The sequence below is a fragment of the Sturnira hondurensis genome, unplaced genomic scaffold (genome assembly GCF_014824575.4).
Source record: "Sturnira hondurensis isolate 20B ecotype Veracruz unplaced genomic scaffold, ASM1482457v3 Scaffold0008380, whole genome shotgun sequence".
Lineage (NCBI taxonomy): Eukaryota > Metazoa > Chordata > Mammalia > Chiroptera > Phyllostomidae > Sturnira > Sturnira hondurensis.
The window spans coordinates 1,488,516-1,774,095 of record NW_028081011.1 but is presented as its reverse complement, the minus strand read 5'-3'; the positions used below and the strand labels follow the sequence as shown (position 1 = coordinate 1,774,095).

Genomic DNA, 285,580 nt, shown 5'->3' with positions numbered 1-285,580 from the left:
CTCTAAAAATAAATAAATTAAAAAATAAAATCAATCAATAAATATAAATTCAAAAAAATAAAAATTAAAAATAAAAGTTAAAAGGTGTGGCCGAAAGGGGCTCATTATGAATAACAAGATGCTGCTCTCACTTTCATTGCTTTGGTGCTATTTCACAAGCTGAGGATAAAAGACCAAATATTATCACAGAAGATGCTCCCATTTCTTGGACCACTCAGAAAGCCACTGGAAAGCCACACGGCTCCACTCAGAAAGTCTCTCATGAATTTCTTACATCAGAATCCTTCTTTCATGGCCTGTTCTAGGAAAACCCAAACTGAAACAATAGTCTACAAATCTTCTGAAATCTACCAAGAAAAAGGGAATAGAAATTAGGCTTTTTGGGGGGGGTATAGAATTGGGTCAATAAGTAAAAGTAATGGGAATATAGATTTCAGCTAAATTTTCTTAAAAGATTTTATTATTTTTAGTAAGAGGGGAAAGAGAAAAACATCAGTGTGTGGTTGCCTCTTGCATGTCCCTCCCTGGGGACCTGGCTTGCAACCCGGGCATGTGCTCTGACTGGGAATAGAACCAGCAACCCTTTGTTTCACGGGCAGGTGCTCAATCCACTGAGCCACATCAGCCAAGGCATCAGCTAAATCTTAAAAAACTTGAGAGCTTTGTGACACATTGTCAGAGCTGTCCTAGGTTGAGCCGAGTTCAACAGTGAGTTCCCTGTGCTCAAGAGTAGTTAATGCTCTCAGGGAAGGCGTTTAAACGTTCCAGCTAGCTTGAAATAAGCCTATGGTACAGGATGACTGTGGCCTTTTTTTTTAACCTTAAATTCAAATTTCATTTTGCTTTTTCATTGCTTTTAGAGAGAGAGGAAGGGGGAGAGAGAAACATGAATGCAAGGGAAATATCCATTGGTTGCCTCCCGCACATGCCTGAACCCAGGATTATTTGTGCCCAGACCAAGAATGGACCTGCAACCCAGGTATGTGCCCTGACAGGGAATCGAATCTGGGACTCTTTGGTTACAGAATGACACCCCAGCCACTCAGCCACACCAGCCAGGGCTTAAATTAAAACTTTGTAAGTACAGGTGTCACAGGTGGGCACAGATAACCAGGTTTTTGGTGATCGGGACAAAGAATTGAACCGAACACCCAGAGTTTATAGCAGGGAACATGGGAGCAGGCCAACTCCAAGCAGAGATCGACCTCATGGGCTGGAGGGACTCCATTCTTATAGGGCGGATCCCTCCTGGCTAGTTTTGGCGGACTTTCACTGCACATGTGCAAGTAGTTGTATTACTTTAAAGCTACTGCACATGTGGTCTCCCATGGCTTTCCCTGATTGGCCGCCAAGGAAGGGGGTCCCACAATGTTACCAAATGGATCCCCCCTTCCCCTGGAGTCCTCCTGTACTAGGTTCACTTTATCCCTCACCAGAGAATTATGGCTCACCATGTTAGAGATTGGTGAAAAGAAAAGAAATTATTTATTCAACTTATATAGACTTAAGAGTAATGATTTAATGTCTTCATCAAAATTCCAAAGTCCCTTAAAACAGCCACAAACACATACAGTCTTTCCTTCCTCGCTTTGCCCGGTTGGGGGTACCATATCTCAGGAAAAGAAATAGAAGTCCACGGCTCAGGCAGCCCCTGGTTCTTCCCAGTAATCCGTGCTTGGCTGGTAGGCCTCCCTCAGTTCCCGGTACCATCAGCTGTGTAGCCAGAATCTCCAATTATCCGAAGTCATGTGGCACCTTCTCATGGCCAATTGGTAAAAGTCCTTTCTCCTTTGTCTTTCAGGCAAAGTCTCTCCTGCTTCCTAAGCCACATGGCCAAAGGGATCACCCCAAAGCCATGGGGTCCTCACTCTCACCAATGCCATGGGGTCCCCCATCAAAGCTGCTGGTGGGGGTGGGGTGAGGGGGGCGTTGCCACTCTGTCAGAACCAGAACCTTTTTAAAACTCACTTTCCTCAGCCCTGGCTGGTTCTCTGCCAAAGCCCAGTGGCGGTTCTCTGCTAAAGCCACCTGGTGATCTTCCCATGGCTGCGTGGCTCTCCTTCACCAAGGCTGCGGGGGGGCCCCCACTCTGCCAAAAGCACGTGACTCTCTTCAGTGGCTGCCCCATCTGGGTTTAAATCCCCACGCCAGTCTTCCTCTGCAGCACCATTTCCGACTCCTCCCACATTCAGCTACACTTTCCAGCACTCCCATATCCTTCCAGCTTTACTGGGCTGCCACAGAGGCTGGGCAGGTGTGGCACTGTGGCATGAAGCCAGTCATCTCCAAGCTCTCACGCAGGTGCTGTAACCAGGGGGAGTTGCCTCCCAGTTACATCTTGGGTGGAAGCCACTTCCACCCCCCTAGCTCAAAGCATGGCTACAGCTATTTAACATATCTATGACACCCGTTCAAAGTTATAGATATGTTAAATGACCACACCAGAGGTTAGCTGCAAAACTGTTGCTGTACAAAACAGCTCTGAATGGCCCTGCTCCCTGTATGCTGCTCCTCAGCTCAGACTTGTGGGGGTGAGGACACCCCATATTTTTAATGTTTCCTGGACACCCTGAGTTCTGGACCCCATTACAAATCCTTCTTTTGGGAGCCCCTGGCTGCACCCTCTTACACAGGGTCATATCAGGGGTAGGAATAACTGAGCGCAGTCATGAAACAAGAATCTAAAAACCCCATCTACCCCTTCCTGAGACTCTTCTGGCAAAGTCAAGCTGCCCCTTTTTAAAACTCACTTTCCTCAGCCCTGGCTGGTGTAGCTCAGTGGATTGAGCGCGGGCCTGTGAACTAGATGATCGCGGTTCGATTCCCAGTCAGGGCACATGCCTGGGTTGCAGGCCAGTTCCCGGCAGGGGCCAGTTCCCAGCAAGGGATATACGAGAAGCAACCATATATTGATGTTTCTCTTCCTGTCTCCTCCCCTTCCCCTCTAAAAGATAAATAAATAAAATATTAAAAAAAAACCAAAAAACTCACTTTCCTCATTTTACCCAAATATGTCTTTTAATATATTGTGATTATGCTCCTACAGTTGTCTCAATTTTTTTCTCCCCTTTATCCACCTCTGCCCTGCACCCCTCCCACCAGCATTCACCACACCCTTAGTTCATGTCCACAGGTTGTATATATAAGTTCTTTGGCTTCAGCATTTCCTATACTATTCTTAACCTCCCCCTGTCTATTTTGTACCTACTATTTATGCTTCTTATTCCCTGTACCTTTTCCCCCATTCTTCCCCTCCCCACTGATAACCCGCCATGTGATCTCCATTTATGAAATTCTGCTCCTGTTCTAGTTGTTTGCTTGGTTTGTTTTTCTTCCCTTTTTTTCAGGTTCAGTTGTTGATAGGTGTGAGTTTGTTGTCATTTAACTATTCATAATTTTGATCGTCTTCTTCTTAGATAAGTCCCTTATTTCATATAATAAGGGCTTGGTGATGATAAACTCCTTTAACTTGACCTAATCTGGGAAGCACTTTATCTGTTCTTCCATTCTAAATGATAGCTTTGCTGGATAGAGCAATCTTGATGTAGGTCCTTGCCTTTCATGACTTAAATACTTCTTTCCAGCCCCTTCTTGCCTGCAGGTTTCTTTTGAGAAATCAGCTGATAGTCTTATGGGAACTCTTTTGTAGGTAACTCTCTCCTTTTCTCTTGCTGTTTTAAGATTTTCTCCTTATCTTTAATCTTGGGTAACTTAATTATGATGTGCCTTGGTGTGTTTCTCCTTGGACCCAACTTCTTTGGGACTCTCTGAGATTCCTGGACTTCCTGAAAGTCTATTTCCTTTGCCAGATTGGGGAAGTTCTTCTACATTATTTGTTCAAATAAGTTTTCAATTACTTTCTCTTGCTCTTCTCCTCTGGCACCCCTATGATTTGGATGTTGGAACACTTAAAGTTGTCCCAGAGGTTCCTCGGCTTCTCCTCATTCTTTTGAATTTTTGTTTCTTCATTCTGTTTTGGTTGGATGTTTATTTCTTCCTTTTGTCCCAAGTTACTGATTTGAGTCCTGGTTTCCTTCCCTTCACTGTTGGTTCCCTATATATTTTTCTTCATTCCCCTTTGCATAGCCTTCACTTTTTCCTCCCTTTTGTGACCATACTCAACCATTTGTTTCTGTGAGCATCCTGATTACCAGTGTTTTGAACTCTGCATCTAATTGGTTGGCTATCTCTTCATTGCTCAGTTCTGTTTTTGGAGCTTTGATCTGTTCTTTCATTTTTTTTTTTGGTCTCAGCACACCTGCTACATTGCAAGGGGCAGAGCCTTAGGAATTTTCAGGGTGGGGCAACCTTCTTAGCTGTGTTGTGCTGCTGTGTATAGGGGAGGGGTCCAAGAGAAAACAGTGCTTCTGGCTTAGATCTCCGCAGCGTTCAGTTACTTCCCCCAGTACCCACAAGCAGATTGTGTTCTTTCAGATGCTGGTTCCTGGGTGAGTGGGTTTGTGTACCTTGTAGGACTCTATGGGTCTCTCCAACAAACTTTTCTGAGAGGCTGGGAGTTTCTCCTGCTGCCATGACCCCCACTGATTTTTATAGCCAGAGGTTTTGAAGCTTTATTTACCCTCGCTGGGACCCTGGATGGCCTGGTCAGTCTCACTTCTCAGCTGTCCCTCCAGGTTTGTCTGCACACAAACATGGGAGCACGTTTGCTCCCAGTCCTCCAGTCGCCACCCTGCTCTGCGTCCTCTCTACCCTGGATCACTCCGCCCTGCCTGCCAGTCTGGATGAATGTTTCTTCTCTAACTCCTTGGCTGTTGGACTTCCATACAGTTTGATTTTTCTGACAGTTGTAGTTATTTTTTGTTTTTCAATTTGTTGTTGTCCTTCTTTTGATTGTGCAAGGAGGCACAGTGTATCTACCTATGCCTCCATCTTGGCAGGAAGTCTCAGCCAAGCCTGGTTAAAATATAGATTCCTGTACCCTCCACTCCCCAGACCCTTCACCTAAGAGCCTGACTCAGGAGGTGCAAAGTAGGGGCTGGGAAGATGTCTATCTTTCATACTCTAGGCAATTGTAGTGTCCTATCAGGCTTTTGGTCCTCTAAACCAGATGAGATAGTTCTGGGTGCCCCCAAGCAGCTCGAGCACTCCATGGGGGGGTGATATATGACACTAAGAACACAGCCCACATATGCCCAGAGCCTTGTTCTTGGATGTCCATTGTCATGGTCAGGCTGCCCTATATACATGTCCTGAGACTGCCCAGACCTCACCAAGAGATAAGCAACGTTGATAAAGCAAAGAAAGCTTTAGCCCTAGAGCCAGAAATTTATCTGGAACAACTAATTTTGTTGTAAAGGAAGTTAGGCCAGTTCACTGGAATTATTCTTTCATTTTCTTTGCTTTTGCTTTCAAACAATGTACTGGTAACATAACACTGGGTCAAAAGACTCAATTGTATGCTGGCTCCTCCCCTTCCTCTAGATTACATTGTCTTACTTTTTAATCTCCTTCTTAAGGGCATCAGCTTCCTCATTTACAGTGGTGTCAAATTCTTAACCACAAGATTATCTGGAATCATCTTCAGGGACTGCTGAGTCCTATAAAAGGGGGTCTGTTTAGACAAGAGGAATCTAGGAGAAAGCTGTGAAGGGCTCAGCTTGGAGCACCATGAAGAGCTTCCCCGAGGCTTCCCTTGCACTCCTACTTTTCATCCTGAGTGTCCACCTTGGAACTGCCACACGTATGTAGCTGCCAACTCCCTTCCTGGGATGACTTGGAGTAGAAACAAAGGGGTGTCTCCAATCTCCTTCCTCTCCCTGTTTTTTAGGTGGCAGTGATGTGGCCAGGTACTGCTGCTTACAATTCAGCTCAAAGCCCCTTCCCTGGAAATTCGTGCGAAGCTATGAATTCACTAGGAGCAGCTGTCCCCAGCAAGCTGTGATGTGAGTATTTCTCATTTGGGCTTTTAGGGTCCCTGTCAGCCATGTAATTGGGTGGGTAGAAGGCAGTCCCCTACAGTACCAAGATGAGCTTCAGGGTGGAAACCTGGTAACTTGGTTTATCACCCTGCCTCTGACAAATGTAACAAATATGACTCTGAGCTTTGGTTTCCTAACTTCCATACCGTGTTCCAGGCTATGCTAAGTGCTGAGTTTAAAAGAGAAAATCAGACAGCCCTTATAGACCTTACATCTAGCATAAGAAAGGGGTCATTAAAAGGCATTTGCACAGAATAGATCATCACAGTTGTGGTGGGCGCTTGAAAGGGAGAGCAGGAAGGAGAGCAGGAGGGAGCTTGTCATAGGCTGGGCCTGAAAATTTAATTGACACAGACAGATAAACAGGAGAAAAGCATACAGATTTTTACACGTACATGGGAGCCCTCATAGGAGAATGAAGACTGCTCCCCAATCAAAAAAAAGTGGCAAAACCTAAATGCATTTATACTAAGTTGAACAAAGAGAAGCAATTGTAGAAAAGTATCCAAAACGTTGGGGGGGGGGGTGCCTGGAGGATGATGAGTTATTTTGACAAGGTCTGTTTCTACAGAATTGCCTTGGCCTGACTCCCTATCTCTGATAACAAAAATGTTTCTTTCCTCCTGGTACAGTGGACATTTTTTTCCATGAGAGTTTTATCTCCGGTTTCCAGGCAGAAAGGAAAGGGTCAGAGAGCCCTTCTTGCGCCTGGTTTTTTTTTAAGTGCCTTTAGCTAAAAATAATCTTTATGCCAAAGTGGTATATTTGGGGGTGGCATATTCTGCCACCCCTCCTCATAGCTGCAGGAGGACCTTGCTCAGTGTCAGGAGGTCCCCCTGAGGAAGTGATATTTACACTGAGACCCTCAAGACCAGTGAGAGTGGCCCAGGTCAAGGGGGCAGGAAGGAGCAGGGGAGCCGCAGGTGAATGGGAGGAGGATGAACGTGTCTCTGACAAGGCAGGCAGGTAAACAGGAGCCAGGCCAGGCCAGGCTCATTGGTAGCAGGAGAGGGGACCGACGCCTCACAGAGCCTCTGGCAGGACTACGTGAGATAATGCACACACGGCACGTAGTACTGTGCCTACACACAGGGAATGTTCGACAAAAGTTCTGTCAAGTGGCAGAATTTGGCCATGTTGCTGCCACATGCATGGGCAGGGTGACAGTCCAAGTTACCAGCATTCAACAAAAACATTTTTAAGTGCAAGTTCACAGGGAGCAGAAGGTCACTCCTCCTAGGACACTCCTAGGATGTCCTGGAATGGACCTTCTTTGTGTCTCGATTGGCTTTCTGGAGCTTTAGAGTCCTCAACACTCAACTGACAGCTGGCAAAGAGCCCTGGACTGGGCTCGAAGCATTGGCTCTGCCACTTCCAAGTGCAAGCTGTGTGTGTGACCTTGGGCAAGTCAATTTTCCGCGTTTGTAAAAAGAAGATGGGAGGCTTATCTCAGTTGTCTACAGTTGCTTAATGAACTGCCCCAGTACTTGCGGGCCTCATGCAACAATGACCTGTTTCTCATCTCTTATGGTTTTTGTGGGTCTGAGTTTCCAGGGCATTGAAGTCAGATGGTGCTGGAGATGGGGCAGCTGGAGCTGGTGGCATGTCTCTCTCTGTGTGATCTCTCTGTTCGGCTAGTTTAGGCTTTCTCACAGTCCGGTGACCTGTCTGGCAGGACTCATACAAGGTGGTTCAAGGCTCCAGCTTAATAATCCAGTAAGCCAAGAAGCTCCACCATCTTTTCTGACTTAGCCTATGAAGGCACATAGTGTCACGTCTGCCACACTCTGTTGGTTGACCAGTCCCTAAGCCTGGCCTAAATTCAAGAGGTGATGACAGAGACCCCCATCTCTCAGTAGTAGTAATAGCATGCTTTCATACACCCAGAAAACACTTCCTCTGTCTTATTTTCTCATTCTCCTGGCTCTTTTCCCCTGCATGTACTGGAGCCTTCCTGCGAGCCCTATAAACTCTGTTGGGCTCTGCAAGGTACTCCAGGCTGGAACGACTGGGTCTAGGCTCTCTTCATGGCTGAGTACTCTCAGGGAGGCTGGAGGAGATTCAGGGGCATTAACCACAACCCCCCTTCTTAATGAGATCACAGCAGGAATCAGGAATCATATATAAGGAATGCAGGAGTCGTGGCAAACAACCTATGATAATATGATTAAGAATTAAATGGCAGCCCTGACCGGGTAGCTCAGTTGGTTAGAGCATCCTCCTGATATGCCAAGGTTGCAGGTTTGATTCCAATTGCAGGTTTGATTCCCAGTCAGGGCACATGCAAAATTCAGCCAATGAGTGCATAAATAAGTGGTCCAACAAATCGATATTTTTTTCTCCCTTTCTTCCTTTCTCTCTCTCTCTCAGCTAAAACATAAAAAGAATGAAGTAGCATAAGCCATATAAATTTCTTTTGTTGGGTGATGCAGATGTTTTAAAATTGTAGTGGTGATGGTTGTGTCATGCCTGGACGTGCTAAAAACCATTGAATGATCATTTTACCCCTTAAATGGGTGAACTGCATTGTCTGTGAATTTTATCCCAATAAAGTTGATAGATTAAAATAAAGCAGTTAAGAGGCAGGGTACAGGTTACATGCTTTGACTAGAGCCGTTGGAAAATGCTTCACTGGGAGGCGGGCCAGGAAGCGTGGTTTCCAGCAGAGAGTGTGTGTGGGAGAGGAGGGAGGGCCAGGGCCAGAAAAGGGAGCAGAGACAGGGTGACAGAGGCCTGGCGAGGCTAGAACTGGAGGCAGGCGGCTGGCCCATCCCTTCTCATCACTGACTGTCAGCGCCTCTCTCCCACAGATTCACTACCAAAAAAGGCCTGAAAGTCTGTGCAGAACTGGAGGAAAAGTGGGTGCAAAAATACATCTCTTTACTGAAGGCTCAACAGTGGTTGTGACTGCTGAGCTTTTAGTCCAAGGACACCCGGACCCTGCTCTTGGCCTGGTCCTCCGTGGGCCTGCTGGAGATGAAGAGGTGTTTTCCACCAGAGTTTTGTTTAATAAAGGTTATTTTTTTGTTTTGATAAAGATTTGACTTGCTCATTCTTATTCTATAAATCTGATTTTCTTCAAAGAAAAGAAATTGAGTCTATATTTACAGCCGACTTCCTGGTAGGGCCCTACTCCCCAAACCAACCCTGGTGTTGAATTCTGCCTTTATGTTTTTGTGCAAAAAAATCTTATGGACAATTTTAATACATTTTGGCTAAATGCCCATCAAATGTTTGAACATCATTTGGACAGGTAAGTTTATGTTACTTGGAAAATTCTGTGTAACGCCTCGTAGCCTGTTAGTGTTGGGTAAATGAAATGCCTTCATATTTGTCTTTAGGTTTTTTTAAATTAATGAAACATGAATATTATCTACCTACCAACCCTAGAATGCCTATATCTATATAACCTAAAGAAAAACTTTTGAAGATTCTATTTATTTATTTATTTACTTACTTACTTACTTACTTACTTATTTTTAGTGAGAGGAGAGGGAAGGAGAAAGAGTGGGAGAGAAACATCAATGTGTGGTTGCCTTTCATGTGTCCCCTACTGGGGACCTGGCCTGCAACCCAGGCATGTGCCCTGACTGAAAATCCAACTGGTGACCCTTTGGTTTACAGGCCAACACTCAATCCACTAAGCCACACCAGCCAGGGCAGCCTAAATAAATTTTTTTAAAAAATATCTATAGATTCACAAGAAGTTGCAAAAATAATTCAGTGATTTTGGGTATATGTTTTACCCAGTTTACCCCAAGAGTTATATCTTACATAATTATAATAAAATTTGAGACCCAAGAAATTGATATGGGTATAGTGTTTGTATAGTTCTGTCATTTTATTCATGTAGACTTCATCCCAAACATGGTATGGAAGTATTCCCTCACCACAGAGATGTCCTAGCAGTATCCCTTTTAAAGTCACTCCTCACCTCCCCACCATTATTAACCTCTGGCAACCATTACTCGGTCTTCCTTCTCTATAACTGTGTCATTTCCAGAATGTTATATAAATGGAATCACGTAACTTGAACTTTTGAGTCTGGCTTCTTTAAAATTTTTTATTTATATTTAGAGAGAGAGGAAGGGAAGGAGAGAAACATCAATGTGTGGTTGCCTCTTTTGTGCCCCCAAGTGGGGACTTGGCCTGCAACCCAGGCATGTGCCCCGACTGGGAATCGAACCAGTGACACTTTGGTTCGCGGCCCATGCTCAGTCAGTCCACTGAGCTATGCCATCTTGGGGGAGTCTGGCTTTCTTAAGTTCACTCAGTGTATCCAAGCTGTTGTGCATATCAGTTCATTGTCGTTCACTGATGGGCAGTGTCATGTACATTCCAGCCAACGATGTATGATCCAGTTTCTGGGCATCCTTGTTAGCATTGGGATTGTCGTTATTCTTTATTGTAACTGTTCTAATAGTGATGAATCATCATGGTCATAGTTTCCACTTCCCTACTGGCTAGCGATATGGAATATCCTTGCATGTACTTATTTGTTGCTTATATCCTCTTTGATGAAATGTTTCTAGTGTTTTTGATCATTTTCTAATTAGATTGCTTGTTTTCACTGTTGAATTTTGCTATGAGTCCTTTATCAATATGTGGTTTGAAAATATTCTTTCCCTGTCTGTAGTTTGTCTTTTCATTTTCTTAGTGGGGTCCCTTACAGACCACAAGGTTGAATTTTGATGAAGTCTAATTTATTAATTTTCTCTTTTTATGAATCATGTTTTTGGTGTCATCCCTAAGAACCCTTCACCAAACCATAGGTCCCAGAGATTTTTTCTATGTTTCTCCTTAAAGTTTTATAGTTTTCCATTCATATTTAAATCTAGAGTGCATTTTGGGTTCATTTTTGTGTAGGTATGAGGTTTAAATCAAGGTTGGATGGTTGGTTTATTTACCTGTGGGTACTCAATTGCTCCAGCCCCATTTATTAAAATAACTGGTCTTGCCCTGGCTGGTGTGGCTGAGTGGACTGAGTGCCAGCCTACCAACTGAAAGGTCGCTGGTTCACTTCCTGGTCAGGGCACTTGCCTGGGTTACGGACCAGGTCCCCAGCTGGGTGCGTGCAAGAGACAACCAGTTAATGTTTCTCTCACACATCAATGTTTCTCTCCCTCTCTTTCTCCTTCCCTCACTTCTCTCTAAAAAGAAATAAGTAAAGTCTTTAAAAAATGACTATTCTTTCTCCATTGAATAGATTGGCACATCAGTTCTTGTGTGTGGCTATTTCTAGCCCATCTGTTCCATAATGTGATAATTTTTTTCTTCTTTTTTCTTTATTGATTTGAGGGAGAGAGAGAGAAAGAGAGATCATTTGGTTTTCCCACTTGTTCATGCACTCATTGGTTGCTTCCTGTCTGTAACCTGACTGGGGATCAGACCTGCAGCCTTGGTGTATTGGGAGGGTGCTCTAACCAACTGAGCTACCTGGCCAAGGCTGTAATTCAACTAATTTTTAAATTTGTATTTTTTTAATTGAAAAATAATTCACATGCCATAAAACTCACCATTTTAAAGTGTACAATTTAGTGATTTTTTAGTATACTCACAAGGTTGTGCAATCATCATCATCATTAACTACTCTTGTGTCTTGTATATTCTTCAGTAAATGTCTATATTTTTCATATTACATGGTTGGATACCTTCTGGACAGATCTCGTACATACGGCACATAAGTACTACATATGAGTATAGTATATATGTATTTCATCAACTGAGATGGGGAAAACTGTGGGTAGAGCAGATTTATCAGGGACTATTGGGAGTATAGTCACAGACACCCAAGTGTGAGACATCAAGTACTATCCCAGGGGAGATGTTGAACAGGCAGTGGGATGCAGTGCACACCTGGAGGGGAGGGCAGAGACCTCGGCCGCAGGTAGAACTGGAGAGTCGTCTGCACCACATCATGTTCGTATGCACACCTAAGTAGAGACCTGAAAGGATATTTACCAAACTTGGGTGGTGGTGGTCTATTGGTGATGTAGTTTTAGTGAATTTTGCATCTTCCTTAAACATTTCTATACTACATATGAATTTCTGTAATGAATATGTATCTTCGTCAACATAAAAAATTAAAATACAGAAAGTATAAGTAAAGGAAGTTTGTTCTTTATTAGAGTCTTTTATTTTCTTTTGGGCTTTCCTAGGGACATGCCTGATATCCCATTATTTATTCCGGCTCCTTGACAACTAGCCTGACCCTCAGTTTCCTCACCCATAGAATTAGGGAGGTGAACCACACCACAGGATCTCCAAACTGAGTTTATACCAGAACCTAAAAGGGAGTTTAAAAAAGTAGATATCGGATTCTAGTCAAGCCTATCAATGATCTCTATTTTAACATAAGGAAATACAAAAATAAATGGAAATCAATGAAAATTCACTTAATTACAGAATGTATTCATACCTTTTGTATGTAAAAGTATAGTGGTTTATGTCCATTAAAAAGAATTCTTATAGGAGACTTTATAAACTGAAAAACGTATTAAACAGAATTCCAAAAATTAAATAGATATTTGTTCTAAATTATTAAATGTTCTACATTCAGATGATATAAACTGATTCATTTTCTTGCTCAGTGTTTATAAACAATGTATTTAAATGTATGTGCATTTAAAGAAATTAAAATGATTCATACCAAAAAATAAAGAAAAATGAATTAATATCAATTCTATACAATTTCTTACCAAAAATAGAAATGGAAAAAGCATGTCCCAAATTAATTTTACTTAAAATTACCCTGATACCAAAACCAGACAAGACAGGGGGTGGGGGGAGGAGAGGGAGAGAGAGAGAGAGAGAGAGAGAGAAGACTATAGATCAATATCTCTCATGAATATAGATGCAGGAATCCTTAACAAAATCTCACAAATTGAACTCAGCAATACATAAAGAGAATTATACAGCATGATAAAGTGAAGTCTATTCCAGGGATGCAAGACTGGCTCAATATTTGAAAATCAATGTAATCTACTATATAAACAGACTAAAAAAGTCATAATCACATTGATGCAGAAAAACTAAAAAATAGAAAAAGAGGGGAATTTCCTCAACTTAACTTTTTAGAAGTCTCCAAAAAAATCAACAAATACAAATAACATCATACTTAATGGTGAAAGACTGCTTTCCCCCCGAGATTATGAACAAAGCGAGGAGATCCTTTCTCAACACTGTTATTTAACATAGTACTTGAGATTCCAGCCAGTATAAGAAGGCACAAAAAAAAAAAAGGAAACAAAAGGCATAGATATCAAAAAGGAGGAAGTAAAACTGTCCCTATTTGCAATTGACACAGTTGTGCGCTGAGGAAATTTCAACTCCTACAAGCAAAAACTCCTAGAACTAAGCAGTGAGTTCAATGAGGCCTCAGAAAACAAGATCAACATGCAAACATCAGCTGCACCCACTTCATCGCATATACAAATATTAACTTAAAAGGGACCAAACCCCTAAATGTAAAGCTAAAACTATGCTTAGAGGAAAATCTAGGTGTAAATCTCCAGGTCTCAGATTAGGCAGTGGTATCTTACACGGCACTAAAAGCACAAGCAACCAAAGAAAAAAAATAAAGCGGCCTCATAAAGATGAACAAATTTTGTGCATTAAATGGGCACTATCAAGAAAAGAGTAGGCACCTTGGGACCTCACACAGTTCTCCCAATTGCAATCAGTTGCCCCATTGTATTTTCCTGAATCTCATCAGTGGTCTGAAATCTCTTCCCTTTCAAAGGTGATTTTAGTTTGGGGAAAATCCAGAAGATACAGAGCACAAAGTCTGGGGTATAGGGGGGCTGGCTCCTGGGTGATTAGATGTTTTGCAAAAAAACTCTGCACGAAATGTGATACATGAGCGGGTACATTGTTGTGATGAAGCTGCCAATCACCAGTTGCCCATATCTGCGGCCTTCTGAATCATCTCAATAGTTTCTGTGGGGGAATGTTCAAGCCTAATGCAAAATTGGATGCAGATTCCTTGCTCTACTTGTTCAGCCGTTTTGAATGTGACAGCCACACAGTACACGTACTCACTCAACGTGTCTACTGCCCCCACCGCCTAGTACAGTGAAGCCATCATTGTTAATGATCATTCCAGTCCATTCTCCTTGGCTGACAGGTTACATCGATGTCATGCAAACTATCCTCATTTTATTAACAATGGCTAGGTTCTGGCCAAGGTAGAGGCATAGGTAGATATGCTTTGCTGCCAGAAAATTGAACTGTATGGAAGTCTGACGACCAAGAAGTTATAGAAGAAACATTCATCCAGACTGGTAGGAAGGGCAGAGACAGGCAGCCAGGGCAGAGAGGACATGAGGCAAGGCAACTGACCGGATGGATGAGGCAGTGGCTGGTGGACCAGGAGGTTCAACATTCACATGCAGATAAGCCAGGAGGAACAACTGGGGAGGGAGACAGACGGCACAAACCAGGGGTTCCAGCACAGGAAACTAAAGCTTCAAAATCTCTGGCTGTAAAAACCTCTGGGGGTTGCAATGGTGGGAGAAATTCCCACCCTCACAGGAGAGATTGTCAGAGAGACCCACAGGATCCTAGAACACATACAAACCTACCCATTCAGGAATCAGCACCAGAAGGGCCCAAATCACTTGTGAGTAGTGGGGGAAGTGACTGAAAGCAGGGCAATAGCTGAGCAAGTGGCACTGTTCCCTATCTGACCCCTCCCTCATATACAGTGCCACAACACATGGAAGTGGGTTGCCCTGCCCTGGCGAATGCTTAAAGCTCTGCCCCTTATAATATAATAGGAAATTTTATTTCCTATTATATTATAATAGGAAAGACAAGGAAATATGGCTCAAATGAAAAAATGGATAAAAACCCCAGAAAAAGAACAAAGCAATGGGGAGATAGCCAATCTATCAGATGCAGAGTTCAAAATACTGATAATCAGGATGCTCACAGAAATGGTTGAGTATGGTCGAAAAATAGAGGAAGAAGTAAAGGCTATGCAAAGTGAAATAAAAAAATATACAGGGAACCATCAGTGAAGGGAAGGAAACTGAGACTCAAATTAATGATTTGGAACATAAGGAAGAAATAGACATTCAACCAGAACAGAATGAAGAAACAAGAATTTAGAAAAATGAAGAGAGGCTGAGGAACTTTCAGGACAACTTTAAACATTCCAACATCTGAATCATAGGGGTGCCAGAAGGAAAAGAAGAAGAGCAAGAAACTGAAAATGTATTTGAAAAAATAATGAAGAAAAAATTCTTCAATCTGGCAAAGGAAATAGACTTCCAGGAAGTCCAGGAAGCTCAAAGAGTCCCAAAGAAGTTAGACCCAAGGAGAAACATAGTCCGACAACAACAAACCATTCAACCGGGACCGATAAGAGGGGCGGAGCCACCAGCGGAGCAGGGTCGGGCAGGAAAGATCCCCTGACCCAGGCGCCCAGGCAGCCTTGGTAGCATCGGGTGGACCCAGTGAGGGTGCAGGGCAGGCTGACTGAGGTCACACATTCACGCGCAGATAAACCAGCAGAGGAGTGAGCAGTGAGACGGACCACACAGGCCCCAGCAGGCGAACCCAGTGAGGGCGCAAGGCAGTGGGCTGAACACGGTCGCACATTCGCGTGCAGGGGGACGGACCAACCGCCATTGCCCCCCTTTGACCCCGCCCCCACATACAGCATCACAACCCAGCGACTGAGCTGCCCAGCCATGGTGAACACCTAGGGCTCCGTTCCTCATATGTAACAGACATGAACAGCCCAAAACATGGCTCAAGAAGAACTCAAAGCCCCTGAGGCGATAACTCTAAGCGACCAAGAAATAGCCAACCTTTCAGATGCACAGTTCAAAACACTGCTGATCAGGATGCTCACAGAACTGGTTGATTTTAGCCACAAAGTAGAGGAACATATGAAGGCTAAAGTAATTGAAATGAAGGGAAGTGCACAGGAAACCAATAGTGATGGGAAAAAAACTGGGACTCAAATCAAGGAAGTGGATCAGAGGAAGGAAAAAATGACCAAACAGAAAAAAGTGAAGTAACAAGAATTCAAAAAAATGAGGAGAGGCTTAGGAACCTCCAGGACATCTTTAAATGTTCCAACATCCGAATTATAGGGGTACCAGAAGGGGAAAAGAAACAGCCATGAGTGGAAAACTTATNGACTTCCAGGAAGTCCAGGAAGCTCAAAGAGTCCCAAAGAAGTTAGACCCAAGGAGAAACATACCATGGCACATCATACTTAAGTTACCCAAGATTAAGGATAAGGAGAGAATCTTAAGACAACAAGAGAAAAGGAGAGAGTTACCTACAAAAGAGTTCCCATAAAACTATTAGCTCATTTCTCAAAAGAAACCTGCAGGCAAGAAGGGGCTGGAAAGAAGTGTTCCAAGTCATGAAAGGCAAGGACCTCCATCCAAGATGACTCTATCAGGGAAAGCTATCATTTAGAATGAAAGGGCAGATAAAATGCTTCCCAGATATGGTCAAGTTAAAGGAGTTCATCACCACCAGCCCTTATTATATGAAATGTTAAAGGGACTTGTCTACGAAAAAGAAGATGATCAAAAATATGAAGAGTAAAACAACAACTCAGCTATCGACAACTGAACCTTATAAACAAAAACAAAAACAAACTAAGCGAACAACTAGAACAGGAATAGGATAAAAAAAACAGAGATCACATGGAGAGTTATCAGCGGAGAGGGGGAAAATGGAGGAAAAAGTACAGATAATAAGAAGCATAAATAGTAGGTACAAAATAGACGGGGAGGTTAATAATAGTGTAGGAAATGGAGCAGCCAATGAACTTGTATGTGTAACCCATGGACATGAACTAAGGGCATGGAATGCATGTAGGAGGTGAATAAAGGGGAGAAAAAAATGGGACAGCTGTAATAGCATAATCAATAAAATATACTTAAACAAAAAAATGGCTGGACTTTTTCTGTACAAACACCGTACATACACACATACACATATAAATAATAGTTATCAATAATCCCTGAATTAGTAATTAATTGATTCAAGGTGACAGTTTAATCAGTCCTCCTTTATTAGATATTTAAGTTGTGTCTACTTTTTTTGTGATGACAGCAGTGTTGTAATGAACAATCTTGTTCATCGTTTTGCACTTCAATCATCTGTTTAGAATGAGGTAGCTGTGGCCATTTTAAATTCCACTCCTGCCTCCACACTTCCCTAAAGGAAGTTGTGATATCCGTTCATGAGCTTTGCCTGGACCATGGCCAACAATTAACGTGGGGTCTTGCCCTCAGTAGGCTACAATCTTGTGTTTTAGTGAGGTCTTTGGGCGTTTTTTTATGTAAACTGCCATCTCAGATGCAACCTTAGTGAACATAAATGAGTGATACTGGAAATGTAGTCAGCAGAAGTGATGAATTGAACAGTGTTTGTCCCACCTGCATTCAAGTTTTTAAAAAATGTAAGACAGGACTTCCGCCAAGATGGAGGCGTAGGTGGAAACACCGTGCCTTCTCCCACAACCAAGTTTGAATACAACAAAGGTTTAGTAAACAAAGACGCAGCCAAAGAACAGAAAATTGAACTATACGGAAGTCCGACAACAACAAACCGTTCAACCGGGACCGATAAGAGGGGCGGAGCCACCAGCGGAGCAGGGTCGGGCAGGAAAGATCCCCTGACCCAGGTGCCCAGGCAGCCTTGGTAGCATCGGGTGGACCCAGTGAGGGTGCGGGGCAGGCTGACTGAGGTCACACATTCATGCGCAGATAAACCAGCAGAGGAGTGAGCAGTGAGACGGACCACACAGGCCCCAGCAGGCGAACCCAGTGAGGGAGCAAGGCAGTGGGCTGACCACGGTCGCACATTCGCGTGCAGGGGGACGGACCAACCGCCATTGCCCCCCTTTGACCCCGCCCCCACATACAGCATCACAACCCAGCGACTGAGCTGCCCAGCCATGGTGAACACCTAGGGCTCTGCTCCTCATATGTAACAGGTATGAACACTCCAAAATATTGCTCAAGAAGAACTCAAATCCCCAGAGCCGATAACTCTAAGCAACCAAGAAATAGCCAACCTCTCAGATGCACAGTTCAAAATACTGGTGATCAGGATGCTCACAGAACTGGTTGATTTTAGTCACAAATTAGAGGAACAAATGAAGGCTAAACTAATTGAAATGAAGGGAAATGCACAGGAAACCAACAGTGATGGAAAGGAAACTGGAACTCAAATCAAGAGAGTGAACCAGAAGGAAGGAAGAAATGACCAAACAGAAAAATGTGAAGTAACAAGAATTCAAAAAAATGAGGAGAGGCTTAGGAACCTCCAGGACATCTTTAAATGTTCCAACATCCGAATTATAGGGGTACCAGAAGGGGAAAAGAAACANATCAATAAAATATATTTAAAAATAATAATAATAAAAATAAAAATGTAAGACAGGCCTGACTGGTGTAGCTCAGTGATTGAGCACCAGCCTGCGAACCAGATGATCGCAGTTCGATTCCCAGTCAAGGCACATGCTCGGGTTGCAGGCCAGTTCCTGGCAGGGGATGCACGATACATTGTGTGCCCCCACATTATGTGTCCCCGGCAGAGGCAACCATGCATTGATATTTCTCTCCCTCTCTCCTTCCCTTCCCCTCTAAAGATAAATAAATAAAATGTTAAAAAAAAAACCATTTTAAAAAAAATGTAAGACACTATGCCCAATAAATACTCCTGGACAGTGAAACTTAGAGCCGGGCCAGTATCTTTTTATAGATGCAACTACCAAGTTTTCCACTAAGACAAATGAGTTTATAATGAGGTTCTGGTGGGTTCATCGCTTACATCCAGGTCGGCAGAAGCAGGGCTCCCCTGGGTGTGGTCGGCAGGGCATGTGAACGTCTTGCTCGAGACGGACAGCAATTCCAACATTCCACCTAAAATGTCATGTGGCGTGTTGGAGTGTGACGTTGTTATGTTACGGGATCACATGCTTATGATTTTGTAATTAAAGGAAGGGTTGTTATTTGCACGGGACCCTGTACTTACATGCTGCTACAGGAGTATTTTCAGTGAAATCTTCAGAATGAAGGTGACTAAAGTGAATGGGCGCCAGCACTGAGGCACCAAAGGATTGTTTTGGCCTCTTATGGCCTTTGCTAACGGAAAATAGTTCATGTAGAGCATTAGGAATATTTATGCTATAATTTTTTTTAAAAAAAAGAAAAACAAGTTTTCAGGTAAAAAAAAAACTTAGGGAAAAGTGCCTGAGTTTTCTGTTTTAGTCCCATTGTTTCCAGCCACATGGTTATTCGCATACTGAGAACAATCAAGCTGTGAACCCAGTGGTGGTTCCTACACGTTTTTAATGGGGTTTTAGGTCTTTCGAGTAATGTTTGAATTGTCAAACAGGGATGATCTATAATTAAAGATTTGCATTAAACTGTTTCCTCAACCCACATACAGCACATTTTCTTGATATAACCAGTGCTGCATTCTTTGTAGTAACAGCTGCCGCGTTGAGAATCAGACCAACAGAAAGAGTTCGGGGAGAAAACGTGCTGATGGGAAACTCGACGAAAGCGAAGGAGATGCGTTCAAAGGGAACATGCCTTGTTCGCTTGTTTGTTTCTGTTTTAAACGAGAGACCTGGGTCTAAAACATATTCAAAATAAGATCTTTATCAGTATACGTTACTCGGCAAAACTCACAGGTAGTTTGGTTTTTGGACATTATTTCTGAAAACCTCTATGATGAAGAGGGGCCATTCTCATTTTCCAGTTGTAAGTTCTTATCGTAACCCTATTAATTATTGGTCAGGGTATGAAGTGTCTTGGATCATCAAATATTCTAGTGTTTTAATAATTCTTAGAGCATTTGTAAAACATTAGCATTCTATAAAACATGATTAGCATTCAAATTGAGCTGAACACAATACAGCTTCTCCTCATGATTTAGAAGCTACTCCAGGTGATTGTGAGGATTATGACAGACACACAGAAGAGTTCATAGAAAATCCAGGTAATAAAACACCTAACAAAGGAAGTCGTTTTATCTTACTTTTAAAAAGAAACAGCCCAGTTATACAATGTTTGATAATTGCCAAAATATGATAATATGTATATTTTTGGAAACAGACTACATGCAGAATAAATAGTTTGAAAACTTTAAATTCTGTGACTTTTTTTCTTCGAAGTTCTTCCGTGGAAACGTTCAAATGCAAGTTGAGGCCTCATGTGCATGCGATTCAAACAAACCAACTCGGGACACGCGGAAGGAGCCAGGATTCGCGTTATAGCCCTGGTTGTCTGCACAGTCCCTGGAGCAGCAGGGAGGAGAGCTGGAACTTGGTAGAAATGGAAACTCTCAGGACCCGCCCAGACCTAACTCGATTAGAATCGGAGGGAGGGCCCAGTGATCTGTTTCCAGGAACCCTCTAGGTGTTTCTCTACTTCCTCTTCAAACGCCTAGTGAATCTTCAGTAAAAACATCTGGGTCTAGAGATTTCCTTCTGGGGAGTTTAAACTTACAGACTAAATTTCCTTAATAGTTACAAAGCTATCCAAATTATCTTTTTCATACTGGGTGAGTTGTGACAGTTGGTGCGTTTCAGGGCATCGGCTCTTTTTATCTGAGTTGAACTCAGGGTGCCGGCGGCGTGTTCAGGCGCCGCTCCTTCATCGTCCTTCGGACGTCCACCGTGTCTCCTCTGCTTCATTCCTGATTTTCATAACTTGTGTCTTCTCCCCTTTTCTTTGTCCTGCTTGCTAAAGGCTTGTCAATTGTGCTGATCCTTTCAAAGAATCGGCTTTTAGTTTCATTGATGTTCTCTATTGTTTTTTCTGTTTGCAAATGTCATTGATTTCTGGTCCTCATGATTACTTCCCTTTTGTTCTCTTTGGGCTTATCTGGTTTTTGTTTCCTAGTATCTTGAGGCAGAAGCTTAGACTATTGATTTGAGACTCTTCCTTCTCTCTAATGGAAGCATTTAGCGCTGGGAGTATCCTCCTGGCACTGCGTTGCTGCGTCTCACACATTTCGCCATGTTCCATTTCCATTTGATTCTGTGTATTTTTCAAATTTCCCTTGAGATTTCTTTAACCTATGGATCATTTCAAGTCTGCTGTTTAGACTTCAAGTATTTGGAGATTTGACTGTTATCTCTTACTGATTTCTAGTTTTCTTCCGGTGTGGCCAGAGAACGCACTCCGTGATTTCAATTCTTTTTGATGTGAGGTTTCATCTATGGTCCGGAATGCATGGTGTTCCCTGATGTACACTCTTTGAGCACTTGAAAGGAATGTACTCTGCTTTCGTTGGGCAGAGTGTTCCATGTATTGATCCTGTTGGTGGATGGTGTTGAGTTCTTCCATCTCTTTGCTGATTTTCAGAACTAGATGTTGAGAGAAGGATGTTGAGATCTGCAAGTATGATTGTGGATTTGTTCATTTCTCTTCACGTTTCTGTCAGTTTTGCTTCACGTATTTTGCAGCTCTGCTGTTTGGTGTGCACACAGTTAGGATTGCTGTGTCTTTTCAGGGCACCGACCCCCTTATCATTATGTCACCTCTCTGTCCCTGGTCTTTGTCTTTGCTCCAAAGTCTGCTTCCTCTGACAGTGATATATCGTCTCCTGCTTTCTTTTGAGTAGTGTCTGTGTGCTGTATCTTTTCCCATCCTTTACTTTTAACCTGCCCACGTAGTTACATTTGAAGTGAATTTCTTATAGACAGACAGTATACAATTTCGTCATTTATGAAAACATCTATTCTTCCAATCTCTGTCTTTTAACTGGTATATTTAATCCACTTACAATAAGGAGAGATGCCTTATTACCGCTGGGCAGGGGTGAAGGTCCTCACTCCTTTCCTTAGAAGAACGGCTGAAAAAAATTCTTTAAGCAGAGAGAAAATTATAAAAGAATGAACCTTGGAAATTTGTAACAAACAGTGGATACAAAAATGCAGCATTCCAAAAAAAATAATACAAGATTGAATTTTTTTTTTTAACGCAGCATTAACATGCCTGGGCTGGATCTCGAAAGCGAGGGCAGCGTGGGATGTGCTCCTGTTTCACTCCAGACAGTGTCCACGGCAGCAGGACTCAGCCAGGTCGGCACTGGCTGGGAAGACCCGACAGTCACAAGAGAGAATGTGGAGAGGGTGGTAGTTTAGGAGACACTGTCTGCAAACGATGGCTATCACGACGTGGCATTAAGGAAGCTCTTGTTGCTCAAAGTCCAATTTTCTTAGCTCAGCACCCCAGGTCTTCCATGACGTTTTAGATTGAGTTTCTTCTGAAACAGACCTTGAGATGAGAATTTGACTATATAGTGTATGTTGGAAATGATCTCAGGAGACACCAGTAGGGAATGGGGAAGTGAGGCAGGGGAGGGAAGGCAACCAGTGTGTTATAAAGCAAGTTACCACTGTGGCACCTCTGGGAATTAACGGTCAAACACATGTTTGAGAGTTAACAAAAGCCACGAGGAAGGGAGCAAAGGTATTTACGTACCAATTTCAGCCAGTGGTGGGCAGATGGCTGCTGGGTTGAGTGAGGGGTGCACTTCCTGCCTGCTGTGTGTGAGGGCAGAGGGGGTCCCAAGGAGAGAGCCCTCAGAAGGCTGCAGATGCTGGCTGGCTGAGGCACATGGTAAGTTCTAAGGGCATGCGAGTGGGGTACTGACAACATGACCTTCCTGAACCAGGTCCCATCGACTTTGCAGCTTATCACTTACCACTCACCCAGCCAGACACACTGGGCCATTTCATGCTTTTCCGAATAATATGAGACAATCCCTAGCTCACTTCAGTCCTTCAAGTGGTAATTTCCTCCCATCGCTTGAATGCTGTTCCTTTGTTACAACATCCCCTCTCTACCCTCTCTCCCTGCCAAAAATTCCACTTGCCAAACTAGACCACACTGACAAAAGGCCTCTTCCCTTTGATGAGAATGTCAGAGTCCTGTTTCCAACAGGGTCTCAGTGATTTCCTCCATGCCCACCAACAGCAGCAGCCCCTCCTGCCTCTGAAGGACTCTGACATATTTTGTTCCCACTCCATGGTACTTGTTTACAATTGGAATATATTTATTGATGCTCTTAGCTCTCTACCAGACTTCAAACTCCTTGAGGTCAAAGCTAAGTCCGAATATCTTTGCAGGAATAAAGGACTCAGCAAACATTTGGGGAGTATGCTACCAGACACAGATATTTGTCTGTAGTTCCAAGCACACACCAGTAGATGGCAAGAGTATCTTACCATTTTTAAGGACCCCTATTACTTCTCTCCTAACAATTTACAGAGAAATCCATTCCATGACTCTTTACTAGGGATCTGCCTGAGATCCAGGTCACCTGCAGGCACCGAGGGAAGAGGGCACAGGAAAGATATGCGAAAACGAAGACTTAACATTCAGAGGGAAGGAGAGGAATGGAATGCACACAAGACAAAGGGTCCTTGTGACTGTGTGAGTGAAGACACTGAGGTAGGACAGTGAGAAGCTAGGGAAATGCCGTAACAAGTGGAATAAGGGAAACTGAGACAAAATAACTAAACAAGGCCAAACAAGTTGAGCAGTTTACAGCCAGCTAATGCATCACGAGGTTTTATCTGCCCTGCCCAAGGACACTTAGGAGCAAATGGTTTACACATGCCAGGCCACTCTGGTTCTTCTTCAATAACATTCTTTAAAAATGAAGCTCACCAGAAAAATAACCTTGATCCCTTTCTACACACATTTTGATGAATCAACATATTGGAGGACACACCCGAAAAGCTAATGAATATTCCGTTAGGACCCTCCTTTGAGACCTCCCCTGGTATTTGTAGCCAGCAGCCAGAGAAAGATGAAACCTCAAGACAAAGAATTCAGAGCGCATTCTCCCTCTCAGGAGCACGCCCACCTCTTTCTCTCGCCAGACTTCTGCCCCTATAGGTGCAGATCTTCTAAACTCTAAGGGTCCCTCGAGACTTGCCACTAGGGGAGCAGTGGGCAGCACCAGCTCCTCCTGCACTTGTCCCTGAACCTGTCTCCAGGGCCCCCTTCTCTCTGACTTTTTCTCTCCTGTTGCTTCTTCTATCTTAAGCCTTTCTTCCATTTCACTGTCCCCAGCTTTAATAGACATACTCTCAAAATCACCCAGCCCTGGCTGGTGTGATTCAGTGGACTGAGTGCCGGACTGCAAACCAAAGGACTGCTAGTTCAATTCCCATTCAGGGCACATGCCTGGGTTGCAGGCCAGGTCCCCAGTAGGGGGTGCTCCAGAGGCAACCACACATTGATGTTTCTCTCCCTTTCTTTCTCCCTCCCTTCCTCTCTCTATAAATAAATAAATGAAAAATTTAAAAAATCACCTGGACTCATGTTGTGAAATCTTTGCCACTTGAAGTCAAGAACCTACATACTACCAGTGGGCCTGAGGCAGACCCACTCTGGTCCCAGAGGCTGTCCTGTAACAACCCCTCTGTCTGGGTCTCAATTTCTTCAATTGTTACAGAAAAGCAAGTGGGGTCTTGCTGTCCACCATCATCCTCTAGGAAGAATCCTGGAGGCAGAGGTTTGGTGAAAAAGGAAAGGGGTCTTTATTCAAAAGCTACACAATTTTGGAATAACAGCTTTCCTCATGCATTAGTCACTTAAGCATATCAACTAAGGCTCAAATCTTTAACTCTTGAGTCCCCCTATCATTTCCCTGGCTAGTTTTTAATGACCTTATTTGTATAAGATTAATTTACAGACTAAAACAATGTAAGATGCAAAAGCTACACATTTTGGAAGAATGGCAGGCTTCTGCCTCAGAGCCCACCCCCTCTAGAACCCCCAGAGAAGAATAACCCTGCCACCCTCTGCCAGAGCAGACCAGTGCTAGGCTGCACTGAGTTCCTTATCCCATTTAAAATACCGTCCTTTGGGAAACCAAGTTGGCTAGCGCACAGTCATCCAGGCATCCCTGAGGAAGAGAGAGGCCAGTGCCTGCTTTCCTTCTTCATACATCTTCCAGCCCATAGTTCCATGTGCACAGGAGGGGTTCAGCTTCTCAGCCAATCCCATGCTAGACTGCTCACCATCGCCTCAGGCAACCTCCTCCTATGGCCCCTCTCTATGGCTCCCCAGTGATCTGATCAAATCTCTATATCACATTCATATAACAAGAAGATTGGAATAGATGGTTGGGACTCCTTACAGGTCTTGACTTTCATACTCATGAGCAATATAAAAAAGAGATTGTGGACTAAAAAAAAAAAAAGGAGTTCTACGGAAGGTAACCTCACAGGGTGGTGATCTGATCATAAATCCCTAACTGAGCAGGTCATGGTGGGTAGTCAGGCCCCAGGTACATAACTTCTTTAGTAAAAAGCTTATCTTTGCCTTAAGCAAGCCCTGTCCATTGTTCTTGTGGATCAGTTAATGGCAAAAGTAATACCCCTTAAAGAGGCATTGACCCTCCAGAGAGCACACAATTTTGTTAACTGTCTTATAATGCAATCCCCACATTGCTTCTTCCCACCTTCACATAATCTTTCCTGCCTTCAGACCAGAACATCAGAAAAGTTCTCCTTTACTTTCTACTAATCAGGGAATGAACAAATTTCGTGATCCCTTCAGGGAAATCTTGGGCTACTTGGGTAGCATAGGTTCCCAAAGTGACTGATTGCCTGGGGCTGGCATCCTTGCCCTGCCCCACAGGGCCTCTCAGAGTCATCCCAGGCTGGTGGGACTCTCATGAGACACGGACCCCTCTGCTGAGTATCTGACATCAGCAGTGAGTCACTCACTCTCCAGGAGCTATACACACCTGCAGGACCCTGGATATCCAGTGGTTGATGTCCCCAGGGAGACTTCTGAAAGCATCCCTCAGAGTCCCTTCAACTCTTGACCTTTTTCAGTCTCAAAAATCTCAAGTTTTGCTCTGGTGTGAGCTCTGTCACTTAACTTTAGGGGCCTTGGCTTCTTTAATTCATAATAAGCCCTCTGACAATTACATAATTTTAAAATGACAAAGGGCTCTCATATGCCCAGAATTTTTTTTTTTTACTTCTTACAAGTTCACTAGAATTTTTTTCTCCTATTTAGAGATAAAAAAAATTTAAGGTTTCAAAAATGTATGCCTAGCTCAAGTAGCAGAGCTTGAATTCAATTAATACTTGACTTATTATTTTTTAATATTTTATTTATTTATTCTTTAGAGAGAGGGGAAGGGAGGGAGAAAGAGAGAGAAAGAAACATCGATGTGTGGTTGCTCTCACGTGTCCCTCACCGAGGAGCTGGCCTGCAACCCAGGCATGTGCCCTGACTGGGAATCAAACTGGTGACATTTTGGTTTGCAGGCTGGCACTCAATCCGCTGAGCCACACCAGCCAGGGCAATACTTGATTTATTGATTCAGTAAACATTTATTCAAACCACTGACTGGATAGTCAAATACTATTTGAGAATACAAAGGCCAACAAAAATCAATGCCCTCCCCCCCAGAAAAATCATGGTCCCCAGCCTTGCGGTGCTCACAGTCTAGCAATAAATACAGACACAGTGAAACATCGTTCTGAGGAAATGAGGTAAATGCTACAGCAACATGTTGGAGGAGGAAAGAACAGTCAGCGATTGAGTGACATCTGTGGTAGGCCCTGCACACTCTCTTTTATCACAGATTCCTCTGAGATCAGTCAGGGTGAGTTAAATTATGCTGCAGAACAAATAAGCCCAAATCTCAGTTTATGTCCCACTCACACTACACATCTGACACAGCTGGGCAGGAAGTTTTGTTGACACAGTCACCCAGGTGATCCCGGCCAACAGGGGTATAAAGATCTCTGAACCAGCCGCTGAATGCAGAGGCCCACAGTGACACCTGCCAATTCCACTCCCAGTTCACTGTGCAGATCCAGCTACGAGGCCTCAGTCAGCACCAAGGGGCCTAGAAGTGGTCTTCCTGGTGCCTGGAAAGAGGAAAAACAAATAACTGGCGGGGGTGGGGGTGGGGGAGGCGGGGACTCAAGTCAAGTAGAGAAAGCTGTGCTTTATCTGTGTTACACCAGTCTGCGTCACCAGGTTCTGATTCTGTGGGAACTCTTTTACAGCTCTGTAAGATGTAGGTAACGGATGAAAACGAATTCTCTTCCCACAGAGCACAGGTGGCAAACACAAGGCCCGAGGGCCGAATCCAGCCCTCCACCTTGCTCTATCCGGCTTGGCACCCAGCAGCAGCGCCGAGCTCTCGCTTAACTGTTAAGGAGTAGTTACATTTATACAGTCTTAAAATTGCATTCGGCCCTTTGAAGGCAACTGTGAGGCTGATGTGGCCCCCAGTGAACATAAGTTTGACACCCCTGCCGTAGAGGTTCAACTGAGTCCACCCCATTCTTTGTGGAAAAACCAGTTCGATGGTAACTGCTTATTCGCCTCAATATTCCTGATCTATGAAGGTGTCTGTTCTTCAGATTCTCTTTTGAATCAGTTGTGATATGTCTGGTTCTTTCGTTGTGAGGAAAATAAAATCTTTAACATGTGTTCACTTTTATGCCCGTATGAGAGCCGTGATTTCATCTTTTTCTGAAAAGTAGCTTTCAACAACTCACTTCAGAGATGAGAAAAGAAGTTCTGAGGTTAAGAAACTTGTCCAAAGTCACCCAGGTAGTGAGTGGCCGAGGTGGGGATTCTGATGTCTTCCTTTCGACCTCAGATGCAGAGGGTAGGGTTCATTCACTGTCAGGGGCCAAGAAGGTTGAGTGTTTAAGCCGGGTTTTTGCAAACGAGCGGAGCTTCTGCAAACAGAGAAGGGCATTCCCACAGAGGCAGGAGCACTGGCAGCCAGGAAGCTCACATGCATTTGGAGAACCAGAAGGAGCCCAGCCGGGGCAAGGTTGGAGGGGAACTGAAAGCGAGGGTGACCATTGTGAAATCCTCGTGTGCCCAAGCCAGGATGTCTGGATTCAGCTGTGTGAGCAGCAGGAAGCCCTTTGTGGATCTTAAGCAGGAAAGTAAACGAACGAATCTGTTTCAAGAAACCATGTCTGACATTTGCAAGGAGAGCACAGTCAAGAGCAGGGACTCAGTCGTGTTCACAGCAGCACTAATCACGGTAGCTAGAAGGTGGGAACAGCCCAAATTTCCAACCAATGGGTGGACAACAAACTGTGGCGCACTCCCACACTGAAGTGTAATTCCACCTTCAGAAGGGTACATGCTGACACATGCTGCAACATGCGTGAACCCCGAGAGCACTGTGCAAAGTGAAAGAAGCCAGACAAAAAAGGGCAAACATTGTTTAATTCCACTTAACCAGCGTTACCTCTATGAGGCAAATTCATAGAGAAAGTAAGCAGAATAGAGGTTACCAAGGGTTGGGAGAGAGGGAGGAGTGGAGAATTATTGTTTAATGGGTATAGGATTTCTGTTGGGTTTGATGGAAAAGTTCTGGAAGTGAATAGTGGTGATGGGGGAGGGGTGCACAGCATCGCGAGTGTACCTAATGCCACTGACGTGCACGCTTAAAATGGTTAAAAATGGTACATTTTCTGTTAGGTATATTTTACCACAATAAAAACAGTTTGTTTTAAAAGGTAGGGAGATGCTATACGGTCCATAAGAGAAATGCCCAGGGTCCCAGTGGGCAGGACAGGAGGAGGTAGGGAGAGATGACCCCTGAGTCACGCAGGGCTCAAACCCAGAGGCTGCCCGTCCCACCAAGGTCCTCTCCAGGGCTCATGTGCTTTGGTTTTATTCCAAAATTATCTGCTTCTATTATGCTACCCTTGTGAATTATTTAACACATTTTGATATGGAGCTTGGGCAAACGTCTGATGCATAATAAATTCTTAATACCAATGTATTGGATGAAGGATGGAAGAAATTAAAAAAACAGAAATGCATATCATTGGCTCCCTGTGGACACAGGGGAGAAGGAGAGGCATCCTTGAACCACAGGGAGGCTTTTTCTAAACAGACTTACTCGCTCCCGCCCTCCAGTGAAACTTCTCTGACCGGCAGGCCTAAATTCCAACATGCTGTGAGGTGGATGAAAGCTGGGGGGTAAGGAATCAGCTGAGGCAGATTCCTGGCAGGGGAGGAACCCAGGAATCAGATTTGGGGATCACAAGACACCTGGACCCTAGAACAGAAAGAAGGAAGCTGTGACTGGGGAAATAGGAGTTAAAGATTCGGTCAGAAATGGGGTTCAATCCTTAGAAACCAATCACTCTTCTTTCCCCTACCCGCCTTCTCTGGTTGTTAATGATCCTGTCTTCTCCATTATTCATCTACTGTTTCAGCTGCAGCTGTGACTCCACGGGTCCATTAAGGTTCTCTTGGGGGCAGTTAAGCTTCCACTGAGTGCATTAGAGCCGGCGAGGAGGCACCAGGAGCCAGCTCTGCGCAGCCAGCCGCCCCACCGTCTGTCTGCCTGGGAGACACTAGGTTGCTGCCTCATCCACTCCCCACCCCCAACCAGCCGCCCCAGCAAATTCAAGGTGCTTGATTAAGGGCATCCCTGCACCAAGCAGGCGCCTGGGCCCTGGTATCCTACACATTGATAATCCCTCCTCTGTGTGAAGCACTTTTCTCAGACGGACACCTTCTGCACACGTGATCTGCACCCTGCACACAGATGCCTGCGAGCTCGGGCTTGGACTAAGGCTGCCTGGGCTTGGATCCTACTGCCACCACTTATCAATTTAAGGATCCGATAAGCTCCTGAACTTGAACCCTCCATTAACCCCAGTTTCCTTATGAATAGAATAGAGATTGCAGTGATGCCAAGCTCCTGGAGTCACTTTGAGAGCTAAATGAGATATAACACAGAAAACACTCAGAGCACAGTGCCTGGTATACGTAAGTAATGAATGTTTGTTGTGGCTGCTGCCTCATTATTGTTACAATGAGAACGTTGGACAAGATTATCTCAGAGTCTTCTCAGGTGCTAACGTTTTGTTCATTCATCAAATAGATATCTTTTGTGTATGTATTGTATGCAAAACACTCTTATAGATAGCAAGGTTATAAGTGAATAAGAAAAATCTCTGTCTTCACAGAGATGACTTTTTAGTAGGGGAGCCAGGGGATAAACAATAAACACAATACATAAGTAAACTAGGTGGTGTGTTAGATGGTAAGAGCTACAGAAAAAATGGAGGGAGGTAAGGGAATTCGGAAGTGCTGGTGCAGTGGTCAGGAGAAGCTTCATTTAGAAGGTGACATCTGGGCAAAGACTTGAAGGAGGTAAGGGCATGAGCCCTGCAGGTATTTGCAGGAAGAATGTTCCAGGCAACAACAATTGCCAGTGCAAAGGGCCTGAGGTAGAAGTGTGCCTGGCTTTGCGAGAGGAGACAGTGCAAAGAAGTAAATGAGGTGAAGAGGAGCAGCAGGTGACATCAGAGAGATAATGGGGGACAAAGCCTATAAGCCTTGTGGCTGATTGTCAGGACTCTTGTGCCTATGAAGAGAGAAATGGGGGTTGTGTGGGGAATGGGGAGGCAATGGAAAGGTGGAGTCAAAGGACTGTAATAGGCTCCAGTGAACTGCAGCCAGGGTTCTAGAGGAGGAACATGTAAAGATAGGAGGTGGTGGCCCCTGACAGGGACACACAAAACTGAGCTATTGGCAACTATGAGGTCAAGTGCATGAACATGGGAATGAGTGGCTGAGATGGGTGGAGGACAAGGAACTGAGAGGCTGCGGTGTATGTGCGTGTGGAAATCACCAGCAATCAAGATGGAATAATGGTGGAGAGAGAGGCAGTGAGCCAGGAAGCTAACATCAGCAGCATTTTAAAGTGTAGACTTTATTATTACCCAGGTAGGGCAAGGCCAAAGGAGCTGCTGCAACTTCCACTGAAAAGACTGTTAGTTACAGATCGCCAGTGAAGGGGGCATGCCATGCCACAGAGGGCCGCACAGGGAAGCATCAGGGTCAGTCAAGAGGCAGGGCTGGGGGTGGAAACGTGGCAAGAGTCTTTACTGTGGTTTTCGTGGGAAAAAACAGGCAAGGCAGGGTACACAGATTTAGGATTGTCTGGTTTGAGTAATTTCAGTGGACTCCAGGTCACAGGGGCTGTCCCAGTTGTCTGGTACTTGGCTGTGGGCAGCCCTGAGTGTGAGAGCCCATAACGGAACGAGGTGGGAGGTGGACTTTGGATGTGTGCTCACAGGTGAGTTGTTTGCTATCTCGACAGTCCCTCCAGAGTCAGCAAGCTCCCAAGATGGCGAAGTTACCGGAAAAGAAAAGGCACAGTCAATACTGTGACGAAATGAGGAAGGGGGACTGGTGGGAGGGGGACAGTAAATGGCATGGCAATGAGGAGTGCTGGCAGTGTGGCTGATGATGCAGGGGCGGAGGCTGAGGGCTTGAAGGAAGGAGACGGGAAGACAGTAGAAGCAACCCTTTGGAGCCAGGAGGACACCTACTCCATCAGCGGGTGGTACGGCATGGGAGAAGGGGACCGCCCCTCCTCAGAGAGCCGCAAAGTTGCAGCCTTGAGTAGAGAGCTATGTTTTATTAGCAAGAAGCTGAGGGTATGAGATTTGCGGATGGTGGACATACACTCTAGAGCGCATACAGCCGGGGGGATTCTAGAATTGAGGAGGAGGAGGACGTAGGGACAAGGTGGGCATGGGTGGAACTGTGTGGGAATTAGAGCAGGGAGGAGAGGTGTGGCCTGTGGGTCTGGGCTTCATAGGGCTACTGACACAACAGGGGTAAGAGGCCCTGTGAGACTGGGGCTGGGGTAGCCAGGGCACGTAGTGGGGCCAGGACAGAATGCAGTGGCAGGTTTGGTTCCCCTGTGTGGCTCTCACTCTGCTGGGGAGGGCAGATTATTCCTACTGGGCAGGCCCCTCCTGATGAAGAATCATGGGAGCCATTTACTTCTACTTGGCAAGACTCCCTCCTGGACCTTGAGGGAATTGAGGAGGCCCAGGGAAGTCAAAACGGACTCGAAGATCAGATCCTTCTTGGCCCCCAACAATGGAAAGTTAGGGGCTTGAAGTGGGAAAATGAGAGGCCCGGGATGGAGGTCTTGCATTCCAGCGTTTGCTCAGCACAACTGGATTCTCACTTCCAGCAGCAGGCCTCCGGCGCCTTGGATACAAGCCCCCCCATGCCACCCCCACCCCAGGCACCCCGACACTGGGTGGCTGGGATTTGTGCCCTGCTTTTCAAGAGAGAGCCTAGCTGTCCTGCAGGAGGCTGTTCCCAGCTCTCTGAAGGTCAGGAGATGTTCTCCTTAGCATCTGATTGCATGTGAAGCATTTTCCAAACTGTCGTCTCAGTGGTGTTCAAAGTTTTTCTTTCTTTCTTCTTTTTAGTCAGGGGAAACTTTTCAAAATAAAATCTTACATGGAAACACAATATAAAGACCAAGGAAACAAATATTTATGTTATAATTTCAAATGTATACGTGAAATTTATAAATTAAGTTGCTATGAAATCCATCAATGATCTCATATACGTCAAAATGGGGTCTATCATACATTTTGGAGAGATGTTGCTTCTGGCCATTGCTTTTTAAAGGGTTAAACATGGGTCATTTAAATGAAATTCAAACAACTTGTCTCTAGAATCCCTGGGGCCTCTGAAGGACACTGAATTGAAAACCATGGCCTCTGCTTTCTTTTTGAGGAAGTCGCGGTGGCAGCGGCAGCTCACAGCTGCCGAGCTGCTTCTGCTCCTGACTCACCGCCCTCCGCTCTCGCGGAGGAACAAATCTGGTTCCTTGACTTGTTAGAAACAAGAACAGTTTCTGACTGTTCATAAGGGCAAGGATTACATTTTCTGTGGCCCTTATACGTCCTATATCTCTAGACATAGATAGTAATTGGTCATTAAATTTTGAACCAAAAAAAGCAGGCAAGGAAGGAAGATTAGAACTAATTTCAAAGTCCAAGCTCTTTCCTCTATACCATTTTGTTTCATCAGGTTTTTAAATCTGTGGTGTTCATATTGTTTTTAAATTTGAGGTATTGTGTGTGTCATCATTAGCTTGTACTACTTGTCAGGCTAACACTGCCATTCTTTTCCACCGGAACTATGTTTAATTTTCATAATAGAGACAGAATGATATTGTAATACAGAGGCTTGTTTAAAGATTGCAGGTACAGAGGGCTGAAAAAGGGCATCCGCACACACACAGACACACAAGCCCCCTGCAGCGGGCGTCCTACTTAAGGGCCAAGAGTGAATGCTGTCTCCCTAGGTCAGATCAAGGCGAGAACGGGCCCCCTCACACTCCTACCCCACGTGGCACTGCAGGCCTCAGCCCCGTGTCACCAGAGCCAGTCCGGACTCCAGCGTCGTTCCTCCGTGACTCTCTGGGCACCGTCTTTTTCCTGGTACCCATTTTGTCCTCAGGCTGCCTTCCCTCTTCGTGGCAAATGTCTGCGAACAGCAATCAGGGCTGTATGTTTCAGGATCTGACCCCTGGTGAATGCGTGGACACCACCCTTCCTCCCTTCGGTGGCAGCTGTGCAGGGCCGGGGGAGGGGGGAAGCTGGCGGCGGGCGGGTTGGAATGAGGCATGGGGAGGCTAACCGTGTCTTGCCAACAGACTGCAGTCTTCCTGCGGGCAAGAACCGTGTCTGTCTCTTCGCCGGCACAGCCCTCAGCATGGCCCAGAATCACCCGTGGACATTCACCGAATGACCTGTAGATCGGATTGGAGCCACGGGAAAAGTAGCAGGATGGAAGCACAGCAGTCTGCTCTCCTGTGTTTCTGCACTGACCGTACTCGCGCAGGTGCGCACTCCCTGGAAGGGGAAGTGAAATCCCGCAGTGGAGGAAGAGAGTTAAGGTTGCGGATGGGGGTGGATTCGTCTGCCAGGGCTGCCGCAGTCAAGTGCTACGAGCAGGGAGCTTGAATAACAGAATTCATTTTCTCACAGTTCCAGAGGCTGGAAGGCAGAGATCGAGGTGTCAGCAGGATTGGTTCCTTCTGAGGCCTTCCTCCTTGGCTGGCAGACAGTGGCCTTCTCCTTGCAGCCTCACATGCTCTTCCCCCGGGGGGATCTGTGTCTAAATGTCTTTCCTGGTAAAAACAGCTGTCATGTTGGACTAGGGCCCACCCTACTGACCTCGTTTTAACTTATTTTATTTACTTTGCAGAAAATTCTATCTCCAAAGACACAGGAATTTGGATAGACAAAGTTCAGCCCATAGCATCTCATTGCTGCAAAAGGGTGGGGAGATGGGGTGGGAGGCAAAGGGCTGGCAAACAGGCCCTGTCACACGTTGAGAAACACACAGACACAAACCTGAGCATGAAAAATCTTGAAAAAAATTTTTTAGAGGATCTTGTTTTATCACTGTGTGATTGAGAACTCAGGTTGCTTTCAGCCCTCTTTTCCATGCACCCCGCCACCCACTGCGGGCTGGCCCTCCGCCAGCTACAGAAGCTCCACACCCAGCCGTGGGCCCTCTACCCTCTCTTCCGCTCAGTTGCTGAAGTCTGGCAGGCCCCAACCGTCCCTCCTGAAAATGACCTCAGCAGCCCTTCTAAGCCATTGGAAACAATCAGAAACTACAGACAAAAAGTGCTACTCAAGGAAGGCCATGTTTCCCCACAGTCAAGAAAACTCATAGGGCACTGAAAAATGGAACCCTGGGCAAGCAGTGATGGAAGTTGGGTCCAAACATTGTACCAGAAAGAAATCTTTCCCTGGTCTCTAAGTCTGCATTATCCAGATTGGCAAGTTCACAGTCTTAGACGTGTGAGAAATGTGCCTTTGTCTCTCCACCACTGAACAGAAGTTCTCCTTTGAGCTCCTGCTCTCCCAGAGGGCGGAGCTCAGAGCCAGCAGTTCGGGGGCTCACAGTGCTTTTCCCCAGGTGTTCTAACTGTGCTAAGCAGTGGTGGGAGTGGCGGGGGTGTCATTGGTACTGGTTGTCATCCATACGCCCTCCCTGCCCACAGAGCCTGGTCCCTACAGGTCACTGCCATGTCCACCTTTTCAGGTCTGCTGACTCCCTAGACCATGGGCTACCACTCTTTGGTTCATGGAGAACGTTCTGCTGCTCTGGGCACCACGCTGGGGCAGGTAGGGCTCTGGGGGCTCTCTCAGGCCTCTTGCTGCCAGCTCAGGGGGTCTCTGGGGCCTTATTGTTACACCAGGACCCACTAGGAAAGGGAGAATGGGGATTCCTTCTGCCCTCCATTCTCCGGGCCTCTCTGTGGCTGTGTCAGAGTCCCTTCACCTGTGGGGCTCAGCCCAAGGAGCCAGGATAGAGGCCCCTTGCCAGAACCACACTGGCGTCTACGGTCTCTGCATTCCTGTCTCTCCCAACCCCTGGGAGGAGTTCCAGGCCTGGGAGTTGGATAGCCTGATGCTTCCTTTAGGCTTCCTAATCTATTGTTTATGGTATAATTGTGTCTCCCAGGCTTTTGAAACTTAAACCCTAGGCTTCTGTAACCACAAAGCATTTCTTTCTGCTTTATTTATTTTTCTTTCTTGAGGCAGTAAATGCCACTGGGTAAATGTCAAAGGGAAATGGTATAGGGAGGGATGTGTGTGAAGAGAGAACGATATATCAGAAAATATTATCCTGCCACATCTGTACTCACAAGTTTCTCCCAGAGAACATTGCTTCTAGCTTTGCTCTGGCCGATCTCACACCTAATTTGGATGGCCCTATCAACTCTTAACATTCAGCTCCTTGCCTCCTCCTCTCCAGGAAGGAACAGCCCAATCCCACTTCGGAATCTCACCGCCAGTCTCACTTCTGTGGCAGAGTGCCTCTCCCAAACTCGCCCGTCACCGGGCACAGTCTAACGTCTTCCCCCTTCATCTTCTCTCCCACGGCCCTGGAGACCACTTAGTGCTCTCCCTGCAGCCCTTGGCCCTCCTTACCTTTCCGTTTCCCTGTCCCTCCCCATTTTTCCTTACAGCCTTTTACCTGCGTTTTCCCTGACACTTGTTTTGGAATAGTGCCACAGGGACTCCTCCCTCTGCTTATAGTTAATTCATTCCTCAACTCACTGCAATAATTTAGCATCTGTGTAGTGTAGAACTGGCCTTACCCAAAGAGAAAGCTGGCTTTGCCTTCAGCTCCCATGAGGCAACCCCGAAGCCCTTGCAATGCCCTAATAAGAGTGTCTTTGTTTACCTGCAGGCTTTGGGCCAGACAGGATTGCTTGACCTCTGGAGGGGCTGGAGACGAAAGGTCAGCCTCACAGGTGACCACCATGTCTACGTGATGGAGCCCCATGAACATGCTGCACACAAACTTGGATGCGCTTCTTTGGTTGGCAATACTCCAAGCTGGTCATCACACACCATTGCTCGGAGAAGCTAAAGCTGCCCAGGACTTCACTGGGAAGGGGCACCGGAAGCTCCGAACGTGGACCCTCTTAGACTCTGCGCCATGCCTCTCTTTCCTTGGCAGATTCTAATCTGTACTCTTTTGTCGTCATAAGCTGTATAACAGCTTTCACTTAGCTCCGTGGTCCTCCCGGTGAATTATCAAACCTCAGACACCCTGACCTTTGCAGCATCCATACATCCTCACCTAAACTGCTCTCTCAGAGGCGCAGGTCTGCACCTTCCAGGTCCTCTCCTCAGTCATCCCTCCCCGACCTCTCTGTGGCCTTTGGCACTTTTATCGACTGCCTTTTTTCTTGCCGTGCTCTCTTGCCTGGGCTCTGATGACATGGAAATCTGCTGGCTTCTCGGGCTTCATTTTCTCAGCCTCTTAGCTTCTTTGCCTTAAGTGTTTTGTCTGGATGCTTCTTATCTCTTGCCCACCTGATAAACTAAACATGACAGAGCTAAAGCTCAGACCCAGGTCCCTGTCACCGCAAATCCCTGACTGGATCGCCTGTACTGTGTTCTTGTTCCTCATTCATCCTGACCTGTGTGAATAATTTAAAAGCAGGTAAACTTTCGAAATGTATACTTGGTATATTCTAGATACATGTCCTTTGTTAGATAAATGTTTTATGAACACTTTCTCCCAGTATGTGGCTTGCTCCAAGTTTCTGTCTGGATCCCCCTCTCCTCTCTCATTCAGGCCCACAGCTCCCCCGTCACCTTGATGAGAGGGACACACGACCTACATCTATAGATCTGACAGTCCTCCTAAGGTTCCAATAGCCCGATGGCCATCTCTGTGCAGCATTTGAACCTTGGTGTGTCCACAGATGAACCCATTGTCTTTCTCTCAAAGTATTCCTTATCTTGACCAATGGCATCATTTAGCAAGTGCAGGCTGAGATCAGCTGTTCCTGCAGACACTTGACCCTCGTCCATCACCAGGGTCAATTCAGTGCTCTTTGCCCATTCCTGGCTTCCAGACTGCCTGTCTGGTTTTGGCTTCAGTTCCCGTTTTGGCTTACTTCCTGCGTCCCTGACTTCCGACTTGACACAGCCATTGGCTCCAGTTTCAGGTTCTGCCTTAGTTCCTGATTCAACCAGGACGGGTGCCCCATTCCAGCTTATCCACGTGGGCAGGTATGGGGCACCTGATTGCTTCTGCCAGATCTCTGCTGTCCCCTCACTGGTCACCACCCTTCTCCCCGATCTACCCTGCACGCCCCCCCAACCGCCCCACAAAATTAATGCCTTGAGTACTGGCATGGACATTTCAAGATCTGGCAAAGACTTTAGGTAATAAAGTATAAGTTACCCTAAGCAACACAGGGCAGCTTTCAGTGTTGGAGTTCTGCCTGTGCACTAGCTAGTAATGTGCTGGGAGTCTCTTCCGACCAACATACAAAGTACGGCTTGGGGTGTAATTTTGTTGTTTCTGTGTTTAGCAACTGTTTTGTTTAAATTTTCTTAATTTTATTTTTAAATTAAAAGATACAAAACAGCAGTAATCTGTATATAAAACCATATTTCCACCCTGTAACAGTTATTAACAGCCTGTATTATATCCTCTCGAACTTTTTCTGTGTTCATTCACACACACAAGCATATAGACTGCTCTATGAGAACTTGGTTTGTTTGTTTCTACCAAAGAAGAATCATCCTCTACACACTACTTTGTGTCTTGCTTCTCTCCCATTTGACAATTTATTATGGACATCCCTACAATTCATTGAATATAAGTCTTACTCTATCCTTTTTCTTAACTATTCATATACACACATAGAGAGATCATTTTCCACAAGATCCTATTCTTGTTTCACTCCCCCAATATCTGGAGAAACATGACACTCTCATACCTCTAATCGAGCACTTGCCTTCTTGTATGGGACGTGCTTTCCTTTACACGTGCGTCTATCAGTAAACAATAAACTTAGACCTCTTTCTTTAGTCCTGTGCCTCCTCCAGAGTGTCAACAAATGTCTGCTGAATGAATGAAAACTTGTATTACTACTCTTCCTGCTTGGCAGTTGGGTAAGAGACTCCGAACATTCAGACACTTGCCCAAGTATCCACAACTAGAATGTGGTGGAATGAAGGTTCGGACTCAGATCCATGTCACTGGGAATCCCTTACATGGTCCCCTATGTTGCACTCTTGTGCCTCAGTCACTCTGATCTGTTTGAACAATTTACAACCCAAACTAGGTAAACTTTAAAAATGTGTACTTGGTCTACTTTAGATATAAGACAGACCTTTGTCGGATGAATGTTTTGGAAGTAATTTTTTCCCAATCTGTGCCTTCGTTTTTCTTTTATTTAAAAAAATTATCCATTATTGATTATGCTATTACAGTTGTCCTGATTTTTCCTCCTCTGCCACACTCCACCCAGCACCCCCAGTCCCTCAGGCAATCCCACACCATTGTTCATGTCCATGGGTCAGGTGTGTAAGTTCTTCGGCTACTCCATTTTCTACACTGTACCTTACATCCCCATGGCTATTCTGTAACTACCTATTTGTACATCTTAATCCCCTCACCTCTTCACCCTCCTCCCCCTCCCATCTGGCAGCCATCAAAACACTCCCCGTATCCATGATTCTGTCTCTGTTCTTGTTTACTAAGTTTGTTTTTTAGATTCAATTGTTGAAAGACATGTATTTATTGCCATTTTATTGTTCATAGTTTTGATCTTCTGTTTCTTAAATAAAGTCCCTTCAACATGTCATATAATAATGGTTTGTAATGATGGACTTCTTTAGTTTTTCGTGTCTTGGAAGCACTTTATCTGTGCCCTGATTCTAAATAGTAGCTTTGCTGGTTAAAACAATCTTGGCTGTAGGTACTTGCTTTTCATAATCTTCAATATTTCTTGCCAATCACTTCTAGCCTGCAAAGTTTCTTCTGAGAAATCAGCTGACAGTCTGATGTGAATTTTCCCCCATAGGTAACTAACTGCTTTACTCTTGCTGCTTTTAAGATTCTCTCTTTATTGCCCTGGCTGGTGTGGCTCAGTGAATTGAGTGCTGGCTTGTGAACCAAAAGGTTGCTGGTTCGATCCCCAATAAGGGTATATGCCTGGGTTGTGGGCCAGGTACCTGGTTGAGGGCATGCAAGAGGCAACCACACTTGATATTTCTCCCCTCTCTTTCTCCCTTACTTCCCCTCTCTAAAAATAAATAAAATCTTAGAAAACATAAAGTCTATTAAAAAAGATCCTCTCTTTATCTTTCATCTTTAGCATATCAATTATGATGTGTCTTGGAGTGGGCCTCTTTGCATCCATCTTATTTGGGACTCTTTGGGCTTCCTGGACTTGTATGTCTATTTCCTTCACCAAATTAGGGAAGTTTTTTTTCATTATTTTTTTCAGATAGATTTCCATTCTTGCTCTTCCTCTTCTCCTTCTGGCACCCTTATGATATAAATGTTCTAACATTTGAAGTTGTCCCACAGACTCCTTACACTAGTCTCATTTTTTTGGATTTTTTCTTCTTTTTGTTTGTTTGCCAATTGGTTGCTTTTTGCTTCCTTATTTTCCAAATCATTGATTTTATTCTCTACTTAACCCACTCTACTGTTTTTTCCCTGTAAATTGTTTTTTAAATTTCAATTAGTGTGTCCTTTGTTTCTGACTGGACCTTTTTTATGCTGTTGAGGTCCTCACTAAGTTTCTTTTCATTCTTATAACCAATGTTTTGAATTCTGCATCTGATAGATTGCTTATCTCCATTTAATTTAGTTTCTTTTCTGGACTTTTGACCTGTTCTTTCATTTGGGACATGTTTCTTTGTCTCCTCATTTCAGCAGCCTCCCTGTGTTTGTTTCTATGTATTAGGTAGAGCTGCTATGATTCTGTCTTGGTAGTGTGACCTAATGTAGTATGTGTCCTGTAGGGTCCAGTGGCACAGGCTTCGTACTATCCAAGCTGAATACACCTTCCTCTTGTAGTTAAGACTTGATTGCTATTGGCAGGTCATGGGAGGAATTTTCTCAGGCCAGTCACCTGCAAGGACTGGCTGTGACCACTGACCACCAACCTCTACCCTCCATGGAGGATCAGCTGTGGGGCAGGGTGGTGGTACTCTGACATGGTCTGTAGTTGACCACTGGGTGTGCAGGCTTTGGGGTTTCCCAGATGTTATAGGCCAAGGTCAGTATCTACCTATGTTCTGCTGGGGCCACCCTGCATGAGGTATAAAGGAGTCTGGGATTTGTGCTACTTGTGTTGGGCTTGGAGATTCCTAGGCAAAGCCAAACTGTGAATCTAGGCTGGCGGCTGCTAGTGCCAGGCCTTGGGCTACTTAGCAAGAGCTACAGGGGCTAGGGGCTCACTGAGGCTGGCTGTTGCTTGTTTGATAAGATTTAGGAAGTTGTGAAGCATGAGCCACTCATAATGGAAAAGTCACTCATATGTCATGAAGCATGACAACAGCCACTCATATGGAAAAGTCACAGTTAACAGTTTAGGTGGGCCTGTAAGTTGAGTGGGAGAGAGTCTCAGGAAATCTCCAGGGCAGGGCAAACAGTGTTAACCAGGTTGATGGAGCCTCAGATATGGTACCCACCTACTGGCTCTGTGGCTCTGTTGGGGTAAGGCTCAGAAAGGGACATGCTTTTCTTTCTATCTGAGAAGAAACTGTCCCCCAGTTCTTATCTTGATGCTGGGTACTTCAGTTCCTCCCCGTATGCCACTGATGCCTTTCAAGCTGCTACTCTAGTGCTGGAGATCAGAGAGAGTGAATCTGAGTTAAGTCCATGAGTGGATTCTTTAAGGAGAACTGCTTAGGACTCCAGAAGTTTCTTCCACTAACTCAATTCCTGTTGGTTTTTGCAGCCAGAAGTTATGGGGACTTATCTTCCTGGCACTGAAACCCTGGGTTGGGGGGCTTGGTGTGCACCTGGGATCCTCATGACCAAGACATCCCTCCTGAATTTTTATCCACCACATGTGGGTTTGGGACCAGGCTATTCCATGTCTTCACCCCTTCTACCAGTCTGAATGGAGTAGGAAGGGAAAAGACACAGAACAGGCTGGTCTCACACCCACATGCGGTTTCTTTAATTCTGCAGTTGTTAGACTTCCATTCAACTCTATTTCTGACAATTCTGAGTGGTGGTTGTTCTATATTTTAGTTGTAATTTTGATGTAGTTGTGTGAGGAGGTGACTTGTGTTTACCTATGCCACCATCTTGACTGGAAGTCCTTTTCATTTTCATAGTGGTCTTCCGAAGAGCAAAATTTTAAAATTGCGATAAAATCTATTTACTGATTTTTTTCCTTTTAGACTTCATGCTTTTGGCATTGTATTTAAGAAACTGTTGCCAAATGCAATGCCACTCAGAGTCTTAGTTTTTATACTTAGATCTATAATGCATCTTCAGTTAATTTTTGTACATGATGTGAAGGAAGTATTGAGGATTGATGATTTAAAAAAATTTTTTAATCTTCACCCAAGGACATTTTTATTGCTTTTTAGAGATAGAGAGGAAAGCATCAATGCAAGAGAGAAACATTGATTGGTTGCCTCTCATATGCACCTGGACAGTGCATTGTACATGCCCGGAATGGGAACTGAACCTGCAACCTAGGTGTGTGTCCTGACTACAAATCAAACCCATAACCCTTTAGCTATGGGATGACACTCCAACTAACTGAGCCACACGGGCCAAGGTGAGGACTCAATGTTTTTGTCGTTGTTCTTTTTGGCATTCAGTTATCCAGTTATTCTATCATCTCCTATTGAAAAGATTATCTTTCTTCCACTGAATTGCCTTGCACCTTAGTGGAAAATCAATTGACCATATATGTGTGGGCCTATTTCTGGACTCTCTAATCTGTTCTACTGATTGACATATCTACATTTTCACCAATACCACACTGTTTTGATTACTGTAGCCTTATAAGCCTTGTTCTTGTAAGTAGTGAAATGCATTCTTTTTCAAAGTTGTTTTGAATATTTTAGGTCCTTTACCTTTCTCTACAATTTTTAGAATCACCTTAACAGTTTTTTACAAAATAGCTTGCTGGAAATTTGATCAGAACTGCATCAAATCTAGAGGTCAATTTGGGAATAACTGATATCTTAACAAAATTGAATGTCAGACCTATAAACACAGTGCCTTTCTCAATTAATTATCTTCCTTACTTCCTTTCGGCAATGTTTTATAGTTTTCAGTATACATGTTTCTCATGTCTTGTGTCAAATTTAAGTACTCCATAATTTTGATACTATCATTTAGTATCATTTATACATTTCAATTTATGATAGTTAATTGCTGGTGTATAGAAATAGAACCGAGTTTCCTATATTGACTCTGATTCCTGCAGCCTTGGTAGACTCATGTAAGAGTTCAGTAAGAAGAAAAACAACCCAATTAAAAGATGGGCCAAAAATATTAAGGAGAAACAGGAGATTTGCATAGCTTCAAAGTATCTCCTGCAAATTTTTATTAATTAAAAAGGATAAAATAGTGGAGAAAAATAATAGGCCACAGCATGTGATTGAGCTTATCAACAATAGTAACACATATTGACAGTACTACCCCCAAGGGAATGGGTGAAGAAGGGCACATCACTTCAGCTATTTCTACCAGAAATTCCTACCATCAATCTAATCATAAGGTACCATATTCTTCGGACTATAAGACGCACCACCCCCCTCTCCGATTTGGGAGGAATAATGGTTGCGAATGCTGCTATTGAGTTCTGTTTACATTTACATTAGTGAAATAACATGTTATTTATGTTATTAAATATTTTACCACATTTTTGGTCCAAATTTTTCCCCCTATTTTCCTCCTCTAAAGCCTAGGTGTGTCTTATGGTCTGAAAAATATGGTAAGTTCAAAATGAGGAACAGCCAGCAAAATATCTGGTCAGGACTATTCAAAAGTGTCAATTCAAAACCACAAAACTGAGGAGCTATCAGAGATTGGAGGAGACTAAGAAAACATGACAACTACAGACAATGAGCAGTTTTGGATCAGATCCTGGGACAGAATAAGGACATCAGTAGATGGTGAAATCCAGATAAAGTCTTTAGTTTAGTTAATGGTATTGTACTGATATTAATTTCCTGGTTTTAATAATTGTACCATGGTTATGTCAGATGATGTTAACATGAGGTTGCATAAGAAGATAAAGATAGGTGAAGGGTAGGTAGAAACTCTGTAGTATTTTGCAATTCTTCTGTAAGTCTATTATAATTTCAATATAATCTTTTTTTTTAATGTGCAAAAGGTTTAAATAAACACTTTACCAAAGCCCTGGCTGGTGCAGCTCAGCAGATTGAATGCTAGACTGCAAACCAAAGGGTTGCTGGTTCGATTCCCAGTCAGGGCACATGCCTGTGTTGCAGGCTGGGTCCCCAGTTTTGGGGGGCACACGAGAGGCAGCCGCACATTGATGTTTCTCTCCCTTTCTCCCTCCCTTCCCCTCTCTCTATAAATAAATAAAATCTTTTGAAAATAAACCATTTTACCAAAAAGAATATATGGATGTCAAATAAGCACCTGAAAAGGCAATCAACATCATTAGTGATTGGGGAAATGCAAATTTCAATACCAGGGAGATCTACTACATACTCATTCGAACGCTTAAAATTAAGAGACTGACCATACCAAGTGTTGACAGGATGTGAAGCAATTAGAACTCTCATACGCTGATGGTAGGAATGTAAAATGGTACAACCTTTTTGGAAAGTAATTTGGCAATTTTAAAAAGTTAAACATACATCTACCATACCATGTATTTACCCAAGAGAAATGAAAGTATATATTCATACAAAGACTTGTGCACAACTGTTCATAGAAACTCTTTTTTGTAATAGTCAAAAACTGGAAAGAATCTAAATATCCATCAGCAGATTAATGGATAAATAAATTGTGGACTATCCATACACTGGAATACAATACAACAATTAAAGACACAAGTGGCAACAGGTATAAAAAGATATAACAGATAGAGTGAAAAAGATATACATTTCAAAATAACTATTCTTTGTGGAAAAAGCCAAACAAAAAAAGAATATATCCTATATGATTCCATTTACATAAAATTCTAGAAAGTGCAACTAATGCATGGTGGTAGGGAGCTGACCAGTAGTTGCCTAGGCAGAGGGTTTGGGAGGAAGTAAGAATGAATTACAAAAGGGCATTTGGGGGTGGTGAATATGTTCATTATCTGGAGTGTGGTTATGGTTTTATGGGTGTACGCAGATGTCAAAACCCATGATGTATACTTTAAATATGTGCAGTTTAATGTGTATTAATTATATCTCATTCAAACTATGAAAACATGTATACCTGGGCACCAGGAACCTATAAGAATAGTGTGGTCAGTTTATATAACCTCATACCAGACACTAAATCGGACCCAAACTAGGTCTGGGGTGGGACATATTTCACCAGCTACGGAGAGGCAGAAAAATCACATGCATCCCCCTTTCCGTTTCCCAGAGATTAGGATTCCACGCCCCAAATCTGGCACCCCTAGAAGGTATAAAACAAGGGATTCCCAATGCTGGGAGACAGCAAGAGCTAAAGGAAACTAGTCGTGCCCTGTCGTTCACGTGCTGGAGGATGGGTTCCCTCAACCCCTGGCAAACGGTTTCGCTGCTGGGGCCAGTGATAGCCTTATTTTTAACTCACTCTGAGTTTCACAGAGGAAGGTAACTCAACTGAGTCTTTTCTACGGGGTGCCTCCAAACCACAAACTCCTAATTCCTATTCTGGTTTATTCTAACAAGAAGTAAGCAGACCCTTCAATCCCTGTTTAAAGGGCCCTTTTTATTGAAGCATAAACTCTGGGCAAAGGCTCACAAATCACTCTCTACCTGGGTCCAGAACATGGGGTGGGTGCGGGACTAAGAACCGGCACACAGAGGTAATATTATTATCTTGTCTGTTTTCCTTGTAGGCACATTCCTGTGAGCCTCCTGGGCTGGGACCCTCCTGCCCGCTCTCCCCTAGATCTAGTCTCCACTATCCTCTACTCTGCTCTGTGTCTAGAAGGAGGGGTGGGGCCAGTACTGAGTTATGACCCTTGCCTCTGGCTTCCAGCTGGGAGTGGCCAGTGGGAGGCACTACTAGGAAATCAGAGGATGGGAGAGAAAAACAGAGTGGGATCTCCCAGTGACTGGTGTTCTACCTAAGGCCACAGCTGTTGTCAAGAGCCCCCTCTCCTGGGACTAGAGCTTCTAACTGGTTCCAGTGTAGCTCCCCTGCCTCTTCCCTTTGGGTACAGGCTGGTAACAGCTTCCACTGTTCCAGTCCTTGAGTGCCCCACCCTCTTTGGCTCATTCTCTTATTCTAGGTTATAACTTTGTACAAGTTTCTTCCTCAGCTTTCAATCAGCCCTTCCAGGGTGTTATCCCTTTCCTTCTGTAGCTCTGACTGATATACCTTCACAACCCCCAAACAACCTCAGATGTGATACTCATCTATTGTCTTTATCTCCTAATGGGGTGCAATTTACTGATAACACCTACCCTCTTGGCCTTGGTGCTTCTTCTATTTCTTCGATTCTTCCTCCCCAGGCTCCTCTGTTTTCACACATCAGAGTGTGTGAAAACACACTCTGCTTACTGGCCAAGTCTATGTTGACATTGCTTTGCGTAGAGATGAAGTCATCTCCTCTTCATCACCCAGCATGCTACTACCATGCTCCTCTACTCAGTGTCATCTCCATACGCCCAGACACAAAGCCTCAAAACCAGGTGACAGTGAACCTCTTCCCAGAGGAACCCAAGGGGAGCCACCCCAAAGCCTCCCATGTAAACACAATTTTTAAAAAGGTGAAACCCGTGTGCTATGCAAATAGAGTCTGGAGGCAATTCTCCTCTAACACATAGCCATTCTTAAACCCTTCCTCTACAGAAATTCTGGCCCCACCACTGCCTCCTCTCAGCATTCCCTCTGTCCAAGCCTATTCACTAACCTCCACAGGACAAGACTTTCTCCTCTCATTCTAGGGCAGGGCCTCACTGTCTCTCTGCCATTGCCAGAGTCTCCCCATCAGTTCCCTCCCTTCCCTCTCGGGCCAAGATCCCATCCACACAATGCCAGCCTGGCAAAGGTCTGGCACCAAGCACAGGTCTGATCAAGAGCTTTCAGCAGTGTCCTCATGCCTGGGAAGGCCTGCCCACTCTCTCACTTCTCTACCCAATGTGTAAATTTTTATTGTGGAAAAATTGGGGCCACCTGATGTGCTCAGGGGAGGCCTTCGAGGCAGCCTTACAAACTCAGAGACCTAAAGGAACCACAAAGGATGGTCTAAAGTTAAAATACTGGACTTCCGCCAAGATGGAGGCATAGATGGAAACACTGTGCCTTCTCCCACAACCAAGTTTGAATACAACAAAGGTTTGGAGAAACAAAGACACAGCCAAACGACAGAAAATTGAATTATACAGAAGTCCGACTACATCTAACCATTCATCGGGACGGTAAGAGGGGCGGAGCCAGCAGCGAGCAGGGTCGGGCAGGACAGGGCCCCCGACCCAGGCGCGCAGGCAGACGGGAACCAGTTGGGGTGCGGGGCAGACCTCGGGCGCATATTCGCGCACAGTGAGACAGACCACGCAGGCCCCAGGGGGCGAGGGCTGACGGTGGTGGCACACTCGCATGCAGTGGGACGAAACGCGTGGGCCCGGTGACTGACGGCAGCAACTGCGGCACTGGTGAGGGCCGAGGCGGCAGGCGGCGGACAGGACGCCATAGTCCCTCTTTGACCCCGCCCCCACATACGTCACAACCCAGCGACTGAGTTGCCCTGTTCTAGTGAACACTTTAGGGCTCTGATCCTGCTATGGAACAGGCACGAACAACCCGAAAGATGGCACAAGAAGAACTCAAAGTCCCAGAGCCAATAACTCTAAGCGACCGAGAAATTGCCAGCCTCTCAGAAGCACAATTCAGGACACTATTTATCAGGATGCTCACAGAACTGGTTGATTATAGTCACAAATTAGAGGAACAAAGTTACAAATTAGAGGAACGTGTGAGGGCTGGACTGATTGAAATGAAGGGAGATGCACAGGAAACCAATAGTGATGGAAAGGAAACTGGGACTCAAATCAATGGAATGGACCAGAAGGAAGAACAAAACATCCCACCAGAAAGGAATGAAGAAATGAGAATTCAAAAAAATGAGGAGAGGCTTAGGAACCTCCAGGACATCTTTAAACGTTCCAACATCCGGATTATAGGGGTACCAGAAGGGGGAAAGAAACAGCCACGAGTGGAAAACTTATTTGAACAAATAATAAAGGAGAACTTCCCCAGTCTGGCAAAGGAAATAGACTTCCAGGAAATCCAGGAAGCTCAGAGAGTCCCAAAGAAGTTGGACCCAAGAAGGAACACACCAAGGCACATCATAATTACATTAGCCAAGACCAAAATGAAGGAGAGAATCCTAGAAGCAGCAAGGGATAAGGGGACAGTCACCTACAAAGGAGTACCCATCAGACTGTCAGCGGATTTCTCAAAAGAGACCTTACAGGCAAGAAGGGGCTGGAAAGAAGTATTCCAAGTCATGAAATCCAAAGACCTACAGCCAAGATTGCTTTATCCAGCAAAACTTTCATTTAGAATGGAAGGACAGATAAAGTGCTTCTCAGATAAGGTCAAGTTCAAGGAGTTCATCATCACCAAGCCCTTATTATATGAAATGCTAAAGGGACTTATCTAAGAAAAAGAAGATGAAAAAGATGAACAGTGAAAGGATAGCAAACACACAGTTATTAACAACCACACCTAAAACAAAAGCAAACCAAGAAGACAGCTAGATCAGGAGTGGAACCATAGAAATGAAGAACACATGGAGGGTTAGAAACAGGAGGGTGGGAGGGGGAGAAGAGGGGAGAAGGCACAGAAAATAGCATAGATGGTAGGCAGAAAATAGATAGGGGGGAGGGCGAGAATAGTGGGGGAAATATAGAATCCAAAGAACTTGAGACACGTGGTTATAAACTAAGGGGGGAGAATGGTGGGGGAGGGAGGGTGTGGGTGGAGGGGATTGAAGGGGGGGAATAGAACAACTGTAATGGTATAATCAATAAAATATATTTTAAAAAAAAAGTTAAAATACTAAGTAAAAGCAATTTCTGGCAGGTAGTTTTGTCCTAGGCCAGTATTTTTCCCTAAGGAAGGTCAATCTTTACTATAACTAAGCCTGTCTACCATCTTTTGCATCTATGATAACATATCTTTGGAATGTCTAGGTAGAACTTACTGTTTCCCCAACACCTTGGGCACAAGCTGAGACCACAAATCCCCTCATTGTTATTGTTGTCATGTTAATTGTTGACTGTTAACTATCCTTTACTCACTTAGGTAGAAGTGTGTGTCTATTATTTCATCTTTTATTCAATCCCAGAGCCCCCTCCCCCTACTTTCTCCTGCCTCCCCTAATCTATCACCAGTGTATTTCATGTAACCCCTTCAGGCTCCTCCTTTGATTCTAATGTATAAAATAACGTGCTAAACTGCCATTCTTCAGAACATTTCTCAATCTGTTGAGTTATGGCTTCCCGGCAATTGTTGTCAGTTTCACCCAAATTAACTCACCAAAAATTCTGTATAGGTTTCGAATGTTTCTTACATTGACATTTTCAAAAGTTCTTAGCTAAATTTTTTCTATTTAAAATAAATTAGTTAAAAAATGTTAATGCCTTTCTTTGCTTTGAGCTTCAAAGCTTCGCCCCAACACCAAAATTTACGGAAAACTTCTCTTTCTTCAGCACCTCCGTTAAACATCACACTTCCCTCTGCCCGTCGGTACCTTGGCTGATGTCTGAGGATGACGGGGCAGCCCAGAGCCAAGGATAAACAAAGTGTCCACAGGGGTTCTATCAACGAATACTGTGGCCGGTCCAGATGAGGAAAGGTTTGGAAAGAGGGTACGGGAGGTTCCAACTGACCCAGCCCAGCGCTCCCCAGGGCTGCAATCATTGCAGAGAAGACTGGCAGGGATCCAGGACCGGGTCAAGATAAAGAAGGAAGCCGAGGGAACTGGGTGGAGACCGCCACCCACGGCGGCCAGGTCTGGCAGATGCTGACCCCATCCTGCGGGAGCCAGACCTGGGGGTTGAGCCTCTTGGGGCTGCAGCCGCCAGGCCGGCCCACCCCGCGCTCTCAGGTCCCCGGCCAAAAAGTAGTAAACAGGGTATTCCAGGCGGGTCAGAAGTCCCCGCGGGAGGGCCGACTCCCAGCCAGAATGACCCCCACCCGCCACGCCGGGACCACCCTGAGCGCGGGCCGAAGGAGAGTGCGGCTCGCGGGGAAAGAGCACGGACTGGGTGCGGGGAGCGCGGCGGGGCGGGCGGTGCACCGGCGTCGGGGGCGTGGCGGGAGAGGGCGGGCCAGGGCCTTCCCCAGGCCCCGCCCCCACCGGGGGCGGTGGGACCGATGATGGACAAGCCTCCGGGCCGGTCGCCGCGCGCCGGGCAGTCCAGAGGGCTCGGCCGGGCGGGACGCGCCGGGTGCTTCGGGGGGACCGGGACCGGGCAGGGAAGCCTCTGGCTGGGGCGGGGCCTCGGGAGAGTAGCAGCGCTCCCAGCCAATGAGCGGCGGCAGCCGTCCCGTTAGCGCCGGATCCCAGCGGGGCGGGCGGGGCGGACGGCGCCGAGGGGATCCCGGCGCGGCCGAGGGCCCCAGACTCCGCTCCGCGAGGCGACATGGACCGGATGACCAGCTCCATGAAGCAGGTGCCCAATCCCCTGCCCAAAGTGCTGAGCCGGCGCGGCGTCGGCGCGGGGATGGAGGCGGCGGAGCGCGAGAGCTTCGAGCGGACTCAGGTGAGGACCTGGGGACACCGGGGGCACGCGAGGCTGGGGCATCCGGCGAGACGCGGTGTGCCGGAGGGGTTTTGAAGAGAGTAGGTGTCTTGCAGGCCGAGGGTGGGACGGGGCCAGGGGACCGCTAGAGGGGGCATCTCGTGCGCAGGTCTGGGCGACCTGGGAAGGTCGGGGACCGGGGCATCCCAGCTGGCCTGGGAGAAAGGCAGGGCGGTTCCGAGGAGCTAGCGGGATCCGGGCGGCGCGGTTGACGGGAGCGGGTCCCGGCGGGATAACAGGGGCGGTGTCCGGGGGAAGAACCGAAAAGTGACGGAATGGAAGTACCCTTAGGCAGGGGGAGTGCGTTGGAGAGCACTTTGGGGCGTGAGTGTGGCGGCGAAGAGTGGGTCGCTGGGCTGGGGATGTGAAGGGTCGCGGATGTGAAGGGGTCGGAGTCCTTTCCTCCCCGGTCGATCGCTTCTCAGTTGCATCGACACTCCCCCCTCGCCTATTACCCCCTTCCTGGTGCCTCCTGGTTTGCTCACACCACCCCCAGCTGTCGGCCCTCGGAGGCTGGGCCAGAGGGGTTTGAGCAGTGAGAAGGAATGTAGGAAATGCGAAGTGTGGCCCAGCTTGGAAAATAACTGGGGGCTGGAGGAGAGGGCGTCCAGGGGCAGCAATGGATGTGCTTGGCTCGACAGTCCAATGCCGGATAGGACTAGCCTACCCAGTGGTGCCCTGATTTGGGGTCCTGATTTCATCCCCCAAGATGTGCCTGACAGCTAATAGGCAGACTGCCCTATTTGTCCAGCCTGACCAGGGCTGGGGGCCAAAATTCCTCTGTGTCATCAACAAAAAACCGCAGTCCATTTTTACCTAGCGTTTTAATGCCTGGTGTATTGATTTAACTGAACTACGCTGACATGTTCATAATGTTCAACTCGTTTGTGTGCAATATCCATTTCAAAGGGTGCAATACTTTTAATCCCAGTGCCAAAATTGTTCAGGCAGATTGGTTCTTCACTCCTCCTCTCCGAGTGGAACCTTTGAAGATCCAGCTGGGCCTCCATTGCCAGAGGACAGGTTTCCCTGCTCGGTTCTGTTCCCCCCACCCCAAACTTTTAGATAGGGAAGATTGTGAGGGTCTGCCTAAGTGTTCTATATATGGAATCTTGCAAAGAATAAAGCTTTACACCCCAGGGACTTCATCTTCTTCCTTTCCAGCCACCTCTGGCCCCTTGCAGGTATGTCTGGATGATGTAAAGTAGGGCGTGTCCCCTTCTTGGGACTTCCTACCCTAGGGGTGATGGGAGAGGTGGCCTTTCACTTTTGCCTCTCAGGGTCCACTGGGTTCAAGGCTTGTTCTCTGGCTTTGTCAACTGGACTGCTGAAAAGAAGGCAGTTTCCGTGCCCGTCTATCTGCCTCTACTAGTTGCCTGGTCACATGAGGCATTTTGCCCCAGGAGACAGTGTGAATGTTCTTTTCCTTTTTTTAGACGGAAAAGGAAAATAAATAGGTGTTATTTTATGATACTCCATTCCTTCTAGAGTCTCAAGTAAGTAAAAACTGGAGCAATAAAGAAAACTTTGACCCATTAGAGTGATAGAAATTAGGTTTGTGAAAGTTTCCACCTACGACTGGCATGTTCCGTCACTATCCAGGGACAGCCCAATGGGGAGAGTCTAGATTATTCTGTGGAACACTTGTAATTGGCTAAATTTGACCTACAGTTGGGGGTAGTGGGGAGTGAGGAGGTAGTCTGGCTCAGGAAAAGGGTGTTTTTCTATTGGGGGGTAGGAGAGTGAAAGAAAGAAAGCAATCCTAAAACTTCACATTAGTTAATCTGCAAAAATTTATTTTGTTTAATGACTACCTATCAAATATATTATGATACATAAAAATAAGTTAGAAGAATTTTTTAAATGAGTTAAGAGACCTTGAGAATCAGCCAAGGTATAGTGATAATTGTAACTAATTAGTGTTTGGCACTGTTCCAAGTACTTTATTGTATTGTCTTTAAGCTTTACAAGCACCTATTAGGTAGGGTATCAGCCACATTCTCCTGGAGGAAATGGAGGCCCAGAGAGGTTAAGTAACCTGCCCAAGGTCACACAGTTGAAAGTTGCCTTTGACTACTGGGCGGAGCAATGGCACTGGAGCTAGAAGAGGTTTGCATTTTATGGCTGGGCCTGTGGATAGGCTGTGTGGCTTGAGACAAATTGTCTGTCCTTTCTCTCTTCCAAGTACTAACCAGGCCCGACCCTGTTTAGCTTCCGAGATCAGACGAGATCGGGTGCGTTCAGGGTGGTATGGCCATAGACTGTCTGTCCTTTCTAAGGCCTCCGTTTCTTTATTGTAAAATAAAGAGAATACTTATGGGGATTAATTTAAAGAATATGTGTGAAGGCATTTGGTAAACTGTGGAGCACTATTTCAGTGGTTATTGCTATATACAGTCTAACTGGGGAGATAAGACATAAGAAAGCACAGTGTAAGCACACAGTTTGTGACTAACGCTTCAGTAGAGGGACAGAAATGTTACTAGGTAGTGCGGTAATTACCAAGAGTGTGTGCATAAAGTACAGGCTGTGGGGAGTGGGGGTTGGGGAGGGATGGCAGCCCTCACCCAGGACTGAACCCCTTTCAGCATGAGTTAGCACTTGCTGGGTGGAGGGGAGAGGATTCCAGGAATGGGAATGGCATCAGGAAACACCTGGAGGTGAGTGTGGATGGCACAGATTGGCAGGGGTGGAGACAGAAGCACAGTTGGCCACTCCTACCTGCTGCCTACTGTCACCTTTTCTCTGGAGCCATCAGTTACCTATGAGCTTCCTGAGACAGGACTGTGTCTTGTTTTCGCCTGTGTCCTCAGATGCCCGAGTCATGTGTCAGTGGTGAGCTGGTTATAGTCGAGCATAGAAAATGACCAGTTAAGCTCCAGGGGAGAAGCCCTGGCCTGGGTGGGTTAGTCAGCTGGGGACTACAGAGGACAGCTGAAGCTACTTGATGTGTTTCTCTCCAAGTTTTCCTCCTGGTTCAGCCTTGCCTCCTGCATTCTCAGTCAGGAACCTGCCCTGTGACCGTCAGAGGGTTCTGATTTCTCTGCCTTCCTTCTGGTCAGGCCAGTGTCCTGGTGGAGCCCTCAGACCATCCTTGTTTCCTCACTTCTGCCAGTCTCTTCCAGGAAGCCTTCCCTCCTTGGTTCTCCCGGCATCACCCTCACACTGCACACTGTCGCTGTTCCTGCCAGAGTGGGGACCCCAGACCCACCTGCCACAGCCCCATCTCCAACTAGACCCCCGGTGTGTCCTCCATCCAGTCCATCACAAGCAACCTTCAGGCTCTAGAGAAGTGAAAAGTTGGTCTTGCTCTCGAAATAGCTGCTGTAATAGTAACCCCTTTCCCGGAGCACTTTGTAAAGCCTGTTTTAGCCATCATTGGGCTACATCGTGGTTAGGTAACATCTCCCTCACTTTATGGATGAGAGCTTGGTAGGTTACCTCGGGCTAGTGGTTGGTCAATAACAGGGTTGGAATTCAGATCCATGATTCCAGGTTCCAGGTCTCAGGCTCCCTCCACCACACTGTCCTCACATCACCAATTCAAGAGGGTGATTTGAAGTGATCTAGATGGGCTGCAACTCACAAACAAAATGCTCTGTTTGTATTTACTTAGCCAGAAAGTAGTTTTCTCTATGGTTTGTCTGTTTTTTTCAACATTCATTTACTGAGCGCATACCGTGGAAGGAGCATGGAGATGAGTATGATAAAGGAGACCAGCCCCGAGGAGCTCAGGAGTCAGGGGGTGGGGTGTGGATCAGCCCCGAGGGTCTCGTCTATGTTGAGGACAGAGGACCTGCAGCACCAGCCTCACCCGAGTCCTGCCCAGAGCGGGACCTGCCGAACCTGCGCCTGCATTTCAGCCGGCCCTAGTGGTCCTGTGCGCACTGAAATTGCAGCAGCTCTACTCTGTGGCAGGTGAATGATGGGATCTGGAAACACAGGAACCTTTAGAAAGTAACAGTCTCTTCCGGTGGAGCCCAGCACAGAGTACAGAATCCCAGTGAATCACGTGTTTGGAAGGGCCAGGAGATTTGGGTTCCACAGAAGAAGAGACAGAAACAGATATTTATTAAGGGGCTGCTGGGTGCTAGAAACATGTTAGGTGATGTTTACCCATTTAATAGCTGGGACTGAGAGATAACAAGTGGCTTGGCCAGGATCACACAGTGAGTAAAAAGAAGCCAGGGCTTTAAAATCGGACAGCCAAGCCTTCTTCTCCACGTTAAGGCAGGGTGTTTCTGCCGCCTCATTCACGCTCTTCAGCAGACGCTCAGCCTTCGATTCATCAGCTGACAGGTTCAAGGGTTGGCTAAGAGGGATCAGTGGTTCTCAGCCCTGCTGTATGGGGATGGCTTCTTACATAAAAGCTACCCGATCTCCTCCTTGCTCCCTTAGTTGGTATTGAACATGTAGAAAGGATGCCAACAACTTTCTCTGGGTCCATGGTTTCCTCCCACTCATACTCATCATAATAGCCAACATTTAGCCCATTTACTACGTGCAGTTGATAAAGGCCTTACATCAGGGGTGTCAAACCCATTTTCACTGGGGGCCACATCAGCCTCGGGGTTGCCTTCCAAGGATCAAATGTAATTTCAACTCCTTAACTGTTAAGGAGTAGTTAATTTATACAGTCCTAAAATTATTTCAGCCCTTTGAAGGCAACCACGAGACTAATGTGGCTCCCCGTGAACATGGGTTTGACGGCCCTGCCTGACATGAACCACTCCTTTTAATTCTTTCAACAAATTTATTAATTATAATCCCTATTTTATAGATGAGGAAATTGAGGCTGAAGAGGGGTTAATAACGAGCTCAAGGTCCTTCAAGTGACAGAACTGAGGCTCAGACCCAGGAAAACCATCCCCAGAGCCCAGCCTTACACAATTCCCATCCCTGTGTGTCGTTGCCTGACCCCTTCCGGCTGTCTCCCTCCTTCCTCCCACTAACTGTTGGGGTCCCCAAGGCACTGCCCTCACCCCACTTCTCTTTTGCCTCCTATCCACTTCCGCTGCCCTGAGCCCCGATGGTTTCTGGTCTCACCTCCATGACGCCGATTCCCCACATCTCCCTCCTGACTTTCTAGCCCAACTGACTGACCACTTCCTGTTGGACATCTTCCCCTGGATAAACCACACACGGTCCAAACTCCACTCTTCAGCCTCTTCAGTCTCTGAACGCCTGTGTCTGGTCCCCTTCATCTTGGCATCAGTTCTGAGTCCTCCCTCCTCTCGCCCTCAGTCCCATTCTGTTCCATGACACTTCCCTTGTTCCTTTGCTTCTCACTGTTCCTGCCTTCAGTACTCGTTGTCTGCGTTGTTGTAATCCCATCCGCCCTGCCCCCCAAATAGCCTGGTGCCAGATGGCTTGTCTCTAATGCCCAACACTGCTTTCATAACTCCCTCTTTTCAAGAATCTTTGCTGGCTCCCCAGAGACCCTGTATGATGTGGCACAGCAGGCTCCCCAGCCCCTATCCTTTCCAGGCCCTGACTCACACCGCCTCCTTCCACTAGACCACCCCTGAAGTCTGGTTTCTGCTAGATCGTGTATTCAAGTGAGCAGGGTCCCTACCTACTGCGCGTCTCTCCATTCACCCAAGCAAGCCCACATCGTGGCTTCCCTTCTAGACTGTAAGCTCCTGGGGCAGTGTCTGGGCCTCTGAGCCTTGCATAAGGTAGACAGTGCGGCCTGTTTGCCAAACATGTGAGCATGAAACAGTCGGAGGATCTACAGGGAGCCTGGGTACTAACTAAGGCAGGCCCCTCTTGCAGAGTACTTTTCCTTTGCACGTTTTGGAGATTCTCCCTCTTTCTTCTTTGCTTGCTCCACTGGTTAATTCTTACTAAGTTTCTGTCCCGTGTGCCATGCCTGTGCATCCAGGGTGCCAGAGAAGTCCCTGCCCAGCTCCTGAGAGCTAGGCTGGAGAACCCACTTAGGAGAACAGCTGCAGAGTCCAGAAACAAAATTTGGGCTGAAGGTCAATTATTTGAATTTCTGTAAAGTTTGGAATACTTTATAAGCATTCCAAAAACATGATCTTAGCCTTCCCAGGGCTTCTTTCTTCTTCAGGTGGGAACTTTCTGAGCTAGAAGATATTACCAGGAAGGGAGACTGACTGGTGTAGTGTCTCGGGCACCTGGGTGTGGTTAATGGCAGTGGCCGTGTGCAGGGGCTGGAGTTTGCAGCAGGGTGTAAGGGATATTAGGACGAGTGCAGAGGAACATGAGAGCCCTCCCCTGGAGAATACCTGGCTCTGCTACTGAATGTCTTGTTTTAAAATGAGGAGGCTGGAAAAGATTTCTGAAGGTCCTTCCAGCTCTCAAATATTTTAGCTTATTTGAGAACCTCCTGTCAACAGGCTTTCACTCTGCAGAGTAAGGATGTGCATTTCTTCTGAGCTTCCTCTGCTGACTTGAAAAGAATGGCCCCTGTGAATGGAATGGGGCCCAGGTACTGGTGACGAGGGGTCAGGAGAAGATGCTGTTGCACCTCAGGAAGGGTAGGGAGTGGCTGTGTGGCTCAGGAGAGCAGATCCCTAGTGCCACCTGGGCCCTGAAAGGGTTCTTTGCCTGTGAGGCACTGACGAGGGCCCATTTATGCTCCCCATCCACTGGCACACTTATCCCATGACCTTGTGGAGGAGACCTGGGTGGGGTGTGGGGCGCAGCCTGGTGCAGCGGGCTGGGGGCCAGTGCTTTGCCTGCATGCAGAGGGTTGATGGCCTGGAGAGATGCCCACCTACGAAAGGGAACTTGTCAGCCCCACCTCTTGGCAGAGTAGGAGCTGCTTCCTGTTTTCCTGCCCAGGCAAGCAGGGAGGAGCCCTTTCCCAGCTGTGGGCTGTACGGTACAGTGAGAGGGATGGGCAACGAAGGTGTCCTCTGGCTCAGACATGGGAAGAGAACTGGGATCTGAAAGGTCGCTGCTGTTGCTTCTGCTGTTGGTGCTGAGGCAGCTCAGAAAGCTGGTCTGGATAGTCCAGGAAGCTGGTGTGGCCGATGGCTTCTGATTTAACAACCACTAACACTGCAGTTATAAAGCACATTAACACATAACCTTTTTTTTTAGGCACAGAACAACTGTGCAGTAGGTGATTGGGGTCAGTTCACGTGTGGACACTGAGGCTCAGAGAGCTGAAGTGACTTGCCTTAACAGCACTCAGGAAGTGGCTGAGCTGAGGCTTGAACCTGGTGACTCGGATCTCAGACTGTACACTTTTCCTTTCCATATGTGTCTCCCTTCAAAGCTGAAGCATGGTCCGGGGCTTTGGGCTGAAGGTCAATTATTTGAATAACTTAGAAAAGGTAGAGATTGTTTTTCCCGCTAGCTCTTTCCCAGTTGACTATTGGGACATTTGAAATTCCTCCCAGAAGGGTATTTTTGCAACATACATAACCATCAAAGGGCCCGTATCAAGAATGTGTAAAAAACCTATAAGAGAAAAAAAAGAAAAAGAAAAAGGGCCACCTAATAAGAAAATGGGCCAGAGGAACGTCACAAAAGAGGATTAATGAATGGCTAATAAACATAGGAAAAGGTGTGCAACTTCATGAGTAATCGGGGAAATGCAAATTAATTACTATGAGATCAAGACGGCTGAAATAAAAGTGAACGATGCCTGACGATGCCAAACGTTGACCAGGACGTGAAGCGCGCACACACTCACGCACTGTGATGTGGCCATACACTGGTACAGCCGGCGTATAGTGCCATCCGTTTTCCAGGCTGTTTCCGAAAACTGCTTTGGGAAACAGTCCGGTATTATCCTAAAGTTGAAGACATACACACTCAATAACCCAGCAATTCCACTGCTAGCTATATACTGAATAGAAATGCATACATACGCACCAAGAATATTCATAATCATGTCTTGTAATAGCCCTGAACTAGAAACAGTCTAAAAGTCCATTGAGAATAGATAAATTGTGACATAATCTCTCATTAGGATACTTACCAAAATGAAAATGAATAAAGTATAGCTACACTCAGCAACATGCATGAATCTTACAAAAAAGGCAGACCAAAAGGACACCATCTGTATGCTTCCATTGATATCAGGTTTGAAAAACAGGCAGAGCTCCCTTGTGGATGCCCCCGGGAGGGCACTCTCCCCTGGCTCTGTCTGGGTGACAGAAGGCAGCACAGGGCTCTGGCCCTTGACGAACAGCCCATTTCCACAACACGGGAGAGAAAGCGGGACCTTGCGTCCCCACCTGCACGTTCCTGCACCTGCTCAGAGTCCTGTGGACAGTGACGGAGGAGACAAACCATGTAGGAAACATCAAGAAAAAAAAACCCTAAAAATTAAGAGTATTTTCAAAAATAGGCAAAGCTAAACCAGCGCTAAGGGGTGCTACTTAGATGGGAAAACCGTAAAGAATAGAGGGAATGACCACCATGCAACTCCAGGTGCAGGCTGACTCTGGGCGCGGGGAGGCTAGTGACTGGGAGCATGCGCAGAGGGAGCTTGGAGGTGCCACCAGCCTGTTATTGGCCCCGGGCAGCTATGAAAATTTATCAATAAATTTTCTGTACATTTTTGTTTCGTGTAGGTATTTCACAGTATGAAAGGTTAAACAACAACAACCACCTCTTCCTAGTGAATGGAAGACAGTGTCTTGAGGAGGCTAAGGACCTGCCGCGTATACATTTGAGGTCTCTTTCGAATGCAGCCTTCCCTGTAAAAGCATTTCCGATGTTGGCCTAGAACTGGAAAGCCTCTGATTTATGAATCGTGCATACACAAGCAACTTCCGAGCACTGCTGTAACATGCAGCCGGGGAGTGGAGACCTGTCATTAACCCACACTTACCGTGCTGCCCTCACTTCCATTCATTTGTTCCTGCCTTAGCGGCAGATGGGCTCTAAGTTCCTCACTCAGCTTTTAGCCAGCTTCCCCCGCATCTAGCAGAGGGCTTTACATTAGCTAAGGCTCAGAGTGTCTATGAAATACCAAATGGATTAGGTGGTAAAAAGTTCTCAGAGGGGAAAATGGGAGAAGGCTCATTTTTGAGTCTGTGTGTCTCCAGGCTCAAAAGAAATGCATTTGAATAAAACTAAAGACCTGATGGTGGACTTTTGGAACACAACCTGAAGTTTAGTTCATGTTGCAAAGATTTAGATCAAGTCATGCATAAGGAAGCTATGATGAGCCGCTATGAGCGTCTGGGAGCTTGGGGAATGTCACCAGGGAACGTGGCAAAAACATCAACCTTCTAACGATGGTTCTTCGATGTCTTTGGCTGTGTGGTGTAGGGAGCCAGCCCACAGTGTGGTTGCTCTGTGTTGTGTCTTACTCCTCTGCCTTATACTCCCTCTCCCATTTCGGCTGGAAGCAGTTGCCTTCTTTGTTTGGTCTTCCTTGGGTGTATCTTGACTGATGCCATATTCTTCCCTTCCATTTTCCATAATACTTCAGAAAGCACAGGTACGATCTGTGTGGTTTCTTCTCTGAGCAACATCCAGGGTAACTTGCCCTAGAGTAACAGGGCTCAGCCCAGGGCCTCACGTCTCTGGGCTTGGCACTTGGTAGGCATTCACGAAATCTGTGTCGAGTGCCTTATCCTCTAACCTTGGGTTCCTGGCACAGTGTCTACCCTTGAGCGACTCCTGTTAAGGGTATGGGGAATGAAGGATAAAGTATTTTGAATTAAGAACTGAATGAGCATCACCCAATTTTGGTCCCAGCTGGGAACCGTGGACCCTGATGACCTGACTGTGAATTTGGGTTTTCACGGGCACCTTGGGAGCCACCAAGAGGAATGCTAAAGAGACCAGTTCTCTGATGTAACGTGGGTGGTTCTCTGCGGACTTCCTCTTGAATGTCAACTCCCTGACTCATGCTGAGAAGTGACTTGAAATCTTCTGTTTCCTTTGAGACCCGTAAAGTAAGCTGGGACTCCTCCCTATACAGTCTAGGCCCATTCTTGCTGATAGGAAAAACCCAACATACTTAAACCTGAACTCCGTCTCTTGCCACAAACTTGATTATTCTCCTTTGTTCTCAGTTTTTGAGAATTTCACTTTATAAACCATTCCTAGCCATTCCAGCTTAAATTCTCTCAGTCATCCTTGATACCTATCTAGTCTGCACCCCTGCAGCTCGTCACAGATTCCTGGTGTTGATATCTCCCTGATTGCTCTGCGTCTCACTCCCACTTCACCCACCACGGCCTGTGCCTTCTTTCAGCCCTCCGTCTCTAGCCTGAACTATTTATTAGACAGCCCAGCTGGCCTTCCTTCCCTCCAGTCTCTACCCTCTTGCAATCTACCCTCTCCTTGGCCATCTGAATTCTGTTTTAAAAGGCATAACTGCTTGTATGATTTCATGTTTTAAAAACCTCTATTTGTTATGCATTACTCCGAGCTGAAACGCAAGCCTGTTGGCATGACACAGAGCCAGCTTTAACGTCCTGCTGCTCTCCTCCTCTGCAGCCCAGCCTCACCGGGCCCTTGGCATTCTCCCAACACAGGCCCGTTGCACTCCTTTGTGTTTTTCCAGGCAGCACCATTCTTTTCTGCCTGGAATGCCTCTTCCACTTTATTCACCTGCCAAACTCTTCTTTGTTGTTTATTATTATTATTATCATTATTATTATTATTATTATTATCATTTTAGATTTTATTTTATTTCTAGAGAGAGAGGAAGGGAGGGAGAAAGAGAGCGAGAGAAACATTGATCAGCTGCCTCCCACACGCACCCCAACCGGGGACCGCCCTGCGACTCTAGCATGTGCCCTGACGGGGAATCAAACCGGCGACCTTTTACTTTTCGGGATGATGCCCAAGCAGCTGAGCCACACCAGCCCTTTAAAGCAGAGATCCCTGCTCTGGCTGCAGGCAGAAGAGAGATGTGGCAGAGAGAATGCAGGTGTGAGGAGGAGTCAACGTGCCTTTGCTGGCTCCGAGGTGCAGGGCCCCGTGTGCAAGGACTAGAGGTAGACCACTAGGAGCTCACGGGTGGCCCCTGGCAGACAGCCAGCAAAGGGTGCAGGACCTCAGGTTCCTGGCCACAAGGAATTAGATTATACCAACAAGTGGAATGACCCCGGAAGGGAATTTCCCCCACACTTCCGGCAGGGAATGCAGCCCTGCTGACACCTTGATTTCAGCCAGCGAGATGGAGTTGCCCTTCTGACGTACCAAACTGTTAGATGATACGTGGGCGTTGTTTCAAGGTGTTAAATTTGTGGTAATTTGTTACAGCAGCAGTTACACCTACTCTGGGATGATAGCAGGTAACTTACGCCCTGGGGCAAGTGGCCTAGCAGAGCCCTGCCTTGCCACACAGATGGGCCACCCTCCCTCACCCAGAGGGACACTCGCTACTTCATCTGTGCTCATTGTGGTCATGGACAAAACGTTGCATTTCCACACTTGGCACTTTTTCATAGAAGTTTTATCCTGGAAAAATAATTCAGCAGCCTATTCAAAACATTCTTTCCTGCCGGGCTGTGGAGTTCTTTTGTGTAGTTCCAAGTGTAAGGATCACAGATATAATCACTTAACCTTAAAAATTTTTTTGTGGTGGAGTCCTGTGCTACTCAAAATGGCGGGTGGGGAATCCCCGTGTTCCTATAGGATCAGGATGGTCTCTGCCAGAGACAGAGCCAACTCCATGTCAGGAAGCAGAGGAGACAACACATGATGGGCTTTCCCCCATGGGCCTGCCGTGTCCCTACGCTTACCAAGGTCCTGGAGGTCTGGGATGTCCCCGTGGTCCTCTGCCAGGAGCTCCTGGAGCACTGGGTTAAGAATCAGAAGCCTTGTTTCTGACAGTGGTTATTTTCTTCTGCCATGGCCTGTACCCACTGTAGGTCTTTAGTCGGCATCTGTGAAGTGAGGGGTCAGGCGAGGCTGCCCCAAAGGCCTGGAGGATTGGTGGTTCCGGATCAGTGCAGTCACTGGGGTAGCAGCTCTGTTGGGGCTGGGTGCCTCTTGACAACACCTGGCCCTTGTTTCAGCTCTGCTGTCCCGATTCCCGGCTTTCTCACCCCAAAGAGACCTTTCCTTCTGGCCACAGTTAGTTGTTATGGGGGACTTCTGTGTTGGTGGACACAGATGGACCTGTGTCCCTTTAAAGAACTGGCCTCTCAAAGTCACTTGCTCAGAAAACTCACAGTGCAGTTGGTCACCTCTGCCCAGGCACCGGCTGCTGCCTTCTGCTCAGGACTGTGCAGTGCTCAGGACAGGCTGCACACTGAGCACCTTTGTGACAGTCTTCTTATCCTGTGTTAGCCTCCCAGAGTTAGCCAGTTAGGCCTCAGTTGTAGCATGTAAAAAATACAATTTTCAGAAAAATTCTTTGATGCTGAATCAGAAGGCATGTAGAATGTCTAAAATGATGCCGTTGCAGCAAACCTGAGGTCCAACCTACTAAATCTGTTTGACTTAGAGAACACGGGTTTTGCACATTCTCCTGGAATGGCTCCCTGCAGGCTTCTGCCACCAGCCCGCTTCATGCCTTGCCCTTAGCTCCCTGGTTCCTGGCATTATCTGAGGTGTGGTCTCTGATTCAGTCCACTTTCCCAGAGGAAAGGGAGGATTAGAAAAGAAGAATAACTTGCCCAGGGCCCACACTGCACGTCATCGCCTAGATCTGAGGCTGAGCCAGGCTTCTGTCTGGGCCCAGGTTGTGCTTCCAGACTGTAGAGGTGACGAGCATGGGCTGTGGAGCCGGACAATTTACCTGCAGTGGGTCCCAGGCTGACTGCTTGCCAGAGATGCTGGCGACCATCTATTACTCTGAATCAATGAAGTAGAGAGCTGTTAAAAGAGCATCTGTAGTAAACAAACAAACAAACACACTTAGCTCACAGGGTTGATAAAAGGATTCAGTGACATAATATGTGAAAAACACCCAATACATTGCCTTCTGTGTAGTAAGTCCTCAGAAATATCACTGTTATTATCTCACTAGTTCTTAGTAACATCAAAGTTTAGGGGCAAGTGGTGCTATATGTTATGGTACAAATTAGGTCTCCTGGTTTATCTGCTCCTGATGAGGCCTGTGTTTAGGGTTGTCTAGTTGAGGACATGCACTGGGTTTTCAGGTGCACTGTTGCTGAGGGTGGTGTGCAGAACCTCAGGAGGAATTACCGGGAGATCTCAAGATGTGTTTTCCTGGACCAAGACCCGGACACACTGGCCTGCCTTTGCACAGCGCCAAGGCTACCCTGCAGGCCCAGAGAAATCTTGATGTCTGGTTCTATGGCACCAAGGCTGGTTCGGGGATGGCAGCAGAGATGACGAGGGCATGCAGAGAGACTTGTCCAGTCTGGAAAGACAGCAGCTGAAGCAAGGGTGCAGGTGGGAGGGAGGGACGCCTGCCCCACGTCAGAATTCTGGGGTTGGGGCTGTGGCTCCGCCCATGACTAGTTGTATGATTTTATTTTCACTAAAGGTTTACCTGTACCTAGTTACAGGGGTCAGATTAATTACACAGGCTTGTCACCGAATCCAGCCAGTCTCCTGGCCCAGCAGTTTCCCCTTTCCCCACCATTTCCTGCTTCCCAGAAACATCCGTCTCATTTCTTTAAACTGCTTTCCTTATGGTCCTTACTAGGAACCTGCCAGTTACGGAAGATAAAGATCTAGGTTTTCTTCACACGTGTGTCCCTCTCACCCCATGGTAGGCACGTTTCCTCTCCTGTCCCCAGGACTTTCCCTCTGTATTCAGAGTCAACCTGATCATGACCCTGGAAATATGAGGGGCCGCTGAGCCCCTCGCTGTGCTTTGCTATCTTCTCCTTCCCTGCATACATTTTCACTAGTGCTGGAGTAATTCATTGTTTTTGTTTGCTTGGTTTCTGTGTCCTTAATATTTACCCACAACTCTCCCCACAGTGTGAAATTCACCGCAGAACACAGGCGTCCGCTAATTTCATCACCTTGGGGTCACGTGAGAAAGCCCAGGGGCAGGGGCTGTGTGACACGACAGGAACCGGGAAGATGACATAGACTGGTGGTGGTGGCGGTCGCTGTCTGGAGCTTTCTTCCCAAACCTCCAAACTGGAGGGTAATGACCGGTATCGGGCAGGTGAAAGGGGGCTCCCCTGTGCCCGGTGGGGAGTAAGGTGCATCCAGCCTGAGCGCGGAATAGGCCAAACATGCTGATAGGGCCACGGGAGTTACAAGATTCAGCTCCAGCACATTGTGAAGGAAATTCCAAACAATTAAGGGCGTCCTTCTGTCACAGAGCCTGACCTGGACCTCTCACAGACCCCTGTGTGGGCCTTGTTAGAGGCAGGGCTAGGGCTCACTGGACTGGGTTGATCTGACAGCATTAACGATATCTCACGGAAAGAGGAAACCCTTCCTCTGGTGCCTAGAAAGGCAGTACGTAACTGTCGTACTGATGCTGGCGATGGTGCGGTCATCTTCCTACCTTGCTCCGGGGACGGCTCAGAGCCCTGGAGTTTTGCATATTTATTTATTTTCATTTATTTTGAGTGGCAGTTAAATATGTTTACAACATGTTTTGTCACGGGAAATGGGAAATAAAAACCAGTGAATGGGAGAGAGCCTTAAATGTGTGGTGTTGAGTCCCAGCCATGGTACTTACTGCCTTAGGCCTCAGAATGAGGGGCAGGCCTGGGTCATGGCCAGCTGTGAGATCCTCTAAGCCTCGGTTTGCTCATTTGCAAATTATTTTACCTAATAGTACAGGCCTACAATCCCTAATCTGCTATCCTGAAATCCCAGAGCTCTGGAAACCTAAAGTTCTTTTCAGATTTGTGCCCTACGTTCGCTTGCCTGGGTCTATTGTAGTCTTTGTTCTACGTCCATCTTGGAGTGGCTGGTCATATAACATGGTGCAAAGCTATTACTCTGTTTGATTAGAAGGTGTTGCCCAGACCCCACACTTCTAAATCCCAAATACACTGGCTCCAGGAGTTTAGAGTAAGGGGTTGCATCCCTGCGGAATCTACTTGATTGTGTTTTTGGAAGGATTTGAATGAGGTACCTTATGTATACAAGATGCAGCACTCTGCCAGGCAAATAGTAGGTGCTCAATAAATATTAACTGTTATCCTTATTGTTCATTCATTGATTTTAGAATCATGCTTGTAGGACTAGGAATAGTTAGGTTAATTATACAAGTCCAACTTCCTATGTTTAGTTAAAGTCATATGAAGTATTTTAAACTAGAAAGAATTGAAGTGACAGTTTGGTGTGGAATAGAGAGAGCCAAAGGTGTAAGAGTTCAAATCCTATCTCTGCTACTTACCACTTCTGTGACCTTGGGCAAAAGCCTCGACTTCTTTGCCTTGGTTTTCCCATCTGTGTAATGGGGGGTAACAACCTCAACCTGCCTCCTGGGGTTGCCTTGAGGACCCAGAGAAACTCAAGAAGGCCATGTATGAAAACGATTAGCTCGGGCTGTGATACAATAAGCCGGGCACGTTACCTCTGTGGTTCTCTTGCCCAAATTGCATGCCTTCAATTTAATGACAACAAAACACACAAACCCAGATTGAGGGATGGTCAACAAAATAATTGACCAGTGCTCTTCAAAAATGTCAAGGCCGTGAAAGACCAGGAAAGGCAAGGAGCTGTCACAGACGGGGGTGGGGTGGGGATGAGGAGATGTGACAACCAGCACACGGTGGGGACCTGGACTGGATGCTGGAATGGAAAGAGAGTAACAGTGGAAAAACTGGAGAAATCCCGATTGATTCTGTGGTATAGTTAATAGTATTGTACAAGGTTAGGTTCTTAGTTTTGATGACTTCCCTATGGTTGTGTAAAATGTTAGTTAATATAAATGGAAGCTGGGCAGAGATGTACGGGAACTCTGTACTATTTTTGAAATTCTTCTGAAAGGCTAAAATTATCTCAGACTAGAATGCTGAGAAAAAAGAATGGCATGTGGCTTGGCAAACCTTAGTCAGGGCCAAGAACATGTGCATTCCCTTGCTCCCTTGGGTCATCCTGGGGTCACTGGAGACCCACACACACAGAGGGGTAGGACAGCAGCTCTGAGAGGGAGCGTGACCAGCTCAGGCTGCACCAGGGCGGGGAGAGCCTGGCGCACGGTCCACAGAGCAGCTGCTCCGTGTGGCCAGGTCTTGGAGGCAGAAGCAGCGCAGCCCAGCAGACACACTCTGGCAGCCTCCGCCTGTTGCAGGGGCTCCGAGTTCAGCACTTTGCAGCCAGGCGGTTGGAGCTCCTACTGCACTTGTGTTTGTTATCTTGTGTGGACCTTGGGAAAGTCACTCATCTGTACTGTGGGATAATGTACTGGCGTCTGGGCTCAATAAGTGGGTTGAATGAGAGGGTCCAGAGCAGTAGCCAGGGCTGACTGTCGCGGCCCCTGCCCCCCCACCCCAAGCCTTCCTGAATGGCCCCAGTGGAAGCATCCTCTACCTTCCAGGTTTCCCCTACAGCACTCACTCTGTGTCCCTCCAGGGGCCCTTTCTAGGGAACACCTCCCGGTCCCACGGTTTGTGTTTCTTGTTTGTCAGTGACCTAGAGCTGCTAAAGACCACAGGGCTTTGCCTGTAGGGAAATGTGCAAATGTCGTGAGTGAGTGGCTGAGTGAAGGAATGAATGAGTGATTAGGGTGTAGAGTGAGTGGGTGAGTGAATGAATGAGGAGTAAATGAATGAATGAATGAATGAGTGAACCATGCCTCTCTGAAGGAGGGCTACGTACCACATATGATTATTGGCTCAAATAGTTGCCCCCGTCAGTCTGTTCTCCAGGATGACGTTGAAAGTGCTCAGACCAGACATTACTTATTTATTATGATTCCCCGCCCCCCGCCCCCCAGTCTAGGGCGTTAGTCACCTACCCAGAAACAGCAGTTAACTCCTTTTCTTACAGTGTGTGAACATCACAAGCTTTCCTGTTGTTTGTCAGTGCTTCAGAGTTCTCTGGGCCTCTCTCCTGGTTGCTGAGAACGTTTTTGCCGCAGGAAATCAGGCTCATTTTAAGGGCCAAATAGTCACTAAATATAGCCTCCCGGCAGAGATATTTAAAGAGCCGTGTTGGTGATGTCGTGTCTGAGCAGAGAAGAAGAGAAAGAAAATACTTTTTTTTCTGGAAAGAAAAGTAAAGTTTCACTGGGTTTTCTGTGGGCTCGCAGGGAGCAGAGCCGTGGTGTCAGTGTCTTCATGACGGAATCATCACGGCTCCGGGCTTGGGTTTAAGTTTCTTTTGCCAGGGAGTCATTTCTTGATACTTCTTTTCCTGTCTCTATTAAAAAATGCCTCCCGCCCTGGAGAGTGACCTCGGATGAGCATGCTCTCCCTGAGAAGGCTAGAAGCGCTGTGCTCAGGAACATGCTAGCAAGCGCTGCTCCCCCTCCCCCACCCTTCCCCCACCCTCCCCCAGCCCCAGAGCATCAGTGGCTGTGTGGAGGAGCCCACGCACTCCGTTTTCTCCCGAGTACTGGTTGGCAGGCAGCCGGCGACACAGGTGGACAGGAGCAGGATGGGCCCCCCCGCATTTTCACCAGTGTAATGTGATGTTGGGTGCAGTGGCCAGGAAACAGTCTGCCCCAGAGAGAGGTCTAGCCCAAAGTTCCACTCATGCTGGTCACAATGGCATGGAGTGGGTGGGGGGGCTTTCATGGGGGAGGCCATGGCTTCCCACCTACTCTCTCCTCTGGCTCCCCCACTTTGGGCCCATTGGGAGGTCAAGATAATGTCAAGAGGGTATAAAACTTTGGAGATGATATTTTTGTTTCTCAAACGTTCCTTCTAGAATATAAGCAGGACTCTTAGGAGTTCTGAACTTTCTTTGCAGCTGAACTGACATCTGTTTGGGAGAGGAACTTAGTAGTAGCTCTTTCTGCAAGAAGCTCTGTGTAGTGAATTCTCTTAGTCTAAATATGCCTAAAGCTGTCTGCATTTCACCCTCTTTTTTTTTCTGTTATAACCAAGATTTTATTGGTACTTGTACTTGTTTGGTCCTCAGCACACAAACATGATGAGTTAATGCTAGTATTAAAAATCCTATACAATGTGGCTGTAATATTTTGCTAGAGAGTTACAGCTATTCCAGCACACTATTTGGAGACAATTTATCTACAAGCAGAGGACACCAGAGCTCAGGATTTTCAAATATTGCTAACTTTCAAGTCTTATGTGGGGAATGTCCTGATAACACAGGTATCTTCCATATCACATCTGTGGCACATGGGCAGGTTTGGGGAAATTCTGGACCTTCCCTTTCAGGATGTTGCCACAGGTAGCGTGTGATTCTGATAAGGAGGCAAAGACCATGTAGAAGACACAGAGATAATGACAAATAGTGGCGGCAAACGCAAATGTGAAGGATGGACCGTTTTTAAATGACTGTCATTTGGGCTGTGCGTGTTTTAGAGGATTTTTTATTACGCCCCTCACAGTCTATGGAATGTTAAGTTTACAGCAATCAAAACATCCCATAATTAAACATTTCACTAATTCCTGTTTTTACTGAAATTAATCAGCACATGATTTTAGCTCCTAAAAGGGCATTTGCATTTATTTAAATGTGCATTAAAGCATGGGAGAAGGTGGATTCCATGCTTCTTACAGTATGTTTCTGGGACTACAGGAAATTTGCATTCTTAAAATAGTTGAGGAAGCTGCTTTGAAGAATTGTGGGGGAAAGGTGTGCCAGAACCATCGCTCAGACTGGTCTGGGATTGGTTCGTTACCCTCTGCCGTGGGGCCTGAAATGTCCCGATTTTTAGATTCCAGCTCTGTTGTTAATTCGTCTTTAGTCTCTGCTTGATGATCTTCCTCTGCCCATTTTCTTTTGCTTCCTTTCCCTTTTTCTTGAGAATTTTGAGGCCTGAAGATTTATCCTTCCCTGTTGTCTTTTTGGCCTTAGATTCCATTTTCTCCAAGGCCAGGTTAAATGACTGCTAATCCTTTGGGGGTTTTCCTTAGAGCCCATCCACTCAGCAGAATTGACTTTCCTTATCCTCATCTTGGGTGCGAGCAGTGTCTGTGGACACAGGGGGTCAGGGGCAGGCCTGTGGGTACCCTGGTGAGAACCTTCCCAGAGCAGGCAACCTGGACACTCCCCCTCCTGCTGCCAGAGCTGCTGCGACACAAGGTGGAGGGGGAATTAAGCAGAGAGAACAGGAGCAGGGTCCCGCAGCCTTCCTGCCACACAGTTCTTTTTCCCCAGCAGTGTGCCACTGTTACTCTGCTGTCTTCGGGCCATCACTGGCCTACTCATCAGTCCCTTGTGGGGAAGTTTCTCTTTAATAGCTTTCAATATTCTTTTCTCTTAATGTGGTACCTCGTGTGGACCAGGTGTTTTAGTTTATTGTTCTTGGGACTTGGTTTCATTTACCCTGTAATTTTGGAAAATTCTCAGCCATTATTTCTTTGATTATTGACTCTGATTTTTCCCTATTCTCCCTTTTGCAAATCCTATACAATATATGATGGAATTTCTCATTTTACTCTGCATTTAATTCACTTTCTCTTTCATATTTCCTGTCTACTTTTTCCCTTTGTTTTCATTTTAGGTGATTTCCTCTGATTTATTTTCCTCTTCACTAATTCTCTTTTGTTGGATCTAAATCTACTTTTTAAAAAGATTTTTATTTATTTATCTTTTTTAGAGGGGAAGGGAAGGAGAGAGGGAGAGAAACATCAATGTGTGGTTGCCTCTCATGCAACCCCTGCTGGGAACTGGCCTGCAACCCAGGCATGTGCCCTGACTGGGAATTGAACCGAGATCCTTTGGTTCGCAGGCCTGCGCACAATCCACTGAGCTACACCAGCCAGGGCTAAAACTACTTTTGATTTTTAGAATTTCAACTTCTGAAAAATTCACTTGCTCTTTTTCTAGTATATATTATTTTTGCTATGTGGTTTCTGTTTCTTACTTCATCTCATTGACTATTTTAAACCTTCTTGTTTTGAAGTCCCTTTCAGGGGACTATTATTTAGAGTTTCTGGAGTATTCATTGTCTTGGTTGAATGTCCTGTTTGTGTAGCACTTGATTTTCCCGGTAACTTGTCACTATTGTCTGTGAGACCCGCTTTGATGCAGGTTATATTCTAGGGAGTTCTGTGTGCGCCTGAACTGTGAAGACGCCCCTGGGGATATCTCAGCATGTTTGTCTTTGCCAGACCCGCCAGGGCTCAAGATTTGGTTGTGGGCCAAGTCCGACCTGGTTTTCCAGGACGAGGGTTCACGTTGCATGAATAGTGGGGAACCTTGGCCACACCCACACAGCCCGGGGCAGAGACTCAGGCTTCTCTCTTTTCTCCTCACCAAGGGCCCCGGGCTGCGGCTTTGGCCGGAAGTTCAGTTCCAGACGCTGATGCCCACACAGTCAGTGTCCTCAAATTCGGTCCCTCATAGCACGCACATGCATGGTTTATGTATCCTATAGAATGTGTCTTTCAATCTCACTTGCTGCAGTAGCTTTCAGGTACCTGGAGATACTTTCAAGTTCATCTATATGTTGATTATATTGAAATTTTTTCTGGCATGTCTACATACTGTGTGGGAGAGGTCTTAACGTAGTAGGACAACTTAGTCTGCCTTTTTTACCAGGGCCTTAGCCCCCTAGCATTCATCTGTACAGCAGCCAGAGAGCTTTAAACAAACAAACAACAAATCAGATTATGTCATTGCTCTGCTTAAAACCTTCCGGTGGCTTCCTAATTGCCTAGAATAAAACCACCTTTATTAAGACCCCCTGTAAACTGCCCCTGGTGCCCTCACCTGCCTCATCTTGCTCACTATGCTCCTGCCTCCTAAAAGGGGTTTCTTCTGGCCACCCCTCCCCCGAAAAACCCCACACGCTCCATCTCATCAGCTCATCATATTTCCTTCATAATACTTATCATGGGCAGGATCATCTTGTTTATTTGTTTTCCAGTTTCATCATCTCTCTCCTTCCCAATACCAGTGGGGACTCCAGGAGCTCGGGAAGAATCTGTGCTACTTCCTGTTGCATCTGCAGCTCCCGCCACAGTGCAGTGGGGCAGCAGTTGGTGCCAGGCTTCTCCTCCGTAGGGGAGGGCCTTCAAACCCCAGCTGCAGGAAAGAACACCGGAGATGGAGTCCAAGACCCTTGTCCCAGCTCAGGCTGAAAGGCACGTCGCCTGTATGATCTCGGGCAAGTTAATTACCTTCTCCCAGTCTCCATTTTCTCATTTCTGAAATGAGGACAACTGTAAGTGATAGAGTTCTTGCTGGAATGAAACGTGAATGTTCTCATAGCCTTGAAGAGTCGGCAACGATTATTCTCATTCAGGAATAAGCGAACTCACCTCCCAGGGAGGGGACAGCCAGGCCGCTCCCTACCTGGATCGGGAAGCCCTAGGAGGCCTTGCTCACTCCAGACCCGGCTTCCTTCTGGTTGGTTTTCCTCAGATGTTGTCTTTTTCTTTGCTGTGGCTCTGTTTTTTTGTGGCTGGATGGATGGTAAGCTCCACATTGGTCCACCAACAAATATGGTTGAGGGCTTGCTCTAAGTGATAGCTTAACAACTAGTTTCTGCCCTCGTGGAGGGTCTGCCTGGTCCTGGAGGACGGGTATCCTGTTGTCCTCCTTGGCTTGCTCTCCAGAACTCTGTCGGGGTTTTGGGGAAGTGACTTAGTTGGATCGCCCACCAAAGAGGAGACCTCCTCGGAGAGCACTCATTCTTCAGCAGATCAGGTTTCCCAGAGCCAGGCCCCAGGAGTAAGGGATAAATCAGACTTACTTGTTGAGTTCAGGTTGCTCTTAGAACCCAAGGAAGAGTGGGTGGGCTGAGCTGCAGCCCACGAACTGTGGAAACAGGATGCCAGGACAGTGGGGAGAACCCAGGAAGGCAGGACTTGGGGCCACACTGTGGACCACAGTGATTCTAAACCTGACAGCGGTGGGGAAGAGAAGCTCAGGGCAGGCAGGCCTTGGAGGACCGGGGGTGTAGCTGAGGGAAAAGGGAGAAAGTGGGAGTGAATAGGTAACCCTGCAAGCGGAGGAATGGACTCTTTTATGGGCTTGTTTTGTTTGGCTCACATGGTGGTGTTTGTTTTTTAAAAAAAATAAAATGGAACTTAATGTCTTTATGTGGAGAGTGCATGCTTTCCTTCACAACAGTCCTCACATTTCACCATTTTCATTACCGACCTGTCTAAACGCTTTTATGGACCCAGCTTATACCCCTGCTGTGTCCACTGGAAACCCAGAAGAATCCATGAAAAAGGGTCTGGAATTCAGAAGTGAGTTCATTATAAGGAATAAAAGTGCTGGGAGCAACATATATGAAAATTAATAGTGTATTTTCCTATATATCAGCAACCAGCTTGAGAGTCTAATTAAAAACAGCCCTGGCTGGTGTGGCTTAGTGGATTGAGTGCCGTCCTGCAAACTGAAAGGTCTGGAAGGCCGCCAGTTCAATTCCCTGTCAGGGCACATGCCTGGGTTGTGGCCCAGCTCCCCAGTTGGGGGTGTGTGCGAGAGGAGGCACCCTGTCGATGTTTCTCTCCCTCTTTCTCCTTCCCTCCCCCCTCTCTAAAAATAAATAAATTAAATTTTTAAAAAAAGCAGATCCTATTCACCAAAATCAGCAAGACCATAATTTACCTCTATAAGAATCTATGAAATCTCTAGTCATTCACTCAAAACATATTTACTGAGTGTCTGCTGTGTGTCCTATTTTTAATTAAGAAATTTAAAAATTGCTTACTTTTTGAATAGATAATAAAGTTACTTGGTTTAAAAAAAGTGTGAACAGGCCCCCTTCCACCCCTTCCCCCTCCTGCCTGACTTCTACTGCACAAGAGAACACCATTCATTTACTAATTGTTGTGCCCTCCAAATGTTGTGTTTCTACGCAAAAAAGATAGGAATATATTGGGATAGTGCCCTCTTCCCCACTTTTTATTTTATACAAATGATGGTGCAGAATCTTGCTTTTTCATTTCACCAATATCTTGGCAACTTAAAAATATTAGCATAAAAAGGCTTCCGCATTCCTTTTACAGCTGAATGGTAAAAACACCGTTGTCGTTGTCGAGGAAACCATGGGCTCCCGATAAAATCGCCTGGATGGGAACCTGATTCTTCTGCTGTGACTTTGAACTGATTTCTTTGTGCCCCGGTTTTTTCATGTGTATGTGGAAATAAAGGGTCACAGGAATTTAGTGAGATGACACCTATAAAGGGTCAACATCAGTGCCCGGCACCCAGTGAGCCCCTACCTATGAGCTGCTTTCTTTGTTCTTATTAAAATGATGAGTATTACAAATGCAAAGTAGGGGGAAGGGTAAGGAGTTATTTTAGACTGAGGGGTCCTAAGGGAAATTCTGAAACTCTCCTGAGAGATAAAGCAGATGAATGAATGAGGAGATGTACTTCGTTGGCAGTGAAAACTGTGGAGTTTGCAGAGGTCGTCAGCTCTTCCTACTGTACTTTATGTTTTTACCATTTGTAACCAAAACTGCAATAGGATTTACTCAGGAACTTAAGTTTTTCTAAAATTTACCTGGAATAATAAGTGAGTGAAAACAACTTTAAAACTTTGAAAAAGATTGCAGAGAGGAGAATGCCCTACTAAATATAAAAACACAGTTTAATGATTAAAACTGTGACTTAATTATTGGCTTAAGAACAAACAGATCAGTAAATAACTCAGAAATGTACCTTTATGCACATATAAATTAATTATACGATGGAGGTGACCTCACACGTCAATAAGGCTGGAAAAACCATTTGAGAAATTCATCGATGGTCAGTCATTTGGTTGTAGCTGTTTGTGAGAAGAGAGTGTTTTAGATTCTCACCTCAGGGTGCCTGCCTACATAAATTCCAGAACAATTATAAAGTTAAATTTGGGGGAGAGAGAATTAAGCTATTTTTAAAAAAACTTGAAGAAGGTAGAAGAGAGCATTTTGGGGTAGGAGAGAACCTCTGAGTTCTAAAAGAGTCAAAAATATCACAGTGAGATAAACGTTGACTTACGTGTTCACAAAAACTCTGTCCTGGTTTCCTAGTTTCCTGGATTAGCTTCGTAATGCAGAAATTCTGTGTGGCAGAGGGTGGGGTCCCGTAGTACTACAGACAAGGCACTAGTCTGCAACTTCCACTGCATCCAAATGAGTCCAGTGCATGGACCGCCCAGGTGGGCTGGCAGAAGATGCTTCTCTGGAGAAACCCGAGGGCTCAGAGCAGAGCCCTCCACGGCCTGACTGGGAGGCCCAGGAAGAGGGAGCACCCCCTCCCTAAAACAAAATTTGCTGGTTGATGGGTGCCACCACCGGAACTTCCACATAGAAACTCCAATTAACATTTCTGAACTTTGTTATTAACATAAACAGCTAACCAAGGATCAGCTGACCTATAAGGAAAGGCAAGCCTCTGCATGAACAGAACTCAAATAAACCATCAGGAAAAAGCAATCTGTAAGAAACAAAGACAACGCAAGTTCAGAAGAAAACTCTGGAAACTTCCAAGTGGTATTCTTGTAGAGTTCAAGAGGGCAGTGAACTAAAAATTTCATTAGAAAATAAAGTCATAAAAGATAAAGTCAACAGAATGTCTCACAAAGTAGCAGAACGTACAAATTGAAAAAGTAGTACAGAGAACAGATTAGAGACCTGGAAAATCCATTCAGAACGTTCAGTGTCAAAATGTGTCGAGTTCCAGAGAGAAATAGAGGCGTCAGAAGTGGGGGAATCAAAGAAGTTACACAGGAAACACATTTTTGGAGTGCCCGTGCGCAGTGCCACCAATGACAAAGGACACCCCTAGGCACAGAAATGTTAGAACACCAGGGTTAGTGAGGGGATTCTACAGGCTTCCAGGGAGGAGAAACACGCATTAGGCAAAGGAGTGAGAATTGGGCGGTGCTGAACTTTTCAAGGGCTGGCCGTGGGTGCTAGGTGGGCATGCCGTCAGCATTCCGGGTGAAAATGGTTTTCAGTGTATTATTTTCTTACCCAGCTGAGTAACTAAAAAAGTGTGAAGGCATAACAAAAATATTTTCAGATAATGAAGGATGCAAAAAAAAAAAATCTCTGTGAATCCTTTCTACTGGAGGATGCACTTCAGCAAGACAGGAGGAGGAAGAGGAGCGTCTGAGATTTGGGGAAGTGGGTCCAGTGCAGGCAAGCTGGGGCTGCCTTCCGGAAACAAGGCACCCCACAGAACGGCTTACATGCAACCGAATATTTGGGAAAAGTTCAGGACGGGTATGTAGAAAATTGTGCAAGTAAAATAACAAAGGGGTTATTAACTCCCAAGAAAAATAAAAAACTGAACAAGAACGGAAAATATAATCATGGTTTTCCACTTGGCGCTGTGCTGAGTGACATTTATGGAGCTGTAATTTAAACACTGACTACTTAACTGAAACATTTGTGTAATCATACTGAGAAGATGAGGAAGGAAAAGGTGGTTGGATAACTAAGGGAATTATATATCTGTCATAGTAGGGAGTCATTAGGAATATTTAACATTAGCAAATAAAGCAATAGCAGGGTAAGTATATAAATTAGAAGCATCGAGTGTATTAGTTAACCCACTAGAAGGGAGAGGAGGCTAAAAGCAAGACCGCCTCTGGGAAGCAGGCTCGGGAGAGTGGAAGAGGAAGCGCATGACTGCTAGTTGCGTATTAGAAGTTGTCCTTAGCAATTAATTTTTTTGTTGAGGTGAAATTTACATAACACAAAATTAACCATTAACTATTTTTAAGTGTGCAATTCAGTGGCATTTGGTACATTCACACTGTTGGGCAATCAGTACCTCTGTCTCGTTCCAAGACATTTCCATTCCCGCCAAAGGAAACCACAAACCTAGTAAGCGGTCACTCCCCATTCCTCTGTCTCCTTCCCCTGAACCCCCAGCTCCGGGCTGCCAGGAGTCTGCTTTTCTGTGGACTTTTTTGTAGACATTTTCTACAATGGAGTCACACAACGCGTCGACTTCCTCTACTTAGCATGGTCTTTTCGAGGTCCGTCCATGCTGTAGCGGATGTCAGTGGCTCGCTTCTTTTTAAGGCCAAATAACATTCCACTGCATGAATATACCACCTTCGTCCATCCATTCAGTAACAGAAAGACAGTGGGTTATTTCCACTTTTTGGCTGTTGAGAGTGGTGACGCTATGAACATTCAGTTCACGTATTGGTTGGAATGCCCATTTTCCGTTCTTTTGGGTAACACACCGAGGAGTGGAATTACCGGGCCATGTGGTAACTCTGTGTTTAGCTTTCTGAGGAATGACCGGACCCGTCCACCGTGGCTGCCCCGCTGGGCGTGGACGGGGGCTCTGATTCTTCCACTTCCTTGCCAGCACCTGTTATTTTCTGCTTTGTTTTTTAAAAAATTATAATTCTAATGGGTATGAAATGTTGGTCATTGTGGTTTTGACTTGCATCTCTCTAATGAGTAAGGGTGTTGACTGTCTTTTCATGTGCTTATTAGCCATTGTACATTTTCTGTATATAAGTGTTTGTGTCCTTTACCCATTTTTTAATTGGATCGTTTTTGTTTGTGTTGCTGAGTTGTGAGAATTCTGTATGTATTCTGGATACTAGACTCTGATCAAATATATGATTTGCAAATACTTTCTCTATTTCACTGGTTATCTTTTCACTTTCTTGGTAGTGTGACCACTTGCTTTTTAAACTGTATTTATCTATGATTTTGAGGCTCTTTATTAAAAAATAAAAATTAATAAAAGGATAAAAATCAATATGATGTAAGTAATAGATATTATGTAAAAAGATAATATGGGGGGACACAACAAAACCTGGAGTTTATTTATTAGAAATCGTGTATTTGTTCTTACATGTTTCAACCTCGGTCGCCTCCGAAGTGTACCCCACTTGATGCAATGTGCCCGTTGAGACATTTTCCCACTGCTCAAAACAGTTCTTGAACTCGTCAATTTTAAAGACTTTAGTGCCTCTGCTGTTTTTTGTTTCACCTCTTCCACATCAGCAACACATGGTTTCCCTTTGAGGACTTTGTTCATCTGGGGTGAGATAAGGTGAACAGGGAGTGGGGGGCACAGGGGTCGTGCTGTTTTTGGTCATAAACTGCTGAACACTCAGTGTCGTGTGGGCAGGTGCTCTCGTAAATGACCTGTCATGAATGGGCCATCTTCAAAAAAAATTCACTGTAGCCAAACGCAGCCTCTGCCAGCTGGTGCACTGATACAGACGGGTTCCTAGAACACTCACCTCGCGGGGGAAGCCTGTCCTACAGGGGCCTGCCCTACGGAAGATAATTGTTTTGGGGGGGGACCTCCCATCATGTGTTATAAAAAGTGATAGAGTAGATACCTTTTTTAAAATAAAGATTTTATTTATTTATTTTTAGAGAGAGGGGAAGGGAAGGAGAAAGAGAGGGAGAGAAACATCAATGTGTGGTTGCCTCTCATGCATCCCCCGCTGGGGACCTGGCCTGTAACCCAGGCATGTGCCCTGACTGGGAATCAAACCAGCAACCCTTTGCTTCACAGGCCGCACTCAGTCCACAGAGCCACACCAGCCGGGGCAGACAGAGTAGATATCTTAATCTATTTAGAAAACTATACAGAACTCTAAGCAAGCACAAACTCCAGTAAATAAATGGATATGAATAAGATGACTCATAAAGGAGAAAAATGTCATAAACATAAGAAAAACTAGCCCTGGCTGGTGTAGCTCAGTGGATTGAGTGCGGGCCTGCAAACCACACGATCGCGGTTTGATTCCCAGTCAGGGCACATGCCTGGGTCGTAGGCCAGTTCCCCGCAGGGGACTCACAAGAGGCAACCATACATTGATGTTTCTCTCCTTCTCTCTTTCCCCTCCCCTCTATAGATAAATAAAATCTTTATTTAAAAAAAAACTAGTAAGTAAAATCTACAAATTAATCTAACAAGATACTTATATACTTTTTCTACTGACAAAATTGAATAATGTCAGCATGTACAAATAGGCACAATTCTGATAAAAAGAGCAAATTTTTGGCTTTTGAGAAGGCAGTCTGGCATAACATGTCAAGAATCTTAAAATATTGTTACTGCCTGACCCAGTAATTCAACTTCTAAGAATCTCTCCTAAGAAAATAATTTGAAATATACAAAGCACTCTTACATACATACATAGGGGTTTATCATAGTCTCAATTTAATAGTGAGAAATTATAAACGACCGAAGTGCTCAACATAAAGTGGAAGAGTAGTTTCTGATACACCCAGTGCTTAAAAAATGCCTAGAACATAGTAGGAGAAAAGTAAATTGTTGTTGAATGAATGAATAAGTCCATAGCATGGACATATTATGCAATTATGTAAAATTATATCTATAGCATTTTAAATAATATGAAATGATTACACTTTCGGGGAAATGCCCTTTAAAAAGTTTATCTGGAATATGATCTAACTATGTTATTGTTTTAAGATTTTATTTGCTGGTAAAATAAAGATAAAAAGGAAGCATAGGGAAAAGAAGAAAATAAATAAAAGTGCTGCCTCTGGGTGGTGGAATGTGAAGTAGTGAGGAAGATACAGTCCCCGCAGCTGCTGCACAGCTGTCCCACCTGTCTCAGGTAGGACAGCTCTCCCAGGACTTGATCTCCCGCTGGGAAAGTTGATCTGAAAGTAGAGGCCACGGCTTCTGCTGGCTGCTTGCTCTCCCCTTTAGTTCACTTAGTAAAAGTTTCTGCCTTCATCAGGGCTGAGGCCTCTGACTCTGCTGAGCATGCTGAGAAATGCAAAATGTATGACGTTTATTCTCAAGCATTAAGTACCCATTTTGTACCAGAGATCAAAGACACAAAGGTCAAGGAACCCCTCACCCGAGGGAGTTCACATTCGAGATCAAATCAAATCCATCATGGCTCCAGACCATCCTCCAAGCATGTACAGCAAAGGTTGATGCTGTCTTCAAGTTTCTTGGTGACGCTGTCCAAGCACCTGTCATGACCCACTAAGTTGACCTAGTGATCTCTCTGAGGGCTCATTTTGTTGACAACCCTCACTCTCTATTTGTCCTCATGGTTTGGGGCAAGGGATCCTCATGGAAACACAGACAAAGTCACAGACTGTCAACTCCAGGGAAACTGATTTCCCTGAAGTGCCAGGGCACAGCCAAAAATTTTATTTATATTATATGTTCATATATGTATATGTATACACATATTTATACATACCTGCATATATATATATAATTTTCTATGGTGAGTTGGAATTATCATTATAAGGCAAAAGTAAAAGTGTGATTTGTGTTTCTGTTTAGGCATTTGCTGTGCTTGTTTGGTTTATTGTCTTGCTGTCTAGTTTGGGTCCTGGGCGTGGCCACAGTGTGGAGCTGAGTCAGGGCACCTCAGAGGGGGTGGAGGGAGTCTTGAAGGAAGGCCATGATCAACTGGTCAGCTGGAAGCACTGGTCCTTTGCTTGTAACTCACACTGGGGACACCCAGGTGCCACGGTGCCACTCTCCACTGCTGGCTCCCGGGGCAGCTCTAGCGATTTGGAGGTGGCTGTTAGGAACTAGAGCTGGAGGCCTGTGATGAACCACTTTCTACCCACTGGTGTGGTGCAGTTGTCCCCAGGAGAGGACTGAGGGCTGCCAAGTGAGGGAGGGTGGCAGCTGCTGGCAGGGGGCAGGGGGCAGGGCTGGGACCACCATACAGAGGATTTACATGGAGAGCCTGACAGGTGGGGCTTTGTGTTCCAGCGGTCCTCTTCCAGAGGGGTGACCCAGCAGATCTCCCCTTAATCCAGTTCCCTGTCACGTGGGCTGCACTGGCCACCTTCCAGTCACTCACTCCCCAAGGGTCTCTGGCAAGAGCCCCTCTGCCCCGATTCCTGCAGACGCAGCATGGTGGGCTCCTCATTCCCTGGGTCTTCTTGGTCCTGGCCACTCTGTGTGGTGGTGGTGGGGTCTCACTTACCAATCACGGAAAGTTCTGTGAGCACCTGCTGTGCCCGAGGAAAGGCAATCCTGGTAGGTTTACACACACCACCTCCCAGGATTGTGGCACACACAGTGGTGCACCAGCAGTGTGGGCAGGTGCCGGGTGGAGTCCAGAATGCAGGGAAGGTCCCAGCTTTGCCCCCAGCTGCACAGAGGAGAGAGACTTACCAACAACCCGAGTGAGCGTACTAGCTGAGGTGGCACTAGGGGGCACTAGTAAGGGTGTGAAGGACTCTTTCTAGGTGGGGTGGATAACTTACAGAGGGGGTAATTCATGAGTGATGCCTTGAAGAAGTTTTACAGCTGAGGGGACAAGAGAAAAAATTCATGCTGGAAAGGCCCACAAGCATGGAAGAGTGTGGTTCTGAGAACAGGGAGAGTTTAGGGATACGGGCTGGGAAGGGAGTAAGGCACGGAGGAAATGAAGCTGGGAAGGAAGGCTGGGCGCAGATTATGTGCGTTTGTCATCCCAGATATTACAGGCATCGTGCGGGGGGAGCAGGCCAGTACCTGCAAAATTGTCTTCTGTTTCTGCTGAGGTGCCAGCTGGACTCCTGGGGGAGAGATCTCTTTGGTTACGACTCAAAGTGGATCAGGCAGCCTGGAAGCCCTGTTGCCTCCAGCACTTAGAAGGGCTGCATAGGGCTTCCCGGCAAATGGTGCTGTGAGTAAATGTGGTACTCAGAGCCTCCCGCAACCACATCAAAATTACAGCTGCAGAACAGCCATCACTGAGAACTGCCTGAAATCTATCGGAACAGAAGTCCTGTAACTAAGGAAATAAAGGAGAAGCCACATTGAGACTGGTAGGTGGGGAGGTGGGTGGAGATGTGGAGTGGTCTGATCCCACAGCCACACATGGTTGCTAAAAATTGGGAGGTATCTCAACTGCGGAGGACCCCCCTGAGGAGTCAGGTCCTAGCCCCACATCAGAACCCCCACCCCAGGGTCCAGTGCCAGGAAGATAAGTCCCCACAACTTCTGACTGCAAGAACCAGCAGAGATTGTAGCTGGGTAAGACAGAGGGCAGCTGGAGTCCAATGTTTCTCTTAAAGGGGCCACACACAGACTTACTCAGATTCACTCACCCTGAGCTCCAGTGCTGGGACAGCAGCTCAGAAGGCACCAGGGACCTATGGGAGGAACTGAATTGTCTGGTTTGGGGGCCAGGCCTGGAGGGGCAGCTTTTTCCCAGACAGAGGTGCTGGCAAAGGCCATTGTTCCTTTGCTCAGAATCCCCCACTCTACACAGAGCCAGCAGGCGGCACCGTATCTGAGTCTTCATCAACCTGGCTATCACTTTTCGCCCTGTCCTGGTGATTTCCTGAGACCCTGTCCCCCCCAACTTGCAGACTCACCCAAGCTGTTTCCAGTGGCTTTTCTAAACAAATGGCCTCTCTTGGCTCGTGCTTCTGACTTTCATAAAATCTCTCGAACAAGCAGCATCTGGCCTCTGCCCACCCCATACTTCTTGCTAAGTGTCCCCAGGCCTGGCACTAGTGGCAGCCAGCCTCAGTTCTCAGCTGGGCCCCTCCCGGGCACCTCCAAGCCCAGCACAAGTAGCAGCCCCTCTGCCGGTCACTCTGTAGCTCATGCCGGGTGACCCCAGGCAGGTCTTGGGTGGTGGCTCACCTTGTACCTCCCAGGAGGCCCCAGAACCAGTACAACCAACGAACAGCTTCAGACTATGCCAGATTACAATGCAGCCACCTCCATGAGTAACGCACTCAAAGAGTGGGCTCAGCAGTCCCCACTGAACCAAGTCCTGCTCCCTGGAGTCGAACCCTGAACAGCACCTTCTCTGCTGTAGCCTTAGCCTTACCTGGCAGCCAGTTGGCTTTGTGGGCAGGGGACAGTCCCTCCCAGTGATGTTGCAACAGCAGTCATGGATCAGCTACAACAGAACAGTACACACAGGGGGCACGGCTGGAGCGCCCAGCTCAGGTGACAGGGGAGGCTGCACCACTGGGCCCTGTGGGACACCTAGTACATACTCTACCACGTCTGGGAGATGGAGCAGCTCTACCTAATACACAGAAACAAACACAGGGAGGCAGCCAAACGAGGAGACAAAGAAACAGGTCCCAAATAAAAGAACAGGAGAAATGTACAGAGAGAACGAAATGAAATGGATCAAGCAAACCGCCAGATACAGAGCTCAGAGCAGTGGTTATAAGGTGCCCGAGGCACTTAGTGAGAACTTCAGCAGCTTGAAAAAGGCCATGGAAACCATAAAAAACAAAACCGATCAGAACTGGTGGATCCACTAACTGAAATGAAGAATAAATCACAGGGAATCAACAGTAGAGTCGATGGAACAGAATCAAGTCCAGATCAGTCTGGAAATAGAGTTTAAAATGTGATACCTTGAACCCAGCAATTTCACTTCCAGACCCATGTGCACAAGATGCGTAAACTAGATCATTCACTGAATCACCGAACAATCTGTTAGTAGTTGTAACAAGTTAGAAACGACTGAATCACCAAACAATCTGTTTGTAGTTGTAACAAGTTAGAAACGACCTAAGTGTCTACCTACATGAAGGTGGCCAGATTGGTACCAGGGGACACTAATCAGTGGTTTACACTGTGTCAGCATGGCTAGCTCTGAAAAAAGTGTAAATGTTGGACACACGGTGAAACAGCCAGTGGAGTGTAGCTTCTGGTTAGGATGTAAGAAAGAAAGAGCAAGGAGCAGAAATAGTGCTACCATTTATGTACTGTGTGAAAACAGGAAGACACTGCATATTGGTTTGGATGTGCACGTTTGAATAAATGTTCTAAAAACATTCGAGAGAAGGATAAAGATCATATTCAGAGCCCTGGCTGGTGTAGCTCAGTGGATTGAGCACAGGCTTCGAACCAAGGGGTTGCCAGTTCGATTCCCAGTCAGGGTACATGCCTGGGTTGCAGGCCAGGTCCCCAGTGGGGACATGTGAGAGGCAACCACACACTGATGTTTCTCTCCCTCTCTTTCTCCCTCCCTTCCTTCTCTCTAAAAATAAATAAATAAAATCTTAAAGAAAAAAGAGACCACATTCAGGAGAGTAGGAACATTTTGGGAGAGAGGAAACAGTGGAGTTGAAGAAGGGTGTGCAAGGAGTTTCATCTCCTCCAAAGTTAAGATTCGATAATGCTCGGTAATGAGTACACTGGTGTCATTGTAGCTTTCTTTATTTTCTGTGTGATTGAAATTAAAGGAAAAGAGGAAGAAAAACAGACTTGGAGCAAAGAGAAGGTGTGATGGCAGGAATAACGAGGGTTGGAAGGTGGCCAGGAGCTGGACCAAGAGCAGATCTCTGGGGATAACCCACATTGGAGGGGTGTTCAGATGCAAAGGGGCTTATGATGAGGCTGGGGGAGTAGAGGAGAACTGAGGCAGGCAGGGCGTGAAAGAACAGAGTGTGGTGTGTGTGTGTAAGAGAATGTTGAGTCCTGAGAGGAGGTCCTTGAAATGGGCCGTGGGTTATGGTAACTGAGCAAGCAACTTGGGCGGGTAGAGAAGGCTGCAAGCAGACACAAGGGCTGACGGTAGTAGAAACTTTTAGGAGAAAGCATGCTTAAAGGGAAGGAGAGCAGCAGCCTGGGAGGAGCAGAGCGAAGGGAAGCTGGAGTTTGCAACTCCAGTGGTGCAGAACCTGAAAGTTCAAAGCCAGCCAGCTCGACTCTGCCCTCTGAGCTCAATTCAGAGCCCCCACCTGTGTGCATCTCACGTCCCAGGCTGCCCAGAGACAAATGGGGCGGGAGGGGCAAGGGCACCTGTGGCCATTCTGTGCCGTTCACACTAAGGATGAGCTCTGTCTCTCCCCTGTGTGGGAGGGGTGGAGGGGGCCCCAGTACAGCCAGTATTGGGAAGTCAGCTTTGGGCCTGTGGTCAGACTCCAGCCTGGTGGCCCCTGGAAACATGTGGCCTGTGGTCTCCCACCTTTCACTCTGCCCTGCGCTCAGGTACTTGTAAATCTCTTTGGAACCTTTGTAGCAGTAATGTCGTCTCCGGAAGGAGCGGCATTGCGGCACGTTGCTGTGAGACTCCCAGTGAACCGCTTAACCTCTCTGTGTCTCCGTTTCTAGAAGTGGAATAGGGGGATATTATCTGTTTGCAAAGTTGTTACAAAGGCTAAACAATAATACTTGTCAGCAGCTGTACAGGGTGCATCCTGGTGTCAGATGTGCTGTCACTCACCCAGGAGCCCCTTAGAGGTGATCTCTGACCCTATTAGGGATGTGGAAACTGAAGCTCGGAGAGGCCATAGTTTGTTTAAGTCCACTTACCTCATTGGCTGCAGAGCTGGAATTTGGTCCAGCTGCACTGCCCCTTTATTGAACAATACATATGAAAGTGTTTTATAAACTGTCAAGTGCCATACAAACGATCACTTGTTTTTATTTCCTCCTTGAGGAACTTTGGAGAGTAGAACCCTTTACCAAACAGGGAGCAGGTGCTATTTTTTCCACAACACCAGGTGGTGAGGATGGGGCGGGGGTGTGGTGCTCGATGCCCATGACCTCTGGACCTCCGCAGCCTGCACTTCTAGAGACTTCGAGCCTCAAGATGTCTCTCTCTTCCATACTGAAAAAGTGGAGGCCCCCAGGGGTGTCATTTCTCCCTCCAGTCTGGTTTTCCTCCTTCCCCTGCAGCTTCTCTGAGGTACATCCGCACACAGACATGCACACACGCCACGCTGTCCCAGGAAGGAGGCTGAGTGAAAGCCTTTGCCTCCTGGCAGGGCGCCCCTCTGTGTCAGCGTGTTCACAGCTCCCAAAGTCATCCTGCTTACCCTTCGCTCAGATAAGTCCCTGCCCAGTAGCTGCAGAGACAGCTCGCTGGGTCCAAAGGGTGCTTCACAGCTCATTTGGTCAGACAGCCTCGTGTAGTCCACGTGTGGATTCTCTGCACTGCCCCAGTCCAGGGCTTCAGCGCCTCCCAGCTTCTTCATAAACCCTGAGTGAGTGATGAATATTGATGTTCGCCTCTTGGTGCTCATTTAAATTCTCTGGCCTTACTCCCGAAGTCCTTGAATAGAATGCCCCATGCCATCGTACATGCCCTGGGCTGACCAGCAGAGCGGGAATGGATCACGCTCTAGGGCAGCAATCCGGGGACACAGTGTGAAGGAGGAGGTGGGGACATGGTCAGAAGTGTTCGCTATTTATGAGTTCTGTAGCAGGTGTGTTTCGGAGTGTGCGTGTGTCTCCATGTCTCTCTATTAATACTTCCTTAAGCATTCCAAGGTCAAAATCCTGCAGAAACAGCTAAAACTCTGGTCTCCTGGGAAATAGGAATATTAATTTCCTCTGGGCTTTTGTTGTTTTTGTTTATCTGTTTTGGTGTTTTTGTCTTTAAAATGAGGGTTTTGGCCTAGATAAATCATTTATAAACCTTTTAAATTAACAGGTTTTTAAAAAAGATTTTATGTAGTTATTTTCAGGGAGAGAGGGAGGGAAGGAGAAAGAGAGGGAGAGAAACATCACTTGGTTGCCTCTTGCGTGCCTCTAGTGAGGGACCTGGCCCGCAACCCAGGCATGTGCCCTGACCGGAGTCCAACCAGCAACCCTTTGGGGTATGTGGGGGGTGGACCGGACAGGACCAGCTGCCACCTGCGTGAGCCTGGTGGGTGAATGGGTGCTCAACATGTGATGATAGGCATGGTTTGACCATAAAGTCAGGTGCTGTGGAGTGAATAATAGGAGAATCGCCCTGGTCTGGGAACAGCAGGAAGGGGGTTTAAGCCTAGATCTTAAGGAAGAGCAGAAATTAGCTGGAAGAGGAGGTCAAGAACACTGCAGACAGAGTGCAAAGACCAGAAGCTGGAGAAGAGGCTGTTCATTCCAGGAATAGTGTGGGTGCCTCTGGTCAACAGGGAGGGCATTGGGTCTCCAGGGGGAGCTGAAGAGACAGGCGGTGCACAGGGCTCTGAGGCCCTGTTGAGGGTGTTGTTTTTTATCCTAAAGATGACAGGAAACTTTCAAAGGACTTGAGGCAGAGGAATGTCAGGATTGTATGTGTAGTTTTTAAAGGCCCTCTGTCGTATAGTTGACCCCATACATATTTGAATGAGGTAGTAGGATGGATTGAAGGAGGCCTCATTGTGAAGAACAGGGTGAGGGGGCAAGGGGTCAGTGAGGAGAGAGGACAGTGACCACAGAGGCAGGAGAGAAGTGGGTGGGCCGTTTAAAAGACTGAGTTGCCAGGACTTAGTCATTGGCTAGATTGAGAGGGAGCATACTTAAAGATTATTCTCAGGATTCAGGCTCTGGCCACAGCCTAAAGCACAATGGTGTTGTCAGGTTTGCAGGACTGGTCAGGAGTGCATTCAGGACACGTTAAACCCGAGGTCACTGTGGCTATTGCTAAACAGGTCTGGAGGTCAGAGAGATGGAAGTTATGTTGACGTCCTGGTGGCATTGGAGGTGTGGGGCAGGAGACTCCTGAAAGAGAGAGTACAGAGGGCCAAGCGGGGGTTTTCATCTGCCCTGAGGACCCCCAAATTTAACAGAGGTTGTGAAGAAGCCAGCGAAGAGAGAGAAAACGAAAAAGGGAAAGCAGGAACGCTTGGTACCCCGTGGAGAACAAGGGAAGAATTTCATGTAGATCAGGGTGTAAGCAGTGACACAAGCTGCAGTTAGATCGGAACTGAAAAAAAAAACCCACCCTAAGAACACAGAAGTGTTCTTGGATTTTGCAAATGGAGATTATCGTTGACCTAGCAAGGAGTTTATGAAATGAAGACCATCTGTAAAGGCAGGTCTTTCCAGCAGTTTGGGGAAGGGAGGAGGGAGTCGTACTCAGAGGCGTGTGTGAGGCTGAGGAGGGATTTTTCTTAGGTTTAAAAGCACACAGGGGTAAACAGAGAATGGGTGTATCAGTTAGGTTCAATCAGGGAAGCAGAACCGTTTGGAGATACGCGTAATAAAGGATCTGTTATAAACATCTGACCTTGCACCGTGTGGGAGCCTGTGACCCTGTCTGTGTGAAGCTGTCTCTGTGTCTGGTGCTGGACCTTGAAGTCCATAAGGAGGCAGTTGGGAAGGGAAGAGTGATATGAAGTGGGGAAAGCAAGAAAAAGCTGGAACCTTAGAAGGTTAGCTGGAACCCTTAAGGATGAACTGGAACCTGTGTTGTTTTTCCATTGACTGCGTTCCTCCAACCTGAATAATGAGGATGCCGTGCAGAGTACTGGTGTTCTTTGTCATAGAGCTAAATATGCACCTGGCCCAGGAGTTGGAGAAGCTAGAGCCGGAGGAGCTGTGGGCCTGGCTGCTAACCAGATGACCCCAAAGACCAGTGATGGTGCGCGTGAGCTGAAACTGTCTGGTGCCTTGCACTAACTTCACGAGCATAAAGGAACATGGCCTCTCCTTTGTAGTTGTGCGTCGATTCTTGGATAAAGTGTCTCATGCTAATTTGGAATTAAACAAGGGAATTCTGCGGAGTGTAGTCCAGTTTAGGTAAGCTGGCAGAATACGAATCCATCATAGAAGACTACTTCATGTTTTTAAAAGATTTTAATGGTTTATTTTTAGAGAGAGAGAAAGGGAGGGAGAAAGACAGGGAAAGAAACATCAATGTGTGGTTGCCTTTTGTGTGCCCCGTAATGGGTACCTGGCCCGCAACTCAGGCCTGTGCCCTTTCTGGGAATCGAATTGGCAACCCTTTGGTTGGCAGGCCGGCACTCAGTCCACTGAGCCACACCAGCCAGGGTGAGACTACTTCATTTTTAAGCAACTATTTATTAGCAGATCTAGGCACTGTTTTAAGAGCTGGGGATACAGTATAAGTCAGAGTCCATTGTCACAGATCTTAAGTTCCAACAGGGAAATCAGACAATAGCAAGTACATATATGATAATAATGCCAGACAGAGATAACTACTCTTGAAAACAAAAGAGAAAGAGAACAGTGAGTTTTAGAGGTGGGGGCTGGGTTAGAAGAAGGTTATAGTAGTGAAGTGATCATGGGAAAGAGTTTTTCAGGCTGAAAACTGTGTGTGCAAAGGCCCCGAAGCAGGAATAAACTTGTTCAAGACACTGCAAGAATGCCAGAGTAGCTGGAGCAGAATGAAAGAGGCAGAGAGGGTTAGAAGATGAAGGAGAGTGGAGACAGCAGCCAGATCATGTAGAAGAGTCATCTAACTTATCCAGTGGTTCCCATGAAGACCTTACTTGAAAGGTTTGTTCCTTTTTTGTCTTTACTTAAACTGTCTCAGTGCTAAAAGCTTCTGCCCAGGGACATGTGCTGTATATTTTAACACCACAGCTGTCTGAGGCCATGGATAACACTTGGGGTTTACTCTGGGACATAAAGCTTAAAAGGAAAGGCTGAGGAAGAAGATGTCCATAAGGGGCTTTTAAAAGCTCTGACATAAAAAAAAATTATTAAAAAAGAAAAAGCCCTGGCTGATGTAGCTCAGTGGGTTGCAGGCCGGTTCCCAGCAGGGGACACACGAGAGGCAACCACACATTGATATTTCTCTCCCTCTCCCTTTCCCTTCCCCTCTAAAGATAAATAAATAAAATCTTTAAAAATTTATTTTAAAAATTCACATAAAAAATAAAATAAAAGCTCGGATATATTCCTTTAATCCATGCAGAACTGATGGCTGTGTGTATGTTCAGAAAAGACTTGAGAAGGCAATAAGCTCACTTCTAACTGAAGCTCTATGCAAGCAGGACATGAAAACTGAGGCAGAGTTATGAACTGCCTGGCTGACTGTTGAAGGCATACCCCAGCACACGTACTGAGCTCCTCAGCAAGGAGTGGGAGACTTACTGGTTCTATGAGGTTAGGAAATCTCTGTCTAACCATTAACTGGCCATTAAGGTAACTGAGCCAAGACTTCAGTGGTCATCATGACATAGAATACAGCGTTGGCAGAATTAGTTCAGTAAAGTCACTAAACAAATAACCACTAAAATAAGTAGCATACCCTATAGAGGAGGCAAAATCCGATTTTCAGAGTTACATTGTATTATTTGACATGTACAGTTTTCAGATGGGATCAGGTGCATTCAGGGTAGTATGGCCATAGATAATATGTACAGTTTTCAATAAAAATTATGAAACATGAAAAGAAATGATAAGAAAATAGGATCCTGTATTTACAAGGGAAATAAAGCAATTAATAGAAACTATCCCTGAGGAAGCCCAGAAGCTGGAATTACTAGATAATACTTTAAGTCAGGTGTTTTAAATATGTTCAAAGAAATAAAGGAAATCATATCTAAAGAACAAAAGTGGAAAAATGGAATCTCAGAGAGAGATAATCAAAAAATTATAAAAATGAATCAAAAAGAAAATTATGGAATTGAAAGTTATAATAATTAAAATAAAAGATACTGGAGGAGCTCAACAACAGACTTGAGCAGACAGAAGACAGAATCAGGAAGCTTAGAGGTAGTATCTGAGATATTTGAAGAAATATTGGTGAAAAACGTGCCATATTTGATGAAGAAAAACATTCATTTACACATCTAAGAAACTCAAAAAACTTCAAGTAGGATATAGTCAAAGAGATCCCCATCTAGACACGTCATAACCACACTATCAAAACACAAAGACAAGAAGAGAAAGCAGCGAGAGAAAAGTGATTCATCGTGTGCAGGGGATCCTCAGTGAAACTGACAGCCAATTTCTCACTAACAACAACAACAGCAGCAACATGGTGGCCAGGAGGCAGTAGGATGGCATTCAAGTGACTAAAGGAGGAAAAGAACTGCCAACCAAGAAGTCTATAGTTAGTAAAACTCCTTCATAAATGACGGAGAAATTAAGAAGTTTTTCCACTCTGATAAAGAGCATCTTCAAAATATTCACAGCTAACATCACAATAATGAGAGACTGAAAAATTTCCCCCAAAGGTCAGGAACAAAACAAGGATGTCTGCTCTTACCACTTATATCCAAGATTATATTAGGGATTGTAATGAGAGCAGTTAGTCAAGAAAAAAGAAATAAAAGGCACCTACATTGGCAAAGTGGTGGTGAAACTATCTTTGTTGGTTGATGACAAGATCATATACATAAAAGAAAACTAAAGACTCCAACAAAAACAACCAAACAACAACAACCCCATCAAACTAATAAATGAGTGAAGCAAGTTAGATGAGCATTAAACTAATAAATGATCTTGCAGGATACAAAAGATCAGTGTTTTAAAAATAAGTTGTATTTCTATATACTAGCTATGAAAAATCCAAAAATAAAATTAGGAATATAATTTCCATTTGTAATAGCATCAACAAAAAGAATAAAATATTTAGGAATAGATTTAGGCAAAGATGTGTAAGACTTACACACTGAAAACTGTAAACATTGTTGAAAGAAATTAAAGAAGACCTAAATAAAAAAGACATCCCATGTTTACAGACCAGAAGATTTAATTTTGTTAACATGGCAATGCTCCCCTAATGATCTACAGATTCAATGTAATCCTTATTAAAATTTTAACTACCTTTCTGCAGAAATAGACAAGTTTATATAAGATTTATATGGAAACTTCAAGGACCAAACAGCCAAAGCAATCTTAAAGAAGAACAAAGATGGTGGACTGATACTTCCCAATTTCCAAACTTATCACAAATCTGTAGTAATCAAGATAGTGTGGTACTGGCATAAGGTTAGAAATACAGATCTGGAATAGGATTGAGTGTCCGGAAAGAATCCCACTTACGGTCAGTTCATTTTTGACAAGGGCACCTAGACCATTTAATGGGGAGATGTGGGGCTTCTCTTGCAGTCCCCCCCCAACCCACTGGCCTGGCTGCCACAGATAAGAATAATTTTACCAAGACATGATCTGCATGGGGAGGAAGGTAGCCCATCTCTCAAAGGAGAAGGGCCAGGAGCCTATTCCTCAATGGACTTTTATTGGGTTCAGTTTGCACAGGAATACAGGTAAAGTTCAGCAATCATTATCAGGCAATAATGACCAAACAATAGATAACAAAGAACTATGAGGGCTTATCCTGAGTCAGGGTCAGTTAACTAAAGGACCACAAAACTGGGAAACAAACTCATTTTATGCTTGGACCCTTATCAGAGAATTGAGGGCATTCTTGGCAAAGCAGGTTTCACAAGATTTTATGCATTCTTTCTTAGGCCCGATCGCCCCAGGGATGCACCGCCCTCCAGCATTGTTTCAGGCTTAAGTCAGGCAGGGGAAGTAAGGCAACCAAGAGATTAGGAGACTTCTCACAGACAGAATGAGGACTCAGGCTATGTCAAAGCAGAGGAGTGAAGGTCCATCACCCCCTTTTTCTATAGCACTCCCAAGTCCTTCCCTGAGTGCCCCTTCACAACCATGCCTGTATTGGGTTGTCCCTCCCTTGAAGAAACTTACTCATCATTGGCTAACCAGCCATCTGCCCAGGGCCAAGCAGGGTGAAGTGAAAGGGGGCAGGGGCCAGTGCCCCTGCAGGGAAGATAAGCTTTGTCTCCTTAGTGGCTTCTGGTTCCAAGGTGTCTTTACTCAGCCTTAGCCATGGGAAGTTATAGCTTCTGAAACCAGCCAGAGCATTTCCCAACAGGGAAAGAAAGTCTTTCAACAAATGATGCTGGGACAACTGGAAATTCATATGTCGAAGATGAAGTTGGACTCCTACCTCATACTATATACAAAAAAATGAACTCCAAAGGGATCAAAGACTTAAATGTCAGAGCTAAACCTATAAAACTCTTCGAAGGGAACATAGGTGCCTTAACACCATCATCCACTTGGGCCTAACATTCCCATGAAGGAAATTGGGATGCTTACACTTTGCTGCTGGGAATATAAAATGGTGAATTCTATAGTATCTGATTTATATCTCAACTTTAAAAAAAAACACACTATTCTGGCTGCATGTGGGCATGAAGCATAGGTGGGCAAGAGTGGAGACTGGGAGGTTGTTGCAGTCTAGTCTAGGAATGAGCTGATGATGCACTAAAGCCCAAGGGGTGATGGCTTTGAAAGGCGGGGAGGCTCAGGACAGGAACCCATTGAAGACGCTGGCCTCCACGGAAGAGGGACGCCTCCCACATTGATGCAAGAGGGAGGAAGAGCTGTGGGTACAGGAGTGGGCATCTTAGAAGATTGGATCTGTCTCTTGGTTTGGTACAGAAAGGATTGTGAACCATTGTGAGCAGAGGATGCCTGGAAACTTCACATAGCTGTGGGCAAGCAGAGAACTTGGCCTTGGCTTCCAGGAAGATCAGGGGCCTTGGGGCTGGGCATAAGGACCACTGGTTAGGGAAGCAGTCTTCTTGAATTGTACACGTTAATGGTTTTTGAGTTGGAATATGAGGAAACTTGAGATGTTTATTATATTATTATGGCTCAATAATATAAGCCATAGCCTGATAATGAATGTTTATTTTATTTTTTATTTTAAATTTTTTAATTGTTTTTCAAGTACAGTTTTCTACCTTTTCCCCCCACCCCTAATGAATGTTTATTTTATGAAGTCAAAGTGACTTGATTAGTCAAGAATTGGCATTTTATTTTACAGTCATAATTTAATTTTGAATTGAGTGTATGCCATTCTGTTGATAAAAGAGTAAAAGGTAGAATTAATAATAATATTAAATTTAGCCCCAGCTGGTGTGGCTCAGTGGATTGCATGCTGGCCTGCGAACCAAAGGGGCACCAGTTCAATTCCCAGTCAGGGCACATCCCTGGGTTGCAGGCCAGGTCCCCAGTAGGGAGTGCGTGGGAGGCAACCACACATTGACATTTCTCTCCTTCTCTTTCTCCGTCCTTTCCCCTCTCTCTAAAAATAAAAATATATATATTATAGTAATATTAAATTTATGTGGTTTAATTGACAGGTTTTTTTATCTGCAGTGTCACACTCGGTCTCTGTAGTAACCATGTGAAGCAAGTTTCATTATTTTCACATTTACTTTTATATAAGGACATGGGGACCGAGGAAGTTAACACTTTTCTAAGTAGCCTGACTCCAGATCTTCCAAATTTCATGTTCTTTCCACTATTACCCCACGTATCAAGCAGAATACTTTTTTTTGTTTATTCAAATTCTCAGAGTATGTTGCCAAGGTGTCTTTTTCCAGAAAGTCTATTTTGGTAAAATGCCTCTGATACTTGCTCATTCCAGTGACTATTTTAAATAACATTTTTCTCTGTTAATGTGAATCTAATTGTAGAAAATCTTTTGTAGAAAGCATTTTAAAAGTCCCACTGAGATAACTACTGTTAATATTTTAGTGTTATTTCTTCATGGTGACTTCCTAAAAATAATCCATATAATACACACACACACACAATGATCTTTTTATTTTTACAAAATTGTATTCATACTATAAACAGTTTCGTGCCCCACTTTTTCCAGTGAGTATGATGGTGTGAGGAGTGGCCTGGCCTGCTGGCGAGGGTTAATCAGGCCCCAAACAGAAGGCAACAACACCCTGTTAGCTGTCTGCCCTTGTGAATGCTACTTAACCTTTTTGTACCTTAGTATAAAATAGGTTTGTTCAAACCTTAGTACAAAATTTGGTGTTATTTTTGGTGTATATGGAATCTGCTGGGTACTCCCCTCTGATCCCAGGCAACCCCTGTTCTCGAAATCAGTCACTGCTCTATGTCTGAAGCATACCTGCTCACTCCGCCCTTGGCCAGCGGGGTCCTTGCCTCGAGGCCATCTTGCTCATACCCTCTGATCCCTTGCCCTGTGACCTCCATAACATCCTCAGAGGCAGCCCCTTTGCAGCCTTGAATGACCTTCCTGACACAGCCCGTGTCCGCAAGCATGTAGTTGGTGTGGGCGTGCCGTGCTATTTCGCTTGATATATATCTTGGACATTGTTTATATCAGCACATATGGCTCTGCCTTGTTTTGCTGGTTCTTTGTTTTAAACTGCCCTATAGGGGAAGGTTTTTTAAAGCACGCCGTGAAGCCTAGAAGCTATAAAAAGGTTGATAGGTTTGGCCATGTAAAAATTAGAAGCTTTAATATGAGAAAAGATACTATTAAAAAGTTGAAAGACAGCTCTGGCCAGTGTGGCTCGGTTGGAGCATTGTTCTGTAGAACAAAAAAACAAAAGGTCACAGGTTCGATTCCCAGTCAGGGCACATACCCATGTTGAGGGTTTGATCCCGGGTCGGGGTGCATATGAGAGGGCAGCCAGTCGAGGCTTCTCTCTCACATTGATATTTCCCTCTACCCCCCACCCCTGCCTCCTCTCTCTCTAAAACAATTTTTAAAAAATGTCCTTGGGTAAGGATAAAAAAAATGTCAAAGACAAAGCAGCCTCCACATTCACCTGGGCCTCTAGCATTGCTTGGTGACCCCTTTCTCAACAGTGACTGTCTCAGACCTTCCTACACCCCAGAGTTCCAGCTCCATCTCTCCTTGCCCACTTGTCTCCAACTTTATACAGAAAACCAAAGTTGCCAGGCACAAATGCTGTCTGTTTCCTGCCACAGAACCGCTAAATGTATTTGAACTCAACCCCATCTGCTCCCCCTCCCACCTGTTCAAATGGAAGGAGTCTCTCCTCCTGTCTGTAGCCAACACGACCCGGGTCACATCCCATCTTGCCGCAGCGGGATGGCCGCTCTATTAATAACCTGAGTCAGGAAACTAGGAGTCAGCTGGGCCCGCCAGTTCCACATTCTCACCCCTGACATTACCACGTCCTGCTGGGTTTCACCTCCTAGATGTGTCTGGACTCTGTTCTCTCCTTCCTTTCTTCACTGCTCAGGGTCAGGCCTCAGCATTTCACGCTGGGACCTCACTGGGCCCTGCTTTCAACTGGACCTTCCCCGGGGCTCTTGCCTGCACAGCTCTGCCAGTTGGTGCCTCTAAAACTCAGGCCTGCTCGCGTCTCCTGCCAGACCCCTTTCACTGACCATCTCCCACCTCCATCAGCGGTGTCTTCTGCTCTAGTTTGTCTCCTTGCACACACCTAAGAATGGTGTGTAAGGAGCCCCCTGGTTGGTGAGGGAGCACCTATAACCTGGAAATGTTGCTCACAGACCTTCGGGTCACCAACCTTCAGGGTAGTCCTGTAATGCGAGCCTCTTTCTTTCTCCCACGGCCCTGATCGCCCACATTCCTTGCCTCGGACTTTCTGTCACACAGCCATCCCACTTCTTCCAAGGACATATTTACTACCCTCCCTTTTGGGGGCTCCTATTGCTCATTTTCCAAACTCAGCTCAGGCATCATCGCCCCCGAGGTCCAGGTTGGGGAAGTGATCCCCGCTCCGGGCAACCCTAGCATTGTGCACAACCTAAGCGCTTTGTTGAGTGGTCTGGTGGTCTTGCTGCCTCTTAAGAAGCTGGTTGGGAGCTGTCTGACTTGAGCATGTGGAACCCATATCACCACTGGGCCCCAGCTTTGGGTCCCAGCAACTAATTCTGGGTTAATAGGGAAGGTCCCACTTCCTCCACAGCACTTGCCATGGTGTTGAAACCTCTGTACAATGACTTGTCGTGTTTGCCTCCCCACTGCACTAGCTGCACGTTGGCAGCAAGGACTGCCTTGTTCTTCACACAGCCTGGCACGTACCACGTGCGCAGCTGAACTGAAAAAAAAAGCTTGGCAAATGACAGACTGAGTTTAATGTTTTCTTGGTCATTGTACCAGGATAGATGGTCAGAAAGACAATGTATGAAATGTAATTAGGGTAAGTGTGAATTCCTGTAGCTACATACAAAGATCACAGACACGTAAGCACCAGGTGGGCAGGTGTGGCTTTGTAGCGGTTCACGTGAGAAAAGGTGGGGGTTTTCACTGTGGAAGCCTCAGCCCAGGTCGCCAGTGCGGCCAGGCTTCGGGGTGCCGCTGGAATCTCGGCCTTCTGCACCGGTGTCCCCGAGATGATGCTCTGTTGTCTCCACTCTCACGTCTTCAGTAATTTCCCCTCCTATCTGTCTTCTCATCCTATAAATACACCCCTGGGCCCCTCCCCGCAGCCTTTAAAACTCTCCCATCCTGCCTCTTCCAAAGGGGCCTCCCTCTGCTCTTTCTCTTTATTCTGAAAGAAGAGTCTATACTCATTGCCTCCCCCTCCTCACCATCCATCTCTTACTGCCTGAAAACCCCTCACCCACCTTAGCTTCCAGAATGCCACTTTTCTCTCAGTTCATCCTTCCCCCTCCTTCCTTCCTTCCTCCCTCCCTTCCTCCTTCCTTCCTTCCTTTCTTCCTTCCTTCCTTCCTCCCTCCCTCCCTCCCTCCCTCTCCGGAGATAACTTTGCTTTATGGAAAAGCTGGAGGCCCTCCAAAGTGACTCAGCCCTCCCTTTCTGATTCCGTGCTCCATGACGTCAGTACGCTCCCCCTGCTCTTTCCTGACTGCGGCTCCCCTACCCACGTGTTTCCTTGACCCATCTGCTCCTCAGACACTTCGCTCAACCAACCACTGCTCTTCGGCTGCAGTTCCTGCCCATTCCTTCCCTTCTGCCTACAAGTGTGGGTGCAAATCTTCCCAACCCTACCGCCTCCTTCGGACATTTCCATCCCTCAAGAACCTCCTGCGATCCTCTGCCCTTCACCACCAGCCTTTTCCAAAGTCCACCTCCCTGCCTCCCTCTTGCCCCCCCCTGCTCACCAGTCACTGTCATACCGTCCGACTCAGGCCTGAGTTATTCTGTGGCAGCTGCTCCCCAAGTGGCATTAGAAACCTAACCAGCGCTTGGGTGCCTTTCCTCCCACAGCTCCCATCTGCAGGGATCTCCCTGCAGGGTTTGGCCAACTGCTCCTCCTTTTAGGGTGGTCCCCGGTCCTCCTCTTCCCTTGTCTCTTTGAGCTTTCTTGGATTTTTGCAGTGGCTGCTTCTGCCCTCCTAGATGGGGTGACCTGATGCTCTGTCCTTTGTCTTTTTTCTTGACACTTCCCCCATTACCTGTAACAACAAGGCGATGAGGGAGGGTGCTGGGATGACGACAGGGAGGGGGACTTCTCCGTGTTGGTTTGGTGGTGTTGATTTGTTGTTGGTTTGTAACGGTTTGAGGGATTCCTTGGGGCACGAAGGAGAGGGTTGGAAGCAGGCCAACAAACCATACATTCATTCTGCTGTGTTCCGGACAGGCCCCAAACATTCTTGTCATGGTCTTTCTCTACCTGCTGCTTTCTCTCCCCGCTCCTGACCTCTGTAGCATTCCGGTGTTGCTTCTCTTACAAACCAAGTATGACGCTGTCATCCTTTTACTGTGTACTGCAGCTTATGTTCTTCACCAGGACACAGGCTGTCTTGATCAGGATTTATTTTATGTTCCCTGCAGCACTTAACAGAGTTTCTGTCATACAGTGGGTACTCCATAAGAACTTCCTCGGCTGCCTCAGCTAATGGGAAGAGCATGACATTTAGATGTAAATAGCCTGGATTTTTATGCTGAACCTGGCCTTGATCCTTGTTAGTTGGCTGACCATGGGAACATTGCTTACCTTTCTAATTACAGTAATTGTGAGGATTACATATGACAATGGGTGCTTCGATGATATAGGTCCCCTCCCCTTCCTGAGATGGGAAGAAGTGGAGTGGGGTGGACAGCAATGTTGGGGACGCTGGGGCATTGAGGGAAACCAAACCCAAGCCTTCCTGAAGACTTCAGGGCATGCAGGGAAGCCATTTGCAAGACTGCCCAACTTTGGGATAACACAGGAATGAGCTACAGTTCAGCCCCAGGACTGACCAGAGATAGGAGGCAAAGTGACCTAAATTACCTAAAGGAGCTTCTAAGGACATACTGATCTCACTTGATGTGTCTCTGCCTGTAAGTGACTGGCCAGTGGTTGGAATGTGATTGCTCTTGGTATAGCCCCTTTAACTACCACACATTCCTGCCGTAGCTTCCTTTTCTGCTGCTTTTACAGTTTTTTCCCCTGGTCTCCTTCCCTCCCTGGCCCCGTGCTACCCATACGAACACCAACATGCCTGCCTAGCTGCCGCCTCCCTGACTTTCCCTAACCTCAGAGCTAAGCTGCTGGGGTAGGACATTCCAAGCCCTCCTCCCAAGCCTGGCAGCTCTTCAGATAGCGTCACACAGGGCAGTTGTGGAGTGGGGCATGTGTATTCCACCTGCAGAATCCTTTGAAAGCGAGGAAGAGGCTGGTAAACCAACTAGCAAATCTAATGGAGCAATCCAGGACATTATTCCTTAGAACTGAAGTACTCTGGCTTGTTTCAAGTTTCTGCTCTTGCGGGAACATCTAAGTTGTTCTTGCTTGTTCCTTAGGAACAGTGCTTCAGGGAATGCCCTGGAACATGGCTCATGGGGGCATTTCCCTAAGACAGATGCCCAGAAATAAGAGGTGTGCGTATTTGAGATGTTATCAGATCCCATGAGACTGTCCAGTTCAAAGACTGTGCTGCCACAGGAAACCATTTATGGTGTCATCATTTTATATTATATCTTGCACAAGCTCTTCTCATTGCTAAAGTTATAAACTGACTTTCCTGTATTCGCTGTTTGGCCTCTTGCTCTTTTACATTTGGCTGCCCTCGCTCCCCGTGAGCACTTTTCCCGTCGTATAGGTACTTCCTGAGTCGGCTGCTTTGCTTCTAGACTTGCTCTGTTTCACTGGTCCGTGTTTCTACTCTGATCCATATTGTTCTGTTTCTCACCCATACTGCTGTCGTATTTTGTGTTTGTGCTTTTTAAAAATATATAACATAAAAATTGCCATTTTAACTACTTTGAAGTGCGCAATTCAGTGCCATCAGTCACATTCACGGTGTTGTGAATGTGAAGCTCAGAGCTCATGAAGCAATGGCTTCCTTTCCTTTCTCACCCTGTCCTTGGGTGTTCTGCTCTGTCTCTATGAATTTGCATACTCCAGATGGTTCATAAAAGTGGAACCATGCAATATTCGTCCACTTGTATCTGGCTTATTTCACTTAGCTTAATGTTTTCAAGGTTCATGCACATCAAATCATGTATCAGAACTTCATCTCTTTATAGCCAAATAATATTGTGTCGTACCCACATTTTGTTTATCCACTCACCTGTTCAAAGACACTTGGGCTGTTTTCTGTTTATTGTGAGCGATGCTGCTGTGAACATGTGTGTGCAAAGTACCTGCTGGAGTCCCGGTTCAAACGGAGATCTAAACTAGCAGTGGACTTGCTGGGTCACATGGTAATTCTTTGTTTATCGTTCAGTGGGCCCGCCCGACTCTTACACACTGGCCACAGAGCAGATGTTTGACCCCCTTCATCGTTGGTAGAAAGAGAAGCCCCTGAGGTCTGTTCTTCCTCCACTTTTGCATTCACCTGCCCACCCCTGGAGCCAAGCACAGAACCTGGTACATGGTGGTACCAAGTGAAAGATGGCCTGGTTGGGTGGGTAGACGGACAGATGAACTCCAGACCACTGGGTGATGGAGGTTGTCCCTGATGGTATAATAGAACAGCAAAAGGAACGTCGGGCTGTGGAAAGAGCCTGCAGCCATAATAATGGCAAAGGAGTGCCACAGGAGAAGAGAGGTCTGTTCTGCAGAAGAGCCCTCAGTTCTTTGTGTCTCATTTAGCTCATCTGTAAAAGGGGGTTGCACTCCTGAGCCACAGGATGTTGAGACATGAGATCCGGGTGCAAAAGCCAAAGACACCCACCGGTGTTAGGTATTGCGGGGCCCCGAGTGTGCCCCAGCACTCAAAATAGGGCTGGTGCGTCAGATAAATGGGTTCTTGCTTGCCTTCATTCAGTCATTCAACTACTATTAACTGAGGGCTTGCTCTGTGCCAGGCACTGTTTGGAGATGGGGATGCAGCTGTGAACAGAGAGGAACAGGCCTAGCCTCATCAGTCACGCAGTGGGCCAAGAACAGGTCCCGAGAGACCACTTCCTTCCCATTCCTTTGGCACCGACTAGACTTTTTAAAAGCACAGCAAGAAATGCTGGTGGAGAGCTTGTGTTTAAGGCGGTGCCTCCAGCTTTAAAGAGAAAATTGGATTTAAAAATGTAGAACAAAGACAGGCCCAGTACATTGCAAGTCAGGCAGCTTGAAACTCCATGAGGGGAAGCTTTACAGGGTTTCTGGGAGAACAGTTCCCAGGTGCCCCTCCCACTCTCAGCCCCAGGAAAACTGAGACAGCCGTGGACTCCATGCCTCTTCTTGCAGGAGTTAGGGAGGGGGAAGCGGGCGGGCGGATGGAAGGACTGTCACCAGGCTCTCTGCAACACCAGATACAACTAGTAATGGTGCCAGGTGACACCTTGGCCACACTTTGGCCCCCCACTGGAAGACAGGAGTCTGTTTATCTGGTTTGCTCTATGAGCCCTGCTCCCCAGGAGCCCTCGAGGGGGCCCAGGAGCTCATCACCAGGGAGCACGGATCTCAGGCACTGGTTGTCAATCTCCTCACTTAATCCTCTCCACTGCCCTCAATCAATCTCCCGAAAACAGGCTCAGGGAGGGTGAGAGTCGCAGTGTGGTCACACATCTATTCCTGGTGGAGCCAGAATCCTTGTTCTTCACAGGACACCCGTTGAGCCAGATCCTAGAAGCCAAGGAAAGAGGAGAGCAGCCAGGTTGGTGGGGCAAGAATTGGCAAGAGACTCTATGTAATAAAACCAGTTATACCCACAAGGACAGATTTTATTATTTATTAATAACCTTAACAATAATAATAATAATAAACCTGCCTTCATATATTCAACCACTATTAACTGAGGGCTTGCTCTGACTGCTTTGAAGTTCAGAACATTTTATGAGCGCTGTTTCCTAAGTACTTTCACAGGTTATTCTGCATGTGATCCTTATAATAACCTCATGTAAGCGTGGCACTTTTTATTCCCATTTTATGTGCAGAGAAACTGTGGCCCACAGAGTCATTTGCCGCAGCCTGCATAGCTAGTCTGTGCGTGAGGCCTGGCTCCTGTGGGGGGGTCTGAGGCCTGGCTCCTGTGGGGGGGTCTGATGGTTGTGGGCAGCAGCTTTCTCAAATGTTTCACTCCCAGTGGGGTTCCCCAGGCAGAGGTGACCACAGCCTGGTGGAGGGGCAGGAATTCCTTCACCTAGTGAGGTCACAGTTTGCTTTACTCCCAAACCATTATTACTCAAATCATGTATTGTAGCAAATGCCCTTGACCTATATGCACTATTTACCAGCCTTTTCTCTAGAACATAAAGTAAACTTTGCCTTTGTACTATTGCCATTTATTAAAAGGATTGTCACCTCTAGGGACGCCAGTATATTTAGGAATGGCGGAGTTCTTCCTGTGCACCTGGTTCAAGAGCCTCACTTGCGGTTTAGGAGAGCTGCCTGCCCCCGGCTGGGCTTGGAAGGAGACCAGGGCCCGGCCCTCAGAGCATCAGCCAGCCCAGGTGTTGGCACCAGAGCTAGAGACGTGCAGGAAGTACTGTGGGAGACCACCTGCCCAGGAAGACTTCGAAGAAGTAATAAGCACGTGTGCGTGTTTTTCTGCCAGGCAGAGAAACAGAAAGGACAGAGGTGGCCTTGTAGGGAGAGAGGTTGGCTCCTGCAAAGGCCCTGTGGCAAGAGAGAAATGGGACAGGGCTGGAGGGGCAACAGCCAGAGGAAAGCCCATGGGATCCCCCTTGAAAGCTGTGGGTGGTGAGCTCTTAGGATTTTTAAGGAGGGGGTGATGTGCCTGTTTCTGAATGTTTCCTGAGGTGGCAGATGGGGAGTCTGGAGATGAGGAGACCACTGTCCTTGGCATCTTGCCACTTAAGCCCAGGATCCCATGACGGAAGTGGAAAGTGGTCCCAGAATCTCTGCAGAGGTCTGCTGGGGTGCTCAGCCTGGGAGGGTTTCAGAGGGGCCAGAGCGGCCCCGGGGGAGGCAGACGGGTGTGGAAAAGACTGGGCTTTCAGCCACTTCAACCCAGGACCAGCCATGTGAGGGTGGCAGGCAGTGAGACCTTAGGGAATGCTGGGTCCTCTCCAGGTATCTCGCCCACAGGGGCCCTGCTGAATCTCCTCGCCCTGTCCATGCATGCTCCTGCTTCAGACACCTTTGTCACCTCATGAAAGATGTCCTTGGCCTGCTGCCCTTTCCTCTACCATCTCCAGCCCCTCCTTGGTGCTCCCTGGGCACCTGCAGTCTTGTCCGGGTAACCTCCATGTTGTATTGAAATTGTGTGCAGTCTGAGACACTGGCATTGTGTGTCTCAGCAGTCACAGCACTTAGCTTGGGACTACGCAAACAGAGGACATGCATAAAGGTTTACTGGATGGAACTACAAGGGAGAGGTCAGTAAGGGCTGGATTAGCAGGTAGGGGGTGTCAGTGGCAGAAGGAGCAGCCAGGAGGGCCAGGTGGGGGTTAGGGAGGTAGTGCATGGAGGGGTGGCCCGTGCAAAGAAAGGTAACAGCTGGCAGAGAGGTCAGATTCTGGACGGGTCTGGATCTGCTTGAGTGGGCAGCCAGAGAAACAGAACGTACACTCACACACACTGATTGATTGATTATAGGGAATTGGCTCCCACTGCTGTCTGTAAGCTGGAGACCTCAGGAACGTTAGTGGTATAATTCAGTCCAAGTCCAAAAGCCTGAGAACCAGGGCAGCCAACAGTGTTAGTCCCAGTCCAAGAAGACCGATGTCCCAGCTCAAGTAATCGGCAGGAAAACACTGCCTTCTCCCAGCGGGCCCTCAGCACTGGGTGCTGCCCACCCCCGCTGGGGAGGACCGTCTTCAGTACTCAGTCCACCAACTGAAATGCCCGTCTCATGGAGAAACACCCCCACAGGCACACCCAGAAATAGCGTTCAGCCTGCTCTCCGGGCGCCCTGTGGCCCCCTTAAGTGGACAGCAGTAAGCCATCACACCAGGAATTTCAGAGCCAGCAGCAGGATGCGCCCCTCCTGCAAGCCATGCTGTGACTTTCCGTTTTCATGAACCCCTTTAACACCTGAGGGTGGGGATCACCCACTCAGAGGAGGGGACTTGGTGCCTCAACTGTCATTCCTGAATGGAGGCAAAGCCTCCTTACACTCATCCTTGGTAGGTGCTGGGTTGTGAATACATTTTTTTCTTTATTTTCATTGGTGCTATTACAAATGTTCCCATTTCTCCTCCCCCCCGCCCCCCCCACCTGTCTTTGGCCATCACTGTACTGTTGTCTGTGTCTGTGAGTTATGCATGTATGTTCTTTGGCTAAAAACTGTAACTTTACCTTTTTCATCTCAGGCCTTCTGTGACTTCCTACTCTATTCTACTCCAATACACTATTTTAAATTGACAGTAATAATTAACATGTGCATGGTACTACATAGCCCACTCTTACATAACACTAGGTATGCCAGGCAGTTTTCTGGTGTTTTGTGTACAGTAACTAGCCTTGTTTGTAGACAGGGCAATTAAGGCACAGAGGGCTGAATGATCTGTCCAAAGCCACAGGCAGCCAGGGTTCCATCCCAAGGTCTCATCTCACTTTCCCAGTGAGCTGCCCAAGACCATCCAGTGAGAGAAAGCTGGAGGTGAGACTTGAACTTGGGGATTCTGATTTAAAAGCCTCCTTTCATTTGCCTCCCTACTCTGTCTTCAGATCTGTGGGGCATTTTTACTGTGAGAAGGGTCCTCGAAGATGCTCTCACTCTCCCTCCTTCTCATACAGGTAACCCCTCCCCCCGTGTGAACAGTTGCCTCCTGCTAAATGGTGTTTGCACAGAGCCTGTGTTGTGCCTCTTAAAGGGAAATGTGTGGGATGAATAAGCACCTAAAAATAACTTAGGATCAATTTTGGGGGGAGGGAATGGGGAAGGCTGTGTTTTCCTTTCTCTTCCCTCTTCTCCCCCCCTCTGCCCCTAATGCCCATAAATTGCTGCTGGCTGACAGCTGGGCCAGGCTGGCTTCCTGTAAGGCTGTAATAACATGGAATTAGCCTGGCTGCCGCCCTTTCCAGGGCGGAAATGCTGGCCCTTGGTCACTACAGACATCTCTGAGTCGATGCTTCCTGCCCTGGTCCACGCCCCTGGGACAGGTCGTTGCTTATTAGAAACTGGGCACAGACAGATTCCTGGACTTGTCTACCTAGGGAGGAGCCGTGGAAAAACCTCTCCAAGCGAGAGGCGGGCAGCTTCTGGGCTAGGCCATTTGAGGGTGTCCAAAATTCCTGCCTCCAGGGAGGAGCCGGGCGGGCAGGGGCAGAGAGCGCTGGCAGCCTGGGCCCCTGAACCGAGGTTTCCAGCCATCTGCTGACTCAGGGACTTGGCTGAGTGGCTTCCATCTGCTCTGTGCCTCTTTACCCCCACCAGCTACCCACAGCCTGCCTGGAGAGGCTTTAGAAATCCATTAGATCTTTGTCGCCTTCCCAGTTAAAAGCGGCAACCAGGCCACCACCCTTCTTCCTCAGCCCAGTTGATCTTGCAGAATGGATATGGATTCTGGGAGTATGCTGGGTGTTTCCATGCAGCTCAGCCATACCTGGGGTCTTTCTTTCCCGTGTGAGGCCAAATTTGTGGGAAGACTCCACAGATACCTGTGTTCAGCATGGGGGCGGGGATGGCAGTGAAAAGAGGGAAAAGAAAACTACCAGGAGCAAAGAGGTCCTCGCTTATGCTGAGTCTTTGGCCAAGGGATGGGAAATTCCAGGTGGAAGCTTGGAAATTCCCCGTGTACAAGTGGCAAGGTAAGTGCCACACGTCCCGCCTCTCGCACACCTCGGTTTCAGCCAGGACCGGGGCCAGGGTACCCAAGCCCTAATTTTGATCTCACTTATTCCCAGTCTTGGCTGCACAATCAGCATCTCCCGATTTACAATGCTGATGCCCAGGCAGGGCCCGGGCTTCCCAGGTGATTGCAACGTGCAGCTGGGATACAGAGACACCACTGGCAACAACAGCCTCCATTTCCCCCCACTCTGCCTTGGTCTTTCCTTCTTCCTCTCTTTCCTTCTTTTTTAGAATTTTACTTATTTAGAGAGACGAGGAGGGAGGGAGAGAGGAAGAGAAACATCAATGTGTGTGAAAAACATCAATTGGCTGCTTCCTGCACGAACCCTGACTGGGGTCTGAACCTGCCACCTAGGCACGTGCCCTGACTGGGAATCAAACCGGGGACCCTTCGCCTTGTGAACAACACCCAACCAGCAGAGCCACACCAGCCAGCGCTGCTGTGCTTTTTGACTTCTGATTTCTCAAATTCAGAGATGGGCATTGCCATGCCTGGCACCATACCCTACACAACAGGGGCTCAGTAAATAATGTTGAAGGCTGCTGTGATGATGACGATGATGGTGATTTAAGTCACATTCTAAGGGCTAAAAGCATTCAAAAAGTGCATTTCTATGACTTCATGAAAAAGTGTCCCTTATAAGTACTGAAGGGAAAGGATTGTTTTGATAGTTGTACTTAAGTCCAGAAAGGGTTAAAAACAAAAGTTCCCCTTAGTCCATAGCCAGCCAAATGGCCCATCTTCTGGGGTACTATGGGCTTGGGTCCAGACCACCACAACGAAGTGAGGATCGCAATAAAGGGAGTTGTACTCTTTTTGCTGGTGGAGGGTCTTGCCTTCAGCTTGTAAAAAAAAACATAACATGGAACGCAATAAAGCAAAGCACAATAAAATGAGGCCTGCCAGTGTTCATTTTAACTTCTGTTTCAGATTTTGGGGCACCTGGGACAATGCCAGATATGTCTCAAATATATGCCTATTTAGGGTGTTTGTGGTGAAACGGTGTTCAGGGGAGAGGTGTAAACCACGTGAGGGATCGCTTCTTAGGAGTCCTGTCTTGGGGCGCATTCCTGCAGATGGGCCCGCACAGCACGGTGCAGGGGTGGGAACGGGGTTGGGGCGAGTGCCCGGTATCCACCTCTGGGATTTTATGCAGCTCACTTAGGGGAAGGAAGAGAAGGCAGCTGAATTCATTGTACTCACAGTCAATTCACAAGGTTTTAGACTAAAGAAAGTCAACCCCGTAAACAAAAATTCACGCTAATAATAGCAGTTTAAACTGCCTGCCAGCGCTGGTGAGGGCATTAGCTGTGGAGCCCCGGGAAAGTCACTTAACCTTTCTGGGCCTTGGTTCCTTATTGTAAAATCGGATGATAACAGTAACACTTAGCGTACAGGGTTTCTATGGGGACTGAAAGAAATAGTACTTGTAAGTGCCTGATGCCGGGGAGGACTCCATGAACGTTACCAGTTATTATTATTCACAGCATGACACCAATGTCCTCTGTCCCCCCAAAGCACCCACCTCCCAACTTGCCTCGGGATGCTGTGCCCTTCAGGTATTGGGATACACTCCAGGTCTAGGACCTCTTGTGCTGCTTTAGGGTGTTTTGGGTTTTGTTTTCAACCTTTAAGTGTAATCATGCCCGCACAGGAAGGCAGCAGAAGGCTTTTCCCACTGAAGTCAAAGCGGCTCATGGAGAAGACCGCGTTCTGCCCAGGGAAGCCCCATGGGAATACTCCGTGTGGAGCCACCGGGAGGGGTCGCAGGCCATGCTGGGATCTCACTGACCCTGGCCAAGCCTCTGTTTGCAGGAGCTTCCCATGGGAAGGCTGGGGGTCACCCAGAGAGTGATTGCCAGCTGACTGTCAGCTGCGTGTGGTCAATGGCTTCGATTAGTTATTTTTGTCCTTCTAACGCTATTTATGTGCTGTAATTTTGATCAGGATGACTGCTGTTATCCTTGGCTTTTCACCCTTTTCTCTTCTGATCTGAGCTTTAAAAAAAATTATCCAGACCTTTCCAGGGACTCACCACCAGGTGAATGGAGAGATGAGGGTGTTGCGCCAAGCCCGGGGGCCAGCCTCCGGCCGCTGTGCCGTGCTTTGCGTACATTGGTTTCCTTCGTTCTCACACCAGCCCTGTGGGTATAATATCTGTTAGCCGTAAAAAATTCAAGGATGTTAAGATACTTGCCCATATCAAGAAGGTAATGCAGCCAGAATTCAGCTTGAGGTCTGACTTTGGAGCCTCCACTTTCTTCTTTAACATTTATTGTTATTAGGCAAGTAATATTTCATCACACCTTACTTATAAAATATTAAAACACTATAGGCAAAGCTAAAGAACCTTTGGACCTCGCCTCCCCACCTCGGTGCCTTCCCTGGTTTCAGTTGTACGTACACTCCTTCCTCTGTAAACCTCAACTGTAAAAAAGTGGTGTAAGAATTCCCATTCTACTTGCCTTACCCAGTCTTTTAAGGATCAAATGAGATAATGGACAAAAGGGCATTTCATAAACTTTAGAGCCCTCTGCATATGCTTATTGTTAACAGTAGCACAGTAACATACATTATGTAGGGCCCTTTGTTGGGAGTATTTGTTTCTGGAACTTAATGGAATCTCAAGTTTCTAAAGTCCTCTGTAAGGCCTGTGCCCTGAGCCCCTCTGCTGAGATCCGCGCGGTATTTATAGGGCTAGCCTGCAGAACCACAGTTCTCCAGTAGGTGCCGCCCTCTACCAGACACTTCACTACACCTGCCCTGCAGGTCTGCTGAGTCCATTCCCTGCTTTTACCTTGATGTTAAGGGTGGTGCAGTGTTGTGGGTGAGGAATTCGGGCTGGAGAGAGGTCTGGGACAGATAAGGAAGGAGGGAACAGGGCACCTGGGATGCAAGGCCAGTGAGGCCCAGCCTCCGCCTGAGGGAGCTCACAGGTAAGCAGGGAGAACCAAGGACAAGGACCATCCCTTACCAGGGTGACAGAGGCTGTATCCAGGAGTTCTCCATTGTAAGAGGGACTCCTGAGTGACTGCTTGTGTCTGGAGGGGTCAGGAATAGCTTCATAGGGAAGGTGACATCTGAGATGGGTCCTGAAGGGTGACAAGGAATCTGCCAAGCCGAGAAACTGGGAAAAGCATTCCAGGTGCTCCCTGAGTACTCATGAGCAGTTTGATGGGCCAGGACCTCACCTGATGGGGTAGAGAAGAAAGTAGGGGAAGGCAGACTAGAATAGGAGGAGATGCGGCCAGATTCGTAAGGAGCTTGAGGGGTAATGAACCATAAAAGAGGTTTGTTTGTTCCTATTTGGGGTGGGCCAGTGGGGACTCACACTTAGATGTTTCTAAGTGGAAGATGAATTAGATCGGAAGAGACTGGAGCAGGAGGCTAGGGGGCTGTTGTTGAAAGTCTTAGCCATCACAGGAACAGTTGTTACTGGGAGGGCAGGCCTTCCATCACAGAATGGAAGCTACTTCCCAGAAAAAACCCACATGGACCTGGGACCTGATTAGATGGGGTAAGAGTGAGGGATTGTCCGTGGAAGACTTAAAGCGGACTTTGAAGTTTCTGGCTTGAGGTGGAAGTAGAACTATTAGTTGGGACAAGACAAGAGAGGAGACCAAACTGTGAAAACAGAGGGAAAAGAAAAGTTATCTTCAAACTCCCTGAGAGCGAGGTGCCTGCGAGACTGAGCCGCTCCACCCCCGTCCCTGGAGAGATGTCCTAGAGGCTTTCGGATGAGGCGGCCGGGAGCTGGTGGCGATGGACAGAATAACCATTGGAGGGCCACAGCATTCTTACTTCTGACCCTGGTTTCTCTTTCTGACCCAGTGTATTCAAGAGTCACCCTGGCCCAGGCTGATGGCCCACAGCCTCATGGTGACCAAATGTGCTTCGAGTTGTCTCCCTCCCCTCCTGCATGGCTAGAAGTGTCTTTCCTCATTGTCCAGAGCCCACGGAACCTGGTGGCACAGCCACTGTAGAGTGGGCAATGCTCAGGTGGGCCCCTCCTCGTTGCCTCTTCTACGAGTCTGAACCCCCCTGCCCTGGAGGAGTGGTAGGAACAGCAGCACCTGGAGATATTTGTGTGCCAGTGGCCTAGCGGGTGCCAGGTTAGCCCGGGCAGAGAAGCCCAAGCTTTTCTGAGAAAATCTGTTTGCCCCTTCACTGTGTTTGTGCATGTGTGCACACGTGCATCCAGGCATCCACGCTTACATGTACTTGTTAGGACACTACCCCTGAATGGAGCACGAGGGCTGGCCTGCTCTCGGCAGCCCTCTCCTTTGGCATCACATGAGCAGCTCCAAGGAAGTCTACGGAGAAGCCCCCAAGGCAGGGGCCGGTCTGCAGCCATGACACCAGCCCTCACTGACCTTTGAATAGAGTATTCACTTCCTATGGCTGCTGTTAACAAATTCCCGTAAGTCCCATGGATAAAACAGCAGAAATTTATTCTCTGGTAGTGATGGAGGCCAGAAGTCTATAACCAGTGTCACTGGGCCCAAATCAAGGTGTTGCCAGGACCACATTCCTTCTGGAGGCTCCAGGGGAGGATCTGTGCCTTGCCTGTCAGAGCGCCTGGTGGCTGCCAGCCTGTGCTGCCTCGTGGTGCATCACTCCATCACCCTGCCCCCATGGAACTCTTCCCGACCTCTCCTGTGTGTTAACTGTCCCTCCTCCCGGGAGACGTGATTGCATCGAGGGTCTGTCCAGATAATCCAGGGTCATCTTCCCATCCCAGAATCCTTAATCACACCTGCACAGTCTTTGCCATATGAGGTAGTATTTGCAGGTTCCAGAGATGAGGACCTGGTATCTTTGGGGGACCATTAATTCAGTGGACTACAGGTAAGGTGTAAGAAAGTTCTTCCGTTTGCCCCTTTCTACCTGCGAGTGAAGCGGGTGTTACTGTCTCCATTTTGGCAGTGAGAAGATTGGGCTTTGCCAGCTAAGGCACCAAGATCTATTGGGAGACCTGGATCCACTGATGAACCCTAGGCCTAAGAGACTTTATTTACTTATTTATAGAGAGAGAGGAAGGGAGGGAGAAAGACAGGGAGAGAAACATCAATGTGTGGTTGCCTCTTACACACCCCCAACTGGGGACCTGGCCCAAAACCCAGGCATGTGCCCTGCCTGACTGGGAGTCAAACTGGTGACCCTTTGGTTCACAGGCCAGCACTAAATCCACTGAGCCATGCCAGCCAGGGCAACTTTTTAAATACATAAAGTCTATCTGTCTTTTTTTTTTTAAAGATGGTGGTACATTTAATGAAGCAGATCATCAAAACCTCGTTTGTGCATTGATTTGACTCCTGCTTGTTCACCTGGCCCTGACTGCACTTGGGCGTCACCCCGGTGGGAGCCCAGCATGCTGGAACAGACCGTAGCAGCCCTCCTGACTTCCCTTGCTGGGGCACAGGATAAGAGCTGGGCTTGCTGGGGCAGCCCTGCAGTGGGGTGGGACTCGAGTTTAGACAGAGACCTGGGTCTGGAGAGCCCTTACCTGGAGCTGAGGGACCCCTGACTGGGGTTCAGAGCCCAGAGATGAAAAATAACCTCCACAGTGAAAGCCCTTTACTCCCCACACTTCTGCTTTTCCATCTTTTATATCACAATGTTCTCACATCCCTCTAGGAGGCAAAGAAACACTCCCTACTTCATAGGTTGAGAACTCAAAAGTAGAGACAGGGGCTGTCCTAGACAGCACAGGGGACTTAACTAGAGCTGCCTTCTTGGCCCTTTGGTGTGGCCAGGGGGCCAGGGTTGTGGATAGGTCCTGTCCCTGCTCATTGGAAAGGATTTTAGAAGCTGGATGCTCCATGGCAACAAGGGAAGCTTTTGTTGGCTCCGGCTGCGCCGTCCTTATTGAGGATTCTCCTACCCCCATTCCCTTCCAGCTGTGTGGCCTGGGACAAATCTCTACCCTTCTCTGGGTCTCAGTTTCCTCACCTGCTGTGCAACACAGGGTTGGTGTAAGCGGTCTCAGGTCGCTGCTGACTCAGCTGTGCCCAAAGCCGTCCTGCTCCTCTGAGGATTTGAAGCAGTCTGTGTTGAAACCAGAGTCTTGGGGCTCCAGCCTTTTTCTGGTTACTGTCCCAAAGAGCAATGGCCAGGAGTCCTTTTCTGCCACCAGCTGCGCCCCCTACAGAGAGGAGTGTCTGCCTCCGATTTCTCTAGGGGCAGACGAGACATCGAGTACGGAATGGAAGATTTGGGGATTCTAGTTTGAGAGAAAGGGAGCTCTGCGCTCGGAGCCAGCGTCAATTAGAAGCCAGTTTCCCTTACTCCAGGAAGGGCTGGTTCTGCCTTACTCGCGGGAACCGGAGGCCCTTCCGGGGGTACCTGTTCCAATTCCTTAATTCGCCCATCTGCTGGCAGACCCCCAGACTCATCTGGACGTCCCCTCCGGATTAGCTGAAGGAGGGAAGCAACTGGCTCTGAATTCCGCCTTTGTCCAGTGAAGCCAAATGAGGAGGGGCTGAGCGGACCCCCTGCCCCCACTGGAATGTCGGCTCGCGGTGCCCCCCAGCTCTCCCTCCTTCTCAGCCGCCTCCCCCGCTCACTTCCTGAGTCCCACTGATCCCACCACCAAGCGCGCGCGCGCGCACACACACACACACACACACGCGTGCGCGCACACAGATGCACATACACACACGGACACTCACACTTCCTGGCGGCCTCGCTCCCGGCTCCGTGATCCCCGCCACCCGGGCTCTGGGAGACGCGATCTTTGTTATTCAAATAACCCCCTCGCCTCGCTGGGCCGCGGGCTCCGGCCCAGAAAATTGGTCCATTGGCCATTCCCCGCATCCCTCTGGTCACAGCTCCCTCCTCCCCGCCATCAGGGCACCCCGCGCTGATTTCGGGATTTCCCGGATCCCGGGGACTCACCGCGCGTGGCTGCTCGCTGGGCCAGGCCTCCCCCGCCCCTGGTGCGCGCTGCGGCTTCGCGCTCCGCACCCTCCCCCTCCCGGCCTCCCCTCCCCCTTCCTTTCCCTTCCTTTCTCCCGTCCAGCCGCGGTCCTGCCGCCGCCGCTGCCTCCGCCTCCACCGCCTTCCCCGTCCGCGGGGGCCCTGCCAGCAGCCCTCCCTGCAGCATGGCACCATCGGGGCTGGATTAGCTGGGAGCAGCATTTGGGGGAAGCGGATCCCAAGGGGTGGGGGGTGCCCTGCAGCCTCGGTCATGGATGTGAGCAAGATGGTAAGTGAAGAGCAGGGGCTCTGCCCTGGAGCCTCCCCCCTCCCCACACCCCCCCCAACACTTCCCTCTCTTTTTTTCCCCTCCCAGTCGGCTTGATCCTTTGAAAGTTTCTGGATTGTTGATCCTGCCTGTTGGCCCCAACTCCAGGCATGCTGGAGGAGGGAGTCGGGCCAGGATTCTGGAGGCGGCTGGCGGACAGGGATGGGACTCCCGGTTTCCCGCCGCGCTGCCGCCAGGGCTGCCCTGGAGAGCTCGATAGTCTCCTGGGAGAGAGGGTTGTTGAGCTCACCTCCCAAATTGTGAAACCAGCCTGGTGGGGGAGGGGGCATGGCTGCGGGAAGGGGGCTAGTCCCATCCCCTCCGGGGCCCCTGCTTGCACACCTATTTATGGGAAGATTTTTGGACTGAGCCAGTGGTCAGAAGGGCACAGGTGGGTGGCCTTGGAGGGCAGTGTAGAGGAGCTAGGGCGTTAACCACCCAGGAAGATGAGGGGGCAGGAATGGAATCCTTGTCATAGATGAGGGATGTTCTAGATTTACCACTTGTAGACTCCAGCTGCGAGCATCTATGGAACAGTCTCTTAAGCATCTGACTCCATGGAGGGGGCTGGTCCCCCCTTCAGGGCAACCCTTCACCTCCAGGAACACAGTGGGAGCCGAATGCATTGCTTATTAATTGAGGAGCAGTCCTCAGGGGGTAGCAGGATGTGATTTAGGGGACTCTGAAGGGAGGGGGTCTCTGGGAGCACTTGTCAGTCTGGGGAAGGTTTTCTCAGGGGTCCCAATTGGCTGCCACTCTGAATGAAGATTTTAGGATGCCCTTGGCATCACTACCACCCTGACCCTGGCTTCAGATCGGGGTAACACATCCCCCACCTCAAGCCTTACAAACTTTGAGGGCTGGAGTGTCAGTCTGGAGAGGTGCCCAGCAGATGGGCTGAGCTTCAGAGGAAAGGAGCTGGGTTGGGGTCCATCTGCATGTCTGGGGGAGGGGTCTGGGTCTGCGGGTACCTTGGGGACAGAAGGGTACTGGAATATGATTTCCTCTTGTACAGAATTGGCTAGTTTTCCTAAAGAGTGCCCTTCAGAAGCAGCTACCTCTATGGGAAAGGCAGATAGGTTCCCGGCCCTGCCAGGCCTTTGGCAGTCTGTCTTGGGGGACAAAAGGAAGGGGAGCAGATGATAGGTTAGAATCATTTCTTCTTATGGCTGGAGACCAATCTCAGACTGACTGAGTGCCACCTGTAGGGTCGGGCACGGAGCTCCATGGTCTCCCATCTTCCTGTGTGGATGCATACCTGCCCCTGGTTGGGCAATGCCAAGAGAACAGCGCCCCAGGGCGGGGGGGGGGGGGCAGTGAGCATGTTCAGTGTTCACTGGTCCCCAGGTGTGAACCATGAAAGCTCACTTCCTTTGGGCGATTATTAGAACTAACCCTTAAAAAAAGCCCTCTCTGTGGCTGTGGGAGCGGAGTGGTGGAAAACTGACCAGTGGCCAGGCCCTTTCCTAGAGATGTCTTAGCAAGACCAGAGAGTCACCAGTCCAGGCTACGGTGGCTGGGCTTGAAGCTCTAATCCCGTGACTGCCACACAGCTATCAGTGCAGGCCCCAGACAGAAGACCACAGTGCCAAGGGCTGTAGGGTCTGAGAAGGGACCTGGTTGCAGAGTTTAGATGGAGGACGAGGCCCTAGGCTGGCTCTGCAAGGCTAAGCGGTGTGGGCTTGCCGAGGGCAGTGAGAGGTTTTTGCTGCGGGGAGAGTTGCAGGAAGAGGAATGGGCAGAGCCCCTTGGGTAAGGCTGAGGATGCCTGGCTGGGACAGAGGTTTGCGAATAGGAAATGTTGAGATCATTGGTTAGGGCCAGACCAGAAAGGCTTTGAGCACCAGCCAAGTCGTCCCAGCCTTGGGCTGTAGGCACTGGGTAACCTCTGGAGGATAATTTTGGGCACTGGAAGGGCTCATGTATTGCCTCTTTTAGCTTGGGATCCAAACAAAAGGGATATTAGATTCTCATTAATTATTGAGCAGCTAAATACCCAGCCCAGAAAGCATTGTCCTCGGCTCTTTGTAAAGAGCACAGATCCGGGACTGTTAGTGAGAAGAACCCAACCCACCCCAGGGAGTTGGTACCTGCCTCTTGTTCCTGCAGGGGCCCAAGTTACTATTTGTTCCGACTATTAAAGCCCCATCTCCAGTTCGAAGTCCTTGCTCTGGGGGCCCTTAGGTCCGTGGTCGACCTCAAACCCAGTATTTCCCCCATATACTTGGCAGGGCCCAGCACCAGCCTTGGGAGTTTCTTTAGCTTATCACTGAGTGAGGAAAGCAAATTATACTTCACCCAACTCCCTGCAAGCTTTTGAGCCAATTTCTTACCTCTTAGCCTCATCTGTAAAGTGCGGACAGTAACAGAGGCATACCTAGTTTCTCTGTACTTTACAAATATTGCAGGCCTTTTTCTTTTTTCTTTTTAACAAATTGAAGGTTTGTAGCAATCCTGCACCAAGCAAGTCTACTGACACTATTTTTCCAACAGGCTCAGAAAACGGCCGGCATGTTTTAGCAATGAAGTATTTTTAAATTAAGGTATGGGCATTTTTTTTTAGACATACTGCTATTACACACTCAGTAGACTATAGTATAGTTGAACATCACTTTTACATGCACTGGGAAACCACAAAATTTGTATGATTCACTTTATCATGACGCACTTTATAGTGGCTACCTGGAGCCAAACCTGAACCATTTCCTTGGTGTGCTCATACCTGCCTTGCACCTTCTCACGAAGGCTGGAAATAATTCTCCTAAGGCGCAGGACCTGGCATAGTAAGTCCTCCACACATGGTGGCTGTTCCGATCACATTGGTCTCCAAGATGTCTCTGACTCTCTCCTCGGGCCACTCCCCACCCCCCGCCCTTTCTTTTCTCGATTGGCCAGAAGAGCTGACTATAGGCTGTATTTAATTGACTGCTTCTGAGACCAGTTCTCCCATGTCTATTTTCTGAATGAAGGTACAAATGACTAGAGAGTGTGGATTCACCAGCTGCTGTGACTGATGAATTTTTGATGCCACCAGGTATCTGCCCAAGGGAGAGCTGGTTTAACCTGGCACTTGGGAGTAAAGCGCAGGTGCCTTTTGGGGGGTTGATGATGGAGTCTGTGCCTTTACGAAACACGGAGGGTGCAGAGCTGTAATTTGGGGAGCAGAGTCAACGCTATCTGTCCTTACAAAAGAATGTACAGTTTGCATAGTAGTTTATATCTGCATAGTGCTCTGGAGTTTACAGGGCATTTCCGTATTTGTTCGTGTTTACTACAGTCCTGTGATGAAGGCAGGGTTTATTATTTGGAAATAATAAACCAAATTTTTTGGATAAGAAAACTGAGGTTCAGCAAAGCGAAGCCCCAGATCCCATACATGTGGTGGGACCAGGTCTTGTATCCAGGTCTCCTGGTCACCAAACGCGTGCTGTGACGACACAGGAAATAAAGGGCAGGAAAAGAAAGGCAGGTACCACGTGCTTTTGCGTGTGTGTGAAATCTAATGAGCAAAATAAACTCACAAAGTGGAGACAGACGCATGGACACAGACAACAGACCGACAGTTGTCAGAGGGGAGAGGGTTGAGGGCTGGATGAGAAGGGAGAAGGGATTAAGCAAAATAAAAAAAAAAGAACGACTCTTGGATACAGATAAACTGTATGGTGATTGCATTGCTGGAGGGAAGGGAGGGGCGACTGGTGCAGAAGAGGGTAAAGGGGGATAAATGGTGAAGGAAGGGGACTTGGGGTGGTGAACACATAGTTCGATATATAGATGATGTGTTGTAGGATCGTATGCCTGAAACCTATAGAATTTTGTTAGCCAATGTTACCCCAGTACATTCAGTTTAAAAAAATAAAAAGAAATAAAGATAAAATATAAGGAAAAATTTTCAGTGGCCGCAAGCTAATCTGAAAAGATGAGCTGGGTGGTGGCCTTTTTGGTTTCTGGGTCCCTGGAGCTCACCAACCTCCCTCCTCCTCGCCACTCCCGTTACTGCCTGAGCTCTGCCTCCTGTGCCCTCCCACCCCTCCCACCATGGAAAAAATTGTCTTCAACTGAAACCAGTCCCTGGTGCCGAAAAGGCTGGGGACTGCTGCCCTAGGGGAGGAGATCCAGGGAGAGGGGATTAGCGCCTGTCTGTAGGTGGACTGTGCACCCCTGGCTAGTCTTAGAACTTGGGGTTTCATGAATGAGGGCCTTCTCTTCGAAACTGAGGCACCTGACCCCTCAGATCCTCCAGCTTACACAGCAGGTGGTGGGAGGAGTAGAGGAAAGGTGTTGCAGGTGTTCTGAGTAAAGGATAACGATGATGGGGCAGGAGAAAGGCTTCAGGTCAGCCTTCTGTGACTGCCTGTGTGCACGTGTTTGCTGGGCTGAGGTGGGGCGTGGGAAAAGCAAATGCAAGCTGGGGAGATCCCAGTGCATTTTGCAGAGGGATCCAAGGACGCTACTCCCAGCCCACATCAGCTAAGAGCTGTGGAAGAAGTGCGTCGGGTCTGAGCTAAATAATTCGTTAAAGCTGGACATGGGTGAAACCAGAGCACTGTTTTCAGCTCTGGGTCACAAAGTGCATGTAGCGTGCTGCAGCCAGCATTTAAAAGAGCGAAGTAGATCAGAAAACATCCAGCTGTGTTCCCTGTAAGGGGTAGGCATTAGTTCCTGAAACTGGCTTTGGTCACATACACACAGGGACACAGAGAAGGACCGGCTTCATAAAATGGACTTTTCACACTGGCCAGAGTCAAAAGAGGTTTGAAGTCTCTGACCTAGAAGAGACCTGAGGAGGTGAGGAGAGGGTGTCAGCCTGGTGAGAAGGCTAGAGGGCCGATTGCTGTCTGCCTCCCTGAGGGCTGTCAGACGGAAGGGCCTTTATCTGCTCCTCATGGCTGGGAGAGGGGATTTGTTTTCTAGAGGCACAGATTGTGGTGGGCCAGGACTTCCCCACAGCAGGGCCACCCTGCAGCAGAGGGAACTCCTGCAGAGGGAAGTCCCGGAAGACAGAGCTGCTCCAGCCCCTGGAGCTGCTCAGGGGAGCCCTTTGTGTGTCTCCCACCACAAAGGCAGCAGAGCACCCCAGATCAGCCGCCTCCTCCACCTGGCCCCTGGAATAAGATCAGGAGCCATAGAAGACATGAGCCTTAGACAGGTGCCAGTGGGGAAGGAAATCTGTACTTGCCTCCTTTAAAAATGCTTAGCACCCTGGCCGGGGTGGCTCAGTGGACTGAGTGCTGGCCTGCAAACCAAAAGGTCGCTGGCTTGATCCCCAGTCAGGCCACATGCTTGGGTTGCAGGTCAGGTCCCCAGTTGGGGGCGTGCGAGAAGCAACCGATCAATGTATCTCTCTCACACTGACATTTGTCTCCTTCTCTTTCTCCATTCCTCCTCCTTGTCTTTCTAAAAATAAATAAATAAAAATCTTTAAAACATTTTAAAGCTAACATGCAATGTTAAAAACATTGAAAATGCTTAGGAAAAATGTTTTTGATTTACCATGTAACTGCAATCACTGTCACTGATCACTGATATTTTAATCCAAGTGATTTTAACTGGGATGAGGTTCCATTCAGTGGAGACACACGGAAGCCCCGCTGTCTGCGCAGGCCCGGGGTGGTGTTGAGATGACGGGACCCAGGGCCGCGGGGGGGGGGGGGGGGGGGGGGGGGGGGGGGGGGGGGGGGAGGGGGGGGAGNGGGGGGGGGGGGGGGGGGGGGGGGGGGGGGGGGGGGGGGGGGGGGAGCGAGCCGTCTGTGGAGAGGCTCAGTCAGGAGAGGAGGACAGAGGTGTCCTTGAAGTACATGGAGTTGGGTGGCACAGAGACGTTTGTAGCTGACGGAGCACTCTCACCTGGATTATTTTCTCCCTCCAAACAGCCTTGCAAAGCAGGATTTAGTGTCCTCAGAGGCTGCTCCAAGTCATCCTGCCAGTAGGTTTTAAGACATCCCACAGATGGATAAGCCTTCCTGCTGTCTTCCCCCGAAGCGCAACCCCCAGCCCCCCCCCCCCCCCCCCCCGCCACACACACACACACAGCTGAGTGATTTTCTTGAAGAGCACGTCCAGGGGCTGTTTCCGTTCCACCTTTGTCTCCTTTCTTGCCTGTGAGGTCCCAGTCCAAAGCCAGACAGGCACATGGTCTGGCAGCTGTCCCTGAGCCAAAGAATTCCAGCGTTTGTTATTCTGCCTGGGGCCTCGAAGAAGCTAAGCCGTAGGTCTTAAAAAAAACCCTGCCTATTTTAGGTGCCCTGCCATCCTAAGGAGTCTGATCTGGAGGTGGTTTCCAGATGGGACTGGAGGGTGGGGGACTGTATGTGAGTGGGAACCACCTCGAGTCCACAGCACCAGCCCTGCATAGGGAGGTTTGGGGAGCCCGTTCTGTGTCGGAGACAGCACTAGGTGCTGGTCGGGGGCTGCAGCGTAAACCCCGATGCCGCTGTTGCCTCTCTAGGACTGGCTTCCTTGTCTCCAAGGGACTGGTGTCTGCAGACTAAGGAGGGGTCAGGAGGGCCTGTTTAAGTTCATAGCACATGGAGGAGGGGCTTACTAAGCCCCCCACAGCTACGATGAGCAATATTTTTGATCATTCTTCAGGCAAGAAATACAATCCCAAAATTTCAGGCAAAGGGGTAGAATATTCCTTCTTTCAGAATGACCCGTCTTCTGGGTGAGCTGGGTCTGGTAGGGCAGTCAGACCTGTCCTAAGTGATTCCAGTACGTGAGGTGGGATGCAGAGTGCGTCTGCGGGTGTGCTGCTGTGAGGGGAGATGAACGCGCGGGCACTAGGTCAGGGGTGTCAACTCACTTTCACCAGGGGCTGCATCAGCCTTGCAGTTGCCTTCAAAGGGTCGAATGTAGTTTCGGCTCCTCAACAGTGAAGAAGTAGTTACATTTATATAGTCCTAAAATTATTTTGGCCCTTTGAAGGCAACCACGAGGCTGATGTGGCCCCTGGTGAAAATGGGTTTGACACCCCGGCCCTAGAGGAAGGGCCTCCCTGAAGAAGCTGGAGAAGGGGAAGAGGACTTCCTCCTGCGGGTAAGGAGAGGAAGAGCATCACAGGCAGAGGGAATCACGTGCAAAAGCGCTTGGTCGCGAGACCACAGCTGTGTTCGGGAACTACCTGTGGCTTATGCTAGGTGAGTAGGTTCAGTCACTGTCTCCGACAGACTAGCAAAGTTTCCAGGACAAGGGATCCTAATTTTTATATCCCAGTGCTTCCTGGAAGAGGTGTGTATGCTGTGTTTTGAAGAAGGGGAGCAGTGAGCTTCTTGATGAAAGCGCAGGACACACAGCAGGTGTGCTGTGAATGGAAAAAGAGATGAGGACATTCCAGTGGAGAATGTGTGCTTGTGCCAGCACGTGGGTGCCGAGTGGGTTTGTTAGGAGCAGGGCACGAGGCCCACATTAAAAATAATCAGCAAGTGTCCAGGAGCACCAGTCACTGAGGGCCTCCTGTGACCATCAGGGTGGACGTGCTGTTCTGGCCAACAGGCTTACACCTCCTCTGGCCCCAGTGCTGGAGATGAGCCCCTCTGGTGCCAGAGCGGGTGCGGGAGCTACAAACTGTGGGTGGGGGAGAGGGGTTTTTTTTTGAAATGAACATTTCTTTAACTTTCTATCATGACCTCTTTTGGGTGTGCTTGGCTCAGTCTCCTTTTCTAGGACCTAAAATAGCTTTCTCTAGCTACAGTTATCTCAGGCCAGATTCTTTGGAAAGGGGTCTTAATAAATCACGGCCCCCCGAGTCCCTCTAGCTCAGAGACCAGTGTCAGCATCTTGACCAGGGTTCCGGAGGTCATCCTGTTTGTCCTATGCCTTTGTCAAGATTGTACCCCGAGTCAGCACACCCTGAGGCCTAGGCTGGGCACCGAGAATATGGAAGAGGATGGAATCATTTGAAAATTCCTGCCTTCAAGGAAGTGGAGAAGATAAATTATCATCATGTAGTATGATACGGGCCCTGTTAGAGACTTAAGGGAAGTCCTATCTATAGACACTCAGGAAGGAATAATTAGTTCCTCCAAGCGGTATAGGAGGTGCGTCGGGAGGGTGACATTGCAGCCCATTCATTCATTCACTCATTCATTCAGAAAATACTAATGGAGTACCCTTTATGTACCAGGTGCTATTCTAAGCACTTGGGGCACTTCAGTGAACTGAACAAAGACCCTTGCTTTATGGAGCTGCCCTCTGTGTGTGGGGAAGGGGAGGGGTGCTACTGCGGGGGGCAAGGGTAAGATAAGAACAATAAACGTATGTGAGTAAGTTGTGTAGGGTGTGGGAGGTGGTGAGTGATCTGGGAGAAGGGAGTGGAGTTCTCAGAAGTGGCTGCGATCGCCCTAAGGATGCCTGGATGAGAACTGTGGAAGGGGAGTGGGCCGGTCATTTCTACCTGGTGTTTTCCTTGGCTGCCAGTGGACCCTGAGACTCCCATTCCTGGTCTGTTACTGGCTTATGATCTGGCTGAAAGCACATGCCAGCGCAGCCCTGGTTCGCTGCTGAGAGTTGCCTGAATCTGGACCTCGGAACCTGCCCGGGCTGCCTTCCGGGAGCCCGTTTGATGCTGGGTGCAGCACCCAGCCCTGCTGTAGAGAGAGCGCTGCGGGCCTGTCAGTTCCCCTGAGATGTGACAGGAGTCGGAGGGAAGACTCTGCCTTTTGTGTCCAACCTATCTCCATTAAAGGAGCCGCACAGTGGGCAGTTCTCTGGCCGTGGTCCTGGGGTGGACGCAGTGTCGTGGACACTTTAGGAGGCCCTCTCAACCCTACCCAGGTCACATCGCCTAGAATGAGGGGGGGACAACAGAGCACTCGGGCTCCTATCAGTCAGTTCTCAGAGAAGTGTGATTCCTCCTCTTGTGTCCAAGGCGGAGAAACTGGGACTCAGAGAAGTCCCACAGCTGGCAGGACTGGTCGCTTGGAACACCGGGCTCTCCCTGTGGCAGCTTTCAGCCACCGTTGGCTTCTCGGCCACTGAGGGGAGATGCTGTATCTCCGGGGGCTGGGGCTCCCATACTTGGGGAGCATCCTGATGTCACACAGCTGTGCTCACTGGCAGCTGCATTGAGGAAACAGGGAAATGTTGAACTTGTGCTATTTTTCAGGAAAAAATGAAAAAGCGTAAAGAGATAGAGTTTAGGCATATTCCCACCATCCAAATCTACCACTAACAATTTGGCACAGATCCTCACAGACTTGTTCTTCACTGTATATGTACACGCACGCATGCTTACGTGCTGGGTTGCATCGTATGGAAAGTGCTGTTTTTATACGTCAAAAATAATCATGTTTTCATTTGATTGGGCCAAATACAAGCACATGTGTACATAGCAAATGCACACATGTTTAAACCAAGTCAGGCCATTCCTCATATAGTTTCTGTTAGTTTACACTATGCCTAGGTCCCGAGATGGTGTGTCAGGGTGGTGAAGGGCACGCGGTCTGCACTGCTCACTCACCCACACAGGTCACCGAGGCTCCCACCTGCGTTTCCCCTGTGTGGTGGGGTGGTCACGGAGCTCTCTATTTAGGGTTGTTGTGAGGGGTCAGGATGCATGTCAGCTAGACAGGTGCCTGGCCTGTGGCCAGCATTTCATAACTGTTAGCAGTTGCTACCATGTATCCAGGAGAGTAGAGATATATCATTTCATTGTAATTCGTGCACCATTAATAGGTTTTAGCTGTATCCATTTTCCACTGTTGCAGTGACAGTGTTGTACACACATGTAAGAGGATCCATTCACTGCTTTATACTTGAAGATTTTGGCTTTTAAGAAATCTTTTCATTGATGTGTTTCGAGCTTAGTGGTGTGTGGGGGGAAAGGTTGCTTGGACGGTTCTCTCTTGTCACCCTGTAACTCTGACCCCCACCTCCTTTTTGCCTTGTCACACTAACAGCTTTCCAGTCCCCACACCAGGCACTGGCCCAGACTTCTGTGCCTTGGTGCTGGCCTCTCCCCCTAATGCCCTGCGTGCGCCTTCTCCAGGCTGTCCTGTTGGGTTAAACGCCTTTCCTCCGGCAAAGGGCCGCCGTGCACAACCCTTCAGACTTGGTGTGAAGCCTGTGCCCAGGCCTCCCTGCACTCCGCACTCACCGGCGTCTCTTCCCTCACTGGCCGTACGTACGGTGCCATGTCTTCTCCCGGTCTAAACTCCACTCCTTAAAGCTAGGACTTACAGCTTAGTCGTCTGAGAGTCAGCTTAGCACAGCCCTTGACACAGAGGTACTCAACGTATGCTCGATGGGCAAATTTAGTGAATGAATAAAGTCATGACTGACCAATTAATGATAGGATTTAAATAAAGGGAGATGGTTTGGGGAGGGTGGTTAATTCAGGTTATAGGGCTGGAATGAAGCAAAGGCATGGGCGAACCCTTGGCGTGGTTGGAGCTGTGCCGCGTTGGACGAGAGATCTGGCTGGCCGTGCTGTGACCAGCAGGAGCTGGTAGCCCAGAGAACTGGAGTCTCGGCCCGACAGCTGCTGGGGCTCACCCTGCCCTGGGCTCTCCGGGCGCTCCGCCCACACCTCTGCAGTCTCTCGAACCTCATGGCTCTTCTGCAGAGGAAGAGCTCTCCTGCACCCTTGAGAAACAGAAGTAGGAGTTCCTGGCTGCTCTGCTTCCTGAGGACGTCCGTCACAGCCATGCAGCTGGTGATGAAATCTACTCTGGAATTAGCAGCCGCCCCTCTGTCCACTGTAGAAGACTGTTTAGAAAACCCTTCTCAGCCTGTTATTACTTCCTGTGTCCAGAGCTGGAAGTATCCATCAGGGCCCCTGCCTGCCAGCTGCCTCCCGAGGGTGACCGGACCCCGGTCACCACTCCTCATCCACTGTCTCTCCCTTTCTCTCTGACCTGAGATCAGGGAGGCCTGGGCTTTTGTTGCATGTTAATAAGTACTGCAGTTTCTGCAACCCCAGGCATTATGTTGACCTGAGTGTTCTGTCAGTGGAAGTGAACCTGAATGACCCCAGACCTGGAAGGATATAGCCAGGATCGATGTGCCCGAAGCTGGAGTGAGATCTTGGTTGAAGTTCTGGCTCTGCTGCTTAGCAGCTGGAGCATCCAGCTAGCCAGGCGTCCCCGACTAGCTGGGCAGGTCACTTAACCCTTCCGCGTCTGTTTCCCCATCTCATCGGTGGCGTTAGCGAGTCCCAGTGCTACTGGAAGGGTTAAATGGAATCGTGTGAACAGATGAATCTGGGATCTATTACAGGCCAGAAGAGGTTAATTGAACTAGAGAAGGAGAGACTGAACGCAGTGAAGCAAGGCTGTTCAGTCTGTGTTTCAGAGAAGGAAATTGAGATCCGAAAGGGAGGCCGGTGGCGGGGGGAGAAGGAAGGAAGTTGAGAGAACTGAGACAGTCTGGATATTTCGCCTTAAATTTCCCCTGCTTCCCCCAGACTCCTGCGTGGCCCACCCCATCCTGCTCCCCCCACCCCCCAGCCCCAACACACACACACACACACACACACACACACACACACACACACACATCTATTGCCAAGTCCCTGGGTCTGTCTTCCCAAAGGAAGCACCTTCAATCCCATCTTTCCTTCCTGAAAGGCCTCATTGAAGAAGGAGTAAGTGACCAAGTGTATCTGAGTGATTCCATCGATGTCCAATCAGTTTTAAAGCTGAAAAGGCAATGAGAAGGAGAGGGTGGGTGTGAGGAAAAGTGAAAGGGCTGGGGGAGCACTGGTCTGGAGGCGGAGCGGGCAGAGGGCTGGCTTAATTTCTCTCTTCAGGTTGGGGCTGTGAGTGCTGTGCCTCCCCTGGTCCACACAGCCCACTGCTTTCCCAAAGAATACATCGGGCCACCTCCTGCCCGCCCTCACTCTGCCCATGACCTGTTTCGCTGTGAAATGAGACAAGACGCAGTCCTGAGAAGCTTGCACGTCTGCCCACGCCTGCACCTGTACCCTGTGACCTGACCCGTTATTGTGACAGTGGCCGCCTCCTGTTGTGCACCAATCCCTTCCAGCACCCAGCGACTCTCCCTCCTGCCCCCTTACATGTAGGCAAGCAAGTTAGCACTTTCCCCATTTAAAACAAGGAAACCTAGACCCCGCCTCCTTCTCTCTGCCTCCTTACCAGCTCCTCCTGCCTTTGCCTTGTGAATCCCCCATCAGGTTCTCCCCGCTTCTGTGCCAGAAAGCCCAGGTTAAAGGTCACCACAGTGTTCAGTCCGATGGTCAATTTCCAGCTGTTATCCTGCTTGATCTGTTGGTAGCATTTAACACAGTCAGTGGCTTCCAGGTGAAATTCATTGCTTCATGTGGCTTTCAGGATGCCACACTCCTGGTTTCCTCCTGCCTCCTGGGCTGTTTCTCTCCTGTTTCCACTACTCGTTATCTGTCTTGAATGTTGGGTGTCCTCTAGCTGCTCCAGATTTCTCACCTGCAATTATGCCTTGGTGAACTTACCCTTTTTAAAAAAAAAAGATTTTATTTATTTGCTTATTTTTAGAGAGAAGGGAAGGGAGGGAGGGAAAAAAGGAAGAGAAACATCAGTGTGTGAAAAAAACATCGATCAGTTTCCTTTCCCACGCACCCCATCCTGGGACCACACCCACAGCCCAGGCATGCACCCCAACTGGGAATTGAACAGACAGCTTTTCACTTTGCTGGACGGAGTCCAACCAGCTCTGCCAGAGCCACACCGGTCAAGGTGAACGTAACTCTTCTTAAATCCCATCTGTATGTCCCGATGACTACCCAGCTGATACATTCAGCTCGAACCTCTTGAATTCCAGGCTTGCACATCCCACTGCCCTTTCATGGCTCCATTCGGGTACCTCAGAGGCGTCTCGCATTGGACACGTCTGAAGAGAAGCTCCTGTTGGCCCCGCCCCAGATCTCCTCCTTCCACGGTTCTCTGGCCACTCAGTCCCTCTTGTTGCTCTGGCACATTATCAGGGTGCCATCCGTGACCCCTTCCTCACACCCCATGTGCCTAATAATATCAGCAAGTCCTGTGAGCTCTACCTGCAAAGTACATCTGACCCCATCTCGGCGCCTCCATCGTGACTGGCCTGAACTGAGCTGCCATGATCTCTGCCTGAACTGATGTGGCAGCATCGTAATTCTCCTCCCTGCTTCCAGGCCGTCCCTGCAGTCTCAGCATGGCAGCCGAGGGGCCCTTTTGAACAAGTGAGTCAGTCAGATTGAGTCACGCCTTTGCTCAGAGCCTCCCAGTGTCTCCTCTCTCACTTGTGACGAAGACTTACAGTGGTCCCCAAGCTCCTTGTGACTCAGCCCCTCCCCTCCCAGACCTCCTGGCTCCAGTCATGCTTATCCTCTAGGTGTTCCTTGCGCCTGCCAGGTGGGTTATGCCTGGAACTTGTTTGCCAGCTTCCTCGTCACTTTCAAATGTGTCCCTCTGTCACTAGTAGTACCACCTTCCCCAGTGACCCGTGTTCGGTTATGACATCAGCTCAGTAAGCCCTGGCCCCACAGTTGGCCTCATTTCCCCACCATAGCACCAATGGCCGGCGCATGTGTTGTATATCCTGTGTGTCACTCTTGCTCTCCCACTCGCAGGTGAGGCCTGCGGTGCTGGAGGGCTTGTTTCGTTCCCAGCTGCATTCCCAGAGGAGTGCCCGGCACATGACAGGCCCTCAGCAAATGTGTGTTGAGTGAATGGGAGAATGTGAAAAGAACTCAGAGCAGTGTTCCCTGAGTTTAGGGAAGACCAAAAGAGATTTGAGTGGCCCTTAAGAATCTGTTCTCCATAATCAGTTAAAACAGACACAAATGTCAGAGAGCGGGGTGGGGTGTCTTTAAGGAGAAAATAGGTGGCCATCTGTCCCGGGCCAGCTCTATAGTTAGGCAGCCTGCACGGGAGGAGAGCTATTTTTCTAAGCCTATGTAACAGATGTAGTTTTGTATAAATCACACTTCTGTAAATGGAATCCTATTTTAAATGTACTAGCAGAGATTGCTATTTAAAGGAATCTGATGCCAGATTCTTTCATAAAGTGAATAATAACCTCCTAATTTATCTTCAGTGTCAACTCCTACCCCTCCACCCCCAAATTTATATTTATTTATATCAAGATATGCCGGTCCGAGCTGAGAAAAATCTCTTTGTTTTTCATTTTTCCTTAGTATTTCCTCATTCACTGTCCTTACCGCTCCCTTTCTCTTTGCCCTCATTCACTCTCCTCTACATTCCTGCTTTTTCTGTGGCTGAGTTATTTTCTCGGACTCTGACAGAATGTTCGTAACACAGCCCGAGGTAGCGTGCCGTGAGCTGTGGCCCTTTCCAAACCAGGTGAATGCTCCTGGGGGCGGAGCAAAGGAATCTGTCAGGTGTGGGAAAGCTGCTGGGGCAGAGGGTTGGGAGCTCAGGTGTTCGTGCACAGCCAGGTTTTAGAACCACTGACCAAAGAGACAGCCATGCCCTACTCACCCTGCCCGCAGCCGAGCCTGCCCTCTGCAGAACTGGTGAGGCTTTGAGGTGGCCCATGTGAATCCGACCACAAGACTGACCCAGGACTGGCTGGTTTGTCTAGGGGCTGGAGCTCAGGGCTCAGATTCTGCTCTCAGTGACATCCTCACCTTGCTGATATCTTGGATAAGAGGAAGGTCCTGTGGCCACTGCCTGATGGAGCTTTGTTCCTGTGTCCAGAGTGTCTGTGCTGAACTTGGGCTTCATAGTCTCATCACACAATCTCTGTTTTTCTTCAGACTGGGATGGGTCTCTCGAGAGAACACAACTGTGACTAAGGGTTTGGTGGAATGTGTGTGAACAACTGTGACTAGAAGCTGCTTTCTTAACAACAGTAGAGGGTTGACTTGTTTAGAGGTTGTTTGGCCTTCAGTTGGATCTTCTCTATGTACCCACTCTGGGTTTTCTGAAAATGTTCTCCTTTTCATTCTCACTACACAAAAGATTGTGGCATCTAGTAGGAGGGCAGGTTGGATATTGTATAAGGTAGAGAGAAATTTGCCTTTGAGACAATCAGTGGGTTGATTGAGGTCAGGGAAGAGGTTTAGGAAACAGGTGGGCTTTGGCTGGGAGGTCAGTTGTGGCCACCAAAATAGGTGAATGGAGCAGGTGTGCCTGACGAGAAGGGTGGGTGCCGGCCGCCGTGTGGCGGGCCTCTCTGAGCCCTCTCGCTCCTCTGCAAAGTGCGCGCTGCCTTCCTCCTGAGGCCGTCTCAGCATCAGGAAGGCAGTGCGTGTAAAAGCTCTTTGAAGATTATACAGGGCTAAACAAAAATGAGAAATGCTATTGTCATTATTATTTAAGCAAACCTGGTATTTACACATTTGAATGAGCCAAACGTGTATATTGAGAATGTTTAACATTAATCACAAAATTAATTGCCAGAGTCAATCAAATAAGGTATCTTCCCATAGCCACCCCTTGTGTAGAATGGGGCTCTATTTATTTATAAACTGCATTCCATGAAAATTGGATTGCCGTACTGTGAAGACCACCATCCGAAGTGAGATACACCCAGGACGGGTTGAGAGGGGTGTTGCCGGAGCTACTGGGTTGGCCCAAAAGTCCGTATGGTTGTTTCCATAAAAAAAGGACCCATTTTTCATTTTCACCAGTAACTTTATTGATTTGGACACTGAGTGTGTCAGCCATCTCCCACGTGGTATAATGTCAATTGTTCTCCGTGTCTCAACCTGATCGCTGTCACCATCCAACTGGTCAACCCAGCAACCACCGCACATCAGCGAGAGATCTCTAGCATGAAACCTCACAAACCGCTTTTAATACATCCAGTCAGTCACAGTGCCTCCTCCATACACTGCACAGATCTTTCTTTTGTTTTTTGCATTTCAATTGCATTTTACCTTTCTTGAAATAATAAAGCATAATATGCTGAAAGTGTTGCATATTGCCTTCCATCATCAATATTAAAATGGCTGCACAAAAATTCACCACTCTTGATGTGTTTTTTTGATATGACAGCTTTCCCAATACAATCTAACACAATTATTTTGAATGAAGTTAAAAACAACTAAGTGCCACTGGAGCCATCTTAGAGGGAAAAACCAAACAAACCTTTTGGCCAGCCCAGCACATTGGAGGGTTTGGAATTCACAAGGTCAGGAGCCACTCTAGATTTCTCTGCTGGGAGGACTCACGAGGAAGGTTACTCTTGCTGTTTTATTTCGAGTTAATAAACTTTATTTGTGGTGGGGACTGGAAGTAGAGGGCCCATCGTGCAGTAAGATGAGGATGTTTGCTGTAGCAATAGAACAAGAAGAGATCTGAGGGATGTTGGGGAGGCAGGAGGGGCAGGCCTTGTCTGGCTATAGCCTGTGCCTCCTGCCTCACTCACTCGACAGAGGAAGACACCCCAGGAGTAGGGCTCTGGGACAGGCACTGGGCCTGAGAGCGGGTGCTTCCTGTGCCCAAGGACCACCTGTCAGTCAGGCAGAGAAGAGACGAAACTAACCTCACAGTTAAAAATCTGGGTGGTGGAGAGGGGCAGCGGACATGGTAGAGGGGAGGAGAGGGGGTTGAGGAGGTTTAGTCAAAGACATGGCACAGGGTTTCAACTCTTGTTGACCAGCCGTGCGTCTGGTAGGCGAGGATGTTGCAAAAGGCCTGCCTGAGGCCTGACTTTCCTAGGCAGAGCCTTAGGACTAGTAATGAGGGGGCAGGTGGGACAGGGTCTTCTTAACAGTAAGGGAGAATGCTTTCCTGGGGACTGAGGAGCATCCCGGATCATTTTCACAGAAGGAAATATAGGTGGGTGTTTATCTCTGGCAAAAGGCACAGTCTTTGCAGCCCCTCTGCTCCCAGTCTGGAAAGACCCCATGCCTGTCTGCACTCCTGGTCTCTCTGACCCTGCCTGGGGAGGGAGAACCAGCTGCAGAGCGGCAGTTCAAACTGGGGACACCGGTGGGAGGTCCCGGAGGGAAGGAGACAAGGAGCTGTTCGCGGTCCCAAGAGTCCCACCACGGAGCCCCAGACCCTGGAAGGAAAGGGAGACACCTACTCTGGTCCAGTCTGTCTCTCACTCCTTGCCTCTTGCTCTCTCTTACCCGCCCTGCACAGCCTTCTGCCTCCTCCAGCGTTCGCCTAGAGCAGCTCTTCCCAGGGCACCCATGATGTGCTTGCCATGTGCAGTGGATAATCCTCAGTCCTCGTCTGCCTACACGGCTGACACGGCTGACGTCTCCCTCTAAAGTCTCATTTTCACTGGGGGCCACATCAGCCTCGAACTTGCTTTCAAAGGGCCAGATGTAATTTTAGGACTGTAGAAATGTAACTACTCTGTAACAGTTAAGCAAGAGCTCAGCGCTGCCACCAGGCAGAAACAAGGTGCCAGGCCGGATAGAACAAGGTGGGGGCCGGATTTGGACCGCGGGCCTTGTGTGTGCCACCTGGGCTCTAAGCTGAAACACCTTCACTCAGAGAGGTCACTCCCACCCCCGCAGGGTCCCCCTGCAGCCTTGCCAGCTGCTTTTTCTCAGGCTCCTTCCAGTTCTCTCCCTTCCTCCCAGAACTGTGGGATCGTAGGGTTGGGGGGGGGGGTCCTAAAAACTGTCTGTGTTAACACTCCTCTGATGACTGAACGTCTATCTGTTGCCCAGTGTTAGTGTACAGTTCTGTGAATCTTGAAAGTCACATACAATTGCAGTCAAAATTCAAAGTAGGTCCATCACCCCCCAAAATTCCCTCTGCCCCTTTGTAGTCAGCCACCCCTCCATTGCCCTCACTCTGGAAACCACTGATCTGTTTCTTTTATCCTCACTGGCCTGACTGCTCCAGAATGCCATATAAATGGAATTGCATAGTGTGTATCCTTTTGAATCTAGCTTCTTTCACTTAGCGTTATATTTTTCAGCTTTATCCATGTTGTCACACATACCGGTTCCTTACTCCTTTTTGTGTGTGGGTGTGGTAAAATATACATACCATAAAATTCACCGTCTTACCACTTCTAAGTGGCATTTAGTACACTCACATTGTTTGTGTAATCAGTCACCCCCGCCCATCCCCAGGGCTTTTTCATTTTCCTAAACTGAGGCTCTGCGCCCATTAAACAATGGCTCTCCACCCCCCAACTCCCTGCTCCTGGTACTCACCGTTCTCCCTCTGTCTCTGTGAGTTTGACCATTCTAGGTGTCTTGTGTAAGTGGAAACAAATAGTGCACGTCCTTTTGTATCTAACTTCACTTCGAGTAATGTCCCCAGGGTCCATCCATGTTGTGGCGTGTGTCAGAAGCTCCTTTCCTGCAGCCTGAACAGCGTTGCGCTGTGAGTGCACTATGTTTTGTGTGTCCGCCGTTCTGTGCAGACGGGCACTTTGGTCACTCCCACCAGTGTTTTCCATTGAACATTCGTACTTCTCCAGCGGTTCCAGGTGCTTCACTGTCCTGACCACCCTCCTCCCCACACAGGATTATGCGCCTTGCTGGTTGCAGAAGTGACTGGCATTTTTTAATCTTCTCGGCTTTCTCATTCTGTCTTCTCCAGATTGTCAGACTGCGGTATAGTGCCTTTCTTTTTGCCGAACGCTTTGAACTCAGTGCGACCCAGACAGTTCGGCTAATGACCACCTATGCAGAAGCCAGAGGATGGCTGGGGGCTCTAGAGTGGAAGGGGGGTGGGAGATGGGATCCTGACCTCACTAGTCCCCAGCTTATGAAGCGGGTAAGCCACACAGATACCATCTTAGTCTGTTCGGGCTTCTGTAATAAAATACCTTAGGCTGGGTGGCTGAAACAACAGGAATTCAGTTTTCACAGCTGTGGAGGCCGAAAAGTCCAAGGTCAAGGTGCTAGTGAATTCATATCCCCAGTAAGGGCTCTGTTTGGAATTTTGGACAGCCACCTCCTTGTGAAGAAAAGGACACTTTCTGGTGTCTCTTTTTATAAGGGCACCAATCTCTCCATCCTCGTGACCTCATCGGATCCTAACCCTAAGTACCACCTCCCAAAGGCCCCATTGCCAAATACAGTCACATTGGGGATAGGGCTTCAACCTGTCAATTTGAGGGGCACACAATTCAGTTCAGAGCAAATACCTTTTATAAAAACATGCAGATAAGTCAAAGTATCTAATTATATGGAGACTGCTAGGTATAAAAGACGTGTAAAAACAGTAGCTGGGTTATGCTAATAAGCCAGCAGTGAGGGACAAATGCCATATGATCTCACCTTTAACTAGAACCTAATCAACAAAAGAGAAAAAGCAAGCAAAATATAAACAGAGGCACTGAAATTAAGAACCATCTGACAGCAGCCAGAGGGGAGGTGGGAGGGAGGAAGGGTTTACAGGAACTACTGTAAAGGGCACATGGACAAAACCAAGGTGAGGGGGTAGAAGCAAGGGAGGGAGGTGGGTGTGGCTGGGGTGGGGGGAAGTCGGGGGGTGAATGCTGAAAACTAATTGAACAACAATAAAATAATTTAAAAAAAGAAAAACAGTAGCTGGATAGCATCAGTTAGGGTAGCTTACACTTCAACATCAGTAAGATTTTTCAGTTGGAAGGGAAAGAAATGTGACTTGAGGAAGGCCAAGAGAGACAGGAGAGTGGAGCAGACAAGGTACCACGTCTGCTCGGAGAGGACTGAGCAGAGCAGGCCCTTCTTTGTCCCTGCCCATCGCGTGCCAGGCACAGTGTGCGCAGGAACTCGGCCCTGCCCTCACGAAGCTCACTGCCTCGTGGGAGACCGAAAATGAGCACATGGACAAGCAAGGGAGTTTCAGGGTGTGATGAGGGCCTCCCCAGGAACAACCAGGGTGTGTGTGAGTCGTGATGGAGATCGTGCAGGGCACGGGACAGAGAGGTGCTCTAGAGCAGAGAGGCTGCCCGGGAGGTGGCATTCGAACAGCTTGGAGGAGGAGGATAATCTAGCAAAGAATGGGAGAAAAGACTCTTCAAGGCCTAAGGAGCATCAGAGACAGAATTAAAAAAGAGGCAGCCCGAGTGGTTGGGCAGAATGAGGAGGAGGGAGAATGTGGTGGGGGCTCGGAGCAGGTGGTGTGACCTCATGGGTGGCTTATAAAGATCACTCTGACTGCTGGGTGGAGAGCAGCTGGCGGAGTCCCAGTCCGTTTGGAAGGCCGTTCCTGTGGTCCACTGGGGACACAGTAGTGGTTTGGGCTTGAGTGGAGGCAGAGATGAAGAGAAGCACAGGGTTTGGGGATGGAAAGGACAGTATCACCGGTGGGTTGGATGGGAGCACTGAGGCAAAGGCCGCAGTCAAGGATGGATTCTAGGGAGAATGGGGGAGGATTAACTGGGTGTGTGGGCGTGCTAGAAGAAGTTACTCATTCAAACCGTGGGCCTGGTTGAGATCCCTAAGGAGGGAATATTAGTAGATGGAGATCTGGGGCCCAGCATCACAGTTAGAAAGCAAGGCAGAGGGTGGGTGGCGTTGGCTAGTGTGTCCGACTGCTGGGGGTACTGAAGGCAGCTCGGGGTGAGGACAGGGCCCTGGGTTGGAACCCTGGCTCCACCTGCTGCTCCCTGTGCTGCTTTGGGCAACTCAACTCAGAGAATAGGGGTTGATCCCTGCCCTCCGGGGCCAAAGGGAGGACCAGAAGCAAATGCCTGAGTTCAGTGGCCAGTCGGAGGCAGAGGCTCTGCTGCTGCTGCTGCCACTAACCCATCGACACCCACCACGACTGCTCTGTTACTATTATTTCTGATGAAGAGAAGAATTACAAAGATTTGCTGTTGGGCACCACGTCTCCCAGTTTTGTGCCTCGTTTGTCCCTTCCCCTGAAGCCCATGAATCTCGACTTGCTTCTGAACTCTGTCATCCTGACCCAGGTTTGGGATCCCAGTCATGAAATTAAGCTGTGCCCACATTTGCCATGACGTGCTGTGACAGCCTTTTGCATTCACCTCTCCCCGAATCTCACCTCGCCCGCCCTCGGTGCCGTCCTTGTTCCTCCCCAGTCAGAGTTGGCTCCCCAGAGGGTCCTTTTCTCCCCTGCATCTCAGGACTGGGCCTTGGGAAAATGACCCTTTCAGCCCCGTGTTGACCGAGCCTGCCTCGTGGCCTCTGGAAGCCTTTGCAGGAATGCAGGCTGGGGTGGCGGGAGGAGAGCCTAGACCAAACTGCAGGTGTTCACGGGACCATCTCCCTTACCCGTTTACCTCAAGCTTCCAAACCTGAGGAGGTGAGGAACGCGAACAGCGATGCTGGCTCCCAGCGCTCAGCCCCCTTGGCGGGCCGTCATTTCCGAGGCCATTGGTAGTAGCCACTCACGCCTATGCTGAGAAAAGCCCCCTTTGGCCTGCTCTTTTCATTTCTTTCGTCTCCCTTCTATCTTTCTTCTTCCCCCTCTGCCCTGCGTGGTCTCGGATGTTCCTTGACTTGGTCTGGGCTGCAGGTCCCTCCATCCTTTGCCCCAGGACCTGGCGCCCCAACTCGGGCCCATCATTTGCTCTTGCCCCTGCTGTGGAGTCTTTGTCCCCAAGGGGCCTTTGCAAGCCAGCTCAGGCCCGGCAGCCCAAGTGCCGGGCCTCTGCCAAGAGCTGTGTGCGTGAGCGGACAGTGCCCGGCTGGCCCCCACAGGCCAGGCCCAGGCCCTGCTCCCTGCAGCAGCAAGGAAGGCTTGGCTGCAGCCTGGCTGAGGGAGCAGAGGATGGAGATGGGGGGCAGGGAGGCTGGGCGAAAGCCACCCTTCCTGCGGTGCCTGCTGATAATTGGCTCTCCGGAACCAGCCTGGGACACAAGGGCCAGCTGGGTCAGGAAGTGGTGTACAATGCTGCTCTTTCAGGGGGACACTGCGTGGTCTTGGGTCCTGTGTGACTCCAGGGAAATCTGGAAAAACAGCCTATTCTCAGAGGATGTTCTCTAACCTCGACCGGAGGTGAGAAATTGAGCCCTGAACTTCCACCCTCTGCCCTGGCTGGGCCCCCCAGGCTTTGCCCAGTTCAGAACCCAATTATTTTCTTCAGAGAGAGTCTGGGAAGGGAGAGAGGAAACAAATTTTCTCAAGAGACCATGAAGCATGTACCTGGTACTCCACAGGGTGGGGGAGCAGGCAGTCTTGAATGATTTATTAAGACTCCATCCCCTGCCTTAGCAACTGTGGGCCCTCAAGGGAAGAAGGCAGTGTCCTTGCCCTCAGGATTTTGCTCTGAGGTGAGACAATGTAACATACTAAGTGTCAAACTCATGAAGAGAAATAGGAATTCAAGAAAAAAGAAGAAACGATGGTTACTGGCCAGGGTAGCCTGGCAAGTCCAAAGGAAGGTGACATTTGGTCTGTGCTGGGAAGACAGGCAGGGATTTGAAGGAAGAAGGATGTGGAAGAGCCTGTCCCACAGGGTGGGATCCCAGGCACCAAGTGTTACATAAGAATAGGAAACTCGCTGTAGCCCGGAATTTCTGCCCTGGAAACGCCCCTGTGCCTGGCATTTCAAGGGCCCCGGAGGACCCACAGCTTCCCTCTACGAGCCCAGAATGCTGAGGTTCAGCCCTGCCTCTGAGCCCAGAAAGCCTTGCCACAGAAACCGGGCAGCGGGCCTGCCGTCGCAGGCTGGACGCTGCTCCCTGGGGGCTCTGCTTGGGGAGGTGTTGGTTGGAGAACTTTGGACACGGTGGCTGCAGTAAGTGGGTGTTCCTGTGAGCCTGCCCGAGATGCAAGAAAGGCGTCTGGGGAAGTCCTGACAAGGGCAGGCAGGACTTGCGGATGGCTTGTATCTGTTGGTTTGGGAGGAAACTTTGTTGCGTAGCCCAGTCTTAGGCTTTGTTAGCATCCTGAACTTGGGCTGGGGACTCTGAATGTCCACACAGAAGTTGTTCCACACTTCTTTCATCGGGGCACTGAAGCAGCAACTCCTCAAACCTAGGAGGATGGAGGGTATTTGTATTAAGACCCTTCCCTGCTCAAGAGCCTTTTGTGGCTCCCTAGTATCCATCAGGTCACAATTTCCTGCCCTGATATCCAAAGCCCTCTGTCGTCTGAGGGCCTTTGCAGAATCTAAACATGGCAAGGGACCTAGAAATCATCTAATCCAGCCTGAGCCAATCAGTCTTTTCTGAAATAACCCTGAGGAGAGGTTGCCTCACTTCTGCCTATAATCAGGGGTGTCAAACTCATGGTCACCGGGGACCACATCAGCCTCCAGGTTGCCTTCAAAGGGCCGAATGTAATTTGGGGACTGTATACATGTAACTACTCCTTAACAATTAAGGAAGAGCTTGGTGAAGGTGCCAGGTGGGATAGAACAAGGTGGAGGGCCGGGTTTGGCCAGGGGGCCTTGTGTTTGCCCCCTGTGGCCTATATGCTTCTAATGATGGGGAAGTCTTTCGTGGGCACCTTTAAGTTTATCCAGAAATGGCCTGCCTGTAGTTGTGCTGACTAGTTGAGGTTTGATCCTCTGGCATCAATCCTTTCCCACATGCCCACCTTCAGAAGATTGATTTCCTCTAAGCTTTCTTCAGGTCCTGGGTCCATCCCAGTCTAGGTCACTTTCTTTTCCAAGTGGTCTCGTTTGTCAGTTTCCCTTTAAGAAGCCTAAAACCAAATACAGTTTTTACTTGTGACTTGATACGCATAGTGCACTGGAACTCCCCCACCTTCTGAACACTATACTCCTTTTAATTCGTAAGATCAGACTTGCGTTTTGATCAGCCATATCAAAATGTAGCTTCTATCGGGTTAGCAGCCAAACACCTAAATTGTTTTCACAAGTGCTGTTTTGAGGCTTCTTTACCCTGTGCCAGTGAGTTTAGACCTAAATGGGGGAAATTTCCCTTACACCTACTGGATTGCATCTTGTGAAGTTTAACCCATTTTCCCAGCCTGTGGGAAACCGTTCAGGTTCTGATTCTGTTTGTGTGGAGTGGAGGGCCGTGTCTAGTGTGGGGACGTGAGCTGGTGCCCGAGTCACAGCCCACACCACTTGTCTCAGTTCGAGCTCCACACTGGCCGGGGGAGTGGCCCAGGGGAAATCGTTCCCTTTTCTAAGCCTTGATTTCTGTATTTGTAAAATGGAGCTGATTAGTAGTGACGCTCACTTACTCATAGGATGTAGAGTTATAAGACCTTAACGAGATAATTCCTACAAAATGCATAATTAGCACAGAGCCTGGGAGTAAGCGCTCATCAGCTGCACGTTACCTTGATGGTTACAACTGCTGCCACTGCTGGGTCATTTCCTCATTCTTTTTCAAATGACCGTTTCTCACCCCAGGTCCTGCTGGCCTCATTGTCCTTTGCTCACGATGCCTCCGTGCCCTGCTTCTATTCTAGAACCCACTCGTGTGGGTTCAAAACTTCCGCAGCACCTTGGATGCGCCCTTCTGCTGTGTCCCCTGTGAATGGGAGCTCCTACCTCATAGAGGGTTCTTAACATTTTCACTTCTACCATTTTGGGTTTTTTTAATTTAAATATATTTTATTGATTATACCATTACAGTTGTTCTATTCCCCTCCTTCATTCCCCTCCACCCGCACACTCCCTCCCCCACTATTCTCCCCCCCTTAGTTTATAACCACGTGTCTCAATTTCTTTAGACTCTATATTTCCCCCACTATTCTTGCCCTCCCCCCTATTTTCTACCTACCATCTATGCTATTTTCTGTGCCTTCTCCCCCCTTCTCCTCCTCCCACCCCCCTGTTTCTAACCCTCCATGTGTTCTTCATTTCTATGGTTCCACTCCTGATCTAGCTGTCCTCTTGGTTTGCTTTTGTTTTAGGTGTGGTTGTTAATAACTGTGTGTTTGCTGTCCTTTCACTGTTCATATTTTTCATCTTCTTTTTCTTATATAAGTCCCTTTAGCATTTCATATAATAAGGGCTTGGTGATGATGAACTCCTTGAACTTGACCTTATCTGAGAAGCACTTCATCTGTCCTTCCATTCTAAATGAAAGTTTTGCTGGATAAAGCAATCTTGGCTGTAGCCTGTCCCAATCTGGAGCCTGTCCTCCCTGTCCCTGACCCATCCCCAGCACCTGCAAGCCCGTCCATGGTTCAGGGCTCTGCTTGCAGATCCAGTTGGCCAAGTTGGAAGTGAATAGTATGACCTTGGGCAAGTAGCTTAGCCTCTATGTGTGCCCCTAAGCACCCCCCGAGTTTGCATGCAGCACAAACAAAAGAAGTAGGTAAATTGCAGGGGACAAGTTATTCCTCCCTTCCTCTGAGAAGTCTTTCCTGAGCACCATCACCATTTCAAGGGGTTTGTCCTTCCTTAATCATTAAGAGCACAGATCACTTCTAATTTACAGCCACACACACACAGAACCTTTAGATACAATGTCAGGGTGTTCTACTGTTTAAAGAAATGTTCAGGATTATTTTGTTGTTGTTGTTGCAAGCAAGGCCAAAATGACCACAAGCTTGGGCACTTGGGTTGATCAATGTAAACAAATATTTGTGGAATAAATGTCAATTCCACCCATCACAGGTCCTCCCTCAAGGCTCTGACCTGGTTTCTAGAATATTCCACCAACATGGGTTTTCTCTTCTTCCTCTCTGCCTGTACTAGTGTCTCTGCCAGCCCCACTAGAACTTGACCATGTCCAGTTCAGCACCTTAGCAGATTTGGGTCTCTTGTCATTTTACATGTTTATGTCCCTTACCATTTCTTATGGAGTGCAGGCGACCTTTAAGGGCTCAGCAGAGGTGGTGACTGCCTAGAGCTGCATCTGCAGCCAGGAGGCACATCGTTTGAACTGCCATAAGTACCTGAGGAAATCTGAAGGAAAGCGAATGGCCTGGGATGGGCCTGGAAGCTGATGCTGAGGAACAGGGTCCAAGTAAGGGTTTGTTAAGAGAAAACTGGAAGCTCTCGGCCTCCGTAGGACACATGAACTGCTTCACTGAGAGACATGTGGGGAATAAACTACTTACCTCTCTCCTGTGGCATCTCTCACATGAGATTCCTTCTCCGCAGAGCCCGGATCGGGTGCTAGAGGGAGGAGGGAAGGAAGCCTCTGCACTCTCCTCATCTGCAGGAGGACCCAGCCTCATGGGAAAAGGATGCCGTGTTGGTCTCCTGGGGCTGCCCTAACAAGTCACCACAAATCAGGCGGTTTAAAACAACAAAGACGTGTTCTCTCACGGTTATGGAGGCCGGAAGTCCAAAATCAGTGGAAACAAGGCCACGCCCCCTCTGAAGGCTCCGGGAAGCATCCTTCCATGCCTCTCCTAGCTTCTGGTGGTTGCAGTCCTCCTTGGTGTTCCTTGACTTGTAAAGACGTCACTCAGACCTCTGCCTCCATCTTCACATGGCCTTTTCCAAAATTACTATTATTTCACTTTACAGTAAAAGTTTGTGTTCAGTATTATTTTGTATTCACATGCTCTTCTTATGAGGACATCAATCATATTGGATTTAGGGCCCACCCTAACCCAGTATGACCTCATCTTAACCAGTTATACCTGCAGAAGCCCTGTTTTCAAATGAGATCATATTCACTGGCACTGGGAGATTTGGACTCGAACATATCTTTTTAGGGACAGGGACACAATTCAACCCATGACAGAGCTTGTGCTGTTATAGACTTGAATCTGGTAGGGAGAAAAAAACATGTGGCAAAGTGGGCTTAACACTTCCAAACATTCTGCAAACCAGGTATAAAAACATATCTCAGTAAAGCCCAGAAATAACTTATTTTATACTATATATACACACATATGAGGTCTGTTCAGAAAGTATCCAACCATGTAATTTAAAAACTAGAGACATTTACTGAAGAAGATATAAGAAACACTGTACACAGAACAATGACACCTTAGTCCCCTTCAAAGTAGACACCTTGGGATCTCACATGGTTCTCCCAATCGCCATCAGCTGCCCTATCATATTTTCCTGAATCTCATTGACAATTTGAAATCTCTTCACTTTCAAAGGTGATTTTAGTTTCAGGAAAAGCCAGAAGTCACAGGGTACTAATTCTGGGCTGTTGTGGGGCTGAATCATCTGGGTGACTTTGTCACCTGGAATTTGACGTTTCACCGAAAAACTCTGCATGAGATGTGATGCATGAGCAGGTACGTTGTCGTGATGAAGCTGCCAATCACCAGTTGCCTGTAGCTGCGGCCTTCTGAATCATCCGAATAGGTTCTGTGGAGGAATGTTCAAGCTTCACACAAAATTTGATGCAGATTCATTGCTCTACTCACTCATTCAGTCACTTTGAATATACTGGCCACAAAGTAGCTCTGCTCACTCAGCAGCATTGACCGCCCCCACTGACTAGTACAGTGAAGTCGTCATTGCTCATGCGTGCACATTCCAGTCCACTCTCCTTGGCTGCCAGGTTACAGTGATATTGTGCAGATTGTTCTCATATTAACAGTGGCTGGACTTTTTCTGGACAAACCTCATCGCAAGTACATGTACCTATGTATGTATGTATTTTTTCCAGATAAAGGCTCAAATATGAAAAAACAAACAATGAAACACTTAGAAGAAAATATAAGAGTCTGCCAGGAGTAGAAGAAACCTTAAATAAACAAGTTATAAAAGATAGACACGATTAACTATGTAAGGCAATCAACAATCATAACATACAAAACCAGAAAAATGCAAATTAAAGTAGTGATCACATGTCATACCCATGAGACCAACAAACGACTAGAGATGATAACCCCCATTGTTGGGGGGGATGCTTTTATAATTGTCAGTGGAAAGATGAACTGTTAGCGCCTTTTTAGAAGGCAAGATGGCACCCTTATTTGCATCCTAATTAGAGGGACTGCAAGAAAGCTTTTTTGTTGTGATACAATAGGGAAATGTGAGCAACAACCATTTGATGTTATTACGGAATTGTCCTTAAAATTTTCAGTGTGATTTATAATATTTTTAAAGAGTCCTTTTTCCTTAGAGAGTCATACCGAATATATCCTGTGAAAATGACGTAACAGCTGGGAATTTACTTCAGATAATCCAGGGGTCAAGGGTGTCAGTGGCTGATAGTTTAAAGCAAGGGTCAACACACTACAGGCACAGCCAAAGCCAGACCACCACCTGGGTTTTAAATAAAGTTTTACTGGAACACAGCCACACTCATTCAGTTACGGTTTTTGTTTTTTTTAGTATCGCTGAGGCTGCTTGTGTGCTACAGCAGCAGAGTTGAACCTGCAGTGCCTAAAATATTTACACAAAAAATCTTCACAACCCCTCGTCCATAAAGAAGCATGTTTGTCTAAAAGTTTGTGACGGTCGGTTCTGGGGCCTTATGATATGAAGGCCTATTATATTAGTCTTCATACTTATCTGTGTTTGGACTTTTCCATAATGAAAAGTTTAAAAAAAAATTAGCCCTGGCTGGTGTAGCTCAGTGGATTTAGCGCTGGCCTACAAACCACAAGACTGCGGTTCGATTCCCAGTCAGAGCACATGCCTGGGTTGCAGGCCAGTTCCCGGCAGGGGACGCATGAGTGGCAACCATACATTGATGTTTCTCTCCCTCTCTCCTTCCCTTCCCCTCTAAAGATAAATTTAAAAAAAAATTTGACCTAGTAATCTCACTTCTAAAACTCTATCCCTTGGAAATAAAAACATCAATTAATAAGAATATGTATATAAAATAATGTTTACTAAAATAGTTTACAGTGATTAAAAAACTGAAAATAAATTGCCTTCCAACATGAGAAAGCTTGTATAAACCACATCCACCCGCACTGTGAATATGATGTTGTCTTTTTAAAGAATGAACTAGAGTTTTGCCATTCCACTTGGTGAATTTTTCATGAGATATTTTCAAGTGAGAAAAACAATGTAAAAAAGTCTGTATGTGACAGTTTGGTTTTGGTAGAACCATGGCAAAATTTACCCCTTCAGTGTGTGGCGGTGAGTGTGTTGGGGGGGTGCATAACAGGTTATTAATGTGGGTTGGGGTACAGCGATGTCTATGGAAGGGAAGCAAAGCAGAGCGCATACAGGACAAACCTGTACTCACAAAAACAGCCTGTGTGATGTGATCCTGTGTGTGTTTCTATCAGTTCTATTCGTATGTATATGTGCTTTGCTAAATTAAAGAGTTCTGCTTTTTAAAATAACTGTAAAGGAGTACATATTTTTAATGTCCTTTGATGGAAGTACGGAAATAAAAGGGAATTTGGTTAGGCGCTGGAAAGTGCCCGGGAGTGGGAAAACGAGACCGGAGCAACCTGGGCCGGCCAGGGAGGGCTCTGCGGAAGGTTCTGGTGGTGCGAGGGGTGGCTGGATGGTCTTTGGGCCACAGTCACTCCCTGATCTCAGCGCTTCTTCCTCCTCCTCCCAGAGAAATAATGTTTCCCTGGGGGATGAAAAAGCATCCCTTTGTGCAGGCTTTAATTGCCACGTTGTTGTGCCAAGTGAAGAGTGGCGGGCGGGCGCAGCAGCTGGGCACAGCCAATGCCAGGCAGCACAGCCCACTGCCTCAGGACAGTCTGGGCCAGCTGGCCTGGGAGCACTGCCCACCTCTGCCCCCCGCTGGGGGCCAAGCACTGGGACAGTGGGGCAGAGGGGCAGAGAAGTCACTGGAGGGAGAGAAAGGGGTGGGGCCTCTGGGAGGGTCTCGGCCACTCTCTGAAGCTTATTCATCATCCTCCCTTTCCCTTCCCCTCCCTCTTGTTTTGCAGACTGTCAGCATCAATAAGGCCATTAATACGCAGGAAGTGGCTGTAAAGGAAAAACACGCCAGAAATATCCTTTTGGATGTTGCTTGAAGACCAGCCCTGAGGGGGTTCAAATTGTGGGGACTGAGGTCAGGGTGAAGTGTCCTTTTTCAGCTGCAGGAAGGGGAAACCCCCACGCAGGCCAGGCCCCCGCAGAGTGCAGCAGTGGCAGTTGGCAGCAGCTGGCCCCAGAGACCAAGGCCCATTGGGCGGAAGGCGTCAGAGGGGCCGTCTAGCCCAGTCCTTCGAGCTTACCAAAGATCCCAGTCCCCTCCTAGGATTTCCACTTCCCCAGACCGCCAAGTTCTTTCTTTGGAGATGCTTTCTCCGGACATCAGAGGGATTTTCTTTTTTCTTTTATTTTTTTTAAAAATCCTCACTCAAGGATATGTTTATTGATTTTAGGGAGAGAGAAGGAGAAAAACATTAATCGGTTGCCTCCTGTATATTCCCCACTGGGAATCGAACCCGCAGTCTTTTTTTGGTGTACAGGACCATGCTCCAACCAAGGGAGCCAGCCTGCCAGGGCTACCGAGGGTTTTCACCTGGGCTGCAAAATCACTCCAGGTCCTGCACTTAGTGGAGGGCCCATAGGGCCACACGGACCACCCCTTTGGGGACACGATGATCTTCTCTTCTCTGAGCACAAAACAAAACAAAGGTCTCCCTGGAAAGCATTCTGCTGAGTGAAATAAGCCAGGTGGTGAAAGACAAATACCATATGATCTCTCCTTTAATGGGAAGCTAGCAACAAAACAAACAAGCAAGCAAAATAAAAACAAAGATACTGAAATAGAGAACAGGGGGACAGCAACTAGAGGGGAGAGGGGAGGGAATTTTGGGGGGAAAAGGGGAAGGGTTTACAGGAACTAGTATAAAGGACACATGGACAACAACTAAGGGGGGTGGAAATGGGAGGGAGGTGAGGAGCACCGAGGGGGTGGGCTGGATAGGAGTAAAAGAGAAAACTGCTTGAACAAAAATTAAACTATTTGGAAAAAAGAACAAACAAACAAAGGGCTCAGCTTCCGTGGTTGGCCTTAAGCCAACACAGAGTTCCCCCTAACTCAGAAGGGGAGAAGACGGGGGACCTCAAGGAGGCTTAGGGAACCAGTGACCAGAAGGGTTCAGTGCTGAGTTGGCAGTGCCCCAGCTGAGCTCTATCATGGGTCTGTGGCTTTGGAGAGAAGGGCAAGCAGCACTGTGGCTGGGGGACCCCTGGGGATCTGCCCCTGGGGTATAGAGTCCCCCAAAGTCAAAGGAGAGGCTGCCAGTGGGGTTGAGCCTTTGTCTGTGTGTGCACCAGGGGCGGAGCAGGACACCTGTCAGGGCAACTGTAGGCTGGGCTTCCACCTGGGACGGGCAGCTCCTTCTTGCCTGGGCTCCTCCTGGTGGCCGAACCACAGCCAGTCGGTCCTGAACAGTTTGTCCTGGTGCCATCCCACCTCAGCCCCCGCAGGCCACCCCCTAGGTTATATGCCCAGAGCTGGCAGGCCCTCAGGAAATGTTGCTCACAGCAGGTGCTGTGCTTCAGAGGAGGGAAAGCAGCTTGTCTTTAGTGGGAAGATGCTTTGTATGGAATCAGAGCTTTGCTGTGGGGTGGGGGCTACTGAGCCTCTCCCTGGCACCCCAGAAGCCTACCCGACAGCAAGCCAGTTCAACCTGGCCCCTTCATTCCCAGAAAGACATAGTCCCTTTGCTTTATTGCATCAAAAAGCCAAACCAAGGAAACCCCATTTGATTTTTCTCAGAATTACCTAGTCCTAATTCTTACCATTACCTGCTAAGGATTTGTGATCAGTCTGAAGCAAGATATGAGGTAGGAGAGAGACAGTTGTCATAGGCCAGTGTGCTCCTCCAGATGGGGGATTGGCACAGAGAGGACCAGGAGGCCACCTGGGGCAAAGAAGGAGTCTGTGGGGAAGGGTCCAGGACCCTGCCTCTGGAGCTCTCTGGCTCCCTGTGGACCCGTGAGGCCCCCGTGAGCCTTAGTTCTCTTGTCCATCAGATGAGAGAGTTGGTTGAAGAAGATTTCAAAGGTCTCATATTCCAGCTCTTAATATTCTGTGCCTCTCTCTTTTTTAAAAAAAAATTTTACTTACTTATTTATTTATTTATTAGGGAGAGGGTAAGTGAGGGAGAAAGAGAGGGAAAGGAAGATCAATGTGTAGTTGCCTTTCATGTGCCCCTTACTGGGGACCTGGCCCACAACCCAGGCATGTGCCCTGACAGGGAATTGAACCTGCGACCCTTTGGTTCACAGACCTGCACTCAATCCACGGAGCTACATCAACAAGGGCTGATACTCAATTTTTCAGTGGTAGATAAATGCTGAAAAGATCACTCCTTACAGTAGAGTTGTGAAGCTTAGCTAGTGACTATCACAAAACATTTATTCTTTGTTCTTTTCAAGAGCATAGATCACCCTAATGCCTTAGACTTCAGAAATGCTGTCAGACATCCACTTATCCCAGGCACCTAACCGGTGAACAGGTGGACTCCCTAGCTCCCACCACTTCTAGAGGAGACTGAGTCTTATTTTCCTTTATACCCCTGTGTGCTAAACTTCTACGGTGCCTGACACAGAATAGGGACGTTAAAATGCTTATCCAGTCAGAGAAGGACAGAAAAGTCTTCTTGCCTCTCTCCAGGTCAGAGAGCAGCTAGCTCCACACCAGCTCCCGCTTCTGTTCTGGCAACCTGCCCCCGGGTGGAGTAACTCCCGTCAGTGCGAGAGAGAAGTCATCGCACGGGGTTGGGAGAGACGGGGTTGCTACCGTCTCTCCTCTTGGCTCTTTTCTAGTCCAAGGGGCTGTGTTTTAGGTGAAAACAAGCTGTTTCAGAAATGCTAGACCAAGAGCTGATTTCAGCTCCCAGACCCAAAAGTCTGTGTTCAAGCCCACCCCTCTCAAAATGCAGATTTCAGGCTAGGGAAGGAACTTCGTGGTATCTTCTAGCTCAGAAGAAAAGCAACGTGTGTCTGGGTGAGTCATAGTTTGTGGCCCGAGGCAAGCCTTTCTGCCCTAAATGGCACCGTGAGCCTCGGTAAAGAACTTCATGTTGGAAGCGAAGAGCTGCCCTTGGGGTTGATGATGCCCAGTTCCTCAGTGTGTGAGGCCTGTTTAAACAGACAGTGACGACAGAAATGTGGGCACCCTCTCCTCGCCCCAGAGGCTTCACTGTTGGCAGAGGTCTGGAGTGCTGACCTAGAGGCACGTGAGGCCAGGTGGGCAGTTATTCCGCACATACTGTGGCAGGTGGTCCCTGGGTAGTGTGGGTGCCATTTGGAGTCAAATCTGGGGAGGAATGGCCCCAGGATTCCACATACAGGGAGTTCAGATTGGTAGGAGATGAAAGCACCCTTGAACAAGGCCGGGAAGATTTACAGAAGAGTCAGGGTATCAGAGTCATTTTAAATTTAGGGAAAAGGCATTTTACACGAAGCCTGCTGCATTCAGCAAAAGAGCAGAGTGCCCAGTGGAGAGGAGGCAGGTGCTACCGACCACATTCTCCCTTCAAAAGGCGCACCCGGGCCCCTGCTGGCCCAGAGAGCCCTGTGCAAGCTAGAAGACGACATCCCTCCCAAGATACATTTCCGTCCCTGGAGAAATGATCTAACAAAATGTATTTGATTGAAATGAGACACTTCATTGCCATCTGTCAAAAAATTGCCCAATAAATGTACAGATCTGTGGTATCTTAGTTGTAAGCAGTGTCCCCTCCCAGGTAGGGCTACTGCTCCAAACAATTACACAGCCCTCCACAGAAGCCTGTTGTAGGCTTGACCTCGAGGATTGTCTGGTTGCCCAAGGCAGGGCCAGTGCCCTTGTTTTCCATGACCCTCCCTCACCTTGCATACTGGGCACCCACCATGAGAAAGGGGCGCAGACCTTTTGGTCTGTCGTCAACCGGCTGCCCCTGTCCAGCAACGCCGTGCTCTGCTGGAAGTTCTGCCACGTGTTCCACAAACTCCTCCGAGATGGACATGCAAACGTGAGTTCCTTGAGCTACCAGGGGTGGCCAGAGGGCCAGAGACCCATGTGGGGAACACGTCATTGCCTGGGCCACAGAGACCACTGTCCACTCCTGCACTGAGGGCAGCAGCTGCCCCCTTTCCCTGGCCTTTTGGTTACTGGTTAAAAGTGGGGTTGTCTGCCTCTGAGCAGCCTCTCCATCCCCCCCGAGACCCATGCTTTACCGTCACCTGTGTCCTCTCCTCTCATAGGCTGTTCTCTTTCCTCCCCAGGTCCTGAAGGACTCTCTGAGGTACAAAAACGAATTGAGTGACATGAGCAGGATGTGGGTGAGTTTGGAGATGTGCACGAGGGCTACTTGGGCCTCTTTAGTCTTCCCCAGAGGCCACAGGATACAGACTAGGAATGGAACACACTCATCTCTTTCAACTTGTTTAGGATTTCTCTCAGCATCAGGGAGGGGGCAGGGGTGACCTCAAATAGTACCATGATACCCACAGTCTTCCCTGGGGTCCCTGGAAGCTTTAGAGAAGGTCTAGGACCTGGGAGCTGCTTCTGCCAGTGGCACCCTGTCACAGCGTTCTCCTGACACTGGGGTTCCCTCAGCAGTGACACAGCCACAGTTCCCCCACCTCTCATTTAGACTGGTCCTGCTGGGGTCACCGTACGCTGAGAACCAGCATTCCCACTTCTCAGTGCCGGGACCTTTTCTTTTCTGTGTCGGGATTCTCAGTGCCCTAGGCTGAGAGGTAGGTGACAACATCAGAATCGATCGGAAAGAGTGTTTTTACGCGCACACCAGAATGCCTCTAGATTCTGACACCCAATTGAGTGTGTATGGGCGGGAGGGAGGTGATCTGCATTTTGAAGGCACTGCCAGGTTGATTCCGCTGTGTCCCTTTGCCCTCACTGGTGGGGGACTGCGCTAGCCCTTTCCTTCAAACTCTTACCTGCATCTGTGCACTCACAACATGTCAGCAGCTGTGTGGTCCAGTCTGCCGTTGCAGGTGAGGGCTCCAGGCCCAGAGAGGGAAGCGGCGTTGCCCAGTCACAAGGCTGGTTCAACGGAACAAGGCTGACAGTGTCCCCAGACCTCCCCGCTGGATACTGGAGAGCTTTCTGTTGTGTCCCTAGACACGTGGTGCTCAGGTCTCTCTCTTTGTTGTTAGAATTTGCCTGGTATGTCTTTTTCCATCCTTTTATTTTTGGCTTTTCTACATCCGTATGTCTTAAAAATATCACTTGTAAATAGCAGTTATTTGGATTTGGGTGTTGATTTGGTAAAGACAGTGGTCTTTGTCTTTCAGCTGTGTGTGTGCTCCATGTACACTTACTCTAACGTGTGATACGTGTAGATTGCCGTCTCCGTCTGTTTGTGCCCCTTTTCCGTCTGTTTCGGTGTCTCTCATCGTGTCTTCTGTTGGATTGATTCTTTTTTCTCATTCCATTCTATAGTGGCCAGTTGGGAGAGTAAAACAATCTTTATTTTTTGGTATATTGTCTAATAATGACGAAATGCCTGTTTAGTTTGCCGAGGTCTGAAGTTCGTGTCTCTCTCAGTTTCCCGTGTAACACAGTGACCGAAGAACGTGTTAACTCCGCTCCTTCTCAACTTACGTGTTCCTGCCATGTATTTACTCTTGGTCATTTGTTCTTTTTCAACCCTATAATATACTGGGTTGGCCAAAAAGTCTGTATAGCTTTTTTCATAAAATGGAAAACACAGTTTTCATTTTCAACAATAACTTTATTGACTTGGATATTTTGAGTATGTTGACTTTCTCCCGCTATTGGCTTCTAGTGAGTAGAGGTCAGAGGTGCTGCTAAACATCTTCCAATGCATCAGACAGCCCCACAGCAAAGAATTATTTGGCCAAAATAATAGTACCAAGAACCTTGGAAACCATTTTTGACATATTCAGTCAATCACAGCACCTTCTCCATACACTGCATAAATCTTTTCTTGTGTTTCAGTTGTGTTTTTTTTTCCTGGAATAATATGCCCAAAATGTTGCTTATTTAATATTAAAATGGCTGCATGAAAATTCACCATTTTTGATAAGTTTCTTTTTTTTAGTGCACGCTGGTATGACAGCTGTCACGATGCAACCGAACAAAATTGTTCTGAATGAAATTTAACACAACGATGCACGCTGCTAGAGCCGTTGTGTAGAAAAACCAAACGAACGTTTTGGCCAACCCAATATTTTATTTTAATTGTTTTATTCTGTGTGTTTCCTTTCTTCTTACATCTCGTAACTTCCATCTGAGATAACTTTCTCTCTGCCTGAACAATTTCCTTTACAACTTCCTTTAGTGAAAAAGTCTGTCGGCGGCCAACAGCCGTTTTTAGTTGTTTGAGAATGTCTTTATTTCACCCTCATTCATGGAACATATTTTCTCTGCATTTAGAATCTTGGTGTGACAGTTATTTTCTGTCCTCACGTGGAAGGTACCATTCATGCTTGCCTTCCACTGACTTTCAGCTTTCATGTCAATGCAGTCTGCAGTCAGACTCAGCCGCGCCTCTGGGAAGCTGGTCTGTGTTTTTATATCTGGCCGCTTTAAAGGTCTCAGTGCATGTCTGGGTGGGCTCCTCTGGACTCCTTAGACCTGCGGGTTAGTATCTTTCATTAGCTATGAAAAGTTCTCATCGTCTCTTCCAATATGGTCTCCGCACCTCTGGTCCGTCTCTTCCTCTGACGCTTTGGCTGGGAGTGTGTCAGGCTTTCCCACTTTATTCACGCTCTCACCTTAAAACACTGTTTCATTTTTTTCCTACCCCTTTGTCTCTCTGCTTCATTCTGTGTTAATGTTATCAGATCTGGCTTTCTTTACTTGTTACCTCTTCAGCTGGCTCTAGTCTGAGTGGCATTCCTGTTTTTCTTTTTTAGGATTTTATTTATTTATTTTTAGAGAGAGGGGAAGGGAGGGAGAGAGAGGGAAAGAAACATGGATGTGGAAGAGATACATCAATCAGTTGCCTTTCACACACTCCAACTGGGGACTCAGCCTGAAACCTAGACATGCGCTGGGAAGCAAACCTGCGACCTTTTAGTTTGCTGGCCAGTGTTCAATCCATTGAGCCACACCAGCCAGGGCTGCATTCTTTATCATATCTTGTGCCCCGCATGTATTTTTGAATGGTCTCTTATTTATTTAGACATATTACACATAGTGACTTCATATATCATCTTTTATGCTTCCATTATCTAAAGCCCTTAAGAGATCTGTTTCTGGCATCTGTTGCTTTTGTTAAATTTTGCTCATGCTATGTAGTTTTTTCTGTGCTTAGGTATTTCTTACTGTGAGCTGCTCATTTTTCTTGTCATTTTATTTGTGAGAATTTTTTGAAGTCTAATGAAGGCAGGTTCCTCCAGAGAGAACTTGCATTTGCTTCCGTGGGGATCACTCTAAAATCTCAGCTTAAGGTTTTTCCAATTAAAGGCAGAGCCCCTTGACAACTAGTCCGTGGGTCCAATTTTTTTCCTCCCTCTGATCACGACAGTGGTCTGAGGCAGCAGATTTTCTTTGTAGTCCTCAGGGAGGACCCCTTCAGTGTAAGGGTACAGATGTGCCATTCTCCAGAACCAAGGAGGCAGCCTTTTGGCTCCTCCGCTAGATCTTCAACTTGAGCAGACCGGAGCCCTGCCTCCGTTCACCGCCTGGCCCCGGAGGCCCAGAAGATCAAGGCTCGGGTGCACCTGGTCTGGCAAATCCCCTTTCCCCCAGCTCCATTATCCCGGTATTCCATTTACTCTCCAGGAATCTGTATTTGCTCAGTCTCAGGCCTGAGGATTCCTTTCTCTCTTGTTAATTCATTGATTTTAAAATCAGAATTTAAAAAAATATTTCCCCAATATTGTCAGTCTTCAGTGGGAAGGTCAACCCAGGAAGCTAGCCTGCCTTGTCAGCCAAAATAGAATTCCTTTAGGTCTTTTTTCCTACGTAATCTATCTCTCCCATTTGCCTAAGAGTTTCTGAAGTTAGAAACCTCTTTTATTTTATTATTTTTTAAATTAAGACCTTTTTTTTTCTTACAGCAGTTTTAGGTTCACAGCAAAATTGACGGGAAAATACAGAGATTCCCCATACACCCCTTACCACTCTCCAACGTACACAGCTTCCCGTGTATCAAAATCTCCCACCAGAAGGATATATTTGTTACAGTCAATGAATCTATATTAATACATCATAATCACCCAAAGTTTCTAGTTTGTATTACAGTTCACTTGTGCCGTGTATAGTCTGTGGGTTTGGGCAGATGTGTGATGACATGTCCCCACCACTGCACTGTCGTCCAGAACGTTTTCACTGACGTCTACCCACCACCCGTCCACCCCACCCCGTCCCTGCAGCCCCTGGCGGCCTCCCCTCTTCTCACTCTCTCACAGCGTTGCCTTCCCCGGAACGTCGTATAGCGGGGGTCAGTGAGTGCGTAGCCTTTTCAGATTGGCTGTTTTTACTTGATAGTGTGTATTTAAGGTTCCTCCATGTCTTTTCATGGCTTGATAGCTCATTTCTTCTTAACACTCAGTAGTATTCCATCATTAGGATGTACCACAATTGCTTTATCTATTCACCTCCTAAAGGACGTCTTGGTTGCTTCTAGTTTGGGACATTGATGAATAACGTTGCTAAAACCATCCGTGTGTAGGTTTTCGAGTAGAAATAAGCTTTCGGCCCCTTTGGGTAAAAACCAAGGACCACCACTGCTGAATCGTGTGGTAAGAGTATGCCCAGCTCTGTTGGAAACCGCCCAACTGTCTTCCAAAGTGGCTGCACCGCTTTGCGTTCCGCCAGCAGCGAGTGAGAGTCCCGTTGCTCCACACCCGCACCAGCACTTGCCGGTGCCCGTGCCCTGGGTTCCGGTGCCCTGGGTTCCGGCCATTCCAGCAGGTGTGTAGTGGTGTCTCATTTTTCTGATTTGCATTTCCCTGACAACCTACAAAGTGGAGCGTCTTTTTATAAACTTATTTGCCACCTTATTTTGGGAGGGAACCCATTTTTAATTGGGTTGTTTGTTTTCTTATGATTGAATTTTAAGAGTTTTTAAAATATTTTGGATGGTAATCCTTTATCAGGTGTGCCTTTTGCAAACATTTTGCCCCCGGCTATGGCTTATCTTACTCATTCTCTTGAAGCTGTTCCTTGCAGAGCAAAAGTTTTACATTTTATTGAAGTCCAGCTTATCAGTTATTTTTTTAATGGATCATGTGTTTGGTGTTGTGCCTAAGTCATCGCCATACTCAGAGGTCACCTAGGTTTTCTCCTGTGTTATTTTCTGGAGTTTTATGGTTTTGTGTTTTACACTTAAGTCTGTGATCCATTCATCTTTTACTTTTTGGTCCTGTGCATTTCTTTTTTAATTTATTGATTTTTAGAGAGAGGGGAAGGGAAGGAGAAAGAGAGGAAGAGAAATATTAATATGTGGTTGCCTCTTGAGCTCTCCCTACCAGGGACCTGGCCTGCAACCCAGGCATGTGCCCTGACCGGGAATTGAACTGGCGTCCCCGTGGTTCACAGCCCACACTCAATCCACTGAGTTATACCAGCCAGGGCCTGATCCTGTGCATTTTCATATGAAGGACAGTAAAACTAGTTTTGGTAACAATAGTCTTACCACAGTCTTGATGATGAGAATAGTTTTGCCTCTTTGTTTGCTTTTCAGTACTTTCCAATTTTCCTGTAATGAAGTGTCCTGTAAAAATTAATATAATGATGAATTATCAAAGCAAATTAATACATTATGAAACACTCCCCTCTGACATTTAGTATTTTTAACCTCTGATTGCTCTACTCCCTCTGGTGCCAGTTGTGGCATGTTTCAACAGGGTTTCTCCAGGCCATAGATGCAACTAAAAAAAGACAAAAGTCAAATCTCCTGTGGGAGCTGCGGCTGTTGCATTGAAGGCTTGTGTCCCCGAGTCCCTTCTCTTTTGTGTATAACCAGGAGTCCCCGTCATCACCCTGCTACCCCTAGTTTCCTCCCAAGCACCCAGGCTGTGACCGCACAAGCAAACTCCAGGGCATTCTTATCCTTCGCCTGCTAGGATGGGTCCCATTTCAAATCCCAGCCCTGCCCCCTGCCCCGCACCATGTATACCACTCTAGATGCTCTCAGTCTGCTGGAGCTTGTCTGGAGGAGACGTTTCTCCCCTGTGCTTAGAGAGACAGAGGAAAGGAAACAGCATAGAGCCAGACCGTGATTACTAAGAGTTAGGAGACTTCAAATTCGTAAGTAAGAAGCCCTTGTTCTGAATTTATCCAAAGAAAGTCCTCATGTTTGTACACAAGATTAAACTGTAAGAATGAACAGTAGGGAGTTGGTTTGATAAATTAGGGCACTTACTTACTATGTACTGGACAGTCACTAAAAATAATGATAAAAAAGAAAATTTAAGAAAATAGAAAATATTGCATTGTATTAAGAAAAAAGGCAAGTTGATTCCATTTTATATTTCAACATGAAGGTGGAGCCCAGAGGATTTTTAGGGCTGTAAAACCACTCTGTACGAGATTATAATATGAGTGCACGTTATCAATACATTTGTCAAAGCCCATAGGATGCACCATCCTGAGAGTGAACTTTGATGTCGAATTTATTTTGGACGATAACGATGTGTCTGCGTAGGTTCACCAGTGGTGACCAATGTCCTACTTGGGTGCGCGGGGTTGGTGGTTGGGGGAGGCTGTGTGTATGCAAGAGGGGTAGAGGGAATCTGTGTGCTTTCTGTTTAATTTGCTGTGAAGCTAAAACTGCTCTAAAAATAAAGTCTATGTAAATTGGAAAAGGGAAATAAATAACATTTTGTCCCCCAAAGTGTTAGCCATGAGTATATCTGGTGTTTACATTAAGGGTGATTCGTTCGTATATGTACTTTTCTATATTTTCCAAGTTGTTAGCAATGGACATGCATCATTTTCGTAATCAGAACAATACATATTTTTTAAATGAGGGCCTGGCTCTAGGCCTTTCAGCGCAGGTGCTTGGTGTTGACAGCTGCTTTCTTTTCTTTTCTGGGAAGGGCCACCTGAGTGAGGGGTACGGACAGCTCTGCAGCGTCTACCTCAAACTGCTGAGGACGAAGATGGAGTACCACACCAAAGTGAGTCTTTGCTGGCAGTCCTGGCTCTCCCACCCTCCCTGTCTCCGCGGCACCGTGATGGCCGTGACTGTCAGGCCTTTCCGGAGGCAGCCTGACTAGTGTCTGCACCACCTCCCAGCTGTGTGAGAGGACACGCTTTATAGGGCAGCCACAGTCAGTCGGGCCCTGGGACGTGGCCTGTGTCTTCTGCACCCTTTGTCCCCCGTTTTGCAAATTGAAGGCGGAACCCTATCCAGTAGCACTATGAACATGTTTTAGAAGCACTGACTTCACTGTCAATAAAAATAGGTCCTTCCATTTATATAGTGAGTTTCCACGCAGAACCTTCTTTTCATCAATAGATGACTCTAGTCGGTATTTCCAATGCACCTAATGTGTGTTGTAAGCCTGTGTGTGTGGTACCACGTACCATGTAAGAGCAGAGACACAGGGTCTGCTCTCTGGGCGTGCAGACGCGTTTGGGAGAGGAGGTCCACTCTCCGTGCCCCAACCGGCAGTCGGACAGGCAGCCTCCTGCTCTGCGGGAGACACTCAACCAGCTGGGCCATGCCGGCCAGTGCAATTTAGTGTCTTGTATCTCCATCATCACATATGGACTTAAGGGCAGCTTGGATTTACTGAAACCATCCTAGTCTCTGAAACCTTTTCTCTATATCAGTAATCCTCACAGCAATCTACAAAGTAATAACTTTTATATCCTAGAAAAACAAAACTCCAGTAGTGGCTGAATCCCTTACCTGTGTCACATAGCTTTTTATTAGCGAGGTGGGGATTTGAACCCATGCCCACATACTACTGTCTTAGCCCACGCTGCTCAGTGGCTACCCTTCCTCCCCTTGTGCCACACTGATTGCCTGCCAAGGGCCAGAACCAGTAGCTCCAAGAGGAAAAGATGAGTAGACCTTGCCCCACCTCTGGGAGTCGTCATTGGGTTGGGAGAGAAGTGATAAAGGGAGAGAAGACAGACTGCAGTGAGAACTGAGAGCCAGGGGGCATTTAGCCCAGACGGTACCAGTTAGGTGCCTCAGGGGCCATGTGACAGCTGAGCCCAGTCGCAGGGTATTACAGTTATCTGTGCTGCAGGACATGTCACCCCAAACTCAGTGGTTTGTAACAACTGTCTTTTAGTATCTCTACCCTTTATGTTGGTCAGGAGTTCTGGGAGGGCTGGAGGGGACAGTTCTGGCCAAAGGTCTCACACAGTTGCAGCCAGAGCCTGGCTGGAGCTGCCACAGTGGAGGCTGGCCTGCCATCCCTCTCTTCATGGAGGCTCTGGCCCAGGGAGGGCTTCATCACAGCCTGGTGGAGTCCCCCAAGGGAGCCAGAGGGAAGCACATGGCGTTTGTAAGGTCTAGCCTCAGAACTCACAGGCATTCCTTCCAACGTCCTATTTGGCTGAGGCAGTCACAGAGGTCCCTAGACTCAATGAGGGGGACAGATCACACCACTCAAGGGAGGAATGTCAAAGTCACAAAGTCGCATTTTGGATGGGATCTGTAGAAAACAGTTTGCCACAGTCTACCCTTCTGCCCCACAGTTCACAGCCCTCCTGCCTGCTGTGGAATCCAGCCCCCTCCCCCAGACTGTCTGCCGCACAGCGGATAGAGGGGAGGGCACTGGTGAAGAAGGGTGGGGTCTGCGTTCTAGGCAGAGGAATTGGCTGGAGACACAGGGCATGGGGCTCAGGACACTGTGGTGTCTGTGGAACTAGCAGTAGATGGACATTAGTTCACAGAGCGGGCAGGTGGAGAGCAGCAGGGGCCTGAGTGGGTGCGTGAGACCATCCCGGGACAGAGGGTGGAGGGTGGAAGCTGGTGAGAGCCAGTTAGGACTCTTACCTGTGGGATAGACAAAGGACGGAACTTCCTGAAGACCAGCGAGAAAGAGAGGAGAGGGGGCAATAGCTAGGAGATGAGGGGGCAATAGCTAGGAGATAAGGGACCATGGGAAAGACTCAAGCAACAGCAAGAGGGGGAAGGGGGAAGGGGGTAGGGGCGTGGAGTGGGTCTCTGGGAGCTCTGGACTGTGGGCTCCAAGAAGGCAGAGGGCAGAGGACAGGTGTGTGTGTCCCCTTGTGTCCTGTGCCTGGTCCAGCATCTAGCCTGAGACAGGTGCTCAGTCAGGATTGGTTGGATGAGTCAGAGAATGAACCAGAACCTAGAGCAGATCAAACAGACACAGGAAGGCCTGATCCTGACTCATGAAAGAGGCGCCCCTTCCCTGTTGAAGCTGGAGGAATGGAAGGACAGCCGAGCACAGTGGAAGCAGGAAGCTGAGGGAGTTACCAGTGATGTAAGAAGGAAGACACGTGCGGGGGCTCTTGTCGGGCAGCAGGTTTGAAAGCTGGGCAGTTATTGATGGGAAGGGGGGCTGTCTAGGCACTAGCAGGGACTGTTAACGGGGCCCTAAGGCTAGCGAGCATGACCCACCCAGTAGTGACCCAGCTGTGAGTCCTTCTCCAGGGACATTTGGCAGCCAGTCCTAGGCACAGAGAATGGGACAAAAATGCAGGCTCATCAGGTTTAGCAGGTGGAAAGATGGGCAGTAAGAAAGGCAGGGCCCAGTGGGGAGGGGCCAGGTCACCATCACTTTCAGACCGAGTGAGAAACTAAGTGCAGCCGGACGGGAGTGTTGGAGGAGTTCACAGTGTCTGAGACGAAGGGCCTGCGGTGGGCCTGGGGGCAGAGAGGGCTGTGCGGGCCCAGGGCAGGGTGTTGTAGCCATAGCCAAAGTGAGGTGCCGGGGTGCAGGGCTCCGGTCTTCAGAGCCTAAAGTGCTCGCCCTGGAATTCAGAACCCCCCTCGCTGGACCGGCCGGCCGTCTCCCTGTGCCCCCCTGCCCTCCCTTGGCCTCGTGTTCCATGCAGACAGATCACACTGAGGAGGAGATAGTGGTCCAGACAGTGGACAATGACTGATACAAAATGATGTCCCCTGACTTTGGGGTCCATGATGTCTTATTTTCCTACCTTCCAGTTTATATGACTAACGTTTTGCTGAAGCTAACATGGAGTGGGTTTTCCCTGAACCCACAATGGGGGCTTTGGGAAAAGGCCAAAGGACAGTGGGAAGCCTGGCGTGGGTTCCAGACATGCCGGGGGTAACAAGTGCTGCACTGCCTGCATCTTGTGGATGGTCGGGGCCCACAAGACACTGGGTCTCACTGCACCACAGGAGAGCGACCCAGACACAGATTGTTACGGGTACCTTCTTCTGGCTCCCAGGGGTGGGATGGAGGCTTCGCCTCCGATGATGGGTAATGGATGTTCTTTGCCACAGTTGGGGGTCTGTGTTTGTGTGTGAGGTTGTACGCACTAACTCCACACCCAGGACGTGTAGGCATGAATTGTCTGCGTCCGTGCCACACAAGCAGAGTCAGGCCTTCTGCTCCCCGAGTGCAGTGTGGACAGCTTACTGGATGTGCATGGTTGGGCTGTCTAGAGAGTTTTGGGGGTGCCCTGTTCTGAACTCCTTTCTCTGCTTCCCTTCCAGAATCCCAGGTTTCCGGGCAACCTTCAGATGAGTGACCGGCAGCTGGACGACGCTGGAGAGAGTGATGTTAACAACTTGTAAGTGACTGTCCTTGTGCTCTGGACCCAGTGGGGAAGGAGGCTTTTGTAGAGTCTCTCACTTAACCATTAGGGTCACAGATGGCCTGATGGTAGGGGCTGGGGAGGGGACTAAAACCCCTGGGTGACTTGGCCTTGGGGCCACTTACTGCTGGCACCTTACACAGAGCCCCGCCAGGCTGTCCCACACTCCAGGCTCTACCCTCTGTCCCCTCCTCCCGCCCTCCCCAGTGTGGTGGTGCCTGCCCTTTCCCTCTGCCACTGTCGCCATTGAAGTCACCCTACTTGATCTCCAAATGGCCTTCATACCCACTCCATTGGGAGCGAAGCATTGTAGCTGGTGTGTGTGTGTGTGTGTGTGTGTGCACGCGCGCGGGGGGTGGGGTGGAAGCAGCAGCACAGGGTCGGGGAGGGGACAGGGGAAGTGCTGGCCTTGGACTGTGGGTTACGTTCTTTCCTCCTCGCTCCAGTTTTCAGCTAACAGTGGAGATGTTCGACTACCTGGAGTGCGAACTTAACCTCTTCCAAACTGGTGAGTCCTCCCTCCTGTCTGGCCCAGGCTGTCGTGGAAATGGCCTGATCCCCAGCTGTGTTTCCCACTGGGACCAGCTCCACTAGTCCCAGTCTCCCTACAAGCTGCACATCACGGGACCCGGAAAATGGAGACTGCAGGCTCTCTACCTCCCATGCAGAGGGGCTGAAGCTCTCAGGCATTTTAAGAGTCGGCGATTTCATTTCTGAGCAGAAAGACCACACTCCCCAGCCCACTGGCTACCCCTCTGAAGGCCAAGAGCCCAAAGACAGGTCTGACCTTCGGGGCAGCCCACGGACTGTGGCCCTGGGGCTGAATTTCTGCAAAAAGGGCTGCTGTCTGCTGCTTGGTCGGTAGCCAGGGAAGAAGCTGGTCGAGTTGAGTTGTTGCCCAAGTCCCCATGAGAAGTCCTGATTCCCTAGTAGGGGAGCACCTCCAGGCCCCTCCTGCCGAGGGTTCTGGTGCTTCCAGGCTGTCAGGCCCTAACACTTCCTTTCCCCTGGAAGGAAGCAGCTGTTTCCCTTGTCTCCTGTGCCTTCCCTTCCCCCACTTGCCCCTCCTTCTATCCCTGGGGAGCGGAAGGACCAGTCTTCTAAGATTCAGGATGTCCTTTGACAAGTGTCCAACTCTGAAGGCACGCTCTAAAACACAAGTAATTGCGCACAAGTGTGGCAGCCTCAGCATTTGAGGACATAGGGCCCATCCCGGGCGCTTTGGTTCTCTCTTAAAAGACAGAAACTCTCTCACTGTAAATTGCAGTTTTTTTCATCATGTTCATCTGTAAGGCAAATGGCTAGTTAATTCCAGCCGTCGCAGATCTGTGACAGGGCGGCAAGTTCCTCGATACTTTGACCGATCAGTTCAGTGCAGGAAGTGGTCAGTGGAGCACCGGAAACAGTTGGAAACTGTGGCATGGGAGGAGGAGTGTGTGGCGCCCACTAGCAAACAATTTGAGCAGAGTCTTCTGCAGAAGTCAGTAGAGAAGTAAAAATGAAACGCAAAATCGGGTCCCTGCGCTAAGGCATTGCCAGCAAGGCAGAAGTGGTGCAGAGGCGTTTTGTTTTATTTTTTTGTTTTGTTTTTAATGCATTAGGAATGTTTGCATGGAAGTATATACACTGTTGTGGCGAACTTTCAGTTATTTTGCTTGGGGCAGGAAGGACCCATGTGGATAAGTCAGAATTCATTGGCACTCAGCTTTGGAATGTGCTTAATTTGAATGCGGGTATGAGTGATGATCTAGGAATTGTCATCCTTGGGAGAATCAGTCTAGAAGTTGTCAACTCAGCCGACCCAACCACTTACTGCAGCTCTGGCCTCCTTTTCAGACTGCGCCTGCCATGGTGGTGGTTGGGGACACGTGCCAGATGGCTCAGCCTTTTGGGCTGTCCCTTCCAGCCCCACAGACTGCTGGAGAAAGAGTGAGCAAAGGTGTGATGCCACCCGCCAGGATGTGAGGAGGCCAGGAGGATGGGGGTGTGGTGCAGGCAAATGCCCCAGCGCAGGGGGCCAGCTGGCTCCGCCTCCCAGGATAACTGGCTCTGTGTTTATCTGCACTGTTCCCTTGTCTCACTACCACCGGATGCGGAGATCCTCCTCAGAATCAGGAGCCGTGCCCCGCTCACCTCTGCTGCGGCCCAGAGCCCGTCTATAGCCCGTGCTGAGCAGCAGAGCAGCGGTGAAGAAACAGCAGGCAAACAGTTCATGAGATGGTGCCAGCGTCCAGCTGAACGCTTGGGGCTTGTCTGGGGGAATTAGCTCCTTAGAGTTTTCTAGAGAGGAGCTACCCAAGTGTTGGCTTTCTTGTCCCTGAAAGAGACCCGATTTGGAACAAGAGCCCTCTTTTACGTGTCTCCCCTGCTCCCTTCCCTGTGCCAACTCACCTACTGTGTGATGCAAAAGTCACGAGGACTGGTGTTGGAAGGGGCCTCTCCAGCTTCTCAGCCCTAGTCTGTGGCCTTGCAAGGTTCTGACCTGCCCCCTCAGAAGGGTACCGCTGGTTTTTGGCTGTGGGAGGTGGACCAGTGACAGTTAATATCTATGCAGCGGCTCTGTGATCCCTGGACCAGTAGCGGCAGCGGCACCTAAAACTGTTATGAAAGCAAACGCTCAGGCGCTGCCCCAGGCACAGTGAGTCTGGGGCCGAGGCCCCCCACTCAGCATTTTAACAAGGCCCCCTGGTCTGCGCTGTCCACTGTGGCAGCCACTAGCCACGTGTGACTATTTAAACTGATTACCATTAAATAACACGAAACAGTCAGGGCCTTAGTCACCGTGTTTGGGGCACTCAGTAACCACATGTGGTCAGCACATGGGACAGCACATAAGGACACTTCCATCCTCACAGGATTCAACTGGACGGTGCCACCTGGTCATTCTGATGCTTGCTCAAGTTTGAGAACCACTGAGTGAGAAAATACAGCATAGTAGAATCACAGGGCAGGGGGGCTTTTGAAATCTACTGATGCCCCAGTCCTACCCCAGACCAATTAAAATAGAATTGGGGGTGTGGCAGAGTTGCAGGCAGACATTAGTTTTTAAATTTCCCCAGATGATTCTAATCAATCTGAAAGCCAAAGTTGAGAGCCACTGCACAGTGCTATGCGCTTCACACAGCATTTTCATTTCATTATTACGAGACCCTTATGAGATGCGCTATTAGAACCATCTGCGTTTTACAGAAAAGCATCTGGAGGCTCAGAGAGGTCGAGTAACTCATCCGTGGTCACGTTGCTTGCACCGTTCCTGGAAAGCAGCGGCAGGCCTGGAGGTGGAGCGTCTGGGATGCCCTGCCAGAGTGGAGCCTAGGGAAGCCAGTAGGCTTGGGGATGGCCGCCTTGCAGTGACAGCTGCTTTTAATTTGTGTCAAGAAAAGCTGCCTTTTAATTAGAACCGTTTGGACTTTTTTCAGCTGCCAGACGGAGTAGTTAACAGGGATTAGTGCAGTCAGGGAAGGCCGGGCCCCGAAGCTCTGGGCGTGCCTTCGGGGCAGCCCCACTTGCTGAGGGGCTGCAGGGGACGTCTTTCGTTGCCAGCCCCAGCCTCGGGTGGAGTTCTGGAGGTGGTGGGCACCTACTGCAGGCAGGAAATCAGCCCTGGCCGCTGGTATGCTCTGAGGGTCCAGTTGCTTGGCTTAGGAGAAGGTGCAATGGGTTAATGTCCAGGGATCTCGGAGCAGACTGCTCTCTGGAGCTTGGGAGAGTGGGGGGCAGTCCTACTGTTGGTCTGCTTTGAGGACCTCCATCAGCTTTCGATCCTGATGGTCATCCTGGTCCCAGCCCCTGAACTTGGTTCTCTGATCAAGTTAGCAGGCTCTTGATCACCCACCCAGGGCTCTGGCACACATCCCTCTCGCTGTCCCAGTAACCCTGTGGCAGGCTACCAGGAATCCAAGACTGGCTTATTCCATTCCTCATATTCTTATCGATGTTTGATACTTTCCCCACATGTTAACTAGTACCACCACCAGACTGGGCGCCTCTCAGGGTCAGGGTTCCCATCGTCTGTGTTCATGCGTGAGCGGAAGGGTTGGATTGGCTGTCTCAACAGCCCCTCCCAATCCTGAAATTCTGGTGCCCCATACAGCTGAGGGCTTCCCTTGATCAAGAGCTCATCCCCCCATTTCTGTTAAGTCAGAAACTGAAAAGCGAGGTGTTCAGCCTCTGCTCAGCCTGGGCGCAGAGGCCACACAGCGCCTCAAGGAGGAGTCTCCGCCCCCAGGGCTGCACCAGGCTGTGGCCAAGTCTCTTCTTTCCCTGCTTCCTCGGGGCTGTGCACAGGGAAGAGCAGAGTTCCCTGCGCGTGACACACGGAGCAGCTTGGCTTACAGGAGCCAGGCTCCTGGGCCAGCCACTACTGGCCACACAGGCGCTGTCTTTTAACCCAGAACCTCTCAGCAAAACCAGTTCTTGATTTTGCGACTGCCTCCCAGTCACTTACCTTCAGTTTCCTTGCCTGTATAACAAGGCTGCCTTTATCCTGCAGGCACTGTGTAAAGTTTAAGTGCATTAAAGGCGATAGTGTGTACACAGCATAGGTGCCCAGTGTATGCGAGACCCCTGCCTTTGGTCCTCTGAGCAGGTCACCTAAAGCTTCCTAGCTCCACCGCCTCCCTCCCCCTTTTGTTTTCTAGTGTTCAACTCCCTGGACATGTCCCGCTCCGTGTCAGTGACGACAGCTGGGCAGTGCCGCCTTGCCCCGCTGATCCAGGTCATCTTGGACTGCAGTCACCTCTATGATTACACTGTCAAGCTTCTCTTCAAACTCCACTCCTGTGAGTACACCAGCCAGATCTCCTCTGAGCTTCTGGCTAGAGGGAGGATCTCAGCCTGAGGCTGTCCCTGGAAAAGTGCAGCTCCTCCGTGGCCTGAGCTCTCAGCCTCTGTTCCGAAAGACCCGCCTTGAGGAAAGCAGGGTGCCAGCCTCATGGTGCCCCGTGAAGCTTGCGACAGTGAGGTCCCAGGGTGGTCCCCTCCATCCACACATGTCCTGTATTCTGTGAACCACGCAAGCGGCAACAGTCCCAGCCTGGACCCACAGCAGCAAAGGCGTTGTTTCCAACGTGCCTGGCCACACGGGCTCATTGTGCAAGCGGGATTTTGTCTAGATACATAAAACGTAAAACGCTGCCCACATGAGTGAAGTGCCGACCCTGACCTAGCCACGGGCCCCAGGGTGCTTTTGCATCACCTGTTTTGGAGACTCTTGGTCCTGCAGAAGTTCTTCTACTTTCATGTGCTTCTTGTTTGAAATGATGTGTGTGGGTTCTGCCCCTTGCCCCTGCACCATCTGCATTGGTAGGTCTGTTGCCCTCCGGGTCTGCATCATTAAACCATATCCCAGATGCATCTGATGTGCGTACTGCCAAGACCACACCCCAAGGTGGCCACTGTGAAGAGTGGGCACGTGCAGAAGGTGTGGGTGGTGGAACACCAAGAAAAATTGAGACATGAATGGGCCCAAGCAAGGTTGTAGTTTAGAATTCTCCGAGAAGGGACCCTCTGGATCTGTGGTCACTGACAAGGAATGAGTCTGGATACTCAGACAGGACTAGGGAGTCAGCCTTCTCTAATGAATCCAGGAGGGTTTGGTGGAAGAGAGGTTGGACTTCGATGTTCAAGGACTCGAAGGGCTTTGGAGCAGATGGGCGTGTCTGAAGGGAGCAGTGGCTGGACGAAATTCTAAGGCAGGCAGTTACTTAGCTCTGAATACAGATGAACTTGTAATTGTTTCTAAGAAGCTGTGAAACCCAATTACCCATTAGAACATTCCTACTTTCTTATAAAGTGGTGAGTTATGAGAAGAAATGGGTACACATTAAGTATATGGGCTTAAAGGCAGAGCAATACACAAGTCCCTCCCTGATGGCCTCTGTGCAGGACGGCGTGGGTGGGGAAGGAGTGGGGGAGGCGCTCCACTCAGTATACACTCTCCTAAAGATACAATTTTACTGTAGAATAGTTTCGATGTACAGGAAACCGCAGTGGCCACCACTGCTTCTTCTGTGGCCAGGGACACAACTCCCAGTCCACTGTGCCCAGCGTGGCTCACACTCCAGGAGCAAACTGAAGGAACAGTCTGGAACCTAAGCGCCCCAGACTCCCTGTTGAGCCTCCTTCAATACCAGACCTGGGGCAGCTCTGGGCCAGGAATGCCGCCAGCAGGGTTGCCCACAAGCCCCAGGATGGGTGGTCAGCTGTGGCTTGACCTGCCTTCTGTCCCTCCTCTTCCCTCTCACTCTTTTCCAATTTCTCCCAGGTCTCCCAGCCGATACCCTACAAGGCCACCGGGACCGTTTCATGGAGCAGTTCACAAAGTAAGTGGCTTAAGTGATAGAAATGAATCAAAAAGTGAATCAAAAAGTACCATAACATCAGAGAGCACTTGCTTTAAATAATTGAGGAATGAGGGTATCTGCACTTTAAAGCAATCAAGTAAAGAAAAAGAACTAGGAGGCTGGCAAACCTACCAGTGTCTGGGGAAGCTGCCATTTCTTCAGTGACCCCCCTGGAAGCACGGAGAAGGCCCTGGCTGGAGGTATTCAGTGCACTGAGGGCCGGCCTGCAGACCGAAAGGTCACGGTTTGATTCCTGGTTGAGATACGTACCTGGGTTAAGGGCCGGGTCCCCAGGTGGGGCATGTGTGAGAGGCACCCGATCCATGTCTCTTTCCCTCTCTTCCCCCGTCTATAAAAGTAAATTAATAAGTTTTTTTAAAGAAGCAGCCGCACACAGAAGGAGGCCATTTCACTCATCATGTGCTTCGTGCCCAGGGCTTCCTCCTCTTCACTTTTCCTTCTCCCTGCATTCTTGCGGTCTTAGACCCTGCGCATGCTGACAGCTCCCAGATCCGTATCTCTAGCAGAACCTTACCTCTGAATGCCAGTCTCATGTACCCAACTGTCTATGTGACATGTCTACACCAAACTTAAATCTCAGACTGGACTCTAGGTTTTCCGCCAAGAAAGTCTTTCTCCCAGTTTTTTAAATCTCAGTATAAATATTGCCACTGTCCAATTAGGCCAGAGATTTAGAACATGCCATTCGCCTCATCCCCCACATCCAGTCCATTCACAGGTTCCACTGATGCTCTACAAAGACACCTGGCTCTGGTCACATCTCCCATCTCTGCAGCTACTGTTGCTGTCTGCCAGGACCTCCAGTGTGGATGGGGTGCCCTGGACTTCCACTCCACCCTCCTGTACTCCTGTTCTCACCCAGCAGTTAGAACGTCCTTTTAAAAATGTAAACCCCTTGCTTAAAACCTTTCCGTGCTTCTGATTACACTGAGAATAGGAGCCGGGCTCTGCTCCACAAGACCCCGCACGATCTGGCCCTGCCCACTGTCTCTGACCTGGTTTCCAGAGCTGGACAGGTGTCCGCCACAGAGTCCGCCTCCAGTTCCTTCCTCAGGGCCTCTGTCTTTCTGTTCCCTCTCCTGGGGATGCTGTCACCCCTCGTGGGGATTCTGTTTTCCCAGCCTGACCAGCCCCAAGTCAGCTTTGGTCACCCCTCTCAGAGGCAGTCTTCAGTCACTGTGCTGAGTTGGGATCTTCTTCCCCATCTCCTGATCCTCCAACATCACCCCATTCCTTGCCCACATTCTTCCTCACAGCAGGCTGTTTATTTCCTTCATTATTCCTTTTTTCCCCTAAGATTTTATTTTACTTTATTTTATTTTTTTAGAGAGAGGGAAGGGAGGGAGAAAGAGAGGGAGAGAAACATCAATGTGAAAAATCATTGATCACATACACCGCAACTGGGGACTGGCCCAAAACCAGGCATGTGCCCCGCCTGGAATCGGACTGGTCACCTTTTCACTGTGTGGGACAACATTCAACCAAGTGAGCCAGGCAGGTCAGGGCTCCTTCATCATTCTTAGCACGTTATTTCTGTCTATCTTGTCTATCTCTTGTACCTGATACATAGCCATTAAGCATATAGTGTTCAGTAAATATTTGAATGAATTAATGAGCTAATGAACCAACTAGTCCACAAGAGGAAGAGCTTACCTGAGAGGCTAATTACTCTGATGCACTTGGAAGATTGGTGGCTAGATGAAAATTATAGCTCAGCCTTCAAGTGAGTGTGCCCGAGGAGGGGGGAAGGATGGAGTGGGGGACGGAAGGACCGAGGGAGCCGAGAAGGGAGTCAGCTTGACAGGGTTTATTTCGACCGTCTTGCTTTTCCTGTTCACTTCTTCAGCCTTGACAATGGGAAAAGCATAGCTCCCAAATCCCAAGCTTAGGTTTCTCTGCTACTGGTTCCCGAGCAGCAATCAGAGGACAAGTTCAGGGTTGTACTAACCTCCTGATCTCCTGGTTCCATTTGAAAAGCCTCGTGTGTTTATTCTATAATAAATGATTTACTAAACCCTAGGAGACAGGCCCTGGGGCTGATTTCCTGGAATGTAAATTCCAGTAGCTGTGGAAAGCAGCAGAGCCTGTTACTGTTGGCTGCGGCCCAGAAAGGAGATGTGTGGTCAGGTGGCTTGACTTCCTTTCACTTGTTCTAGCTTATGAAAACATCTCCTGTGAGTATCCACTTCACTCTCTCCTCTGACTGGCATGTTGTCTCTCCGAGGCGTCATCTCCTCTAATTCTGGGAAAGCAGCGATGGCATCTCAGGGACATTCCTAACCTTGGGGTCCGAATGGCTGTCATGAGACCCCAGGGATTTAGTTTATTAGGCCACGTGGGAGGACACAGTGCTGCAGACAGAGGGCGCCGGGGCCCGTGACCTGCTTTCACCTCATAAAGCACTGGGTTGGCCAAAGAGTCCGTTCTGCTTTTTCTGTAAAGTAAAGGACATTTTTTCATGTCCACCAATAGCTTGATTGATTTGGATATTTTGAGCATGTCAGCTATCTCTCACTATTGGCTTCTAGTGGGCAGAGGCCGGGGGTGCTGCCGAACACCTTCCAGTGCATCTGTCAGCCCCACAGCAGAGAGTCATTCGGCCAAAATGTCCGCAGTACCAAGGACCTCCACAAACCACTTTTGATACATTCGATCAGTCACGGCACTTTCACCACACACTGCCCAAATCGTTTTTTGCATTTCAGTTGTGTTTTTACCTTTTTTGAAATAATAAAGTCATAATATGCCACCAATGTTGCATATCTCCTTCCATCTTCAATTTTAAAATGGCTGCACAAAAATTCACCAATCTCGGTCAGTTTTTTTTATAATGCACACTAATATGACAGCTGTCAAATACAATCTAACAATTATTTCAAATGAAGTTAAGGACAACTAAGCACTACTAGGTCCATCATACGAAAAAAACCAAACGGACTTTTTGGCCAACCCAGGACATCTGGTGCTGTCAGCTTTCTTGACCTCCAGTGTTTAGATTCAAAATAGAGACTTGAGGATGAGGAAGAAATTTGATTTCTTCATTCCCATATTCGTCCAAGGTTAGGGACTCAGTATAAATAGAGTTTCTCCAATGGGCACTTGCTGAATAGCCCCCGATGCTTGGCGTCCTGGTAAACCAGGCTCCGCAAGGCCCAGCCTCTGCTCTCCAGAAGTGAACTGGGGAGATGACCCATGGCTGTAACCCCCCGGTGAAGTGATTTAAAAGAGATCGACCTTAGTAATTAAATTCCTTCCCTCTTCCTGTGCGTAGGTGGTTTAACCTGAAAAAAAACACATTTATTTTAAAGTTACTCTAAGCCAAACATTCCTAGGAAGAATCATCTGTCAAGCAACAGTGATGTGGAAATTAGTTTTCGGATTATCTACTCTTGTAGGATTTTGCAGTTTGAAATGCCACCACCAGGACTGGCTATAAAGACTCTTTCTCTATAGCATCATAATTGAGTCCTCGCACCATGGGGGCCGTCTCCTTGACAGCCTGTGCCTTTGGCCTGGGCAGGCACAGGAGGAAAGCTGGGGTGGACACTCTCCCCTCCTCCCCGGGGCCAGTGGAGACCCCAGCCCCCTCAGGCTCTCCCCCATCCCCAGGTTGAAAGATCTGTTCTACCGCTCCAGCAACCTTCAGTACTTCAAGCGGCTCATTCAGATCCCTCAGCTGCCCGAGGTAAGTGTCCAGCCACACCCTGGGAGCTGCTGAGTCCAGGAACTCTTTGAGACTGGCAGGCCTGACAAGTGACAGACCTCCAGTGTATGTCTTCCCTCTTCAGAACCCACCCAACTTCCTCCGGGCCTCTGCCCTGTCAGAACACATCAGCCCCGTGGTGGTAATCCCAGCAGAGGCCTCGTCCCCTGACAGCGAGCCAGTCTTGGAGAAGGATGACCTCATGGACATGGATGCCTCCCAGCAGGTGAGGACCACTTGGGAGAGAAACGTGGCTCCTCCCATTGCCCCCAAGTGCAGGGGAGACTCTGGCCAAGCCACCTTGGCTCTAAGCAGGGTCAGCTGCCTTCTAACCCAGGCTCTAACCTGGACTGAGCACCCTGCCCCGTGGTCCCTAGGAGCACTGAAAATGGATGTGAACCTGATGAAGAAAGAGTCCATTCTTACCTGTCACTCATTTGACCCCCACTCAGAATTCTCTGGACCTCTAACTTTGTTCTCAATCCTTTTTGGTCACCACAGAATTTATTTGACAACAAGTTTGATGACATCTTTGGCAGCTCGTTCAGCAGTGACCCCTTCAATTTCAACAGTCAGAACGGTGTGAACAAGGATGAGAAGTGAGTCCAAGCTGGGTTAATACAAACTCGAGAGAAACTAGGTTAAGCCGTGAACTGACTCGCCACACCTCACCGAAGAGGAATCCTTAATGATGCCTGGGCTTCTTAGAGAAATGTCTTGGCCCTCAAGTGTTAGCCCATCAGATCCCCAAGGAAAATCAGGTGATGCTGAAACAACAGTGGACCTGTAGGTATTAGATTAGTCTCTAGTAACGCCGACAGTCTTAGAGGAAAATTTATGAACTTTAAAAGAATCGTCTCCAGATTAACACCAGCTTTTAACTTCCTCCCCTGATCCCCCAGCTTGTATTTAGGAAGAGAGGGGTAGGAACAAAGTGGGCGTAAACTTGTTCTCCTTCTGTTCCCAGGGATCACTTAATCGATCAATTGTACCAAGAGATCAGTGGGCTGAAGGCACAGCTGGAAAACATGAAGGCTGAGGTGAGAATGGGCTCTTATCTGCTTCTGGGCTTTACCATCACAGAACAGATTTTAATTCAGTTTGTTTCACATAACCCTGGCTTGTGCGGCCCAGTTGGCTGGAGTGTCATGCCATAACTAAAAGGTTGTGGGTTCAGTTCCTGGTCAGGGCACATGTCTGGGTTGTGGGTTCAATTCCCGGTCCGCATGCATGTGGGAGTCAACCAGTTGATGTTTCTGTCTCACCCTTCCTCTCCCCCATTCTCCCTTTCCGAAAGCAAGGAAAAAATGTCCTTGGGTGAGGATTTTTTTTTTAAATTGCTTCGCATAGATACTTGTTGGACCACATTTTAAGGGGGATTAATTAGTAGAAATGCCAAAGCCAGAGGATCTGGTCTTTCCATGGTCTCAATCGTAGTGTGTTGCTACTGCATTTGCTTTGAGAATGGCATCGAGGCCAAGCCCTGGTGTCCCCCAGAAATAACCGTGATCACCTACAAGCTGTGAAGCTGTGATGAGAAAGACCTGTACGCACACGGTGATAAGAAGGTTTGGTCCCTAACTGATGGCTGTTTGCATGTCTGATGCTATACATGCCTGGCCCCTGACACCAGAGCTGGTCAGAGGCTTTACTCACTGGGACAGGTGAACACTCCTTTCTAACTCCAGCTCATCCATCACTCTCCCAAGCCCCTCGAACAGGACCAGAATTCCCCCACCGTCATCCCCTGTTGTTGCTAATTGGATGGTTTATAATTACCTGAAGGGTCAGCTCCCACAAGACTTTGGAGTCAGCTTGTTAGGAAAACCTAGGCATTTATTTGGTCAGTGCTAGAAACACGATAGGACCCACTTCTCCACCCAACACACCTGACCCACAGCAGCGTGGCGACCAGCCGTATTACGTAAGTCCTTCCCACAGAGCCAGCGAGCTGTCCTGCAGCTGAAGGGCCGCATTAGCGAGCTGGAGGCCGAGCTGGCCGAGCAGCAGCACCTGCGGCAGCAGGCGGCCGATGAGAGCGAGTTCCTCCGGGCGGAGCTGGATGAGCTCAAGAAGAAGCGAGAAGACACAGAGAAGGCACAGCGGAGCCTGACAGAGATAGAAAGTGAGAGGCTGGTGGGGGCAGGAGTGAGGGGGTGGGTCGGGGAGATCAGTGGTGACGGAGGAGGCCGGTGGCAGAGCCCCACTCAGCCTTGCATCTGTCCAGACGAGCTGTCAGCAGTGCCAGCTCTCGTCACCAGTCAGAGAGTGACTGGAGTCCCACAGGTGGAGCCCCTGTGTGAGGTGCTGCTGAGAACACGGCAGTGGGGGCTACAGAAGGTGACGGGGATGCCTGGCCCAGGAGGCTGGATCTCCGAAGGAGAGAGAGGCCAAGAAATAGTTTGACTTAAAGCCAAAAACACAGATAAAAATGCTCAGGACGCATGAACTGGTGCAGTGGTTTGAGTCAGGTGAATTCTTTTTAAAGAAGGCTTCCCCATCGAGTTTCAGGAGGGTTTTTGAGAGAAAAGAGGTATATACATTTGTGAAATGAAAGAAGGGTCTTCTAGGGATCCCGGTTCATTGGAAGAGGGGTGGAGGGTCCCAACCAGGTAGGCTCTTCACCTTGGTCCTTGGCCACAGGGAAAGCCCAGGCCAATGAGCAGCGGTACAGCAAGCTCAAGGAGAAGTACAGTGAGCTGGTGCAGAACCACGCAGACCTGCTGCGGAAGGTAGGACCCTCAGCCTGCCTCCCACCACGCGCAGGCCCCACCCCACAGGGCAGGGAGCAACTCAGGCCGAGTGGCTTCTCCAGGTCCAGTGCCCCCGCCAGTCTCCAGTGGGTCTGCACCATTTCCTGGGAACCTCAGCTTTTCAGCCTCCCTTGCTGTCCTTATTTTGAGTTCCACCTTAGATGCCAGCCCCACGTGCATTGTCGTTGTCCCCATCTTGATTAGTTCTTTAACTGCTCCAGAGCTGAGAACCTGCAGATGACAGCTTTCTTCCCGCTTCCCTCTGGGTAGGACAGTGATTCTGTGTCCAGCCCTAGGGCACTCTCGGCCTCAATGCTGTCGTTTGTTACAGAATGAAGATGTCCTTTAAGCCTGAGATGAGCCGTCCCTGCTCTTCTCTTACAGAATGCAGAAGTGACTAAACAGGTGTCTGTGGCCAGACAAGCCCAAGCGGACTTGGAACGAGAGAAAAAGGAGCTAGAGGATTCCTACCAGCGCATAAGTGAGCAGGCCCAACGGAAGGTGAGTGGGAGGGAGGCAAATGTGGGAAATGAGGGAGGGGTCCATCCGAGTTGGAGGCGGGCCTTGATCCAAGGCCTCGTCTTCCGCTCCAGGGGCAGCTGCTCTGTGGGTTGGAGCCCTGTGAGGGTGCTGCCAGAGGCCACTTAAAGTACGTTGTGATTCTGAGGCCTAAGGGGTTAGAAGTCACCGAATTTCACAGCAAAGGCTTTCCTGGGGCAAGTCTTGAGGAAAGCACATGGAGATCAGAGACGAACGAGTGTTTACAAGGAGCGGTAGCCAGAGGAGCGCCCGTCAGTCAAGGCGGGGTTGGCGGGCAGGTCGCTGTGGAGTGAGCCATGTCAGATGGATGGAACTGGATGCCGTGCGCATGCAGTTGTGCCTCTTACACTTGTGACCCAGAGTAAAAATACATCTGTCTAATGGGAATAAAAGTCTCACAAAGAAATATTTTTCCTTACTACATGAATGTATTGGGATATTTTATTTTGCTGTTTCTTTTTTTTTTTAATGTTATCTGTGACTTTTACCAAGGGGTCATAACCCACTCTTTGAAAAACACCACTTAGAAATCAAAGAAGGGGACTGTTTCTAGATGGCAAGATTTGGTCATGTACTGGTGTTGGAACACCCAAATTAAAGATCCATTTCTACTTTAATGAGTATTATGGGCTTAAACTTGGCACACGGGAAGCATCCTAAAAGTCCCCCCTTGACATTTCACTTCCTCAGAAGAAATTTTTTGCACACTGAATTCTCTCCTCCTCCTCCCCCAGCCCCTTCTGCCGAGGTAGAACTGGGATACAGAATACGACACAAGTCTCACCTGTAGGTCAGGGAGTTTTTAACACGTTTATCCCTTGTACCCACCGCCCAGATCAGAGTGCTCCTGTTTTTCTCCCCTTTCAGACTCAGGAACAGATGGAAGTACTAGAGAATTTGAAGCAAGAACTTGCCACCAGCAAGCAGGAGCTCCAGATGGCCCAGGGCAGCCTGGAAACCTGTGCCCAGGTGAGCGCCCCCCTCTTTACTTCCCTTCCTTACTCTGCCACCCGCTCCAGCTTTTGTGTTGCTGTCGGCCTCTGTCACTGTCCAGCATATGGTCAGCCTGGCCCCATCTGTGATCAGTGTGTACTCAGGGGAATCCAAGCAACAGGTTAAAGAGATATGACCTTCTGTTTCTTGTGGCCTAGTGGTGGGTTTGGACTTCTGGGAAGGGGACAGTTTAGTTCCTCCCAGCAACTCCCTCTTCCCACTCGGTCACCATTGCAGGCAGAAGAAAAATGGGTGACTCGGATGGCTGAACTGGAGAAGGAGCGGGACAGCCTGGTGACTGCCATGGCTCGTCGCGAAGAGGAAGTCTCTACTCTTCAGGAACAGCTGGAACACACCCAGCGCAAACTGTCCAGCACACAGGCAAGTAAGACCCCCTCAGGCCAGCCAAGTTCTACCTCTCACCCATGGCATCAGTGGTGGATTCGTGGAGGCCAGGAGCTGTGAGAGGGGTTCAGGGCCTCCTGCCTGATTTTAAAGGCATCTGTAGGAATAGCCCCTAATGCCAACATGCCCTGAGTCACCCCCAGAGCAGATGAGGGAAAGCAGAGCTCTCCTTTATTGTAGGGAAAAGGGATACACGTAGCACTCTCTCCCCAAGATTGGAGGATGGGCTGCAGTGGCCCATCCCCATAGCCTCCTGTGCTCAATGGCTCACACCTCAGACAAAGCAAGAACTTGAGCTAAGATGCAGGACTCCCAGCTGTATCATGGGTGGATGCTGCTCGAAGCCTGTTACGGGGTCTGTGGCAGACTCTCACCCCCCTGGACCATTTCTAGGAATCTATGTGCCAGCTCGCAAAGGACCAACGAAAAATGCTCCTGGCAGAGTCAAGGAAGGCTGCGGAGCAGGTGATACAAGAGGCCCTGAGGCAGCTCGAGGAGCCCACTCTGATCAGCTGCCCCGGATCTGCAGGTACTCTTCCCGGCTTGCAGGTGCCAAATCCCGTTGGCATTAAATCTCATGTGACGCTGAACTCGGGGGCTCTCAGCCCAGCCGCATGTCATAATTATCAGGGGTGGGGGGGTGGGCAGTAGTATTTTCTAAAGCTTCCAGGTGTGATAAGTACTGCTTTAGCCATGGGTCACACTAATCAAACGCCTACTGAGAGCTGAGCCTTGACAACAATTTTAAAGGCCAGTAGGAGGACGACCAGCCGCCCTGTGTCCAGGAGGGAAATGTGCTCTAAATCAAGGCATGGTCACTCATGAGCTTCAAGTCAGACAGGGAGGCATCATAAGCGTGGAGGGGCGGGAACAGTAAAGTCCCCACATAGTCACAGGTGTGGCCAGGGGCCCACTTGGCAGGTACCAGTGTCCTAAGATCATGCGAGTAGGACAGCAGCCCAAGTCCGAGAATTCCTCTGAGTCGGAGGGGAGAGCCTCTGTGCACAGGGCCCAGGGTGGGTGTGAAATCACAGTGATGAGCAGATCTCATCCGCAAACAGGGAAGACATGTTGGCGAAGGAACGAGAGGTTCCACTGCAGGATGGGCAGATGGGAAGAGACAGCTCCGCTGGCAGCTGATTTTTATGACTGAATAGAAAGGTCACGATGTGGTGAAGTCAGCAGCAAGAACTGTCCTGTCTCACTCGACAGGGAGCCCGTCCGTAAGGAAACGCAGCAGTACAAATGAAGGCTCACACTGAGGGGATGCCAGGAAATGGGGCCACCGTGGGCAGATTCTGGGAAGAGATGTGATGAGCTAGCTTTTGAAGGAAAAGGCATGAACCAATGGAGAGGAAGAAAAATGGGGAACAGTAATAAAAATAGCTGACTTTGCTTTCTCTGTGCCAAGCACCATTCTAATCACTTCGCATGCCTTGGTGCAGCAAATCCTCACGGTGCTGCCGGGGGTGTTTCTGTTATTTCTGTTTTCAGGTGAGGAAGCAAGCACAGATGGCATGAGATCCCGGCCAGGAGTGGCAGAGTCAGAGGCCACACCTAGGCCGTGTGACCAGAGAGCCCATGCCAGAACTCCTGTGCGACACAGCCTCGGCGGCCCTGAGCCCAGGGGCACAGCAGTGGGGGTGGCTGTTGTGTGCAGCACAGATTAGCCTAGTGGGAACCAAGGCTCTGGACTCAAGATTAATGAGAGTCTAGGGTCCTTGAGAAACGTATCAGCAAGTCTGGATTCGATCCAGTGGGCAGTAGTGAGAAGCGAGATACAGAGTCTAGGGAGGCAGAGTGGTTGCCCTGGCTCTTGTCTGAAGACCAGCTAGGCTGCGAAGCACAACTTTTGAAGCTACAGTAAGAGAATCACATACCAGTGTAACCAAGGAGCTTTCCCTCCTTCCTCCTCCTCAGGGCAGCTCCCTAGGGCTGGGGCCACACACTAGGTATGCTCATCCATCAGCTGACTTAACAGGGATGAAGCAAGCTACGACAACTCTGCCTTTGACTTTGTTTTTCCTATCACAGATCACCTTCTTTCCACGGTCAAGTATGTTTCCAACTGTATCGAGCAACTGGAAAAATGCTGGAGCCAGTATCTGGCCTGCCCAGAAGGTAAGAAAGGCAAAGGTTAGGGTCTGTCCCCAGTGATGGCCGGGCAGGGCTCAGAAATGCATGAATGTGAAACCCGGGTTCCTGTGCAGCCAGCAGAGAGCATGCGCAGCTCATAAGGTGGGGAGGTGGACCCATGAAAGCGATGCCCCTGAAGCAGGACTGAGAAACTCTCCTCTAAATTCTTGGCAGGTATCAGTGGGCTCCTGCACTCAGTAACCCTCCTCGCCCGCTTGACCAGTGACACCATTGTTCACGGTGGCACCACCTGCCTTAGAGCCCCACCAGAGGCTGCCGATGGTGAGTGCCAGGGTCGGGAGTGGGGGACATTCAGAAAAGCCAGGGGAGCAGAGGGCACTGAAAAGTCCCTATTGCCTTGCATTGCCAGCACTGACCGAGGCCTGTAAGCAGTATGGCAAGGAAACCCTCATCTATCTGGCCTTCCTGGAGGGAGAAGGAACCCCTGAGAATGTCAACAGCACAGCTATGAAGAGCTGCCTCAGCAAGATCATGGCCATCAGCGAGGTATCAGTATCATCACTGGAGAAAGTCATTGTTGGTCTTGGGTGTGAGTGCCTGTGATTTGTCAGGAAGTCAGTGATGTTTTAAGCTAGTTCTTTCTGCACTTTAAACTTGATTCCAGAAAATAAGAGAGCTGAAAAATCTGACCTCCCTACACGATAGCCCAGTTGCGTTTCATTCATTGGCCATTAATTAAGAATTTACGGTGTGGTCGTCATTGTGCTAGGCAAGATCAAAGAAAAATTAGCAGAGATTTTCTGTTTTAAAGGGTTTTTATGTGGTTGGGCAGGAGACACCTTAAACGGATCTAGTGATGTATTTATTCATTCAATAGAGATGCAGTGACTATGTCCTGTATACTGGGAATTGTGCCGGGTGAGGTGATAAAGAGACAAATGAGAAATGGCTCTATTAGAAGGGAAAATAAAGAAAGCCACTATTTCTATACAGTGTGATGAGAAGTAAAATAGAGATCTATTTTAAGAGTACAATACAAAGCATTTAATTAATTCCTAAAATGTGTGGTGACAAGTTCAGGGAAGGAGGAGATCATGCCCAGAGTTGAGACCCTCATCATCTCTCATTCAAGCTCTTCAAACAGGCTTCTGATCAGCATCTCTGCCTCTGGCCTATTTTTCCTCTGCTGTCTTCCAGAAACAGAGATCTGATTATGGTTTCTTTTGTTTGGTAACAAAAATCATATTATGTGACATGACATGCAAGGGCCTTCAGAGCCTGGACCCCTCTCTGGGCTCCTCTTGCACCCTCCCTTCACCTTGCAGTTGGCCGGCACTGTGACCTGCCTCCTTACCTGCCCGTTTCCCCCCAGCGAGTCCTCAGAGGTAGACCCCCTCCCTTCTTCGTGCTGCGTTTCTGGTCCCTGACATAACCTCTGGCCGGTGGTTAGCACCCCACAGATGTTTAATTAATTGTACACACTGAGAGGGCAAACCAGATACAAAGATGGGTCAGAAGGGGAAGGAGGGTTCCTGCTGGGGAGAAGGGGGCAACGAGGAGGAGAACCTGGAAGGCCTGAATAACGGAGGACTGTGGACAGTGGTGAATTGCTAACCTCCTTTTCATAGGGTGACATAATCATGGTGGTAGTTTGGTCTTATTAAGTTGCTGTGGCAGCCTAGGCAGCGTTAACACAGTCTGCCTTTTGTGGGAAATAAAGCATTTTCCCCAACACAGTGCAGAATTGAGAAATCACTATGCACATGCAAAGCACGCAGGACACCACGGGGGATACAAATGAAAGCAAAGCAAAGTGTGATAGAAAAATCATAAGCAGGTTTCCTTCCTGGCACTAGGGGTTATCAGATACTTAGAGGCTCTTCCCAGAATAGGGCATGAAAAGTGCGAATAAAATTTGGAAAATATTTGTAATCGAACCCGAACTGGCTGAAGACAGAGGACACTTGAGGATGGTGGAGTAGGCAGACAGGGCTCGCCTCTTCCCACAACCACGTGATAATTGCAACTATCTGAGTGATGAAGAGCCATCACTCAGAACCGTCAGAAATCAAGTTGAATGGAAGTCTGACGACCACAGAATTAAATTACATCCATCTAGATGGGTAGGAGGGGTGGAGCTGTGGCCTGGGCTGGTCCCACATCCACATGTGGTGGGTAGAGATTCAGGAGGGATATCTATCAACAATTGAATATAAAAAATCAAGCAAATTAAGAAGAACAGAGACAGAATTGTGGATACAGAGAGCGTGTTAATGGTTGCCAAGCAAATTAAGAAGAACAGAGACAGAATTGTGGATACAGAGAGCGTGTTAATGGTTGCCAGGTAGAAAGTGGGTACTTGGGAAGGGGTGCGGAGGGGAGGCAATTAAGAAGTACAGGTAGGTGGTTACAGAACAGCCATGGGGATGTAAAGTACCATATAGGAAGTGGAGCAGCCAAAGAACTTACACATGTGATCAGTGGACATGAACAGTGGTGGGAGAATTGCCTGAGGGAGTTGAGCGTGCTGGGTGGAGGGGGGCAAAGGGGGAAAAATTGAGACAATTGTAACAGCAGTAAAATAGAATTAAAAAAATAATAACTGGTTCTCAGAATCAGAAACCAATAGAATACCAGAGCCAGTGACCTAGAGTTTGCATTTGAATGGGCCACACACACAGAGGAAAATAAGAAAGAAAACCTAAGTCTAAGTAGGATTAAAGATTGGAATGGGGAGCCTTCCCCAAAAAGGAAGTCTGAAGTGAATGAGGGGAAAATCCTGCCCTATAGGGAAGATCTCGTCTTAACCTTAAGAAGTTGAGACAGCAAACATGGCTGCCTAGAGAATTCCTTTCCATAGATTCAGGTTCAAATCTCATACTTACCTGTGTGGCCTAAAAGACTCCAAACAGGACATTAAGCTTAAAGCCTAAGGTCATAGGGGCCCAGATACGTGGCAGAAGTAGACCCCAGTTGTCTGAGGGAATACACTTGGGTTCTAAATACCTTTTAAAGAAGTTTCATAGCCCCGAGGACTGTAAGTTCACGGTAACTGTTTGACACATTAAAGAACTTTTTTTTTATATATATATTTTATTTATTATCTTTAGAGGGGAAGGAGGGAGGGAGAGAAATATCAGTGTATGGTTGCCTCTGCCGAGGACACACAATGTGTATCGGGTGTCCCCTGCCAGGAACTGGCCTGCAACCCAGTTATGTGCCCTGACTGGGAATCGAACCACGATCTTCTGGTTCGCAGGCCCGTGCTCAATCCACTGAGCTACACCAGCCAGGGCTTAAAAGAACTTTTTAATACCTATTAAAAGTGTGACATGGAGTAAGAGGTTTAAACATAACCAGATAGACTTAAAAAACAACCATGGGACTTCTAGAAATGAAAAATATATATAATCATTGGAAGTAATAACTTTAAGATATACAGAGTCAATAGTGAGTTAAAACAAGACTGAAGGAAGAATTAGTGAACTGGACAATGGAACTGTAGGGATACTCAGAATATGGCACAGATTTTATGAGCTGGAATGTGAAGGTTTTAGATAGAATATTCAACCCCCAGTAACATATTGTTGGTTCAGCGCATTACAGACTTTCCTTCTACGACTTCCCGTTCCCGACATTCTGTCTGTGAGAGTCATCCATGCAGATGTATTTGTTTTCACAGCTCTGTGATGCTCCATTGCATGAATATCGCTAAATTTCTCTATCTGTTCTCTTGTTGGTGGACATTTGGGTTATTTCCAGTTTGGGGCTATTACGAATGTGTCACTGCGATCATCCTTCTACATGCCCCCTGGTGCGTGAGTGCAAGAGTTTCTCTAGAGTTTGTATATCTAGGAATCAAATGGCTACAATGTAGGATGACTCTCACACACAGAATGCTACGTGAAGAAGCAAGTCATAGGAAATATATACAGTACGGTTCCTTTTAATAAAGACCAAAACAAATGTAAAAAAAATGAACACTGTGTTGTTTAAGGATGCATTCTTATGGAGCTAAAAAAAAAGCGTTGTGAGCACTCTCCTGAACTCTGTGCTTACCTTGGTGTGAGGAGCAGGGAGGGAGGGGGATGGAATCAGGGCGAGGTGCAAAGGAGATTTCAAAGGTACTAATAATGTTTCTTAAGCTATTTCTAAAGTTGGGTAACATGGGTCATTTTCTTATTCTTTAAATCATTTGTATCTATTTTACACACTTGTATTTATAACACATAATGTTTTCAAATGCTCATGGGCCATTAGACCTGAGTTCCAGTCCCGAGTCGCCATTTCCTAGCAGCGTAACCGTTCAAAGCGTTTGATCACTCTGAGCCTGGGCTTCCCACCTGTGCAGCAGGAGCAGGAACTGCCTCGCCCGATTGCTGTGGGAAGTTACATAAGGGGCAGGCTGTCCACTGGGAAGTCACTGCGTGTGTTTGGAGAGGTTTTTAACATATCCCAAGCAGCAAACACAGTCAACACAGTGCACCTGTGGGGTTAGGGTCCGAGCAGCAGCAACCGAATGGCCTTGTGGGGTTAAGCAGGGTTGGCCTCCCAGAACCAGGTGGGCTCTGAGTGACGGTGGAGGGGGCAGGGCAAACGGCTCCAGGATCACATGGTAGAGAGTTCAGAAAAGGCCTATTAGGGATGCCCCTCTACGGCTTGCAGAAGTGGGTTATGTGGCGGGGATCCTCCTACCTTCTGCCACTGTGTGAGGATTACAGATCTGTCACAGCAGAAGGGAGAGGAGGTCAAAGGGTCATTTCAGCCTTCGTGATCTGTTCACAGGTGCTTCTACCCAGGGGCCTGGACATCAAACAGGAGGAGCTAGGAGACCTGGTGGACAAGGAGATGGCTGCTACTTCAGCCGCCATTGAAACTGCTACAGCCAGAATAGAGGTATGGCAGTGTCCGGAGGTCTAAGTGGTGCCCTCGAAGCTATCCTTTGGCAGCATTTCCTGTGGGATGTATGTTAGTCATTCATTAAGGCTTCAGAGGTCCCCTGTAAAAATAAACCAGAACCTGAACTCTCACCAGGATATCTGAGGGACAGAAAATGAGAAAGCCCTCACCAAGAGAAGGTGAGCAGTTTCCTCAAGGGTCGCATATTTGCTGCCAGGCCACCCTGCATTCAGGTTTCGGATTGACTGACCACTTACTAACCATATTCCTTCTGATAAGTGACATTAGCCTTGCTAAGATTCAGATTTCATTCTGATAGGATGTCGATAGTAAAAGCACCTGCCTCAGAGGGATGTTGCAAGTGTTAAATGAGGTAATGCACATCTCGCCATGGCCATTGTGGCTCGGTTGGAACATTGTCCCGTAAACCAAAAGGTTTGGGGCTCAGTCCATAGTTGGGGCACACCTGAGAAGCAACCAATCCATGTTTTTCTCCTTCACATCGATGTTTCTCTCTCCCCCCCCACTCTTCCCCTCTCTAAAATCAATAAGCATGTCCTCAGATGAGGATTAAAAAAGAGAGATAATGCCCACCTCTCACAGTGCTAGGCACTCAGTAAATCAATGATAATGTTCGTCTCAGGGAAAAGCTGAGTGGGCCCCTTTGGAAAGGTCACATGTTGCTCCTTTGATGCAAGACTCCGGCCACCCACCTTGGTGTGAGTACCTGCCTCCTGGGCCTGGTAGCTGCTGCCCCTCCTGAGCTATGATGCCGTAGCTCAGAGTTCTGTGCACATCAGCCCAGGGGCCAGGATGTCGGGATGCTGACAGTAGAGCCAGCCTGCTGGAGCTGCCTCCCACCAAGTAGATGGGAAGTCCAGATGTTTTGCCCAATTCTCATGAGGATGTGCCCGGCCCTTCTAGATCTGGGTATTGGAGTGTGGTAGGACACCAGTGGTTCTCAGTACCTGTGACATGTTAAGAAACCTTGCTTCTTTTTAACAGGAAATGCTCAGCAAATCTCGAGCAGGAGACACAGGAGTCAAATTGGAGGTGAACGAAAGGTCAGTCTGAACAGCACGATGGCATGCAGGTGGTCAGGATCCACCTGGCCTGCACTGGATTTTACCAATTAGAGGAGGACGTTGGCACCCAAGGTTGAGTCTATGTTACTGTTGGTAACAGTATTAGTGATGGTGATAGTACCGCTATTGCATTGTAGGGGAAAAGAAACCTCCCAAGAATCCTCACTTAGCTGTTCCTTATGAAGAAGATCCATGGTCAAGTCTCCTTGTTCGTCTGCCTTTCCTTCTGGGCTTCCTCCGGGGAGCGTTCCCTGCCTTATTTCCCATTCCGCGTTTGCCTGTGTTTAGAAATGAAGAAGAGAACAGTTTTCTTCATTGTTGGTCTCTGCTCTGTATCCCTCACCTTTTTTTTAAATGTTTTTTTGTTTGTTTGTTTGTTTTTGCAGGATTCTTGGATCTTGTACGAGTCTAATGCAAGCTATTCAGGTCCTGATTGTGGCCTCGAAGGACCTCCAGAGAGAGATCGTGGAAAGCGGCCGGGTAAGCGTGGGTGGACAGGGAGAACAGAACGGACACTAGTTACGGATTCCCAGCTCACTGAGAGGCTAAGTCTGAGTAATATACTCGTCCACACTGAGTGAAATCTGTGTGTGATGCTGTCTCACCCTGCGTGTCCATCTGAGGGCACAGCTGCCACCCCTTGGATGTCAGCAGACATCATGGGAAGAAGCTGGAACACTGCCAAGTCGCCAGAGACCAGCCAGCCCCTGCTTCTGGCTACTGGCTCGCTAGCCCAGGCAGACACCACTGGAACCTGCTGTGGAAACCCAGTGTGCGTTGCAAGCCTGGGCCGTTGCAGGACAACCTAGGAGCTTTTGAAATTAGGCAGATGGGACAAGCGACCTGCTGCTAACTTGCACAGTGGGCTCCACTGTGTCTCTTTGCAACAGCAGCCAACTCGCAGTGGTTCACGGACTGTGCCTCAGTCTCGTGTCAACTTCAGCGCTTTGATTTTCTCACTCTTGCTGGCATCATTACCATCTTGTGTTTTCTTGCATCCCTGGCAACAGCTGCAACTCAAGAGACAAAGGTCCAGGAACAGTTTGTGGGCCTAAAAACAATCACATAAAGAACGACACTCTCTCGCTTTGGTGGTGCTTTTTATCAGTCTAAGAGGTGATGTTTTTGGTTCGCAGCAGTAGAAAGAGGGACTGAGCAAGGAGTATCTGCAGATTCTCAGACTATCTGATACTTTCAAAGCATAAATACATTTTAAAAAATTTTAAAAACCCAAGTAGAAATAGTTTTTAAAAATTATTCACTGTATACTCTCTTTTGGCAAATCATGGAGAGCAGCTAAGCTAGACTTTTCTGAGATTGTTACTTATAAGTACACATTTTATACATATATAAAATATATATTATTTTTATAATATATAAACACACAAACAATGTGGAAATATAATAGAAATGCTGAGTTTGGGAGTCAGAAGAACCTAGGGTTTACTTCTATTTATTCCCTGCAAGACCTTGGGAAAAGAATTTTTGCTTCTCAGAATCTTACTTTTCTAATCTGTAAAATGGGAATAATAATGCTTGCCCCTCAGAGTGACCATGAAGATACATATGAGGGCACACACACGTGTGTATATTTACATACACATACATGCATATTCGTGTGTGTATGCACCTGGCACGTAGTAGGCAATCCATAACAGCTATCTATTATTATTTCTCACTTCCCTAGGGCACAGCATCCCCTAAAGAGTTTTATGCCAAGAATTCTCGATGGACAGAAGGCCTCATCTCGGCCTCCAAAGCTGTGGGCTGGGGAGCCACTGTCATGGTGTGAGTGTCTTTCGGTCTCCATGCTCCTCACCCCCACCCCCATTCCATTGATCCACCCAGAGAATACTAAGGGAAAAAAACATCTCACTGTTGGTAAAGTTAAAGAGGGATCCTGGATCTCCTGGGGCAGCACAGGGACAAGGCTGGCAGGGTGATGGGGTGGCCCAGAGATGGGATCATAAGGGGCTACAGCTCTGACTTCAACAGTGACAAAGTCCCTCTTGTCCTTTCCTGTCAGTGACGCAGCCGATCTGGTGGTACAAGGCAGAGGGAAGTTCGAGGAGCTGATGGTGTGTTCCCATGAAATTGCTGCTAGCACAGCCCAGCTTGTGGCTGCATCCAAGGTAGGACCCGTGTCGGACTCCCTGGGATACTACGAGGCCTGGCTAGGTTAAGGATACTTGGACTGGGGAGCAGCTCCAGGAACAGATGGTTTATCTAGGGCCCAGTGGGTTGGGTCCCAAATTAAAATTCTGATTCTCAAGGGTCCCTTACCACCTACCCCTGAAAGCCTTTCATCTGTCAGCAACAAGCCCTTCTACCCAGCTCACCACGTATTCTCTCGGTTGTCTTCATTTGGTTACAAGGGACCTCTGAGGGTCCCAATGGTGCCCACCTCTGATAAGCAATTGCAGCATTCCAGGAGCTCTCAAATAAGGAAGGAGTCGGAGCGGCCGGGTGCAGGCCTTCCATAGCCAGCATGGGCCTCTCCTCAAGCATCTCCAGATTTGAACCATTGCCCAACTAATCCTAATGCAAAGCTTGTCACCAACCCCCCGCCCCCCCCCCCCCGTGAGTTTTATAGTATCCTGGGGAGTGTTCTCTTATCATCCTTATTCATTCTTATCCTAAATCGGTTTTCACAATGCGAACACTTCATCAAAATACCGGATAAAGCTAGAGTTTGAGGCCATCAAGCAAGCAAAAAGCCAGGGATCATCTTTTAGATTAGTGATGTGCCAGGAGTTGACCCCCCAGGCCGCAGCCTCTGAGAGGCTGAGTGGTAACTGCAGTGGCTCCACGTCCAGTTGTCAGGGGCTGTCAGTCCAGCTCTGACTCAGTCCTTGCCACCGCTGTGTGTCGTGTGACCCTAAACATGCTTGGTCCTGGCAGGTGAAAGCTGACAAGGACAGCCCCAACCTGGCCCAGCTGCAGCAAGCCTCCCGCGGGGTGAGCCAGGCCACTGCTGCGGTCGTGGCCTCCACCATTTCTGGCAAATCACAGATTGAGGAAACAGGTAGCCTTTCAGAAGCAATACTTTTTCTTATCTATCCAATTTAGCTGTTCTTTACATTCTCGATGATCCCAATTTCTCACGGTTCTGTTTTTGAACTCTTTACTTTTTATCTTTTTGCATATTTATTTTCTCATAAGAAGGGACACTGCACAAGCATGCTGTTCATATCACTACAGTGACACACCTTTAAAGGGTAGATTTTTCCATTTATCCATTCCTCCGAATTCAAAGAAATGTGTCTACAGGCCTGGCTGTCTGGTGGGGAGCGTGGAGGGTGGGAGTTCTGACCCTGGTTACCTGTCACTGCGTCTTTTTTCCTGTCCTTCCCCTGCACTGGGCACACACGTGCTAGTAAATGGCAAACCAAGCAGTTCACTAGAGCGTTGGCATCAGCCGCCTCCCAGGCGGGACTCCACCTGGGGTATTATCTGACAAGAGTTTCTCACTTCCGTCCTGGCAGACAACATGGACTTCTCAAGCATGACGCTGACCCAGATCAAACGCCAGGAGATGGACTCCCAGGTACGAACTCCATCTCTAAGTCTAGCCAGTTTTATGACTTCCTGTAACAACCCCAAATAGTATTCCCATTGTGAGAAGCCAGTGAGAGACAGACTTGGAGGGGAATGAACTCAGATGTACCTTTTAGCCCAAGAATAAATGGTGCTGGAAGAGACAGTGGCCGTGAAGCGGGCTGATTAGTAACGATGAGAATCCTAACTCTTGCCCACCGAACCTGACATCCTTCTCCTAGAATTACTAGTCATCACTTTTGGGGTAACGTCCAGATTAAAACTATTAAAAATCTATGGATGGGTCCCAAAGGAGGTATCTTATTGGAAAGTCATGTGGCGAAATTTCTGTGTACACATTGAAAAAACAGCTCAAGCCTGAGTCTCCTCTACCTACACTCTCTTGTTTAGTGGTCTCAACTAATCCCTCTTGACTTTACACACCACCGGTGTGCTGATGAGCACCAGTTGCTCTCCCTAGCCTCCATCTCCCTGAGCTCTGCACTTGTCCAGCTGCTGACATGCGATCTCCATTTGATGCTCAGTAAGCATCTCAAATTTAATCTCCAAAACAGGGTCTTGGTGCCCCTCTTCCCTGGTTCTATCTCAGTAAATGGCATCACCACCACCCACCTGGGTGCTGAGCCCCAAACCTAGGAGTCATCCTTGGTTCCTCTCTCCCTTGCCCTCTACACCCAATGCAGGGAAGGTCTTATCAACTCTAAAATCTCCAAATGATAGCCTTGATCAACCTTCCGAGTATTTTCCACCACTCTACCCTAGTCTAAGGTGCCATCGTCTCCCTCCTGAGCTACTGCAAAAGCAACTTAACCATAATGTATATGCATCTGTCTTTCACAATAACCCTGTGGTGGGGCCAGTGGATGGTGGTGGGAGGGAGAGTGGGGACAGGTATTGCTGAGCCAATCGGGGCTGTGAGTTGACGGACGGTGGAACCAGGTGGAAGGCACATAATGGAGTTCGTTGCACCAGTCTCCATCCTTCTGTACTTGTTTCACATTTCCCATAATAAAAAGTTTAAAAGCAAAAAAAGGGACCATCTAACTGGGCCTACTTACTTCCACCTTTGCCCCTCTAAAGTTTGTTCATTCTCCACATATTTAAAAAACATAAGCGACAGGCCCTGGCTGGTGTAGCTCAGTGGATTGAGCACGGGCCTGCGAACCACACAATCGAGGTTCGATTCCCAGTCAGGGCACATGCCTGGGTTGCAGGCCAGTTCCCAGCAGGGGACTCATGAGAGGCAACCATACATTGATATTCTTCTCTCCTTCCCTTCCCCTCTAAAAATAAATAAGTAAATATTTTAAAAAACATAAGTGACAGCATGTCACTTTCCCACTTGAAATCTTCCAATGGCTTCTCTTGGCACTTAGAGTAACACAAAAATTTCTGACCCTGGCCCATGTAGGCCTGGGTAGCATGATCCATACCTGCTTCTCCAGCCTCATCTCATTCCCTCTCCCACTCCCACGTGTCAATCTTCCTGTTCTCCCACACCTTGAGCCCACTCCTGCCTTAAAGTCCACTTCCTCAACTGGAATATTGTCCCCCAATAATCTGAATAGCTGATCTCCTATAGCCATTTAGGTTTCAGCTCCAAAGCTATTTCATTTTCTGACCATCCTTGGTATTGATCCCATCACCTTGTGTCATTTCCTTGACGATCTGACCTTTTCTTCCTCATTAGTCTCTTCCCCCAGCAAGTAAGCAGGGACCTCGTTTGTACATGCACCACTGTGTGTGTCTTCAGCACCTACAACAAGGCCTGGGCTGCATAATGAGTGCTCAGCAAATATTTACCAAATAATAAATAACTAGAATTAATGAGGAGTACAGACAGCCGAAAGCAACTCCCCTTTAGTGAGGTCGTGCCTGTGTAATAATAACCCCGAGTTGCACCAACCCCTCAGACGCCACAACCATCATATTTGGTTCCTGCCTGAACTCCCAGGGAAATGGGCTTGAAGGGTTATGACTGGATAAGCCAAACATTGCAGTGTTTAGACAGTGATTTATCAGAAGAAATTAAGATAAGCCCTAACTCCCTTTCAGGCATTTGGACTATAAGGCATCATTCATTTCTAGTAGAGGGTCCCGGTGAGAAGACAGATGGAATAGAGGAATGAATGAGAGAAATTAGAGCAGAGACGAGGTTGAGAACTGGGTGAGCTATGGAATAATGTGGAAGAAAATGGGAACACGGAGAAAAGGGAATGAGTCAAAGTAAGACAGTTCTCAGATTGCTGCTCAAAAGAAAATGCCACTTTCCCCACAGGTCAGGGTTCTGGAACTAGAAAATGAACTGCAGAAGGAGCGTCAGAAACTGGGAGAGCTTCGAAAAAAGCACTACGAGCTGGCCGGCGTCGCGGAGGGCTGGGAAGAAGGTAAGCCTCTCAGAGGACCTGCACTAGCCACAGGGAAGGGGGTGCCGTGTGGGGAGGGCTTTCCCCTGGAATGTAACACCACGAGAAGCCCTTTGGTCAATGACCTCCTCCTTTCTCTGTACTCACAGAGCAGGTTTTCGGTTATAAATAACCTATAAGCCCCAAACCAGGATAAATCATGAATTGAAAGCTTTCATTGTCACCTTTCAAGATCTTGACATTGACCAGTAGTAACGTTGACTGGTTTGCACTCTGGGAGTTTAGTGTCTGGCCAGCCTGGAGTTGAATAGGGAATGAATGAATCATCATCAGTGAAGACCCAGCAGCCAGGGGCAAGTGAATTCCAAGGCTCTGACTGTCCAGAGCCAGCAATGGGCAGCAACGGCCAAAAGATAGGAAGGGTCAGGAGCTAGGAATGGCCTGGAGCAAGTCATGTTCGTCCCACCAGCCCAAGGACCCTCTGTTGCTTGGACTCTGAGTGCTGCTTTTCCACGTGTCCACGGTGACCGACTTGATCACAACCAAGACGGCCAATTCTCATTGGACTTGGCTGGCTCTCGTGTCACCCAGTCATTTCTGGACATGTTACTTAGGGACCGGGTGATTACGATTATCATGTTCTTTAGAGCCCAACATGGTGGCAGTTTTGACTAACTGAATGTGTGCATGCAGGAGGAGGCATGAAACATGAATGGTTGTTGCTGTCTTTCAGAAACAGAAGCATCTCCACCGGCACTGCAAGCAGCGGTAACCGAAAAAGAATAGAGCCGCACCAACGCCCCGCACGTCACAGTGTAAGTCTCAGTTGGCTCTTTATGTGTGCGTTATTCCCCACCACAGACTGAACCCCTGGAGTCGTGGCGGCGGCCACAGCGCTCCCATTGTCCAGTGCTCAGGATCTGCATGGCCTTCCAAAGACTCCCTCCACGGTGACGCCCTTTGCGTCAGAACCCGTGATCTGTGTTCTTTCCCCGCCTCCCTGGTGTCCAGAGAGGACGGGAACAGGCCACCCCTCATAGAGAGGACCTCCCTCCCAGTCCTGCCTGCGGTTTTAGCCTTAAACAATAGGTGTCCTTGTCTGAGGGGCTGTGGTGGCTGTGGTTGAGAGCCTGTGGAGGGAAGGTCTTATGCATTTTCTTTTCTGTTTTCTTCTCAGTCTTTTCAGTTTCATCACTTGCACAAACTTGTGAACATCAGAGGGCTTGTGGATTCCAAAGCAGGACACCACCCTGAGTCTGTGCAGAGTCAGAAGGACAGGAGGAGTGTCTTGGCTGAGAATGCCAAGGCAGCGCTCCCCCCCTTTTTGGCAGTTCCATGGATTTCCACTTGCTGCTTATGGTGATTGGTTGGGTTTTGGGTTTTCTTTTTTCAAGTTTCGCTCACATAGCCAACTCTCCCAAAGGGAACACCCCTGAGGCTCTGAGCTCCCAGGAGCCCCTGACCACAGCAGTTAACAGCGACGGTGCTGCTCAGGCTCTACCTTGGTGCTCCCGTCAGCCTCCATGCTGAGTATCCTGCTGAGTGTGGGTCAGCTGAGGCCACCCCCCAGGGTCGGGCGGAGCTGCTGAGCCACAGCTTTCCTCCAAAGGCAGAAGTGGAGGGAGTGCCTTTCCTTCCCAAAGCTGGAGCCCAGCTGAAAGCCTCTGCCCACCTTCACAAATGAAAGGGCCACAGAAAGAGGGAAAGGAGGGGTGTGCAAGGCCCAGGTCTTCAGGAGACGCCTTTCTTGGGAACTCCTTGTGACCAGGCTGGAAAACCTTACCATGTGCTTGAATGGAGCTGGTGAGATAGCCACTCCCCCTCCCCCAGAATGAATTTTCCTTGGCACCTCCCGTCAGACCCAAGGCCCCAAGAGGGAGCTTGTGAGGGGTTTTCAGTTCCCTTCTCCAAATGTCTGCCTGCCTTTGGTATCCTCTTGAATCTGAAGAAGCTAGTTCCATGTTCTACCTAATGACAGACCCAGAAGATCAGGCAAACTTGCTCCCAGTAGGAAAGAACCCTGTGCTTGGCTAGGTTCCTTTAATATTTATTACTAACCTCCGTTAAGCAGCAGCAGCAGCAGCAGCCTACAAAAAGACACTTGGAGCAATCAGGATTTCCGGTGTGACTATAACAAGGCTTGCATTGCTGCCCTGTACATCAATCTTCAAGAATCGGAAACGAGGCCCAGATGCCATCCCAGTTTGTCGCCGGTTTGGATCATGAAGCAAGCAAGGCTCCTCGGAGTTTCTGGGGCAGGGAAAACAAAAGGGGGACCATGGCTCCGTTCCCTTCTAGCCACATGTCCCGGGCCCTCACTGCCCTGTGGACGGGATGAGGGCACTTCAATGCCCTCATAGAGACGGGCAGCCCGGCAGCACCCCTCCACCTCCAGATGGACCCCAGCATTCAAGTGACCTTTCAATCTTGGACAAACAATGTCTTCCTTATCTGTAGCAGTTCATAGGTAGCAGCCAACAAGCGCTTCCCAGGACCTGTCCCAAAGGAACATTGTACATGTGGCTATGTGACAGGTTGTGAGACTCCTGTTTGATCACTGTGAATCAACCCCCTCCCTCCTCCCTAAACATCCCCCAGACTCCGTCTCTGCGTTCTCTAAGTCGGGCGCTCAAAAAACTGTCTCCCTGTAGCTCAGATGACGAGACTCCGATGTGTGATCTCCACCGTAGGCTGAAGAGGGTTCAGTAGAAACAGGGTGCTCACGTTTAGCGCTGCTTCGTGCTCAGCATTTTCCCATCCAACGTTCAGGAGTGGTGTGTGGCATCCTGGGCCCGCTTGTGCCAATTAAGCCAATCAGTATGTTCTCAGTGTAGATCAATATTTCCAAAGGTGGTTAGTCCTCATTTTCAGAATCTCATCCATTCAAACAGTTGGGGTCACCAGGTCACCAGTCGGGGAAAGTCTAGAAGGTGTACTGGGCCAGATTAGGACTGAAAATCACTCCCTCTTGAAAAGAAGCCACAGTAATTTTTAAAATCATGGGCTTAGCCAGTAATGAAACCATGAAGAAAGCACTTGAAATGGAGCGCAGGCTCTATCCGTCTCACATGAGGCAGTACCTGTCACGTAATTACTCCAACCATTGCTCAGGTTCGAAGCTAGCCTGTTCTCTAGCCAGAATCATATCGCCCTGTCTAGGCTCTTCTAAGAATGAGTGTGATACACCTTGATGAAAACAAATCCTATCCTGAGGCTAAAAGTGAACCTCACAACCTTTTAAATTAGTCACTGAGCGTCATCAGAGACTGGAGTCTCATGGGTCGGCATAAATGGGTCATGAGGGAGGACAGCAGCAAAAGACTGGTTTGGGATTGGCCAGAGGCTGAAAGGCAGCCACATCTGTTTAATTTTATAATATGGTGCTCTAATACCTCTAGAATAAGGATGTGTGTGTACATAGGGGAAAAAAGACCTGCTTTTGTGGGGTTATTTTATATCTGGACAAGGAGTTTAAATTAGACTATGATTGAGATTGGTCCCTAGGATCCCACCTAAACATGAGTCCCTATCACTGTGGCTGGAATTACAAAATGTTGCCCAGGGCATTCTTCCTTGGAAGTGTTGGAGCTGTCGCATCAGACACCGAGTGCCACAGGGTCACAGGTGCATGTGTTTTGCTCTGGTTGCTACGCTGTGGCCTCGGGGAGCTGGCCCTGAGTTTGCACCCAGGAAGTGCTCACTTGTTGCCAGCTCCCTAGTCCAGAGCAGCGACTTCTCAGCTGGCATGCCATGCGAATTTTTAAAACGGGCAATACCTGACTAGCCCTCTTTTCCCTTAGATTGTCATATTAAAAAATGACAACAGCCAACACAGCAATAGCTGAGTGTTGTGAATGCCCTCCCTTGAACCATAAATAGAGTTGCATCTTACTGGTCACGTCACATAATAAGGTCGCATCTTTAATTCTTGGTACCAGAAATCCTGTACACAAGTCTAGGCACTGCATATGATTTTCTAAAGTCACTTTGGAGCAAAAAGGGTAGGTAATTACTTTTCTGGGGGGTGGGGATAAATCAAAATTATACCTATTTTTTGTCAGATGAGCAAAAAAATATATTTTTTGGTGTGCTGCAGAATTTTAGTAGCTTATGTGTGCCACAAGATGAAAAAGGCTGAAAATCGCTGGTCTAGAGGGGTCCTCTGGCTCCACTTAACCTGGTCTTGAATTACTTGTAAAGTTCTCGTTACCTTCTGGCACCTTTCCAAACCTCTGGAAATCCCTCTTGCCAACGGAAGCCTTCAGTGCTGGCATTGGCCTGCAACCAGATCAGCGTTGCCCTCTCCCCACCGTCAGCCGGAGACCGCACTGCCTGCCGAATAGACCACTACCACCACAGGCCTGCCGGCCCTCAGCATGGCACGGCAGACTGGCGAGCTGTCTGCTGCTCAAGTCCATGGTCTCCTGGGCGCAGACCAAATAAGGATCAGCAACCCACAGTGGTGGCCCAGCCTTTCACCCCAGGAGCCAAAGCAACATGAAACCATTGGTTAGATGCCATTGGGTTCGATTCTGAGAGTAGATCATTTCCAGACAGGTCTTTCAGGTGACCCTCAACTACCTCAGGTTTGAAGGCCCTAAATTAAGCTGATTATTCATAGGGACAAACCGAGGGGGTTCAGGTAAATAATCTTGGTGATAACAATTGTCTCTAACTTCTAACTCTTTCACACTTAGGTTTGCAGGGATGGGGTTGGGTTTGTTTTTCTTTTCTGTTTTTAACCTTTCCCCCAACTTTCCATTAGAATAGTTCTTATAAATGAATTTCATTTTTCACGGAGTGCCTACCTTCCCAGGGCAGGTAGCCACTGGCTTTTGTTCCCTTCCAACAGTACTTTTATTATGGTATTAAGACCTTTCTTTGTACAAAATGTTGCATCTGTGTTTTCAATTTTTCAAATAAATATTTCAACCTGGCAATGGAGAGTAGCAGTGATAACTGACCAAACAAAGTGGTTTTAAGGTCAAGGGTTCATTAAATCCACTTAAGCTCTGCACCTCTGGGAATATGTCCAAGACACAACATTTTCTGAAGCATTGGCCTGTTGCGTGTCCTTTGCTGTTGTAGAGAAACTAGGTTGTGCCGTCCTCTGTGTGCTCTCCTCTCCCTGAGAATGCTCAAAGTGCCAAAGTGGTCGGCACTCTGATTGATCTGGAAGACCAGGTCTCTGCATAAAGCCTAGGGCCTTAGGCTATGGATATGCCCTCCTCTACCTTCAAGATGTAAAAGTAAATTGCTGCCTTAACAATGGATGTCACAGATTTTGCTCATGGACAGAAGCTGCCAATCATAAGAAGATTCAGAGCCAGCCAATCACAGCTACCAGAGGATTTTTCAGAGGAATCTGACTGACTGGGGCTGGTTATCCCTGGCAAGATTGTCTGCAACCTTAGGCTCGCCAGTATGTTAAGTCAGGGGGACCTATAGGGAAGAGGAGCCAGATGGGTGAGTGGAGGCGAGACCTGGGATTGGTCAGCAGAGAATGATGTAAGTAATTAGAAGCTATAGAGTATATGGAGGTCAAAGAACCCAGGGGTGGGGGGGGGGGGAGGGTGAGGAAAACTGTTGAAATCCCCCAGTAGGGAAGATGATCTGATTAAATACAGAAGATGGGGAACACTTATCTAAGGCTGGGTTTTCTCACCATAGCAGAATGCAAAGGTGAACCTGCTCCATTTGAAGTGTCACTGATAGGCTGGGCACTTCTCGGTTACAGCTGTCTTGCAGATCAAGTGTGAATCTGAGTCTAGAAAGCCAGGCAGGGGACTGCCTTGAGCACACGGGTCCTCCATGCTTTGAAGTGTCTGGGGCGTGGGTCTGGCCTAGGTCAGCAGTGCCTTTCTCCCAGATGTTCTCCAGTCCTCGATGGCCCCCTGCACCTGCGCACAGCCTTGACCAGTTGCCCCAAAGGCTCTGGTGCTCATGCCTGAGTGGTCTTTCTGGGGTCCTGTGGCTTGCTCCACAGTTAGAAAAAGGCAGCCCAGCTAACCGACCACTCTGGCTATTACAAGTAGTCCTGAAATCAGGCCACCAACATGATACATGCCATAACAACGGGGTTGGGGAGGGGGCCAAATTCATTTAGGGGCTAGGGGTGGCCCTGCCAAAGTAAAAGGGAATAAAGCATTGAAATGGGTGAGCAAAAGAGCCTAGATGAAATCTAAGCCAAGGGCACATATAAGAAGCATGCTATGCACTGTTGTGACTTAAAGCCAGTCAGTTCACCCTGCTCACCATGGTTGTCCTTGGTCTTAAACCCACTGACCTGGAGTACAGTACAGGCCTTTAAACATTGCAGAGTGAATGAATGCTCTTTTTACAGTACCTTCTTAGTTCTACATATATTTTATGCATCCATTCATTGTGCCGGCACTGAGATTTTCAAAGATGAAGATTCCTCAAAAGTTGCACTCACGTAGTCATGATTTGTTATCACGTGTCTGCTTTTATCAGGCAGTGGAGATGCAATGGAGAGCAAAAATAGCCATGATCCTGTACTACTAGAAAGAAACAATTAGGCTAATCACAAAAACAAGTGTATAACTGATTGGAGTAAATGAAGAAAGGAACATGATAGAGTGCTCTGAGCATATAAGGAGGGTCAGAGAAAACCTTTCTTGATAGTGGTAGCTGAACGAAGATGAAGATGGAGAGTGTGGAGAGGTTGACTGGCTCTGATGCATCACTAGAGGGGCTGAAAGGCCAGTATAGCTGGAGCCCAAGCAGAGTGCCGCACGGTGAGTCTGGGCAAAGGCAAGAGCAGCTCCTGCAAACGTGGGAAAGTGTTGATGGGCTTTAGGCAAAGGGCTATCAAAACCATATTTGCATTTTGAAAAGACCCTTCCAATGCAGTTCGGAGAACAGATGAGAGTGGAGCAAGAGTTGATGGGAAATCCAGTAAGGCTAAGAAGCTTTCATTTTGTTCCACAGAGTAGCAAGCTATTGACCAGTCTTAGGTAGGAGGACAGGGCACCTCATCCTCACCTGTGTTCACTAGTCAGACTGGCCAACTGAAAACACTTCTTTTTGCAAGCTGATACGTCATCACCCCACAAAATCTTTCCCAGCCCTCTCACCTGCAGTCCATTAAGTCAGCGTCAGGCCACCTCACGGGGCACACAGGCTCCGTAACCCTTCTTCCTCCATCCATCCATGTGCACCATGGGCCCTTTCCGAGGCACAACTGATGCTGAACGAGTGTAAGGCGTGACCCAAAGGGTGCAGGCAAAGGAAGGCATGGCAAGGGAACGAGTGTATTCAAGGAGGCCAGGGCAAGTGTCCACGAAGGAATGACATCAAGGCTAAAACCTGAAGAATAAGAAGTTGGCAGGGAGAAGAGCGAGGTGAAGACTATAGTCATGCCTTGGTGCCCATTGGCTTCAGAATTCATCAAACCCACTTGGCACTTGCACAGGACCTGTGGCATTTGCTAGACCTTGTATGAGTCACGACACCGCCCCACAAGAGAAAATTCTTCGTCATTTGGTATTCATCAGTTTTAGCACTCGACACAAGTCCTGGAATGAATTAACGAGTACCAGGATACCACCTGTACTTCAGCAATGTTAATAGCAATGAGAGTTTGGCACATTGAAGAATGACAGCAGCCCTGTCCCTTATGGGTGACCAATTTACGGACCAAATTGTAGAAGGCCTTGAGTGCCATTCTGGGATTTTAAGCAGGAGTGTGATATGACACCAGCTATCACCTCATCTAAATAGCTTCAGTGGCCTCCTAAATCTTACACCTAAGCCGGCTCTGCCCTCTGCCAAGCGGTTTTCAGCTAGTGTAATCATTCCCAGTCACATCTGATCTTGCTACCCTCCCTCCCTTCCTTAAAAACTTTCAATGTTTCGATGGAAAATTATAGTACAACCTTGTGGATATTAAATTCTAGCCCTCTTCATCATCTTTAAGGGTTTATTATCTATTTATAAATGGAACCAGATCTTGAATCTCTCTAGTTTCCTCCCATATCTGGCTACAACTCTCCAAACTAACAGTTCCATTTTCCTCCCACCCTTCTGACTTGAAATCGCTGAAAACTGAAACTGCCCTTTTCCCAAAGCACTTCAAATTGAAGCCGGACGACTCAGTATAAACCTCAGAGAAATCATCATAATAGCTCACACAAAGACAACCCCCTTGCCTTTCTGAGTGGGACACTCGGAACGTGTACCAGAACACCTGATGGCATCAACAGAGACGTTCACACTGAAAACCAGGGCAGTCTGTCAAAGTGCCACTGCCTGTCCTTGCTCCATCTGTCTGATATCTAGAAATCTCGACTGCCCTCCGAACTCAAACACTGAATTTATAGTTCCGACCATTTGCCTTCCAACCATTAGCCTTTGTTTTTCTTTTGTTTCCATAGAAATGCTTCTTATTAATGCCTGATTGCTCGCATCCTATAGAAGCCTAACTTTGGCAGGAGCTCCCCTGCAAAACTGCCTCCTGAAATGAGATACAGCTGTTTTTCTGGACAGACCTATTTCCAAGCCTGAGAGACTGGGTCAGTGGGTTATGGGACAATCTACCAACTCAGTTTCTGGATTATGAAACTTCTTGGGGAGGCTTCAGACAGGTGATGCAGGGTCTAGGACATGCTACCCTCAAGTATGGTACTCTGGCATACTGAGTATTTTGTGGTGAAGGAATCTGAGGAAAAGAAATGCACTGGAAGGACTCTCAGACCTTCCCCTAAGCAGATCATAAAGCCCTCATGTTAGAAGTACACTCACTCCCCAGAGGAAAGGAGCATCTTTATCTCCTAGTTAGAGGGATGCTGAGAGGAAGCCACACAGATGGGCCTTCCTTGCTGTTTCCCCAGTTTACTACTCGGCTCACACCGTTTTGTGTCCCATCATGTTCCCACACCTCCCCACTTTTCATCAAACCTGGCACAACAACAACTTACTCAGGTTTAACTGCTTCTTTGGGTCCTTTCCTTATGAAGGTTCCCATGTCACACAAAACTTACATTAAATGTGTCAGCTTTTCTCTTGTTAATCTGTTTTGTTTTGTTACAGCATCCCCAGCTGAGAGGAAAAATACTTTTTTCTCCTCTACACTTTTTTCATTTAAAAATATTTGGGGGAAAAGTATGAAAGATATGACAAAATGACAATGTTTCCTTTCTCTGAGTGGGGGATTATTGGACACCTGTTATTTTCTTCTTTTTTAAAAAAATTTTATTTATTTATCTTTAGAGGGGAAGGGAAGGAGAGAAGTATCAATGTATGGTTGCCTCTGGAGAGTCCCCTGCTGGGAACTGGCCTGCAATCCAGGCATGTGCCCTGACTGGGAATTGAACTGCAATCGTGTGGTTCGCAGGCCCACGCTCAATCCACTGAGCTATGCCAGCCAGGGCCACCTGTTATTTTCATACTTTCTATATTTCACATTTTTATTTAAAAGATGTTTAGAGAAATACAGATGCAAAATATACATAGGTGAGACAATTTACTAAAAGTAGAGTGGGATTGAGTGGAAAGCCTGTGGCAGCCTACAGGAAGTCTGGAGGACCTGTTGGAGTTCATGTGACAGTGAAGTCACAGGAATAGGCAAAATAACCTCCAGGTTGCAATAGAAGCACCATGTGTTTGTGGAGGAGTGATGGCCCGATTCTTTGCTTTTCACCAGCAATGCTTGCAATCTCTCCAGGGGGACTGGAGAGATTTTAGAAAAAATCTAAGAAATCACACTGCCGGTTTTAGAAAGGGATGGGAACTTGCAAAAAGGGCAAAGTTAAAAATCACTGAGGCGAGAAATAAAATGATTGGTTGTAATATCCAAGAGAAGCCCAGAGAGCTTCTGGTTAGAGCAAAGGGGCTTTACAGGCTCGACTGAGGATGAAAAGTGTATTCGAATCAGACCTGGGGAAATGTAAATCATCCAGGTACTAGTTTTATGGAAGACAACTTTCCCACGGACCGAGGGGCAGGGAGCTGGTTTCGAAATGATTCAAGTTCATTACATTCAAGCTCACCTCCTTCTGTATGGCATGGCTCCCAACAGGCCTGGAGGCTGGGGACCCCCGATGTCCTCAAACTATTCCCAATAAAGGAAGGAGGAGGAGAGGTGATAGGATCCATTCGTGGTAGGAGAGAGGAATTTCAGAGTTTGAAACCCACAAAAAGGTTTTTCTTTAAATGCCCAGACTAATAGAACAGGTGTTAGCTATTCAGTTTGCGCCGGACCTTGTGACAGCATGATCATGAGGGAGGAAACCCCTTAAAGTCTTTTTTTGTTGTTATTTGTTTTTTAATGTGCCTGTTGGGTTTGGATTGCCAATGATCCATCCGAGTAACTTACAAAGAAGGTAACAAAAACCAAACAACCAACTGTGGGAAATGCCCAGCTGTGTGGAGTGCTCTGTTGGGGTGGTGGGGGTGCCCCAGAAAAACCTAGCACTTGCAAGGAACAGAGCTGAGGGGATGTTGGGCTCCCAAAGAGCCACAGCCGTCGGGGAACTCACTACCCTTGGGAACGCGGGTGCTGGGATTGAGCAAACTACCCCTTCCTGCAGAAAACAGCCATCAAGTTGGATTCTCTGTGTCTGCGAGGTGAAGAAAGAGGGCAGGAGCCTCACTCTGCGATCCAGAGACCCCAGACCCCAGTCTGCACCCGTCTAGCAGAGCAGCCTAGCCTCGTTGCCCAGCAACTGGGGCCTCGTGCCCCTCTCGCGGGAGTCGCCCACAGTGACGGGATTGCGCGCGGTGCATGTCGGAACCACGCAGTTTCCGCCTGCTCTGGCGCGCTGGCCAGGGAGGCCGGGTCCTGGCGCCAAGGAGGGGCTCACGTCGGGGCCTTGCGGGCTACCGCCGCTTAAACTGGCTGGTGGCTGTGGTGGCGGCCAGGCCGCAGTCCGGAGCTGTGCCGTTAGGTGAGCCCTTTCGAGTCCTCAGGCCGCCTAGGCCTCGCGCAGACTCACCTCTGGGATGGTTGCCAGCGGCTTCCGACACAAAGGAGGTGATGAATGTTATGAGCGCAGAGCGATGTGTGCATCGAGTGCATCATAATTAAAAGGCAGTTAGTTCAGCGCATAGTAGGCATACAGCGTTTCTTGCTTAGCATTATTCCCATAGGGGTGTACAACCTTTTGGCATCTCTGGGCCACATGGAAGAAGCGTTGTCGTGGGCCACACATTAAGGACATAGACATTAACGAAAACCAATGAGCAAAAAAACAGATTTTAAGTAAATTTACAATTTTGTGTTGGGCCGCATTTATAGCCATCCTGGGTGGCGGGTTGGACAACCTTGATCCAGCACATTCTTCACCTTCCTCGCTGGTTCCTGCGTTCTTGCTCTCCTTAACCCCACAATGCCCTGGAGGACATCCAGCCCCCTCTTCTCTGCCTGGTTCTCCTTTCTTGGTTTCTACTCCTCATCTCAGTGCCACATCCCTGTTCAGGGTTCTCGGCTCTCTCTTTGTAAAATACTTTATTGCTTTTAGAGAGAGGGGGAGGGAGGGAGGGAAAGAGACAGACAGACGTAGATATGAGAAAGAAACATTCCATCAGTTGCCTTCTTGTACCGAGTATCCAACTGCACCCTGGGTATATGCCCTGATGGGGAATCGAACCTGGGACTTTTTGGTGTAGAGGAGGAGGCTCCAACCAACTGAGCCACGCCAGCCAGGGCTGTTGGCACTTGTAATAAATTGTGGTCTGCTACATCATCTCAATTACAAAGGTTGTTTAGATGGCTCTTAATCGTTCTCCTCTAATAGGACTTATGAGCTCTAGGACAGCATAGGGCAGTGCTATGTGCCTTTTTCCATCCCTCAGACTATCTAAATCTGAAGTCATAACATTGGCTTCCTCTCCCAGTTTCCCATCTCCTGTGTACTCGCTAAATTCAGCAGAGTTACTGAAGCGTGAAACTATCAGATTTGCCTCTTAACCAGTGTCCAACCCCATCATTCTGTGAGATCCTATAAAGCTCTCTCCAATATTCTTGGAGGTTCCAAGGGCAGTAAGGAGGAAGGGCAGGAAGAAGGTTCCTTTGCCTTCACAGGTCCTTCAACTCTGTTTCATTTTTTTTAATTTTTAAAAATTTTATTCTAGAGAGAAACATTGATTTTTTTGTTCCACTTACTTATGTGTTCATGGTTGGTTCCTTTCTAAAACATTTTTTAAGTTTATTTATTTATTTTGAAAGAGAGGGAGAGAAACATTGATGTGAGAGAAACATCTATCTGTTGCCTCTCTTATGCATCTGTCCAGGACTGAACCCACAACCTAGGTAGGCATGTGCCCCAACCAGGAATGGAACCTGCAACCTTTCACTTTGCAGGAGGACACCCAAACAACTGAGCCACCCTGGTCAGGTCTCACTGGTTGATTCTTGTATGTGCCCTGGGAATGGAACCTGTAACTCTTGGCCTGTCTGGGCAGTGTTCTAACCAACTGAGCATCAGGGCTCTGTTCCATTTTGTCATTTAGTTTCTTTTCTACTCCTCAGACTGGATAATTTCAAGTTTGCTGACCATTCCTTTTACTTAACATCTGCTGTTGACCCCTCTAGTGAATTTTTCATTTCAGTTCAGATTCTTTTCAGGCCAGAATTTCTGGTTGGCTCCTTTCTGTAACTCTTTTTATTGGTATTCTGATTTTGTTTGTCCATTGTTTCTGATTTTCTTTAGTTCTTTGTTCAAAGTCCTGAACTCAGTGAATATATTTAAGATAGTTGATTTGAAGTTTTTGTTTAGTAAGTCCAACACCTTGGCTTCCTCAGGGATGGTTCTGTCAAGTTTTTTTTTCCCTGTGAATCGTCCAAACTTTGCTGTTTCTTTGTTCTAGTTGAGAGCTGTACATTCCAAGTGTTATAATGTGGTAACTCTCAAAATGTGATTCTCTTAGTCATCAGGGATTGCTAAATTTTGCTTGATGAGGGCTATATATTACTTTTCCAAGGTATTTTTGCAAAGTGTGTATTCCTTTTTAAATTTTTATAGCTTTTAACTTTATTATATTTTAAAATCAGAGAACTAGAAAACATAGTATTTATGTAAACACCTGAGGACTGTTCAACTTGGCACAGAATTGTCACAATCAAAGAGAAGATAAAAAGTGTAAATTAGAATCTTGTCTTATAACACAAAAGGAATAATATAGATAAAAACACTCTTTAGATCACATAAATATAAAGGACACTTGGTTAATGGCTAATACAATTAGCACCAATTCTCATAACATAAGTTATATTACAACAAATATGATATTGTATAACTGTAATAAATAACAAAAGAATAACATGTTTTGCTTGAAAGTTCTAATTTTTAAAGTGAAGTCCAAAACGACAAATCAGAACTCACATACCTTCCAAAGTGTAATGGAAAAATGGCTCAGAAAGCAAGTTAATTTGAAATGTTGCACAGGAGAGAGAACTTGCCTGTATGGAAACCTTGAAAAGTGAGCTAAGATATATTAGTGATGGCAAATGATGTGCATGTTTTTTACAGAATAAGAATATCTCACTATATGTAGATTTATTTTTTATATTGTTAAAAATATGTTTTATTGATTATGCTGTTAGTTATCCCAATTTTCCCCCTTTGCCCCCATCTGCCCTGTACCCTTCTTCCTTCCAGCAATTCTCCCCTCCTTAGTTCATGTCCATGGGTCGTGCATCATATAGTTAATCTTTACCTTTATTGGAGTGCAAAGTGTGGTTTTAAATTTAAAAAGAAAAGATTTACTTGTGTGTATAGAGTAAAATATAAATATGAAACAGTATCTATATGAGGAATGAACATAGATAATAGAATATATATCTTTTAAAAAGTTGGACCTAAGCATCGTCACAGAGAAATGTTAGCTATAAATGGCTAGCTAAATATCCAAGCTTAGGCAAAATATTTTAGAAGTTTTAAAATAATAGATATTTAATATAAAAGAATATAACCAGGCCCTGGCTGGTGTAGCTCAGTGGACTGAGCGCGGGCCTGCGAACCACACGATCGCAGTTCGATTCCCAGTCAGGGCACGTGCCTGGGTTGCAGGCCAGGTTTCCAGCAGGGGACTCACGAGAGGCAACCATACATTGACATTTCTCTCCTTCTCTCCTTCCCTTCCCCTCTAAAGATAAATAAATAAAATCTTTTAAAAAATAAGTAAATAAAAGAATATAACCAGATTCCATCAAAACCACCCTTGTAGTGTAAGATCTTTTACATTAAACAACCATTCTGTCTATCTCATGATTTATTAAAAAATTGGTAAGAACACTTCATGAAAGCTTACAAATTTGCTTTTTTTTTCTTTAAAAAGGAACAAATTCAGCCTATGGAGAAATAATACAAAAAGGAAAATAATTTATATGGTTATTCCTTTTCAGGAAACTGGTAGAACAAGAATAGAACAGTAACAGACACAATATTTGAGAAAGATTATATCTACAGCTGTATCTTTACGTTCTAAGGAAAACGTCTCATGGGTTTTATTAGAGAACTTGTCAATCCCTGATACTTTTCTCTTTGGGATTTAGCTGTTTTGATTCTACATATAAACCTTAACCAGAAAGTGTTTTTCTGTTTCCTATATGAAGTGTATTTGTAAACTGACCAATGACAACAGTAAAAAACAAACTGCCAGTTTGAATGTACTGTAGAACATGTGAAATGGTTTCTAAAGAAGTAGACTGGACTTAGATCCAAATTTGCAATTCTGGATCTAACATATCTTTAGAGGAACTTTCTACAACATAAAAATGTCTAAGGGCAGTGAAATGATTTTAAAACAAGATGGCATTGGTCTCCCCAGAATAAAGTTCAATGTAAATCTACATAAATGTTTTAAGAACATCAGCATATTTCCTTTAAGCTTTTTGATGTAGTGGCACAACTTCAGCGCTGTCCCCAGCTTACACCCCATATACGTCATGTCACTCTTGAGTAGTGACATGTGGTCACTCTTGAGTAGTAGCAGAGCTTCCCCATTAATGTCATTTTTGGTGAAGAGGTCCACAAGGGATTTGAGTGAGGGTCAATTCCTCTGTGGACCAAGTTGAAAGGTCATCAGAGAAGTTTTGTTTTAGTATATCCCAGTCAGTTCCTACCGATGAACTTGCAGTGAAACCGGCTGGGATGCAGAGAGATGAGGCAGTATGGCCGAGGCTCTTATTTTTCAGCAAAGTTGAGTAAGCCATCATCTCAGGGTTGTGTGCCCCACTGGATCTGCCTGGGCCCAGCATGGCTGCAGGTACTTATGGGGAATCTCGGGCAGCTGAGAAGATACTACTGGTGCTGCAAGCCCCTGGGCTGGCAAAGCAGGGCATGGAACAGGAGCCTGGCGTTGGATCATCAGTGTGTTATGTGACCCACAGGACTGTGTGAAGATGAAGAAATCATCAAATTCTGACTGAGGTGTGGCTCCTGCTCCTGGTAGAGTGACTCCTGATCTCTTCTTACAAACTCTCTGACTGGTAAGATGTTCTCACAAGGTTGCTTTTGGAATCATTTTCTGGCCTTTCTACTGGTATAGTTGGGCCGTCACTTTCAGGGTAAGAGAGTGAAAAGGGAGGAGGGCCCTTCTTCATTTTCTGTAACTCGATCTTTCCAGAAAGAAGGTAATTTTATGCATATCCAAGTGGGTGATTTTGCCACATTGATTTCACGTGAAAATAGTGAATTTTTGAAACCTTTCCATTAATGATATTGTACTTTTTATCCAGGTTTTGAATAGAATCGTGGATGATATGGCGATGACTCAGGACACCCAGAATTGTTTTTTGTTTCTCTTCATCATAGGATGTGTCAGACAGAATACTTTTCTGTGCATCGATTTCACTGGAGCAGCTAGACCTCCTTGCACAGCAGGAGCAATTCCACTTCCTCTGAGTTGGGCCTAATTATTTTTAAACTCACTGGAGGGCTTGTTTGTGAACTGCCTGGTCACCTAGGACTGCTAAACCTTCTACTCCTTTTCTGACAGATTTTTCCACACTGGTCCCCTGAGGATTGCGGGAACTGGCTAGCGGTGGTCTGTCTCCCCTAGGGACGACAGCAAAGAAGTGTATCCTTTGTTTTTGTGAAGTCACTGTTTCTCTGGGGAAGCTGATGGTGGCTGCTGAGAGGGTTCAAATGCAAGGCAAGCATTTCTGCTGGTCCTCAGGGATCCATAAGACTGACCAAAATGCGTAAGCCCTGATTTTTGGAGGACAGCGTCCCCACTACCAGCAATAGCATCAGCAGCTTCTCCAGGAAGGCAAGCTGCTATCCACACAGCTGCAACCTGTCTAAGAAACGGGGGGTGTTGGCTGGCTTGCACGTGCTCCTTGCTTGTGAAAGAGCAGCGACTTCTCCCTTCATTCTTGTTAGGACTCCTTTAGTTGTTAAAAGTTTCTGGTCATGTTCCAGAGTTCCAAAATAGTTGATATCAGTCACTGTCCCTTGCTTTGATGATGGGACCAACTCCTAGAGTTTTCTGCTTTGCCGTTTTGTGTGACAACTCTCTTAAGTCATGTTTTTAGAAACATNTCTAAGAAACAGGGGGTGTTGGCTGGCTTGCACGTGCTGCTTGCTTGTGAAAGAGCAGCGACTTCTCCCTTCATTCTTGTTAGGACTCCTTTAGTTGTTAAAAGTTTCTGGTCATGTTCCAGAGTTCCAAAATAGTTGATATCAGTCACTGTCCCTTGCTTTGATGATGGGACCAACTCCTAGAGTTTTCTGCTTTGCCGTTTTGTGTGACAACTCTCTTAAGTCATGTTTTTAGAAACATATAATCTCACAATGTCTGCATTTTAATTGGCCTGTATAGACCAATTAATGGTTGCTGTAGAGATTATATTATACATACTTTACCAGTTCAAGTAGAATATAGAAACTTTACCCCCTTTAGGTCTTTTTTCCTTCCTTTATGATACTGTTGTCTTCCTCTTTCTTTTTTTTTAATCCTCACCTGAAGACGTGCTTATTCATTTTAGAGAGAGGGGAAGGGAAAGGGGGAAGAAGAAAAAGAACTATCAATTGGTTGACTCTCGTACCCACCATGACCCAGGACTGAACCTGCAACCTAAGCATGTGCCCTGACTGGGAATTGAACCTGCAGCCTTTCAGTTTATGGGATGACACTCCAACCAACTGAGCCACATTGCCCAGGATGATACCGTTGTCTTTTTTTTTTTTTAGATTTTTATTGATTGACTTTTAGAGAGAGGGGAAGGGATGGAGAAAGAGAGAAAGAAACATCAGTGTGAGAGATACATTGATTGGTTGCCTCTCTCACGCCCCCAACTAGGGACCCAGCCCTCTACCCAGGCTTGTGCCCTGACAGGGAATCAAACCAGCAACCTGACTGGTGCTCAATCCATTGAGCCACACCAGCCAGGGCTGTTGTCTTAAATAATAACTGTATATATTGAGAACCATGTGAGACAGTGTTATAATTATACTTTCATCCATCAAACATGGCTTTAAAAATTCAAGAGATTATATTCAACCCAATATTTACCCCCAAAATGTCAAGTTTCTGTTATTTCCTTTCCATTTCAAGAACTTTTATTAAAGATTTTTTCATTTATTTGTAGAGGAGAAAGAGAGGGAGAGAAACATCAAAGTGTGGTTGCCTTTCCCATGCCCCCCACTGGGGACCTGGCCCACAACCCAAACATATACCCTCATGGGGAATCGAGCCAGCAACCCTTTGGGTCGCAGGCAGGCGCTCACTTAGCCACAGTGGCCACAGGGCTTAAAGAACTTTTTTTTTCTTTAGAACAGCTCTGATAGTGGCAAATCACTCCATTTTCCAACATTTCTTTTTCCTTAGGTATATTTTATTGATTATGCTATTACAGTTGTCTCATTTTTTTTCTGCTCTTTATCCCCCTCCACCCTGTACCCCTTCCTCCAGCATCCCCCTCTCTTAGTTCATGTCCATGGGTCATACATACAAGTTCTTTGGCTTCTCCATTTCCTATACTGATCTTAACCTCCCCCTGTCTATTTTGTATCTACCAGTTATACTTATTCCCTGTACCTTTTCTCTCATCCCCCCCCCCTGCTGATAACCCTCCATGTTACCTGTTTCTGTGATTCTGTTCATGTTCTAGTTGTTTGCTTCATTTGTTTTAGTTTTTGTTTTTTAGGTTCAGTTGTTGATAGTTGTGAGTTTGTTGTCATTTTACTGTTCATAGTTTTGATCTTCTTTTTCTTAGATAAGTTCTTTTAACATTTAATATAATAAGGGCTTGATGATGATGAACTCCTTGAACTTGACCTTGTCTGGGAAGCACTTTATCTGCCCTTCCATTCTAAATGAAAGCTTTGCTGGATAGAGTCATCTTGGATGGAGGTCCTTGCCTTTCGTGACTTTTAATACTTCTTTCCAGCCGCTTCTTGCCTGCAAGGTTTATTGTGAGAAATCAGCTGATAGTCTTATGGGAACTCCTTTGTAGATAACTGTCTTCTTTCCTCTTGCTGCTTTTAAGATTCTCTCCTTATCTTTAACCTTGGGTAATGTAATTATGATGTGCCTTGGTGTGTTCCTCCTTGGGTCCAACTTCTTTGGGACTCTCCGAGCTTCCTAGACTTGTATGTCTATTTCCTTTGCCAGATTGGGAAAGTTCTCCTTCATTAATTTTTCCAAGAAGTTTTCCATTTCTTATCCTTCCTTTTCTCCTTCTGGTACCCCTATGATTCAAGTGTTGGAGCATTTAAAGTTGTCCCTGAGACTCCTAAACTCCTCCTCATTTTTTTCAACTCTTGTTTCTTCATTCTGTTCTAGATGAGTGTTTATTTCTTCCTTTTGCTTCAATCTTTGATTTGAGTCCCGGTTTCCTTCCCTTCACTGTTGATTCCCTGTATATATTTTTTTATTTCACTTTGTATAGCCTTCATGTTGTCCCTTATTTTGTATCTGTACTCAATCAATTCTGTGAGCATCCTGATTACCAGTGTTTTGAACTCTGCATCTGATAGGTTGGCTATCTCCTCGTCACTTAGTTCTTTTTCAGGAGTTTTGATCTGTTCTTTCATTTGGGCCATATATTTTTGTCTCAGCACACCTGTTACATGGTAATCACACCTGTTACATGGTAAGCAGCAGAGCCCCTTAACACTTGTTACATTTACCAGGGTGGAGCAACCTACTTCGCTGCATTGTGGCACTGTATGTGGTAGGGGGTGGTCAGAGAGGGAACAGTGCTGCTTGCTTGGCTCTTGTCCTTTTTTCAGTCACTTTCCCACTACCCACAAGTTATTTGGGCCCATCTGGTGCTGATACCTGGGTTGGTGGGTTTGTATACATTGTAGGACCCCGTGGGTTCCTCCAACAGACTCTCCTGTGAGACTGGGAGTTTCTCCCACCTCCACAACCCCCATAGATTTTTACAGCCAGAGGTTTTGAGGCTTTATTTTCCTGTGCTGAAGCCCAGGTTGCATAGTCTGTCTCACTTCCCAGTTGTTCCTCTGGGTTTATCCTCATGCAAATGTGTAATCGCCCGGCACACCAGCTGCCACCTTGCTGTGCATCCTCTCTGCCCCCACTGCCCATGTCCACCCTTCCTACAGGTCTGGACGAATGTTTCTTCTGTAACTCCTTGGTTATTGGACTTCCATACAGTTTGATGTTCTGGCAGTTCTGGTTGGTTTCGTTTTTCATTTGTTGTCCTTTTGGTTGTTCAAGGAAGCAAAGCGTATCTACCTATGCCTCCAACTTGGCTGGAAGTCCCATTTCCTTCATTTCATATCTTTACTTCACCTTCTTTCCTGAAAGGTATTTTTCACTGGATATAGAATTATGGGTTGTCAGTTCTTTCAGCACTTTAAAAATGCTTTGCTACTTCTTTCTCCATGATTTTTTCCTTTTAAAAAACTTCAACACAATATTTAAAAGCAATACAGCTATCTAGAGCAACAACCAACAGAAAGGGGAGGAATGGGAAAGACCCATGCACCACACCCCAGCTTTCCCAGGGAGTGGAGGCTGGGGGCAGATCAAGGAGGGGCTTGGTTGGTGGGGGAGGAAAGAAAGGCCACCTACCAAGATGAACAGGCAGATCAAATCATTTGTATAGGAAACATCTGGCTGAACTGAAGATCGAGGGGAGATGGGAAGCTTTCTTTTTTTTCCCCCCAAAACGTCCTAGGCTGGGGAGTTTAGGGGGTGCTGAAGGCCAGATGTGTGTTGAGACAGGGAAGAGACGAGGAGGGAAAGGTGCCCCTTCATTGGAACCTGTTATAAGGGCTGAAAGTGTCTCTGGTGCAGCTTTTGGACTCTGAGGTTCTTCAGTGAGATGGGGCTGGAATGGGTTGGTTCAGGGGCCAGACTGGGCACTCAGCCTAGAAAGCCATCATGGTCATCATTCTCAAAGTAGCCTTGCTGGAACACCTTTGTAACCGAGCAAACAGGCCTGTGCATGTGGCGCCTTGGTGCACGACCCAACAATTAGTGTTGGGAGAAATAAGTTTTTATTTACAGGTGTAAAAAACTGGGGGGCTGAGAGCACTTCTGCTCAGAGCCCGGTTCTCCCATGAGACCCAGCACTTCCCTTGCTCTCTACCAGGCTGAAAGCCACATCCAAGCCCAACCAGTTGCCCATCTCCTTATCTGTTCTTAAGCTGGCTGTGCAGGCAGATCGCTATCCTCTTGCAGCCGCTCTCCCCTTCAGGATCTGGGGTACATTGTCTTTAGCCTCCATGTAATAGTCTAGGAAAGCATGTGCCATGTTGCATCGGATCATGGTGAAGTCCAGGAAAGGCACAAGTCCCAAGAGAGTGGCCTTTCCATATGTACCAAGTCCCTAGAGTCCAGATAAAGTCCCAAGCCTGCAAGGCAACAGGTTAGCATCTTGCAAGGCAGAGTCCTTAGTGACTTCAGAGTCAGCTGGAGTGGGCACAGTTAGTGCAGCAGCATGCCTCCTACTGTCCTGCACCAGGCTGCATGGCAGAATCTTGACTACAAACTGCGTAGCTGCTACATGGCTGAATTCCCTTCCAGCTTGTGGCTCCTTCCTCATAGCTACTCCTCCTCCTCCTTCCCTTCCCTCACTCTGCCTGTATGGCTCTGCCCATGGCAGACGAACTCTTCTACAAATAGCTTAGGTGCTACATCATGGCCCTCCTACCTCAGGGCTGTTAACTCTTCTTTTAAATCCTGACCAAGAGCTTCCTATGTGACCTCCCATGTAGCTCCTCCCACATTGAGCTACATTTGCCGGTTTCCCCGGCACACATCTTCTACTTTCTCTTGGCTGCCTGCCATCTCTAGTTAGGGCAAGCATGACTCAGTGATGCAGGGGCCTCCACCTCACTGGCTATGTCACAAATCAGGATACATTCTGAAAGTCCTGTACACCTTTTGTCCCAGGGTGGTAACATAGCTATTAGCTTGCCATTAGCTTGCCATAGATATGCAAAGTATCTTAAGCCTGTCATCTGTTCTCCCTTCTCCCAACCCCCAACCATGGGCTTCAGGGAACCTCTCATTCTGCACCATGTTTCACCTTGATGTGGTGCTTATAGGTTTTCAGCACTGGGCCAATGCAGATGGACAGGCAGGTTAGCACATCTGTTGTATAAGCAGGAGAGACTTGCTGTTGATTTTCTTTTCTTAGAAAGCTGTTGCCTGCTCAGGAAAGCCAGCTTCTGTGAAATATTCTACCACATCCATTCCTGTCCACTCTACAGGGTTACCTGGCTTCTCTTTGCATACAGAAGGGCAGCCAAAGGGAGTCCCACTGGCCCCAGGCAGGGCTGGTGTTCCTGGGAGCAAAGTCATAGGGGATCGGGAGTCTGGCCCAATGGCAACAGAGAATGATTCCCCTTATTGATGAGGAGAACAACTCACAGGTGCCGTTGCCTGGTGCTGCCTCCCACCCTTTATCTTGGCCCTAATGGAGTCCACAGGGTGTCCACTCCTTCTCCTCTCTCATTGACAATCAGAGGGCCCTGCTCACCATTAAGCTGGTTGAGCTGGGCACCTGCAGGATGATCACCCTAAGGCACCTTGGAGCCTTCAGACATGTTGTCTTCATCATCCTCATCATCACCACCTTCCTCTTCCTTCTTAAGAAGTTGCTCTTTTTTTTTTAATATATTTTATTGATTATACCATTACAGTTGTTCTATTCCCCCCCTTCAATCCCCTCCACCCACACCCTCCCTCCCCCACCATTCTCCCCCCCTTAGTTTATAACCACGTGTCTCAAGGTCTTTGGATTCTATATTTCCCCCACTATTCTCGCCCTCCCCCCTATCTATTTTCTGCCTACCATCTATGCTATTTTCTGTGCCTTCTCCCCTCTTCTCCCCCTCCCACCCTCCTGTTTCTAACCCTCCATGTGTTCTTCATTTCTATGGTTCTGCTCCTGATCTAGCTGTCTTCTTGGTTTGCTTTTGTTTTAGGTGTGGTTGTTAATAACTGTGTGTTTGCTGTCCTTTCACTGTTCATCTTTTTCATCTTCTTTTTCTTAGATAAGTCCCTTTAGCATTTCATATAATAAGGGCTTGGTGATGATGAACTCCTTGAACTTGACCTTATCTGAGAAGCACTTTATCTGTCCTTCCATTCTAAATGAAAGTTTTGCTGGATAAAGCAATCTTGGCTGTAGGTCTTTGGATTTCATGACTTGGAATACTTCTTTCCAGCCCCTTCTTGCCTGTAAGGTCTCTTTTGAGAAATCCGCTGACAGTCTGATGGGTACTCCTTTGTAGGTGACTGTCCCCTTATCCCTTGCTGCTTCTAGGATTCTCTCCTTCATTTTGGTCTTGGCTAATGTAATTATGATGTGCCTTGGTGTGTTCCTTCTTGGGTCCAACTTCTTTGGCACTCTCTGAGCTTCCTGGATTTCCTGGAAGTCTATTTCCTTTGCCAGACTGGGGAAGTTCTCCTTTATTATTTGTTCAAATACGTTTTCCACTCGTGGCTGTTTCTTTCCCCCTTCTGGTACCCCTATAATCCGGATGTTGGAACGTTTAAAGATGTCCTGGAGGTTCCTAAGCCTCTCCTCATTTTTTTGAATTCTCATTTCTTCATTCCTTTCTGGTGGGATGTTTTGTTCTTCCTTCTGGTCCATTCCATTGATTTGAGTCCCAGTTTCCTTTCCATCACTATTGGTTTCCTGTGCATCTCCCTTCATTTCAATTAGTTTAGCCTTCATATGTTCCTCTAATTTGTGACTATAATCTACCAGTTCTGTGAGCATCCTGATAAATAGTGTCCTGAATTGTGCTTCTGAGAGGCTGGCAATTTCTTGGTCGCTGAGAGTTATTGGCTCTTGGACTTTGAGTTCTTGTGCCATCTTTCGGGTTGTTCTTGCCTGTTCCATAGCAGGATCAGAGCCCTAAAATGTTCACTAGAACGGGGCAACTAAATCGCTGGTTTGTGTCGTTGTATGTGGGGGCGGAGTCAAAGAGCAACAATGGCTCTCACCGGTATTGCAGGGAAACTAAGTCGCTGGGTTGTGACGCTGTATGTGGGTGCGGGGTCAAAGAGGGACTCTGGCGTCCTGTCTGCCACCTGCCGCCCTGGCTCTCACCGGTATTGCAGGGCAACTAAGTCGCTGGGTTGTGACGCTGTATGTGGGGGCGGGGTCAAAGAGGGACTATGGCATCCTGTCCGCCGCCTGCCGCCTCGGCCCTCACAGGTGCCGCAGTTGCTGCCGTCAGTCACCGGGCCCACGCGTTTCGTCCCACTGCACGAGAGTGTGCCACTGCTGTCAGCCCTCGCCCCCTGGGGCCTGCGTGGTCTGTCTCACTGTGCGCGAATATGCGCCCGCGGTCTGCCCCGCACCCCAACTGGTTCTCGTCTGCCTACGCGCCTGGGTCGGGGGCCCTGTCCTGCCCGACCCTGCTCGCTGCTGGCTCCGCCCCTCTTACCGTCCCCGTTGAACGGTTAGATGTAGTCGGACTTCCGTATAATTCAATTTTCTGTCGTTTGGTTGTGTCTTTGTTTCTCCAAACCTTTGTTGTATTCAAACTTGGTTGTGGGAGAAGGCACAGTGTTTCCACCTATGCCTCCATCTTGGCGGAAGTCAAGAAGTTGCTCTTCTCATGACAAAGCTATAGTCATTCGAATTGTTATTCCCCTGTAGGTAATGCTTTGTTCCTATCCAGCTGCTTTCAAGATTTTTTCTTTCTCTTTAATTTTCAGACATTTGATTACAATGTGTCTGGGTGCTGATTTATTTAGGTTTCTCCTTTTAGGGTTTGCCCAGATTCTTGAATTGTAGGTTTATGTCTTTTGTCAAATTTGGGAAGTTTACGGCCATTATTTGTTCCAATATTTTTTTGTGCACTGCCCTGTTTTTACTCTCCTTCTGGGATTCCAGTAACTTAAGTGTTAGATATTTTGTATTGTCCCATAGGCACGTGTTCATTTTTTTCTTTGTTTTTTTTGTTCAGACTGAATAATTTCTACTGATACATCTTCAGGTTCAGTGATCCTTTCATCTGTTAATTCTCCATTCTGCTTTCAGGCCCATTCAGTGAGTTTTTTACTTGTAATTTTTAGTTTTGAAATTTCCAGGCAGGTCTTTACATTTTCTTTGCCTTTGATGAGACTTTCTGTTTTTCACTGTGTTCCAAAAGTGTTCATAATTACTTAGGACATTTTTATGATAGCTTCTCTAAAATCTTTGTTCAATAATTCCCACATATTTGTCACCTCAGTGTTGGTATCTGTTGTATTTTCTAAGTTGTTCATGTTTTTTAATATCAGGGCTAATTTTTTTACCCTGTACATTTTGAATATTATGAAATTCTAGTTATTTTGTAAATCTTCTATTTCAGCAAGCAATCAATATGTTGGCATATAGAATGCACATTCTGGTCCAATTTTGTGGGCTCTGGTTCGAAGATCGATTTAGTTTTCAAAGCCTTTGCAAAGCTATTCTGAACTGCTCCACTGTGTGCTACCTAGAGGCCAATTTGATGCCTTAGAGTATTCCACGTTGTAGTTCCGTTCTCAAAACTTTTGCTCTGTTGATACCAGTTGATTTCATACATGGGTGGCTTGGGAGTCAGTATCCCATTTTCTACCTCCTCGCTCTATTTGAGAGGGGACGGGGTACCACCTTTTAATTGTTCAATTAGTGCAAGTTGTAAATAGTCGATAGAACTCCTCCTCATGATACCTTCAGTGCCCGGCAAGGAGGAAAGAAGTGCCATCTTTGCTTCGTTGGTATAAGAAAGGAATGGTCAACAAGGCTTTGTCCCACAGTCTCTGCAGTACCTGGTGGGGAAGGGGAAGGGTCTGGGGTTTTTTGTGGTGCTTGACAAGAGTAGGTAGCTATTGTCAAAAGGGTAACCCCCTGAAGAACTACACTCTTCCTGGTCGCTTGGCTGGAGAAAACAGGCTTTTTTTTTCCCTGAAAGTGCAATTATTAGCATTTTCTGGTTACATATTGCTCTAACATCCAAGCCAGGCTATATAGGAGGCAAAACAAATAGACCACCCAAGAGAACTCGCCACTGAGTCATCCCTCAAGTCCCTAGCCAGTTTGCTGCCTCCTTCTCCACTTTCAGAATGTTTTTTGATAGTTATTCATATATTTTGATCTTGAGTTTTTATTGTAATTAGCAAGACAAATATGATAGAATGTGCGTACTCCATCTTCAGTGGAACAGGAAACAACATAAGACATTTTAAACTGTTTTCTTGATAAGCTGTAGAGTGTTACTTCTCACTTGCTCCTGTGTATAATGAAGAATCCTACCAATTTTGTATATGGACTGTCTCATGGTCCCATACTGCAACAGGCAGTGAAAACCTAATCTCAGGCCACAGCCCAAATCATTTTCCCAAAGGACTCTACTCTTCAGGTCTCTGCCTCTGCACTGTGGCTCAGATCCACATCTTCCTCATTTCATCTACTCATTTGGGCCTTCTCCCCCAGGTGACCAGCTACAGCCTCTTCACCCCTTCCTGAACTTGTAGTAGGACTAGTAGGAGGATTAAATAGTTAATACATGTTGAATGCTTACAACATACAACTGCTGTAGAAAAAGCAGTCATTACATGGTGTCAGTGATGGTTATACCCTTCCATTTTAGCCTAGCCTAAGCTTAAAGTAAAAGATAATCCAAAATATCTATGATCTTCACCAAAGTAAGGAAGTCATATTCATGTTAGCTTCAGTTTGAAGGTGGAATTTTCACTGATGCAATAGTCTGCAAACAATTGTTGAGTGCTCAACATGTTGAACATCCAAAGATAAACAAGTAAGACACAATCATTGTCTTCAAAGAACCCAGAGACTAGAGCAGGGAGCACATATGTGATGAGTACAATAAAGTAAATAAGTGCAATGAAAATAGTCTGTACAAAGTAGAGTAGGGATGCCAAGGTGGCCATATATTTGGGCTTGAGGAAGCGTTGACAATTTGGTGACACCTAGGCTGAATCTTAGAAGATAAATAGGTTTTCCCCAGGTGAGTAAAACCATTTCATGCAGAAGCAGGATGAACAAAAATTTCAGAAGTGTATGTCAGTGTATGTCAGTGCGCAGGTAGTTTAGTGTCCACATAATCTGTCATATATCTGTGGCTGGGTTGAAATTGTATCGTTAGGGAATCACAGGAGCCACACTCTAACCTAATTTACAAGGTCCTTCATGGTCTAGTCTCTGCTTGACTCTCCAATTTTATCTCTCGTCATCTGCATACAGATATTTACAATTATCTGATATGTTCAGATAATTGATACACAGTACCCATTGATACACAGTACCTAGTGATACACAGTACCCATTTTAAAGACAGAGTTCTTCCATCTGACTCTTTTTTCTTTGAAATTTAGAAACATTGTATTTAAGATCCAAAATACAGTTCCTAAAATATTGACTTCTCCATAAAACCGTGGCTACACAATAATGCATTGCTTCTGTCATGACAGAACGTGCATTAGACTCAAACACAAAAACCATGAGACAGCCCAGCTTCCTTCAACAATATGAGCGAGGATGGAAGGCCTAAGGAACAACACAGATGGACGTGCAGAGGATGCTTCAGGCACCATTAGAAAAAGAGTGCAAACATATGGGCTTTCAAGTATATAAAGTTGAACCTTTGGCACTTAGAGCATTTTATCACATAGCATTAATACATAATCAGAAAATTGTGTAGTGTCAAAGGGATAGAATGTTTTTTCTTTGTCTAATTACTGCTTACACTGGTAGCAACTTTCAATGAGAAAAGGAGCTTGAACTACTTTTATTTTCTGTTTAAAACAAAACTGAAATATAAGCCCAGTTAAACATTAATAATTTTTAAAGAGCATCAGTTACGCAAGAAAAAGACTAGGAACAAAAAGAGTGTTTACAGATACAAACATAGTAGTGCGTGGTCAGTAGACCCTCACAGGGCTTTGTGGTGGTGCTCAGCCAAAGCCACTTTGGAATCACTGGCAGTAAATAGAGATGCACCAATCTTTGCCAGATATGCAGATAGCCCAACAGTACGGCAAGGCTCTTCTGATCAGGGGGTGTGTGTGCCAACACTGCTCCGACTCTTACAAATAATCTCAGTAGGTGTAGCACTCCGTAAACCTGGGACACTGGCGCATCTGGGTGAACCAAGAGGATTTCAGTGGGCAGTGCATATTTTTTAAAGATTTTATTATATTTTTTAGAGAGAGGGGAAGGGAGAGAAACATGATGTGCAAGTTGCCTCTCTCATGCCCCCAACTGGGGACCTGGCTAGCAACCCAGGCATGTGCCCTGATTGGGAACTGAACCAGTGACCTTTCGGTTTGCAGACTGGTGCTCAACCCACTGTGCCATGCCAGCCAGGGATATTGTTGACATTTTCTTGGAATTCCTTGCAGCTTGATAGTCTTCTAGGATGGCATCTACATTTTTCTTAGCAGGGAGTTGAAATAGCCACTTCTGCCTGGTTATCAAGTCCTAGTCCTCAACAAGCCATGGTTTTAATTCTTTAGAAATCTTCCTGTTAGCTTCCATTCTATTCTTAAATGCCTCCTCACTTTCAACAGTGGGGTCAGCTTGTATCCTTCTCTTCCAAGAGGGCTGAGGGGTTTCGCTGGTGCTGCCACCATCTCTGTTTCCAGGAGTCTTCTGTTCTTGTCTCCCTCACGGATCCTGAAGGGGGCTTCTCTGCAGAGCCACCCCTCCATCTGCCTGGAGGGCTGGATCCAGATTCTTGTGCTGTGGACCAGCTGTCTTTGTTCCAAGGGGCCCCTCTCATCTTACTTCTCTGCATATTGCTTCTAGTTGGGGTTTTTTGAAGTTGTATTCTTTGGCAGATTATTGTTCATGAGTTTGAGAACCCTGCTTTCTGGAACTCATTCAACCCTGTTTTTATTTCAACCAATAACCCTCTTTCTTCTTGCTCCCCAAGAACTAGTGTTTTCCCAGATGGAATCTTATAGATCTTTTGGAATGGTCTCCAAAGATGAGGTGGGGGAAACAACCCAAGATTCTGTAATCAGGATCAGATCTTCTGATCCTTATTATGCAGCAAACTTAGCTTCTTTGATAATGGCCTCCTTGTCCTGGTCTTCAAGCATAGTGCCCTTTAGGCAACTGCACTCAGTTAATCTCCCATTGTCTCAAGAGTCAGCTCTCAAGACAAGACTAGCTTGAGACAGATTCAATCCCAAGTATAAAATGAGAAAAAAAAACTCACTCAGTCACTGATCTGAATCGAGGACAAGGGGAAAGAGTACAGGGTAGCAGATGCCTAAGTGACAGCAACGTGAGCTCCTTACTGTAGACTTGCTGGGTCTCCCCATCTCCACTGTGTCGTTGATGTGCCTTGTGCCAGCTCTTTTATCCGCAGCTGCCTCAGGCATGTTAGAGGCATAGATACTTTCTTTAGACTTCCATTACTTTATCTGGATAAGAATTGGGCAGTTTCAACTTTTATCCTCCATACTGGGACCCCTGGGGTAGTCGGATGGTAAATAATCATATAGGGTTTCCCTCACTTTCATTAATTTGGGGGTGGTCATTACCTGCTGCTGTCCTGTCTAGCCCCTCTCCTCATAAGACACCACTTACTGGAGACTGTAAGGTGTGACCCAGACACAGAAGGTGTGACCCAGGGCACTTGGTGTCTTCCCTTTGTTCTCCTCTCGCAGCAGTTTCCCTTACCCTTTATACTCTCTTCACAGTGAAACACTAGCCCTTCTCTGGAGTCATCATTTACATATGTTAGTTCCTCTACCTGAAACTCCCCGAGGCCTCTCCTAGCTGCCAGTTATCCCCCTTGGCTGAAAATAAGGCTTCCTCACAGAGGCCTTTGCTGTTACTCACCCCCACCACCCTATGCTGTCATGACAGCTGGTGGCAGATTGTATTTTCTGAAATGGCCATAGTGTAACGTCTCCCATCCCACATGCTCTTCTTACCATGTACTTTTAGTGCTGCTTCTACCAAGTGGTGGGGGCTGGTGGTATGTGTCTCCTCGAACCTATGCAGATCTTTGTGGCTGCCTGACAAAATAAAGGAGGACAGGAGTGATGCTATAGGGCTGCTGAGGCTGGATCATCAAAATGCTGTGTACTCCCACCCTTCTTGCTGGGAATGCTTGCTCTTAGAATTAAGCTGCTATACTCCAAGGAAGCCCAAACTAAGCCATTTGGAAAGACAACATGGACGAGAAGTGTATACATGTTCCATTCCACAATTCAGCAGAAGTCCCAGATGACAGCCAGCATCAGCCACTAGCTATGAGCAAAGATGCCTCTAGATGATTCTAGCCTCCTACCATCAGTCAGTCATGGCCTTCTAATCTTCCTGACACAGAAAGAAGCCAGTCCGCTGAAATCACAGAATCCCTGTGGATAATGTTTTCTGCCACTACACTTGGTTTCTTATGCTATTAGTAACCGAAAGTCTTTACTACTACAGTGCTTTTAGCACATTTCTGTTTTTTAATGTCTGACTTCCCTTTGCTTCTTGAGGGCTGGCACTGTCTGTAGTGTTCATTGCTGTATCCTGTGTGGTACAAAGTAGGTAGTGGGTGCACTAATAAATAGAAGGTATGTGTTTCTTTTCTTTTAATGTGGTAGATACCAAACTCGGTATCTGTGTGCAAGCAAGTACACAAGCATTTCTGCTTTCAGGGTGGCTTCTGGCCTAGACTTCTGTGCTCCCCAGGTTCACCCCTGCCTCCCCAGGTACCTCCTCTCTCTTCTCACCCTGACTGACCTGTTAGTCAGAGACGCACCTGCTTGTGCCTCCCACATGGTTTACTTACAGCAGGTGGCGCCTGCCATGTTTCACTCTAACTTTGCAGGGAAAGGGGTAGAAAAGGTGAAAAAAGAGGCGGCTAGCAGTTCCGAACCCAAATTTGACCCATGTTATGATTTTGTTAACAATAATCTTGGATGAAAGAAGGTGAAAGGGACTAGCCAAAGAACGTATATGCATAACCCATAAACATACACAACGCGTGGTGATGACCAGAGGGAAGGGAGGGCAGGATCTGGGAAGATGGGGGAAGGGGAGAAATGGGGACATCTGTAATAGTGTCAACAATAAAAACAAAGAAGAACAGTTTTGAGAGAATAAATACAAACTTTAGGTGGTTTGGTGTTTTGTCCTTCGTGATAGTTCTTTCCTGGTAATCTTAGACTGTTGGGTCTAAGAGCTGTTAACTGCACCTTTTTGGGCAAGCTTCAGGCTGCCCTCTAGTGGATAGTAGCCCAATACCTGCTACATCACACCCTGAGGCAACGTGAATCCTGGGCCAAAGAATGTTGAGTGTTAAGCCTGGCTTTGTCTTCTTGACTGTATTTAATCAGTGCCTACAACGTTACCTGGCACTTAGTAGGAGCTCAATGAATACTCATTGAACAAAAAAACAACATGCACTGTTTATGAGTACTTAGCACATTTCTTGAAAGCCTACTATGTTTAAGACATTAAGCCACACGCTATAGGTGATATAAATCAAGGCCAGGTAGAAAATCTTTTAGGCTTAGAGGTCATACGGCCTCTATCACAACTACTGACTCTGCTTTGTGGTAGGAAAGCAGCCCCAGACAATACATGACCTAATGTGTGTGTGTTCCAACAAAACTTCATGCACAGAAACACTCAGCCCACTCGAAGGTCGTAGCTTGCTGACCCCATTCCTTTAAAAAAAATTATATTATAAAGTATTTCAAACTTCAGAAATGTACAGAGAATTCTACAATGAATACCCCGTGTATATGTCACCCAGTTTTGTCTTAAATACTTTACTTTTTAGATTTTATTTATTTATTTTTAGAGAGGTGTAAGGGAGGGAGAAAGAGAGGGAGAGAAACATTAACGTGGGGGTGACTCTCACACACCCCCTACTGGGGGCCTGGCCTACAACCTAAGGCATATGCCCTGACTGGGAATCGAACCAGCGACTGTGCGGTTCACAAGCTGGCACTCAATCTACTGAATCACACCAGCCAGGGCTCCATCACCTAGTTTTACCAAATGTTTGTATTTTGCTGCATTTCAGATCTTTAAAAATAACAATACATTATAGATAAAATTCCTTTTGTGTGCCCCACCTGAATGCCATTTCCCCTCTTTCTCTTCCTCTTCTGAGAGAAACACAATATTGAAGTTGATGTTTTCCCCTGCACACATTTATACTCAATGTATATGTATGTATCCATTTTAGGTATATTACTGTACAGTACAGTATTCTTTAACCTTGCATGTATTATTATACTACTTTTTGTCCTCAACATTAGTTTTGTTATTAAGAAAACTTTTGTGGTTTTATTGTATCATGAAGTATTGAAACATCTGAACAAATCATGTGGGCTGCAAGGCAGTCTCTTTCTCCTTTACTTTGGGTTACTAGAGTAACTTGTCAATAGATTAAAAAATAGTAAGAAAAGACAACCTTTCACATTAAGCTTTCCCAAAGCATGCACTAGTACAACACAAACTCCTCCTGTGAGCTGTAACTTGTGTAGCATCCAAACAAGCACGGTAGGTCGGAAGCAGCAGCACACTGCGCCTGCTCCCACCACAGCCCTGCTTGTTTGTGTATCTGGAGGAGAGTGAATAGTATGGGGAAGAGGAAGGAGGAGGAGACAGCATGAGTGCCTGGCTGGTGGGAGGTCAGCCAAAGTTGTACAGGGCAAGCCTGAACATGCCATTGGTGCAAACCAAGGCATCATTGATGTTCTGTGATAGCAACATGTGGTGGAACCCCGCGACGGGTCTTCATCAGCCTTACACCAGCTCACAGCTGTGCTGATGGTCTTGTGCCGTGATGCTGTGCTGGATTTTCTGGAACAGAAGGCTAGACAACCTCCATAATGGCAGCTTTCCCCTGGAATTTCTGACCTTCCCGTGTAAGGCATGACTCATTGGTGTAAATTGCATCTAGTTTGGTTCTATCATTATCAGATAACTGGTAGCAATGTTGAATGAAGCTGGATCCAGCCTGCTCCCTGATTGGCTTGTCTCCCATTCTGGAGTATCACCCAGCCTTGTTGAGACCTGAGGGGCCGGCATGATGATGGCGGTGGCGGCAGCAGCAGCAACCCAGTGTGATCTGCCTCCACTCAACACTGTTTTTTTTGACATTTATATGTACTGCTATGTGTACGACATTGAATTTTGTAATGGTACTTTGTATACTAAGAAATCTGCCTATCCTAATGTTGCAAAAATCATATCCTTCTATTTCCTTCTAGAAGTTTTATAGTTTTACCTTTTATCTAGTCCTCTGACCCATTTTTGAAATAAATTTTTATATGTGGTGTGAGGTAGGGGTTGAGATTCATTTTGTTCCATATGGGTACCTAGTATGGGCATTTTATAATATGCCCATAAATTCTTTCACACCCCTCTCTTCAAAAGATAGGGACTGATTCCTCTCCTCTTAGGTTTGGGCTGTATTTGATGACTTGATTTTAATGAATAGAATGTGAAGAAATAATGATGTTATGACCCAAGGTTAAGGCATAAAAGGCCTGTGGCTCCCTTTGCTTTCTCTTTCTTGGATCACATGCTCTTTGGGAAGCCAGCTGCCACGTGGTGAGGACACACTTAAGCAGACATAGGGAGAAATCCACGTGGTGAGGAACTGAGGCCTCTTCCAAATAACTGCGAGCGAACTATCTTGGACGCAGACCCTGAAGCTTTACTTGAGCCTTCATCAGTGACTGGAGCCCTCACTGATGTCTCACTCTCACCTCATGAAACTCCTCAGCCAGCACCACCCATCTAAGCTACTCTGAAATTCCTCACAGAAACTGTAATATAAGAAACTTGTGTTGACTAAGTTGTGGAGTAATTTGTTACGCAGTAACATAACTAATCCATCCAGTGTGGCAGCATCTTCTCCATTACATTACAATGCTGCCAATACAGAACATCAGTTCACCACATGCATGTCTTTTTCTGAACTCTATTCTATTCGACTGAGCTGTTTGTTTGTGTTTATCCCAACAACATACTGTCTTGATTACAGTAACTTTTACTGACATCTTAAAACCTAGTAATGTAAGTTCTCCAATTTTGGTATTATCATTTCTTTTGTCAAAATTGATTTGGCTATTCTGGATAGCCATATAAATTTTAAACCAGCTTGTTAATTTCTACCAAAAACAACCTGGGACTTTTCATTAGAACTGCACCAAATTGATATAGATCAATATGAGCATAATGGCTACCTTAACAATATTGAAGTTTCTGATCCATGAATATATATCCATCTATTTATGTAGATCTTTAATTTCTCTCAAAAATGTTTTGTAGATTTAGTGTAATGTTTTAATGTAGAAGTCTTGCACATATTTTGCTAAATTTAAGTATTTCATGTTTTATGTTAATGTTACTATATTTTTAAATATAAAATTTCAGTTGTTTGTTGCTAGCATAAAGAAGTGTGATTGACTTTGTATATTGGCCATGTTTTTTCCTATAATCTTGCTAAAGTCACTCATTAGTTCAGAAGAGTTGTTTTTTATAGATTGCTTGAGATTTTCTGTAAACCCAATTGTGTCATCTGCAAATAAAGTACATTTTTACATCTTCTTTTACAATTTATGTGTCAATTCATTCTGTTTCTTGTCTTATTGCCCTGGTAATGTTGACTGGACCTGATGAGAGTGGGCATCCCTACCCTGTCCCAGTCTTCCCTCATCAAGGGTGATGTTAGCTGTGGGCTTCTAACTTGTCCTTTATGTGGTTAAAGAAGTTCCTTTCTTATCCTAGCTTGCTGGGAGAGTTTTAATTTAATCATAAATGGGTACTGAATTTTGTTGAATGTTTTTTACTTTACCAAACCTGTAAATTGAGTTGTTTAGATCATTAACTTTTGATGTTATTATTAACATTTTAGGTTTGCTTTTATCACCTTGCTATTTGTTTTATATTTATTTTTTCTTCTTTCCCTTTTTTCTGCATTCTTTTGAATTAATCAGTACTTTTTGTTATTCCATTACCTCCTTTGTTGACTAACAGTAATTTTTCATTTTTTTAAATTAATTTATTTATCTTTTAGAGGGGAAGGAGAGAGGGAGAGAAACATCAATGTATGGTTGCCTTTCGTGCATCCCCTGCTGGGAGTTGGCCTGCAGGGAACCAGCCTGCAACCCAGGCATGTGCCCTGACTGGGAATCGAACCACGATCCTCTGGTTCACAGGCCCTCGCTCAATCCACTGAGCTACGCCAGCTAGGGCCTAATTTTTCATTTTGTCATCTTAGTGATTACTTTAAAGTTTATAGTATACATCTTTAACTCATCAGCATCTTCAGGTAATAGTAGGCACATCATGAGGAGCATAAGAAGTTTATAGTACAGGGTAGGGGGAAAGGAGGCTTATAGTTGTAAGTATATGAAACAGCATTTACTCGTATATTATTATTTATTTTTTATTGTATTATTTTTTATACAAATAGCAGTAAATCTACTTTTGCCCTACCCTGTATACTTTTCATTTCCTGCTCCTTCTGTTATTGTTATGTATTTTGCTTTTACACATGATATAAGCCCCACAATACATTATTATTTTCCTCTAGCCTTACTGAGATATTATTGTTACATAATATGTAAGTTTAAGATTTACAACATGATTTGATACATGCACATATTATGAAATTACTACCACAATAAGGTTAGTTAACACCTCTATTTACTCACATAATTACCATTTGTGTCTGTGTATGGTGATAACATTTAAGATTTATTCTCAACTTTCAAGTATATAATTCAGTATTGTTAATTATGGTCACATTATGTACATTTGGTCCCCAAACTTACTCCTCTGAAAGCTGGAAGTTTATACTCTTTAAACAACATCTTTCCATGTCCCCAGCCCCAGCAACCGCCACTCTCTGTTTCTATGAGTTTGGCTTTTTTAGATTCCACATTTAAGTGAGAACATACAGTATTTGTCTTTCTCTGTTGGACTTATTTCACTTGGCGTAATTCCCTCAGGGTCCGCCCATGTTGTCACAAAAGGCAGGACTTTTTTTCCTGACTGAATATTTTGTTGTGTATACATACCATGTTTTCTTTATCCAGTCATCTGTTGGTAGACACTGAGGTTTCCACGTCTTGGTTATTGTGAATAACGCTGTAGTAAACATGGAGATGTAGCTATCTCTTCAGATAGTGATTTCATCTCCCTCAGACACACACCCAGAAGTGAGATTGCTGGGTATACGGTAAATCTATTTTTAATTTTTTGAGGAAACTCCAGACAATTTTCTATAGCAGTTGCAACATTTTACAATCCCATTGTTGGTGCACAAAGATTCCAATTTCCCCACCTTCTCACACATTTATTTCCTGTTTTTTTTAATAGTAGTCATTCTAATGGATGTGAGATGATATTGTGGTTTCAATTTGCATTTCTCTAATAATTACTGATGGTGAGTATCTTTTTATGTTTGTCAGAGAACTGTCCAGTCAAGTCTTTTGTCTTTTTTTTTAATTGGCATATTTTTAATTGGCAGTCTTTTCAAGTTCTTGCTTGCCATTTTGGGGGAGTGAAATTGTGTGGATCCTATGATAATTCTATGTTTAACTTTTGAGGGATTGCTGAACTGCTTTCCACAGCACTATATGACGCTTCCAATTTCTCCATACCCTCACCAACACTTTCTTTTTTTAAGAAGTTACAGTCATCCTAGTGGGTGTGAAATGGTACCTTGTGGCTTTGATTTGCATTTCCTTAGTAATGATATTGAGCATCTTTTCATGTGCTTATTGGCCTTTTGTATGTCTTTAGAGAAATGTCTTCAGTCCATAGCCCATTTTTAATTGGACCATTTCTCTTTTTTTGTTGTTGTAAAGATTTGCTGTATATTCTGGATATTAAACATTTATCATATACAATCTGCAAATATTTTCTCCTAGTCAGTGGATTGTCTTTGCACTTTCTTGATAATGTTCTTTGATGCACAAATGTCTTTAACTTTGTTGAAGCCAGGTTTTTTATTTTGTTGTTAATGCTTTTAGCATGAAATCCCAGGTCATGAAGATTTACCCATGTTTTCTTCTAGAAGTTTTATGATCTTAGCTCTTTTTTTTTTTAAAGATTTTATTTATTTATGTATCTTTAGAGGGGAAGGAGAGAGGGAGAGAAACATCAATGTATGGTTGCCTTTCGTGCGTTCCCTGCTGGGAGTTAGCCTGCAAGGAACCAGCCTGCAACCCAGGCATGTGCCCTGACTGGGAATCGAACCGCAATCGTCTATGATCTTAGCTCTTATATTTAGGTTATAGATCCACTTTGAGTCAGTTTTTGAACATGGTGTGAAGTAGGGTTCCACTTCATTCTTTTTTCATGTGGAAATACAGTTGTCCCAGCACCATTTGTTGAAGAAACTCTTCTTTTTCTATTGAAGGGACTTGGCACCTTTGTGGAAAATCAATTGGCCATAGACATATGGGCATAATTATATCTGGACTTTAAGTTTGTTTTCACTGATGTATATATCTACCCTTATGCCAAAAACCACACTGTTTTGATTACTGTAGCTTTGCTTAACTTTTGAAATTAGGAAGCATAAGTTCTCCAACCTTGTTCTTTTTCAATATTGTTCTGACTATTTGGGGCCTGAATTGCCCCTCACAATTCTATGTGGATTTGAGGATTGACTTCCCCAGTCCTGCAAAAAAAGGCTGTTGAAATTCTAATAGGTAATCCATTGAATCTGTAGATTACTTTGGGTAGTATTGCCACCTTAGCAATATTGTCTTCCAGTGAACATGGTATGTCTTTCCATTTGTTTAGGTCTTCCTTAATTTCTTTCAGCAATGTTTGGCTATTTTCAGTGTACAAATCTTTCACCTCCTTAGTTAAATTTATGCCTGGGTATTTTATCTTAGATTCTATTGTAAAGGGAATTGCTTTCATAATTTCCTTTCTAGATTATTGCTGGTATGTACAAACATGACTAATTTTTGTGAGTTGATCTTATACCCTACAGTCCTGTTGACTTTATTATCTCCAGTGACTTTCTTGTGAATTGTTTGGGTTTTTTTAAATATATAGGATCATGTCATCTACAGATAGAGATAGTGTTACTCCTTCCTTTGGAATTTGGATGCCTTTTCTTTTTCTTGTCTAACATCTTTGGCTGGAACTTCTAGTGCAGTGTTGAATAGCGGTAGTTAGAGCATGCATCTTTGTCTTGTTCTTGATCATATAGGTACAGCTTTCAGTCTTTCACCAGTGAGTGTGCTGAGCTATAGAATTTTTATAAATAACTCTCATTGTGTTGAGGAATTTTCTATTTCTAGTTTTGTGAGAGCTTTAATCATGAAAGGATATTGGATTTTATCAAATGCCTCTTTTTTTTGCATCAGTTGAATGATTGTCAACTGAAAGTCAATATAATACTTAATTGTATTACTGTGAAGTATTACATTGACTTGTATATGCTGAAAGTCATATAAAGGTCCAGCCTTGCATTCCTAGGATAAATCCCCCTTGATCATGATGTATAATCCTTTTTATGTGCTGCTGGATTTGGTTTACTAGTATGCTGTTGAGGATTTCTGCATCTGTTGAGGATTTCTGCATTTCACAAGGGATAGTAGTTTATAATTTTCTTGTGATATCTTTATCTGGTTTTGGTATCTGTGAAGCCACTGGTTCTTTATTTGTTGGGAGGTTTTTGATCATTGATTCAGTCCTTTTTTTAAAACTTGTTATAGGTTTATTGAGATTTCAATTTCATCTTTAGTCAATTTAGGTCATTTACATATTGTAAGAAATTTGTCCATTCCATCTAGGTTATCTAATTTTTTGGTGTACAATTGTTCATAGTATTCTCTTATAATGCTTTTTATTTCTGTAAGGTTAGTAGTGATATCTCCATTTGCATTTCTGATTTTAGTTATTTACCTTTTTTTTTTTGTCAGTCTCCATAGGTTTATCAATTTAAAAAATACAGGGTCCAGCAGAAGTAAGGCCTATTTGAGTGTGGTTGGTTGGGTAATAATAAGGGTATAATAATTTATAATTTTAATTTGAATATTTCACCTAAAATGTCATATGGTGTGCTTGAGTGTGATATTGTTATATTACAGAATTATCTGCTTATGATTTTGTAATAAAAAAGGGGCGTTATTTGTGCCAGACCCTGTATTTTTAAAGAACTAACATTTTGGTTTTTATCGATCCACTATTATTTTCTATTCTGTATACTGTTTATCTCTACCCAAATCATTATTTCCTTTCTTCTACTAGCTTTGTGTATAGTTTGTTCTTTTTTCCCCAGCTCCCCATGGTAAAAAGTTAGGTTATTGCTTTGAGAGCTTTTCTCATTTTATTCTTAAATGTTTTATTAATTTATTGTTAGAGAGAGGAGAAGGCACAGAGAAAGAGAGGGAAACATTTTTCAGTTGCCTCTGTGCCCAGACCAAGAACCAAACCTACAACCCAGGCAGGTACCGTGACTAGGAATCCAACTGGCAACCTTTCAGTTTGCGGATGACACCCAACCGAGCCGCAGTAGTCAGGGCTTTCCGCAGTTTAGGTGTATGCATTTACATGCATAGCTTTCCTTCTGAGCACTGCCATCACAGCATTCCATAAGTTACGTTGTCTTTTCATTTGAACTTGTAAGTATTGTTGGCCCTTGAACAACATAGCAGTTAGGTGTGCTAACACAAGGCATAGTTGAAAATCCATGTAAAATTTTAATTGGCCCTCTGCATATGCAGATTCCCAACTGCAGATCGAAAACACAATCGACCCTTGAACAACTCAGATTTGAACTGTGCAGATCCACTTACTGTGTTTTGCAGTGTGTAATGCACCCTTTTTTGCCCAAAATTTTTAGGGTAAAATAAGGATGCAGTATAATGATTACATACCATGGGTGTAATAATCCCATCTATAATGCACACAAAAATGTCGGTACACATTATACATGGCAGAATACAACATATGCAGATGTTTAAATTTTAGTTTTTACTGATTTGTTCTTGAGTTCACCGACTTTATTTTGTGATCTCCAATCTGCTGTTAAGCCTATCCAGTGAATTATTTTATTTTTTAGTATGTTTCAAACTCATAATTTTCATTTCTTTGTAAGGATTCCTTATACATTCACTCATTAAAACCATGTCTTCCTGTAATTATTTGGACATATTTACAATCCTGGTTGGCTAAGTCTAACCTTTGGATTAATTTCTATACATTACTTTTTTCTAGACTGTGGACCACATTTTCTTGTGTTTTTTTTTGTATGTGTGACTTTTTATTGAATATTGTACATTGTAAACAATACTTCAGAGCCTGTTATCCATGAAGTATATGGATTCTTATTTTAGCCGGCAATGTAATTATGGGTAATGCCTTATACTTTGTTAGGCTTGGTTGTTTTTTCTTTTTTTAAAGATTTTTATTTATTTATTTTTAGAAAGAGGGAAAGGGAAGGAGAAAGAGAGGGAGAGAAATATCACTGTGTGGTTGCCTCTCATGTGCTTCCTTGTGGGGGGGGACCTGGCCCACAACCCAGCTATGTGCTCTGCCTGGGAACTGAACCAGTGACACTTTGATTTGCAGTCTGGCACTCAGTCCACTGAGCCATACCATCCAGGGAATGGCTGGGTTTGGTTTGGTTTAGCTTTTATAGATCAGTAGAGAGCCAAAATGGTTTCCCAAGCCCTGTGACTTGGTAAGACTCAACCTCCAAATTCTTTTTCTGTGGATCTTATCATGCTTTGACTTCAGGCTTTATTGGGACCAACCGAGAGTGGGACTTATCTGTGCTCTGGTCATTAACCCAAGATGTAAATTTTCTGTCATTTCAGCTGAATGTCAAGGATGTTAAAGATGGGTTTACAAGATCTCTCTGCTTTGGCAGGGCCACAACTTGCCTGAAAGTACTCTTACCCAATGACCGTTCCAACTCTAGGATCTCTGTTCTAAACTCAACCCCATAGAGTACCTGTTTCTGGTACACCTCAGGTGATCTCACTTTGTGTATTTACAGCCTTGCTGCATTATTCAGGATCCTCCAGAGAAACACAGCCAATAGGATGGACACCCCCATATTTATTATTAGGAGTTGGCTCATGTAATTATAGAGGCTGAGAAGTTGCAGGATCTATAGTCAGCCATTGGCCACCTGAGAGAGGTGCTAATGTAATTCTAGTCCAAGGCCAAAGGCCTAAAAATTGGAAAAGCTAGTAGTGTGATTTTCAGTCCAAGTCCAAATCTGAAAGCAGTAGAAGATCAATGTCCCCAGCTCAAAGAGAGTCAAGCAGAAAGAATTCTTACTCAGCCTTTTTGTCCTATTCAGGCTTTCAACAGATTGTTTGAGGCCCACCCACTTGGAAAGGGCTATCTTTACTGAATCTACCAATTCCAGTGTTATTCTCATCCAGAAACACTCTCATAGACACAACCACAAATAACATTTAACTAAATATCTGGGCACCCCACAGCCCCACCAAGTTGAGACATAAAATTAATCATCACACCAGCCTTTAGTCACAGATCTCTGGGGGACTCACACATGGACTCCTGGAACTCCCTATCTGTATGGCACCCTCTTTTCCTTTGCCCGATGGTGTACAGCTATTACAGTTATCCCTAAGTCTGACCTCTGCCTCTTCAGCCCAATGGGATCACTCTACTCTGGTCAGACTTGAGCTCTCTTCACCACAGTTGGGATATTGTACCCAAGCAAAGGCTCTAGGTGATCAGAAATCAGTCTTGTGCTTCCTATTGTGCTTTGCTTGAACGTAGTTGCCTCCTAAGATTTTCCATTGTTCTAGTTGTTTATGGTAGGAAGACTAGACTAATAATCTCTTAATCATGGCTGGAAAATCTGTTTTTATAGTATTTTACTATATGAATTATACCCCTATTCATCCATTTTTGTGTTGGTAGACATTAAGTTTTGGTGTATTCAAATTGCCACTAATACAAATGACGCTTTAATGAGTATCTTGGTACCCAGAATGGAATTGCAGGGTTATAAGATATATGTATTTCTTCTACCTTATTAGATACTGCCACATTGCTCTCGAAATCATGCTGTCCTACATATCCACAAACAGTACATGAATTCCATTTGTTCCACATCTTTGCCAAAATTTGCTCTGTTGAACTTTTCTACTTGTGCAAGTGAATGCAAAATGGTATCTTATTACCTCAATAAACATTTCCTAGATTACTGGGGAGGTTAAACATATGTATGTATGTGTATGTACATTCACACACATACATATACAAATATGTACAGTTGGGTCTTTTTATCATTGAGCCTTAGAAATTCTTTATAAATTCTACTTACTAGTTGTTTTGGTTACGTGGATCCCACTCCCACTCCCCAATCTTGGCTTGTCTTTTAGCTGCCTATGTTGTCTTCCCATAGAGAAGTGTTCAACTTAATGCAGTCATATTTATCTGTGTTTTAATAAATGATTTGTGCTTTTTTGGTGTCCATTATTTTTTACCTCTAAACACAGAGGTGCCCCAGAGCTCAGGCCTCAAATTCTCTATTTACATTAATTCCCAAGTAATCTTACTGAATCTTGTGAATTCTGTGTATTGATGGCTTTTACATCTAGCTTTTCTCAACACCAGTAATATATGATAATTTAAAGGACCCTAGCTGAGCTAGATACTATCTTTCTTCTTCCCTTCTTATCCAAGTATAGATACTATCTTTCTTCTTCCCTTCTTATCCAAGTATATTGAATGGGAAGTCTGCAGTCACTGCCTCCATTTCCTCATCTTCCATTCACTGTTTAACCTGCTGCAGCTCGGCTCTTGTTGCACTGTTCCACTTATACTGATGATTTTTTCCTTAAGCAACACAGACCACCCCCATTTCTTTTCAAGAAGTCTTATGTGAACTTATAGTCAAGATGGAGGTATAGGTAAATGTGACTCACCTCCTCGCACAACTACAGAAAAAATTAACTAGACTACAAAACAAAAATCACTCAGAATCATTAGAAAATTGAGCTGTATGGAAGTCTGACAACCAAGGATTTAAAGAAGCCACATTCATCCAGATGGGTAGGAGGGGCAGAGACATGTGAAGAGGCCTGGAATGGGGCAGTCTTACATCCATGGGTCTTGGATAAAAATTTGGAGGGATACCTCCAGAGTGAGGAATCCTAGCCCCAGACCACACCACCCAGCCTAGGGTTCCAGTGCCAGGAAGATAATTTCCCATAACCTCTGACTGTAAAAATCAGTGGGGGTTGGGGTGGTGGAAGAAACTGCAGGATCCTCAAGAGACTCCTCCTAATGGGCCTGCAATGGATTTAGAACTCATGCAGACCCACTCCCTCTGGGATTTAGCACCAGAGCAACAACTGGAAGGAAACCAACAGCACACAGGAAGATGTTGAAGTGACTGACATCAGAGTGAGTGCCAGGAGACAGATTCTTCCTCCGCAAAACTCCAGAGGCCAGGCAGCAGCATCACCCCCTCTCTGAGCCCTCTTTCATGCAGAGCAATGGAGCTGAAACACAGGTTGCCCTGCCCTGGTGATTACCTAAGCCTCTGCCCAATAAAACTTACAGGTGTGTTTTTCTACAACAGGCCACTACTAAGACAGGGAGTCAAAGTACTCTACTAATATACAGAAAAACACAGAAGGCCGCCAAATTGAGGAGACAAAGAAATATGGCCCAAATTAAAGAACAAAACTCCAGAAAAAGAACTAAATGAAATTGAGATAAGCAACCTATCAGATGGAGAGTTCAACACACTGTTTATCAGGATGCTGAAAGAACTCATTGGGTACTTCAAGGGTATAAAAAAGACCCAGGCAGAAATTATAGTTAGATCAAATGAAATAAAAAATCTACAGGGAACCAACAGTAGAGGAGATAAAGCCAAGAATCAAATCGATTATTTCAAACATAAGGAGGAAAGATATTTTACGTCAGAACAGGAATAAGAAAAAAGAATCCAAGAAAATTAGGATAGGCTAAGGAGCCTCTGGGACACCTTCAAATGTACTAACATCCAAATCATAGGGGTTGCAGCAGAAGTGAAAGAGAAAGAAATTGAACACTTATTTGAAGAAATAATGAAAGAAAACTTCTCTAATTTGGTGAAGGAAATAGACATACAAGTCCAGGAAGCACAAAGAATCCTAAATAAGATGAACCCAAAGAGGACCACACCAAGACATAATAATTAAAATGCCAAAGGTTAAAGATAAAGAGAGAATCTTAAAAGCAGCAAGATAATAGAAGTTATCTACAAAGGAGTTCCCATAAGACTGTCAGCTGATTTCTCAAAAGAAACTTTGCAGGCAAGAAGGGGCTGGCAAGAGGTATTCAAAGTGACGAAAAGCAAGGACCTAAAACCTAAATTACTCTATCCAGCAAAGCTATCATTTAGAATGGAAGGGCAGATAAAATGCTTCCCAGAGGAGGTAAAACTGAAGGAGTACATCATCACCAAGCCATTAATATATGAAATGTTAAAGGGAATTATATAATAAAAAAAAGATCCAAACTATGAACATTAAAATGGCAACTAGTTCACAACTATCAACAGTTGAATCTAAAAAACAAACTATGCAAACAAGTAGAAGACAATCATAGATGTGGAGATCATTTGGGGGGTTATCAATTTGGGGGGGGAAGGGGGAAATGCGGAAAAGGTGCAGGGATTAAGAAGTACAAATTGGTAGGTACAAAATAGACAGGGGGATGTTAAGAACAGTATAGGAAATGGAGTAGCCAAAGGACTTACCATAGTTTGCCATATATAATGTGCACTTTTTGCTCAAATTTTTAAAAGATTTTACTTATTTATTTTTAGAGGGGAAGGGAAGGAGAAAGGGAAATATCAATGTATGGTTGCCTCTCATGTGTACCCTGCTGGGAACTGGCCTGCAACCCAGGCATGTGGCCTGACAGGGAATCGAATCTCGATACTCTGGTTTGCAGGCCTGCGCTCAATCTACTGAGCTACACCAGCCAGGGTCTTTTTGCCCAAATTTTTGAGGGGAAAATAAGGGCGTGCATCATACATGGGAATAATGATTCTATACCATGGATATAATAATCCCATGTATAGTGTGCATGAAAATGTGGGTATGCATTACACACAGCACATCTATGCAGGAAAAATTGGTATATGTATGACCCATGGACTTGAACTAAGGGGGATAGATTACTGGAAGGAATGAGGTTACTGTAGGGTGGAGGGGGCAAAGGAGGGAAATTGGGACAATTGTAATAGCATAATCAATAAAATGTATTTTTTTTAAAAAGTCTTATGTGAAGTAAGTCACTTTAAATAGATAGAAGCAGAATTGCCCTGGCAGTGAGTTGGGGAGGAGTATTGCTTGCTTTTCTCATCTCTCCAAGGTGCTCCACATGCGTCTTTACTGAGCCCAGTCTATCATCTTTCCAACATCCCTATTCCCCGGAACATCTTAGTCTCCAGCCATAGTGATCTACAGTGGAACCTTGACTCTCAATCTTAATTTGTTCTGGAAGGCTGTTTGAAAAGTGATTTGTTCAAATACTGAATCGTACTCTTACTCCCATTCTCTCCTTTGTTTTTTGCCTCAGAGACACATGACTGATCATACCAGTATCAGCATGAAAGGGTTGTTGATCAAAAGAATCAAAGTATTGTTCAAGAGCCCAGCGTTTTGTCCATGAAAAACTTGGTCAAGAACCGAATTTTTCAAGATGGGAGATGATGGAGAACAGAGGTTTGACTGTATTTGGAGACTCTTGTATGATAGTCCTTTACATCTCTGTGCTTCTGGGTCACGCTTCTTCAATCTGCCTTGAATGGGATTTAACCATTTTTCTCAGTTCAATTAGCACCTCCCACTCATCTTTCCCTTTATTATTTCTTCTCTTCTTATGCCTGTATTATCACACCGCACTGAATTGTTCCGCTTATTTTTGTATTCATTGGCGGTTTCTTGTATGTGCCCTGACCTGGGGACTGAACTCACAACCTTGGTGTATCAGGATGACGTTCTAACAGCTACCCAGCCAGGGCCCGAATATTAACTTTCTATGTACCAATCATTTTCCCTTACTCAACTGAGGACTTCTAAGATCAGAGAACCTGCCTTTTTTCCATTAATGTATATCAATAACAGAATGAACAAAGCAATAAATGAATTTCTGAGGAAGCTGAGCTAGACCAAAGTGTGAATTGGCAGACCACCAAGTTTGTTGTTGTTGTTAAGTTTTACTAAGACACAACTCACAGAGCTGTGAAGCAACCCGCATTAATTCTAAAACATTCTGTTTCCCCCCAAAGAAAACTACACTGTAGAAGCCACTCTCCATTCCATCACCAGAAACACACTCCCAGCCCTAGACAACTTTCTCAGGCCACCAAGTTAAACAGAGGTAAATTGATCACGTATCTTCAAAATCGATTCAGGACCATGACATAAAATTTGGTAGATAAATGTCCCATTTACCAACCTGTACTGCAAAAACTCAAACATATCAGCTCCAGGTTTGATCTTCAGTTTTAGATTCTTTGATCGGGACTTATTAAAAGTAGACCCACATTTAACAAAGGTGGCGGGTTTGGGTTGGTCTTCCTTTTCACTGTTTCTGTTAAAGTAAGTTCTCTTAAGCTGTTTATACTTCGGCAGTAAATAGGGTAGCTGGGAAAATCTCACTCTGTCTGGTAGCAATTTTGAAAAATGCCTGATAAGCTCTCTGGAGAGTTTAGCCCACAGGAAGATACCATGGATTAAGCATGACATGAATAGTCGTTTCCTGAAGCTTTGATTTTTAACCTGATTCTTCACAGGCTCGCCTCTGAATGGGCGCTGTGTGAATAGACACCCAAGAGCCCGGAGAATCGGAACTCGATTTCCAGGGAAGCCGCATTTTCTCTATTTGGGTCGGGTTTAGCACGTTGCCCGGCGCTTCCTCTCGCTGTCGTGCGTTTGAGTCGCGTACGCAGTGACGCAGCCGGCGTGCGGTTACGCGCCGCGCCACGCCGCGCTGTGCACGCTGGGATATTTAAGTCTTCTCCGCGGCGCGGAGCCGCGATGTCTCCGGCGGCTACGGCGCCTGGAGGATGCGAACGGCGGCGGCCAATAGCGAGTGTCAGGGACGGTCGGGGCCGGGGCTGGGGTTGGGCGGCGCTCCTCGGTCTGTCGCTGCTTGGCCTCGTACTCTACCTAGTGCCGGCGGCGGCTGCGCTGGCCTGGCTGGCCGTGGGGGCTACCGCGGCCTGGTGGGGACTGAGCCGCGAGCCCCGAGGTTCGCGCGCCTTCTCGCTTGTCCGGAACGCGCGGCGTCAGAGAACACTGCTCGCCTCGTCTCCAGCCAAGTCAGCAGTAAACGGAAATCTGCTGGAGCCACGGACCCTTCTTGGAGGACCCGACCCTGCTGAGTTGCTCCTTGTGGGCAGTTACCAGGGCAAGCCCGGCCCCCCGCAGCCTGCCCGGGTTCCGGAGGCCACTGACCTGCGGGAAAGGCTTGGTGGTCGCCCACCCACCCGCACTGCGCTGTTCGCTTATTCGGCCCAGCACGTTCACCACGTTCACTCCTCTCCCCCCGCTTCTCTGCTCCCACCCTCCAGGAGGCCTTCCTACAGGTAGGATAAAGCTGATCTTTCCCGGACCCTTCTCTCTCTATCTACTGGCTTTGAATAGAGGACTTAACTTTTAAATCCTATTTTCTATAAGTCCAAAGGGGATTCTGTGTCTTTTTTGTCCTCTTAAATATCTTGGTGCATATCTTCCGTCTCCTCCCCCGCCCCTTAATCTTTGAAATGAGGTGATGCTACTGCTGTTCCTTCCAGTTCTTAAAACTGTCTGAATTTTATTTCAGTATAGATTTAGCAGAACACTTATTAAAACTAAAATAACCCTACTTCGAGTGAAAATGTCTTTATCTTTCGTGTGTAGTCATATAGTATTTTTAAAGATGTTTTTTCCTTGGACCGGTGAGAAATTTCATCTGTGCAGCTGAGTGCAAAGAGGTGTTCTCAGGAAACACTTCTTCCATTGGCACAACTTGATACATAATGATCAAATTAGACATATCCAGTTAGTCCCAATAGTGGACAGATACATGAAAATACAAAAATTTGGTGAGAGTATTAGGTCCTTGATAAATTTAGTTGAGAAGATGGACGTTTAGGTGTTGAAAAATATTTGATTCTGGGTGTATATTACTGATGTCTTACTGAAAAGGTTGAAGGATTCTTGAAAAGTTTCTCCTTGCATGTCCGAATGCACTTTTCTTCCATTGTAGTTTTCTTTACTTGTGTGTGCAAGGTTTTCAACTTTTCTGTGAAATTGTTGATGTCCTTTGTAGGGATGGCTCTTAAGCAGTTGCTACTTTGTGCTCTTAGGTGGAAGTTGCCATAAAAATTCTGTGTTCTGTATTGTTCAGAGGGTTAAGCTCTCTGGAAAATATATGAACCCACATGGTTCTTTAGTCAGTTAAATTTTCTGACAGTCTTTTCAGCTTTTTTTTGTTCCTTAACATGTCTCCTATTTTTTACAGGGATTGTGGGACTTTGTCAAATCGGTTTTTAATAACACCTCGAAGACGATACCCTATTCAGCAGGCCCAGTATTCCTCTCTGGGGGTACTTCCCACAGTGTCTTGGAATGGTTATCACAAGAAGGCTGTCCTGTCTCCTCATAATTCCAGAATGGTGTGCAGCCCAGTGACAGTGAGGATTGCTCCTCCTGATAGCAAACTGACTCGTTCTCCAGTGTGAGTATTACTGTTGGAAGAATGGCCTCCTCTTGGTGTCCACTTCAGTCTTCTCTCATTATTTCTCTGGCAAGACAATTATAAAGCATACGAAGAAGTAACTGCTTACTTAAATGAGAAATCCCAAATTTTAGTCATTAAACTCTCTATTTTCTTGTTTTTCACCTTGGATTGTAGCTTTAATTGCTAGGAGCATTTTCTGTGAATGTATGAATTACACTTTTGTTTGTTGATTCGCTTCTGATTTCCAGTGGAGTCTATGGTGTATGATATAGTAATTAAAATATCTTAATGCTAGAGTCTTGACTTCCATTGCAGACAAGAGCAGTTAATGACCTCAACACTGTCCTCAACACCAAGTAATGCTCCAGACCCATGTGCAAAGGAGACTGTACTGAGTGCCCTCAGAGAGAGGAAGAAAAGAACAGTGGAGGAGGAAGAACAAGTACTCACTGACGGCCAGGAAAATAAAAGAAGGTAACAGGCCCAGCAGAGCACTAAAAAGGCCTCCTGGTACTCTGTAATTTGTTGAAATACAGATTGCTCCCCTCCAAGATACAGGGGGCTGCTCCAGTCTGTATGCTTTAGAGTGGGTCTCCTTCGTTGGCTTTCCTGGAAGAGCTTAGTAAAAAAGGCTTTCGTGCTGTGTTCATTTCAGGCTTAGGCAGAAGTTAAATCAATGTTATCATTTACCTTTTCCATAAGTATTGGGAAAAGCCAACAACTGTTAGTTATGTCAGCCTCATACTTTTGATATGAATGTGTTAAATTCTCTTTTTGAAAAAGAGTGTTCAAAGGCTTCCCCTCCCATTCTTGTGATGTTTAGTTATTTGGGTAACCACCAGTTTAAATGTCATACTTGTGCTGAAGGGAATGCTTGGCAAATAAAAGTGTAGACTACAGTGTGGTACACTTATCAGTAATGAGAGTAAAACCAACTCCATTAATTGATTTTCAATAACTTAATGAAAATGGAGTAAGGAGTCTGTTTCCTGAGCATGGAAAGGAGGCAAAGTCACTAATTACAATGCAGAATTGCTTGTGGCTTTCTAAGGAATTACTTAAGGATGCCACTCATTTTTTTAAAGATTTTATTTCTTTGTTTTTAGAAGGAGGAAGGGTGGGGAAAAGAGAGAGAAACATCAATGTGTGAGAGATACATTAATTAGTTGCCTCTTGCATGCCTCAACCAGGGACCTGGCCTGCAACCCAGGCATGTGCCCTGGGAATCGAATCAGTGATCTTCGGTTTGCAGGCTGGCACTCAATCCACTAAGCCACACCAGCCAGGGCATCCACTCATTTTATTTTAAGATTTTATTTATTTATCTTTAGAGAGGTAGGGAAGGTAAGAAGGAGAGAAATATCAATGTATCTTTGCCTCTCGTGAGTCCCCTGCTGGGAACTGGCCTGCGACCTAGGCATGTGCCCTGACTGGGAATCGAACCACGATCGTGTGGTTTGCAGGCCCGCGCTCAATCCACTAAGCTACACCCACTCATTTTTTAATACAACAAAAAAGCAGCCACAATGTGCCAGAGTCTATTCCAGGTACTGTGGATAGAGCAGTGAACAAGACAAAGTCCTCTTGAGACTTGGAGGGAGAGAAACAAAAAGGGAGAGGATATTGTAACAAGGTTTAAATTGTAAATATATAAGAATTTTAAAAAAACCAGGGTGATATAATGGCAGAGGGTAATGAGAAGGGGGCTTCTTTAAAAGAGGTGTTCTTTGAGGAGACAGTGAATTCCACACTTGAAAAGTAGAATTATTGTTCCCATTACCTAGACCAGATTGTTCTGTCCTACTGGTTCTGGGTTGGCTAACTTTGATACTTTAGATAACAAAATTAAGTGGGCCCTGGCTGGTGTGGCTCAGTGAATTGAGCACCAGCCTGAGAACTGAAAGGTTGCCAGTTCAATTCCCAGTCAGGGCACATGCCTGGGTTGCAAACCAGGTCCTCAGTAGGGGGTGCACGAGAGGCAACCACACATTGGTGTTTCTCTCCCTCTCTTTCTCCCTCCGTCCTCCTTTTTCTAAAAGTAAATAATTAAATAAAATCTTTAAAAAACACCAAATTAAGTAGAGAAGTATTAATCAATGCAGATATATTTACGTAACCTAGGAAGGTCAGGTTATGATGACTAGAAAGGTGATTTACAAGTGAGCAATTTGAGCTAATGTCAATGAGCTAAGCTAGAGTGGCAGGAGTCAGGGTGTATGGAAATGGGAGAGGAAATAATTATGGTCCAAGTGGGTTTTTCATTTTCTTTAGGGTGGTAGTTTCACTTGACACTAGTGAGGCCATAACTGAGGATTCTTTGTTATCTTTCCCATAATTAAAATAAGCAGTGATTATGTGCACCGTGTATAGGCCCTTTTTATGTGTGAGATGTCAAGTTTTTGCTTAACAGATTTGCCATATTGACTTCCAGAGCACTATGTGTGGATTTGTCCCTAAAGTGTTTTGTTTGTTTTTAATTTATGGATGGCAGAATGTTACATTTGTGATTGTAATAATTGGTATAGTAAATAAGTTCAAAAGGTCTTGATGTACAGTAAGTCTTCACTTAATGTTTTCAGGATTTTGGAAACTGACAACGTAAAAACAAAATCAGTTTTCCCAGCTAATTGATAGAAACAGCTGTTAAGTTCCTGTGGCATTTCATCAACATTATAAATAAAACAACATTAAAGAAAATGATGTTATTCAAGGATCTGCTACATTTTTATACTTATTGCCAGGACAATCTGGGAATAAATTTACCTTTTGGAATCTGGGATTTGAAGCAGCCTTTTTCTTGTCTAGCTAGAAACCCATGCTTCATAGAAGTAATATAGATCCCAAGGATATGAGAATATGCATTAAGGGGGGGAAAGCCAATTTTGTTTAATTGAGAGTTTTTTTGATTTATCACAGGCGGCATGATAGCAGTGGGAGCGGGCAGTCAGCATTTGAGCCCCTGGTGGCCAATGGAGTCCCTGCTTCTTTTGTGCCGAAGTAAGTGAAAATTCATTTGGTTAAGATACAAACGATTTGGGAAAAGGGGGCAGTGTTGAAGTTACTGTCCTGTAGGTTTTCCTCTTCCCTTTTTTGCATTGCTTTATCTGTACAGGTTCAAATCTTCAAAATCAGAGAGGAACATTTGAGTAATTTATATTAATAACTCATAATTCTTTTTAATATTTTTTCATTAAAATGGGCAAAATATGTTAAAGCTTAGAGGTTTTGTAAATATATATAATAACAAGGTTTGTGAACAAACAAATCGCAAAGTTTGCACAAAGGATAAAATAAAACACTAAAGTGTAAGGTAAGTGATAAGTTTCTACATTTGAGTTTAAATACATTTGAGGAAGAAATGGATGAGAGGGAAAGTGGCTCAGGAATATGTGTGAAAAGACTTGGGGCAACTTATATGCTTAATATGGCTGCGAAAAGACCACTGTGTCCCCGTCCTGGGCTGACAGAACAAAGGCTAGAATGAGGCAGGTAAGGCGCAGTCTTGCTTTCCTTGGTTCTCAGCTAGTCCGTGGAGTGCTCTGGTTGTCCGCTGTGCTGCACTATGGAAGAGGATGTACACAGACTGAAATCGTTTTGACTGCAGTAACTAATATGTTAAGGGGAGGTGGTGATGGGTGAAGGGATTTTGAAGGTATGTAAGTACTAGTGGAGAGGACGAAAATCTCAGCAGCAATGAGGACATGAGGGAAGGATAATGGTCTGCAAAAAACTGAAGGACTGTCAAATGAAAAACGAACAACAACTTGCTCAGTATGGCACCGAATAGGATCTATGGGTGAAAGAGGAAGCACGTTTTCATCCAGTATAAGGATAAACTGGTCCACATTTGACATTCATCACTCCAGGAGGTAGTGAGTTGTCTCCAGGGGTCCCCAACCTCCAGGCCACACAGCAGGGGGTGAGCTTGAATGTAATGCACTTGAATCATCCTGAAACCATCCCCCCACACCCTGTCCATGGAAAAATTGTCTTCCACAAAACTGGTGCCTGGTGCCAAAGACGTTGGGGACCGCTGGACATTGTCACAGGTTGGTTGACTGACAACAGGAAGGCCATAGAAGGAATTTGGACACTTAGAAAAAATGGTGGGTTGTTCTTAACTGCTTTTTAAAACAGCTTTATGGAAGAATAATTGACATATAATAAACTGTCTGTTTAAAGTGTACAGTTTGGTAAGTTTTGATGTATATACACTTGTGAAACTATCACCACAGTCAAGACAGTGAACATAACCATAACCTCCAAAAGTTTCCCGATATCCCTTAGTAATGTCTCCTTCCAGTCCCGCCCCCATCCCCAGGCATTCAGTATCTGCTTTCTTTTTTTTAAAATATATTTTATTGATTATACCATTACAGTTGTTCTATTCCCCCCCTTCATTCCCCTCCACCCGCACACTCCCTCCCCCACCATTCTCCCCCCCTTAGTTTATAACCACATGTCTCAAGTTCTTTGGATTCTATATTTCCCCCACTATTCTTGCCCCCCCCCTATCTATTTTCTACCTACTGTCTATGCTATTTTCTGTACCTTCTCCCCCCTTCTCCTCCTCCCACTCCCCTGTTGCTAACCCTCCATGTGTTCTTCATTTCTATGGTTCCACTCCTGATCTAGCTGTCCTCTTGGTTTGCTTTTGTTTTAGGTGTGGTTGTTAATAACTGTGAGTTTGCTGTCCTTTCACTGTTCATATTTTTCATCTTCTTTTTCTTATATAAGTCCCTTTAGCATTTCATATAATAAGGGCTTGGTGATGATGAACTCCTTGAACTTGACCTTATCTGAGAAGCACTTTATCTGTCCTTCCATTCTAAATGAAAGTTTTGCTGGATAAAGCAATCTTGGCTGTAGGTCTTTGGATTTCATGACTTGGAATACTTCTTTCCAGCCCCTTCTTGCCTGTAAGGTCTCTTTTGAGAAATCCGCTGACAGTCTGATGGGTACTCCTTTGTAGGTGACTGTCCCCTTATCTCTTGCTGCTTCTAGGATTCTCTCCTTCATTTTAGTCTTGGCTAATGTAATTATGATGTGCCTTGGTGTGTTCCTTCTTGGGTCCAACTTCTTTGGGACTCTCTGAGCTTCCTGGATTTCCTGGAAGTCTATTTCCTTTGCCAGACTGGGGAAGTTCTCCTTTATTATTTGTTCAAATAAGTTTTCCACTCATGGCTGTTTCTTTTCCCCTTCGCGTACCCCTATAATTCGGATGTTGGAACGTTTAAAGATGTCCTGGAGGTTCCTAAGCCTCTCCTCATTTTTTTGAATTCTCATTTCTTCATTCCTTTCTGGTTGGATGTTTTGTTCTTCCTTCTGGTCCATTCCATTGATTTGAGTCCCAGTTTCCTTTCCATCACTATTGGTTTCCTGTGCATCTCCTTTCATTTCAATTAGTTTAGCCTTCATATGTTCCTCTAATTTGTGACTGTGTTCCTCTAATTTGTGACTATAATCTACCAGTTCTGTGAGCATCCTGATAAATAGTGTCTTGAATTGTGCTTCTGAGAGGCTGGCAATTTCTTGGTCGCTTAGAGTTATTGGCTCTGGGACTTTGAGTTCTTCTTGCGCCATCTTTCGGGTTGTTCGTGCCTGTTCCGTAGCAGGATCAGAGCCCTAAAGTGTTCACTAGAACAGGGCAACTAAGTTGCTGGGTTGTGACGTTGTATGTGGGGGCAGGGTCAAAGAGGGACAATGGCTCTCACCGGTACCGTAGGGCAACTAAGTCACTGGGTTGTGATGTTGTGTGTGGGGGCGGGGTCAAAGAGGGACTATGGCGTCCTGTCTGCCGCCTGCCGCCGCAGCCCTCACCGGTGCCACAGCTGCTGCCATCACCGGGCCCACGCATTTCGTCCCACTGCACGCGAGTGTGCCACTGCTGTCAGCCCTCGCCCCCTGGGGCCTGCGTGGTCTGTCTCACTGTGCGCGAATGTGCGATCGCGGTCAGTCTGCCCCACACCCCAGCTGGTTCCGGGCTGCCTGCGCACCTGGGTAGGGGGACCTGTCCTGCCCGACCCTGTTCCGCTGCTGGCTTCGCCCCTCTTACCGTCTCCGTTGTCGGAGTTGTTGTCGGACTTCTGTATAATTCAATTTTCTGTCGTTTGGTTGTGTCTTTGTTTCTCCAAACCTTTGTTGTATTCAAACTTGGTTGTGGGAGAAGGCACAGTGTTTCCACCTATGCCTCCATCTTGGCGGAAGTCTCTCAGTATCTGCTTTGTGTCACTAGAGATTAGTGTGTATTCTCTAGAATATTATTTAAGTGGAATTATACATTTAATTTTAAAAATATTTAGCTTTTTCTTATCAGGTACTGTTAATTGATAACAACAAAATTAAGAGAATTATCCTTTTTTATTGAGTTAATTTAAGAAAGATTTTGTAACCATGGTGAAGCCTTAAAAGAATGTTGCCTTCAGTAGCACACCTGACTCTCTTTTTCCCTTTTATTAGGCCTGGGTCTCTGAAAAGAGGTCTCACTGCCCAGAGCTCAGATGACTACCTGAATAAGAGATCCCGCACCTCTTCTGCGAGCTCCATGACAAGCACGTACACGGGTGGCATTCCCAGCTCCAGCCGCAATGCCATTACCAGTTCTTACAGCTCTACTCGCGGTTTCTCTCAGGTACATCTTTCTTGTGGGTGGCATGGGCAGAATGGGCTCCCAGCATTAATTAATTGATTAGTCGGTGTTTACTAATCACCCTCTGTCAGATATTGGGATTACCTCTAAATTAACAGAAGATGCAGATCCTTGAATAATAACTATAGACCAGTGGAACAGAGTAGAAGGCCGAGAAAGTAAATCAGTGTATGTTTGGAATCCCAACGTAAGGCAGAGCCATTATTGCACATGAATGGACAAAGGATGAAAAATTCAATAAATGGTGTTAATCAGATTGGGTCCAGATTGCATTGGGTCATAAAAGAAATTTATCCTAGGTTGGGAATTTAGTGAAAGTTTTAAAAATAGAAGTGGTTATAATTTTTATTTAAGAAAGAGGGCGTCGTATAGCCTAGGGAACTAAGCAGACTTTGCTGCCAGATAGACTTGGGTTCAATTTTGGCTGTGACTCATAGTAGCTGTAGGGCCCTGGGTGGGTAAAGCACTTAAATCCTTTTTCTCATCTCAGAAGGATGGCTGTGAAGATTGAGGGTAGTGCTTGAAAAGACCCATTACAGTGCCTGTCAGTAGGTGGGCACCCAGTGCCGTACTACTAGAAAAAAAGTAGTAAAGCATGTGTGGAGGAAGGTTTTGGAAGGGAAAAAAATTTGTTTGAGATAGGTTAACCAAAAAGACTCTTACAGTGACGTGAATGCGAGATGAAGTCCTAAGCCAGAGCAGTTGTGGGAATTTGAGGAAGAGGGTAATCCTAACAACCTTTACCTTGATTATTTTATTCTAGGCCAGGCCCTCTCCTAAGTGCTTTACATACATTTCCTCAATCATCAAAATGGGCCTATTAAGTACATAGCCATTACCCTTATTTTTAAAAATCTTTTTATGTTAAAATTTAAATGTACACACAGGGAAAGAAAATACGATGAATCTCCATGTGGTTTCAGTAGTTAACAGCATTTTGCTCTTGTGTTTTAAAGTAAATTATAAACATGTTATTTCACCTGATGTACCTCAGTATGTTTTTAAACTGTTTTAGCATCGATAACCACGATACCATTATTCCTCTTAAACAATAATTATTTAGTAATGAGTCACTATCATTTCATATTCAAATTGCCCTTATTACCCCAAACTGTCTTTATTACTTTGTATCAGGGACCAAAAATCAAATCATTACATTTGGTTTGTGTGTCTCTCACTTAGAGACATATGATGCTGCTACTGCTTTTGAAAAAAACATTATTTTGTTACGTAGAATTTCCCACATTCTGGATTTAGTTTGCATTGTCACTGTGTCATTTTGGTTTAACATGTGCTCTGTCCCATTTTCCTTGTAAACGAGTAGTTGGGTCCTGAGCCCTGGTTATATTCAAGTTCAGTTGTTTAGGCAGAATATTGCATAGGTGATGCCAAGATTGCCTGTTGCATCACATCAGGAGCACGTGATGTCCGGTTGCCTAGACACTGTGATCAGTTTTTGTTAATATGGATCACTGGGTTCAAATGTTGTTAGTCTGATATGTTGTTTTTAATTTCTGTATTAGCTTTTCATCTGAAAATTTTAACAGCCATTCATCATCTTTGCCTATTTTTTTATTAGGTTACAAAATGGTGATATTCTAATTCTATCTTTCCCTCTACATTTGTTAACTGAAATTCTATGAAGAAGAATACATCCTAACTATAGGAATGACAGGAGAATAAGACAGTGATGCTATAGCTAACCCCAGTGGTGACCAATGATGTTTTTGCTGCTGTTGATTATCTTTATGAACTTCTGAATTTTCATAAGGATTTTATGATCCTCAGCACATTGTAGTTGTTCCTTCTGGTGCACAAAATTTTCCATCTTTGACCAGTGGGAGCCCTTTCAAATTGAATCTTGTATCCTTTCATTCTGACCCCAGTAGTCTTTGATAAGTAGCTGCATTGTTTTTGACAAAAAACAAATCCACCTAGTATATTTCCAACACATCTTGAAGTTGGCTATTCTTCAAGTACTCTTGGTTTTAATATTTCAAATTCAGATTTAGAATTACATAATTTTGGGGATTTTGTATTTTTACACACAAAAAGTCAGTGTATTATTTGATTGATTACTTATTTGATCCCGGTACTCACAGTTTCAAAGTAACTATCAATGTCATTTTTTTAAAAGATTTTATTGATTTAGAGAGAGGTGAATGGAGGGAGAAGGAGAGGGAAAGAAACATTAATGTGAAAAACACTGATTAGTTGCCTCTCAATTAGGGACCAAACCTACAACCCAGGAAGTGCCCTGACTGGGAATTGAACCAGAGACCTTTCATTTTGCGGGACAACACCCAGCCTAATGAGCCACACCAGTCAGGGCCAATATCATTAACAGTAGGACTTAAGTAATCAGCTTAAGAATTATTTGTGGTTCATTATGTTATTAGTATATACCACTTAAAGGAAACTGACAACACATAGTTACACTACCAGCTTGATGTGTGAGTGTACACACACACACACACACACACACACACACGACTCCCACACAGTCATATCCACGTATTAACCTTAGCCCTCCACATCTGCAGAAAATGATATTGTCTTTGATCCATGGTTGGTTAAATCTGCAGGTGCAAACCTTCAGCTGCTGACTGTACCTATGTTTATTTATTTATTTTTATTAAAGAATCTGCGCAGTTTAAACTATGGTAAGGCTGCTGTTCAAAGATCTACTGTAATAGCCCTGGCTGGCTTAGCTCAGTGGATTGAGCGCAGGGCTGTGAAGCAAAGGATCACAGTTCAATTCCCAGTCAGGGCACATGCCTGGGTTGCAGGCTAGTTCCCAGTGGGGGACACATGAGAGGCAACCACACATTGATATTTCTCTCCCTCTCTCCTTCCCTTCCCCTCTCTCTGAAAATAAATAAATAAAATATTCAAAAAAATAAGATCTACTGTAATAAGTCCATTTGTTTGATGCGTTTTAATCTTTTAGGGATTTCTGTGTTTTTCTTTTTGACAGGTGAGGAATAGTATTTAATGTGTGTCTCTGGTGAGTAAGTTGGAGCAGCTTTTTAGAGAAACATTCTGAACAACCTAAAGATATAAATGTAAATAGAAACGGTGAAAGTATTTGCAAAAACATGCTTCTCACACATTGCTGGTGAGAGTTGGTACAGTTCTCTAGAGAGCAGTGCAGCAGTAATTATCAACCTTAGAGATGCTCATGCCAGCAAGTTTACCTTTAGGAATTAATCTTACTCAAAGACATATACGGATGTTGATTTCAGCGTCACTTTACTGCCAGAAGCTTGAAAACAGTGTATATGTACCTTTTCAGGGCACTGGTTGAAAAATTTACAGTATTTCCACAAGTTTAAATACTATGTAACTATTAAAAAGAGTAAGGCAGATTAATAGGCACTGATGTGAATGATCTCAGATATAGGTACATATATTTTGTGGGTTTTTTTAAGCTTTTATTCCTTTATCTTTAGAGGGGAAAAGAAGGAGAGGGTGAGAGAAATATCAATGTATGGTTGCCTCTCGTGTGTCCCCCACTGGGAACTGGCCTGCAACCCAGGCATGTGCCCTGACTGGGAATCAAATCGCAATCGTGTGGTTTGCAGGCCCACACTCAATCCACTGAGCCATACCAGCCAGGGATCGATCTATCTATCTATCTATCTATATGTTTCTTTTTTATTTATTTTATTAAAGATTTTATTTATTTATTTATCTTTAGAGGGCAAGGAGAGGGAAAGAAACATCAATGTATGGTTGCCTTTTGTGGATCCCCTGCTGGGAGTTGGCCTGCAGGGAACCAGCCTGCAACCCAGGCATGTGCCCTGACTGGGAATCGAACCGCGATCCTCTGGTTCGCAGGCCTGTGCTCAATCCACTGAGCTACACCAGCCAGGGCTTCTTTTTTAAAGCAAGGTGCATAACTCTGTAATAGGGTCCTCTGTCATCTGTGCTGCTATTTCTTTAGTCTTTTTTTTCTTTTTTCTTTTAAATATATTTTATTGATTATACCATTACAGTTGTTCTATTCCCCTCCTTCATTCCCCTCCACCCGCACACTCCCTCCCCCACCATTCTCCCCCCCTTAGTTTATAACCACATGTCTCAAGTTCTTTAGATTCTATATTTCCCCCACTATTCTTGCCCTCCCCCCTGTCTATTTTCTACCTACCATCTATGCTATTTTCTGTGCCTTCTCCCCCCTTCTCCTCCTCCCACTCCCCTGTTGCTAACCCTCCATGTGTTCTTCATTTCTATGGTGCCACTCCTGATCTAGCTCTCCTCTTGGTTTGCTTTTGTTTTAGGTGTGGTTGTTAATAACTGTGAGTTTGCTGTCCTTTCACTGTTAATCTTTTTCATCTTCTTTTTCTTAGATAAGTCCCTTTAACATATAATAAGGGCTTGGCGATGATGAACTTCTTGAACTTGACCTTATCTGAGAAGCACTTTATCTGTCCTTCCATTCTAAATGAAAGTTTTGCTGGATAAAGCAATCTTGGCTGTAGGTCTTTGGATCTCATGACTTGGAATACTTCTTTCCAGCCCCTTCTTGCCTGTAAGGTCTCTTTTGAGAAATCCACCCACAGTCTGATGGGCACTCCTTTGTAGGTGACTGTCCCCTTATCCCTTGCTGCTTCTAGGATTCTCTCCTTCATTTTGGTCTTGGCTAATGTAATTATGATGTGCCTTGGTGTGTTCCTTCTTGGGTCCAACTTCTTTGGCACTCTCTGAGCTTCCTGGATTTCCTGGAAGTCTATTTCCTTTGCCAGACTGGGGAAGTTCTCCTTTATTATTTGTTCAAATAAGTTTTCCACTCATGGCTGATTCTTTTCCCCTTTGGGTACCCCTATAATTCGGATGTTGGAATGTTTAAAGATGTCCTGGAGGTTCCTAAGCCTCTCCTCATTTTTTTGAATTCTCATTTCTTCATTCCTTTCTGGTTGGATGTTTCATTCTTCCTTCTGGTCCCTTCCATTGATTTGAGTCCCAGTTTTCTTTCCATCGCTATTGGTTTCCTGGACATCTCCCTCCATTTCAATTAGTTTAGCTTTCATATGTTCCTCTAATTTGTGACTATAATCAACCAGTTCTGTTAGCATCCTGATAAACAGTGTCTTGAATTGTGCTTCTGAGAGGCTGGCAATTTCTTGGTCGCTTAGAGTTATTGGCTCTGGGACTTTGAGTTCTTCTTGCGCCATCTTTTGGGCTGTTCTTGTCTGTTCCATAGCAGGATCAGAGCCCTAAGGTGTTCACTAGAGCAGGGCAACTAAGTCACTGGGTTGTGATGTTGTGTGTGGGGGCGGGGTCAAAGAGGGACTATGGCGTCCTGTCTGCTGCCTGCCGCCGCAGCCCTCACCGGTGCCGCAGCTGCTGCCATCACCGGGCCCACGCATTTCGTCCCACTGCACGCGAGTGTGCCACTGCTGTCAGCCCTCGCCCCCTGGGGCCTGCGTGGTCTGTCTCACTGTGTGCAAATATGCGATCGCGGTCAGTCTGCCCCGCACGCCAACTGGTTCCGGGCTGCCTGCGCGCCTAGGTCGGGGGACCTGTCCTGCCCGACCCTGTTCCGCTGCTGGCTTCGCCCCTCTTACCGTCCCCTTTGAACGATTAGATGTAGTCGGACTTCCGTATAATTCAATTTTCTGTCCTTTGGCTGTGTCTTTGTGCTCCAAACCTTTGTTGTATTCAAACTTGGTTGTGGGAGAAGGCACAGTGTTTCCACCTATGCCTCCATCTTGGCGGAAGTCTCTCTATTTCTTTAGTCTTAACGTGCATAGAATAATTCTGACATGATATACAAAGGGGACCCCCCCAAAAATAATTTATTTATAAAAAACTGTATATTCTTAACTCATCTAAACTTCAGTCACCTTCATAGTAATTTGCATTTGATGCAGTACACCTATTGAAGTGTTTTTTCCACTGCCCAAAACAGTTTTTGAATTCACTGATTTTGATGCCTTTTAGTGGCTGCTGCCATTTTTTTTTTCACCTCTCCTACACTGGCAAAATGTTGTTTCCCTTTGAGGACTTTTTTTCATCTGGGGAAACAAACAAAAGTTGCTCGGGGCCGAGGTTGGGTGAATAGGGAGGGGCATGGGGAGTCATGGCCTTTTTGGCCAAAAATTGTTGCACACTCAGTGCTCAGTGCTGTGGGGGCAGGTGCACTTGTAAATCACCCATGATGAAATGGGCAAAGACCTTGATAGAGTCTTCAAAAAAAATTCACTGAAACCAAATGCAGTCTCTCACAACAATGCCAGCTGGCACACTGATGAAGATGGGTTCCTAGAATACTAAGAGGGGGAAGCCTGTACTACAAGGGGCCCACCCTCCAGAAGATAATTCCATTTGGGAGGGAGTCACCCCTTGTGTTAAGAAGCTGGTAATAACTTACTGAGATAGAAGGAAAAATTACTTTTTGCTGTATACTCTTTGTTGGGATTTGTAACATATTATACAAATATTACCTTCCCCAGTTTCAAAAAATGTTTTAGGAATAGGTAAGTGTTAAGTAAAAAGTACAGTCCCCTGTCCTAGCTATGCCAGTTTTTATCCCATCCCCATGCCTATTACCAACATTCTCTGTGTGCAAACAGATAATACATAGAATTTTGGGACTGTTTTACATAAATGGGATCATAGCATATGTACTTTTTTGCATCTTTTAAAGTAATTATATATTATGTAAACTCCATGTCATGTAATCTATTTCACTTTTTAATGGCTTTTTTTAGTATAATGTGCAGAAAAATTAATATAGTGTACAGCTCCATGCAGCCACCAACCACGTCAAATAATAAATGATTTTCTATACCCAGAAGCTGCTCGCATACCTACTCCCAGTCATTACTCCTTCCCTCTTTTCTTCCTTAATATTAGTACAATTTATATATTTTTCTGTGTTTGAACTTCATATATAAAGGAAATATAGAATATGCTTTTCTGTGTTTCTCTTCTTTCAATATTTCACTTGTGGGGTTCATCCATGTTGCATGTAGCAAGAGATGTTTTGTTTTCATTACTGTGTGCTGTTCCATTATAAGTATATACCACAATTTATCCATTTTACCATTGGACATTTGGATTTCCAGTGTGGAGCTATAATGCTGCTGCTATGGATATTATGGTGTCTTTCAGGGCACATATGTGAAGTATATGTATGTTCAGTTGTAGTACATGTTGTTGAACAGTTTCTTAAAGTGATGTTTCAGTTGATATTTGTACCAATGCAGCGTAGGACTTTGTTTCCGTAGTTATACATCCTCACCAACACTTAGTGTTGGTTTTTAGTTACTTGTTCTGGTGCGTGTGAAGTTGTTTTTCATTATGGTTTTAATTTTGTTTCCCTAGTTACTAATGAGATAGAGGTATGAACTGTTCCATGGCCATTTGTATACCCTTTGTTACAAGGTGCCTGTTCAAGTTTCTTGTCTCTTTACCATTAGTTTTTTTCTTATTTATATAATAAGTTCTTTATATTTTCTAGATATAAGCTCTCTGTAAATTATGTGTTGCAACAAATAAATGTCCTTTTCTGACTCAATTCACTTTCTTATGGTCTTTTTTCAGTTATGGTTAGTATATTTTATGTATTGTTTAGGAAATTTTTGCCTACCTGAGGTCATCATGATATTCTTTTATGCGACCTTCTAGAATCTTTATTATTTTTCCTTTCACATTTATATCTGTAATCCACTTGAAATTGATTTTTGTGTACAGTGTGAACTAGGTTTCGAAGTTACTATTTTTCCATGCATACGCATTTGACTTCGCAACATTTATTGAAAGGACCGTCCATTCACCGTTGCTCTGCAGCACCACCTTTGTCATAATTTAAGTGTCCATAGATATGTGGATTTTCTTCTAGGTTGTTATGTTTAAATGGTCTGTTTTTCGGCTCTGCATGTTTTGTTTTGTTTTGTTTCTGCCCAGTTCTCCACGGTCTCTAAGTTTTGATACCTACTAGAATAAGTAATTCAACTTTGCCATTTCTCTCATTCCTCTTCAGAACTCTCTTGGATCTTGGCCCTTTGTATTTTTAGAAAAGATTTTGTTTACTCGTTTTTAGAGAGATAGGAAGGGAAGGAGAAAAAGGAAAGTGTGTGTTTGCTTGCCTCTTGCATGCCTCCTACTGGGGACCTCGCCCATAACCCGAGCATGTGCCCTGACTGGGAATTGAACTGGCGACCCTTTGGTTGGCAGGCCAGTACTCAATCCACTGAGCCACACCAGCCAGGACCCCTTAACTTGTCAATTTCCATTAAAAAATACCTTGTTACTTTTTGACTGGGATTATCTTTAATCTACCAATTATTTTGGAGAGAATTGACATTTTTACAATATTGCATCTTTTAATCCATGAACTTGGTATATCCTTCATTTATTTAACTTCATCCTTAACTTCTGATTGTAGTGGTTTTACATATCCTTTTTAAATTTATTCCTGGGTATATGTTTTTGATGCTGTTGTAAAAAGGTTATTAAAAATTTAATTGTTGCCAATGTATAGAAATACAGCTGGTTTTTTAATTCATAAAACTTGCTTAATTCTGAATATTCATTCATATAGTCTTCAGGATTTTTGTATGTAACAAAAATCTCTATTAGCTGTTCTATTTTTCTTTAGTTTGTGCTGTTACATGGTAGATATTATTTCCTTCTTTGTGTTTGATATGCTAGGGTTTATTTCTAACTTTAAATATAGATTCTTAGATCACTGAGGACTTTCTTTTTCAGCCTTTTTCCTAATAAATGCTTTTTAAAGTTATACATTTCCTGGAAATTCAACTTTAGTTGCATCCCAGAGCTATTTTCTAATTTACATTGTGATTCTTTGACTGATAGGTCATTTAGAGGTGCATTGCTTAATTTCTAAACAGTGGGAATTCTAGTTATCTTTTTGTTGCTGGTTTTTAGTTTAATTTACATTAGGTCACAGGATGATACACTCGTATCAGTCCTTGAAATATTTTGAAATTTGCTTTATGCCCAGCATATGTTTAGTTTTGATAAGTGTTCCAACTTCACTTGAAAAGAAATTTTATTATGAAGTGCTTAGTTGTAGGTTATCCTCCGTGGGGTTTGTTGTGTGGCTTGGTATCTTTTTTTTTTTTTTTTTGATGGTTTTGAAAACCTCAGCCATTATCAGTGTAGATACTGTTCTGTTCTGCCTGATTTTCTCACCTCTCCAGTATTCCTGGATGTGTCAGACCTTTCTGTTACACTGTGTCCCAGGTGTGTCTCTTTTTGTGTTTGCCATCATTGTCTCCCCAGACTTTGGCTCCTCTGTTTTCCAGTTTACTAATTTCCTTCAGCTTTGTGGAGTCTGTTGTTTTACCCCATCCATTGCATTGTTTTTTAAATTTATTGGGGTAACATTGGTTAATAGCATTCTATAAATTTCAGGTGTACAACCATCCAAAGTCTAATTTCGCATAAAAGAATATCATGATGCAATATACAGTGCTCACCATCCAAAGTCTAATTTCCTTCTCTCACCATATATTTGACCCCTTTTACTCTCTTCATCCTGGCCCCACTCCCTTTTCACTCAGGAAACTACCATAGTGTTGTCTGTGACTATGAGTTTGTTTTGTTCTTTTGTTGCTCTTTTTATATCTCACTTGTGAGTGAAAGCATATAGTTCTTGTCCCCTTTTTTTGTCTGATTTATTTCACTTAGCATGATACTTAAGATCTATCTATTTGTCACAAATGGCAGTATTTCATCCTTTTCATGGCTCAGTAGTAATTCCTTGTATGTATGCATGATGTGCCACATCTTTATCTAGGTTATTTCTCATAAGTGTTCTTGAATTTGGGGGGGATAGATACCCAGAAGAGGGATTGCTGAGTTATATGGTAGCTGTGTTACTGATTTTTGAGGAACCTCTCTACTGTTTTCCATAGAGGCTGTGCCAATATGCATTCCCACCAGCAGTGTACAGGGGTTTCCTTTTGTCCATGTCCTCTCCAACACTTGTTGTCTCTTATTTTATTGATAATAGCCATTCTAACAGGTGTTACATGGTATCTCATTGTTTTGATTTGCATTTCCCCTACAGCTACTGAAGTTGAACATCTTTTCATTTATCTGTATGTCTTGTGAAAAGTGTCAGTTCAGGTCTGCTGCCCATTTTTTAATTGTATTGTTTTTTTCGAGTTGTATGTGTTCTTCATGTATTTGAGCTATTAACCCTTTACTGGAGGTATCATTTGCAACGATTTTCTCCCATTCAGATGGATGCCTTTTTGTTTTTGTCTTGTCATTTTTTTCTTTTGCTGTGAAGAAGCTTTTTAGTTTGATATAGTCCCATTCATTTATTTTTTATTTTACTTTCCTTGCCTTTGAAATCAAGTTCACAAAAAAACCTCTTTGAGACCAAGGTCCCAAAGTTTAATACCTATGTTTTCTTCTGTGTATTTTGTTTCAGGTCTTTTTTTTTTTTAATTTTATTTATTTTATTTATCTTTAGCGGGGAAGGAGAGAGGGAGAGAAACATCAATGTATGGTTGCCTTTTGTGCGTCCCCTGCTGGTAGTTAGCCTGCAAGGAACCGGCCTGCAACCCAGGCATGTGCCCTGACTGGGAATCAAACCGCGATCGTCTGGTTCGCAGGCCTGCGCTCAATCCACTAAGCTACGCCAGCCAGGGCTTTGTTTCAGGTCTTAACATTCAAGTTTTTAATACATTTTTTTAGTTAATTTTTGTGTATGGTATTGTACAACAGTCTGGTTTCATTCTTTTGTATATGGCTTTCCCATTTTTCCCAACACCATTTATTGAAGAGACTTTTTTGTTGTGTGTTTTTGGCTCCTTTGTTGAAAATTAGTTGCCCATATATGTGTAGATTTATTTTGGGAACCTCAGTTCTGTTCCACTGGTCTGTGTATCTTGTTTTTCTGCTGATACCATATTGTTTTGATTAATGTAGTTTGAAGTCAGGGAATGTGATACCTCTGACTTCTTTTTTTGTCCTCAGGATTGCTTTGGCTATTTGGGGTCTTTTGTGGTTTTACACACATTTGAGGATTTTTTGTTGTTGTTCCATCTCTGTGGAAATGCTATTGGGATTATGATAGGGATTGCATTAAATCAGCTTTAGTTAATATGGTCACTTACAAAGTTAATTCTTCCAGTGCATGAACAGAACAAGCCCATTTATAATTGGAGGGGAAAAAAGAATAAAATACCTAGAGTAAATTTAACAAAAGAAATGAAGGATCTAAATACTGAAAACTGTAAGACATTGTTGAAACTGAAGAAGACACAAACTAATGGAAAGATACCTCCTGAGCCACACCCCTCAAGGCTGATTTTGGTCCTTGTTTTGGATTTTTGGGAATGTTTTGTCTTATTCCTCTTTTTTCTTTCTTTAAAAAAATTTTTTTCATTGTTGTTCAATTACAATTGTCCCCATTTCTCCCCATCCCCCCTCCCACATTTAATTCCCCACCCCACCCCCGCCTTTGTCTTTGTCCATGGATCTTTCATACATGTTCCTTGACCCTTCCCCGTCTTTCCCCCATTATTCCCCTCCCCTCTGGTCACTGTCAGTGTGTTGTTTATTTCCATGTCTCTGGTTTTACTTTGCTCGCAATTTCAGTCTTCTTAAATGCATTGAGACTACTTTTGTGCCCCAGTGTATATTCTGTCCTTGAGAATGTGTGTGTGTGTGGTTGAGAAGAATAAATATTTAGTTATTTTGGGATGGAAAGCTCTATAAATAATATGTCCATTTGGTCTAATGTGCTACTGAAGACCAGTACTTCCTCACTGACTTTTTGTTTGGATGGTCTGTCTACTGCTGTCAATGGGGTACTCAGGATCCCTGCCATAATTGTATTTTTTTCTGTTTCTCCCTTTAGGTTCATTAGTAATTTCTTTATCTATTTTGGTGCTCCCAGGTTCAGTGCATACATATTGATAAGTGTTATGTCTTCTTAATGAATTGTTGCATTTTTCGTTATAAAATATTCATCTTTGTCTTTTGCTACCTTCTTCTATCTTGAAGTCTGTTTTAAATATGGCCACACCTGCTTTTCTCTGAAAGTCATTTACTTGGAGTATCATCTTCCACATCTTCATTTTGAGCCTGTATGTGTCTTTGTAGCTGAGATGGATCTCCTGGAGACAATCTGTATCCGAGTTCAGTACATTTACATTTAGGGTGATGGCCCCTATGTCATTGTATCTTTTGTTTTCTGCTTGTTCTGTGTATCTCCATTGATTCTTTTCCCTTTGTGTGTCTGCTGTTTTAGTTTGGTGGTTTTCTATGAGTTTTTTCTGTTTCCTCTTTTGTTGTTAGTGTTGTTTCATGTCTTATCCGTAGATTTTTGTTTTGTGGTTACCATTAGATTTGTGTACAAAAAATTTGAAACATACAAAAATGCCCCATATTGCCTGAGGAGGTGTACATGCTGTTGGTGACCATGTTGTCTCCGTTTCAGGGTATCACCCCCATGGTGGGATGTGGCAAACAATGGGGGTCTGGGCCTGTGAGTTCTCTTCTAAGAGCACATAGTATTTTCCTGCCTCTTTCCTTTTCCTTGTTCTGTTCTCCATCTGGAATAAGTATTTTTTGTTCGAAATTACAGCTTGTCAAGAATGTCACCTTTTTCCTTTACTGATTCTTGTAACCAAACTCAGCATAATCTCTTTCTTCTTGGACTCATTTTTTACAGACCTCTTCAGAGTTAATTTATGTACTGTCCTCTTTTCTACATTGTAAATATTTTGATGGGTGCAGTCTTATTTATCTTTTCCATTCTTTGTAAAGTATAAAATTATAGTACCCTTATGACATAGGAACTTAGTAAATAAAAGTTGAGTTTCAAGATCAACTATTTCTTTTTCTGACTTGCCTTGTTGTATCTTTTACCCACTTATTATTTTATGTGTTCATTATATTTATATGTAATTGCAAGTCTTCCATTTTGACATATTAAAGATATTAACTCATCACTTTAGTTGAAAACATTTGCCTTTTACTTTTATCTATGGTTTACTTTTGCTTTGTTTGGGGTTTTTTATAGTTTTCTGTTTGTTACACTTTTTACATGTAAATTGTTACTACATCTGGATTGTGTGTTTATGTACAATTTGTGAAGTAGAGATACATTTTTCCCCCTAAATGTTGAACCAAGTTGTCTTCAATCCTGACAAAACATTAGAATTGCCTTTGGCACTTTGTTAAAGGCGCAATGTGTAAGAGGCCCAAGGTTTTTTCTCTTTTTAAAAATATATTTTATTGATTATGCCATTACAGTTGTCCTATTTCCCCCCTTCATTCCCCTCCACCCTGCATACCCCTCCCCCACTATTCCCCCCTTTAGTTTATTTCCATGTGTCACAAGTTCTTTAGATTCTATATTTGCCCATACTAATTCTTGCCCTCCCCCCTGTCTATTTTCTATCTACCATCTATGCTACTTATTCTCTGTACCTTCTCCCCCCTTCTCCTCCCCCCACTCCCCTGTTGCTAACCCTCCATGTGATCTCCATTTCTATGGTTCTGCTCCTGATCTAGCTGTCCTCTTAGTTTGCTTTTGTTTTAGGTGTGGTTGCTAATAACTGAGTTTGCTGTCCTTTCACTGTTCATATTTTTTACCTTCTTTTTCTTAGATAAGCCCCTTTAACATTTCATATAATAAGGGCTCAGTGATGATGAACTCCTTGAATTTGATCTTATCTGAGAAGCACTTTATCTGCCCTTTCATTCTAAATGAAAGCTTTGCTGGATAGAGCAATCTTGGATGCAGGTCTTTGGATTTCATGACTTGGAATACTTCTTTCCAGCCCCTTCTTGCCTGTAAGGTCTCTTTTGAGAAATCCACCCACAGTCTGATGGGAACTTCTTTGTAGGTGACTATCCCCTTATCTCTTGCTGCTTCTAGGATTCTCTCCTTCATTTTCATCTTGGCTAATGTAAGGATGCTGTGCCTTAGTGTGTTCCTTCTTGGGTCCAACTTCTTTGGGACTCTCTGAGCTTCCTGGATTTCCTGGAAGTCTATTTCCTTTGCCAGACTGGAGAAGTTCTCCTTTATTATTTGTTCAAATAAGTTTTCCACTCGTGGCTGTTCCTCTTCCCCTTCTGGTACCCCTATAATTTGGATGTTGGAACGTTTAAAGATGTCCTGGAGGTTCCTAAGCCTCTCATTTTTTTGAATTCTTGCAACTTTACTTTTTTGTTTAGTCATTTCTTCCTTCCTTCTGGTCCACTCCCTTGATTCGAGTCCCAGTTTCCCTTCCATCACTATTGGTTTCCTGTGCATTTCCCTTCATTTCAATTAGTTTAGCCTTCTTATGTTCCTCTAATTTGTGACTAAAATCAACCAGTTCTGTGAGCATCCTGATCACCAGTATTTTGAACTGTGCATCTGAGAGGTTGGCTATTTCTTGGTCGCTTAGAGTTATCGGTTCTGGGGCTTTGAGTTCTTCTTGAGCCATATTTTGGACTGTTCGTGCCTGTTACGTATGAGGAGCAGAGCCCTAGGTGTTCACCAGGGTGTGGTGACCCAGTAGTTGGGTTGTGACGCTGTATGTGGGGGTCGGGTCAAAGGGGAGCAATGGCTGTCCCCTCTGCTGCTTCCCGAAAGCTGCTGGGGTCTGCATGGTCTGTCTCACTGCTCGCTCCTTCACCTGGTTTATCTACGCGCGAATGTGTGACCACAGTCAGCCAGCCACCTTGCGCCATCACCACCTTGCGCTATCACTAGGTCTGCCCCTTGCAACCCCACACCTGGGATCTGCCAACTGCCGCCCAGGCGCCTGGGTCAGTCTGGCCACTTCCTCCTGCATGACTCGCTCCACCAGTCACTGGCTCCGCCCCTCTTACCAGCCTGGCAGAATGGTTCGTTGTTGTCAGACTTCCGTACAGTTCAGTTTTCTGTGTTTTTGGTTGTGTTTTTGTTACTGAAACTTTGTTGTTTTTCAACCTGGTTGTGCAAGGAGGCAGTGTTTCCATCTATGCCTCCATCTTGGCCTAAAGTCAGGTTTTCTCTTTTTATTTATTTATTTATTTTATTTTATTTATTTATCTTTAGAGGGGAAGGGAAGGGGAGAGGAAGAGAAACATCAATGTATGGTTACTTCTCATGCATCCCCTGCTGGGAACTGGCCCCTGCCGGGAACTGGCCTGCAACCCAGGCATGTGCCCTGACTGGGAATCTAACCTCGATCGTCTGGTTCACAGGTCCGTGCTCAATCCACTGAGCTACACCAGCCAGGGCAGGTTTTCTCTTTTTAAATGACTATTGTCCCTTCTTGTTCTTTACCTGAGAGTAACATTGAAGAAAATACTGGTTTCAGTATCTTTCTGCAGCTTTCTGCAGCTCAGTATCATTCTGAGCCTTGGGTTCCCTGATATTCCTCTTATGGAACTGTTATACTCTTTTACCACATCTCTTTGATTTTTAAAACCTTCTTTTCTTCCTTTGAACTTTTACTAAGTACTATTCCCCTTTGTATGCTTATATCATTCAACTGTTACAGAGTAAGAAATCACTGGGAGCTTCTCAGGAAAAATGTGATAATTAGTATCTTTGTAATTAGGCTAAAGACTTCTTTGCAGAGTGCTTGCTGTTTGTCAGTTACTTTGCTGCTAGGCCCCTTTGAAGGAGGCAGAGATGAAAACAGACCATCTCTACTGTCAAGGGACTCTTGTCTGGTAGAAGATAATTAGCATATAATGATAAGTACCATAGGTGTTGTAAAAGGTGTAAATGTTATGATAGCATATTTTTTTAAAAAAAGTAAATAAAGGAAAACTGAAAATTCAATGAAAACAACACTAGTTTATGGGCTTATCTTCACTGGAACAGTTTCTTAATTTACTTTGATTATTTCCGTAGACAATACAGAGTAAATGTGCATGTTATAGCTCTGAACCATTATTGAATGTAATGTTCCACCTTTTATTATATGCAAAAAGTACATTCATTCCTTCTGCATTTATTAGCATTCCATTTGTTTTCAGGTTTTTTTATCTTGTTAATATTGGAAAGTGACTTACGTGTCAAGAGCCTTTCTTCGCAAAGAAATATTTTTTAGTCGCTTACAAGGAGACTTTATATACAGAACTAATAGAACGACAAAATTATATTGAGGGTCAAATGCTGAACCGCCAGCTAACATCAGTCATGTAACTTTGTTTGGTTTTCAGCTGTGGAGGAGAAGCGGCCCCAGGCCGTCACCCTTTTCGAGCCCGGCCTCATCCCGCTCCCAGACACCAGAGGGGCCAGCAAAGAAGATAAGGTCATCAGTTAGTGTTTGCTGTGCGGGTTACTGGTCAGGGAAGGAGAGACATTTACTTGGTTTTTAGGCTTTCTGTAACTCTTACTTGGAGAATCAAACAAATTAACACCTAGAATGACAGTGAAGTGCCCACTAGAATTGCTCGTTTTTACAGTTCTTTACGCACTGACTATAGGGGCCTCCGGTTCTCCTCTGCATGAGTGAGCGGGTGTGAGAACAGAATAGAGTGAACAGAGTGAATAATGGCAGTGGGCAGGAGACCCGTGTTCTCGACCCCAGCTGACCCTCTAAGTCTGCCTACAGGCCACCAGAATGCCACTCTCCTGGGGATTGTATCTGTGACTAGAACTCTCAGTAACATGGCAGGTTATAAGGAAGATTTTGAAGATAAATAATTGTTTTGTGCTTGTTTTTAAGACAGTGGCTTCTCTGTGGTTTCCATTAATTGCCTCCCTTTGTTCCTGTGAGAATTTTCTTTTTTTTAACTATTTTTCTCCTGGCATACTGAGATCTCAAATCACAGTCATTCTAAACTTTGGCCATTTGATAGTTAGGAGGGTATGTTATTCAGTATTTATTGTCAGGAAGTCTTTCTAAACTTAATACTGTGTTTTTCTCCTACAGAGAAGAAGAACTTTCTCATCATTCTAGTTCTTCAACTCCATTAGTAACTGACAAGGAGTCCCAGGGAGAAAAGGGTAAGTTGATAAACATGTAAGAGTGGCTTGTGGTGGTAGAAATGTTCATGAAGGATGGATCAATTACTACCCATTCCAAACATGCTTTCAGCGTTGCTGTGTAGAGGGCCTGGTATAGACAGGAACAGAAGTCCCTGTCTCAGGTTTCTATAGTCCAGTAAGAGAGAAAGGCGACATAACTATCTCCTTTCTTCCCCTCTCTCTAAAATTAAATAAAATCTTTTTTTAAAAAGACTATATTTGTTTCTTTAGTTATAGATACAACCACACGGAAGAAACAGAACTTGCAGAATTCCCCATCTACGCCTGGCAGCTCTGGGCAGCGCAAACGGAAGATTCAGCTGCTGCCCTCCAAACGAGGGGACCAGCTGACCTTGGTATGGTCTTGATTGTCTGCCTTCGCCCACCCCAGCTTAGCTCTTCTAAGTATCAAGAAGGCTAAGTCAAGTTCTTCCCAGCTTCTTCTGATTGACTTGGCTCCTCCTCTTTCTCTTGGGTAGCCTCCGCCTCCCCAGCTTGGTTATGCGGTAACTGCTGAGGACCTAGACTTGGAAAAGAAAGCTTCATTACGATGGTTTAACAAGGTCTTGGAAGATAAGACTGGTAAGGAATAAAGATCTCTCACACTCCAGAGAGGAGTTGTTTTGTTTTTTCTCATCTGAGAATCCATGGGGTTCTCAGTAGAAGCTGGAGAACAGTGAGCACTGAGGTTGAGGGAAAGCATTTCTAAATGAGTTGTACTGAGACTCAGAGCATCCCCATTCTCCATGACACTGGAAAGAATACCCAAACCGGGGGGGGGGGGGGCGATTGAATCTTCTTGTTGTTCCTTCCTTAGATGCTGCCTCGAACTCTGTCACTGAGAACCCGCCTACCACTCAGCCTTCTTTCACTTTAACTCTGCCTACCACTGGGGCTGCTCCCTCCCCATCCTCTCTCCCAGCCTCAAGCTCCGACCCACTGTTGGAGAGTTTGAAGAAGATGCAGAATTCCCCAGGCCTACCGTCCTTCTCAGGTGAGTGGGAGAACTCCCCTTAGAGCATACAATGACACCAACCTTGGTGAAGGTGAGGTCAGAACATCATGCCTGTCAGTCACTAGGAATTGTAAGGACCGAGCCTACTCTGGCTGACCAGACCGAGCTGGTGCAAGCTTAAGACCTTCAGGATCCAGTAATCAGGAAATTTTAGGGAAGGGGAGCTGGAACATGTTAAGCTGGGAAAAGAAGCTTAGTTTTGGTAGCGAAATGGCTCTTGATTTGAAACCCAGTTCCGTAGCTGTTCCGCACCTCACTGTCATCTATAAATTGAGAATAATGCCTACCTCAGGCATTGCTGAAGCGTAAATGTGCTACGTGGTTGAGAGGTCTTGTCGTGCGCTCATCAGACAAGAGGCACCGGATAGTATTACTTACTTTCCCTCTGGGTTTCCATGGGTCTGTTGATTGTTCCGGCCCCTTGCCTTCATGGCAAAGCATGGATACGCACTCCTGTCATTGCACTTTATCATGTAGTAGTATGTGTTGCTATCCGCCCATCCCAGGGCTTGGGGGCAGAGACCGTCTCTCATTCATGGCGAGATGCTCTGCAGCTAGTGCATGGTAGGCAAATGCAGGCAATCTCTTTTAGGTAAGGTGTATCTGGGTTATTAACTGGACTCGATTTCAGGTGATTGGATTTTCCTTAGTTTTCACATGTTTAACCCCAATTAGGCCAAGTTTTATTCCTTTCTATTTTCCTTATGATCTGTGAAGGGTAGAAATAATGAACACTTCCTTGATTTTAGGGAATGAATATGTTAAGGGCTAAAGGTATAGATTTAGTCATATTTGTTGACTGACTCTTAAATCCCCAGCATTGTGCTGGACGCAGGGAGGAGACAAGAGCACTGAATATCGTCACGTCTGAGGTACTCAGAATTCACTCTCTCTACTCTTTTTCTCAGATGATTCAGCTGGAGTGGCAGCCACTGTGGCACATTCGCCTCCGAAGACACCCAGCCTTCTGGGCCCTCTTGGCACTTCCCAGTCAGCACCCTTTCCAGGCGCCACCTCAGACTCCAAACTGACCGTTACTTTCTTAGGGCTGACCCCTGCTTCCACAGTACCAGTCACTGACACCACCAAGTCACCTCTGTCCCCTCAGACTGAGCCATCTGCCCCATCTCAAGCCCCATCTGCCCCATCCCCAACCCCCAAGCAAAGTATTCTGTTTGGAATGCTGAGCACCCCACCTGCTAACCTTCCTGCCTCTGCAGCTCCTGCTGTGTCTTCAGCATCTCCCATGTTCAAGCCCATTTTTGCAGTCCCACCTAAAAGTGAGAATGAGGGCCCTTTGCCATCTAGCTCTTCCAAGGTTACAACTGCAGCATCTTCCAGCTCTGCCCTTTCCACATCTACCAGCACCTCATCTGTCTCTTTCAAGCCTATTTTTGGCAGCCTGGGGCCACCGACACCTGTGCCCTTGTCAACTCCCTTTTCCTTCAGTCAAACTGCTAGTCCAGCCACAACCACAAGCGCCCCTCACTTCACTGGCCAGGCGAGTACCACCTCAGCAGTGGCTGGTGTGACTACTGCCAGCACCTCTGCAGACTCAGCTTCAAAGCCTGCCTTCGGCTTTGGTGTGAGTGATGTGACCAGCGCCATGAGCAGTGTGACAAGCACTACCCCTTCCACCTCCCAGCCTTTCCTCTTTGGGAATCCCCCTGCCTCTGGTGCCAGCTTTACCCCAGCCACAGGCTCCATATTCCAGTTTAGCAAGCTTCCTGCCATGCCTACTTCAGCGACAACGACGACAACCACCGCCGCCACGACGACGTCCTTTAGCCAGTCCCTGTCCAGTGTTGTGCAGACAGTTGCCAGCAGCAGCACCACCAGCTTTAGTGCTTTTGGCAACACCCTTACCACCTCAGCCCCAGTTACCACCAGCCAGCCCACCCTGACATTCAGTAACACTACCGCCCCAGCTTTCAACATTCCCTTCAGCTCAAGCTCCAGGGCCCCTCTCCCATCGTATCCAGGAGCCAACCCCCAGCCTGCATTTGGGGCCGCTGATTCTCAGCAACAGGGGTCCAGCAAACCACCCCTGGCCCCCAGCTTTGGCAACTCTTTCACTTTTGGAAGCTCTGCAGCACCAGCCCCAGCGGCAACTCTAGCACCAACTCCAACCCACACAGCCTTTGGTAACACTGCACAATCTGCTTTTGGTGGTTTGAAGCCTGCAGCCTCTGTGTTTGGCGCCCCTGCCAGCACCCAGCCAGCCTTTGGCAGCACCACAGCTGTTTTCTCCTTTGGCGCAGCCACCAGTTCTGGCTTTGGAGCTACAACCCAGACCACCAGTAGTGGGACCAGTAGCTCAATGTTTGGCAGCGCAACACCATCACCCTTCACGTTTGGGAGCTTGGCATCCCCGGCTGGCAGCGGGGGTTTCGGGATCAATGTGGCTACTCCAGGCACCAGCTCTACCTCTGGAGCATTCAGCTTCGGTGGAGGACAGAGTGGGACCACTGGCAGCACAGCCCCCTTTGGGGGGGGCTTGAGTCAGAACACACTTGGCGCACCCAGCCAGAGCACACCCTTCGCCTTCAGCACGGCTGGTACACCTGAGAGCAAGCCTGTGTTTGGAGGTGAGACTAGGAATGGATCTGGTTGGCTGTGTCAGGCACTGTTTTAAGTGCCAGTGTAGTCTCCACTCTGAGGGAGTCTTACATTAACGTTGTGAAAAGAGGTGTTAAATACATAAGTACAATGTCAGTGATAAATGTCTTGATAAAATAAAATGTAATTACTGACTGTGGAGGAGCTATTTAGGTAATCAAGGAAGGCCTGAAGAAATAAATTTAAGACTATTTGTAACAAAAAAAAGGGGGTTGTGATCACCAGTGTGTAGGTGCATGAGTGGCAGCTTTGCAGGCACAGGAGACAGCTAACGCCAAGGCCCTCGGGCAGAGACAGGCTGGTGGGAACAGAAGCAAGGTGTGGCTAGAAGTTTAAAAATGTAAATGGTATAAAAAGAGGCTGAGAGGCAGGCAGAGTTGAAGATCATTCATGGCCAGGATTAAATGTTTGGATTTCAAGTACTAGGGGAAATCACTAGAATTTCAAGCAGAAGATTGAAGTGATCTTACTTTCCTGTATAAAAGACGAATTAGGAGTTTTGGTCCTGATAGCTTTTATTTTCTTCATTAAATATGAGAGCTCTTTGGGAGTGGATTAGGGTGAAGTGTGTACAGAGGAGGGCCTCTTAAAATAATTATTTTTGAGGCATGGAAAAGGAACTAATGAAGTGTAATAGAACTGCCAGGCAATTTTGAGGGTTGGAAAAATTGTGGTTATGAACTTAAAAGTGAGACCAGTTTATGCTGTTTTTCTCCAGCAACATTCCTTCATTGGGGTGTAGACCTCAAATAAGTGGAGAGCTGGTAGAACCCAATGTATTCAAACTCAAGCAAGTGTAGCAGGAAGGGCAGTGGGCATGGAGGGCTTGTTGAGATTAAGGAAGTGCAGAACTACTAAAAACAGCTGAAAGATAGAATGCAGTAACTGCTGCAGTTACGGTTTGGGGGCCAGAGCAGGTCCTAGTGGTGACAAGGTGTGACCACAGGAGTGTGTGGTAGAGGCTGCTGGGTGGAGTAGATTGGTGTGGTACCTGTACCACATCAGGCTGCACAAGTGCACATGAGAGAACACAACCTCCCCTGAGGGGCTGTAGAGAAAGCACCGTCATCAGTATTGAGCATCAGGATTCAGTGAGGGCAAGGGATTTTGTTAATGACTGAGTTCCAGTGAAGTCCCATGGGCAGGTTAGGGGACCTAGCGGGTGGATTGGAGTGGTGGTGAATTTGGTGAAAGACTCGGGTTTCTGGAGAGGAAGGGACAGGTAAACAGAAGAGACCTATTGTGACTAATCCTGGTAGATTAATCAAGCTAGAAAGTGGATGGGAGTTCACAGTGTCCCCTCTGCTATGCTTCAGTGAGGGCAGAGGCTCTACTAATAAGTGGCCAAAAGATAACACTGAGGGACTTTGTCTGCTGTAGGACAGTGGTTAGGAGGCCAGGAGACAGGCAGGCCCACCTGGAGCTCCAGGTGTTCAGACTTAATTATCCTGTGCAGTTCCTTTTGGTGGATGAACCAGAACAGTGGTTCAGGGCTGAGGTGTACCATGGGGAGTGCCCCTTCAGAGAGCAGGTCTTCCTGCAGTGTTCATTACCATCTGCTTTGATGCCCTCTGCTCTCTTCATTCTAGGCACCTCCACACCCACCTTCGGTCAGAACACCCCTGCCCCTGGAGTGGGTGCAGCATCAGGCAGCAGCCTCTCCTTTGGGGCATCCTCAACACCCACCCAAGGCTTTGTTGGAGTTGGACCTTTCGGTAAGCTTGGCAAGTTCTTTGTTGCCAGAGTGACCTAGCTTATTCCTCTCTGAAGAGGGGCTGGGTTGGGCTGAGCTGGCAGGTTTCTGGTTCTCTGGGGCCTTCTGGGGAACATCAGTCTCATCAGCACCAGAAAAGTGCGGTCAGACAGTCTAGCACAACCCAGGTTTGGAGTTGGCAGCAGGGAGCAGAGGAGCCTTTTGGGGCAGAATGTCCCTGATCACTGGAAAGCCAGCTAAAAATGCCTTTCTGGGGCCCTGGCTGATGTAGCTCAGTGGATTGAGCGCAGGCTTCGAACCAACGGGTCACGGCTGGATTCCCAGTCAGGGCACATGCCTGGGTTGCAGCCCCGTCCCCAGTGGGGACCATGTGAGAGGCAACCACACATGGATGTTTCTCTCCCTTTCTCCTTTCCTTCCCCTCTCTCTGAAAAATAAAAAATATATATTAAAAAAAAATAATGCCTTTCTGGGTCTCTCACAGACTTGACTGTGATTCCGGGGTTTTGCATTTTCAACAGGCCCCTCCCCCAAAGCAATTGACACAGGTGGGAAGCCCTATTCAAACACCCAGAGTTCTGTTGGCCTAACCTTCCAGAGATTAGGGCACCCAAAGAACTGTTCTCAGGTAGCAGCTACACTGACCAGATTTTGTTGAATCTTCCAGGATCAGCGGCTCCTTCATTTTCCATTGGTGCAGGATCCAAGACCCCAGGGGCTCGACAGCGACTGCAGGCCCGAAGGCAACATACCCGAAAGAAATAGACTTTTTCCCTTGCCTCCATCTCCGCCCCCCCCCCCCCCCCCCCCCCCCCCNCCCCCCCCCCCCCCGCCGCCCATCCCTTGCCCAAATCTGGACCTTGGTACCTTGCTAGGGAAGATCCTCTAACCCATAGTTCCATAAAGCAAACCTACCCCAGACCTCTGGCTTCAGCTACGAGAGGTAGTAGCAGCCCTGGGGGCCATTTCCCTCTCTTAGAGGAAGCAGAAGCCTCAGGCCTCTTGGGGAGGGAGTGGCAGGGCAGAAGCCCGATACCTTTACTTGAACAATTCCACTGTTGAGGCTGGAGAGAACTGAAGAAACATCTGTACATACTGTTCACTTAACTTCCCTGACTTGTTTAGTGTATAAGCTTAGTCAGGTGGCCTTCCTTCTGCCTTTTCCCCAGAGAGCCATCTTTGCTGGAGAGTGCCAGGTAGAGCCCTGCCCATCTGCCTCTCTGGTGTGCATTTGATGGGATTGGGGGAAATGGATCATCCCTAAAGCTTTACCTTGCTTGGCTTAGCTATAAAAAGTGGTTCTCTGATCCCTTTAGGGGACTGTTTCCCCATTTCTTGCTGCTTTGTCCTTTGACTGGTTCCTTGCAGGATCTCTTGCTTTTTAAATGATCTTGAATCAAGCTCTGCCTTGAAGACTCCAGTGGATGCTGCTCCTGCTGTTTCACTTCCTCCTGCCAAGTCTGAGTCAGTGTTTTGTCCCCAGCCCTGCCAGTTTGGCCCCTAAAAGCTTGGTGGCTCAAGACTGTTAGCCTGGCAGATCCAGGGGTGATCCCTCACTCCAGGGAGGGAATCTCTCGGAGCAGGCAGGATGCCCACCGCTGCTTTCAGCTGCCTCCTCGCTCTCCACCCCCGCTGGCCTCATTGGGCACGTCGGCCTCTCCGGGATTGTGTGTTTAAAAGCCTTGTCCTGTGTTACTTTGTCTGATGCTCATGTCTATTGCTCTTTGAATCGAGTTTGGAGGAAGAATTGAATTGTATGAGTGGCGGCATGTTGGTAGTGCCGGACTTAACTGTTTCAAGTTTCTGGGACTTAGCTAATTGAATGTGGAAAGTAGCACCACTTTACGGCTACAAGTGCCAACTCCTGGATTTTCAAATGGTGTTTTGACTATGGGCTGGCAGCCCAGGAGGATAGGGCCAAGGGGAAGCAAAGACCTCTTCCCTCTGCTGTTTCTCTCTCCTACCCACCTGACCTCACAGGAGGTTAGATCACCCTAGTGTATGTTAGAAAAACCTAAATTAATGCACCACACTCTAAATTCTTAGCCATCCCCCCACCCCCAGGGCCTCCAACCCTTCTGTTCTTTGTTTTTAAATCACATACCCCAGGCCTAAGAGCCTCGCTGCCATGCCCATCCTCTTTGGGAGAAGTATGAATGTGTGTGTCTAAATTAAAAGAAAAAATATTTAAACATTTTTTAACGAAATAAAAATTTATTTTTGTATTTAAGCTAAATTGCCTTTTAAATTCCTTCAAGCTTGGTTCATTGAGGTGGTTAAGTATAAATGCTGTTGACTAGGAATTAGCTGTATAGTTAAGTTATGCCTGTGTGAAGAAGCGGCTCCAGTGCCATCCCAGGCAGCTTTCCTGAGGGACTAGAGCTCTTTCTGGACACATTATGTAAAATGTAATTCTTATTTTATAAATAATGTGACTTAGATGTACCCAGTCCCCTCCCCCTTTTGTGACTGAATTTTGAATGTTCTGTGGCAGGGGACTGACTGTTGCTCCCACCCCAAGAACTTCTTAAGTAGCTCTGTCACTACTTAACTGTCCGTGGAGCTGAAGAGGGGGCCTGAACCTCCAGTCCCAAACACCTACTAGAATTGGAAGGGTGGGGTAGGGCACGGGCCTAGAAATCAAGCTTCTACCTACACCTCACGTAAGGTAGACCCTCTTACTTTCAGTGCTCTAAGCCAGTTTACCTCAGTTCCACAGGCAGGGCAGTTGGTCCAGGAAGCCCCTGAAGAGGGCGCCCTGGCACAGTGTGAGTGTGAGTGTGTATGTGTACACATATGTGCACTGGGACTTTCCATTACAGATACAGACTTAATTCCTGTGAGTCTAGTTGGAATTTTTAGTATGAATGTGAGGTTTTCCCCCTTGCTTATGTCACTAAGAATAAAATACTGTGATCTATCATAGACCATGTCCTGCCTTTTTATTTTTGTGGGTCGCACTTCTCACCAGCAAGAATGTGGCCCAGGGAAGGGACTCAAAGGATGAGGAAATCCACTCTGTCATTCCAGCTGGAGAAGCAGTGTCCGTCCTATAGCAACAAAAACCAAAACCTTTCAGAAACAAAACTGCTGCCTGGGACTGAGGGGGACCAATGTCTTCCTTTCCTCCCACCCAAGAGGCCAAAAGCTTTGAGCACCTGCTAGGGGAGCATGCTAGGGGCAGCTGCGGCTTTTCGCCGCCTCTTCTTTCTCTTTGTAACAGAGCTGGGTCTGAGTTCTGGTGCCGATACTTCAGCCTGTGAGACTGAGCTAGAAGAAAAGTACAAGTTAGATGTGTCCCGATCTTCCAGCATCTTCCCAGCAAGCTCCCTGCTCACCTTGACACCTCTACCCGCTCAAGTACAGCAATGAAGAAGCCACCAGTGAGTGTGGTCTCAGGGGAGGCCCGGAGGCAGTGTTCAGCCCCTGGAAAAGTGTTAAGGCCTCGGTGGGGCCAGGAGGGTAGGACAGGAGTGAGCCTGCGGAGAAGAAATAGCAGACTTCTACGTAAGGAGAGTAGCCCCCACCCCAAGACCCTGGTGGAAACCTACTACCTGAAGGTTCCTGAGCTCTGCTGCAGGGCATCCCGTATCACATCTTCATTCTCCTCTTGATAAATGGAACACGTGGAGTAGACCAAGCGCTGCAGGGAGGGGAAAGCGAGTGCATGGCACAAAGCTCGCTGCTGGAACGCTGCCAGGGCGCGCAAGCGTTCTTCACTGGGTGTGCCCGTCCCAGGTTCCTCCAGGTGTCTGGTCAACATACCTAGGGAAAAGAGTACTTTCATTATGAACTGCTTTATTTTAGGCTGAAATTCCCACTTTATAAATTAGAACATTTGCCTAAGATCACAAGACAATTTGAATCAGAACTAAACTCAAGACCCAAATGAACTACCCATTCTGCTCTAAGGCCGCTCCGAATCTATGGCTGCCCTAAGCCACTATTTCTCCCCATCTCACCAGAGCCACTACAAGAAGGATCCAGCAGAATGTACTGGACCTGACGATAACGCTGGTCTGAGGGTGAGACTGTCAGGAAGTCCTCCTCGGCTAGCTGGCAGCAAGAGACTCCAGCCCGGGCCAGCAGAGTAGCCATAGTTGCCAACCGCTTGGCATCCAGGTCAAAGGCAAAGATCTTCCTAGGGACAGAGTTGAGATTGACTGACTTCATACATATGTAATGGTCCACAGGTCTGACATACAAACATGTACATGAAGTGAGGACATACAGAAGGTACATTTAAACAGCCTTCGAGGACTAAAGAATTCGCATCTCACACCTGCAACCCACTGGGAAGCTTAGCTTGGAGCTATATGGGAACTGTCCCAGGCCCAGAAAGAAATATTAAATAAAAGTCTTCCATTGGGCCTTGAGACCTATCAGAAAAACAAGTCCCTTACTTTTCACCAGCTATGGGATCAGACCCCACACCCTCTTCTGTCTAACTGTGGCACTCACCCTTGGTTCTTCAGAAGAGCAGCCAAGTGACTGGTCTTATTGCCTGGAGCAGCACAGGCATCAATGACATGGGAGCCTGGGGGTGGAGCCAGCAGCATGGCTGGGAGACAGCTAGCCTGGCAGGGCAGAGCACAGTGGCTGTGTGAACAAAGACTCCCCAAGCTGGTCACTCCCACACATCCTTCCCTTTTCCACCGACCTTCCCTACCTTGTCTTGCAAGATGAGGTGACCGGCTTGGTACAGTGGATGGTCATGCAGGTCTGTTTGGGCAGGGAACACAAGCAGCTCGGGCAACAAAGGATCCAGGAGAAAACGCTTCCCTTTGAGGGCCCTTAGATCCTCCAGGCTGTCAGGGAATAAGAACCACTCATTCAATAGTTTCTGAATTCTTCCATGCCGGGCACTACACTGGGCATTTTACACGTTACCTTACACATTAACTAACCATCATGCAACAAATGTTTAAGGTTGCTATGAAGAAATAAACAGGGTGATAGACAGTATGTGTTCTCAGACCAGACTCTAGTTTCAGGACCCTACCTCAGCCATTCACCAGCGGTGGGAGCAAGAGCAAGTGCCTTTATCTCAGCCTGTCTGCACTTCTGGAAAATGGTAGCTGTGAGAGTTAGAGGAGTTAATATGTGCAAAATACTCAGGAAAATATATGGCACAAATCAGGCACTCAATAAATGTTAGCTGTTACTGCTAAAACATAACCTCAAGGAGAGGTCTGGGGGTGACTGGCCAGTGAAGGGAGCAGTCCAGGGGAGATGAGCTGACTCCTGGTGGGTAAGTTAGTACTGTGAGGAGCTGGGATGAAAACTACATTCCCTAAACCAGGGATGTCAAACATTTTCACCGGGGGCCACATCAGCCTCGAGGTTGCCTTCAAAAGGCTGAATGTAATGGACATTCATTACAGCCACTAAGTACAATTACATCTATACAGTCCTGAAATTATTTCGGCTCTTTGAAGGCAATCATGAGGCTGATGTGGCCCCCAGTGAAAATGAGTTTGACGGCCTTACCCTAAACTCTATAAAGGAGCGCTGTCCGTTCCACCTGACCCACCTAGAAATAGGCCTAGAGAAAGTCTCAGTTCAGAAAGGTATGGAATTCAAACTCATACACAGCCATTCTCTACCACCCTGGTCTCTAGGCAACATACTAGAGGCCAAAAGGGAAACACCGAGAACAGATCAGACGGAAAGGGAGGAGGCACTGGTGGCTTCCCAGAGCTGTCGAAGGACAGAACAGGAGGAAGGAGTGCATCCAGGGAAGAGGTGAGAAGAGCAGGAACTGTTGGGGGGACAAGAGGTGCACAGGGCGCCATGGCAGATGGGCCTGGAGAGGAAGCAGGGAGCACGCCACCCTGGAGAGCCAAGAGAGGGTTTTCAGTAGGGCAGTAACGCAGCAGCTATGGTTTCAGATCTTTCTATAGCCAACCAGATTAGGAGATCCCGCCACCAATCATGGTAGGAAATGATGAGTGCCTAAACCTAGGTAATGTCCTGGAGGACAAAAAGAAAGGAACAAATTTGAGAAAGCTGCTAAGGGCAGAGGAGTGAATGACTCAATGGAGAGGAGGAAAGCATCTAGGATTACTCAGTTTCTGATTTGACCAAATGGGTGCATAATTATATCTGGCAGGTTAGAACAGGGAATGCAGAAGGTGGAAAGGTCAGGGATGCAAGGATGGTTCAAGTTAGTCAATGTGATACATCACATTAACAAAATGAAGGATAAAGATAACTCAATAGATGCAGCAAAGGCATTTGACAAGATTCAACATCCATTTATGACAAAAACTCTATACAAAATTAGTATAGAGTGAACATGCCTCAACATAATAAAGGCCACACAGGACAAGCCCACAACTGTATCATACTCAATGGTGAGAAGCTGAAAGCTCTTCCTCTAAAATCAGGAACAACACAGGGGCCACTTTTATTCAACACAGTATTAGAAGTCTACCCAGAGCAATTAGGCAAGAAAAGAAATAAAGGCATCTACCTGGCTGGTGTAGCTCAGTGGATTGAGCGCGGACCTGTCAACCAGACGATCGCGGTTCGATTCCCAGTCAGGGCACATGCCTGGGTCGCAGGCCAGTTCCCTGCAGGCCAACTCCCAGCAGGGGGCGCACGAAAGGCAACCATACATTGATGTTTCTCTCCCTCTCTCCTTCCCTTCCCCTCGAAAGATAAATAAATAAAATATTAAAAAAAAAAAGAAATAAAGGCATCTAAATTGGAAAGGAAGAAGTAAAACTGCCATTATTTTCAAGTGACATGTATAGAGAAGACCCTCAAGACTCCACCAAAATACTCTTAGAATTAGTAAACAAAATCAGTGAAGTTGCAAAACATAAAATCAACACACAAAATAGCTACATTTTAATACACTAGTAATGAACTATCAGAAATTTAAAAAGAAGCCCATTTACAACTGCCTCAAAAAGAATAAAACACCTCAGAATAAATTAAGAATAAACGAAGGCGGTGAAAGACCCGTACACTGAAAACTATGTAAGATATTAATGAAAGAAACTGAGGATCCCAATAAATGGAAAGATATCCCACATTCATGGATTGGAAGAATATTGTTGCAATGTCCATGTTACCCAAGGCAATCTCTACATGCAACACCAATCAAAATTCCAATGGCATTTTTCACAGACATAAAACAAATAATCCTAAAGTTTGTATAGAATCACAAAACACCCAAATAGCCAAAGCAATCTTCAGAAAGAACAAATCTGGAGGCATCACACCCCCTGATTTCACAAGATATTACAAGGCTACAGTAATCAAAACAGTATGGTACCGGCATTAAAACAGACATAGAGATCAATGAAACAGTACAGAAAGCTCAGAAATAAATCCACATGCATATGATCAATTTATGACAAAAGAATTAAGAATATACAAGGAAAAATCGTTTTTAATAAATGGTGTTGGGAAAACTGGACCACTCCCTTCTACCAAATACAAAAATCAACTCAAAATGGTTTAAAGACTTGAAACCATAAACTTCCTAGAAGAAAACACAGTGGTAAGACCAGTGGTAAAACCAGTGTCTTACCAATGGTAAGACCAGAAACCATAAACTTCCTAGAAGAAAACACAGTGGTAAGCTCCCTGACATACATCTTAGTAAAGATTCTTTGAATTCAACATCAAAAGCAAGTAGGACCAGACTAAACTAAAAAGTTGCACAGCAAAGGGAACCATCAACAAAATGAAGAGACAACCTACTGAATGGGAGACGATATGTGCAAGTCATATATCTGATAAGGGATTAATATCCAAAATATATAAGGAGTTCATAAAGTTCGAGAGCAAAACAATCCAATTAAAAACTGAGCAGAGGATCTGAATAGACATTTCCCCAAGAAGACATACAGATGGCCAACAGGTACATGAAAACAAAAACATCATTAATCATTAGGGAAATGCAAATCAAAATCACGATGAGGTATCACCTCACACCTGTTAGAATAGGTATTATCAAAATGACAAGAAGTAACAAGGATTTGCAAGGATGTGGAGAAAAGAGAACTCTTGTGCACCACTGGTGGGAATATAAATTCCATATTGGAAACTAAGTATGGAGGTCTTAAAATTTTTTAAATAGAACTACCATATGATCCAGCAATTCCACTTCTGGGTGTTTACCTAAAGAAAATGAAAACACTAATTCAAACATACAAGCACCCCCATGTTCACTGCAGCATTATTTACAATGGCCAAGACAGGGAAACAAGCTAAGTGTCCATCAATGGATGAGGAAATAGAGAAAATGTCACTCACAGACATACACAGGAATATTATTCAGTCATAAAAAATAACGGTATCTTGCCATTTTTGAATAGATGGATGGACTTTAAGGGCAAAGGCAGATAGAGAAAGACAAGTATCATATGATCTCATTTATATGTGGAAATCTTAAAACCAAACACAAAAACACAGAGCTCACAGATACAAAGAACACATCTGTGGTAGGGGGAGCGGTGGGGCAAAATGGGTGAAGAGAGTCAAAAGGCAAAAATTCCCAATTATTAAATAAGTCATGAGGATGCAATTTAGTGTGGTAACTATAGTTAATAATGCTGCATTACACACTCAAAAGTGGCTGAGAGAACAAATCTTAACAGTTCTCATCAGAAGTAAAAAAATTTTTATCCATGTATGGTGGTGGATGTTTAAACTGAACTTACTGTAGTGATCACTTTATAATATGTATGAATATCAAATCATTTCATTGTACCCCTGAAACTAACATAATGTTATATGTCAATTATACCTCAATTTTAAAAAGGAATGCTGCAATATAATTCAATAACCCATTTAGGCACCTTTTTTAAAGAATTACTTTCAAATCTTGAATTTTGAATAAGCGTGACTGAACAACAAAAAATGGCACCAGGTTCAGAGGACAGAAGAACTCAGCCTGAGGCAGGCTCCGAATGCAGTGTCTGCGCAGCACTGCTCTGAACCTGCGAGTATGAGTCCAAGAGAGAAGTCCAGACCGGGAGACAAGAACTGTCAGGTGAGAATTAGAAGGCAGAGCCGGAGAAGAAATTGAGGAGTAGATATTAGAAGAATGTCCATGGGACGCCCAGAACAATAAATGTTTAAGGGATGGAGGAAGACAAGTCTTGAAAAGGGATGGAGAGACGGCTGTAAAACAGGAAGAAGGCCTGAGTACAGTCACAACTGCGCCTCCTCTCTCTTCCCATCCACTTCCCCAGTTCCCCCAAGAACTTCCCTAGATTAGGGCACCAAGGCAGGGCTCTAAGCTCACCTGGAAGCCCGACCCTGGTAGGAGAAACCTTGTCTTTTGAAATAATCAATTGCATCATCACAGCAGGTCTTGAGAGTGTTCACCCGCACAAATCGAGGCACCTGGGAGGCTAGGAAGCAATCAGCCGTGAGTGGGCAGAACATGGTCCTTTCCCTTGAGGGTCTGGCGGCTCTACCCCCACCCCCACAACTCAGCTCACCTGGGCCAGGCCCGCATCCCACTTCCAACAAATCCTCATTCCTGCTCACACCTCGATGAACCTTCAGCCGGGCCAACTCGGCCTTCAGCCTTGCCTGGTGCCGGTCAAGCAGAGACTTCCACCTGCCCCCTCGCCCACTAAAGCCTCTTCCCAGCAACAACTCATACACCAACACCTGGAGATGGAGAGACCAAAAGAGAAAAAAAACTAAGCATTAGTGCCTTCAAACTCCATAGTGTCGGAACTGCAAGGGCTAAACAGGCCACCTCTCCAGACAACAGGTAAAAGTGCGACACGTTGTCCAAATGCACACAAAATTAACGACAAACACAGGCTTTGAACCTGATGTTTCGCTTCCCCAGTCCTGAACCCTTTCCACCAGCAGAGTTCAAGATCTGAATCCTCCGCCTCGTCAATATCACCCTTTGTTTTACCTAAAGGGTCCCTGCCACTGCTAGTAGGAACTTCTGTTCTTAGTTAACCTTCACAAAAGGCTCGAAATTAAAGCATTTTCATCCCACCACAATTCACAACTCAGAAAGGGGCTCGCATCCTCATTTCAGAGGAGCGACTTACTCAAGTTACACCGGCTAGACCGCACGTTCCTGGGACTCACTGCGGGGCCCAGTCCAACCCCACCCCAAGGGTCACCTTGGCCAGGTGGGGCCGCAACTTCTTCTCTGCGCGGAGGAGGCCGGCGCTGGTGATCACGGTGTCCAGCACGGAGGAGTAGCGCTGAGTCTCGCACACCAGCGCGTACAGCTGCTTCACGTTCTGCGCGTGGCCAAAGGGACATAAACTGAGGAGGGGGCCCGGTCCAGGCTAGCCCCACACCCGGCCCCAACCGCAAATCCCGCTACCTGGAAACTGCTACCGTACACCAGCCCCTTAATGGAGCCCTGGTGGCTCTCAACGCCTGCCAGCACGGCCGCTGCCGCCGCGTACAGCGCCATTCACCACTCGCGCACGCCTTCCGGTCTAGGAAGCGACGCGCTCACTGTCTTGCGCAGCCGCAGCCCAGACTTCCGGGGTCAAAAGGCACGGAGGTGCGGAACCCGGAAGCCTCGCAGCCCATCCAAGTCCCCCAAGGGAAGTGTTAGTTCGCGTTAATGTCGGGGCGAGGGGGTGGTCGAAGCTGGAAACGCATTCCCCACTTCTTAGTAGGTCTTCACTTTTTCTTTCAATTTTTGCACATCTGAGAGGCAAATAATGGGGTTTGACTGCTGTTTTAATTTCATATGTTATTGAGGTTGAATACCTTCACTTGTATATTGGTCATTTGTATTTCTTCTCACGGTAATATTTTAGTGTCTTTCGCTCACTCTTACACCATATTCTCTTAGTATGCTTTATATATTAACATTATACACTCTTAAGGTATTGCCATTTTCCACGCTTATTCTTGGTTTTTAAAAAAATTTGAAAGACTTTATGTATTTTTAGAGATGGGAAGGGAGGGAGAAAGAAAGGGAAGGAATTATCAATGTGTGGTCGGTTGTCTCTCATGTGGCCCCCACTGAGGACCTGGCCTGTAACCCAGGCATGTTCCCTGACCGGGAATTGAACTGGCGACCCTTTGGTTCCCAGCCCACCCGCAATCCACTGAGCGACACCAGGCAGGGCTTATTGTTGCTTTTTAATGTGATTAATAGTTGCTTTGGAGAGCACGGTAATTTCACTTTTTTAATCTTTTATGATTTGTGCCGTTGGAGTCATGTTTGGAAACCCCATCACAATTCTACAATATAAAAATCACTATAGCTTCATTTTTTCACAGTTAAATCTTCAATCTGTTTAGAATTCAGTTTGGCACATGATGTGAGCAAGGGCTCTAACTTTGTTTCCAGTGACCAGCCTTTCACCTATTCCTTGTGATGATTCATTTATAGAAGTGTTTCCCCAGCCTGACCCCTGGGACAGCAGTGGTTATATGGTATTGGTCTCTGTGTCCACAGCACCCATGTGTTTACTGGTACATATTGAATAAACCCATGTGTATTTCAGGTGTTTAACTAGAGGGGCCTCTGTGGAATGCAGTATTTCAGTCTATGTAGTCTAACACTAACAGCACGTTGTCAGCCTTCTGAAAGAGCGTTGACTCTAATCTACCCTGAAGTTGCTGACTTGTTTAAAGATTTGACCAACTCCTATAGCTCTTGATTATTTCATAAGTGATCTTTTATTCTTTTTTTTAAATCCTCACCCAAAAATGTGTTTATTGGTATTCTGAGAGAGAGAAAGAAAAAACATTGTTGGGTTGTCTTCTGTAAACGCCCCAACCAGGCATCAAACCTGCACCCTAGGTATGTGCACAGACCAGGAATCAAACTCACACCCTTGTGGTGCACAGGATGACACTCTAACCAGCAGAGCCACCCAGTCAGGACCATATGTGCTCTTTTAGTGGAATTTTCTTTATAGCACCCATCACATATATGGCTGTGATTTATTCTGTCTTCCCAGCCGGCTCTGTGGGGACAAACCCTGTCTCTCTGAGCACTCAGCTATCTTTACCTCCTAGACCAGTGTTTCTCACAACAAGGACCTAATAAGTGTATGTTAAGTGAGTGAAGGAATGAGTGAATGCAGCACAAATTGATTTGGTTCTGGACGGCCAGTTGTGCCGGGAGTTGACCTGTCCTGAAACAATCCCCTCTCCTTCACGTGAGTAGGTAACAGGTGCACTAATATAGATACAAATCCATAATTTATCCAGATGAGGACTTTTTCATTGCTTTTTAAACTATATTTTATTGATTATGCCATTACAGTTGTTCTCTTCTCCCCCTTCATTCCCCTCTACCCTGCACCCCCCCCACTATTCCCCCCCCTTAGTTTATGACCACGTGTCTCAAGTACTTTAGATTCTGTATTTCCCCTACTATTCTTGCCCTCTCCCCTATCTATTTTCTGTCTACCATCTATGCTACTTATTTTCTGTACCTTCTCCCCCCTTCTCCTCCCACTCCCCTGTTGCTAACCCTCCATGTGTTCTTCATTTCTATGGTTCCACTCCTGATCTAGCTGTCCTCTTGGTTTGCTTTTGTTTTAGGTGTGGTTGTTGAGAACTGTGAGTTTGCTGTCCTTTCACTGTTCATATTTTTTACCTTCTTTTTCTTAGATAAGTCCCTTTAACATTTCATATAATAAGGGCTCAGTGATGATGAACTCCTTGAATTTGATCTTATCTGAGAAGCACTTTATCTGCCCTTTCATTCTAAATGAAAGCTTTGCTGGATAGAGCAATCTTGGATGCAGGTCTTTGGATTTCATGACTTGGAATACTTCTTTCCAGCCCCTTCTTGCCTGTAAGGTCTCTTTTGAGAAATCCACCCACAGTCTGATGGAAACTCCTTTATAGGTGACTGTTCCCTTATCTCTTGATGCTTCTAGAATTCTCTCCTTCATTTTAATCTTGGCTAATGTAATTATGATGTGCCTTGGTGTGTTCCTTCTTGGGTCCAACTTCTTTGGGACTCTCTGAGCTTCCTGGATTTCCTGGAAGTCTATTTCCTTTGCCAGACTGGGGAAGTTCTCCTTTATTATTTGTTCAAATACATTTTCCACTCATGGCTGATTCTTTTCCCCTTCGGGTACCCCTATAATTCGGATGTTGGAATGTTTAAAGATGTCCTGGAGGTTCCTAAGTTTCTGCTCATTTTTTTGAATTCTTGTTACTTCATATTTTTCTATTTGGTCATTTTTTTCTTCTTTCTGGTCCACTCCCTTGATTTGAGTCCCAGTTTCCTTTCCATCTCAATTGGTTTCCTGTGCATTTCCCTTCATTTCAATTAGTTTAGCCTTCTTATGTTCCTCTAATTTGTGACTAAAATCAACCAGTTCTGTGAGCATCCTGAACTGTGCATCTGAGAGGTTGGCTATTTCTTGGTCGCTTAGAGTTACTGGCTCTGGGGCTTTGAGTTCTTGAGCCATATTTTGGACTGTTCGTGCCTGTTACGTATGAGAAGGGGAACCCTAGGTGTTCACCAGTGCGGGGCAACTCAGTCACTGGGTTGTGACACTGTGTGTGGGGGCAGGATCAAAGAGGAGCAATGGCGTCCCCCTCTGCTGCTTCCCACTGCTGGGGCCTGCGCAGTCTGTCTCACTGCTAGCTCCTTTGCTGGTTTATCTGCGTGCGAATGTGTGACTGCGGTCAGCCTGCTGCCTTACACCCTCACTGGGTCCACCCATTGCAACCCCACACCTGGGATCCATTCACGGCTGCCTCAGCGCCTAGGTCGGGAGGATCTTTCCTGCCCGACCCTGCTCTGCTGCTGGCTCCTCCCCTCTTACCGGTCCAGTTGAATGGTTCGTTGTTGGACTTCCATATAGTTCAATTTTCTGTGTTTTGGCTGTGTTTTTGTTTACTAAACCTTTGTTGCCTTTAAACTTGGTTGTGGGAGAAGGCACAGTGTTTCCACCTATGCCTCCATCTTGGCGGAAGTCCTTTTTTTTTATTGTTTTTAGGGGGAGGGAGAGAAAGGAAGGAAGGAAGGAAGGAAGGAAGGAAGGAAGGAAGGAAGGAAGATTGATGTGAGAGAGAAACATTGATGGGTTGCCTCCTGTACACGCCCCTACAGGGGATCAAACCTGCAAGCTAGGTATGTGCCCTGACCGGGGATCAAACCCACAAACTTTTGGCTATAGGACAACACTCCCAACAAATGAGTCACACCAGCCAGAGCCCAATGTCTTTTCCATCCCTGAATCTCGTCTAAGATTCCATATTACATTCAGTTGTCATGTATCCAGGCTCCTCTTAGCTGCGACAGTTTCTCAGGCTTTGTTATTGATGACCTTGATTGTTTTGAGGAGTCCTGGTCAGTGTTTTGTAGACTGTTCCTCATGGAATTTGACTGATGTTTTTCTCATGATTAGATGAGGGTTATGAGTTTTGGAGAGAAAGACCACACCTAAAAGTGCCATTCTTTTTTTTTTTATTTTTGTTTATTTTATTTTATTTATTTATCTTTTTTAGAGGGGAAGGGAAGGAGAGAGGGAGAGAAATATCAATGTGTGGTTGCCTCTTGTGCGTCCCCCACTGGGAACTGGCTTGCAACCCAGGCATGTGCCCTGACTGGGAATCAAACTGCTTTCCTTTGGTTTGCATGCCTGCGCTCAATCCACTGAGCTACACCAGCCAGGACAAAAAGTGCCATTCTTATCACATCATATCAAGGGCACATAGTGTCAACATGACATTAGTGTTGATGTTGACCTTGATCACCTGGCTGAGGTAGTGTTTGTCAGGTTTCTCCACGTGAAGCAGCTTATGCCTTTGTCCTCCCTGGAAAGAAGTCACCATGCACAGCCCACACTAAGGAATGGGGAGTTATGCTAACTTCCTTTAAGGTGGAGTAGTTACATAACCTACCTGGAATTCTACACAGGTTTGTCTCTTCTGCCTCATTTATTTAATTAATCATTTTTATATCAGTATGGGTTCATGGATGTTTATTTTATACTTTGGGTCCTAATCCAGTACTACTTTATTTTGTCACTCAAATTGTTCCCATTTTGGCCACTTGGAGTGCTTTCAGTTGGCTCCTATGTCCCTTTGATAGGCTCCTATTACTGTAAGTTTTTTGTGTGTTTATTTGTTTTTGAGAACCTCTTGCCGTCTAGCACTACAAGATACTCAAAGCTCATCTAAAAAAAAATAAGCTCCTTTTGTGTTATTTCCTGATCTAGTCCTAGAATCAACCGTTTCTCCAGGGACCCCTGGTTCCCTTTATTAGAGAGTGGTGTTAGAAACCAGGATCTGGGCGTGAGGTGACCTGCTTCTTTCAACTTTTTGCTTGTGACAATTAGAAAACTTAAACTTATATGTGTGCCTCATACATTTCTATTGGTAGCGCTGTTTTAGCATCTCCATCTCCCCTGAAAATATCTTAATTCCCCCTTTCCTCAAACACGTGGCCCAGACTCTTCTCCCCTTCACCATCAGACTTTTAAAAAGGAGACTCAGCAGCCCTGGCTGGTGTAGCTCAGTGGATTGAGCACGGGCCTGCGAACCAGAGGATCGCGGTTCGATTCCCAGTCAGGGCACATGCTTGGGTTGCAGGCCAGTTTCTGGCAGGGGCCAGTTCCCTGCAGGAGATGCATAAGAAGCAACCATACATTGATGTTTCCTTCCTCTCTCTTTCCCTTCCCCTCTAAAGATAAATAAATAAAATATTTTTAAAAAAAAAGGAGACTCAGCAGTCACTGCCTTTACCTCTTCATCTCATGCTGTTACTTAACTCCCCGCAATGTGTCTGCTACCCCACTCCACTGAGGTGACTCCCTCTAAGGCCACCAAGAATTTGCTAGCCCTGGCTGGTATAGCTCAGAGGATTGAGCGCGGGCTACAAACCAAAGGGTCGCTGGTTCATGGCACATGCATGGGTTGCGGGCCAGGTTCCCAGTGGGGGCTACGTGAGAGGCAACCACACATTGATGTTTTTCTCAGGTTTTTCCTGCTGAATTTGCAGTTTTGTGGTATTGCTGTACACACTGTCTTTATTGGAATGCTTTGGCTTCAATGGCCTCTCCTGCTGGCATACCCTCCCGTTTCTCTAACCATTTCAGAGTTTTCTTGGCAGCCTTCTCCAAGCTGTTTCTTAAGTTCTGGCATTCCATCCTCTTACCTCCTTCCCATCACTCTGGTATTTCTCCCTGGGCAGAGTCACCTACCCCAACACTGTCACTACTACTGAACAAAGCTAATGTACACTACAGTAGCATCAGGATCTTGTCTTCCTGGTCCAGCCTCTACCATCCAGGTCCGTCTCCAGTCCCAATATCCCTCTGTGTACCTAAACCCCGAAGGCTCTTCTCCTCTGCTTGCATTCCACTTCTTTCTGCTTAAATGCTAACTCCACATAAAGAATTAACTTCCTTTTCCTCTGCCATCCCCATATTGGATGTGTATCAGTTAAGATCTTTTGGTTACAGGCTCCCAGTCCAAGATGGTGACATGGGAAGACCCCAAACTCACCTCCTCTCAAGTACATATTGAATTTATACTTATAGGTAGAGCAGTTACCCCTAAAGTAGAACTGAGGGCTGACTTAACAGCTTCTGCACAACAAACAGAGAGGGAGATAATACAGAAATAGGTCTCCCTAAAGTGTGCTCCAGCTCTAGCTTCCAGCTGAGTGACTTGCCCCCAGGACTTTCCTCAGCTTGCACCACCCCTAGCTACAGCTCCTGCCCAGCTGTGACTTCTCCCCTGGACTTCCTGCGGACCAAACCCACTTTAGCTATAGCCCCAGCAGCTTACCTCCGGGGATGCCTACAGCTCGCTCCAGCTTTAGCTCCTGGTCCCATTGTGGCTTGCCCCTGGGACTACCCGAGGCCTGACCCTAATCCAGCTATAGTTCTGTGCTCTCTTCTTCCCCCGCCTCTGCCCCAGGATTCCTTGTGGCCCATGCACATTCCATCTGGCCTGCCAAAGACACCTGGCACAAACAGTGGACAAATGGGCAGCTCCTACACAAGGTCACTCCTTCAAGACTGGGAGAGGTTGCTCTTTCACCTAGTTTATAGCAAGAAACACAGACAACCAAAATGACCAGATAGGAAAAAAATATTCTAAACAGAAGAGCAGGACAAAACCCCAGAAAAAGAACAAAATGAAATAGAGACAAACAATCTTACAGATACAGAGTTCAAAACACTGGTTATAAGTATGCTCAATGATCTCAGTGAGAACTTCAACAAAGAGGAAGCATGAAAGAGAACCAGTCATAGATGAAGGATATAATGACTGAAATGAAGAAGATATTAGATGGAATCAACAGCAGACTAGATGAAGCAGAGGATCCAATCAGCAATTTGGAAAACAAGGTAGCAGAAAACACCCAATTGAAACAGCAAAAAGAAAAAAGGAATTTAAAAAATGAGGATTGTTTAAGGGTTCTCTGAACAATATCAAGAGTAGCAATATTGAAATCACAGGGGGCCCAGAAGAAGAAGAGAGAAAGAGATAGAAAACCTGTTTAGAGACATGATGGCAGAAAACGTCCCCAACCTGTCAAAGCAAACAGACACCCAGGTCCAGGGAGCCCAGAGGGGCCCACACAAGGGGAGCCCACAGAGCCCGCACCAAGGCACGTCATAGTAAAAATGCCAAAAGTTAAGTCAACAGGGTTTTTCTTTAACTTCAATGTTGGAAACAAACAGAAACAAGTAATATATATCAAATGGGTAACAACCGTATTTTTTAAAAAGTGGAAAAGAATCCAAGTAGCTTTTAGCTATAGTACTTTTACTCCTCTGAGTCTGAAGATAAAAGGACCAAAAGAACTGCAAAGAAACCTTAAATTTGGCTTATTAAAAGGTTTATTAATAGCAGTGCAGGTGTAGTAATTCTGAAACAAGTTGATGTGTATTATAGAACTGAGCAAAAGAGGAAATATACTGATTTTGTTGGGAGCCAGGCTTCCTGGGTGAGAGAAAAAGGAACACAAATATAGAATGGTGAAAGGAAAGAAAGATGTCATGTGGCAATTTTCCCCAGTCTCAGTGGCAATAAGCACACCTAGCTTCCAGATCGGAGTTCTAATATCAGTCCCCACTAAAAAGGATCAGGAGTCCTTAGCCAAACGGCTGAGTCCACTGGCTGGGGCTGGGAGGCTAAGCCTGGACCATCTTGTGCCAGAGTAAGAATGTGCTCAAAGAATGGTAGGCACAGAAGCCAGCCTGAAGGAGTTCCCATGGCCAAGTCTGGGATGACCTGAGCATCAAAATAACTCATGGTGGTGATGGATTATAACTCATTGAATAAAGTCAGAATCCATGGACCCATACTGACAGAAGTAAATAAGGGAGAAGGAAAGACCCTGCAGTAAAATGTTAAGTAATAAATACAGAAGGAATGTTAAAGTTAAAAAATCACTATCTCAGCCCTGCTGGTGTGGTTCAGTGGATTGAGCCCCGGCCTGTGAGCCAAAGGGTTGCCGGTTTGATTCCCAGTCAGGGCGTGATACAGGGTGCAACCAAGAGAGCTCTCCCCTCCCCCCAAAAAGGGATTTGGAATGGGGTCCAGAACTCAAGGTGTCCAGGAAATATTAGGATGTCCTTACCCCTTCCCCGCAACAGGTGTGAGTTGGGGGAAGGGATAAATGGAGCAGGGCCATTGAGAGCTGTTTTGTACAGCAATAGCTTTGCAGCTAACCTTTGGCATGGTCATTTAACATATCTATAACCTTTAACTTGTTTCATAGATATGTTAAATAGCTGTGGCCATGCTCTAAGCCAGGGGAATGGAAAGGGACTTCCTCCACCCAAGATGTAACTGGGGGCAGGTCCCCCAGGTTACAGCGCCTTCGGGAGAGCTTGGACAGGATTGGCTCCACACCATGGGGCCACACCTGCCCAGACTCACAATGGCAGCTCAGTATACTTGGAAGGGGGGACCCCCATAGCCATGTAAGAAGAGAGAAAGCCACAGGCTTTGCCAGAGTGGGACCCTCGTAGCTTTAGCAGAGAGAATCACCATGTGGCTTTAGCAGAGAACCGCCACTCGGCTTTCCCAGAATGGTGAGCCTACCCTCTCCACAGCTCTGGCGGAGAGAAGATCCATGCAGTTTTGGCCAGAGTGCAGACCCGTGCAGCTTTGGTAAAAGAGGACCACACGGCTTTGGGGTGCTCCCTTTGGGCACGTGGCCTGGGGAGCAGGAGAGACTCTGCCTGGAAAAAGGGTGAAAGAACTCTTGCCAGTAGACCATGAGAAGGTGCCACATGGCTTTGGATTAATTAGGGATCCTGCCTGGTACGGTGCCAGCGGCCTGTAACATGGACACCTGCTTCTTTTCCTGAGATACAGTACCGCAAATTAGGGTAGGGGGAGAAGGAAGCACTGTGGGTGTCTATGGGTATTCGAAAGGACTTTGATATTTAAATGGAGACATGTCCCCTTTAAGCCTGTATAGCATTAAACAAACATTTCCTTTCCTTTTCACAAATCTCTGACTTTGAGAGACATCTTTCCTCTGGTGGCGGACATGAACCTGTGTGTGTGTGTGTGTGTTCAGTAACAGTTTTTGGCATCGCTGGGTGGGCCAATTATTGCCCCGCCCCTTGGACCTCTGTTCTGTAACAGGCACATGCCTGGGTTGCAGGCCAGGTCCCCAGCAGGGGGCATGCAAGAGGCAACCACACATTGATGCTTCTCTCTCTCAAACTCCCTTCCCCTGTCTAAGAATAAAAATAATAAATAAATCTTAAAAAAATTACTGACATCATTGTAATAATTTGATTCAGTCAAGAGCTATCAATTACAGTAAGGAACAGGATATTCACATAACTTTAAATAACCTTCCCACAGATTAGTTACTTAAAATAAAGGGGAAAATAGCACGTTTACAGAAGAGAAACTTGGAGGGCATGTTGGGACCTGCAGATCGACGTTAGCATCACCAATGTGGGAAAGTCAGCCTCGTGCCGCCTGACCAGGTCAATGAGGGAACGGCCCTCGGGCACTGCTGCCCCCTGTGCGCAGCCTGAAGCTGATGAAGCATCAGTGAGCCCAAATGGAGGGACGGTCTACGAAATAACTGGCCCCATCTCTTCCAAACGTCCAAGTCGAGAGGACCAGGAGAGATGGGACTGACCGGGACGAAGGGAGGCTGGAGAGACACGACGGATGAAATGCAGCAGGTGGACCCGGCTGGACCCTGGACCTGAAACATTCTCACCACAGAGGACGAGTGGAACAGAGGGCGACATCTGAGTAACGTGTGAAGGTGGACAGCAGTGTTTTCTCAATGCGTCTTTCCTCGTTTTGACACATTTGTGTTGTGGTTATATAAGAGAATGTTCTTGATTTAATTTTTTTTAATTTCTCAAAAAAACATCTTTTGATTGCAAACACTAACTCTGGCTAGCCAAACAGTTTATTGAATGGGTGCAGAAGTATGCCATTGTGTCTTCAGGACCTGGTGGGAGGCAGAAAGGTGCACACTCAAGAGTAGTTGATGACGTTTTAAAGAAGGGACTGCTCAGAGTGAAGGGAACAGGGATGGTGCAGTCAGTACTCAGGGCTCACAGCAGCACTGCTCACGGCTGGGCCTGAGGAACAAGGGGAGAAGGCGAGGGTCACCTGCCAGGAGTCTTAACTGGAGGGGAGCTGCCAACCCATAGCCCCTGCAGGCAGGAAACCAGGAAAATAAATACCTCAAACTCCCTCTCCTGCCCACCCCTCCCATCAGCTGAGCCCAACAGGAAGGCAGTTCTGTGTTCCACGGGGGCCAGCCTCCCAGGACACAGAGCAGGATGAAGGGTGGAGCGTGGAGATAGAGGAGCGACACTCCAGCCCAGTCCTGGGACGGAAGGAATTGCTGCATAACCAAAAATCAGGTCTGAAGGGTGTCAAGTGCCTAGGAACCAAGGCCAAGGCCTAGCTGATTCAGCCAGTAAAGACATAACGAGCACCATTTATTCAGTTTATTACATACATAGCAAAAGGAAGATTAGCCAGAGGTGGGCTTTGTCGCACACACCGAAGACGGGTGATGTAGAACTCGAGGGGGTTATGACTGCGACGTGAGTTGTGGGATATCCTGTTGGGAGGACCCAATTGGAGACTTGAGTAAGCTGTTTATAGTCTGCAAGTCTACTTGGGAGGAGGTGGAGCGGAAAGACTCATTCTTCATCAGAGCCTAGGAGATGATGTCTCCTGAGTTTCCCGTGGACGTGGCCTTGAGGTAGCACCTCACAAGCCTCCTGTCTTCTCCTGTTCCTGGAGGACCCCTCAGGCTGTCAGTCCAGCCGTGGCCCGTGCAGCCTACGTGGACACACGCCAGGGCACCATAGTGGAACTCTTCCCCATGGAAGGCTCTCAGGTGGCTTCACAGACCGCAGTTGCACAAGGCTGGAGAGCTCTCTAAAGCTCCAAGTCTCAGGTAACTGGGCCCCTACCATTTTCTCTCTCTCCCAATTTTCAGATTCTTGGGAGAGAATGTAGCTGTCCCAGCCTTAGTCTGGATGGACACCATCATCTGTGGCCAGGGGTAGGCTCACCATGAACAGAGATGGACTCTGTGCATGGCACCTTCCAGGAATGGGCTGCTCCCTTGTCTGGCCCCGTTATTTGCTTCAGCTTTAAAGTAGTGATGATTCCATCTCATCCAACAGCGGGAAGCCAGGAGAGGTCCATGAGGATGGAGCAATGGTCTATGTGGCTCTGACCACAGACCAATGGGCCATGGGTGGAAGCACGCTCAAGCCCCACCAGAGGCTGGAGACCAGAGCATAAAGTGGTTCTGTACAGCGATTAATATTTGCAACTCATTTAAAGAGGAAGAAAGTGGTAAATTTATTGTCTTCAAGTTATTTTAAGTTCAAAATGATAATGAAAAATTACGTATGGGAATGTTTCCACCCCCAGTTGGAAGGGTAAGCAACGAGCGTGATTAGGAGGGACCGAGGGAAGCCCATGGACACCAAGGCCTACTTCTGTTGGTTGAGAGGCAGGTTGATAACCTGACGCTAGATTAATAAACAAGCCCTTGGCCAATGGGAAAGAGACTGTGGTCCTTTTCTCCTTATCACTAAATGTTTCCAGGGAAGTGCAGGCATGAAGACCTTCCCAAACAGTAAAAATGGACCCTCTGCTTGCTGAACCCGGCAGAAGCCCTCAAGTCCCCACACCCAGGTGGGAAGGGCCTGAGAGCAGGCAGTCCCGTGAGCACTGCCTACAGCTTGATGGGCTGAGGCGAGGTGAGGTGGCTGGGCCCACTGGGCAGGGGCAGCACCATGGGCAGGGAGTTGCTGCCCCTCTCATGCCAGCATGTGTCCAGCATGGGGTAGAGCTTGCCCTGGAAGTCAGCCTGGAATGTGTGGAGTGGCCGCAGGTCATCTGGGCGGTCAGCATCGAAGAAGGTGAGCTCTCCCTGCTCATAATGCAAATAGATGCCGATGCGGTGTGGGTGTCCGGCCACAGGCAGGGTCACCCTTGGGCAGCCAAAGGCCTCATATACCCGGCCCTCCTTCAAGCCAATGAGCCACATGCCATGTTCTGGGGACTTGGTCAGCTTGCCTTTGCGACTGGCTGTGCCTTTGATGACCCCCAGGCGCCAGTCACTCTTGCTGCCCACCACCACCTCCCAGTAGTGGCGGCCACAGGAGAAGCCCCGGTTGGCCAGGACACAAGTACTATAGTCAAAGCGCTCGGGCTGGCTGGCACGTCGCTGGGGCAGGAGCCCACACTGCACCACCGTGTTGCCCTTGGAGAGCTCCAGGAGAGGATGGGCTGTGGCAGGGTCCAGCCTGAGAGGTTCCGGTGCTAGGGAAGATAGGGGAGGGCATGTTTGCAAGCCACACAGAAGGCAGTAGACCCTGCCCCACGGGAGGCTTGTTGGAGGCCCTGAGCCCCTCAGAAGAGAAACTGCACAGGCTCATCTCTCTATCCTCGAGGCCTGGAAGGGACCAGGCACAGAGCGGGCACCTTAAGGATGTTTGCTGGATAAAGGAATGATGCCTGAAGGGTGGCAGAGATGAACAGCTGTGAGCTGAGGCCTCCTAGCAAGGGATGCGGTGCGGGCCTGCCTAAGGCAGAGACGCTGACGAGAGGACCTGGCCAACTGCCTGCCACGTGTTCTCCACAGCCAAACTCCCCGGGCTTTCTGGAGAATCCATAACAACTGTGGCTGTTTTCTTTGCTACCCCAGCAGCCTATTCAAGGACAAACTCCCAACTGACCTCTGCTAGCCACCGGCTAATCAGTTTACACCAAAAATGTGCAAACAACATTCACCATGCAGAGAATATTTTTTTTCTCTGCCCCCTTTTCTATTATATAAATCCTGTTTTTGTCTTTGTTGGATGAAATCAGCCTATTGATTGATCTCCCTTATGTGCCAATAATAGAATTAATTAGAAGCCTGTGAGTGTTTCTCAACAGAGTAACAGCTACATTTATTAATCATTAAACTATATACACATATATATTTGTAAATATGCAGCCTCACAAGGTGGGCATTAATAGCCCATCTGCAGATGAGGAAGTAGAGGCTCAGAAATCATACAACTTGCCCTAGTTAGTATGACATGGAGCTGAGCTTGACTCGAGCCTTTTGGTGGAACCCGGTTCCTGTGCTCCCACCACAAGCCTCTGCAAGCCTCCCTCCCAGCTCTCTGTACTGTGTACTGGCAGCCCTCAGGAACTCGGATGGGTTGGGGCCTCACCTGGCAGAACCTTGCGGAAGAGCCTTTTCCACACGGTCAGCTTGATGTCGGCCTGGTGAAGACCTGGCTTGAAGGAGATGGGGCTGAATGTACTCTCCAAAGGTCGGGCCTGCTGGAGCTCTGCTCTGGAGGCAACAGTTCACATTGACGGCAGAGCTGCCTCACCCATGTGCAAGTCCAGTC

At 46.5% G+C, this 285,580-nt stretch overlaps 6 protein-coding genes, 1 long non-coding RNA gene, 1 other non-coding gene and 2 pseudogenes across 13 annotated transcripts in view; 4 read left to right on the top strand and 6 right to left on the bottom strand.

The window, feature by feature from the left end:
* Positions 1-873: 873 nt before the first annotated feature.
* On the top strand, positions 874-8,971 carry LOC118992776 (C-C motif chemokine 26-like). The gene is made up of 4 exons (XM_037054730.1): positions 874-979; positions 5,478-5,701; positions 5,789-5,903; positions 8,750-8,971. Exons 2-4 carry the CDS (start codon positions 5,629-5,631, stop codon positions 8,844-8,846), a joined length of 285 nt encoding a protein of 94 aa, XP_036910625.1. The 5' UTR covers positions 874-979; positions 5,478-5,628; the 3' UTR covers positions 8,847-8,971.
* A 40,802-nt stretch (positions 8,972-49,773) lies between these two features.
* HIP1 (huntingtin interacting protein 1) lies at positions 49,774-188,687 on the top strand. 5 transcript variants are annotated; one of them, XM_037054785.1, is made up of 32 exons: positions 49,774-49,989; positions 141,230-141,293; positions 145,116-145,258; positions 145,512-145,568; positions 152,268-152,348; positions 155,840-155,916; positions 156,387-156,448; positions 160,581-160,721; positions 162,206-162,263; positions 165,915-165,990; positions 166,094-166,234; positions 166,510-166,607; positions 166,976-167,048; positions 167,950-168,133; positions 168,652-168,740; positions 169,146-169,262; positions 170,169-170,270; positions 170,532-170,675; positions 171,093-171,228; positions 172,734-172,818; positions 173,005-173,117; positions 173,206-173,342; positions 177,582-177,692; positions 178,701-178,759; positions 179,167-179,260; positions 180,468-180,568; positions 180,807-180,912; positions 181,682-181,805; positions 182,266-182,327; positions 184,617-184,725; positions 185,438-185,519; positions 185,882-188,687. In XM_037054785.1, exons 1-31 carry the CDS (start codon positions 49,870-49,872, stop codon positions 185,488-185,490), a joined length of 3,117 nt encoding a protein of 1,038 aa, XP_036910680.1. In that variant the 5' UTR covers positions 49,774-49,869; the 3' UTR covers positions 185,491-185,519; positions 185,882-188,687. The 5 variants fall into 5 exon arrangements, with proteins under 5 accessions (XP_036910680.1, XP_036910677.1, XP_036910679.1 ...); XM_037054782.1 differs by having other exon boundaries at positions 167,938-168,133; XM_037054784.1 differs by having other exon boundaries at positions 167,938-168,133; positions 172,734-172,820; positions 173,010-173,117.
* LOC118992894 (small nucleolar RNA SNORA73 family) lies at positions 58,111-58,315 on the top strand. The gene has a single exon (XR_005067730.1). It is a non-coding gene; the product is annotated as a small nucleolar RNA SNORA73 family (small nucleolar RNA).
* LOC118992811 (uncharacterized) lies at positions 105,332-110,903 on the bottom strand. Its single transcript, XR_005067720.1, has 3 exons — positions 110,417-110,903; positions 106,500-106,606; positions 105,332-105,624 (listed from the first exon to the last, which is right to left on the bottom strand). It is a non-coding gene; the product is annotated as an uncharacterized LOC118992811 (long non-coding RNA).
* A 6,856-nt stretch (positions 188,688-195,543) lies between the features above and the next one.
* LOC118992761 (sex comb on midleg-like protein 1) lies at positions 195,544-205,411 on the bottom strand. The gene is given in 4 exon segments (XM_037054720.1): positions 195,544-195,680; positions 199,518-199,699; positions 200,142-200,503; positions 205,352-205,411. Coding segments are annotated over 4 exon segments (741 nt in total).
* Positions 205,412-212,024: 6,613 nt separating this feature from the next.
* LOC118992775 (mortality factor 4-like protein 2) lies at positions 212,025-213,068 on the bottom strand (annotated as a pseudogene).
* Positions 213,069-216,745: 3,677 nt separating this feature from the next.
* Positions 216,746-217,100, bottom strand: LOC118992774 (nuclear transport factor 2-like; annotated as a pseudogene).
* A 13,977-nt stretch (positions 217,101-231,077) lies between these two features.
* On the top strand, positions 231,078-264,683 carry LOC118992808 (nuclear envelope pore membrane protein POM 121C-like). Its single transcript, XM_037054779.1, has 14 exons — positions 231,078-231,674; positions 232,592-232,807; positions 233,126-233,284; positions 235,727-235,807; positions 239,270-239,441; positions 255,603-255,694; positions 256,319-256,392; positions 256,645-256,769; positions 256,893-256,995; positions 257,231-257,407; positions 258,337-260,016; positions 261,637-261,762; positions 262,429-262,546; positions 262,593-264,683. The coding sequence occupies exons 1-13, from the start codon at positions 231,124-231,126 to the stop codon at positions 262,524-262,526; spliced, it is 3,654 nt and encodes a 1,217-aa protein (XP_036910674.1). The 5' UTR covers positions 231,078-231,123; the 3' UTR covers positions 262,527-262,546; positions 262,593-264,683.
* Positions 264,680-272,229, bottom strand: NSUN5 (NOP2/Sun RNA methyltransferase 5). Of its 2 annotated transcripts, none has more exons than XM_037054781.1 (11): positions 272,086-272,229; positions 271,877-271,999; positions 271,226-271,400; positions 271,027-271,135; positions 266,431-266,569; positions 266,223-266,338; positions 265,724-265,902; positions 265,316-265,526; positions 265,100-265,240; positions 264,920-265,031; positions 264,680-264,833 (listed from the first exon to the last, which is right to left on the bottom strand). In XM_037054781.1, the coding sequence occupies exons 1-10, from the start codon at positions 272,176-272,178 to the stop codon at positions 264,923-264,925; spliced, it is 1,395 nt and encodes a 464-aa protein (XP_036910676.1). In that variant the 5' UTR covers positions 272,179-272,229; the 3' UTR covers positions 264,680-264,833; positions 264,920-264,922. The 2 variants fall into 2 exon arrangements, with proteins under 2 accessions (XP_036910676.1, XP_036910675.1); XM_037054780.1 differs by having other exon boundaries at positions 264,680-264,811.
* Positions 272,230-283,726: 11,497 nt separating this feature from the next.
* Positions 283,727-285,580, bottom strand: part of TRIM50 (tripartite motif containing 50) — a 7,635-nt gene continuing 5,781 nt past the window's right edge. The window contains exons 5-6 of the mRNA XM_037054719.1: positions 285,398-285,522; positions 283,727-284,495 (exon numbers count right to left, since the gene is read on the bottom strand). Of these exons, the coding sequence (XP_036910614.1) occupies positions 283,906-284,495; positions 285,398-285,522 (715 nt within the window). The 3' untranslated portion in view covers positions 283,727-283,905. The remainder of the gene's footprint in view (positions 284,496-285,397; positions 285,523-285,580) is intronic.

What these genes read in the sequence shown, in the direction of transcription:
- LOC118992776 (XM_037054730.1), top strand. Translation starts at nt 5,629, where the DNA reads ATGAAGAGCTTCCCCGAGGCTTCCCTTGCACTCCTACTTTTCATCCTG. An exon ending in CCACCTTGGAACTGCCACAC is followed by an intron (nt 5,702 to 5,788) that starts GTATGTAGCTGC and finishes CCTGTTTTTTAG; the next exon opens with GTGGCAGTGATGTGGCCAGG. An exon ending in TGTCCCCAGCAAGCTGTGAT is followed by an intron (nt 5,904 to 8,749) that starts GTGAGTATTTCT and finishes TCTCTCCCACAG; the next exon opens with ATTCACTACCAAAAAAGGCC.
- HIP1 (XM_037054782.1), top strand. Translation starts at nt 49,870, where the DNA reads ATGGACCGGATGACCAGCTCCATGAAGCAGGTGCCCAATCCCCTGCCC. An exon ending in TCCGAGATGGACATGCAAAC is followed by an intron (nt 145,259 to 145,511) that starts GTGAGTTCCTTG and finishes TTTCCTCCCCAG; the next exon opens with GTCCTGAAGGACTCTCTGAG. An exon ending in ATCACAGATTGAGGAAACAG is followed by an intron (nt 181,806 to 182,265) that starts GTAGCCTTTCAG and finishes CCGTCCTGGCAG; the next exon opens with ACAACATGGACTTCTCAAGC.
- LOC118992808 (XM_037054779.1), top strand. Translation starts at nt 231,124, where the DNA reads ATGTCTCCGGCGGCTACGGCGCCTGGAGGATGCGAACGGCGGCGGCCA. An exon ending in GGCCAGGAAAATAAAAGAAG is followed by an intron (nt 233,285 to 235,726) that starts GTAACAGGCCCA and finishes GATTTATCACAG; the next exon opens with GCGGCATGATAGCAGTGGGA. An exon ending in GGGCCAGCAAAGAAGATAAG is followed by an intron (nt 255,695 to 256,318) that starts GTCATCAGTTAG and finishes TTTCTCCTACAG; the next exon opens with AGAAGAAGAACTTTCTCATC.
- NSUN5 (XM_037054781.1), bottom strand. Translation starts at nt 272,178, where the DNA reads ATGGCGCTGTACGCGGCGGCAGCGGCCGTGCTGGCAGGCGTTGAGAGC. An exon ending in GGGATGCGGGCCTGGCCCAG is followed by an intron (nt 271,136 to 271,225) that starts GTGAGCTGAGTT and finishes ATTGCTTCCTAG; the next exon opens with CCTCCCAGGTGCCTCGATTT. An exon ending in GAGCGGGTAGAGGTGTCAAG is followed by an intron (nt 265,032 to 265,099) that starts GTGAGCAGGGAG and finishes CTTTTCTTCTAG; the next exon opens with CTCAGTCTCACAGGCTGAAG.